Here is a 277,673-nt window from a genome sequence, read left to right as displayed (position 1 = left end):
CGCATCGGCCAAAACCCCACCACTCTGCTACTCACCGCGCTCCTAAGAAGGCCCAGCACCTCCTGACCCTGACCCTCTGCCACACGTGGAATGCATCTGCCCCTGGAAGAAAGTTACAACATATGTCAAACACCACCAGGATAACTCACAAGCTGCAAACACCTTATGTCAATCTAGGAACAACATCTAGAGTCCAAGTACAGCCCACATTGCAAATTTCAACTCCCCAAGGCTTGTCCTATTGCAGCAGGCCATGCGGCAGGGCAGAACAGCTCTGGCACAAATGTATGCACGCACCCGTGACACAGAACGTGACAAACAGGGGGACATGAAACACGACACATCATGATTGTGGTGAGGGCCTCGAGGGGAAAAGGCAAAAGGGACCCCAAAGACACACTAGGGAACACAGCACACCGGACAACACGACACAGACCGGAGCTGTTCTGCACTGCCTGCCTGAAAGCTGCCATCAAAAGTAGAGCCTCTCCCTTTAGCTGTCCTAAGAGGCCCTTGGAGAAGATTGCTTTTCCTGCTGCCAATTTTCAAATCTACCCCAAGAACTCCCAACCCACTATTCTCTCATCTCCAGGCCAAGGCCCCCGACTTATCTTTTGCATGATGGGTGATGTGGGTCCGTGTTGCACCTGAAATGAGTCTGCCTTGGAGGGCCCTGTGATGCCTCTGGGACAGCTGCAATAAAGAAAACCAAAACCAAAGTATGAGTTCAGAGCTATGTGGGCCAAATCCCACCAAGGCAGCTACTTGCCCTTTCCTGAGTGTGCCTGGCTCCTTCAGGCTCCAGCTTGATCCCCATTCCAAGGCGGTGGCCTTCATTAGGGGTGGCACCTGGGTTAGAGAAAGGCACAGTTAAATGGCACTCCTGTGAGTGCAGTGGATGACCTTGTGTGCTCTAAGACATGGGAATGCCTCTGCTAGGCTTCTGAACAGCCTTGTGTGGGGGGGCCCTCAAATAAACACCCTTTCTCACCCTGCTGCCTTCAAAACCCCTCCCAAGAACTCCTAAACTGGATATCTGCTCACCCTCCCTCTCCCAGTCACCATCCTCAACTCACCTGAAGCCTCAATCTCAAACATCATCCTTGACACTGGGCAGATCCCTCTTGTGACACGATGAATCTGCTGAAAAATCATTATGCCTAAGAGCTCAGCAATAACAACCACTTCTCTCCGCTGCTCACCTTGGCTGCTGGTATCCAGATTGACTTCCTAAAAAGAAAGACAAAGACCAGAGCTGTAACAGAGTCACCATACACACTTCTGCTGCAGAGACAAATGGGGCCTTACCTCCTTGGGGGAATCCCCTCACCTGGCATGGGGCCCTCTGGCACAGATTTAATCCATCTGAATCTGAAAAAAATTTAGGACAAGAGTCACACTGTTGCAGGATAACTGATGAGCTCCAGATATCCTGTGTCCATCTACAACTCCCATCTAGAGTCCAACTACACCCCACATTACACATTCCAAGTCCCCGGGACTTCTCCTATCGCACCAGGCTGTGCGGCAGGGCTGAGCAGCCCCATCCCAAATGTGTGCTGACACCCGTGACACAGGACAGGACGTGACAAACAATGGGCACAAGACACAGACACAAATCTCTTGGCAAGGAAAATGGCTGCAAGGACGGAGAGAATGCAAAAGGACATGACCGAGCTGAGACGATGGTGAGCTGATGAGGCTCAGAGAACCCTAAAGGAAGAAGATGATAACTGAATGATTAATTCCAAGGACAGCAAAGATGGATGCCTAGGAATCCTACTGTCAGAATGCTGTACCTAACCTCATTTTATTGCAAGTCCTAATCCACCATAATGGATCCAGGTGGGGCACAGCTGTCCGTACAGCTCAGAACAAGACCTGACAAGACACCTGACTGGATGCATCCAAAGAGAGAAGAGAGTCTGATGCCTGTCTGAGCTCCCGAGTCAAAAGTTCTGTGGCCTGGGTGCCAGACCAGGGAATGCAGAGATCACAGATGCTAACAATGATGCCAGGGGTACTGATAGGGCCCTCAAAGGCCTAAGGTAGAAGACAGGAGATACACAAACAACACACAATGCACAACAGACAAGTGACACGATACACACGGGGACTGCTCTGCCCTGCACACCTCAGCACTGTGATCAAAAGTGAGACTTGGCTTTCATGGGCCCTAACGAGCCGTTTAATGAACACTCCCCCCTCCAAACTGAACTCAAAAACCCCTCCCAGTAATTCCCAAACAAGCACCATGCCTTCATCCCCACTGTGGGTCACAGCCCTCTACTTATCTCTCAGACATCTGGGGATGCCAGTCTGTGTCAGGTGCAAACAAAGGCCACCTTGTCATCTGGGAAGGTCCTGCTGGCACCGGGGCTGGGGTCTCTCAGACAGCTGTATTAAACAAAACCAAACATCAGTGCCTGATCTTGGCACCGCATCGGCCAAAACCCCACCGCTCTGCTACTCACCGCGCTCCTGAGAAGGCCCGGCACCTCCTAACCCTGACCCTCTGCCACACGTGGAATGCGTCTGCACCTGAAAGAAAGTTAGAACATATGTCAAACACCACCAGGATAACTCACAAGCTGCAAACACCTTATGTCAATCTAGGAACAGCATCTAGAGCCCAAGTACAACCCACATTACAAATTTCAACTCCCCAAGGCTTGTCCTATTGCAGCAGGCCATGCGGCAGGGCAGAACAGCTCCGGCACCGATGTGTGCACGCACCCGTGACACAGAACGTGACAAACAGGGGGGACATGAAACATGACACATCCTGCTTGTGGTGAGGGTCTCGAGGGGAGAAGGCAAAAGGGACCCCAAAGACACACTAGGGAACACAGCACACCGGACAACACGACACAGACCAGAGCTGTTCTGCACTGCCCGCCTGAAAGCTGCCATCAAAAGTAGAGCCTCTCCCTTTAGCTGTCCTAAGAGGCCCTTGGAGAAGATTGCTTTCCCCTCTGCTCATTTTTGAATCTGTCCCAAGAACTCCCAACCTGCTACTCCGCCATCTCCAGGCTGTGGCCCCCGACTTATCTTTTAGATGATCGGTGAGGGAAATCTTGCACCTGAAATGAGTCTGCCTTGGATGGCTCTGTGATGGCCTGTGAGCCTCTGGGACAGCTACAATAAAGAAAACCAAAACCAAAGTGTGAGTCCAGAGTTATGTGGGCCAAATCCCAGCAAGTCAGCTACTTGCCCTCTCCTGAGTGTGCCTGGCTCCTTCAGGCTTCAGCTTGATCCCCATTCCAAGGTGGTGGCCTTCATTAGGAGTGGCACCTGGGTTAGAGAAAGGCACAGTTAAATGGCACTCCTGTGAGTGCAGTGGATCACCTTGTGTGCTCTAAGACATGGCAATGCCTCTGCTAGGCTTCTGAACAGCCTTGTGGGGGGGGGGGCCCTCAAATAAAAAAATAAACACCCTTTCTCACCCTGCTGCCTTCAAACCCCCTTCCAAGAACACCTAAACTGGATAACTGCTCACCCTCCCTCTCCCAGTCACCATCCTCAACTCACCTGAAGCCTCAATCTCAAACATCATCCTTGACACTGGGCAGATCCCTCTTGTGACACGATGAATCTGCTGAAAAATTGTTGTGCTTGAGAGCTGAGCAATAACAACCACTTCTCTCTGCTGCTCACCTTGGCTGCTGGTATCCAGAATTACTTCCTAAAAAGAAAGACAAAGAACAGAGCTGTAACACAGTCACCATACACACTTCTGCTGCAGAGACAAATGGGGCCTCACCTGCTCGGGACAATCCCCTCACCCGGGATGGGGCCCTCTGGCACAGATTTAATCCATCTGAATCTGAAAAAAAAGTTAGGACTAGAGTCACACTGTTGCAGGATAACTGATGAGCTCCAGATATCCTGTGTCTATCTACAACTCCCATCTAGAGTCCAACTACACCCCACATTACACATTCCAAGTCCCCGGGACTTCTCCTATCGCACCAGGCTGTGCGGCAGGGCAGAGCAGCCCCATCCCAAATGTGTGCTGACACCCGTGACACAGGACAGGACGTGACAAACAAAGGGCACAAGACACAGAGACAAAACTCTTGGCAAGGAAAATGGCTGCAAGGACGGAGAGAATACAAAAGGAGATGACCGAGCTGAGACCGATGGTGAGCTGATGAGGCTCAGAGAACCCTGAAGGAAAAAGATGATAACTGAATGATTAATTCAAAGGACAGCAAAGATGGATGCCTAGAAATCCTACGGTCAGAATGCTGTACCTAACCTCATTTTATTGCAAGTCCTAATCCACCATAATGGACCAGGTGGGGCACAGCTGTCCATACAGCTCAGAACAAGACCTGAAAAGACGTCTGACTGGATGCTTCCAAAGAGAGAAGAGAGTCTGATGCCTGTCTGAGCTCCCGAGTCAAAAGTTCTGTGGCCCTGGTGCCAGACCAGGGAATGCAGAGATCACAGATGCTAACAATGATGCCAGGGGTACTGACAGGGCCCTCAAAGGCCTAAGGTAAAAGACAGGAGATACACAAACAACACACAATGCACAACAGACAAGTGACACGAGACACACCAGGACTGCTCTGCCCTGCACACCTCAGCACTGTGATCAAAAGTGAGACTTGGCTTTCATGGGGCCTAATGAGCCGTTTAATGAACACTCCCCCCTCCAAACTGGACTCAAAAACCCCTCCCAGGAATTCCCAAACAAGCACCAGGCCTTCATCCCCACTGTGGGTCACAGCCCTCTACTTATCTCTCAGACATCTGGGGATGCTGGTCCCTGTCAGGTGCAAAGAAAGGCCACCTCGTCAGCTGGGAAGGTCCTGCTGGCACCGGGGCTGGGGTCTCTCAGACAGCTAGATTAAAGAGAACCAAACATCAGTGCCTGATCTTGGCACCGCATCGGCCAAAACCCCACCACTCTGCTACTCACAGTGCTCCAAAGGAGGCCCGGCACCTCCTGACCCTGACCCTCTGCCACACGTGGAAGGCATCTGCACCTGAAAGAAAGTTAGAACATATGTCAAACACCACTAGGGTAACTCACAAGCTGCAAACACCTTATGTCAATCTAGGAACAGCATCTAGAGTCCAAGTACAGCCCACATTACAAATTTCAACTCCCCAAGGCTTGTCCTACTGCAGCTGGCCATGCGGCAGGGCAGAACAGCTCCGGCACCGATGTGTGCACGCACCCGTGACACAGAACGTGACAAACAGGGGGGACATGAAACACGACACATCATGCTTGTGGTGAGGGTCTCGAGGGGAGAAGGCAAAAGGGACCCCAAAGACACACTAGGGAACACAGCACACCGGACAACACGACACAGACCGGAGCTGTTCTGCACTGCCCGCCTGAAAGCTGCCATCAAAAGTAGAGCCTCTCCCTTTAGCTGTCCTAAGAGGCCTTTGGAGAAGATTGCTTTCCCCTCTGCTAAATTTTAAATCTGTCCCAAGAACTCCCAACCTGCTACTCCCCCATCTCCAGGCTGTGGCCCCCGACTTATCTTTTGCATGATGGGTGATGTGGGTCCGTGTTGCACCTGAAATGAGTCTGCCTTGGAGGGCCCTGTGATGCCTCTGGGACAGCTACAATAAAGAAAACCAAAACCAAAGTATGAGTTCAGAGCTATGTGGGCCAAATCCCACCAAGGCAGCTACTTGCCCTTTCCTGAGTGTGCCTGGCTTCTTCAGGCTCCAGCTTGATCCCCATTCCAAGGCGGTGGCCTTCATTAGGGGTGGCACCTGGCTAAGAGAAAGGCAAAGTTAAATGGCATTCCTGTGAGTGCAGTGGATGACCTTGTGTCCTGTAAGACATGTGAAAACCTCTGCTAGGCTTCTGAGAAGCCTTGGGGGAAAGGCTTTTTTTTTTTTTTTCCCCTCAGATAAACAAATAAATACCCTTTCTCACCCTGCTGCCTTCAACCTCCACCCCACACACAACCACAATGACTCCTAACAGGATGCCTGCTTACCCTCCATCTCCTAGTCACAATCCTCAACTCATCTGAAGCCTCAATCTCAAACATCACCCTTGACACTGGGCAGATCCCTCTTGTGACATGATGAATCTGCTGAAAAAAGCCTTGTGTTTGATACAACCTGGAATTTCAAGACATTGCACTCCTCAAAAACCTAAAAAACTAAAAAAAAAAAAAAAAAAAAACCACCAGAAAACAAAAAGACAACCAAAAACAAAACAAACCCACAAAAAACTTAAAAAAAAAACAAAAACAAAAAACCCCCATGAAACAAAAAATGCCCAAAAACAAACAAAAACCCCCAAAAAAATCCAAAAACCAAATCCCCCAAAAAGAACGAAAACAAAAAACCAACCAAAAACCAACCAAAAAAGCCACGAAAAATCAAAAAGTACACAAAAAATACCCCCAAAAAACCCGAAAAACCCCCAGAAAAATCCAACCAAAAAAAAAAAAAAAAAGGAGAGCAAAACCAAAAATTACAAAAGCACCTTACCACTCCTCAACACACAATCCAAAATCACAAACTTAAATCCTCCCTGTATTCTATGTTGTTTTCTTCACAGAATCTTCCAAGCCTCTGTGTTTTAGATGCCCAGAAACACCTGCTGGAAACAAGCTGAGATGGGCTGAAAAAGCCTCTTCACTGAAATGAGAGGAGAGCTCTTACCCCAGCACATCCCAGAGAGGGAATGAAGCCCCTCAGCCAAGGCTGGGGTTAATATACCCCTGATTGTGCCCGCCTCTCGTTCCCATGCCACCCAGGAAAAGGGAGGGGGCAAATCCCACTGGGTATAAAAGCCCCCAGAGCAGCTGCAGCTGTTTGGCTCCTCTGACTCAGACTCAAGGGCAGTAAAGGGCTTGTTAAAGAAGAAAACTCTTCAGAAAAATAGCAGTGCTTTCTTTTTTGCAACAACTACTTGGAGCAGAAGAACAGAAAAGTAGTAAGAAATAAAACTTTGTGGTAAGGTTACATAGCTAGATAAATTGGGTAATTGGGGAATTTGCTGTTACCTTACATAATTATTCTGTGTTTAATAAAAGCCATCTAATAAATTCACACCCAAAACTCCAGCAGCTGAGCTGGCCCTACCAAATCTGTATGTTTATACATACAGTAAACAAACCAAAATCCCAGTACTAACACATCCAAAGTTAGCTTCACTCAAAAACCAATTTACACAGAGTTAATAACACCAAGAAATAAAACAACACACCATATACCACCAATGAGTATAATAGTGAAGAAAAAAAAAACCCACTTTTTTTTTTTTTTTATTTTAAACTAACTTCTTTTATTAGCTAGAAGAAAAGCTTTTGCCAGGACTGTAACAACAACTTCTTCTCCTTCTTCTCCTTCTGAAATGCCCCTTCTCATTCCCAAATTCCTTACAACTTCTGAGTTTACATCCAAGCAAAAAGCAAAATTCGTGCACTTGTGCGTTCGATGCTCCTGTCAGATTCTCTGTTTCCCTCCACATCTTCTTACACTTTCAGTCTTCACGCTGTCCTGCCGTGATGAGTTAAACAGAAGAACCGGTAAATGTTAAGAGAGGATTTCCCTCCCTCTCTCGCCCCCTCCCTTCCCTGCCTCCCTGCTCAGAGCTGGTTTCCTTAGTGCATTTCACTCAATCCCAAGCCGGCAGTGATGCACGCTCACCTCAAGGCTCACAGCTGCTCGGCTGTTGTCGGCTGCATTCGGCTTGACTCGCCTCTTCGGCGCGGCTCGGCTTCGTTCGGCCGAACTCGGAGCCGATCAGTGCGCTCGGCGCGGCTCGGTTCGCTTCGGCCGAACTCGGAGCCGCTCTCTGTCCGTTCGGCGCGGCTCGGCTCGGTTCGGCCGAACTCGGAGCCGCTCAGTGCGCTCGGCGCGCCTCAACTCGCCTCGGCTCCCTGAGGGCGGGCAAGCGGCGCCGCCTCACGTTAAACTCGCCCGGCTCGGGGCTCTCCTGCTGCCGCGTCCCGCGGGCGGCCCGGCCATCGCACGGACACGATCGGGAGCGCGGGGTGGCACAGGAGCTCATTGGGCTGTGACCGCACTCGCGCTAATTAGCGCGCACGAGAGCAGCGGGCTCGGTTCGGCTGAGCTCGGCTCGGTTCAGGCAGCCTCGTAAGCCTGGCCTCGGTTCGCTCGAGGCCATCAGGTTCGGCTGGTCTCGCCTTGGTTCGGCTGAAAAAAATTCTAAATTAACAGTACAAAGGACTGAGGATGATTAGGTCAGAGTACATGCAACCTTAAAAGTAGTGCATTTAGAGGAGTTTAGGACTGAAATTTTCCTGCATATTTGGGATTAGTCATGCAAACCAACAAATTAAAAAAAAAAAAAAAAAAAAAGAGGAAATAAACGTTTTCTACAGTCATTTACTCCCCCATTTTGCCATTTAAAACCACTGTTGCATCTTCTCATGCTGTGGAAGGTGTTTTCACTGGGTCAAAATGGAAGCATCCTAAATGTGCTATACTTAGAATAAATCTACTGATACAGACTTCACGGAGGATGCTACAACTGCAAATTAATTTCTCCATTCAATAAGCTATATCAACCCTATTAAGGAACAAGAATAACTCATAAGCATCTAACAGCTGTATTAATTTTCAAAGGGCAAGACATGGTTTGGATTAAGAACCCAGAATGCTATATGTGGCACTCCCTACAACAGAAGAGCTACGTGAGCAGAGTCCACAGTGGTAAAGGAAACCTGAGAAACTGCGGAGCTGGAAAACGTCGCATTGGTTATGATGAGGGTTGCCCGGCAGCCGAGCGATGGAAAACCACAACACCCAGCATGCCCTGGGAACCAACACGGACTATAGCAAGTTCCGTCCGCTGGACCGCAGCTCCCGGCGGGCGGTGAAGCGCCCCCTTGCCCGCTCAGTTCCCCCGCCGAACAGCGACTGCACCGCGCCGCGGGGCCACCGCAGCTCCGCGCGGCTCCGGACACACCGTGCCACCCGCTCCCGCCCGGCGCCGTCCTCGGCAACCCCCGCTGCCGCTCCCGCTCGGCGCTGCCGCCCGCGCCGCTCCATCCGCAGGCAGTCCCCGCCACTCGCTGCTTGTGCCGCGGGCCCCGCCAGCCCAGCCGCGGTGCCCACAGGCACCGTCGTTCTCCTCGTGTCTTCCCCTGGACTCACCACGCGGTCTCCCGTTCACCGCTCACCTTCAAGTAGCAGTACCAGTGTGAGGCAGAGCGCAGCCACGGAAAGCGCCACTACGGGTTTCGTACCTGGAGTTCCTGGCCAGCAGCTGGCACCGGCGACGTCTCAAAACCGCCAAGTACAGGCTTCATGCTCAGCGGCGGGGCTGGGGACAGCCTCCCCCGGCCCCCACCCGCGCTCATTCTGAGCGTCTGCGCCCGCGCGGTGCTGGAGCATCACCGGTGCCCCAGGGGTTTCTCGGGCGCAGCACCGAATATTAACCGTACACGAACATCTGTCTCTGCTATCGAAGTTAAACGGATCACTTCCGTGCAGCAATATAATCGATACGCAAATTTTCAAGGCTTACTAAACTTCCCAGTGATCTTCACAAATTGCTTATAGTTGTACAGAGAGAGGATAACGGTATGGAGTGCGGTGGCAGGACCAAGCGTGCACTTATTCTTTGTCACAGTATTAGAACACAACAGGGACAGCATTAAAACGCTATTTCCACTGTGATTCCACTGAAAGTTTCTTCATATCCTTTGGTTCTTGCAATCCAAGCAAACATTACATTCAAGTATCTGATTGTAAATATTGCCATTCCAAATAAACCCCTATGAAATCTATCAATAAATAAGGTTTCCATTTAAGCCTTTTACAACACAGCTGCTGCAGTTGCCCCACCTTTTGGAAAACTTGTATGGTAAGATTTAAAACATCAAAAGAAGTCTGAAAAAAAATATACAACTGCAAAACAACTTTAAAGAAGAAAGTCAAGTGAAGGAATTTACTATTTACTTTGTTCCATATGTACAAATAAAGAAATGTGATTCTTAAATATTTAAAGCATGAAAAAAAGAAGTGAAGTATTATCCAAAAACAGACATCTTTGAGAATCCATCTTTTAATAGAAAGTGCTTAAATTACATTCTTAAAACAATGCTGTGAGCAGCACAGTAACAGGCTGACCAAGTATCTTGCTGTCTTTTTTTTTTTAATATGTAAAAAACTCAGGGGAAAAAAAAACTTACATTAACAGAAAAGGAGCAGACGAAAAGATAAAGTCATCAGCCAAGGATTTTCCAATTACTATATGCTGTGCAGTATAGAAATATTCAAACAACTACCCTGCCCCAACTCCCCAGATCTCTCAAAAATGTCTCAGTGCTTTGGATTAAATGATGACCAGCTGAATTGATTTTGTCGTCTTGGCAACACCAAATCTAATGTCAGATCTCTTTGTTCTTTTTCCGAATCCACTAGCTGATAACCAAGACTGTTTATAGCACCTTTGCAAACTTCCTGTATTTTCTTAACTTTCTGAAAAGAAAGAACATTTCTCCAGGCCTGTGAAACACTAACTGCATCTCGGGATGTTATTTTGAAGGCTTCTTTTTTTTCCCCCGGTCCCTGTCCATGAGTGATATTATAAACCCAGCTTTTGAGCCTGGGAGTCAAACTAAGATCTGCAAATTTATACATTTCTGAGATTTCTGATAATGGATCTCTTACCAGATCTTCAAAACGGACCATTAAATAGCGATCTTTCAGGAAATTAGGTGGTTTTAGAGTTGCTGTTTCATAAATCTGAACATGACTTCTACAAACCTCTTGCATTACTTTGTATTTGCTATCTTCCACTTTAGTGCCATTGGTACTCAAGACAATTCCATTGTCACGGGCTAACGCTTTTACCGATTGTTCCCGTGACTTAACAACTGCCCTGGGGTCACGGACCAGGTGAATAATTTTGAGATTCAGGGATGGATCAGTGAGGAGGGGGTATAGGACCTTCAAGTCAAAGAATCTAACTTCCTTGATGACAACATGGCTGTAAGTTTTACAGGCTTCCTCCACCTTGCTGAATGGATACCGTCCACAAAGAGTCTTGCATGCCAGTTCACTGGTTATGTCGGTACGTTGAAAAGAGTCACAAGCAGGAGCTGAACACAGAGCCCGACTTGCTGCCCACTGGAAAAGATCGGATAAGTTTCTTTTCCAAGGCATGTAAGCATCAAACACAGACATGTCACACAGAAAGACCGACCTGACTAAATCCCGCACTGCCATGTGTAAGACTTTGGCACTGTTCTGGTACATTGTAACCCACACGTGCCATGCAGGCTCCATCAGGTAGAAGACACTGGGGTGCTGGCTGAAAAGTTGACCAACAAAAGAAGATCCTGACCGCCAAGAGGAGAGAATAAGTATGTGGACTTGTGATGGTTTCTCCTCAGACTGAGGCATGAAGCTACTGTACCGGGCATACATGAAGAGTAAGAATCCAGTCTGAACTGTAACAAAAATTATAACAATTGTGCTAGGAATCCGAATCCTTGCCATTCTCACCGAGGAAGAGTAATGAAAAAAGCTGAAAAAGAGAAGGGAGATACTGGTCAACCATTGCTCCTGTCGCACAATAACAATACAACACAACTTAGACAATACAAACTCTTGCATTAGTAAAACCTTTCTTCAAATGTGCATGTATGTATGTGGCATTAACTGCTTCCTTAATCAGCTGCACTTGGGGATGATCACTGTAGGTGACAGCTGTTGGGGAAAAAAAAGGAAGTAATGTGTGACAGTAAGACCACTGCAGAAATAAGAAAACAAGTAAATGTTCCATTTTGAAGAAAACCTTGGGTTGATGCAGCTCAACCCTTGGATTAAAAAAAAACAAAACAAAACTACAAAATACACAAGGCCCTCAAATTGAACACTGGTAAACACCGCACTAAAAAAATAAGGAAAAAAAAGTTTCTGACTCGCTCAACTGTATTTCCATTTCAATTTAACATTACAAGGATTTCTATCCCCTAAAAGGAGAGGATGCAAACATTGGTAGCTGTGGGTGCTGAAATAAAAATCATCTAATGTGAGCGCTGTACCCTACAGTGGCCACAGGGTGCCATTCCAATTGGTGTTTGTCCACAACCCTCTGTTTTCCAAACCGCAGGAGGCAGAAGATGGATGAAAACTCACAACCTGAAGCCACACCTGGCCACAGGTGACAAAATTTAAAAGCTCCTGACACGTATCTTTGGTCTGGAGCGCATACACCCCAAGACAGAATACGCTGAGTTTGCATTCAAGAATTACCAGTTTGGGAGTTAGATTTGTCTAGCATATAACTCCTAGAAAATCTTAGGCATGTCAAGCCCAAGTGGATTTCTGCTTTACTTTGCAGTCAAAGTTCAAGACACATGCACCCCCCCCCCCCCCCCCCAGCTTTTAACTAGATATTTTGGCACCTACCCTTTTGTGCTCTCACTCATGCAGATTCCACTTGCAAGCAGACAGTAAATGTTAGCAGGCAAGGTAAAGGAAAGTAAGACTCCTCATGTATGCAGATCATCTCAGAAGTTCTACAAATACCTATTTGTTATCTAGCTGCATTTGCAATTACAATTTTTTTCTTGTTACAGTGAAAGACACATTTTTCAACACACTCTGAACTCTTGAAAGAAAATCATGCAGACTAGTAAACAAAGATATATTCATTTGACATAATAAATTGAATTAAATGATCACCCATTACAAAACCTTTATGTACACTGCATATTAAAAATGTGAAACTCAGCTTCAAAAGTCTGTAGCAGCAAAAGTATACAGGAGTTCAACAAATAATCACATTGATTTAAAATAAGTAAGGGAAGAAAAGCCTTCCAAGGACTGTTAAAGGCAAAAACGAGGCTACAGCCCATGGCTTAGCAATTCCCTAAACCATGGACAGCCCATGGTATACTGTATTGCAGTGACCTGCTACAAGAAACAAGGCTTAATGTATTACTTCCTCCTTAGCCGTCTGCTACTTGCTACTCTCAGGCACAAGAGCAGATAGATAAATCCTTAGTTTAGTTCAGCTTGGCCATTCTTCATAGATAAAATCTGCCTTGTTGAAATACTGATTTTTTTGCATATTACATCTCCAGAAGCATCTCTAAGTTTGTCTGTTCTGTGAGGATCACCAGCAATCCAGCAGCCTGCACTGACACTTCACCAGACAGAGGGGATGAAAGAATCTAAGCTGAAGTCAAAGCTGAAGTTTCATTTTCTAATTGAAAGATTTTTCTTGAAACAGGCTCTATGCCTGAAAGTCAGCCAGACACAACTACCTTGGATCTTTTTCTTGAGTGCAAAACGTGGGTCATTATCTAAACTAAGACTGCATTCTGCAGCTCCTTGCAGTCTCACTTATTATGTAGCTTTCAGAAACTCAATTATGCTTTTTAAAGAATAAATGTGCTTCCACTCTAGCTACACAGAACTGTTGCTCCACTCTAATCATGCTGCAGAGCTGCAACACGAACTGCTCTTTACATGTTATTAGCAGAGTGCGGGAGACTGAGGAATAAAAGCCAAAAGCTGTCTTTTACATTCACTTTTGCCTTGACTCTCTCAGACCTCTCCTTGCTCCAGTTCCCACGCAAGTAGTGTTGCAGACAACACTGTGCCAAGGAAAACACAGATAACGTGAGTGTTAGTCCACAATATGTGTCTGAACTAACAAGACTCAAGCGCTACAAATAACATCAAATGACTACAGCTACACTTCATTATGATAGAAACTGCAAGAAAAAGGTGCAATGCCAAAGTAAAACACTAAGTAAATACCAGTTTTCTATATTTAAGATTAATTTTCTTTCCTTTTAGAAAAGTTGGAGTGTTTCTAAGGAATATACACACATGTAGACACCATCAAATAAAAAGCATAATTACACAGGAAAATACAGCATCTGTAAAGTATTCTCTTGTGTGGCTTCCACTGCATAAGGCCAAATATACCACTTTCTCTGTGAACCGTGCCCTTTTTCTGCACTTCTCCTCTTGGGCGTGTGTAATTCTATTTTCTTACCACTTTTAATTGCATTCTGCAGTTAAGGTGATTTTAGCCCAGGTTAAAATCGCATTCCCCTAAAGTACAAATTTTTTAACCCAACAAGGTCTTCTGTGATTTTTTGATGAACTTTAGCTGAGGCAGAAAGCAGCTGTTATAAAGCCCCTTCTCATAGAGTTGCTGAAGATCTATATATGTATCTATATATATGTATCTACATATTTATAAATCTACTGAATAGATTACATTATATCATTGCCTTAGTTGTGGACTTGGCATTGTTGGACTTAATGATCTTAAAGGTCTTTTCCAACATAAATGATTCTACAATTCCAAATGTGAGGAGCGGGACCTCACGATACAGGCTACTTCTGATCCTCCACCTGTTCCACTGCAGGGCTCGCTAGATGGTGCTGTTAGGCAAGCTTGCTCTTTCAGCACAGAAAGGCAAAATGCCGAAACTGCACACTGAAGCTCCATGCTGAAACACTAGTCTGTGACTTGCTTTGCATTGCCTCTTTCTGCTAGTGCCCTCCTCCTCCACCAACAGCTCAGTGGCTCCACCTGCTCACCCCAAGCTCCTCTCCGGAAAGCAATATTGGGGTTTGTTACACCTCCTTTTATCCTGCTTTGTTCCACATAAGTGCTTCCTCATAGTGCACCTGCCTGACTATAGCATGCCTGCCAACTGCAAACATGGGGGGGAAAAGGAGAACCAGCAGAGGGGCCGGATGTTTTAGCATTACCACCACTTCAGCTGCCATCTCAGTGACAAAATCAGACTGACCCCAAGTGGCAAGGGAGCTACAACAAGCAGAAAAACAGGCTGTAACGGGCCTCAAGTTGCAGCAGACAGCACTCCAACACCTCTTACATCTCTCAGCTGAGACACATGAAGTATGGCAACACTCAGTAGCATCACAATATGTGTTTCTGTAAGTAATGAACACACCTTACTATAAGTTATTTTACTAACAGTTACACTGTTATTCCTTTTCTGTGATAGTAGTAGTACTTCTTCGGTGATACTATTTCTTCAAGGAGAGCTCTGGTAAAGAGAATCATTAGAAGTCTCTCAAATTCCTGAGGCACAATCATCCCTTCACAGGACAACGCAAATTTTCAAAATGTGATCTGAAAAGCATTAGCTTATATGGTTTAGTTGCCAGTCCTGAATCAAGCTCTGTTCCTGGGCTTGCCTGCTAACAGCTAATAATGGAAACAAGATCGTACACTAGATGAGCCCTGGGACAATTCCAAAACAACTATTCTTACATACTGTCCAAAGAAAATTATTTATACAAACTGGCCAACAGAGCAGTCATTTTCTTCATGGCTTAAACTGTCTCTGATAGACTGCTGAGCTGCAGGGCCACTAGTATCTGCTTGCCAAGAAACTAGATACATAACAGAAAGCTATCCAGTTTTACCAAGCAGGGTAAAAATACAGTCAGTGATACTACTGATCCCAAAAAGATCTCATTTCTAAGATGAGCACTTTTCAGACCCAGAAAGGCAGAAAACAAAGAAAAAAATTGTCCACTGGATGATCATTTAGCTCGTGCTTCTAGGGACTTTTATTTGTTTGTCACATAAGACATATAATGTTGGAATCAAGTAATCAGATCTTTTCAGGTCAGCTCTGAAAGGAGTAGAGTTTCTTAGTAACTTCCTTTCAGCACAGAATTCAACCTGAAGAGACTTAATCGAGTAGCAAAAACTAACTTTATAGCTAAAAAAGACCCTCCTATTAAACTGCAATTTTTTTTTTCTGTGATATTAAAAAGACTGTAGAAAGACAGAAAGAGTGCCTCATATTAGAGCTGTCAAAAACCATGCTGTCTTTGAGCTTTGGACAAAAGGCTGGGATGAAATACTCCCTCAGAACAAACAATTCTGGGTCTGTTGTGGGAAGACTGAAAAACCAGGCTGGATTAAAGCAAAAACATTTCAGTGAAGAATTACAAATACCTGCTCCCCTACAATGACCTCTGAGCAACTGAATCTCAACTGTCTTTGTCAAATTTGGCCATTTTCTGTCTGAGAAAATTTCCAGCGTACTTTCATTTTAAACAGTCCATGCAGCATTTTTAAAGTCAAAGAACTTACAGATTACACAGAAATTACTTCAATTAACGTACTCAGTTGTGGGTCCCTTTCAGCTCAGAATATTCTGTGATTCTGTTGATTTCCCAGATTGATTTCTTCCACTGAAAAATGAATAATGCTGCATTATGTGCACAACCTTTTGTTACCCAAAAATGACTGTCCTGTATGCTGACCTTTCTGAGCAATCATTCAAGATGAATGTAATTATCTCTTATGTACTTAAAATTCACCAAATGCAGCAATACTGACTGTAAAAAGAATGATACCAGTGAATGCCATCACGCATTTTATAGAATTATTAGGAAAACGTTTATTCATGGCATGATAAATAGAGCAAAGATCACCTGAAGGTCTACTTCTCCTCATCAAATTCACTCACTGCATTCTTCACCTATCAGACATTGCACCAATGCAATCTCACCACCAAAATAGGTTCTGTGAGCTAACGTTAGAAACATAGTTTGCTACTCAAAAAAGTAAAATGCTGGAACACGACAAAGCTGGTCAAAGAATAACACACAACAATATTACTAGTAATTCTTGCAGTAAATCACCCCACTGACAAAACATCACTTTCCAGTATTCTTATGCAGGTAGAAATCACACATCTTCATAAGGCAGAAGCTTACTGTATCAACAATATGCAGATTGGTATTTGAATGGGTACAGAAAAAGTTTGTTTGGAGGGTGTGTTCTAGGATCACTGGTAGTCCTAAAAGTTAAAAGACTTTCCGATACTAAATAGGTGAAACTCATAAGCCCGCCCAATTTTTTTAAAATAGCATAGCAAAGCTACAACTAAAATAATAAAATACAGTAAATATACTGTAGTAATTCTGAATTATAACATTATATTAGCATTTCAGGTGATACTGCTAATTCAGCTTTTGGAAATATACTTCTTTTTAGAATCTAGTGCTAAATCAGATTTGAAGAATTGTTTCCAGGAAATCATCACAATTAAAGACTTTATAATACAATGAAACATATCATCCATTTAATTATATGATCATTAAAGTTCTTTTTCTAAAAGGTACTGTTTCCTTTGGGAGATTTAAAAATATTTTTAGAGTTAGATAAAGTCGTCCAGCCAAAGCGAATGGCAGTGCCAAAGCATAGCCTTATAATACCTATTTCTATATGCACTGCAGCTGAAGATCACAAAATGTTTTCAGCTACTAGAATTACTGGTGTTCAAGAAATGAGGTCTGCTTAGCTGCAGCTTTTGTTACCAATTTTACGATAGCAAAACTGGCGTGACAAAGAGACACCGGCAGTGACTGAATGCTATTCACTTACTTGAGACTCTGTCGGCACTGCTACAATAGCGTCCTCAAATTCAAACAGTCCGAGGACGATTGGACTGAGGTGCGCCCTGTGTGCCTCACTTGAAGCAACTGTTGCAGCTAAGAAATACTGACAAATGCTTCCGATCAGCATGTCACCTTCACCTAGAAAGAGGCGGGACACAACAAAAAATGAGAAGGCATTTCCTGAAATGATGGGAAGGGTTCTCTAAACTCTCTCATCTCCAACTAAACGAAACCACCTTAACCTGAATCAGCCACGTTCCATAGGGAAAAGGAAGAAGAAAAAAAAAAAAAAAAGGAGGGGGGGGGGGGAGGCGGGCCCCAGAGGAAAGGAGAGAGAGGGAAGAAAATAAAACAACCCCCCAAAAACCCACCTAAAATAACCAGGCTGATTTTCGACAGCTTTACCTCTATCGGTGCGACATCGGCTCCGCCGCAACTGGTATCACCGCTAGTCCGCCGCCACAGGCAGGGGCGTGCGTAACCCGCTCAAAAACATCTCCTTTAAAGTACCGTTGTTTGAGACCGGAAAAAAAAAAAGGTCTGACCGGGCCTTCCAATGCCGCGGCATAACCGCACCCCCACCCGCATCAGCCTGCCCGTACCTTGTCGCCGCCTCCCGCCACCGCCGCGGCTCCGAGCTGCCGACAGGGACAATGAACCGCTTTCAGACGTGGCCGAGGCGCCGGGGCAGCGGGAGGAGCGCGAGAAGCCGATCCGCCCGCCCCCGGAGCATCCCCGGGCAAAGGCGCAGCCCGGCAGAGGCGGTGCGCTGGCCTGTCCCGCCCCGCAGGGTCCCGGCTGGCTCGCCCAAACCGGCTCGTGGCAACGCCGCAGCAGCCAGCGGCCCGCCGCCTCTCCTCCGCGGGGTCCCGCGTGCCTCGGGCCTTCCCGCCGTAGCAGCCCCCTCCATCCCGGCCCAGCACCCCCAGGCGAATAGAGCTCGCCGCGGCCGCGTCCCGCTCGCCTCGTGCGAGTGGACCGAGAGGATAATACCCCCTGCAAAACGGGCTGCTTCGTGAGTTAAAAAGCTGCGAGGTGGTTTCTTTTCTCCTAGTTCTACCTCTTAAAACACGCCCGAAGCATGGCTTCTTAAACGGCCATGTAAGAGCCGAGTTCCCACGTCAGTTTATGCATAGGACTTTTAAGTTAAAGCTGCTTTCTTTTTCCTTCTTACAGAACCTTGATTAATCCTAGCGAGCCACCATGTCCTTTCTCAATGACGAGCATTTAGATTGCTGTCATATGCATACAGAAAAGATCTGTGTAGTAGAACTGTGGTGCATGGTGGTGGTTTTGACTTTTTGTGTTGCTTAGCAAGCCGAAGGAAGAGTCCTTGCAGACAGCTTTCTGAGAAAGGCTCTTCCTTCCTAAGCCTCTTCTAACGCTGGTTGCAGTGGATCCTCAGGTACGTATTTTTCCCGTGTAGTTCAGTTTGTTGCTTAAGCTACAAAATCTTGCTTTTTTTTCTATTGCTTGGTTACTTACAAAAGCAGAATGTCTCTTCAAGCTCAAGAAAGGAGTCAGAACTGTGAACCAAGAACTACAGTCAGTATGAAAATCATCTAGGAAGTGACCACAGCAGAGGTATCACAGGGTTTTTTCCCTGCTGTGGTAACATCTGCCTTTATGGCTCCTTTTACCCTGCATTCAGTTATTAGTCCCAGTCATGAAAGACCTCTTTGACAAGAAATGGAAGGATGGCTTCAGGTCATATTAAACAATTACATGCCACCTGCAAGTAACTAACTCTTTTGATTGCCTCCTTTTAATGTATATAGTTCTTTGCTTACATTACTGTAGAGGATTTTTTCCAGTTTTCGCCATCTGAAGGAAAAGAGAAACTTAAGGATATTTTTCTCTGTATTTCTGGAACTAGGCCTGATCTCCATTTCTTATTTCACATGCATTCACTGAACTGTTGCTCTCAGCAGCATCACTTGTTCGAACTTAATGTGAAAGGCTACAGCAGGAGAAAAAAGTGAGAGAGGGATTAATGGAGTCTCCCAGTACTGTGGCTTTCAGGCATTAGTCTCTTCTGTGTTTCTGTTGCTACCTAAAAAGACTTCTGTTCAGCTTGGAAGAAGATTCTTATGCATTCCATTTTTGTGGGAGTAGAACACTCAAACCCTTAAACTGCGGTCCTGTGGTCTCTCCAGAGATTTCTACCCCTTGCTCATGTCCACCTTAATGCTTGTGCAGATGTAACAAGTTCAGTCAGGGAACTGACTTGCCTGAAAAAATGATGATATATTTGGTAAAGACCATCTTCACTATAATCAACTCCCTGAATTAACTCATGCAGTCACACAAGCACCATTACTGCTGCAAGGGAGAGCACACCAAATGTACACCAGCAGGAGATATGGGGGAAACAAGCTCACAGCCCCCTTCGTTCATGCTGTGCAGTGGCTAGAAGCACAAAAAAGCAGTAGACAGTTGCTTTGACTCTGGAGATGTTGATACGAAGCCAGTTATCAGTAGCCCTACGCTGCCACATAGAGACTTCAAAGATCCAAGAGCAAACTGGAGACTTCTGGTAAAGGTAGCTCTCCCAGCTGCCAGGATGTTCAATTCTAGAGGATGATGGCCAAAAGATGGCCTACTGCTCAGCTGCTCTTTCATATTTCATAGCTGTACCATGTCTTAACAGTTCAAAAGAACCAAAGACACTTGGATTTTTTTGGAGAATTCTAGCATCTAGAATTGTTTTAAATTCTAGATTTACATGTCCTGCCATAACACTGCTTTGCTAGAATTAATTCTTTAATAAAAAACTGAAAATATAATGGAAATTTTGTTGTTTTCTCTTGTAAGCTTGCCTAGCATAAAAAGTAAGCCCAGAAAAAGAAGATAAAATAATCTTCCCTATGACCACCACCATCAAGAATTAGGGACATAGTCTTTCAATGTCTACCAGGTGATTATAATCTTTATCTGTTCTAAACAATTTAAGCTCTGAAGGTAATTATTCACTTGCTTTGAAACTCTGAGGCTTCCCCGGCACAATTTTTTGCTAGTTTTCTTTCAATAGATAAAAGGATTCTCTGTTTTACTATTCACAATCCACAATTAATGGTCACGTGCTACAGTAATACCAGTAGTAAATGGTTGTGCAAATTTTGCACACACTATCACCCAAAACCTGATTTCTCACATCAACCTTGAATTTATTCATCATCCAATTTAATAATTAAATTGCTGATTAAGTATAGTCACAGTTACAGAAGTGCATCTCTGACCTTAACTCATCCCTGCAGTTTTCCACTTCATGGTGCACATACATAAATGCATGTACAAATAACTCTTGACAACTCTAAGAGTGCAGTGAATTGATTTACAACAAGTAAAATCAGTTAATGTTGTTACTTTTAGCATATTTTTATTTTCAGTTTTCAAAATGGTTTTTGACGCATTTTCCAGTTGCAAAAAAATAACTAGGCTGTTTTTTACTGTCAAATATATAAACTTTTCCAGCTCCAAAGCAGTGTTCCTAAAGAAATTAGGTGAATTAACATGTATTTTAAAAAACGATGCACAAACAGAGCATACTTAAAATATACTTACAAAATTCTGACCTTCTGAAGTAAGAAGTGTATAGAGAATAAAATCAGGTAACTATTTTTGAATGGCATTTCTATAAAGTCTTCTCAGGCATCTCTTCAGGACTGGTGCTGTTTGTAGGATAGTACTGGAGATACAGGCAGAACTGGTGATACTGGAATTGTAGTCAACACCTGATTCTGGAACAAAAATGTCTTAATCCTACCGAACACCCAAAGAAAGATAAGGAGGATGCTGACATACTGGATCCAGGCAAATTTAATAATTTCCCAAAATCCTGGCTGATATTTAAGGAAAGTCAAGGAGTGTTAATAGAGAAACTTCTGATGCTACCATTGCAATATCTAAACAAGGAAACTCATAGGCAGAAAGGCACAAACCTTGTTACGACATCGGTTTGTGTCACAAATGCTAAGCCTCTGAACCACAGAAACAGCTAAAAGCTTTCCACCACAGTAAGTAACAAAAGCTGGAGAGAACATCTGTTCTAGAAGACATCTAAACCAATTCTAGGTAAAGTACCTGCTTTGTGCCTGAGTCATCAGGAAGTACTTATTGCTAATATTCAGGCAGGTAAACAAATCTTGTAAGAAGTGTGCTCCATACAGATTCTTCTAAATGCAGACTTGTTCTTGTCTCAGAAAAAGAACAAAGAACATAATCAATGAAGAATTACTTTTTCAAAAGAAAAAAATTCTGGTCTGTCTGCACATGAACAGATGTAACAGCCTCCCACTGCAGGAGTTATTATTTGGTGAGATGATCTTGCATACAGATTTTTAATCATTTGCTTTAGGTCACAGACTACAGTATCATGTTCTGTGAGTGACATCTGTGACAGATCGGGACAGCAGGTACTGCAAAACCAAAGCAAGATGTACTACGAATATTCCATGACAATAGCTAACAAACTGCTTTAAAGGCCTTTTTAGCAAAGCTGAAAAGCAACACGGGTTACCAATAAAGAAAGGCAAAAAGCGGTTATGAAGGCACAACCATCTGAAGGAATGGACAAATAGGTATTTCATCAGCTCCAGAACTGTAACATTTGCTTAGCTAACAAAAAAAAAAAAAAAAAGTTTAGCAACACATCTAAGAGAAAACATTTTCATTTGACCTGCACGTGGTGGAGGCTTAAATAATGTAACTCTGTTATGTCACAGTTTGCACAGTTTTTGAAGGATATAAGATAACTTCCACTGGGTAATGAATAGTGGCATTAATGATAAATGGTGTATCCGTTGCTCTTCCAGTCATCCAAACAGGGCTGGGATCTGAAAAGACTGTTGTCACTATAACAGAGAAAGGAAATGTCCAGGTTAAGGGGCTTTTAGATATTAATACAGAAGTCATATACCTCACAAAACAGCTGCCAATATGCTAACTACTACTGTCCTGTAGCTACACATTCAGGCTTACCATTTCTATCCCAATATGCCGCAATGATGTTTGCCAGATCGTAGTCACTTGCAAAAGGGCTTGTGCCATTGACCACCGACACCTGTTACAACAAGGAGACACTTTAATTATTCATCCAGTCTTCAAGATAGTAATTCTGAGTTTCTTACACAAAGTAACCATGCCCTTCAAGTAATGAACATAAACATTAGACTGAACATCTTGGCAGAATAACCTCTTCCTTGTAGTCTAACAAGAAAACACCAGTTCAAAAGTCTTACAGTTCACTCTGTGCAATAGTACAAATAATTAGGGTGTCACCTAAGAGATACTAGGAGGATTAAGAGATTGGGGTGGGGAGGTTGAATTGATGGGGAACGGACAAACATTTCCTCACATTGTATCTGGTATCCAGTCCACAGTGGTTAAGTAATTGCCTCTGGTTTAATTTCAAATCTCCATTCATATAGAGTTGAGACCCTGGCACAGGAGAAAAAAACTGAAGAAAAGCCATGCTCTGCATCACAAATGTTGACATTCTCTGAAATAGTGAACACAAAAAAGGAAAATTTAGCAGGGAGGAGGAGGGACACAATGTACTTTTCTACCTCTTGGTATCTACACATTTTTCTACATGGAATTGATTTTTCTAGGACTCCCAAGTTTCAGATCACCTTAGTCTATACAAGAGACCACCAAATAAAAAATATCACTTTTTAAAAAAAGCAAACTACCTTAGCTAATAGCTAACTAACTTTATTATCTCAACAAAGTTGAGATTCAGTGAAGTGCAATGTCTGTGGCCAATGACCAAAAGTTTTGACTAGCCTTAACATGTAAAAAGCAGCAAGGTGACTAAAACACATTCACTGGAGACACACTTTAAAAAAACTCAGCAGTCAAAATCAAGGACTTGTACTCTGCAACAAGAACCAGATAAAGAAGGGAGGTCCTTAGTTCTTATCAACCACTCAGTCTGAAGGAAAATTTCCACATTTACAGTGGGATAAAAAAAAGTGTTGCGAATATGGTAACTCTCTGTGATACTAATACCTGACCAAATACTTCAGCCCAAAATCAGGACTGTTGGGCCTTTATTCTGGGCCTCTGGCTTAAGAATGTTTTCTACACCACATAGCTATGCTTGCTAAGCTTGTCCATTTGCAATCAGCAATACTCTGTAAAGAAACAGCCTAATCTCCCTAGGAAAACAACTTTTTGTCTGTGTGGCTGCACCCAACGCAGCTCTGTATTACTGCTCCTTTCAGATGTATCCCTGGGTTCTTTGTGTGCTGGTGGTTTACTCTTTGCTTTAAGGTATTACTTGCACTGCCATTTGAGGTACAATGGCAGCAGAACTGCACTGTCTTGTCTTCCTATAACACTTCCTCGTCCCAGTTACAAGATACAGAAGATCCTGGCAGATGATTATCGATGCTTCACGAGCTGTTAAGCAAAATGTAAGGAGTTTTAGGCTGCTGCAACAGCCTAACTCCCCACCTCAAAAAATGAACTGGTTATGTCAAGACGCAGCAGTTTGTAGGAATGCACATCCTTCTGCCTATTGCAAGAATCTCAGTTATTTTCAGGTGCCACCCACACTGATACTCACTGTTGTGCATTTCTGTCCTGTACAGTGAGTGCACTACAGCCCAAGAGAATATAGAGCTTTAAAATATTCAAAAAAAAAAAAAAAACCCACAAAATAAACAAACCCTAACAAAGCATATCAAAATACACACGAGAGCTAGACTAGGAATGACACAGCAAAGGGGGAGAAAATAAAATATTTTTCAGTAAAACACCTATTTTGGATAGGAATTTCAAATGTGGAAGGTTTTTTTTTCATCTTTTGTATAATCACTGCTGGAATTTTACAATAGGTCTATACATCACAACAAACAAAACTAAAAATGCTCACATATAGCTGGTAGGAAAAGAGTAGAATCAGCTGAACGCCAACTACATGCTCTGTTGGTTGTAATGGAAGTTCCAGTTTAAAATGCAACTGATCCATTTTGCCATCTTGATTTTTGTCTTCTTCTCTCATCTAAATGATTTTTTTTAAAGACAGGAATTTCTGTTAGAAAGAAAACCAAAAAAGTAAAACCCCAGGGGACCCTACAACTGCAGCACGCACATACCAAGGAAGCAAACAGACTGCACAGTCAGGAATGTAATAAAAAGCTACCTATTTACAGAGGACTAGAGACAAAAAGCTAACACTGCTGTCTGTTATACAAGGTCTCACACACCCCTCCAGGGACGAAAAGTTTACTTCAAGGTCTTTTCTGCCCTAGACCATCCCAACCATCTTCCTTGCATGCCACAAAGCATGCCTTGGTGCTGATCTTCTGTGTAAGAAGCAGTTCAAATACATGACTGGTGGTCAGGCTTCTGCCTCCTGCTATTGTAGGATGCCTCTTAAATGGCCTCTGTATGCTGATTCCTGGCAGTAAGCCAAGGCTTGCTACGCTTGCGCGCCAGTGTTCAGTACTTCAGCTACTTGCAAAATATAGGAGGGCTCATAAAGAGGCAGACAGAAAAATAACTGCCACTGTGAAATCCCATAAAGAAAAGTGACTGCAAGGCAGAGATTATGTGTTTCTGAAGGCACATATCTACTTCCACATCTAGGTGTACCCTGCAGACTTCACATAATGACAAGCCATGTAGCCAGGATAGAGGGGCACAACTAATTTGATGAAAGTAAACCGACGTGTTCATACAAAGCACCAGCGGTGTTCATGGACGTGGTTTAGTGGCAAAATTGTTAGCGTTTGATTAATAACTGGATTTGGTCTTACGGGCTTTTTCCAACCTAAGTAATGCTACGATTCAGTAACACTGAGAGGGAGTGAAACGGGACTCATTAAAATTCCAGCAAATCCCGATGTGAGGCACAAGGTTATACATAAAGCTGCTGCTACCTGAAGGCAGCAGTGCCTGACGGGCCACCCGCTCAAAAGCGCCATCAGCACTCGTGCCCTGAGCCGGCTGCCGGTCCACTGGCCCCACTCTGCAGCCTCGCTTCTCGCCAGTGTTGCCGGGCCGCCCCCGGCAGGCCTACCGACAGGAGCGGGACTCGGAGCCGGTCCTCCTGGAGCCTGTTGAACGCTGGGAATGTGCTCCACGCCAAGAAGCTGCCCGGGCCGGACCCGATGGTGGCGACGAAGAGAGCCTCGTACCGGAAACGAACAGTGGGCTGCTCCAGGTACGCGCTCTGCTTCAGCCAGAAACCTGAGGGCAGAAACAGCACGAGATTTCAGGGCTGCGCCAGACCCGGCCAGGCCGCGTGGGGTCCAGCGGCGCTCACCGTGGCTCCGGTAGGCCACCAGCAGCGGCGGCACATAGGTGAGCGCCGTGATGAGCAACAGCGCCAGTGCAGCGGCGGAGCAGAACCCAGCCCGGTAGCGCGTGTACAGCGCGGGATGCGAGTACAGCTCCACGCCAGCCATGGCGAGCGGCCCTCAGCGCCCACAAGCACGCTCCCTGCCCGCACTCGCGCCGGCCGCCGCCGCCCGCGCCTTCAGCGCCTTCACTGGGCGGAGCGTCGGACTGACGAGACGCCGCGCCAATCAGCGCCGAGGGGACGGGCCCACCAGCCAATGAACGCGCACCGCTGCCTCCCGGGTCGGTCGGCGAGATAGCGCCCGGCAGCAGGATGGGGACACACGAATGGGGACACCTGCCGGGGCGATGAAGTCTGTGGAGCGGCTTCGAGTGCCTCGGGAGCCCTGCGGGCGGCTTCGCACCCGGCAGGTGACTCCGCGTCCGGACGTCACAGTTCCGCCCCGCGATCCCCGGCCGGAAGCGCGGCTGCTCAAGCGGTTGCCGGGGAACAGGCGAGCCGGAAGTCCCGCCTGCCGAGCCGCGGCTGTTGTTGTGACAGGGACCCTGACAGCGACAGGCCCGGCACGAGCCCCCGCCCCCCGCACACGGGCCTCGCCGCCTCTGGCTTCGCTCCCTGCCCACCTGCACCATGAAGTGGATGTTCAAGGAGGACCACGCGCTGGGTAAGGGTGGGTCTCGGCCAGGCGCTGCCTGGCAGCGGCCCCGCTGCCCTCCATCTCCCGTGTCGCCATCTGTCGCGGTCGGCTTCCCCAGGCGGTCGTCTTGTATGAGGGCGGACAGCCGCTGGCGGGCCTCGCCGAAGGGTAGTGCGATGCCCGGGGACGTTCTCCCCGAAAATCTAGAGACCCGCTCGGAGACGAGAATGTGATCGCGCTCCCCGCAGGCTCACGGCCCTGCCGGCGCTGCCCTCTCGGCCTAGGACACCAGCAATATAATTACTATGCAATGACTAATTACGAGTTTTGTTCACAGAGCACAGATGTGTCGAGTCCGCAAAAATCCGAGCCAAATACCCCGACCGTGTCCCGGTGAGTAGCCAAGCCAGCTTCAACAGACTACTTACAGGCAAAGGTGGATACAATGCTTCCATCCTGCCCACTCTGATGAGTTCCTACTAAGAAAATTCATTTTCCATTTTGTGTCCTTAGATGTTTTAAAGAAGTCCCAAACACATATAACTAGTCCAACATTTCCTCCTGTGCCCTAGTGCATATTGAAAAAAACACTTTCTAAAAACTTTCCAGGGATTTTTATGGTATATCATGGTCCTGCTTTCTTCTAATGGCAATTATATCCCACCAAATACCTTAATTGTCTTGAAGATTGTGCCTGATCCTTAGAAAGATTATAAAGACTATTGAAACCTTCACCATCTTCCAACCTGGCTAAATTAGTTAGATGATATCCCTCATGAATTCCACGCCTATAACCAGTCATCATGGTGAATTTCCCCATGCAAACCCTGTTTGAAGAGCCAATGCGAGTGGTGACCCCTCCTTTCTTGGAGGAGCATTAATACCTACCAATCTGCTAAATAGAGAATGAGCTCTCTTCTTCTCTCCGCAGTCCCTTTTACCATATTTCAGTTTCTGACAAGACCACAGTTCACATTCTTATATAACAGCTAGTAACATGTCCACATTCTCAACTGACTTGCTTGAGTGTAAAATTTCCCACATCCCATCTGACCACATGCCAGTTAATGCCACTCCTGCCTCTCACCTTTTGGTAACTTTTCCATTAGCACAGCCCAGAGAAGAATCTTCATTCCCATTGACTTTTTCTGCTGCTCAGTTGCACAAAGTCACAAGATTTTTCTCCAGTTGTAATCTGGCAAGCTGATATGATCCATGCTGTTCTCTCTTGACTAACTATTCCCTCACACATAGACTGCAGCATCCTTGACCATACATCTTCACAGTATCCATGTATCCATTTCAAAAATATCCTTGATAACCTATGGGGAAAAAAAAAACCATAGGAACTCACAGTCATAATGACATGCTGCTGTATCAGGGATGGACAGCAAGGTAAAGACAAATACAGGAATTGAATCTCTAATTGCAGCAATCCTTTGTCCGCACCAGTATGTGTTTTCTGCTTGATGATTCAAATTGAGCCACATACCATTGATATCAAATAGTTGGTGTCAATTTAACAGTCAGAAGTATTTTCCAAATTTAATGTTTCACTTGGAATGTAGAGCTAAGGAATGGAGACCCTGGAACCTTGTGTAAACCCCATTTCCTGACCTGCTGAATTTTTCCTTCAAGAATCACTTTGTGTAGTACAATGAGCATCAGGTCTTTTTCACTAGCAATACTTAATTATCCTTCCCCCTGCACCTGTTGCTTTCTGTTTGGTTTCTTTTTGTTTGGTTTTGTTTGTGGCCACCTTGCTATCTTTCCTTGCTGTAGTCAGTTTCTGATTTCCAGAGCAATGATGGAATACTCCAAATGTCAGTTCAGCAGAATACAAAGGTAGCCTCACCAGTACCAGTACAGAGGAAGGATCACCTCCCAGTCCTTTGCCTAATGCAGTCCAGGACACTATTAGCCTTACTCGTGTCTAGGGTACACCGCTGGTTCATTTTCAGCTTTGGGTCCACGTTGCAGTAATTTCATATCATCAACGTACAAAAGGTTAAGTGATGTGCATACTTTCCTGTCACAGGTGTCTTTAAGGCATAACACACCTTTTTACCCCATGACTGCCAAACATGGGCATAGGAAGTTTCAAGTCATTGTGTATATAAACGTAGGTTTCAGTGCAGCTGTAAAATCAGGTTTTATAGTGCTGAGCCATTTTTACCTCTGATTTGGTTGTGATCAGGAAACCTTTTTGTTCATCCCCTCTACTCACCACTGTAAGCCTGTATGAGCAAACAATCTACCAAAGCCGTCTGTTCACACCAATCCTGAAGAGCCTGACTTTCATACCTGCACTTTACAGGTCATAGTGGAGAAGGTCTCAGGATCTCAGATTGTTGATATTGACAAGAGGAAGTACTTAGTTCCGTCTGACATCACCGTGGCCCAGTTCATGTGGATCATCAGGAAGAGGATTCAACTGCCATCTGAGAAGGCAATATTCCTCTTTGTAGACAAGACTGTCCCACAATCCAGGTGAGCGGCTATTCACTTGGTATTCAGAATCATTACAGCAAGCCTGTGCATATTAGAGGGCAAGTAACACTGCTCTTCAAGGCTCATTTGGTGATTTTGGGAGATGTTTGTCACATCTTAATCGCACTAAAAGTTTTTTTTTCCTCATGAATTTGATAAACGTCTTATTTCTTGAGCTAGGCTGAAAAGAAAGGTGACTGAAAAATATATTATGATTTACTTCCATGGCACAAGGATGAGCTTTGCAGTTATGATGTTGTTGCATTTGGTTAAGTGCAAAAACACATACATCATCAATATCAAGAAAACAATGATTCTCAGTATAACAAAAAAGGTTGCACATTAAATACTCAATAGCAAATGCCATAAATTATTCTGAAAAAAACCAATAACCTGTCAGTTTACAAAGAAATTGTAACATTACAAACTAGCTGCTGGTTCTTTTTTTTAATTATTTTTTTCTATGAAAAAAATAATTGCAATAGAAAGGTTTTTTGCATTGCTTTTATATAGGAATAACTTTTATTGTTTTCTGTTACATAACAGAATATAGCACAAGCAGCAACTATAACTTTCTACACTAGATAATTTAGTAGCATTTAAGGAAATAGTATGTCATTACATGCCTTAGATGTGATATCATTCTTAATACTTAACTGTAAAAGAAAGAGTCCCTCCAGGTACTCCGATACACAATAGGGATCCATGAGAACCATCCTTTTCTGCTTGTTTTCTTTTAACAGTACTGAGAATGCCTATATGTCGTCTTTATAACAGTATTACAGAATTGCTAGGCACGGGAAAGGGAGATCCATTGTCTCTTCTCACATGTTCATAATAAGATGTAACATCTCAGCTAGGAAAACAGGGCTTTGATAATTCAATATTAATGTAAAAATGGTAACTTCTTAACCAATAAACAAAACCACAATCTGTTCATGGTTCTGCTCATAAACCTCTGTATGAGGAGAGAAGGATGTCAATGACTGGTGATCTATTTACTACTCACCAATTCACTTCCATTTCAAGTACTGCTTACAAATCTTCCCAGCTCCTCTCCTGGGCAGAATGATGTCATTGTTTTCCCTGTCACTCACATCCATCTCCATCTTTCAGTTCATTAGCCTTTTCTCAGTTTTGGGAAGTCAGAGAAAGGTGAGCTGAGGAGGCTTCATTTGTGCACCCAATTGATGTCTACTGCTCCAACTATTTGTAAAACTATTTGGTTGGAGCAGTTGAGCAGCCAAGTAATTGCTAGGGTTTCTTTTTGATTTCAAACTAGAGACCAATTTCCAACAAAATAAGGAAGCATTCTGACAAAGGCATTTGTGAAGAAATAAAGAAAATTTACTCTGCAGAGTCCAGGATCATTTCTCTAAATTAGGAGTCAACTGCTTTTCATTTACACTCATTTTTTTGTATTGTAACCTATACACAGACTTAATAGTTTTAGCTTTTATTAATCCTTGTTTATATGAAGTTCTGACTGTTAACACTGACAACTTGCATGAGCCAAGCAAACCATTTCTCTTTTTTTCCCTTTTAAGCTTAACTATGGGACAACTTTATGAGAAGGAAAAGGATGAGGATGGATTCTTGTATGTTGCCTACAGTGGAGAGAACACATTTGGTTTCTGAATGGTGGGTCTTGGCTACTGTATCATTCTGCTGTGTATCTTGTAAATAGCTGATCATTTTCTGTTCTGACATCCTCAGAAGTTCCTTCTATATACATGCATTTGTAACTGGATTTATTTCTTAATATATTGCTAGGTCTTGTTTTATTAGACTGTTAAATTATAAAAAGAAAGTTTTGTTAGTTTTGTGCATTATTTTTTCTCACAGCTATGAATTCCCAGAGCCTCAGTTCTTTGGGGGTATACATTTGATGACATAGATTAAATAATAAAGCAAAGTAGTTGGGCTACTAAAACATGAAGAGAAGAACACACATTTATTCTGTTTTGAGATGGTGGTGTAAGAAAAATAAAAAGAATAAATTAGTATTGGAAACACTGGATTTGCTAGCTTATCCAAAGCCAGGAGCAAGATGCTGATCGTGTTGAATTGAGCTGGTATGTTCCTTTCTCAACGAACAAACAAGTACAATAAAAATTCCTGTCACAAACAGGCAGTGCTGTCATTTCTTTACCTTCATTTTGGCCAGAAAGTTACTCATCACATTTACTAGATGCTACACAGCTGCTTCTGTTACTTACTAGACATTGTACAGCTTCTCAAACTTTAGTGTGTGGTTGCTGATACCACTAGGAAGAAACAAGGAGCTCTTTGTAGGTTTCAAAACAAATAGCTTCAGAGCTACTATATCTCACAGCTACTTCTATTTAGAGGCAAATCCTTGGATTGTGTGGGAGAGGGTGGAAAAACCAGCTAACTGACCTAATTGCACAGTGCTGGAGTTTGCACTCTGATATTAAAGGATAACACTGCATTGAAGAATTAGCATCACTTTGACCTTCCGACGCCAGCAAGGAAACGCTAAATACAGTTTAAATTCCTGTTAAAAAGTTTTAATTCATTTTCACACTATGTGGTGCCTAAGAATCTAGTTCTTAAAATGCTTCCAGTTATAGTGGAATTTACCACTTCCAAACTTAAATCAAATTCATACTAACTCAAACCCCCACGACGATACCTTACGCCTAGAATTGTTTAGCTCCACAGTCATTCACATGTATTGGCAAAAGGACTCAAAAATGTGAATGCAGGAGGCTGTGAAAGGTTGACACTACCCTATTACTGCGTGTTGACACAGTAACTGATGCATGTGCTTACTGCATCTGGAAATGCATTTTCAGATGCAGTAAAAGCACATGCATCACATTTACTGTGTCAACAGTTACATCACAGTTACAAGATCTCAGTAAGCCTTTCATTAGTCAGAATAGCGCTGCATTGTAAACCACTGCTTTAGGCAACATTCTGTCAGTGCTTCCATCCTAAATTACTTCTAACTCCCTTTTTACACATTAATGTTTACTCTTAACAGAATTTTTGATTCAGAATGAAGAAAAGTGGTTTCACCTGTCATTTTCTGAATTACCTTTTATTACTGGAAAATGTTCTGTTTCCTTTATGCTGAAATGGTACCATTTTTCTACACTCACCAAGTAATATTTTTTCTTAGCTGTTAACAGAGGAGTAAGAAACACTTAAAAATGCTGAAGTTAGTTACATGCTAGCAAACAGATCTAAAACCAAGGGAAGATGTTATGATTGAGGTAACTTTTGGATTACCCTTCATAAGCCCCTAGAACCCCCACAAAACTGCTCACTTTTAACATCTCTGTATTTATTAGTTTAGATTCAGGAGCCCAGACACGCAAGCAGTTCCAGAGAATGTAAGCATAAAAGTTCTACAGCAGTAACTTCACTTTTCATCTGCAGATACATGTTAAATGGCAATAAAATATCAAGAGATTTCCTTTTGAAATTCAGAGGTGAAATGCATCCCTTTAGATAGAACACTCCTGTAAAATTTTACTAAGCATTTGAGCCCATACGATCTTCATTTTCTGTTAACCCTTCTACTGATGCACTGAACAAAAAACAAAGACAGCAACACCTCTATGTGACTTATCTTTAAGCTAAACTGAAATGTTATCTCCAATATAACTAAACCAGTACTGGATGAATTTAGCATTCAGTCAATATTGAGTATATTATTATAGACCATTATCACATTATAGACATTATTATAGACCAAATTTAGACCATTTACATGGTCTTTCCTCAAAAAATACCTTGCTTCTACATGTATATATTTTAGTTGTATGTATTATGCACCTGTTGTTGCTGCAGCCCTCTTATGACATTATCAGATAGTCTGAGACAAAACTCCAATGCCTTTCTTTCCTCCTTGCCAACAGAATTCTGCCCTCAGCCACACAACCCTGGCTCTTCCTTTCCTCTAATGCTTAATGGATTTATTGCAGAGATCTTTTAACTCCTAGTGAAAGGCTGCATCTTGTTTTGGGCCGATGGTTTGTTTTTCTACAAATATAGCGATTTAAATATTTTTCAGTTTACTCGCAATGTACTGAGATCAGTAAGCCTTCCAGCCTGTGTTAAGGTGAGCAGTGGAAGTACACGGTGAAGATCAAAACCTTGCTTTTCCAAAGACAGTGGGATGCTAACATCTGGTCTTGTGGAACTACAGCCTCAAGGTCAAACATGATTACTCTCACCCTTGGAGAAAACCACTTGTTTCTATGCTCTGGTTTTGACTTCCTTCAAGATATGCAGGGAGTCTGTCCTGCCTTCTTACTAGGACTGAAAACAGAATAACACCTCTAACAGTGATGCTGTTAAAGAAATTCTACTCAATGATTACAGTTTGTCTTGGCAATTAAGAGCCATTGGTCTCCAAACAAGTTTGGGACAGGCAAGGCCCTATCTGGGTAATACAGATGTGCTGATTTTACACATATGGTGGGAATCTTGGTGCCCTCCTGTGCTCTGCTGCTCCCACTCCCACTTGTTTGCTTGTCCTCATTAACCATGCACTGTGGGCACTTCATTCCTGCTGCTTCCCTCCCTGCCAACTCTGCTCTCCTGTGGCAGAGTCTCTGCATGCTGCTGTCCTCCCTGTGCCTTGCCTATCTTTGTTTTTCGGGGTATCAGCTATACCAGCGCAAAGGAGTGATACGGGCTTGGAACATATCAACTGTTCCTTTCCAGGAGCAATTCTTCCAAAGACCTGCTGACAGTGATCCAAGTTTAGTTTGCTACCAATTACAAAAGCAGAGACTGTTCTTTCCTATCTCTGCATTTTTCCCTTCTGATTTTTAAATCAGTTTCATGGTACTGCCAACAGCATTTCCTGACATTTTCAAATGAAACAAATGCAGCATTTAAATACTGATTTTCCGTCACAGAAATGCCATCTAGTCGAGGATGAGCTCCCACAGGCTTAGCCCCTCAGCCTTTTAAATGCTGTTCTGTTTCAGCTCTTTCCTTCTCTTTGCATATTCACTGACTTGCTCTAGGCTTAAATATGTCCTCAGCTCCATCCAAGAAGTGAAGTTAGCATCAGTGTTCAGCACCTCAAAAACTACTTTTAAATCTGACAGGTAACAAAACAGCAACAGTCTACAGTTCACGAGTATTTTAGAAATTCACAAAAAAATCTTACCAGCAACAATCCTAACAGCCAGGCTCAAATTGTAGAAAAGAGTTAGAAGAATTTAAATCATATAACTGCTTATGTGAAAACTGATGCATGACTACAGAACTAGTCTTATGTAACCCATTTTAATATTGCAGCTGAATAGGAAATGGGAACATTCCAGTCTGGTCAGCAGGTTCACTGCAGACATTGTTGATTAACTATGCGAAACTAGGTATGGTAAGTTAGTAGTTTCTCCAAGATTTCAGCAAAGGCAAATGTCAGGAACCTGGAAATCTACTGATAGCTCTTTAGGTACACTGTAGAACTCTGTCCTTGGAATACTACTTGCTCGATTACATGAACAGCTACCATTTATTTTCAGCAGTTCACCCTGTAACCCATGTGCAATGGCATCTGGCCATTTTTTATCCTCTGATGACTACTGCAAGTCCCTAATCTACATAATCCCTTGCCCTCTACAAACACATAAAATTACTTCCCCCTCACCAGTACAACTGGTATTTCTGCATGTTACTTCTGGATTTGAGAGAATGGGCATATACACACATAATTCAAGTTGTTACTTCTTCAACAAGAGAACTATTCTTCCTTGACAAGTTAAACTGAGTGTGAAGTAACAAGGATTTGCTGCTATCACTTCTCATAGTGTAACGTTATGTGTACTGTTTGGTCCCATATGTAGCTCAGTAGGTTGACAAAAAAGGCTGTTTGGAGAACTGCTGTGCCCATTTTTCAAATCCAAAATTATAGACCACCAAAGAACAACAAAAAAAATCAAATCACTAAGGAATTTTCAAGTTCTAAATTATCCATTTCCTTCATCCTGACATTGCCTTGTCCAAATATTTTATGAATTGTGGTTTACAAGACAAAAATACAAAAGGGGAATGGGCTCAGGAGCAGTTACACAGTCCTGAAATTGCTCACAAAAGGCAGTAACGGGAACAGAAGGTTTAAGGAGGATTACACACTGCTTCCCCCACAACTGCTCACAGTGTTGACTGTCTTGTCATGCAGATGTTAGTTGGTAATAAAGCATAATGGCAAGAGAAAACAGACGGAACATGCCAGAGACTACTTTCAATACTCCCCAAAGCATCTCCACCTTTGCCAGGCTATTAATGAACACAAGGGCCAGTGACATAAATAGCTGAAGCATTTCTGCTTTTAACTGACCATTTCCCACAAGGGAGCACGGAGATGGGCGGTGCTTGAAACACTGAAAAGTAGGTAAATGTTTGCCTGTAATTACACAGGATTGGCCAATTTGAACCAAGTCATTCAGGAGTTTTCTTTCCTGCCTACAGAGGCAAAGCAGTTGAAATGTTATCTGGCAAAGTCCTGAAACTGAGATGCACAGAATAACATAAGTAGTATTATTTGACACAGACTCCTTCCCAGTGCTTTTGCTTCTGCTGTGGCAATATCTGAGGCTATGTTTAGCAAATAGCAGCATATATGAAGGATTCCCAAAAAAAGAGACGCTTTAACAGAACTAGTTTTTCCAGTTAGAAGCAATGGGGGGGGGGGGACACAGAAAATTCTTCCATGCACCAGACAAGAAGAGCTCAGAATGATGAAAGTATTACTTACTATACATGAGGGTTGTCCCAGCAACAGAAAAACAATAACATTATGAAAAGTGGAAGAAAAAAGTGGCACTAAAATTTTCCATAATAATGCTTGAATTTCAGTTGACATTTTTTTCACTGCAATGACTATGGCTGGTAGCCCCTACCTTCAGATACCAGGATAGCACAGCACTGCTTCCTTTCTTTTGGAAGCATATTATTTCATGCAGCTCAGAATTTAAAGTCAGCAATGATCCTTTTCTATATTTCAATAAAAAGGGGGCTTCAACTCAGTAAAAATAAAAGTATTCTCTAAATGGCTTTCCTTTTCACTCCTGTCTCTTTAAAGCACATAAACTAGAGGGTGTCATTTTCTGGCCCTTGAACTACAAAGGTATCTGCTGTGGACCAGAGCTTATTCCTGGATTCACATAGTCACATGGATTCTCATGTGAAGTGCAGGTATTCCTCAGCATTCTTGACCCAACCCAGCAGAGCTTGGCTACGCAGCACTCTCCAGGCTTCTTGATAATTTAACGCAGCTTCCTTGTAGTCCCAGTAGGTTTTTAGTGTCTTCATCCTGACAGAAAATGCACAAAAATGAAAACAATTCTATGATCCTATTGAATATGAGGTCACAAAATGAAAAAAGAAATCAAACATCTAAGGACCTGATGATCTCCTATGAACTCTTCCATACTACTTAGTGAAATTCTCTTCTAGGGAGACTTGGAGACACCCAGGCTTTAAAGCTAGACATCGTCATCAATCTTGCAAAAGGAAGCAAAACAACTCTTCTAGCACTAGAAACGTTTGTGTTCCATGACAGCGAAAGCCACTGAAGCAAAGCTGAAAAGGTAGCTAGGGTGCTTTGAATTAGCTGAAAGTAGCTTTAGCATGCTAGAAAACACGCTGGAAAAGGACAGAATGAACTAGACAGTTTTTCTTTTCCAACAAAAAACTAACAGGGAAGAACGAGACAAAGGAGAAAACACTCTCTTTTCTTTCCCTAAAGCAAAAGAGACACGTCAGTTTTAGTGTCATTCCCCTTCCTCAAGTAGCAACTATGCCCCACAATCTCAGCAGAACAACTGATCACTGCTGAGTACATTACACCAACGATTTTCAAAACAGGGAAATGCAAGTCTAGAGTATCTGAACACAAGTGCCTGTAAGACAATTTCATGAAGATTTTTTTTCCTTTCCTTGCATTCCGTCCCCAACCTCTTTCAGCTTCCTTTGCCAAAACACCTGCCAGCCACATGGGATAGGCAATGTTTATACATTAAACCCAATATGAAGGGAAGATCATAGGCAACATGACCTTCACCAAGAAAGAGAAAGAGCCAAACTACTGCAGGAATCCTAATCTGTGAGGTCTGAGAACTACTGCACTAACCTCTAAAACAGGCTCTCAGGCTCAAAGGCAATTATGAGCACCCCAAAAAAAACCCCCACAGCTCTACCATAACAGCAGATCATCAGAAGCTGTGTTTGAGGCACTCAGCATTCTGCCATGAACTTATTTCTAAAATACCATGACATGCAAAGCACGCCATATATCTATCCTTCAAACCTTGTGTTTAGAAAGGTGCAAGAGTGGAGAACCTGTCTCTGTAGGGAGATGTATTCTCTCTTAAAAAACTTGCTCTACGCTCTTATCACAGCCAATCCATTTTGCTTTCTCCACCTCTTTCACATTATTCATACTCTGTGAAACTAACCTGTGAGCTGCTCTCAAAAGTCCCATGTAAGTGCCCCACTAGAACTTTCCCCCACCATGGCCAGTGGAATGGTAACGGAACCCCATTATCTATACTGGATCTGGAACTGGAATCCTCCATATTGTGAACTGAGCAGGAAGGAAGAATAGTAGTACAATCTTAATTGTGATGGCTCCTGACTACAATTTAAGAGAAAAGAGGATTAGTCATTAATTTAACAAGCCCAGCAAGAAAGTCAGGGCAGGTTTATTTTACAAAGTCTCCCTTAGATTCAAACAAAGGGCCACACAGCCAGCCACACCTTGTTCAAACAGCAATGCCTGGAGACTCTCTACGGTGGATGCCACTGTATGACAAGAGAAGGTTTTCACTTCCCCAGGTGGTCACTAAGGCATGTTTTTTTTCCTAACAGCAGGGAAAAAAAAAAACCCCAGTAATGAAAAAAATCTCCTTTGCCACATTACCATCAAGTGATCTGCAAATAACACTGCAGACGATTTTATGTAACAATTCAGATTAACAATAGCACAACACTGTCCAATGGTGTGTCACATTCCCTTGACAGTGAGCATGGAAAACATGAAAAGAAAAAAAAAAAAAGGACCAGTTTCAAAATGATAATGTGAGAGAGAATCAACAGAAGGGAATCAATTTATGCACCAGTAATTTCAAAATGATAATGTGAGAGGGAATCAACAGAAGAAAATTAGGTATGATAGGTGGCGGTAACAGGTAATAAATAAACAACATTAGTCTACCTATTAAGAGGAGTGAGAATTTAAGTAAGGCACAGAAGACAGATCGTAAGAATTACTGCAAAAGAAGAAAGAAGGTGGGACAGCATTATACAGTACTATCTGGTTCTTGGTGAAGTAGCTCATACCAGCCAAACACCACCTCCTTCTCAGTCTCATCTGAAAGCAAATAAACTAAATCCTGAAAAAACCCAAATTGATGAATGTCATGCTTAAGATCTTAGATAAACTATACTACTACAAATACCTAAATTTGCCTTTTAGAAGAGCCAGCAAAGTTCTGGCCCCAGTAGGCTGTCTACCTGTTCCAATTCAACAGTACCCACACAGATCCTTCTGTGTGAAGAATGAATAAGAAAGTCACAAAAAACAGGAGAAGCAGATTTAGATACACGCACACAAAAAAAAAAAAAAAAAAAAAAACCAAACAAACAAGCAAAACCAAACCAAAACTAACAAAAAAAAAAAAAAAAAAAAAAAAACAAACAACCAAATTAACAAAAAAAAAAAAAAAAAAAAAGCCAAAAAAACAAACCAAAATAACATCAGAATAGAATCAGTTCCATGTACCATGTAAAGCTTTAAATTCCCAGTTCCCGAGTCTGACAGTAGACAACAGTAAATGAAGGCAGCATTACATGAAGAACAACCCTTGTCTTAATATACCCTACAACTACAAAACTAGCTATTCAGCAAATCTGAAAGTATTACAGAATGAGCATTCCTCGATGGATCAGAAAAAATGGAAGGCAAGAGAAGTGGACTAGAAGAGTCAGGGAAGGAACTTAGGGTCAAAGTGGAGAAAGGAAACTGCATGATAGCACAGCTTTAGAGCCAACCACTTGAGGGAAGAGATAACAAGATACATTTGAATGTGAAGAAAATACAAAACTGGTAACAGTTAAATACACAGAAGTTTAAAGAAACAATTGGAGAGTGTAGGATTTCTTATCTGAAGTTCACTCAGACTCCAAGAGGGAAAGAAAAATCAAAACATCAGAATACCATGTAGGGAAAAAAAGGAAAGATGAAGGAAACAGCAACACGAAGACACTTTTTAATTTTGCTTTTCAAAAGAAGAGGAGGAAAAAGAAAATACTTCCAAGGCAACCAGCTGCACAAGCTGACTGGTGAGCTAGCACCTCCTCTGTATAAATAAAGTTTGTGTAGTAAAAAAACAACTTCACATCTGTGAATCAGCTGGACTTAGTCAGGAGAAGCCCAGACAGACAAACAGTAGAGGACAAAAAAGTCAAAGGAAACAAGGCCAGTGGTCTAGAAAAGCCCTGAGGTGAAGTGATTTTATGTAAGCAGCATGTGATCAGCATAATGAGTCACCTACCCAACAATGCACAAGTTCACAGTCTGTTTTGAGGAAATTATGATGGCTAAAAAAGTGAGGACAAACGCCCACTCAAAAGAGGCTAAAAATTTTATATTTCAAACTGATTTAAGGACAAAGTATCTCTACTTACAGAATCAGTTTAAAGCATCTCAGCAATAGCATGGTCCATATTGACATTGAAACTTTGAAACAGTTACAAGACACTTCCACAGACACAGAAGGTAACTGCAATGTTTAATTCAACAGAACTCAAAAGCAAGCAAGATCCATTAATTAAAGAGCCAGGGTGCACTTCGGGTAAGTTTGTTGCACCTACTATCTTAGTACCATGAAGGGCTGAAATGGCCTATCTCCCCTTCTTTCAGTCACATATGCCTCCTACTTCCTTGGCATGGGTTTTATCTGTTTCAGATTTCCATTAAGTTCCTTAGTCCGAGAGAAAACACAGAAGACAAGGAAATTGTTTTCAGCCACATTACCTAGTTGAACTGGTTCATCATGAGATTGGAGAAATGCTACTGATACAAGGCAGAAAACACGAATCAACAGCCAGTAGCAGCTGGCTACTGGCTGAAATGCTGTGGGACCACCTCATCAGCAGCTACAAGCAGTTAAACTGGCTCAAGAGTTGGGATAACTGCATCCTAAAGCTGGTGAAATTATATCTGGAAGTAAGTCTACAATAAAATAAACCTTCCGTAGCAATGGATTTGGAACCCTCTACATTCCCAGAAGTCTCTAAAATAAAAGAGAACTAAGTTTCTGTACATGTGAAACTATGCTTTGCTTTATAGTACACCACCAAATACATAATGGACATAATGCTATGCCACACTGGATGATTACTGGAAGTAATTAACTCCAGTCTGATAAACCAAATTTGTTCTTAATAATGTAAAGGAAAATTCCAACTATGGCATCTTCAGACAAAAGCTGCTTTATTTTCTTCCCAGAAGGTCTCTGTTTATGCAACATATGCACTGCAGAAAGAGCCCTATCTATCCTTACCAACCATATGAGAGAAAAATGCAGAAAGAGCACCATCTCACTTTAGTAGCTCTTACTCGACCATATGCTAAGCTGAAAACTGATTTTACCCTAAACCTAAAAAAAAAAGAAACAAAGAAAAAATTGGTTTTTTTACTCAAACTCTTCCTTCTTGTGAATCAAAGAAGTGGAATTTGACAGAATTACTGAACATCAACTAGGTATCAGTAACTCCATGGTAATTTTGCGATGTAGGATTTGAATACATCCAAGGGTAGAGAGGTGCAGGCAGCTGATCCAATAGCTCATGTTTTCAAAAACAAACACCACTTCCTCATCTTGCATCTCTTTCCACATTTTTCAAGTATCAAACTTTAACAATGGACTTATCTAAAATGAGATTCATGAGCAGATACTGTATCATTACAGTACTCTTCAGTTTCATTAAGATAAATTCATTCTTCTAAAGGCAATGATACATGTCTTTACCGTAGAGTGTCTGGTAGATCCTCTTGTGAAATACTTGTCACCAGCTTTTGGAATTTATGGAAGAGTTCCACTTTACAGATTTTGGATCTGATATAAAAAAAAATTTAAAATTAGGAATTCTGATGGAAAAAAAAAATCATAAATTCACTCCACCTTACAGCAGAACATCCCAGCTAAACACTTTTGATAGAAAGCATTATGTTCACTTCTCAGTTAATGTAAAAACTTCTCTATCATTTAACTTTTTCTACCCCATCCAAGCTGCCCGCATGCCTTTTCCCTTAGTTTTGAATGCTATATTGACAAAAAGCTGCATTGCCCCATTCTCCCAGCCAGCACTCACCAGTTTGCAGAATGAACACTTTAATATCACACTGTTATCTGCATGAAACTGCACTGTCATCAGTTCAGAGCTACAGTAAGGTTTAGCCAGAAGGACTAGTCCCAGAACAGGGGACACAAACAAGCAGAACCTTTTTACAAACTGTTAAATTTTGTGTTATTCAAAACAAATAAAAGAAGGAGCAGAAATATCTGGAACAACGCTGATGTTTTCACAATGGTGATGAGGACACATTCAGCAACAGCTGCAGGGCAGTTAAATACAAAGAGGCTCATCAAAAAATAAAGTGAGACAAAGTTTTAAAGACCTTTAGAAGACACTATATACATCCGTCAGCTTTGAGCCCTTCTACTTCCCCAAAGAGATGGCAACCAGAATCCAATCATTGTTTATAAAGTGCAGTTTTGTTTTGAATGGCCCAGCTGTTTGCTCTATTTAATTATCTTTGTGTACTTGTCTTAACAATGACAGATTCAGTTCTGCAACAAATACAAGCTGATTCTCCACAAGCACTGAAAACAAAATCAATTAAAAAAAATAAATCTTCCTATGTTGCTAGCATGTGTTTTAAGAACATCAAAAATTGCGTAGTATCATAGAATCTCCACAAGGATCGAGTCCAACTCCTGGCTCAGGAAAACCCCAATAATCCTAGCATGTGCCTGAGAGCATTGTCCAAATGCTCCTTGAACTCAGACCACTGTGACCACTGCCCTGGGGAGCCTGGTCCAGCACCCGACCACCCTCTACCTCTAGGTAAAGGTGAAGAACCTTTACCTAATACTCAGCCTAAACCTCCTCTGACAGAGCTCCAGCCATTCCTCAGGCCCCACCATCGGTCACCAGAGAGCAGAGAACAGTGCCTGCACCTCTGTGTCACCCCACAAGGAAGCTGTAGCCTGCTGTGAGGCCTGCCCTCAGTTTGCCCTTCTCCAGGCTGAACAAATCAAGTGATCTCAGCTGCTCCTTGTAGGGCTTCCCCTCCAGACCCTTCATCAATCCCTGATGGCCCCCTCCTTGGATGCTTAGAGCTTTATCTTCTTATATTCCTGTGCCCAACACTGCCCGCAGGAGGTGAGGCTGCACCAGAGCAGCGCAGAGCAGGACAGTTCCCTCCCTCACTCAGCCACCAGTGCCGAGCCTGACGGCCCCCAGGATGAGAGTGGCCCTCCTGGTTGCCAGGGCACTGCTGACTCATATCCATTAACCAGGACTCCTAGGTCCCCTTCCACGGCCCTGCATTCCAGCCTCTCATTCCCCAGTCTGTCCATATATGCATGTCACTCTGTGCCATGTGCAGAAACTGGCATTTGTCTTTGCTAAACTTCATATGGTTGGTGATTGCCCAACCATTTTATTTGTCAAGGTCTTTCTGCAGGGCCTGTCTTCTTTCAAGGGAGTCAACAGCTTCTCCCAATTTAGTGTCACTGGCAAACTTAGTGTACCTTTGAGTCCCGCATCCAAGTCATTTATTAGGAGGCTGAAAAGCACTGGCCTTAAAACAGAGCCCTGCTGAACCGCACTGGTGATGACAGCATGCAAAGATGCTCTAAAATTTAATATTCAATTTAATCTGTCAAAGTTTCATCTTGTAGTATTTGGTGGTTTAGTTAATTAAGCATTAACAAAAGCACATACCAGACATTTACCTACAAATTCCTTTTAGTCAGTCAGCCTTACCGTCCTTGTATTTAATGTTATCTAGCATATTGAAAGGGGGAAAAAAACCCTCAAAGAACACTTCCCAGCAATCACCCTGAGATTCCTTGAGAGGAAAAAGAATGTTGAAATACAAGTCCTGTTTATTATTAAGCACCATCAGTCCCAATAAGGCTGTAAATTCCTTATTTTCATTATAAAAGTTCCTTTTGTGACTGTTTACCTCAAAAGCATAAATAGTTCACTTGTGCATTGACGTTGTTTTTAATTCTGATTTCCTAAGGAAACGAGATGTTTGTAATCACAGTCTTGTAGGCTCTAATAACTTTTGAAAGTTTTAGCGAACTTCAAGCACACGTTGAGAAGAGGATCTTTCAACAATAATTGAGTTCTTACTCTTTTGTGCTAATTGCCAGCAAGGAGATGGCTCTCAAGTTTTAGAGCTGATGCACAAATGCTGTGTTGCACATTTAATCCTACTGAGAAAAAGGGGTTAGCTGGTTTGTTTGATCTTTCACATGTTTTCTGGAATACTTACATATCGCATATTGAAAATAAATATTCTACAGTGCACATGGAGTCTGTCTTAAAAGATGCACTAAGTCACCTAGGTCACCTATGTTAGCAATATTGCACACATTTCCTTCACAGTCAAAACGAGAAAGCAAAAATTCTGTTTCCTTCAACAGTAAACATCCTTTTAATAAAAACTGATCACAGTTCCTCACCACCATTATCTACAATGTTCTCAACAGGGATAAAGAAATAGGATAAACTTGTTAATTCTCATCTAACTTCCATTATTCCAACTGCCCTTTCTCCCTTACACAGCGACTCTTCCTTTTTCCCTACTCTCTACCTTCCTCCTTCTTCACCATTCTCTAGATTTCCTCGTGCTCTGACAACATCACATGAGCTGACAAAGGCATGTAAGCTAACAAATGAAACATGTCTAGATATAACAATACTCTCACACCTGCTCTGCTGGCTCCCAATCCCCTTCTTTGTTGTTCCCTGGCGGAAGCCGTCTGAGGTGACATCCAGAGGTTGTTCAGGGACTGCACTCCAACTGATAGCTGCAGAAGACATTGTTATGAACAAGGGAGACGCTCTTGTCACCTAACAGTTCCTTTCATTCTATTTATTCATGTGTTGCTTCCCAAAATAATTCAAACTAGAAAGAGGACCATGGTTTTCCAGGGCCAGAATTCCAGTATGTAACAGAATGTTTACTTTAAAAATACAAAAACACACACACACACAGAGCTTTCGTCTTAGTCAGATCATTTAATAATCCATGCCTCTAAATTTCTGGCCTTCAGCTTTGTAATTCTCCATTTCTGTGGGGGATTCTACTTTCTTTTGTGCATCCAGTCCAGACAACGCATGAAGAAATTTCCGAGTTAGATGGCTTATTTTCACATCAGGCTGTGAAATACTGCCCTAAACTACTTGCACCAGTCACTCTGTTTTTCTTAATTTACCGCCTGCTACTATTTTATTGTGTACTCTAAGTAGTTTCATGTTTGATAACTGACACACACCAAATATTTGTAGACTTTACTTGAAAAACATTATTAGGTAGTAGTCATACAAAAATAATTTGTTGAAAGAGATAGCAAATGCCAACAGCCTTAAACTCTACCCCAAATCTGAGAACTTCGTAATCTTCTCAGACTGTAAACTTCTAAATGCTGAAACTCTATATACAATACCTTACAATTTCTAAGTAATGAGCAAAGCATCAGCAACATGTCAACAGAAACTGACATGTCAAATCTGTCCTTTCATAGCAAAACAGCAGATTCTTCAACTTCTACTACCATGAGACAGCTTCCGTTTCTTAATTTTCCCTCTTCTCTGTGTTCATAACAGGCAGAATAGTTGCACATGCATTCACTCCTAAGACCATCTTGTTACTCAAGATGCTCAAAGACTGCTTATGTTACTCATCCTTGTATTACAATTCAGCTGTATGCTGCCAATTGTACTTACACAGTGATTCAAGCACAATGCTGTATCACCCTAGTAAATTACAATCCTGTGTAACATGAAATAACATTAGATACATATGACTGGTATTAAATCCGCCACATGTGAAATATCTAAAAATCACTTGGTTAGAGGATATCAGTTTCTGACAAGCAGCTACAAAGTTACTTAAAAATTAAAACATCTTCTATTCTTTCACTTTTTCATCGTTATCTCCAACTTCAAAGCACTAAACAGAAAAGGTACTTTCCTAAACTAACAGCTGCAATGTTCCTATCAAGCATCTTTCAATACTCTGTGCAACAGTCCTAAATTTAGAGCTTATTCTGATTTTTATTCCTTCAAGAAAAGAAATCACCTGGCATAAAAAAGCGTGCTAAGGCATCATTCATCTTTCTTTAACAGAATGACCTGAGAAGTGTACAGCAAGAAAGACATACACTGAATTTAGTCACAGCTGCTTTCAGGCCTTTTTTGGTAACTCAACTGGCACTACTTTTCAATGATGAAATTTGTTTTTTATCTCACAAAATGAAAGTATTTTCCCTCCTGGCACTTGTAAATAACTCCAATTTAATGAATGTGAATTTCATTAAGGAACACTTTATCTCCATTCTATTTTATCATTAGCTGTATTGTAATAGAAAACTTCCAGTTCTGATTCAGAAAAAGTCTGATCAGAAGCAGAAGGCAGGCATGTCCAAGTTAAAGAAACTGCTTAGCCATGCACATAGAGTGGCAATTCCTTTTCTTTTTCCCAAATGAGACCATGTTGCAAAATCACATTGAGATTTAAGCATTCATTCATCACCACGGCAAAAAATTGCCATGCCTAAAATATCTATCAATACAACTTTTACACTACACTACTCTGTATTCTTTCCTCATTCACAGATTTTTGGAGCAATTACAAACATAACTCAGCACGGCAAGTCTTTTGTTCATTACCAAAGAGAACGCAAAACTAACTGAAACAAGAAGTCTTTTGTTTTCTTCTTGTACTCAACTTTTATTTCCCCTAGTTATTTTCTGTCTGTGTTTAATTATAAACTCTTAATCACATCAACCAAGTGTTTATTCAGCCTGAAAACTTCCTACTGGAAACTAGAGGCTGAGACAAATATTATTAACAATTAAGTCATGACCTGAAAATAATTTCTTGCTTTTTGTATTTTGCCACTAGCATACTGGCAAGGAATGATGTTCCATTCCAAACAACCAGACCCATCTCATTTCTATTTGGACTTTTGCACACAGTTACACAACTAGCCCAAATTAACTCACCTGCACTACAAGGAACAAGTTTTGTTTTGCTGTTACTTTGAACTTCCTGAATTGCCTGTTGGCTATGTTCAAATTGAAGATCTGATTGCAGCAGCTTAACCTCCTGAGTGAGAAAACCATCCGGTAAAGATGAGATGTGCTGACACCTACAGGAAACACAGAAATTTTCAGTATGCTCTTCCCAAACAAGACCATTTTGCACCATTTCCCTTCATTATCTAAAATACATTTCTTTTACATTAAAACTGAATCGAACATGAGTTATATAGGTGAGACAACGAGTTTTGGAGGCATTTTTCCCTTCAGAAAAATATTTACTAACTAAAACCCCAAAGTCACATTAGTTTACTAGGACCTTGTCCATCCTAAAAAAAAAAAATAAATTGACTTTTAAAAAGGTCTATTTAAAAGCTATTATAATTAATTAAGTCAAATGAAGGACAAAACCTGCAATACACTTCTGCAATCACAAAGATAAATAAAAATCATAAGGTATTTACATAGTCAACTGCATTACATCGGGAATTGTTTCATGAGGCTAAAGGTTTATGATCAATGCCTAAAAACACACAAAGTACACCTAGAGTTCCATGTATAATCTCTTCTTTGTTACCTTAAATTATGGTTGCATACTGAATGACATTACAATCATAAAAGAAAAAAACAGCATGTGTTTAATCACTACAATATTTACACAGAGTGGTTTTTTCCTTGCTCTCCTTTCCCTTCACTCTGCCCAAATCCATTTACCATTCTCTACTGCTCTACTCTACTGATTTCGCCTCCCAAGTAAGAAAAATGTTCACTTCCTATCCTTGTTGCTGGGATAGTTTTCATCAGCTGAAGAATCTGAGTAGAAAGAAGGCCAGTGCACAAGAGATAACCTTCCTCATTTTGCAGCAGTTCAGTTCATCTCTCATACAGATTTCCCTGAGGTGACAGTTATGTTATGAGAGCTCCACTACACACAGCAAGAAAAAGATCAGGTCTTGGATGCAACTGAGATTAAAGAAGCAGACAAATTTTTACAACCATGAAAACACATATAAGCTTTTCCTCTCCAGTGTAACACAATTGTCTTCTTCCAGCTGACCAGTACAATCTGTCACATACTATGTGTCCTGAAGCGCTGCAGTAAATCACAGAACAGCTGAGGTGGGAGGGGACTTCTTGTAGGTCATCTAGTCCAACCATCATTCTCCAGATGGGCAACTTAAAGACAACTGCTCAGGACAGTGTCCAGATAATTTCTGAGTAACTCAAAGACAGGAGACTCCACAACTTCTCAGGGCAACCTCTGCCAGTTCTCAATCACCCTCAAAGTAACCAAGTGCTTCCTGACATTCCAAGGGAACTTCCTATGCTTCAGTTTGTGCCCATTACTTTTGTCCTATCACCAACACCACTGCAAACAGCCTGGGTCCATTTTCCCTACCACCCCCCTTCACATACGTATACAAAGTGACAGGATGCCTACAAGCCTTCTCTTCTCCAGGCTGAGTAGTCCCAGCTTTTCTCATATGAGAGATGCTAAAATCCCATTATGCATCTTCAAGGCCCTCTGCTGGCCTCTCTCCAGTATGTCCACATCCCTCTTGTACTGAGAGACCCAGAACTGGACACAGCCCTTCAAATGTGGTCCCACCACATCCGAAGGGGAAGGATCATCTCCCTGGACCCACTGCGACACTCTGCCTAAAGTGGCCTTAGACACCATTAGCCTTCTTTGTTGGTAGAGCACACTACTGGCTCATTTTCAACTTCACATCTAGCAGGAACCCCTAGTCCTTTTCTGTGAAGCTGCTTTCCAACTGGGCAGCCCCCAGCATATATTGGTGCATGGGACTGTTTCTTTCCCAGGTGCAGGTTTTTACTTCCCCTTGCTGAACTTCATGAAGTTCCCACTTTTCTCCAGCCTGCTGAGGTTGCTGTGGATGGCAGCACAATGTCCTGGTTGATCAGCCACTACTCAGTCTTGAGTCTTCAGTAAAATGTCTGAGCATACAGTCTGCACCATCACCCAGATGACTGATTAATGAAGATATTAAATAAGTTTGGACCTAGTATTGATCCCTGGGGTACATGGCTACTTACACCTTTAACTACATTTAGCCTAATGATCACTACCTTCTGGGCCCAGTCATTCAGGTAGTTTTCAATCCACATCTGCTCATCCAGCTCACACTTTACCAGATCCTCTATCAGGATTTTACAAGACACATTATTGAAAGCTTGCTAAAGTTCTAATATTTGTATGGCATACGTTGCCTTCCAAAGCTCCCTGTCTCCATATGCACCATCTGAGGAGAGCACTTACCTTTCAATAACTGCTCTCCGCATAGCTTCTTGGCTATATGGACACTTTCCCACTATAACTGCTGACAGATACACTGGATACTGCAGAAAATGCATCAGAAGAGCTCCTTGACACCCTAACACATTCCAGCGAGCCAGTTTATCACTGCAGGACATAGAGCATGTTCTGTCTCCTCGACCTGGCTTCACTCGTAATAATCCCACACAGTGGTACCCCAGCCCAGGTATTCGGGCATCATCCAGCTCTCCAGGTACACATTTGGCTCCAGTTCTATGAACATCTACTACCTTTGGTCTCACTAAGCCACTCTCCTTATTAGCTGTTTGCATCTCTGCAGAACATTGACAGCTCTTCTGATTTGCGTTGTCTTCTCGTTTCACAGATCCATGTTGAACAGCCAGGTCTTCAGTGGTTATGGAAAAACAACCACCATCATCAGTTTTCATTCTCTTGATTATACAATTCCTTGCCATCTTCTCTGATTTTCTTTCATCTTCTGGACATAAGTGATTATGGTCTCTTCTACATTCTGCTGATTGTCCAGCTGCATGACCTTCAGTCACTGGCTTAGGAAGCTGGTTCTCTGGTTCACTGATTGGAAAAATAGAAGCATCTCCACCTGGGACAAAAGAAATAGCATGAAAGTGGCCAAAAACCCATCTTGTGATGGGAACACATCATACCAGTAATATTGCAACTACTAGTAGCTTTCACAGATCTGAACTCAGGAAAACTTAACTACGAGAACACATTTTTGAAACAACATTGTCCTGTGCCAAGCTGAATCAAATCTCACTGAAATTTGAGCCAATATATGCTTCATTTCAAGTTCTGCTTTCTATGTAAGAGATAACCAAGAAAGCAAAATTTACAACCTATAGAGTAAAAGGTAACAAAGGCATTTGACAGACTACAAGAAGTGCTGAAGACACATGAAAACCAGCCTGATCTAACCAAGCAATACGAACCTCAAAAGATTAATGAAAGAATAATCTGTCAAGTAAGGGTGAAAACTTTAATCTGTATCACTGAAACAAGCTCAGAACCAAAATTCTGAAACTCAGTTCAAAGCTAAGCAAACCTGACAGGTCTGCTGATTTATGTGAGAAATTTCTCACAATGTGAGAAAAAAAAAGCAATGAAATTATTCCCACTAATAAATTTGGAGATGTAATTTCTATTCTCAAATGCACTAATGAAGAAAAATAATATTGCATATTCCAGCAATGCACTCAAGATCATGAAAAAGTATGAGCAACTAACTCACTCTGAAGTACTGATGAGGCATATTTTGAGAGTTCTTAAAACTCCCTTGCTCCGTAACAGACTAGCAGTTGAAGAACACACCAGTGAGAGAGCATGGTAACATCAAGATGTGGGGTATGTTGGTAGACCATGACGCTGCACTCCTTCATTCTGTCAACAGATCTTCATCTTTGTGGTGCTGTTTTTTTTAAACATACAAATAATGTTTTCCGTGACAGAAGTTTCATTACATTCCCAAAGAAGTTTTGTGCTGGGGAGCTAGTGATGATTCATGAATGGGGCTTTTATTCTTGTTTTTCAGGAGCGTGGTTTTGATTTGTTGGGGGTTTTTGTTTGAGTCAGTGTTTGCTCTTCTCCCTTGTTTTTCTTTTTGCTTGGTTTTGGGTTTTTTCTTTGCTTGTTGGTTTGGAGGTTTTTTGGTGTTTGTTTGGGTTTTTTTCTTTGTTTGCTTCATGGGGGTGGGGGTGGTTGTTGGCTGGGTGTGGGGTATCTTTTATTTGGTTGCTTTTAGGGATGGTGGTAAATGCCACTAGTTTTTATTAAAATTTTAATCTGAGGAGATAATGCTTGAAGCAAAGCAACTAGGCTATATGGCAGGACCTCTGACAAGTCCATATTATTTTCTGGAAAGAAAAATAATAGCTACTGTTTGAAGTGCAACATTCCACTATATAATGAAGAGTACATCAGACTTACTGAGTTCTCCTGAATCACATCCAGTGAGATAAAATGCCAAATCTATCTGTGGAGTCAAATACATCTTGGGGCACGTATTTGTAAACATGAATTACTGCCTCACTCTCAATCCAGACCAAAGAGAGACAAAAGAAAGACATGGGGCAGAAAAGACTCTACAAGTGGGACCAATGGTACTTGGTTCACTCCAGCATACTCACATGGGGTATGGCTGGAGAAGAAAATAAAGATAATATTTGGTTTGAGTTTCCATTTCCCAGTTTCAGTTCCTGGACTAAAAATGCATTGCTGATGGGAAGCTGCAAGCCACAACTGATGGAGAAGATACCTGTTAGGCAGAAAGTTTTCATGAAACATTGACTTCCTTTTTGATGCATGAGAAAAAAACAAAGCTTAAATGCCCTCTAGAGTCTGTTCTTTCCTGATGGGAGTCTATCAGGAGCCAATCAGTTACACTTCTACAGAGAGATAGCATCCAACATAATAAATGTAAATTCATCATTGGAACTTTAGTAACAGACCTCAAAGAGTTGGGTCCAGTGGGGTTAATGTTAACCATCTCAAACTGTATAGATAAGGTCCTCTCCCACCACTGTGTGTGTTTTTATCAACTCTGCAATTCATCTTATTCTATGAGACTCAGTTTAGTGACATGGAATTGCAAGAAACGTACTAATTTCTGCAGAATTACTGTTCCCCTGGCTCAGTTTCCTGAACCAGTTTATCCCATGTAAACAAGAGGACTGGCATACGGGAAAGAGCAAAAATTCTATCCTTGAATAATAGTCATCAGATCTGCACTGAAGTCAGATGAAATCAGATCCTAATTCTTCATACAGAGGCTCCAGAAGAACAAGAAAGAAGCTTTTGTGAAAAGGCCTTAACACTGCCTAGAAGTACAAAAATTAGGCTAAAATCCTGCTGACAACAGGAAAAAGTGTGTTGCCCACACAGAAGTAATGCAGTCTTTCACTACATTCTCATATGTGAAGCTACAAAATTTGGCTACTTCAGCAATAGGTCAAACAATTTTTGTCACAACAACCTCAGGTGGCACTGAGTAACAGCACTGTTACAGCATTGAGTAAAACTTCATTCATGCCTCACCTCTGGAAGCTCCTCTTGGCCACAATTTCAGCATGGCTGTCATTCAGAATGTCTCCTAAACCAAAACCCAAATGCAAATACTAAATCATTACTAAAAAAAAGACAAAACAAATGGAATTCAACATAGGACAGTTCTCCATATTTATTAGTAAGTTTCCCATTGGTTTTAGAGTATTGCAAAATATTTAAACTTCCAATCATGACAAAAGGAGGTCAACAGCCTACACAAACGAAGGATAAAAGTACTCAGTCTGCAGCAAGTCAGAGACTTTTTTGAATACCAAATTTTTATTCTTCCGATATTTGAGTTGAATAAACACTACCATCCTTCAAAATCTTCCTGACTTTTGTTTTCAAGGGTAAATCCTGATATTCTCAAAACACATTCCACCAGAAAATTTCAAGTGCTTGTTAAGCTTTTGGCTGAAGATTCATTTTGAACTATGTCCAACAATTTAAACTATTTTTCCTGCAAATAATTCTGGTACTTACTAAGTATGCACATCTCATCTTCAGCTTTCCTGAACAGTATCTGCCTGTTATGCCATGTAAAGGAACTGGAGCTGTAGATCATCTTTTATTTCAGGCATAAAAGGCCAAGCGACAGAAATCCTCCTTAACACCTTTAAAAGTTTAGAAGTGATCTAACAAATAACCATCAACATGACCTACCACCAAGTTTAAAATGTTATCATAAGCGGAGAGTGTTTTCTAAATTTGAGATCACTGAAGAGAAACAATGGCAAAACAAACTAGTGTTACTTTTTCCTAGTCAATTTTCTACTTAGACTCTTAATATCTAGATTGTAAATGATACAACAGTTTGATCATAATTTTCCTAAATCAGTCAGAAAAATGTCTTTATCAAAACTCTTCTGAGATGGCCAAATCACAAGAAACATGCAAAAAGTTAAAGATACAAAATCTAGTTTCTTCTCTTTTGCTCCACTAATTAATTTCAAAATTAAGGACACTATAGAGAATATGAAGTAGCCTAAACCAGATACAGGCAAAACCCTTTCTCATATCTCAGCCTAGTCCTCCTCTGAAGTCTAAAGAGGGTAGAAAGCCGTGTACCTTCACAAGCATGAACACTTTTGCACCCTTAGCCACTTTTCAGCATTTGTCATTACTACAGCTTCTTCCCTGTCCTAGCGGAGGAGACAGATACAGCATGAATTAAAAAATGGACACAGAGAGCAAGGAAAGTCTCCTACAATACACAGTAAGAAATGGTAGTTGCAAGAAGCTGTGTACGTATCCCATACACTTACTGTACAACGCTTAAAACTATCCAGCAGTAATATGCAGTCAGAAAGAAAAACCCTATTAGTACCTTCCTGCTGGTTAGTACCAGCAGTGGTAACCTCTTGCATCAGACCCCAACAAAATTACACTGCAACAGGTAACCAAAGCACAATTATTTGGCTTATGTTTTGTTTTGCTTTTTGTTATGAAGTCTTTGAGTATGCATGCAGACTCAGGGACTAAACCACAAATTTCCAAATAGAAAAAGTTCATTCACCTTTGAGGCAGCAAGTGCAGCAAACCTTCCTGGCAGCCATTGTGGCTGCCAAAGCTCCTCACTCATTGATGAAGGAAGGTTGCCTTAACACTTCTGCCTTCAATCCAGAACAAGTCTAAGCAGTACGCCTTGGACATCTTCACTGATTCTATGACACCAGCAAGAAAGAAGGTAGCAGAGGTAGTCTGCTCTTGAATTTAATATCATACTTACCAGTTTTTCGCATTTTGTTTTGGCCAATACATTTTGTTCCAGTTCCCATAGCAACAACTTCCTTAGTTACTGAAAGAGAAACAACATTAATTGAAAAAAAACAACATTAACTGAAAAAGCTATCACCTCCAACTATTGCCAGAAGCATTGCTCTCATACAGTCATTCTAGTAAGACAACACACAGAACACTGAGTAGAAGGGAATGTACAGAGAGGCAGATCATGCAAGCTTACAGAGAGGAAACAGATTGAAAACTGAATATAGAAGCATTAGTGCTAGGAAAATAGTGCTAGGACCGCATAGAAGGAATGCTAAGACAGGCTTGATATGCTAGACAGCACACAGCAGACACTGCCATAGCATTCCTAGGCACATAAAAAATAAGAAATATGGGATACAATCTGCCTAACAACACTGACATGCCACTAAAGGAAAAGAAGATGATGACAAACTAACACAAACACAGGATGTAGTAACCTGTTACACGAGAGCAAACCTTTCTCCCATTCTATCAAACACGTTTTTTCAAGAGTTTGTATTAGGAAATTCAGGCCCTGCCTAGACTTTCACCACATATTGAACAGCCAAATGAAGGCTTTCATTGTCTTGTTTGAGGTCTGGGAAGAACAGCATTTCACTAAAACCACCTCTTTCCAGACAGAAGTTGTGAATCACAATAATCACAGAGTAAAGAATTTGGGTGGAGACAATGGAATAGGAAGGGATTTTATGTCTTTTTTAACGCATCTTAAAAAAAGGAAATATAAAGTAAGCATGAAGAACCTTCTCTACCCCTCGTTCTCTCCCACCCCTATCTCCAAAATTCATTCTTACCCTGCAAGTTTTCTGGACTATCAAGAGCCTCTCTTTGGGCTGCTGATTCCACTTTGACAACAGCTGCCAGGGAAGTCCATTCCCTGTTTGGATCTGGTTTCCCCTGCTTAGGAAGTCTGGTCCTGTAATGCAGGTAACATAACCCAGCGATTTCATCAGCTGACCACATGGCTCTTGATTCGAACGTGCAGGTTCTACACAGAATTGGATTCCATCACAACACTTGAAAAACAACCCCCATGTCTTCAACGTTATCAACCTTGGTCTGCATGACACTTTCCTGCACCATATTTCAACAACTAAGACCTAACTGCATCATCCCTTTCAGGACTACTTATAGGAAACAAGGTCTTCCAAATCGCAAGAAATAAAAAGCAACGCTAGAACCCTAAAGTGTAACAGCAGGTGGGTCTGCTAGGTTCCCAAAGCTCGTACTATGCAGCAATCAACCGCATGCATCACGCCGCCACTCCGGTGAGGTGTCTGCAGCACACCTGAGGCGCCTAGCACCACCAGCGTCCTTCCGAGGCCACCCCCTTGCCGAAAGACCCGAGGCAGCCCACGCTCCGAAGGCGCTGCCTCCGCGCTCGGGCGCACCTCCCGCCACCCCGGCTGCAATCCCTGCAGGCCCCTGCCTACCCGCCGGGACACCGGCGCCGCTGCAATCCCTGCAGGCCCCTGCCTACCCGCCGGGACACCGGCGCCGCTGCTCCTCCGCCGCCAGGACGGGCGGCGACAACCGAACCTCCGCGGCCGCGCCGCTCGCAGAGCGCCCCAGGGCCCGCGCCCCAGGGCCCGCGCACGCGCAGGGCCCGTGGCAGCCGCCGCTCCCGGCGGCTCTTGCGCAAGCGCAGAAAGACTCAGAGACGGGTGCAGAGAAAGCTGCCTTTATTGAAGGTATGCGGCCACTCCGAAGCTCAAGCAGAGGTGCCCTCGCCGCGCTCAGGCCTCACGCAGAGGTACCTGCGGCGGTCTGGAGGCTTACACAGAGGTGCCCTCGCCGGGCTGCGCCTCCTTCTTGCTGTCCTCCGGTTTCATGGCGGGGAAGAGCAGCACCTCCTGCGAACAGCGACAGAATCAGCGGCCGCGCCGACCGGCACCACCACATCCCGTGCGCAGGTCTCGCGAGAGCTGCCCTAGCGCGGGCTCCGCTGCTCAGCCGCGGGCCTCAGAGAGCTGAGCAAGGGCCCCAAGGGGCTTTGCCCAGGCGGGATTCCACGGCTCAGAACATCTCATACAGCTCCATTGCCAGGCACTGGCTCCGTCGAAGAGATGGCCAGCTTTGCTGAACCCCATTCCCTTTTCCCTGACAAAGCCAGCAGTAGGAAGGCACTACCACTGCTTATGCTTACCTTGATGTTATTGGAATCTGTAAGGAACATGGTCAAGCGATCAATTCCCATGCCCCAGCCAGCTGTAGGAGGAAGACCATACTCCAGTGCAGTGCAGAAGTTTTCATCAATAAACATGGCTTCATCATCACCTGCAGCTTTTGCCTAAATGAGGAAATTAATAGTAAAACATGAGTTGTACAGAGTTAGTAGGCATTCCTGCTAACCCCTACCGAAGAGGAGGAATACTGCTATTTGTAGCAGCCATGTAACTGATGAAACCAAAGCCCAATAGAGCTGTGCAAATGAGTAACAGATGAAGAAATCTCAGCACAGAGAACTGTGGAGGTCCTTTGTATAGGTGCTCCCAAATTAGTTCTAGACTCCATTCCTTTCTGACATGTAAGTTTCCTATCTTGGCAAAGGCCCAGGCTCTTTACATCAGTAAAAGCTGTCTTTCAGAGCCATATGGCAGCAGATGAGAGCAGAATGAATTGCTTTCAAAGGCTTATGAGGTTCTTTATTGGTAGCAACTGTCCTTTCAATGTTTGCAGAAACCACAAAGCAGCATAATCGGTGGAATCATCCGTAGCTGCTCCACAAATAGGGCCTGTTTTCTTTCCTCTAAAGTAGAAGACTAAAAAACCTTACACTGAGATGTTAACTAATATACCTGACCCTGAGAGCCTTCAAGTGACAAAAGTCATAGTAATAAAAATACAGATTAGCCAACCATTTCAAATTGAGAAAAAAAGCCAAACTGCTCACAGTTCGAGGAAGACTTTGCAAAGACTGTTACAGCAAAATTTTCTCCTTGAAATCCTGAAATGAAAATCCTACAGGAAACTGTCATCCTTCATCTCAGTCTCCTACTTTACATTAAATTTTGAGGCTAATTTTCATTCAATACATATAATCATATGTCTGCAGTCTGGCTATAATCATGAGGGAACTGCTGCAAGCATAAATATAACAGACCAAAAATTAAAGGTACTTGTAATATTATTCATTCTGACTGAACATTTTGAAGTTTACTATCAAGTTAGTTAGTTAACATAAATCTATTTTCCTGGCTCTGACAATTGTTTAAACCTCTCAGGCACTGTGAAGCCATTAGAAAAAATATGAAGATCAGGAACTCTGTTTCTGCCGACCACATCATTTGACCTCAGTCATGTGTGGCCAAGTATGCATTCATGGATGCGCATACCAAATTAATAACAAAATGAATTTCAGTCACTCCTTTTGGAGGCTCACAGAGAGAAATCCACTATTATAAATCTGCAAGCCTAATAGTTCTCAATGTGCATCTCTCTCCCGTGAGTCAACCTAATATATTAGTACTCTGCTCAGGAAATTGAGATATTTCTTAGACAACATTCAAAGTCTTATAGGACATGAAAATTTATTTAAGAACCTAGAAGTATGATGTTGTATGACTACATAAATACTTAACTAAGGGAAAAAAAAACCTTTCAACCTGGGAAAGACGCAGAACTTTTTGCACATTTGTGTTTTTCCAGATTAGTACTTTAGGTGGAATAAAAGGGAAGATATCCAAAAAAAGTTGCACTAAAAAAAAACTAATCAACAGCAGTATTTCACCTTGTTTAGCTTAAAGAGCAAGATTCCTATAAAAGGAATGGCATTTTAATGACAGACTTTTACTTGAGTGACGAACACTCACTCAAAGTAGTAACAACTCTTTCCAGCAGTAGGTATTAACAACAGATTTGGGACAGACATAGGAAATACTCTGCTTACATGCCTGTATTACATTCACTATCAGCATGACACCATACCTTGGCCTGATCCTCAAAAAGCTGACGCTGTCGGAAAGGATCATTAAGTTCTGTGTATGCATTGCACACTTCCTTCTTCATTACAAAGAGTTCAAAGCGTTCTGTTAGTCCCGGAAGAGAGCGATGCCTATGTGAAGTAGACAAAACAGACATACCGTAAAATAATCTTACTTACAGAAGCAAACAGCACATACATTACTTAGGGGCATGGCTCACCCTTAGCACTAACAGCTGTCAAAATTTCAAAGTACTAAGCATTGACACACCTCTTCCCTGGATGATGGGTTTCACAGCTCAGGAACCAACGTCTATCTTGGTTTGTGTTAGAATTCCTAAACTAGCATGCAACATCAAAATCTGTTTTCACATATGCAACTTTTTTTTCTTTTTCAATTAATTAAGTAGAAGATTTGAGCTACACACTGACCATGTGTGATACTCTTACCATTTGGCAAGTGGACTCATGACCTGTGGGTGATCACAGATGAATGTAGGGTTGATACAAGTGACTTCCAGGAATTCACCAACTAACTGGGAAAACAAAAACAAAACAATGTAGGGTTGATACAAGTGACTTCCAGGAATTCACCAACTAACTGGGAAAACAAAAACAAAACAATGTAGGGTTGGTACAAGTGACTTCCAGGAATTCACCAACTAACTGGGAAAACAAAAGTGAAACAATTATGCAGTGTACAATTATGCACGTTCCTAGCACTGCCTTCAGCAAGCACCCTAATTTCCTCTCTTTTGCTACTGAAGAAGGTACCAAAACTCTGAAAAGTTTCCGAAGTATTTCTGGTTATGGTAATGTCTTCATCAACCAAGAGTGCATCCTAGTCAGGCAAGTAAAAATGACACAGTAAAAACTGTATAATAATTCAATTAGCACAATACAGCAAGGGCCAATAGGAAAAGCATCAAAAGAACAGCTACCAGACAATATTTGGGTACATCAGAAATAAAGAAATACAGCTGATATAACGATATTGTACTCCTACCCTTTTGGTCAGCTACATACAGATGCACACATCTCACAGATAGAACTGACCTACAATAAAGCAAATCTGTTTTCAACACAAGCAGCCAGTTATCCAACTAAAATCCCCTAATGCTCAAGTTAAGCAGACATAAGTAAACTACACTTTGGTGTAGACGACATGAAAGAAGATTTTGACACTGCAAGTTTTCTCACTGTAATATAACAACAGCTGAAGTGCATTGCAGCATGCTTTTCCTGGTGCAGCTAAACCTTTTCTTCTAAGAGACTTCTGTTGACACAGAGAGATCCTCAAAGACATTAGGATTATAAAAATAGCACCCTTACTTACTTTGTCAAGAAGCCTGGCTGTTGTTCTGGGAGGTGGACACTCAACATTTCTCTCCACACAAAGGTTATCAAAGAAGCTGCGAGTTTCTGAATATGCAGACAAAAATTAGAACAGCCATCCCAAAAATCATGTTTTGCTCTTACTAGATCCTTCAACATTTCTTAGAGTGACTTGTAAAATCCCAATGGTAGACATCATGGAAAACATGAGCTTAAATGTTAATCTATAGAAATGGTGTTTGGTTTTAATTGTTTACAGTAAAATAGTAGTTATTTTATACTTCAGAAATTTGACAACAGTTAAGCACACACCATATAACTGCCGGACATTATTATTTGGGGGCTGGGGGGGAAGAGAGAAGGGAACCGGGGGGGAAAAACAATCACTATAAATTATATGAACTTGTTTCCTTATGTCTCTCGATTCCAGGAATAAAATAGCACATAATTACATTTTTAAGAAGGTCCCAAATAATCATATACCCAAGCTACAATTACAAGCACGGAAAATCAACTGCACATGAGATAAGAAATAAGAAGCAAAAAGCTGAATCTCTTCAACAAATCAAGAACTCCATACATCAAGCTTCTTGAGTATATCCTTTCACATATATTCAACAAGGAAGAGCTAAAAGAGTCAGATCCTGCCAAAGATGGCAAGGAATGAACGCTTCTTTCTGGACTCACGTAAAAACCAGAGGAAAGATAGTACTACTGCAAAAAAAGCAGCTAACAGACTGCAGCCTTAGAACTGGCAACCTTTTGCCTGCTTTCTGTTAACAAAGAATTACAGGACATTCATACTCAGCATCTAACCTTCAGTTTCAAAACACTCAGTTGATGGAAACTTCACTCCCAGGACCTTTTCCAGATCATGCACCATGCTAATTCGCCGGAAGGGAGGAGTAAAATCTATCTCATAGGCCTGTCCATCTTGACCATCTGGATGGTAAGTGATCTTGTAAGTCCCAGTAATATGTTTCACCATCCCTACAAAAGGAATGTCAGGTTTAGAAAAGGCGTATGCTACATAATAACTGATTCTTCCAGAGATTCTTACTCTTTTTTAAATTGCATACTTCACCTGAAAGCAACTTCTCTGTAATTTCCATTAAGTCATGGTAGTCCGCGTAAGCCATATAAAATTCACAAGTTGTGAACTCAGGGTTGTGAGTCAAATCAATTCCTTCATTCCGGAACTGACGCCCAATTTCATATACTCTGTCCAGACCACCAACCACCAACATCTAAACAAAATGAAAATCTAGTATATACACTTTCTCAAAAGAACCTAAGAGAGCCCAAACACATGCAACTGCAACACAACCTTACAAAACTCATTCATGAGACAAGTCCACCTTTCTTCAAAAATAATCTCCATTTTAGCTACATTTGCTTTTTTTAATACAGTTTGAAACATATAGGCTTAGCCATGAGAGGCTGCATTTTACCTTATGGTAAAGTTCTGGAGCAATTCTCATATATAAATTCATATCCAGCTCATTGTGGTATGTGATAAATGGCTTTGCCACAGCTCCGCCTGGAATTACATTCATCATAGGAGTTTCTACCTGTAACAACAACAAAAAATTCCCCTGTTTTCATGAAATCTGTTTCCAAACCAGAAATGCATAGATCAAACAAACAAAAAAACCCAAACCAGCTAGTTTTGATGAAAAATCTGTATTTCACTTACAGTTCGGCATTTCAGTGTATGAAAACAATTCTAAACTAAAGTCCACTGAACAAAACTGCACTTTTTTCATCCAGTCAATAATAACAAATTCATCTGTTGCTCTGAAGAGTCACTCATATTTACTACAAATGTGAACCTGCTGGCTTCATGTTATCAAAGCCAGGAACAGTGCTGTGGCATTATCACAAAATCCTCTCTCTACACTCCAGAAAATTGAACTCAAGGCGGCCAAGTGCAATTTCCTGCACCTGGGTCAACACAATCCAATTCTGCCTACAGGACATAGAACTGGCTTCTATATCCAGAGGCAAAACAACATTTCAAAGATGTTGTTTTCACCCTAATTTACTGAAATATGGAAAGGACAGTAGTAGCTTGGAGTATTACCTTCAAAAAAGGTTCCCAAGCCATAACCTCACCAACTGATAAATAACCTTAACTTTACAAAGAGAGGAAAGGAATTGCTCCCATTACATTAAGCAGATAAAATACACCATGCTGAGGCAATTATTGTCAGTTCTGTAAGTGCTTCATATATGAGCATGAATATAAAACATCCTTGAAGCTAAAAAACTGTAAACACATTCAGTATGCAGAGAGAAAAAACACTGATGCCTTACCTCAAGAAAGCCCAACTCATCTAGAAAGCTACGAAGGTAAGTGATGATCTTTGCACGGGTTATAAATTTCTGCCTCACATAATCATTAAGAATTAAATCCAAATATCTCTGACGATATCTGGTTTCCTGAAAAGAACACATATCTTTAGAATGAGCTAGATAAAATGTCATGCCAAAGGAAAAAAATACCAAAACAAAACTAATATTCCTTTGTTGACTGATAGTATCAGCAGGTAACAAACATCATCCATTCAGACCTATCTATGGCATTCTTGCCCATGGCAGGGATGTTGAACTAAACGATCCCGAAGGTCCCTTCCAACCCGAACCATTCCATGATCTGTCAAATTGCTTCCAAGACCGACAGGTATGACAAATACCTTATCTTTGAGGCCAAAATGAAGATGAGGCAACATGTGCAGGCATGGAGACAAGAGAGTGATTTCATAAGGAATAATACTCAGTTCCCCTTTCCTTGTTTTCCCAGGATTCCCCTCTACACCAATAATGTCCCCACGACGCAGCTTGCTGTTAACACGGAAATATTCTTCCTCGGATTTGTAGAGGCTGCAATTGCAAAACAAACATAAGCGTGTTTATTTAAAATTCAATACTCAAAACTGTCCCCAAGTATCTTACAAGACTAAATCCATTAAAAAAAAAAAAAAAAAAAAAAAAAAAAAAAAAGTTATTTTAACCAGAAGTCAACCACAGCATCTAAAGGAAAACATTATTTGGCTGCCTAAGCCAAACCACAGATGAAATAGAATATTTCATCTCAAAATACACATATCTAGACCCCAGAATGCTAAACTGAGTGCTGGGAATACCTCTACTTACCTGGAATTTGCCATGACCTGCAGCTTGACTCCTTCACCACGAAGATCATAGAAAATCAGTTTCCCTCCAGCAGCACGCTTTGCATGGATTCGACCTAAATATCAAAAGTATGCTAGACATCAGGAAAAGAGTCCCTACCAGAAAGAGTACAAGGGCAAAAGCCACAGTACTATCACTTAGAATCATCAGCTCTGAACTATTTAACTGTGAAAGAGAAGCAGTTAAGTCTCAAAATGAAATCTAGTGGAAATAAGACTGTAAAAACTTTGGATCCCAGAACCCATGTTACATACAACCTGATCTTATAGTTGCAAGGGATGCTGCACAGATCCACTCAGTCTGAAGGGTATGTCCTGAATAGTTTAACACAGCTACAAGGCTTCACGACTGAGTAAGAGATCAGCAAAATTCAAAAAAGACCGACCCATCAATAAAAGCAGCTAAAACTTTATATTTTCCCGTATCCCAGGTAAACTTTTACCTGCCACTCTCACGGTAATGTTTGTCAGGTGATCTCCTGGCTGCAGGTGACTGTACTTGTCTATAAAATCTGAGAGAGATATGTCAACATGGAACTTGTGGGGATAAGGATCTTCACTGGAGCCCTTAAGCTGTTGGACTGCATGGCTACGGATCTTGTAGTATTGCTGTCACCAGAAACAAACAAAATCAAATTATTTTATTAGAATCTGAAAATATGTTACAGGCTGTGAATTTAAAATGTAGCTGCCCTAATGTAGGAATATACATCTCTCCCCTTTTAACCTTTTAATTACCCATGAATAAAAAAATCAAATGCAAGTCAGTAAGACTGATTCACAGAACATCCAATAAGCATGGGACCAGATGCTCACATTTGGATCCAAGCTCTCCTCATCAGTGCCAACATTATCCTCAGAAGTCAAGGAAGGCTTATTTGAATGCTTTTCACTTTGCTCTTTCTGCTTTGCTTCTTTTTCAGCTATTTTTCTCTCAGCCTTTAAACGTCTCTTCAGCTCACTACAAAAGAGAAGGAAACCGGATGCAGCAAGTACTCTAATACTTCTACAGGAAAATGATTGGCAGGATTCTGCCAAAACCTAACTGTACAAATAAACCCACCACGTCTCTTACTTTTTCCAATAGTCAAAATAATTCTTAAACACGTTAAAATATTTTCTACTTTGAACTCCTTCAGTTCATCCCCTACGACACACTCACAGAAAGCGAAACCGAAATTAAACATAGTTTAGACAGACCTTGACGACGCGTGCCTACGTGCTCAAGGACTTGAAGCACTCCATTTTGTCCCTAAGAGCCTATCAGCCCTACGCAGCGTGTAAGTGAGAGCAGGCAAACTCCCCCCTAAGTAACGCAGGGTTCCCGAAGCCACCTTCGCGGTCTAGCCTATTCCCCCATGGCCCTCAGGCTCCCGTCGCGCTCCTGACCCCACCTTCCACGACTCCATAAGGAAAAAAGCGGGCCAAGCCAGACGCAAAGCACCGACCTGCTTTGGTCATGAAGCGCCTGCTGCCGTCGGAGCGCGGGCGCGGCCCTCCAGACCCAGCTGCGGAGCCGCGCAGCGCCGGAGCTCAGCATAGCGCTCCGACGGGCGCCTTGACGGAGACAACGCGCCGGATGAGCTGGACACACTTCACTTTCACCTCCCCGGCCCGGCCCCACCTGATCACCCGCGCACCCTCACTTTTTGCTGAGGTGCGACTCAGTCTCCTCCACGCTGCACTCGCGCGCCGCCGCCGTCGCCGCCATCATCGCCCCGCAGCTGCCGCCGCCTCCGCCCTTCCGCCCTTACACGCCTGCGCAGGCGGTGATGGCGGCGGGCGGAGCTCGGGCGGTCATGGCGGGCGGCCAGGCCGGAGCAGCGCGATCCCGATCGCTGTTCTTGTGGGATGACGGGCATCCTATGCGGTTCTACCTGCGGCCCGGCCTAGCCAAGCTGCGCCTGGCGCCCCTAGTGCTGGCGGGCGGTGGGCGCCTGTGTCGGGTGCAGGAGCCAGGGGCCGTGCTCCTGGCGCAGCCCGGCGAGGTGGCTCCCGACGGGGCCGTCTCAACCGAGTACGTGGCGGAGTGCGTGAAGCGCAACCAGCGGCTGCCGCTGGAGCCCTTCCTGCTGACAGCCCGCGGCCGCCTGGCCTTCACGGAGGCGGAGGATGCGGCGCTGCTGCAGGCGGTGCGCGGCCAGGGCATGGTGCGGGTGAGCGGCCGTGCGCTGTGGATAGAGCTGGAGCGGAGCGGCCTGACGCGGCACAGCTGGCAGGCCATGCGTGACCGCTACCTGCGGCACCTGCTGCCGCGGCTTTGGGGTGAGCGGGGGCCACAGCGGCGGGGCAGGGTTGCGAGGGGGCGTGGTGGCGGCGACCAGCGTGGGTCGCTGTGGCCTGGCAGACGATCCGCGCGTGTTTCCGCAGAGCCCCCGCAGACGGAGGATCCCACGCAGATCAGGGGTCTGTTCGCGGCAGCTAATCGGGAGTTCGAAAGCACGGAGGTGAGCGACCGGGGCCAGCCTGGGGAGCAGCAGCCTCCCCTGCATGCAGTGCTCGGGGCAGGCCTTCCCCGGTGTCACAGATGGCACAATAGAAACTCATGATTAACGCATGAAATTATTTTGCACCGCGATATCCCTTCTGCTCCGGCTGAACTGTGAGCTGTCATCTATGTGGTTTGCGATAAATGGCGCCTGGCTTGTGCATTTTTTTCTTCCCTGTGCAAGTTAGCATGAGGAGGTTTATGTGGTGGGGGTTGTCACATTAAAAACTGTATTAGCAAATGAAAGTCATCCTTTCACCTCATGCAAAAAACGTTCCTGCCGTTGCATCAACACTTACTTTTGCCTTTTATGCTTAGTTTGTTCAAATTCTCTCCTATGGTTTATGGATTTCTGTGATCATGTGCAGCCTCATTAACACATATGGCTTTGCTTCAGTCACTAACTTTTACTATGTTTACTAATTTCTGAAGTTTTAATACACTGTGGAGTCAAAGGTGGTTGGTTGCAGTGGTAAAAGATTTGCCAGAAAATACCATCTCTAATTGGTGATTCCACTTCTCTTACTGTTAGTCAGAAAGTGACTCTTCAGATGTTGCAGAACTTTCCACACAAGATGGAGTGAGAAGGTCCCCAGGAGAAGCAGCATCTGAGCTGAAAACTGGGCCAGAGGACTCTGCTTTCCCTAACATTCAGTTACAAAGGCAAGAAAGACCACAAAGCACTTGTTTTTCTTCCAGTGTGGTGGGACAGGTAATAAAAACTATGGAGCACTTCATGGAGAAGTTTGCTGTGGACCTGCACACTGTTACACAGGCCTTTCTGAAAAACAGCGGTGACGTGGAAGCTACTTCATACTTTCTGCAGACAGGGCAGCGCTTGGATGGGTACCCTGTATGGAGCAGAGAGGATGATTTAGAATTGCAAAAGGATGATGAACATGTCAGAAATAAATTGATAGCCAAATTTGGAGCTGAAAACGTAGCAAAGCGGATAGTGTTTAGAGAGAGTTAACAAGAGGACATTACTGATCCAGAACAGTTGCAGAAGTGTAATAGTCATTTCAGAAACACAGTGGAAAATTTAATGGCAGTTCTGAAGTTTTCAGAAATGCTTTGATTTTTTTTTTTGTATTAGAAGGCCTGTAATGCTTGTACCAGGCCATATATTCTGCTTGGGAAAAATACACCAGCTTTCAGGGCTATGAGTAATAGTTGAAGTAGGAAATGAATGTTAAGAGGGAATTATCAGAGGTTATGTATCTATCACCTAAGCTGCATTTGAGAGAGAACACTATTACTAGGATAAAGTCATAATCTGAAAAACTCAGTACTTTTAGCCTGAAATTGTGCTCTGGTTACTTATTTTAAAACTATTTGAAGTGAGTCCTAAAAATCTGGAATTCACTCTTTTGGTGAAATAAAATGGGCTGCCAAAGGCAAAGTCTGGTTTTTGGTTTTTTTTTTTTAACCTCTCTAAACAGTTAACATTTTGGGGTTTTAGCATATTACTAAAAATCTGGAATTCATTCTTTTGGTGAAATAAAATGGGCTGGCAAAGGTGAAGTTTGGTTTGTCTTTTTTTTAACCTCTCTAAAGAGTTAACATTTTAGGTTTTTAGCATATTGCACTGTGACACTCAGAAAATTAAAGTGGATTGTGAAATGTCTGATGTTAAGCCAAATTAAAATTATATTGAAAATAAAAAACAATATAATGAAACTGCTGTTTCAGGAAACCACTGCAGCACCTACTGATTACTCAAGGAGTTAACTGATGTAACCAAATAAATGCTAAAACAGCACTACAAAGAGTTTCACTGGGTTGAAAAAGTGAGAATTGTTTAGCATAGTCATGCTATTCAGACTTTGAATAGTTATTTGAGATTTGTGTGGAAGCCAGACAAGCACTTAATGAGGGAGTGCAAGACAACACAGCTAATGAAGTAATTTATTTTTTTTTTACATTAGGTGCATTACCAGCTTGGTTTGAAATGCAAGTTTTGCTGATGACCAGGTTCATGAACAGGAGACCTGTCACCTCTTATAGCTGAAAAGTCCCATTCTAGCTTGGACTGCTTACACACGTCAGCAGCACCATAGTGTTGCAATGGTCTTGTTTAACAAAACTGCTCTAGAATTCAGTGTGAGAGGTAGAATGAATTAAATAGCTGCAATATAAAATGGTCAGATTTACTCTATCTTTTTTAATTCTAAGTAGCACTTAAGAGTGAGTTTGTCTTGTTGGAGCAATTAGTCTTAGGTGCAGTGCAAACTTCTGAGTTCACATACAGTGGTTTTGCCTTTGGAGAGCCTTAGGGACATATTGTCTAACGCTGAGAATCTTTCCATGTGTGTTTGTGCACTCAGTAGGTGTAGCAACTAAGGCACAAAGACCACAGTTTACTCAAGGCTGCCCTCTCTCTTCTGTTATGAACTCCTGAAAGGCACTGCTTGTTCACAGATGCTCTTGCTTGTGCATGCACGTAGGTCTAGGTTTCTTTTACCAGGTTAAAACCTGGAGGACCCAGAGATGACACCATATTGTATGGTTCTACTTCTGGTTCTCTCTTTTCCCATGATAAAAATACTTGTTTTCTGTGCTTTGTCTTACCTACAACACAGTTATGCTCCTTTCAACATGCTGGAACAGTTTGGTTTTCCATATTCCTATCAGGTTCCTCTATTATCACAGAAGGTCAGGAAGGTTCTCTTTGTGGCTCAAAGAAGTTTCTTTCTATTATTGCCTGGAGCAGCAATATTTGTATACCTGGAAACATGAGCAAAGCGGCAATGCACATACAAGAACATTGAGTTAAAGAGAATTCTACAGCCAGAAATTCTGGGTCTACAAACGCTTAGCTGGAATTTGGGTATTACCCATTTGCTTCCTTTTAGAGTTAGCCAGCATTCATCAAAATAAATTAATTTGTATGCTTTCATAACTAGAGTTACCAAAGAAAAACTGATTGTATGCACTAGTTTGAAGAGCAACAGGCAGGAATACCACGGAGTCAGCTTTTAAATGTCCTTTTGACTGGAGATTTTGCCATCTTACATTTCATTGGTATAAAACCAGAGTTTACTCTTTTAAACTTGTACAATGTAAACTTAATGTTTGTTTTTAAACAGACTTCTGTGATCTTTATTGCATATGACGAAGGACTTAGTCATAGTTTTACATGTCACCATCAGCATCTTGAGATTTTGGGAGATTGTTGTTGAGTTTTCTTTTTGTCCTCCAAAAAGTATTTTAAGTTATTTTTGCTCAAATCAAGACAACTTTACACTTTCATGTAACGAGACTGGCAGCAGACTTCGCTGTTTCCAGAAAAAAAGAAAATCTTATAAATTGTTGTATTGAGGAAACACACCTAAAGGACTGTAATAAAGACATACTGGAATCAACAATTCTGCATTTTCTCTGATTAAGCTTAGGAAGCAGAGGTGTAAGTAACTTTCAAAACAGTACATTAAGGAAATGCATCATATGTTACTTTTACCCTACTTTTTTACTGACTGGAAATACTGTGGAGGCTTTTATGCAGGTAAACACATGGTACACAGAATTGCATCCACTGAAAACAAGAATTCATAACAAAACTTAAGCCACTCAAGCTGGCATTGGTTAATGTTGAGATGAGTAGCAATGTACCAAAAAGAATCTATTTTTGCTCAAAATCCAGCTGCTTAGCACTTACAGGAGGAAGCTCTTTACTATAACTTCAGTAAGAACGGGCTTTTAGCTGCTTTTAGTTGAATATGTTAATGTCTACTTTAAAGGGACTATAAAGAAAAACAGTGGCTCTGTGCTTCTGTTCCTTAGTGCAACTTCCACTTCTCTATGTCAGCTTGCCTGCCCTACATTTGCATAAACACAGTGTAAAGGAGGATACCTTGCTTTCAGTGAACTTTCTACCATGAGGCCAATGCTGCCTGCTCAGCATGGATTTTGTCCTTCAACATGATCCCTAGTAATAAGACTATTATTTCCATAATACAATATCCCACCTTTTTCAGGGATTAGGGGTTTAGCTCTGGGAATACAGATACCCGTATTGCTAAGGTAGTGAGTGTTCTATGTTAAAGGGACTCTGCAGTTTACACATGGAAAAGGATATTCAGAAATAGGGATCTGTAGGCATTTCACTCCTCCCCAAATCTGGTAGCAAGTTTTTCTCCTTCTCTTCTGGAACACTTTAAACAGGTGAAAACCATTCTGTTGTTCAGGTTTGAACTATATATTCCCGTTGGAGGTGGGAGAATGGCATAGTCCATTAAATTTATTTTTTTGTGCTCCAAGACTAGAAATACTCTCACCAAATATTTCAATAGGAGAACTTCCTGATCTTCTCTTGGTTTCTTCAATCTACTCCCATTAACCTGTCTTCTCAGTTTTGGTATTTATGCTAATGAAATCTATGTCTTTACTTTGTCTTTAGGATCCCAACCTTAGCATGAATTCTTCTGCCACCCATGTGGACTGTGAGAATTCCCAGGAAAACAACTGTTCTTGGGTTTGAAAGCTAGAAGACAGAATTATTTCAACTAAAAAAATAAATGGATTCACATAATCACAGAAATGGTTTCCCACATGAAAACCCAGGAGTTTTTATTTTCAGCATTAGCTGGTTTACTCCATTTTCCCATAATACAGTAAGTGAACACAAACATTTCCCTACCTTTGCCACCAAGGCTGGATATTCAGACACACAAATGGAGCAAAAGGAAAACTGGATTTGAAAATGCAACCATAAAAAAAAAAAAAGAAAAGAAAAAAAAAAAGAAAAGAAAAAAAAAAAGAAAAAAAAAAAAAAAGAAAACAAAAACAAAAACAAAACCCCACAAAAACAACTAAAACCCACAAAACAAAAAAACCAACACAAAATCAAACCAAAGCTCAAGGTCTTTCCAGAAATCAAATGTCTGGTCATCCTTGCATCTTTTCTGGCACTACATATCCTGCATGGCAGCATGTCAAGCAATGTTTTCTTTATTCAGCTTCCTTTTATTTTTCCTCCTCCTTGGCAGTGCAATTGCTCCATGTGGTTTCTCTAGTCTTCAGCTGTGGTCTGTGGGGGGTTTGAGCTTCTGCCATTTGGTCCTACTCCTTTGGCATTCTGTGTGCTCCAACCTAAACATAATTAATTTGGAAAACAAACTTGCATTACTTTAGCTTCCATTGTGGCTGTATCTCCAGGGGTCTTGGAGAGTGACCCTGTACTGCTGAGAGCTCTCCTGAATGTAGTCAGGGTTCTTGTACCAGTTGTTCTTGCATCCACGCACGCTTCTACACCTCTATGCCTGCACCTCTGTCCTCCTTGGCTCTAGTGAATAGTTCAGCACTCTGCAGCCTTCAGAAAGTAGATGCAGAGACCAGCTTTTCTGCCTTCAAAATTTGATACTCAGAGGAGTTCAGGGCAAACAAAAGATCCAGAGACATATTTTTCTGTTCTTCTTCAGATTGAACAAGCCGGTAGCCCAGCAAATCCATTGCATCTTTGCACACATTTTGCACTTGTTCTATTTTCTGGAAGGGAAGAGTGTTTCTCCAGGTCTGGGATACTCTCAGTGCATCTCTTGACCCAATATCAAAGGCCTGTGCTCCATCACCTTTTCCATGGGTGATGTTGTGGACCCACTTCTGAAGCTCTGGTGTGAAATGGAGTTCTGCAAACCTGTACATCTCAGCAGCCCTTGCTAGGGGGTCTCTGACAATGTCTTCATAGCGAACCAGCAGATACCGGTCTTTCAGGAAGCTTGGAGCAGCCTGACTTCCTGCCTTGTATATCTCAACGTGGCTTTTGCAGATTACCTGCATTGTGTTGTAGGGCCCCATTTCTCCCTTTGTCTTCTGAGACCCCGCCACAATCTTACTGTCGCGTTTCAGTTCGTCCACTGTATTCTCTCTGGACCTGAACACAGCCCGAGGATCACGTACCAAGTGAATGATTTTGAGGTTCAGGGATGGGTCGGTGAGAAGGGGATAGAGAACTTTCAGGTCAAAGAACCTAACTTCCTTGATGGCAACATGGCTATAGGTTTTACAAGCTTCCTCCACCTTGCTGAATGGGTACTTGCCACAGATGGTTTTGCAATTGCCTGCAGTGATTATGTCACTGCGACTGAATGAGTCACAGGCAGGTGGGGAACACAAGGCTCGGCTTGTCTCCCACTGAAATAAATCAGACTTTTTCTTCTGGCTAGACATGTAAGCATCAAACACAGACATGTCACACAGAAAGACCGACCTGACTAAGTCCCGCACTGCCATGTGTAAGACTTTGGCACTGTTCTGGTACATCTTAACCCACACGTGCCATGCAGGCTCCATCAGGTAGAAGACACTGGGGTGCTGGCTGAAGATTTGTCCAGTGAAGGAGGATCCTGACCGCCAGGAGGAGAGAATGAGGATGTGGACAGGAGAAGGTTTTTCTTCCATATGGGCATTGTTGCTGCAGGGTAGGAAGTGGATAAGAAGGAAGGACAGAACTACCAGAATCAGGAGCACCTGCACTCTTCTAGACTTCACCATGATTGCAAGCGACCTGCAGAGACAGAGGAAGTTCAGCATCACAAGATGATGAAAAAGGCAAGATGTGGTGCATCAGGCTCCTGTGCATCCCTCTGCAGGCACAAGATTTTGAAAGCTGCCACTCTACTAGTGACACTGTGACAACCACGATACAAGGTGTCTTTGCAAAGGACATAAGTACTGCAGGGCTGAAGGTTTTCTGCAGCAAAACCACTGTCTGTCAGGAAGCCACTCTAATATAGTCTTAGAAGATAGTGAAAAGCTTGTCTGTACTTTTATTGAAGTTTAACAGCTAGTTGAGTGCACTGAAGTCAGTACAGACAAATGTGTACTTCATGTGCATAATCCCTGCAAATGATCCTGCCAATTTTTATGGAGGAAAAATGCAAACCTTTCTCTTTTTGCTGAGGTGTTCAGAATTCAACAGTTCCACATTTTACTTTTAAACACCTTACTCTGACTAATATTTACAATTATTTTTATGCCAAAATGCTGTAAACATACAACGTAAGTTTCCTTTTGTTTTGATTATACTCCTTTTGAAATTTCAGGAAACATTTATTGTCACCACACATGTATTGTTACCAAAGGAAGAAGCTTGGCACTGTAATAAATCCAAGAACAGTATCTCCTCCAGACAGAGCTTTGTAGGCAATTTTGCTAGAAGGACCCATCTTTTTGTAGGCAGGTTTAACTGCTTACCTGCCCCAATAACCCTCTTCTTAGCCTAACTCCTTTTTAGAGACTGTCACTTGCTGTCCCTCCCTCCAAGCCCACTCATCCTATTGGTCTTTTTTGAGGAGACATACAAAAGAATGTGCTAGTTGAACTCAGAGGTCTGCCCAAAGCTGGGTCCTTGTTTCATACACTAAACCTCTCTTCTGCCTGTGAAGGATGAACTGAATTATTGGAAAGTGTCTAAAAACTTCCATGCCATTGGGGACATGGCATGAAAATACCAGAGAAAGAATTCGTAGCCTGAATACCAGCTGGCACAGTAATCTGGAGGAAATACACCACTGAAGATGGGATCTGAGGCAGAAAGAATTAATTAATTTTTTAAAAAATACATTAAAGGACACTTTGCCTATTACTCCTGTCTTGTGTGCTCTCCTTCTGTCACCCAGCAGCGCCTGACTGTGCCTCAAATACAGGTTGGGTCTCCTGCAGCATGGGCTGCCCCTGGGGACAGGCTCCTTGTTCATCACTGAAGCCCAGGCAGGATGGAGTGCTCCCCAGCACCATCTGCCAGGTTTGTCAGTTTAGCTGTGCCACAGTGGAGACAGACCTCTCTTGCTAGTGCAACTGCTTTGTATTTTCTAAGGTGAAATAAAACTGAAAAAACTTTTCTGTTTCCTAGTCATGGTCAGTCCTTCCAGGGGATGCACAGCAGGACAGGACAGAGAGAGTAGGGCTTTTAGGGCAAGATGTTAATCCCATACAGAGCAGCATCCGAGCCCAGGCCCTTACAGCTTCGTACGCTCCTTTTGTGAGGTCCATATTGCATGAGACCCAAGCAGCTATTCCCATGCCAAGCACCAGCCCCCCTACTCAAGCAGCAGTGGTATAAAACAACTCAGCTGCAATGCAGACATTGCCTCCCTACTACATGCCTGCCATGCCATCTGGGTCCACAGTAATTTTGAATGTTCCCAAAGTTTCCCTAGCCTCCTCCTTATGCCCTGCCTCAATTTTCCTCTGCAGCAAATCTTTCAGACTAATTTGCACAGGGGTGCCTCCTGCCATGATTTCAGTTCCTCTAGTACTGATGTTTTAGATTTTCACATACAGTCACTGCTGCTAACCAATGATGAGCAGTACTAGTCTGTGCCTCCAACATACATGCATAAATTGGCTTTTTTGTCTTAGTAACCTGCTGTGAATTTGTGTTAAGCTTAGGGTTTATAAGGCAGCAATTATAATTTCTTGGAGTAAGGAAAATACCCAGCCTAATGGGTAATTCTAGTTGTTGCCAACACGTGCTACCACAGTATGAATTTTACTTTAGTAATGTCTGGCAAGGATGGGGCTCTGCATTTAGAGAGGGACCACAACATTCCTGTCTCCTGGACAAGAAGCCCTCTGATTTTTTTTTTTGGTTACACAAATGGCCTGTAGTGTTCAGGTCTGACAAGGAGCTGGATCAGGTTGCTATTTGGACCAACCCTAAGAAGAGCTGCAAACAAAGACTGTTGTGAAAATAAGTGATGTATCAGTTTCTTTCTTCCAAATAAATACAAGCAGTCTTTACCAAAAGTCTTGGCTTCCAAATGAACTTCGATAATATCGCTTCCTTCTGGCATCATTAATATTGTTATTCTAACTCCTGACAAAGTTCCTGGAATATAGCCAGAAGCTATTAATTGAGAAAAATTCTGTTGAGCAGACATGAACAATGGCATGAAGGTAGACACCCAGGCAGATTTAAAACCACAGAAATAGTTATTTCTTTGGAAACCTCCATGTGAATTTCCCGAGTATGAGAATCAAATCAGGTTTTTTTCAGGAAACAAGAGTATACTTTTATCTCAGGGTGGGATAGCTGGATGTTTTAGATATTTCACAAAGTGACTGCTTTTGATAGAAAGCAGCAGATGACCTCATGTGAGACCACAGTTTCAACAACTTCTTCACTCATATAAGAAGTAGTGATAATTGTTGCCATCACAAGTCTGTTCCACAGGGAGTAGAAGGACTGAAATGAATTGTGTGCCTGATGAAGAGGAAGAGCAGCATCCTACTATACTATCTATCATACATTCCCTAATATGAGAGAAATACTAATTATATAACCTTAGTTTTCACCACTGCATTTCTCAATCATGGGAGCTGGGATGTTTCTAAACCAAGGTCTTAAGCTTAACATTTTCTCTACAGCAAACATCCACAGTCACCAGTGATAGAATTAATTCCATATTGCAAAAGTGAAAATATGAAGTTCTCACAGAGCTGGCACGTAAAGATCAGCCCAGAATAATTGAGACAATCTCAAGAAAAGCACACTGTTAGCAGTGTGTGTGCTAACAGAGAAGAGCCAAGATTTGGCTGAGAGCAGAAAGAAGTGGAAGAATCTGAGGGCACAGAGGATGCAATATAGAAACTATTGAAAAGTACAACAATCCAGTGTCAACATGTTAGTGTCTCCCATGGCAAAGGTATTAAAATACTGCCTGAGCAGCTTGTTTCAAAAAAAAAAAAAAACCAAAAAAAAACAAAACAAAACAAAAAACAAAAAACAAAAAACAAAAAAAAAAAAACCAAAAAAACAGAGACTTAACACATAGAGACTTTGGAAAAGCTTGATGCTGGCAAAGAGCAAGTGTTAAAGAAAGCAGCAAGAAGCCCAAGGGAAATGTACCCATGAAAAGCCCTCAAAGCCCTCAGCATTAGGCACCATATCCCCAGATTACAGGGAATTTATTGAACATGTGCATGTCTCTGGCAGGTGTGAGGCAGTTACGGCCCAAAACCACCTTGTGCTGTGCAAACCAATGTTGAGTGCTCTGCCGGTCTGAGGGAGCTCTCCAGACCTGTACAGGTTCCCCACTGCTGTAGCAGCCCCAGTATAGCAAAGAGAATTGGCACCAGAGAAGCTTCTGTCACTTTTGATGGCACTGATGGTGGCTCACAGTTTTTTCAAATGCTGCTTCAATTTGGCCTGGTCCATTTCTGCAGAATTAGAAGTCGTCTGCCCATTCAGGGGTGAGCAGCTGGCATGACTGTCGCCAGTGGGAGAAGCTGAGCAAGGGCACTGAGAAGACTGTCTGGAGAAGCAGGAACTACCCTCTAAGCCAGACCCATAGCTTCTGTCTGCAGAAAATTGTCACAATTTGCTGGCATTAAGAGCACCTACACTAGATACCAAGAAATGGTTGAAAAACTCACCTTAACAAGTCCTTGTGAAGCACCACCAGACCTGATTCAAGCAAAGTTGCCCTCACACACGTTCGCTGTTGTGGTACACACGCCTCCAGGCAGTCACACAAACAACAGTGCATTCATGCACAGGCTCTCTGTCTTCATCCTGGGGTCTCACATACACGTGTACTTAGCTCCTACCTACACCTGTGCCTGCCCCTCCCTGTCCTCTTTGTGTACATCCCATCTCTAAGACTGACTGCTCTACACTGCCCGCCTACTTTGACCAGCCTTAAACTAGAAAACTCCACCCTGCACTAAGCAAAAGGTATGGAAATGGCAGTTTCTTGCGGGGTGTGAATGACCAGGCACTGCTAGTAAAGGAACAGGGCCAGAAAGTTCATGAAGGAGACTGAGAGATACTTTAAACTCCTATTTCAAGCCCCAAAAAAGACTGCTGCCTGTAAGAGCAGGAACAGGGATGTCTGTAGCATGTCAGAGCAAAGGACAAACAAGTTGCAAAGAGGATCAGCTTGCCCACCATGAGTGCAGAGATAGGGCATACTTTCCTACCATTGCTCTGGCTGCTTGTCATGTCAGCAGATGCAGATTCACATAAAATCCTTTTTACTCTTCTCTGTCTGTACCTTGCTTGAATTAAACATTTAGGGGCTGAGAAAGAAAACTGTGTGAAAGGAGAAGCTGTGAAAGGAGCAGCTGGACTTGGCCAGTTAATGATTCACAAGGGTGCTGGAGTTGCAATGGGACTGTGCCAGGTAAGGTAGTGAAACAGGGCAGCACTGGGCTCAAGACAAATACTTGCACACAGGGACAGTTGCTTTGGGTCATTCCTATCCCAGATCTCATAGATTCTGTCACACAGTCTGGAGACATCTAGACCTCTTAATGGTGTCCTCTGTGTTCCCAATGACCTCACTGCTGCTCTTAAGGCAAGTGGAGTATAGGAGACAGCAAAAGAAAAAATCTGGGCAAGGCTGGTGCTTCCAGCAGGAGGAACAATCTGAATGGGGCAGGTCATGTTCCCTTTCACTTGTTGCATTGCAAACACAGATGGTCAAGCCCTGGTAACGCTGGGCTGGGAAACAAGGTGAGAAGTTGGCAGTGGTTCAGGTAGGGCCCTGTGGAGGACCATGCAATGTTCGGTGCAGTCTGGACTTCTGCTATATGTTCCCATGCTCTGCACTGACACACAGGATTTACCTGTACGTCATTCGGTGTTAGAAAACCTTTGTAAAGACCACACCACTTGAGTGGCTCTTCCTGAAGGATTATTTCTCCCTCTCTAACAGTTGCATGAAAAAAGATGGATCAAAACTTCTGTTCCAGTCGTATGTAGTTTGCCCAAGAAATGCTGATGCCTCGGCATCAATATGTAGGCTTTATGACAGCACTGAATACTACTGTGCGGTCATCTTGTCAAAGAGTTGAACAGATTTTTCTACCTGTATATATGCCATGTCCCAGTTTTTAGTCTGGGCTTTCCACAGGGCATCCTCTGTAGTATGAGCAGTTGCACAGAGGAGGAGAATATGCTCTTCCTTGGATTTGAGATTTGGGAGGACAAACTAATCTGGCACACTGTATTTCCTGAGACCTGCACATTGTGACACTTGAAGGACAAAACCTCTGGCTCCTGAAAACAAACAACATATGTCTGACTCAAAAGCTTTATGATGCAAAGCAGAAGCATACAGGGTTGGAGTAAAGCCAAGCACAAATATAGGCCATGTGGAAAATGGATTGATATCAGTTCTAAGAAGGACTTTGGAGGTGTTGGTGGACAAGAAGTTTCACATGAGCCAGCTATGTGTGCTAACAGCCCCAGAAACCAGTCATGTTCTGGGCTGTGTGTCACCAACAGCATGGGCTGCAGGATGTTCTGTTCTGGCAAGATCCCATCTGGAATAATGCATCCAGCTCTGGGCTCCTCAGCACAGGAAAAACAAAGGCCTGTTGCAGTATGTCCAGGGAATTACACATTTCTATTTTCTACCCTCACTCTGAGGACTCAGAAACTAGTGATCTCTGTGAACTGCCCATGCAATCACACTTTGTATTCCTTACACCCTGAAGATGTAAGCAACATGTACTGTGCTCCCAAGCATGCATAAACAGATCACACCTGACCCAGTGCAGAAGCAACAGAAGTAGGCTGAGGAGTAACGCAGAGGGTGTAGACTACAGTTTAACTCCACAGTGCTTACACTGGACATGACTCCCTACCTGAGAGCATGTTTTTGACAGCTGATAAGAGAACCAGGCATACCTATGGCAGTGAAACCTGATCAGCTCTAAGGTTTGACTAACCCCATGCTCTGTCTTCTGCCATCATCTAGAGGAGATGCCATGGGGAGAGAACAAGAAAAACATTTCCTCCCTGAAGCCAGGGATCTGGAGTACACTATTCACCTCTCTGAATGCAGATGTTAAAAATAAGCTAGTGAGGAAGATCCTGTTTCTTTCTCTTGGCTGTGACAAGAGTGAAGAGTGATGTCTATCAGTAGACAGAAGCTGTCTAAAATCAGTTCAGATCAAGTTTATCTTTGCATTTTATATCACCTAGATATTTTTCTATTCACTTTTCCAGTCTTCTTTTGAACTTAAGATACTTTTGGCAGCAACAGGATTTCCTGGCAATATGGGTACATTTAGCTGCATGTTGTGGGAACTACTTTCCTCTGCCATGGACGTACAATAAAAACTGTATTTGGTATAATCACAATTTTTAAAATCAAGACACAGGAGTAATTTCTCCCTATTTTTAGGCTTCAACCTACATAATTAACCTATGCTGTTATATGCCCTGAAGAGCACAACTCATACCAGGCTGATATATAAAGCAGCTCATGGTAATCATGCTGCCAAAATCTCTATCACTTTCAGGTGTGTGATGGGATAGTTCATATTTTCTGCATCTCAAAGGTATGATGCTGGGGAGCTGCTGTAAGAGTCAATGCTGTGATTATGCATTGGTGAATGTTTCCCTTTCAAAGCAGAGGAATTTCAGTTGTTTTCTAGCTTACACTTCTGAAGCTGTAGAGGAAAATGAAAATTTATGTCTCTGCAATGTCACTGAGTATGACACAAAGCTGCAATGTCGCTGTTCACACAAGCGTCATGCATGGTCTCCTGTGCTGATCAGTGGATTTGAGTACTGCTATACTGTGTTTTGAAATGCACAGTTCAAAAGTAGTTTGTTTACTGCTCCTTGCAGTAAACAAACTTGACAGTAATCTACAAAAAAAAAAAGTCTCTATGTCAATTGCTCATTACTTTCAATGGGATGAAGGCAACAGAATGGAATTCTGCTTTCAGAAAAGAGTCTTTTTTGGTAGGGATTCTGTATACAGTCACCCTGGTTGTTTAGAAGTCATCATTCATAGAGGATGGAAAGAACGCAGCAGTCAGAGAAGCTTGAGAATGCATAGGAGCAGAGGTGCAATGCCTATATTAAATTCCAGTCAGAGCAAGTTCTTTCTGAGCTGGAGCAGATATTGGCCTATATGCCTTCCAGAACAAGGAAAAATGAGACAAATTATTGATATGGTGTCCTATATGGCAGCAAGGACAGGCTGATGTGCCTGTGGCTTTTTTCTTGTGTTTGAAGTAAGTTTTAAAGTTATATTTTTATTTAGAGTCATTGTGAGATAAATAGACTTGTCTGAATTGGCACACAAGACCCCAAAGTTGTGTCAGGCAAGAGCAAGGATAGTGGCTGATCTCCCTCTCTTGCCCTTGCACAGTTGCAGTATCATTTCTTGCCTTCATTGTAATACAGCACTCTAATATCAAGTGGTGCGGGAACAGGAAAATGAGAAAACACAAGAGAAAGAAGGAGGTCACATAATACTTTACCAACACATTACAGAAATGGGAAAAATAGTAAGAAAAAAAATAGATATATTCAACTTTTGAATTAATTTCACTGGTCAGCTTCTGTCTTCTTTATGTACATAGGCAGTCTAAAACTGGAAATCAGCACAGGAACTGAAGGGGGAGCAGAACAGCTAGTTTAGAGTGGAGAGAAGCAACAGCAGCAAACAGACCTGAAGCATGAATAGCCCATGCAATGCGCTGGAGTGCAGAAGACCCTGTGCCAGCACCAACTATTTCTGTCAGGTATCCAGGAAATAACTCATTCAGACCTATTGACAACACCTCTTTGCTTTGGCAAAGCTTCAGGGAACACTGACCCAAGACAAATAAGGAAAACAAAGACAATATATGACAAAGCAAAGGGCTGGTATTGATCTGGGCTCCCAGCACTGTAAGAGCCCATGCCAGACAGCCAAACCATGAGGAAGATTCCAGTGCTTCTGCCCTTCAGGAGGCTCTCCCCAGTGCTGGGGACTGAGGCTGAAGGCTAGTGTACAACACAAAACCTCAGTCTTGTTCTGACTGGTTTTTAAGCTCAGCTGGCTTGGTAGGTGCCTTCTAGCTACTGGAACCCTGCTGAGGATGTGTCTTGCGTGGCTGTCCTGTCAGCGGTATGACTTTCACCATGCTAAGCCTTCCTTCTCCTGCAGAGCTCCTCTACACTCTCACAATCTGGTTTACAAAATCCCTCCCATTCACCTCGAGCAAGTACTATCTCCCAGCCCACTGCTACCACCTCCTCTCACATCCACGGTCTCCTCCTGGCCACTTCTCATGCTTGTGGAAACCTGTATGTGCCTCTGGTGGGTAATGCCACCAGAGCAGGTCAGCTCCTTTGGCCCCTGACAAAGCAGCATGCCCCAGGAGAACAAGGTTATGTACTAGGCCTCACATACAAAGTTTTTCACAGACACCTCCCCTTGGGGTTCCACTGCCATGCACTGCCCAGGCCTTACACCTGAGCTCCCGGAAAGGCTGGGCTCTGACTCACCAGGGCCTCCACGATCATCCCCCGGAGTGCTTCCTTGGTCCAAATTAGAGAAAACCACATCTTCCCACTGCTGGTGTACAGCATGGCTTCACGATGGTAGAGAGCAGGCTAGTGTAGACAGGCTCTTGCAGCCAAAGGCCATGGCCCCAAAGCAGGAAGACCCTCAGGGACCTCCCCTTTGGTCTGCAGACCAGCTGAATGCAGTCAGGGCTACTGGAAGAGGGAGTTAGTGAGGCCAGTACCAGGAGCCAGGCTACACTGAGATTCCTAAAACACCTGGGGGAACTGATGATCTCATTGCTGGCAGGTGCAATTTATCCCAGCTTGCCTGCAGTGCCAGTTTCCCTGTCAGGGTTGAACCAGGCTCTTTGGAAGATGAGGACTAGTACACTTAAATATGAGAAGTTCCTTCATTTCCCAAAGAGAGCCCTAGACATGAGGCTGCCTCCTTGCCTGGGTCCCCATATCTGAAGTAAATCACCCTAATCCTAAACATGGCCAGCCCACACAGCACAGAAAAGGCCAGACACACAATGCAAGCCTGTGCCAGGGTATAGCACTGCTGCTCCCCAGCTAAGACAGGGAGGATGGCTGTGGATGGGTGTGTGAGCCAGCACGGACAGCATGCAGTAACAACCACAAAAACACAGATGAAATGCACAGTAAATTTATTTCCATTACCTCACCAACCAGGGAATCCTCAAAGCAGGACCCAGGCAGAGGCACACAAACAGGGATGCCAGCACTGTGGAGTCTAGTCCATGCTCAAGGATCACCAAATCTGCTGTTTTCACATGTATATCAGGGATTATTGCAGGCACAGTTTACCATTGAGATTTGATCTTTACCACAGCAAAGCAGGAATGTCAAGCATGTTCAATAGGGTGGTTCTAAGTCTAGCACAGGCCTATGTTATATAAAGACAGATGTACCACTTACCAAACATACAAGACTAAACAACAATTAGTATATGTGGTTTTCTACACTTCACCTGCAAGACATTTGAGTGTATTTACAATCCTCCTTGCCAATCTTCCTTTATTTTCCCAAAATCAGTTATAAGGCCACTGGGGCAGCTCTGCTAAAGCTCTGCAGATCTTGTCTGAGCATCCCTGAAGAGCAGTTTCAGATCTGTCTTGATCTTCCTTGGTCTCAATGCTGCAGGAGTTTCCTTTGGCACAGAGTACCTCCAAACTCCAACTTAGGCTAGTTTGTATGGCTGGCAGGGTGCTCTAACCTATGCCCACACTGTGACGCAAAGCATCTGTGAGTATAATACCTGAAAAATGATACTAGCACATTTGTGGTTTACTGCTAGTTTGCTATTGCCTCAGGGAAAACCTAGGTGTGGTCAAAAGGATATGTTTACAAAAGATGACAATGGAGGATGTGGCTTTGAGAAATCCTGAGATTTATGAGATATATATATGCCTATGTCTCTGGCTCTCTCAGCCTTTTCATTCAAATGTGGCAGGGTCAAAAAGAAACAGGATTGTGTTAATTATTGCAGAATATTTGCATATTAACAGACTTCTCTTTTTTTCTGAAAGGAAAGGGGTTCCTGAAGGGTGATCTCAAAGGATCAGCTTTCTCTAAAACCAGGATCTGTTTATTATGGGGATTAAAGCCACAGAACCTAAGGTATGTGGAGAAGAGTTGAAGGAAGCAGATGGTACATGAAAGCTGTAGTAGGTTCAAGATGGCATAACAATGCAGCAACATCATGCTGTAAAGGTCTCCTGGTCCAACACACCCGTCATACACCACCCTGCTTGTTACTTGTCAATGTCTTTTCTTGAGCAGTTCTGGTTATTCAGCTCTATTTGAAGGTCTAATGGCATGAAATCTCTGAAGCTGTGTACCATTCACTCATATCCCCAGCTTCCCTCTCTTTTTGTTCTGGGATGACTTTCTGTGAAAGGAAAAGATGTAGCATGGACACTCAGTTGACATGTCAAAGACTTTTCCATACACTGCTATCTTTCTCATTTAGCCCTTCCCTCTAACGGAGTACTGGTACCCGGACTTTGTACTGGGCAAGGTAAGGGGAGACAAAGAGACCATTATGGAACCTGGCAGGACTGGCCAGGTGTAATCTAGAGATGGCTCCTGTCATTGGGAAGGCAGGGTTGACCTATGGATCCCAACCCTGTGGGAGGACAAGGGAGCAGAGCTGCAGGTAGCAATGTAAGGAACTCCACAAGTTGCCCCTTCGATAGTTCCAGAAATGGAACATCTCACCTGCACATCTGACCAGAACGCGTGTTACAATAGGCATTATCATCTCCTCCCATTTCCACTGAATAAACAGACAACAGCAGGCCACCAGTTCCTTATTACTTTATGGAGCTTACGTATTCAGCAATCAGTAGCCCTGGTACCACTGGCATGTCAGAAACACCACACATAGTATGAGCCATGGGGTGCCACCCCATGATTCACCAGTACAGCAGGAAAGGCATGCCAAGCCTCGAGTACTTAGGCATGGCTGGCTCCAGTCCTGGGGACAGCTGCCTCCCTGCAGCAGCAAGCACAGCACTCACTGCTCTGCTGGGCTCCACACTGGGGGAGGCTGTGAGGGCCAAGGAGAAGGTGCAGACATGACTGTATTTTGGAGAGTGGACAGGCTGCCACAGCAAGCTGCCAACATCATCACGGCAGGAGGGGCTGGCTCCAGTTGGGGTGAAGCTTTCAGGGCCCATCCTGCTCTCAGGGTTGGTGGGTTTCTTTGGGGGTCTGAATCACTCTCACCGTATCCCCGCTGGCACACAGGATGGCCCTGGGCACGCAGGCACATGCCTGGTGCACTGCAATACCATGAGGTGAGCAAAGGTGACCCACACAGTGACCAAGCCTAACCTAGCGCAACAGTAGGACAGTGCAGGACTGCCATGTCAGAATTTTTATTAATAAAAAAGTTACAATAACTTACTCCCTTTATCACGCAAAGGGCTCAGTATAAAGAGCTCTGGCCTCCTAAGGTAACACAGGGAAGTGCGAGGTGGGTACTTCTCTCTTATCCTCCAGGACAGCAGCCTTCTCCTGTCCCCAAGGGGAAGTGTGGCCAACAGGAGCCACAGGCCAACAGGGCCCTTGCCACAGGCCCAACCCAGGAACAACCTTTTGCCCCTGCTTGCAGCTGGTTCACAGGTAGCACAGAACAACACAGGGCACAGATGCCGAGTCTACAGAGACATGGGGGACTGGAAGCAAGAGGATGTGCAAGCTCTAGTGGAGGAGGAGAGAGAAGTGTCTTCCTCTTTCCATAATGCTGAGGAGTCTGTGGAGCACAAACAGTGAAGCAGCAGGACAGTGGCTGCTTACAGGCGGGGAGAGGTGGGGCTGGCTGGAAGTAGCCTTGCCTGCCCAGCTGCTGCCTCATACAAGGTCTAGCCTGACAGAGGCAGGGGGCCAGCTGTAGCTACTTGTCACACTCCAGGTCCTGGGCCCCCTCAGCACCCTGGTAGTGCATCTCACAGAATTCCTGAATGCGACTGCAGGCCTCCAAGATCATCTCCTCGGGCACGGTGGTCACTACGCGGAAGAAGTTTGGGTACTCAAAGCACTGAAATGAGAAAATATGGAGCTGGCAGATTACCTGGGATAGTGCCAGTTTTAGAGCCCTTCCTTGGCACCATGAGCTGCATCAGCACATGAATACAGTCAGTGTAGAAGAGGAGGGCTTGGTTCTTGCTGCCTTAGACCATTTTTCCTGTTGCAAGCAAATCTCCCATCTCCATCAGTGTAGACATAATGCTGTGAGGGGGACAGGCCAGAGGACTTTGTGTGAACTGTGCAGACCAGACTGTGCAGGGAATGGGCTGAAAGGAATTAGCAAAGGAGAGGGCTGGAGAATATTTAAGGCCCTGTCCATATTCAATGTTGGAAGTGAATGCAAGGCACAGATGTTTTCAGCCTTCCCTGTGTCTGGAGGGGTGAGGGACTGGAAACAGACTGAGGAAAGGAACACAGGTGGGAGCACTCCTCTGACGGAGCACCTTCAGCAAGGAAGTGTGGGGTATATGGATTTGAGGGATACAGCTCTGCCAGGCTGAGAAATACTGGGCAAGTCTGGAGTTGGGAAGATCCTGGCAGCCTGACTGAAGGCTGTTAGTGAGCCAGAGACTGCCACACACAGCACGGGGAGCTGACATTACATTACTATGGACACTTGCATACACAACTCCCAGCCTGTCCTCAGAGCTCAGGGATGCAAACCCCTACAGTTTCTCCCACCCTGCTTTGACCTCGCAGCTCCTTGGGGCTCTCAGGGTTAGGCTCACCGTGGCTGGCAAGCAGAACACAGACTGCTCCGAGATGAGTCGCTCAGTGAACTCCACATCATTTTCAAACTCCGGAAAATGCTCCATCTCTATCTCAACCTGCAGCAGAGGGATGTAACATGGTGATCAAGGGCACCAAAACTATCTACAGTGTCCTTGTTTACATATATGGCCCAGTGACTTCCCAGTCAAGAGCAACTGTCTGCCCTCAATTTTTGCTTATGATTTGGGCTGCCTGAGAGAAACATATAAAAAAACCAAAACCTGGGCTTCTGAAAAAGCCTTCATTAACTACCTCAAGATGGAATTTCAGTTAAATGCTGCTTCAATAAAAAAACACCTGATAGAAAAGACATGGTAACCAATTAGAAGTGAAAAGGAATAAATAAGACATCGAGACAAAGCTTGGTAGAGAACTCAATATGCATTAATAATTCTGTCATGAAAGAAAAAAAAAACTAATGCTTTGGTTTAAAATAAAAAGAAAGAAATATAGCAAGGTCTAGAATATTATGAGCAAAATAAATCCTTGTAGGATGATATAATTGGTAAAATGACACGAAAATGGTAAAATCGTCAATAAATATTTCTTTTTTGTATTTGGAAAGAAGGCAGCTGTCCATCTCTCACATAAAGACACTGCTATTCTGGCCATTTGTTTATAGAATCCCAGAATGGTTTGGATTGGAAAGGACCTTAAAGCTCATTTAGTTCAATGCTTCCACTACGGGCATGGCTGCCACCCACTAGATCAGCTTGTTCAGGGCCTCATCCAGACTGACCTTTACAACCAAAGAAGATTTTTAAAATCTCATGAAAATGTTCTTAAACTGGTAATTTGAGAGATACTTTGCAGACATAAGTTCTGAAAGAGCTAGTAGAAAATAAAAATAAACACGTGATAATAAACACGTTTATTAGAAATAAACGGCCAGCCACTGCAGAAATACAATAAATGGGAAACAATCTTAGAGCTGTGCCTCTACCTAAAAAGCATAAGCAAAATGACCTATGTAGCTCTGAGTAAAATTTGAAACAGGGTCAAGTGATAAGGATTTTTCTATAGAAATGAGTGAGACATATACTGCAGTATTGTCCAGTTCGGAGTCCACATTTTAGGAGTGAATGAAAAACTGGAGACATTATGAAATGGAACAAAATAAAAGGAAAAAAAATTCAAATGTGAAAGTGTCATAAATTTCTCAATTGAGCTTGATTAGATGAAAAAGGAAATTTTAGCACATTATAAACTTTAAAGCAAACAGGCATAGGAAAAGGCAGAAGAAAAGGCAACACCACAGGCAGAAGACAGGCATGCTAGTATGAAGAAGGCTCCATCTTCTACAGGAGGTATGATATTTTGCCTTGTTTTATAATAGGGGCCTCCAATTGCCAGCAGGCTTCATATCCAGGTGAAACAGCCTTGTCTTGAAAAATCATGGAGTTCTGTGCAGAAGCAAGTGGGTTAAGTGCACTGGCCTCTGCTCTCTGAGCAGTTAACAGCATATCCTGGCCTTCTAAGGTGACCAAAGGATGCATTTACGGCACAGGGCAATTTGAAAATGCACAGTAAACGGAGACCTGGTGGCAAGTACCAATCTGAAACATTGACTAGCTCTGGCAAACAGACCTAGTGTGAGTGTTGGCAATCCTCACTTACCATCAGGTACATGGCTCCAGCAGGCCTGACAGGCTGAAGGCCAGGGATAGCTGATAAGGCAGCATAACAAAGGTCAGCATTAGACTGAAAAGCAAGAAGGAAAAATTTCAAAACAGGAGAAAGTCTAGAAAACAGGTCAATGATCGGAAGCCAAATTCTGGACTGGGACTATGAACACGTTTGCCTACTGTAAATAAAGGGACAACAAATGCAAACAGGATGGGAGATCATGGCCTTGAGTGCAGCAGGTGTTACTGAGCGGAGCTCAGAAAGTCAGTGCCAAACTCCATCCCCTGATGGCAGCTACAGCTGCAGAGGTAGGCTGCCTGAACGTTACCACAGTCATTACTTCTGCCCATTACAATGTCTCCTGCTGGAATTTGATCTGTTGAGTCTAAAGAGAAAGGACTCCCTCCAAACAATTTGTGAACAGCTCTTCTTGATCTATAACAGCCTGTTTACCTTGAGGATGCTTAGGGTGTTGTGATAGAACTCAGGTGGTGTTCGGTGCAAGATACGCTCCAGCGCTCCTTGGACAATTGTACAGGGTCCTAGGATCCTCTGACTCAGTCTCAGAAGGCCGTCTCTGATCTGACAAAACATAGTTTTTGCAGCTTAGATTATGCTTCCCTAAAGGAAAGGAACAGCTCCAAGGCTCACTTCCTGTATTTCTACAGCTGTTCACACCCTTCTCTTCAGTGAGCATACAAAGTACTAAAGAACATTTGTTTGACTATATGCCAGGTTTAGCAGACTATTTACAGTGTCATTCTCTGTTCCTCCATTGCAGATTGAAATGCCAACAGAGACAACTTTTGGAGCTTCCCAATCTGACTCAAACCAGGCTGGAATATAGATAATACAAGTAAAGCCAGAGCTGTTCCAAATACAACTTTGCATTTCCCTTTGCTTTGTGCCCACATTCCACACTTTCAAAGCCAGGTAAGGACAATCAATATTAGCTTTTCTGCTCACTCATTTGGTCCTCTCTTCTCCCTCTTCCTCTGCAGAGAGCCTTCTAGGTGGAAAGGTCACTGCAGTAGATGGTTGTCCTTGTAACACTGCTGAAAAATAGCCAGATAAAGTACTGGCAGCACTGCAAGGTGCTTTATTCTTACTTTTAAGAGAAACCATGTAAGAGCACATAGACACCACACATGGACTCCACGTGCCTGATAAGCCATGCAATACTTTCAGTGCACACTGGAGCTCTCTGAGAAGTTAGAAGCACAGAAAAAGGACAAGGCATACATTAATGAGCAGGAGAGACACGGAGTGAGTTACAGTGTAGATGTGGGTAGAAGACCATGTCTGGGAGCAGATGGAGTAAGGAAGGGACATGAAAGAAGGGCAGAAAAGCAGGTAAGCACGACTGGGTGACACCTACATGAGACCAAAAGTACCTGCCTGTATCAGTTAAAGACCTGGTGATCCACATACTGAAGACTCTGCAAGTCTGTTGCCATGACAGCAACACATTGGTTCTCACCTCATTACCAAAGATGTCTCTCCTGTCATGAATTAGGATCCAGCCCATCCGCCAGCCAGGGACTAGCCATCGCTTTGCCAAGCCACCGCAGGACAAGACTGGCACATTGGTGCTGAGAGTTGCAATGGGTTCATACTTGCAGTCAGCGAATACCTATGGCCAGAGACTGTGTTAGGGCTGTCCCTGCCTCCTACTGTGAGCATGGGTGTGAGCAAGAGGCTTAGCAAGAAGGGATGCAGGGAAGTGATGGGAAACCGATGGTGAAAACTTCCAGCTTCAAAGTATGAACATGGTAAGCGCACAGGCATAAAAGAAAGCTGTTTGGGAAGTGGAAGGGAGCTGGACAGGAGAGGCTCCCCTAGGACTGTGCCCCAAAGGACTGGGAGCTCCAGGCACGGACTCAAGCCCAGGTAAGTGGAGCTGTCACTCACGTCTAGAGACCTGGCTGCCAAGGCCAAGGATTAGTACATCAAAAGGGACAGGCAGCATTGCGAGTGGAAAGGACTGCAGGGGATGCTCACCATGTCTCCGTAGATCTCATCAGCCAGGATGGGCACACACTGTCTTGATGCCACTGTGGAAGAGAGGGCATTCAGCCTGGCCACCTGCATCCTCCATGGGAACAGACTTGCCCTTTGCTGCAAAGCCTGGCAGAGCTCTGAGGGAAGCTCTGTCTCAGGTCACAGGGTCCCTATCTTCCTCCTACAGACTGTTCATTTGGAGAGCCTGACCACTGGAGATCCCTGCCCTGACTGAGCCTAGTTATGCTCCAGTTGGTGGGGATTGGCAGCACAGCCCTCCCTGTCAGGACAAGGAAGCACAGGGCTCCTGTGAACACTCCCAGTGCAGAGCCAGAGGGGGAAAAATGAGCAGTCCAAGTCACACAGAGCTCTTGAGGAAGACACATGGTCTGCATGTGATAAGACAGCACCTCCACACTGAGCAAGCCCTCATTCCTGAGGTAGAGTCAGTCGGAAGCAAAGCCTTTGGCCATGGTGTTGCAGTGATTGAGACACGAGCAATGGGGGCAGACACTAGACTGCAATCATGCCCCAGGCCCCAGAAACACACAGGCAGGCTCACCTGCCAGGATCTCCTGGAGGTGGCTCTTGCTGAACACAGAGCCACAGGGGTTTGATGGGTTGTTCACAATGAGGCAAGCTGTTTTCTCATCCACCAAAGACTCCAAGTGCTCCAAATCAATTTCCCAGGCCTTCTCTGGCTAGTGAAGTGAAGAGAAAGGGAAGTAAAAGCTGAGGAACTGACTTGACACACAAGGTCAGGTGTGCCAGGGCACCCAGGTTATTCTGCCACTTCCCAGGCAGAGCCAGGGTATTTCTGAGAGGAGAAATGTCAGGGTTGCCCCTTCCAGGCCTGCCACTACTTACCAAGAGATTATAGAGTTTGACCTCTATCCCCAAAGACAATGCCAGAGTCTTGTAGAGGGAGAAGCCAGGCCGTGGCACCAGAATGTTCTGGCCTGGGTTGGCCAGCACTGCCAAGGCAAGCTCTATGGCCTGGCTGCAGCCACTTGTTAAGATGACATCCTGCAAAGAGCACAGAGAGGTCAGTGGGAAGCACTGTGAAGTACTCTGAAGTACTCTGGACACACAGGACTGACATAACATCCAGGCTCAGCTCTGCCAGGGAGAGCTTCTCAGCCAAAAAAGACAGTGCCAGGGCCTGACTGAAAGCAGGGAAACTTCAGCTGGTGAAAAGAAAAACCTCCTCCTGGGGAGGATGGAGGTGAAGGGCTCCAGGAAGGGATGAGAGCAGCAGGAGGCCACCTTGGGACAAGGTGATTTGACTAGCCTTTAGTCGCATAACTGGGCAGGCAGGGAGAGCTGGGGTAGGGCCCCCATGGTCTGCAGGCAGCAGCACCCTGTCTGCACTGCAGTGGGAGTGCCTTGGCTGGGCACCAGTACCTGGGCCTTCAGCGGTGCCTCCGGGCAGTTGTAGTACGCAGCCACAGCTTCCCGGCAGGAATGGTAGCCTGAGGAAAGATGAGTCAGACATGGAAAGGAGGTTTTTACAGATTCCTTCCTTCTTGTTACCAGTACAAGGCTCGCAGCTGCTGCCCAGCTGGGGAAAGCCCATTTGGTGGCAGAGACTGTCCTACCTCAGGCCAAGCACCATGCAGCCCCAAGGCTGGGCCAAGGGGTGGATGGCCAAGAGCAAGGACAAACCTTGGGCAGGGAGGCAAACTCAGACCCCAGTATGTCCCAGGGACAGAACTGACAGGAGCAGAGTGGAAGATAGCCAGAGAGTTTTCTGAGCCAGAGGAAGCTGAGGCATGGCTTTCATTTTTTAGTGATGCCACTCTATGCCAGATCTATGCTCTGTGCATGCTTTTGGCACTAACTTCATGTGTGCCAAAAGATGGCGTCAGTGAAGTCAGGGAGCCCAAGAGAACTCCTGGTTAAGGCAGATCAGAAAGGAGCTTGGCTATGACCCATGGCAGGGACACACAGTACCCAAGCTCTTCTAGGTTCTTGATATCCTGTCTGCCCCAATGGCTGGGGCAGCAAACAACTTCTGCAGGATCTCTGGGCCTCAAACAGCCCACACAGGAGAGAGCACACAGGTGTATCTGGGGAATACACTTACCTGTGTGTTCATGTGACTGTTGGTGAGAACAACTGTAGGGTGCTAATGGAAAGATGTTTGTGGGCTCCATATACCTGCTGTGGGGTAGAACCTGGCGTATGACTTCATCCAACTCTCACAGGATGAGCTTTGTCAACTTACCAACAGATGGAGCATAACCATTGTACTGTCCTGAGTCCAAAACCTCCTTCACAGCCCGTGTGACCTCATCATTTGTGGGAAGGTTTCCAAAGACTGTCGGGTCTCCTTTTCAAAGATCAAAAAAACAGTAAAGTTCTCGCTGATCTGTGACAGGCACAGAGCTGTGTGGTTGTCTGACCTATCCCTTGGTGTTCACACAAACTTTGTGCTTCAGAGCCCTGTCATCTGTCAGCCACACAGTTGATCCAAATACCTGGAGGCTTCAGCCACAGGACTATGCTCACCTAAGGATAAGGAGATCATGGCTTTCTTTGGGTTGGGTTCCACCTTCATGCTGTCTACAATGGCTCGGATGGGATTGAAAGTCTTCTTTGACATTTCAGAAGCCCTGACAGCCCATCTTGGCTTCCGACCTTTCACCTTCCCTGGTGATATGGTGTTCCCAGTGTTCTTGAGATGAACATCTAGCACAGGGGCATGATCTCCATGGCCATTCACTTGGATCAGGTACGAGTCCATTCTGAGAGCTGTCAGTGCAAAGTGAATTTCCTGGGCTTAGTTAACACATGTCAAACAAGGAATCTTGTCTAGGGATGCATTTTGGGATGCAGCCCATAAGTAAAACGTCCAAAAGCTGTAGACACTACTTACTGCCTATGGACAAAGCAGCAGCAGCAGCAAGTAGGGCCCTATTTGGTGCCAGGTTGTAGTGAAACCCCATGCATAAGTGAGAGAGCAATACAGTGGGAAAGATTAGGGCATTTCTGTGCGTTAGCTGCACCCCTGCATGGTAGACCTCCTGCACTGAGGAGGAAAAAGCCACGCTAAAGCCAGAAGCCAAGAATTAGCAGCATGTTGTAGTCACTGCTTGACTGCAGATTCAATAGTCCACTGACAGAAGGACCAGGCCACCCACTTTCTACCCCCAGCTATCAACTTGTACACCTCAACCTGCAAACACAAGGGCTGGCCCAATATGTGTGTTCATATGTAGTATGATCCTCCAGTCTACAGACAGAAATGCAGCACTACAAATCAAATATCAGATGCCAAGAAGGTAGTTCTTCTTCAGTGTTATCAGGATGTACTGGGCAGTGGCAGGATAAAGGTTAGACACTTCTGTCGGCAGAGAACAGCCCAGCCCAGAGAGCCTAGAGCAAAAGGCAATGCTTAGGAAATGGAGCAAGACTGGTATGGCCAAGAGGGAAATCCAGAAGGCACCACTGCCCCAAAGAGTCTGTAGTTCAACCTGAGTAAAAAGCAATGCACAGCAGAGGAACAGCTGCCTCCAAGGCCCAGAAATGGACACAAAAGTGACTTACACATCCCAGCATGTTATACCCAGAACACAAGCTAGATCAGGCAGAAAAAGCCTAACTTACAAACTGATGATGACTCAGGGATTTCCACCTGCAGCTTAGGGATAGGGCACTGAAGAGGCAGATCTCCTGAGCCACAGAGTCTGTTCTTGCTAATACTGGCACACTACCTTGTAATCCTGCCACAAACTGCTTATTCTGTCCTATTTCTCTGCTCCACTGAAAAGCAAGTCAGTAAACAGTGGCCCTTTCCTAATGGTAGTTGCATAGCCCCACACTCGCAGATACAGCACAGCTCCCCTTCCTTGATGCAGAGACTGAGCCAGGAGGGCTGTAGTGTTACTTGGTTCACACAGGATTTTCTATCTGAACAATTTTCTCACTGTTTCAGTGAAGTTTGCATCTAGAGATGCCCCATGCTGCTGCAGTTACTCTACCAGCAATGCATTAGGCCATTTGTAGCAACCCAGGCTGATCTAACAGGGTCACAAAGCAAGACTTCAGCTTTTCTGCTGAAACCTTCTGCATTTCCTTTCCATCAGAAGAAAGTCAGCTGAAGAAATATACAGCAGGGCTGCACAAAAAACTGAGTTTAGAAATGAGCCACGTATCTCAATTCAACTGCTGGGCTGTGTCCGAAATACACAGTCTATCCTAGCAGAGCCCTTACACCACCCTGCAACATCGCTCTTCTAAAAAGAGGAGCTGTAGACACAGGCACAATAGATATTTTCAGTGTAGGCAGCCAGGGAAGAACTCCCCACTACCCACCTGAAAGAAGCAAGGCACCAGAACACAGCACCTTACCTTCTACAGCACAGACAGGGAGACACCAACAAGTCTGGGGGTCCAGTCCCTAGTTTTCATCCAGGACAAATCCCCTTGAGAGGAAAGTCCTGTGAATTTTTGCCCATGAAATAATCCCCAAAACTGGGCGTTGAGACTGAATCACTTAGCCATTGGCCCACAGAGAGGGCTGCTCTCCCCACCCAAAAATGACCTCTCCTCCCCTTTGCAATTGTAGTCACTTCAAACACCTGGAACATGGCTCTGCATTAACTCTTTCTGGGGGCAGCCTAAGGACACAGCTTGGTTTCCTGGCATGCCTAGGCTGCCATCCTTTGTCACCACTTTCCTCAGTCTGCAAACACTGCTGGGGGCAAATCTAGAGAGTCCAGGTATTCCAGCACTAGTACCTTGTAATTCACCGAGACTGGATTGATGGACCGTAAAGCTTGAGGAGGCCATCAGTCTGTCCTGACCTAAGAGTTTCTGGGATCCCAGTGCACCAGCTGACAAACACCAGCTTGTGGCTGCATTACAATGGATTACAATTGGGAGGCATCTTCCTCAATAAACTAAAGAACTAAAGGGAAGAAAGCACTCCCCTAACCAGTGCTTTGGAGGCACCAGGACCTGAAGGATTAAAGTAAGCTCAAGTTGTCATTGGTTTGGAGGTTTTTTCCTTTTTGTTTTTTTTTTTCTTTTTTTTTTTTTTGGGGGGGGGGGGGTGTTTTGGTTTGTGTGGTTTTTTGGGGTTTTTTTTGTGGTTTTTTTTTTTTTTTTTTTTGGGTTTTTTTGGTTGCTTCAAGACCCAAGTAAACTCATAATTCTGGCAGCCAGCAGAAATTATGCAATTCTTCCCTCTTTGATGGCATTGCAAACCACAGATGATACCATTCCCAGAAGGCCACTTTTGCTTAGCAATGCGAACCTATGACTTCCTGCCTCAATTCCTCCATGGCTAGGATAAATGAGAGACATCTTGCACTCTTCCTGCCTTTTAAGGGCTGCTCCAAGTCTTCCCTTATTGCCATGGCAGCAAGTGGCCAGAGACTGAAGAGTTGCTCAGAGACAAGAGGGACTTGCCAGCCTTCGAGCAAACAGACTGCTGATGCCTTCAGTGCAGAGGCCAGTGGTCACTGTGAATTTTACCCGTTTATACCTGCATCCGAGTTGGAGGACACAGGACCTTGCATTCAACCCATGCTCACTACACAACCATCAGTAAGGCTGCGGCTCCCCAAGTGACATGAGTAGTCCCTTCCCTCAGTGCTGTAGCTGGGCTGGCCCTGCTGGGGAGCCATGTCCTGCTGTTGACCACAGTATTGCAATGGGCACTTCTGAGGCCACAATGGGGGCCAAGGATTCAGGGCTGGAGACAGGTTGGAAGGCAGTGGAGCACGCTCAGCAGGTCTAGCCAGGACCCTTAGCCCCAGACTGGAGGGCAGACTTCTCATTGCAACAAGCCCCAAGGCCTTTGGATAAGGAATAGTACCTTTCAAAACCCTTTCACAGAGCAACATCTGGTATTGAAGCTGTTTGGACTGTCTTCTGCTGAAGGCTGCGCAATTTCTTTCTTCTTTTGACTGAAACCTGACATGAGTAACCTTTGGAAGTTCATGCAGGTCCTCTCCAAGCACCTATGGGTTATTTTCTCACTTCCCTCAGCTAGCCCCATCTCTTGCCATGCTGCAGCCCTGGCAGGGTTAAACACGGCATTGGGAGGCCTCAAGGACGATGCTGTATGTTCTGCCTAGCAACAATCCCCAAAGTGACGCAACTGGAGCCCTACCCGTCATACTGCACACAGCAGTGGGGTTCAGGGAAGGCCACAGTGGAAGTCTGTTGCCAAGGTGGGGAAAAATGTGGCTCTGGAGACATAGGAGGCTCAGTTACATAATGTTGAGAACCTGGTGAGAAGCAGGGTGGGGACAGAAGTGTACAACTGCATCTGTGGGTTTCTCCTGCTATTACAATGCCCTTCTCCTCTCACTGAATGTCTCCAGTCCTCCTCCAGACACTTTCACATGGGGTATGCAACCCCTATCCTCCCACCCCTTGTTGTGCAGTGTTTCACTGGACAAAAGCATAAACACACAACTCAGCAATTAGTGTTCTAGAAATATGGCCAAGCCATCCTTCTGTGGTGCGCTGAAAGAGGCAGCCATACCCTGCAGGATGCATTTCTGCCAGCAAGGCTGTCATCTCTCTTCACTGTCAGGCCCCTATGCTCCCCAGCAACATCCCACCCCACTCACTTGCCTCCACCCTCTGTAGTTTGCTTCTCTGTCCCAGCAGGTCAACATCACAGGTATCTTGTGCATACCTCTTCAGCTCCCTCTTTCTTGTGTAGCTTGAGCAATTGATTTTTATCTCTTCCCACTGGAAGGAGAAACTAGTGACAACTTCAGCATTTTTTTATGGTACTGTCTTTCTCTGGTACCAAGGCTCCCAGAGTCCCATTTCTGTGAGCAGAGGTGAAGCCAGTAAAACCAAGCAATTTGGCTTCCAGACTGAGCTGCAGACACAAAGTGGGACTGACAAACAGCTGCTTGAGGAGAGCACAGGCTCAAGCATTGCTGCACTGACAAACCTGTCTCTGTCAGACTGCAGGTAGGTCATACACAAGGACAGTTTTGCTAATTCAGGGTGCACTGGGAGGTGCAGGGACAGACACCCAACTAGTACTCTGCATAAAAATCCACCAGGGTCGGTACCAAATCACTTCACTTGTTCCCCCTCCCCCCAAAAAATTTTTTTTGCTTTAATTTCCAGCAATTTATGTCTACTCCTTTCAGCAGACTGCAGGCTCTGACCACTGTGGTGCTGGGAGTGTACAGAGTCCAGCAGGTACAGGAGCCTTTGCTTGCTCAGCCTGGGCACTGGGTCCATAGCCAGCACATTGACAGACACTGAGTACACTCCAGGTTTGTGGGGAGTTGGAAGCACCAGTGAGCTACAGGCCCAACAGCCACGATGAAAGACTTGCTATTCCTGTTACAGATGCTGAGAAGAATGTTCCACAAAGTGTGAGTGTTGCTGGTTCCTGAGTACAGGCACAGTGAAAGAAAACATCTTGTCCAGACTTGTGTCTGTTTACATCCAGGTAAATATTATCCAGGTAAGTGAATATTCTGTGTTTGATTTACAACTTCAGAGACTTGAGCTGTTGCATGATATGTCATAGCAGCTGTCCTCCAATGGCCTTGCAGCCACTGGGACAGTGACCAGCTAACGGGGGTGGTGCGGAAAGAGGCACAGTGGCTTTGTGGGGTGAGATGACACTGTGCGCTTACAGTGGGTGGCGTGGGCAGCACTGGCACTTCCTTCTCACAAGAACACAGACAGGCTAGCCTTCTCATGACTGAATTATGTGATGGAAACCTACCATCTTCTGACTAATCCACTCCTGCAATAACTGTTCATCTCCTTATAAAATGGTGGAGTTGGAGTGTGTGTGAGAAACATTGAGGGTGCCTAAAATAAATCCCTTTTGCTTCAAGCTAAGCTCTCTGTTTTCTGACCACGCCAACAGCAAACAGAGTGAACAAAGTATTTCCCTGCTCTTGACAAGAGATTTTTACAAGTTTGCAAGTTGTCTAGACACCTCTCTATTAACAAGCTTGCAATCTGTTAACAGATGCTTGTTTTTTGAAATGAGATGTCTGTGATCAATCTTTTTCTCACAGGTTGTATTTCTAGATATTTCTTTTGCTTTCTTCTGAATCCCCTCCAGCTGATCCACTCGCCTCTGGAAACACAGTGTGCAAGACTGGGGCCAAGCCAGTCTGAAGTGGGGGCAGAAGAATTTCTTCACACGTCCTACATGTGACATTCCTGTTCATACACCCTAGAAATGTTAGTTTTTTCGCAACAGGATGACATTGTGGACTTGAGTTCAGTTTGTCATTCACAGTAACCTCCAGTTCTTTTCTACAGTACTGCTCTATCGTCACCATGCTGCACTCATTGTCCCTGTGATTATTTATTTATGTGGGACAGTCAATAAATCTGGTTGTGGTGTTCAGCAGTGATTGTGCTGCAGCTCCCAGCTGCCTTAAACTGGAGACATATGAGGCAGTTCATTACTTGCTCCTACCACTTTACCCTCCAAGTTCCCAGGGAGGGCACTGAACCAGGTCAGAGCTCTTGGTCCATGGCAAGCCAAACCACATCATTCCTCCCCTTAGCACAGCAATGATACCAGAAGTAGCCAGAAACAAAGAAGCCAAAAATAATAATAATAAAAAATTACAAAGAGAAGCCTAAACAGTGGACAAGATTAATACTGGTATCCTCAACTTCCTATTGCTCTGTTCTGCTGACTGGTATTTGTTGCAGTGAAAACAGGAACCCAGAAGATGATGCTGAGTTCAGCTACAGTACTTTAATCAGGAGTGAAGTGACACAAAGTATTTTTAAGATTTCTCATTATAGCAACAGAAATTTAAAAATATTGACTCACTTCTGTGGTATCTTGAAGCTCATACTTCACTTTTTAGCAGCAAACACTCTAGTAAAACACTGAACACATCTCCAACAGAGCAATACTTCCTGCCTCTGTCTTTGAACAAGTAAATCACAGACAAATCCAAAGAAAGTTTTATCTCAGTTTATTGGATGACCAGCAGCAACACTCTGCATAAGAAACACTTATTTCATCCCTTCTTGTGACTCATGATTATTCAGCTTAGTTCTTCATGTCCCTTTCAGTCAAAAGCTCTACTAAGAAAAATGGCACTGTGCATGACCCTGAAAGTTCACAAAGGGTTGCTAAAATTTTTAAACCCATCCAGCAAGGAGGCCTGCTTTCTGGCACGTCAACATGAGTGATGCAACATATGCTGATGAAAGGTTGTGTGCAATAGCCTCCCAGCTGAGCACCTGCACTATCTCCAGACTGCTCGTCCTAAGCTCCCTATGGATTCTCCATTTTCTAACTTTGCACACAATTTCTGTCCCCTCTGTATGACCTGGGCTTTGAAGCAATGGTTCTTTTGTTTTCCTTCTCTCTTACTTCAACCTAAGTAAATTCTAAGATGCATTTTCAGATCTCCAGAACTTTGTGAAATCAGGTGAAGTGTTGAGGAGAGTGTTTTCCCACAGTGCTGAGGTGCAGTTTTTTGGCTTTTCACCATATAAGTCTATAGAGTTACTGCTGTTGCTCCTGTAGAGACAGAAGGGTGAAACAGTCTGTTGTCACCAGCCTTGCAGATGGAGGAAATGTATTTCTGCATTTTAGAGACAAATTTGGAATGTGTGCCTCTCATGGCACATATTCAGGTACTGTGTCTGAGACTTGACAGTGTAACTCCTTTCCCAAAAATGTGTTTTCCTAAATGTAATGAAAGTATTTCTTTGCAATTCTTTTGCTGTAAAAGCAAAGAGCTTTTACAGACAGTGTTTAGTCAAACTCTTGAATAAAATCATTTGCCTGAATGTGGAGTTTTCTGTATTTTCAAATTGTCCTGCTGTCCTTACTTTTCTCCCTTTCCTGAATCAGCTCTGCCCTTACCCGTCCTGAGAAATGCTGACACTTGTATGGGTGAGATCCTGACTTGCCTTTGCTCCAGCCATCACCAATAACCACAGGAATAATTCATCACCTCCTCTGTTGGAAGGTGATGGTTGCTGTGCTAAGGGGTCTCCTCCCTCCAGGATGGGGGGACAGACGGAGGGCAGCAGGACATTATCGTCAGTAAAAAGGTCCCATCATATAGTCTGAAGTGGCCTCCAGCAAAAAGACACAAAAGGGTCTACTTCATTCTGTATGGCTAAATATAAAATAACATATCTAAAGAAAATTACCTGATCATGGTCTGCCAAGGGCTGAACTGGAACCTCACAGCTGCACTGCAGGACAGCTCCCACGGTGTTAGTGACTGTATGTGGAGACACAGGCTCTGTGCTGGCGCAGCTGGAGAAGCAACAAAATGCTGTGCATTGCCAGGACAAGACAGACAGTTGCTCTGCTGATGTAAACTGCCAGCGCACTTGTGTCTTGAGTGCTGCATAGAGGTGCAATCACTGCTTCGCAGGATGGGTTTAGGGGAGCTAGGGCAGGCCCAGAGAAGCTGGGAGTGGGTTTGCATAAGAAATAGAGAGGCACGGATGAAGTTTACAGAGGCACGAGGTGGCAGAAAAACTGAATTAAGAACACTCACCAAAACTCACAGCACAGGAAAAGGCAGAACTTGTACAATTGTGAAAATTTACTTAGATAAATTTAGTCAGTTTCCAGTGGATTCTAACAAGCATGTTCTGTGGTAGGTGAGAAACCTCGAGACGTTATCGCCACAAGGGGCTGCGGGGACCGTGTCCGTGGAAGCGAAGGGGAGCGGGAACACATCCCAGCAGCTGGTGAACCCTGCGCAGGTGCCGGAAAACCGCGCACCTGCGCCGAGGAGCTGAGCACCTTCAGGCGGGGCAGGGCCTAGCCCGGTCGGAGCTTTCACCACTTTAGAGAAGTGGCAGCGGGGCGGAGGCGAGCGGACGAGACGGAGTTCACCGCACCGGCGGTTCCCCGGGGCGGCCCGGCCCGGCCTCCCGGCCCCAGCGCCGGCGGAGCGGGGCCGCGCCGGGCCATGGCGGAGCGGAGCTGCCCCCGTGCCGCGCGGGGGGAACGTGCCGGGGCGGGCAGGCGGTGAGGGCAGCGGGCGGTGAGGGCAGCGGGCGGTGAGGGCAGCGGGCGCCGAGGGCAGCGGGCGGTGAGGGCAGCGGGCGCCGAGGGCAGCGGGCGCCGAGGGCAGCGCGAGGGCTCCGGGTCGCCGCCGGGGCTGAGCGGACCGGGCTGGCGGCGGCGAGGGGCCTGGACGGGTCACTGCCATCCCTGCCATCATCTCTCCTTAGCGCCGTAGCCGCACCAGAGGCAGAGGGGCCGCGAGGAAGCCGCACCGTGCCGGGGTCGCTGGAGCGCCGCCACTGCCTGTACCTGCACACGGGCCGGGGTGAGCGCGGCCGGCGGGAACCGCTCCCTCTGTCCTGCGGAGCGCAGCGGCTGGCCCGGCTCCCTCCCGGGCGCTCCTCTGCGGCCGCAGACTCACCTCGGCCTCCCCTCCAGCCTGCTGCCAGATGGTGGAGGTTCTGCTCGCGGTCCTGATCCTGGTCTGCAGCTCCGTGTCCTGTGGCTCGGCGGGAGGATACACCGGCCTCCCCGCCCTGGGGGGCATCTACTACTACCAATACGGCGGGGCCTACAGCGGCTTCGGCGGAGCGGAGGGGGAGCGAGCCCAGCAGCTTGACCAACGTTTCTACCTACTGAAGCTGCCCATTGCAAGGGCAGCGATGGTCGTGGGAGGGTGTCTCCTGGTCTTCCCTTGTGTTCTAATTTTGGTTAGTGTTCTGCAGGTCCCGTGGCACTTCCCGGCATGGCTGCTGATTGAATGCACCTTGTACATAGTGATTGCAGTTAGCACTGTGCCTGCTCTGTACTATTTCCTCCATTCTCTGCTGAGCGTTTATAATTCATCAGTGTGCAAAGAGAGAGAGCAGCTTTATCAGAGCAAAGGCTATCAGGGCTTCTGGTGCAGCCTGCATGGGGCAGAGATTGCTGCTGGCCTACTGGGCTGCATGGCTGCCATGGCATACCTGCTCAGTGCAGGCCTAGCTGTCAGAGATTACAGGACAGTTCATGAACAGAAACAGAAGCCACTGCAATTATAAGAACTTTCAAATGATTCTTCCACTCCAGTAATAGTCTTGATTTTTGCCAGTCTTACTGAGATGAAGCAGTATGCTTTCCTTTCTTCTGGACAGCACAGCCTTAATGCTACAGAACACTCACCAAGCTAGCACAGCTCTAAATATGGTAGAGTCAGGTTACCCGTAACTTGAATTTGCATTATTGAGTTATTAGTGGCTCAAAGCTGATGCAATGGATTGTCTCGGCCTCATAGGCAGCCCTTCCATCCCACTCTCAGGTGCCCTCTTCTCCAGTGAGGCCTTGCCACAAGTACTGCCACTACATGCTTTTGTCAATGAACAGCTTTTTGTAGCTGAAACTGTCTACAAAAGGCATGTGACTGCTGAGAAAAGAGCTCTTAAAAACAAGTGACTGAGGCCCATGGTTGTGACAATTAAATATTGCTTCCTTGTAGGTCTCTTGGAATTATTAAAATTATTAAAAAATTCACAGACCACTGTGAACATGACATTTACAAAGCCATGAAAATATCCTGAAAAAACCTCTCAAACTCAGTCAAAGTTGTGATAAAATGCCTTTTCAAACTCCTGGAGACGGTGCATTTATGTATGAAATGGTCTTTTTATATGACTTGTATACAAGAGTTTTGCTTAAAAAGATGTCCTGGATTGGGATAATCAGACAAAAGCTTTATGAGATCAAATGGGTGATTGAATATAGAAGTATATTATTTTCAAAATACATTTTCAGTGTACAAGTTGGAGAAATGAGACGCTGCTCCTAATTTTTTTTTTTTTAGAAAAACTTATAGGAAATTTAACTGGGAAAAGTAGCACTAGAATCACCAACTCATGTCTTAAAATAAAATGCCACTTCAGAGCAGTGTCCACTGTGTGCATTGTTCATATGAGGATGGAACCGCTGTAGTTTCACAGATGAGTTCTGCCCATATTAAAAAAAAACTAAACATACTAGAAACATGCTTTGCCTTATATGTAGGTCTTCTTTCACTGGCACCAGTGACCAAATCCTCACAATTACCAAAACCATGGAACACTATTGAACTAGAGACACTAAAGTAAAACAGATGCCAAGTAGGAACACACTAGCTGCTTTGGGGTTTGTTTGATTTATTTTGTTTTTAGTTCAGGGTATTTTTGCTTTTTCACATCAAGTGTCTCAGCACAGGGATTTACGTGGACAGTCCATTGTTGTCCTGTTTCTGTTAACATTTCTGTATTTTCTCTTGTTGCAGCTACTTCTAGAGCTGTACAGTGCTATTGAGAGCAAGTTCACAGGGCAGCATTCCTCTAGCAGGAAACAAAGCTGCCTTAATAATTGGTAAGCCTAATTCTACCCTCACAGTGTTCTGAAAGAAGTTTTTGTATGGAAGGCTGATGAGTGAAATAGCACACAGAGCTCAGTGAATAACCTACAGCACAGCTGCTGCTAGACACAGCTACCTTTGACTGGGATATTGCAGAGATTTTTTCCAGCACAGTAACAGAATCAGAAGAAGCTGTTAGATGAAAGTAAAAATCTTTATTGCTAAGTCAGCTGAAAATTCAATGCAAAAATACTCTTCCTCCCTGAACCTCTCTATACATCTCAATGGACTAGTGTTTTCCAACAATCTTACGTTATTTGCCTTTCCAAAGCAATACACAGGCCACAGTGCTGAGGGCACATTCATTAGACAACCTACCCCCACACACAATAAAAACAGGGATCCTTATAGGTGCATGCTAGAGTGGGATACAGAAAATACTCTCCTTTTTAAAAACAAAAAAAAACATGAAAAAGGATCATTTAGTAAACAGTTGGTACACTGCAATATTTAACATGCGCCAGATCATATGAATCATTTAAAAAAGGTAACATTTTAAAATGTGAAAAAAGAGGAAAAGTACAGTTGAGTCTTTAGAGAGCAATAGAACAGCAGACAATGATTGCACAAGAGCAAAGAGGAGATCTGCCTGAAGAAAGGCCTTTGGCAAGTGACGCAAAAGCCATCAGCATCTATCTGGAAGGAGTGCAGAAACCCCACAGGTCCAAAGCCTTACGTGTGACTGAAGGTCCTGTGTACTACAGGAAAGATTTCAGACTTCACAGCAGCTTGTCCCTGAGAGAGGGGAATACTTCCTTCTTCTTGGAACAGGATGTTATCCTCCCATCTAACTGAAGATTCCTGTCTGGTATGAACAGTCTGTGATGCTGCCTCCACTGGGGCCTGTTCCTTGCTCTAGGGGCAACTTGGGGGCTATCTCTTACCTTTAACACCTGAGCCCCTGTTACCCACCACTCAATATAACCTTTATGGGTTCCTTTTACAGAAACCTTTTTGGACAGGACAGAGCAGTGCCTTCAGAGTACCTTTCTCAGCAAGTATGCTTATCAGGAGAGCCAGAATTACTGAAGAGATGGACCAGCAACCTCCTTGGCTGTGGCTGTGTGCAGTGTGGGAGGGCTTGCATTGCTCAGCAGGGACAAAATAGCCTGAGGACCTCAAGGTGAGAATCCCTCTCTAACAGCAAGTCTGCAAATGAGTGGGACATTCTCAGTGATGTGGTTATGTGATGATCACATAGTATCTCTGCAAACTCCAAAAACAAAAATCAGGGAAGGGACTGGAGAACAGAAAGATAACTGGGAAGACACTTTCTATACCCTGCTATGAGTCCTTCAGTAAACTCACCCTTTCATACCTGTTCCACATACAGCAGTGCTCCTTGGGAGCTTGAAATCTAAGGTAGTGTTAATAAATAAAGTAGGGGTGACACACAGGGAGGAAGGAAAACAAAAGGTAGTGGAGGGAAGCACTCTGTTCTGAGAGTTGTGCTCACTAGACAGATGAAGATAACCCAGCCACTGTCTGACCAATGTCAGAAAAAAACCCTTTTCTTTGGATGACAGTGACCTTGAAGCATGTCTCAGCAGTAGGAATCTTGTGTTAGAAAATCCAAGACATTCGCGTGAAAAAAAATATGCCAGTGTGTTTGCTGATACCCAAAACTGGCCTAGGAAAAAGCAGTACTTTTTGTGATGAACAGGCACTATTTTTAATGCATGAAAAAGATTTTGGATGACTGGAGAAAAAGCATCACAATGCTGTGGCTGAAATGGAAAAGCTTAATCCTTGGAAGAAGCGCGTGGAAAATACGCAAAAGCTGCTTGAGGACACCAGCACTTGTCTTAGTCAAATAGAGAAAGACTATTTGGAACAGGTAAAGTCAACTCAGCCTGTGCTGCCCGGAGTCCATAATACCAGCTTCACAGAAATCTGTGGATTCTGCCTGGAATGTAAGAAAGATAACAAGCCATGTCTTCCATGACAGTTCACACCCATAGAAAACAGGAGCTGGCTGTAATTAAACTCCCTTTCTGCTTCAAAACCAGAGACAGCACTGAAGAAAAAGTTCAAGTAGGAATTCCTTCTGTTCCATTCTTCCACTACCTCTAAGAGGTGCAGTTCAGGAATCTGCATGCTCTATTGCAGATAGATGTGTTTTCCTTATTCCTTCAACACTGAGCTAGGTAGAGCCATTCATTACTACCTCCTTGTGGCAATTCTGCATGCAATACTACTGATTCAGACTGGCAAGGACACACTGGACTTTCCATATCAGTGCAAGAAATGGAGAGCTGATTTTCATTCATACATGCTACTCAGCATGCAGGGCTTTTCAGAGCCTTACTCAGAAATAAGGGTTTCTGCACCAGTCTCATACTGAATGGAGGCTGTTCTACAGCCCTTTCAGGTACCAGAAACTGTGAGGCTAGGCACAGATATTTGGTAAAATTATCACCAGTGACAATCAAAAGTTGCAGTTGAAAACATTTGGGATTAACTTCTCCTGCATACTTATATGATGATAACATGAAAGAGTTTTGGTGTTTAGCATCTGAATCTTTTCTGCTGCTTTTCCTCTGCCTAAAGGATTCAAATACTGTTGTTCCTGTGATTTTAAGAATTAGCTTCAACCTCCAGTTCCAAATGAAAGAGGCATTTAAACAAGCAAAATTGTGAGAGTTTAAACTTTGCAAAAATTTGGGTTGTTTCATGATTACACTGCAACTAGCACAGAGCATATCCTAAAATGTTCCTCCTCATGCATGATAGAAATACCTTTTCTTCCTAGTGATAAGAAATTCAAGGTGCTCTGAAATCTCAGTAAAATTCCATTAGATTTTGTGAAAAGATCTATATTGACAGAATTCCACAAATAGTCTGCACAGTATTTCCTTCTGAGCAAGGCCCAAATTTGATCCCAAAATAGACAACTCAAGCCTTACAGATTTCTTCAGAAGAAATGTTTAAGTTTTCTTCATAAATATATAATTAATGAAGAAAAGGCACTAGCCCACATCACAGTCAGGATTATTGCACCACCACTGACATGACAAGGACACCTGCTATCCAGCTCTGTCAGAAAGGAAGACAAATCTGCATGCTACAGAGGCAGTGATCTCCACAACTCTTATACAAGATGACGACATGAGCAGCCAACTTACACCTTGTACCAAAAATCCTAATGGAAACACAAGGCCTCTGAGTGCAGACTAGCCAGTTCATCATTAGTGGGACTGTTTTAAACATCTTTTTCAGTGCTGATAAAAAATGTTAATAAGATGAAAAGTTTAACTTTTGCTTTTGTGCTGAAGGCTAAGCAGGAACAAGTTTCACCTTGTTTGTGGCCAAATTGGGCACATACCAAGAAATGCTGGTTGCTGTGTATTTGGAATATGACTCCTGCTTCCAGAGGCAAGCAAAGACACTGCAGCTGACAAAGCACAGGTTTATGCTGATGGAAAAGAGCACTGGATGCTTCTGCCAGTCTTAGAGCAGCACACCACTGTTTACAGCTTGGCTTTTCTGGCTGACCACTGAGACAAGCACAAGCTCCTGGCTTTATCCCATGTCTTCTGTAGAAGAAGCCTCTGCTGTGAAGCATCCATGATGAAGGTGGCCAGGCTGCTGCTGAGGTGGGTCTGTGCTCTGCAGCTAGAACCACTAGATCTACATGTTGCCTTAATCAACCAGTCCTGAGCTGATCTTTCCTGTGCTCCATATAAAATGCATTGTTTGGCACCTGCTTATCACTCAGCTATTTATTTTCTCATCCTGCACAGAATGATCCCACCATAACCTTCGCTCTCCCCTACACCAGTGCTCATCAGAACACTGGTACCCTGAGTCCTCCACTGTCCTAAGAACATCCATTGGGAAAAGTTCACAGCATACCTGCTGCAGAGTCCTTTCTCCCCTAACCCTAAATAATAAAGTGCTGGGCTGAAAGGGAAAAGAACAGTTTAAGTGCAATAAATAAAAGTGCTTGCAATTAATGTAGGAAACCATTCTCAGGTCAGCTTCATTGCAACTGTCTGAATTCTTTCAAGGAATAACAAAGTCAGATGCTGGGGGGGAGGGTGGGACACTGCATCAGAAATATTCACAGGACTCTAAACACTGAGCATTTCTCCCTCAGCAGCCTCCTCACCCCACACACACACACACACACCAGCCCCTTTCTGGCAGAGCTGGCAGAACCTCAGGGTTCAAGGACTTACCAGACAGTCCCTAACACAGAGTTTAGCTGCTGATCTGCGTGCTCATAGAACAGCTGAGATGCTACAGTGGTTAACTGGGCAGCCCCGACGTTGGCCTTCCTGATTCTTCCTCAACTCCATTAAGGAAGCAGCAGGTATCTGTACTCCTTTCAGATCCCAGCTCCCTCAGAGGGCATGACAGCCCTTATTAAACAGAGCTTCCTGGGACAGATAATGTGGGAATAGTACTCATAGGGTTACAAAGCTGTGTCAAACTCCTCTGGCAGGGATGCTGCATGTTCTTCTTTCAGCTCCTGATCTGCTCTATCCTCCTGGTGCTGCTTCATTTGTTCCTTCACTTCCTCTTCCAGATCATGTGGCACCACAAATTGATCTTCTGGCTCCATCTGGGATGGAGCAGCAAAATAGCCTGTCTTCTTCTTGGGTGCCTCTGTCGCTACTTCGATGAGGTTGAGGCTCTCCTCCAAGGGCACTATGGAGCCATTGGAAAGCTTCTTTCCATAAAGACAACATGTGGAAAGAGATTTTTGGAGTCCACACTTCTCCTTAACCCCTCTCTGCAGAGTGTTGCTGTTTACACTGTTCTGCCTCCGAATGATGAGTACAAGCCCAGAGTCATCCTCTGGCCCTGGAGCAGAAGAGCTGTACTCTGCAGCAGGAAGTTCTAATTCCAGACCCTTTCCTTTACAGCAATGGATGTCCACCTCTACCTCCACTTTACTGCCATTTGTCATCACACCTTCCACAGGCTGCTCATCATCACTATCTAGACCATTGTCAGACTGGTTGCTAGAGAAGGTGGCACTGGAAGGTTGGCGCTGAAAGATGCTTGAGGGGGGCACAGGATGTAGGCTGCAACGTCGTTCTTGTCGTGGTAGCAAGCTGCCATCAAGACCAACAGCACTGTGTTCATCTGATGCAGTAGAGCCCACCTCACTGCTAACCTCAGAAGCAGACAGTTCACTGCTGAACTCTGAAGCAATTCCACTGCTACATGAAGGTGTTGCTGGTTTGGTGGTGGTAGAACTAAATCCCCCAGGGCCTGTCAGAGTGAGGCCGTGCATCTCACACGTGCAGTTGTCCTCACTGATGTTCAGACATACCACCATTGCACCAACATTGTCTTGGCAACCATAGCTTTGTGCTAAAGTGCAGAGTTTCTTTGCAGCAGCTAGTGGGTCGTGTATGTGCCGCACAGCTGAGACAGCTTCTGCATAAGAAAGGTGTTCCCAGAGAGCTTTGTTCCCTAGAAGTAGCAACTCATCTTGTACAGTCAGTGGAATGGAACAGACATGTGGTTTGGGCAGGATCCAAGGATGCAGGTACGTGCAGCCCAGCATCCGAGTACAGCAAGTCACACCATTGACTTTATTGTCCTGCAGACAAGAGAAATAAGGCAGTAGCATTGGATGTGCTATTAGGATCACTTAGAAAACAAACTTTCCCCTGCTCATATGCTGGTTTGGAGCCTCGAGAAATGCCAGTTACACAGCTGCAGCACTGGAGAAAGGGATCTAGGTGCAGGTACTACAGCACAAACATTCACTGATGACCAGGTACAATAACCGCCATCATCCATGCTGGCAATAACACACTTTTATCCCACAAGACTTTTTGTTGCACTCTGAAGAACTGTAGCAGAAAATTCTGAAATGTGCAGCTAGTCTACCTGCAGTACACTGATCAGAGAGTGTCACTGATTAGTCTTATGTGAAACTTATTATTTTAGTACGAGACAGTGACTTTCAACTTTCTCAGTGCAAGACAGGTTACCCAGACATTAAACTATTTCTGTGTATTATCTGAAGTATTTCGCTCTTTATTAATGTATAACTGCATTGTGAAATGTGGACACTACAACCCGAGGATAAAAAGAACAGGTAGGTATCTCAAACTGTTTCTGTAATCAGGATGTATTAACCCCTTCTGCTGGACGGTCTCCTGGCCAGCCTGGCAGTGGTCTCCCATAAAGAAAAGTGCCCACAACCCTCAGTCCCTTTTCCAAGTCAGCGTTTTGAGTTTAATTTCAGTGTTCTTAATTTCTGTATCCTCCGGGTGTCAGCACTGCTGCTGCCGCCAAGTATTAAAATCCAGCAGATGAGATGCACAGGGAAGTCTCTTATACAATAATTTCACATTTCTTTTTCAGAATCCATTAATGAGCCAGTTTTTAAACTATTTAACGTGCTACATTAATCCCATAGATATTTTCAGTCAGTAGCCACAGTGCTACGCCTTGAAGAGCTGTAACACAGTTACCCATTATGCTCATGAAAAATACTGCTATCTAGCAATTTGATACTTTTAAAAGGACCCACTGAGCACACAACTACAGTGATCGGCACTAGTTTCTCAAGATCTTTACAGATGTATTTTTCCCACTCTTTGGAACTTCCCTGTTATTTCCAAGTGTTTAGAAAGTTAACCTTCACAGATTTTCTAGAAATAATTTTAATACTTTTGCATACTACAAGTCATCCTGTGCCCATAGTTCTTAGGCCAAAGAGTTTTAGGAATTTGCAAATTCCTAAAATTTAGCAATTTTGGACAGTGAATCAGCAAATGAAGCAGAGCAGGAAGCACTAGATCAGAACCTTCATGTCACCCTCTCCCCTATAATGTTATGCAGACAGCCGAGCTCATGTATTTGTGCCCAGCTTTTATGTGAGTGTGGAAGCTGAAGTGAAAAGGGTCCAAACCAACCTCTGTTATAATGGCTTTTTGTTCCTTGACTCTCCTAGCTTCTTCTGAACATTGTTCAAGACTGAAGACTTTGGAGAGAGGCAGTGCTTTTCCGCTTCGGCACAGCACGGCTTGGCACGTCCCCACATTGGCCACCGTCAGAGAAAAGTTGCTGGCTGGATCAGCGACCTCATTACGAATGTAGCAAAGGACAGCAGAGGAACCCAGCTTCTGCCCAGCCATGCCCAGCTTCCTGTTGGAGGAGAAGGTGTAGGAGGCTCCTGACTCTACTGACAGGCATTCCGGAGGGCTGCCTCACCCCACTTAACATTGATATACCTTATGCAAGTCCCACCAGGACCAGCCTGCTCACTGTCCTACCTGTGGGAGACCAAGAAGGTGTTGGACATGAACATGGTGTCAGACTGCTGTACCTCCTCCAGGAGCACATCAGCCATGGTGCACTGCAGCAAACGTGGCAGTTCTTCGTTCTTGTCACCATCAAACATGCCATACACAGCCTCTACCCCCTCTGCAAAGCTCCCCAGTGCCAGGGATGATACACACAGCCTGTCAGAAAAGCATACAAGCTAAGTTAATATGTCTCAAAAAATTATCTTGTTCTCAAAACCACAGCCATCAGGCACCTTGCTGTGAGTGCCATTCTCACAGGGCAGCAAAGCCACTATCCCTACGTTCACTAGCCTGGGAGATGTACAGCTGCATTTTATTATTGGAACTCCCCAATCCTCCTTGACTACATGCAGGAGAGGGCCACAGGCACAGCTGGCAAGAGAAAAAGCATCTTTGCTGCAGGGGGAAGGAGAGTTCAAGTGTACTGGGAAGTGTGAAAATTGAGGCAAAAGGTAATGTGGATACATGAGTTACCAAGACTTAGTAGAGATCCAGAGAGAAAAAGGGAAGGATGAGCTCTTGGGCAAAACAGGTCTGCTTGGGTGCTCAGCAGTGCACTCTGCCCCGTATGCTGAGAAGACAGTGTCAGTGTTCAGCAGACCATAATACTCACTTATTTCTTTGGCCTGCCATCTCAGCTACTCCGTGACTCCAGAAGACAGAAGTGAGTGCCGAGTCTGCCGTGAGGGAGGACTTAGCATCGATCTTCAGTGTGCTAATGTGACTACAGAGAGAACAGAAGTTATGCTTTTCTAGAACCTACTGAACAGGCCTTAGGACCTTGTCCAGTCTAGTTTTAGACAGCAGTCTGTGGAAAAAACTGCATGAAGGAAAGGAGTTTAAGGTCTAGGTCTTCTGGAGATGCCTGGCTGCTTATGACAGAGACACCTGGGAAAACTTCATACCACCTGAAAAATTCCTTGCTCTGATGTTTCAGACCCAGACTTTTCCCTTCCCAAAGACAGTAAGTCTCAGCTGCCTCAGGCAGGGAATGTTATTCCACCATGCAGTGATAAAGTGCTTTTACTTTACTATCCCATTTCCTCTCCTGGCAAGAGTTACCCTTCCCTGTGCAGGTCACTACTGGGTTGACATGTCAATGGCTCACCTGAAGATATCCAGTGTCTTGTGTTCTAACACCAGGTTTGTGTTTCCACTCAGATCCAGCTCTTGCAAGGCACCTGGCAGTGCCTCAGGGATTAGGATTTCAGTTAACTCATTGCAGCTCAAATCCACAAACTGCAGTAGCAACAAACAGCATGACAAAGAAAATACTGTGTTGTGTTGTGTCATCAGTTACTCCAGTGCTCCTTACAAACATCATACAACCCTGCTACTTATCTCATACACAGGTCATGGAAATGGATCTGACTTGTCAGAAGAAGAATGATTTATAAGCAACCTGTAATAGCCATGACTCCAATACTGAAAGACTAGGTCACACCAAAGATAAAGGAAAGGCTCTATTTGCAAACCTACCTAGCTATTTAACACTGCCCACTGTCTCAAATGCAAGAAACCAGAAATGTCAGAGACGGGGTAAAGGTGAATGACATGATCTTTGATCAACTCAGAAAGGTGAGAGATCTAGAATGCATATTCTGTGGCCTTTTCTCGGGTTGATCAAGCAAAATCATTGAGCCACAGAATGTCTGTGCTGGAAGAGACCTTAGAGCTCATTTTTTCAACACGTCTGCCATGGGCAGGGACACCTTCCACTACAAGAGGTTGCTCCAAGACCTGTCCAACCTGGCCTTGAAACTTCCAGGGATGGGGCAGCCACAGCTTCGCTGGGCAACCTGTGCCACAGCCTCCCCACCCTCATAGGGAAGAGTTTCTTCCTAATATCCAACCTAGACCTACTCTCTTTCACTTTAAAGCCATTCCCCCTTATGCTATCAATCCATGCCTTTGTTCAAAGTCCCTCTCAAGTTCTCTTTTAGTCACTTTAGGTAATGCAAGGTTGCAATAAGGTTACTCCAGACCCTTTTCTTCTCCAAGCTGAACAACGCCAAACCACTCAGCCCACTGCCACAGCAGAGATGCTCCAGCCTTCTGATCATCTTCATGGACTCCTCTGGACCTACTCCAACAGGTCTAAGTCCTTCTTGACTGCCCTTGACGTGCTGAGGACTCAAGAGCTGGGTGCAGCCCTCCAGGTGGGATCTCATCTGAGCAGGGCAGGGGTGCAGAATCCCCTCCTTACCCGCTGTCTATGCCACTGGGGATGAGCCCAGGATGTGTGGGGGGGTTTCTGGGTGCCTGCACATATGGCCAGGGCATATCCAGCCTCTCACCCAGCAGCATCCCCAAGCCCTTCTCAGCAGGGCTGCTCTCAACCATTCATGCCCAGTCTGGATTGATACCGGGGCAGCCCTGACCCAGGTACAGCACCTCGCACTTGGCCTTGCTGTAATCTCCTGTTCTCTCCTAGCAGTTACTCATTGTATAGCCCAAACTTTACCCAGATATCTCTTTATCTTCTCTATACAAATACCTGAATATGGGGCAAATGCAGGATTTCTGGAAAAATGCTGATTTCATTAGAGTGTGCAATAAGTGTATGAAGCAGCTTGCAGTTTGCAACCGTTGTAGGAATTGTTTTCAGCTTGTTTCCACTCAGATTCAGTTCTTCCAAGTGCTCCAGCTTACTAAGTTTGCTGAAATGGAAACAAAAAAATACTGTATCTTACAGACATGAACTTGTCACTTTCTGAAGTTGCAGATGAGGTATCTATAGACACTGCCCTTGACGAGCTACTTTTCTGATTTACTGACAGGAGATCCAAAGTCCTAAGAGATGCTTTATTAAGATGCAGGGTCCCCAAGACTGGCTTGGATTTGTACAACAGACACACTCTTCACCATCAGTGCTGAAGTTGCAAAGAAATATCACCCCATCCCCACACACATGCAACACAACAAGGTACATCCCTTGGTCCCACTGGATGGCACCTTAACTAGAACAGGAAAACCTACAGCCAACACTACCCCGTGTCAATCCCCCTTAACATGCTTCTCCTCCCTTTGTGTGTAGAAATGTCAGGTTTTTGTCTTCAAGCCACAGGAAGAGCATCTCACTCTGACTTTGACTCATGTATAATCATGGGGAGGTGGCAGCTTACTCCCAGCATTGTCTTGCCCAACAGCCTTACTGACTTACCTTGCAGGAAAAGTCTGCAGGTTGTTGTTTGCCAGATGCAGGATCCGTAGGTTTGGGTGTCCCACCAAGACAGGGATGCATTGATCTGTGAGGTTGTTATTAGTCAGGTATAGCAGCTGCAGCATGCTCAAACTCTCCTCCCCTGGACATGTGGAGGGCAAGGACTCCAGACTGTTGGCAGATGCATTCAGGTACCTGAGGCTAACCACAGCAAGCGCAAGAATCAGACTTCACATCATGCAAACCACTCCATTAACAAGGAAAAGCAGCAGTACAAATGCCAGCGTAGACAGCAGTATGAGACAGGAAGCCAGACAATACTGTAACATCCCTAGTCACAATACGATTTGTGAGTCTACTAATGACTTACTAGCTATATGCACTGTGGATGCATTTTTACAGTAAACAGTGAGTACTGAAAAGCCCATGGGTAATACTGGTGGAAGCAGACAACATAAAACTTTACTTAAAGAAGAGCTTCTTTAAAGAAGGGTTAACTCCTGTGTGAATACAGTTAGGAGAGACTGTTCATTTGTAAAGGGTCTCTCTTGTTGCTCTCAAATGACCTGAATCTGACTGGCTTCTTTTCTTTGCACTTGAACTTATGACTACTTTTAAAGACAAAGTTCTTCTGGCAGCTTCTGTTTTCCTGTAATTATACAGTAACATGGACTGATTCCTTCAGATCAGCTTGATGGCTTCCCTTATGGCACCTGAATAACCTCCTCATCAAGGGCATACCTCATAATCTCTTATGCAAATGGCACCTTGCAAGGACAGTCACACAGGTGCCAGTTTCAGCCCATACACTCCAAAGGATAATGCGGACAAAAGATGCTTGATACTGACACTCACTTCAGAGCTTTGACAAAGAGTGTCTCTGGGAGTTTAGTCAACAGATTGTGCTGAAGGTCCAGCACCTCCAGTGGAATGTGTTCTTGAAGAGGTGGAAGGCTCTGCAGATGATTGTGCCCCACCATCAACTTCCGAAGACTTAAGCTTCTGAGGATCCTAGAAAGACACAGGGTTTTCTATTTAACTTGGTTCATTCCTCTTGACATCCACAGAGTGGGAAAGGTAGTATTTAATCCACTTAATTTGCTTGTACAACAGGGAAAAATTAAAATATACACTGATCCATAAAATGTAAACAATTATAAAGCAGAACAACACACAGGGTAAGATGACTCAAGTCTCTCTGAATGCTTGGATGCGTATCTTCGTTTCCCTCTACACTACTACTCTTTGGTATCTTGTGATTCGAGTTGGTGTGCATGTGCCCAGCATTCTCTCAGGCAGACAAAGAAAGAAGTCACAAAGGAATGCTTTAAATGCCTATTGTCACTTGTAGGTAGAAAGATGTGCTTCCACAGTGCCAACATAAATTCAAAGCTTTAACTAGCGGCTTAACACTCCTGTGTTATTTCTGAGGCAGTAAATTATTCTTTGCACAATATACTTAAAATTTCGTCCCTTTAATCCATTGGATTGGCTAAAATTCTCTTCTAAGGTCTCACTATTACATCTTTGCTATGTCCTTTTCTTGCTTTTGATGTATATAGTTTTTCTGTGACAATCACTGGAATGTCACTGCTGTTCACCTCCTATGTCTCTTGCTTCAACTTCTCCAACCCATGTTCTGCATTTCTTCCCTGTTAACCACTTCTCCATTCAATTTTAGTGCAACTTACGCCAGGCACTGTGTCATTTATCAAATCACACCCCCATCAAACTCCCTTATTAGACTGAGAATGTTTATGGTTTGCTTCTTCCTAGGCTAAATAACTGCAAAATTATATTCGTTCTTGGCTCTCATTCACTGCATTTCTACAGAAACTGAAAGGGAAATAGGGAGAAAAGAGCTGGCTGAGGTGTACTGTGAAAGCTACATTTGAGATCAGCTGAATTGTCCTTTTGTGATAACTGCCTGTCAAAGGTAACATGAAATTGCTGTGGCATGATGCAAAATGTATTAGGGTCTCACCTATGACCTGTGTTTACAGACAGTATGATAATAACACATATAAATCACAGCAGCATGTTCTATGCCAGGTGCAAATAGCTGGAGTAGCAGCCAAAAGCACAGGACAGAATTACCTAGCCCCTACTGTTCAAAAGGCTGACCTAGAAACTAGTTCTTTCCAACATTTGAATACAGAGCATTTATGATGCTACACAGAAAAAGTAAGTGAGAGTAAGTATCTCGAGATAACAAGGAATTAAGCAACAGGAATAGCACTGCTTTTCTCTTCCCAGACAGCTCATTGTAGAAGAAAGCTCAGCTCTGTTTACAAAGGTTTTCTGACCTCGATGGAAGCTCCAAGAGTAGATTGTAGCTCACATCCAAAACTTCCAGTTTCTTTGCTTCACAGGCCCAGTCTGGGACACACTGTAGTTGATTGCTGAGAAAAGCAAGTGGGAAAAGCTAGAAACCAGCACTCCATATGGAAAAGACACTGAATGCTGCATAATTTTAGTGACAGCCAAACAAAAAGCAACAGGCAAAAAATGAACAGCATCTGAGTTAGTCACGGATAATGCAAACTGAACTGGCTCATGACTTGGCAGGGCATCCTATCTTACAGGTCTCACAATGCTGCTCCAAGGGCAGATGTAGGCAATGAAACCAACAGCAGAGATCACTCGGAACTACTCTAAATGTTTGATCCACAGATCCTCCCCACTCAGTTCAGTAAGCTGCCAAAGTTCAGTGGTCCCTACTTGAATTTTTTTTTCCTAATCACAGCCTACAGCTGAAGGACAGTGAAGTCACCTGAAAAGGTCATACTGGTTCAGAAGGGCTTCTGGTCTGGGACACTTTCATCATTGTTTAGTACTGGGCTTTGAAGTTCTATTGTTTTTAATTGCTCTCAAGATGTCCAGATACTTGCTTTAAATTCTGTGGTGTATTATCACTTACTGAGAGAGTTCTAGACATGTCAGTAGACCAGGAACCGGGTAAATATTGACAGCTGTCAGACCTGATGAAGTAAAGCAAATAAGTATGATTGCAGAGCTTCAGAGAGAAAACAGCACAGAGATGCAGCTTAGTTATGAAATGAGACTCACAGTCTTTCTTTATGGAGACTCAAGGTCCCCATTGATACTTCCCATCATGGAGTTCACACTTCATACATCTACCATATGACACACTATAGTGTCTCACTATCCATTTCTCCATCTGTCATGTGGAGCACAAGAACAAGGGAGAACTGTACTTTTCTTTGTGGGCTCCCAAACAGATCTCAATGGAACATGAATTCCTTGGACATAACACCACAATCTCCATACTGTTACACAGCCTGTGTACACCAATGCATTTGTGACCCATAGGAGCTAACCTCACAGGACCCACTGCATATGGTTTCACCACAACGACATCAATGTAAGTATTTTTTAAATGCGTGAGAGAGGGCAAAAGGCTGTTTTCCTTTGCTCTCAGGGCTTAAAGGAAAAAGGCAGGTGAAGAAGACAAAGAGACATACAGTTGCTGTTGGCATACAGGGCCCGAAGGGAGAAGCCGCTCAGTGTCAGCTCTCTCAGCTTATTTCGCTCGCAGTGCAGCTGCTCCAGGCTGACCAAGGAGCTCAGATCCAGATCTGTCATCTGATTGTCTCGTAAATCCATGTAAGCCAAAGATTTGTTCCCCTCCAGAGTGTCAGCTGCCGCTCTCTTCAAGTTGTTCAGCCTAAACACTCAGAGATGAGTTAAAAAGTCAGAAAATAAGACACTGAACAGTGGACATTGGTAAGAGAGAAGAAAGAAGAGGAAAGGAAGAATTCTGGTGAAAGCTATACCAGAGGCAAGCACAGTGAATGAAATGTGTGACAAGCAATGGTGAATTTCAGGCAGTGAATACAAAGAAAAACATTTCCTTTGTCTACACTGCTACACATAATAATTTTAATGATTCCCAAATTCTTAAGCGAGTCTGAAAAAAGACCCAGTCTAGAAAACAGAAACCAGGTGAAGGGGCAGCTACTCTGCATGGACACAGGAAGCTAATGCAGAGAACAGATACTAGACTGCCTTGCGACACACAAAAAGATTTTTGTCCCTTTCTGAGAGATCTGCAGTTGGCAGCCTGGAGAATCAGGATCACATCTCTAGGGCAGGTAGGCAAAGAAGGGAAGAAGAGATCAAGGTTTGATCTCTTGAGCTACCAAAGCTCAAGGTAACAGCAAATCACAAGAGGAAACTAGAGAGCTGGGTCATATTCAGCATCTGGCACTGCTCAATTAAGCTTGCTTTTCCAAGTGGATTCTGCACACCCTCAGAAACAGAACTCCATAAAAGCTAAAGAACCAGTAAGAGAAAAAAGTGAACCTAGTTATTATAGCAAAATGTACCAGAAGTTGCACAGATCCTCTGCTGTAAATGGAAAGTACCCATCTGTTTTATAGACACCTGCCAGTTTCAGCCCTTACCTCAGGTCCACACTTTTGATGTGACCCATGCGGTTCAGCACTGCCAGGTCCAGGGTCTCTATCGAGTTCCCTGCCAGGGCTAGCTTGTCTAAGGTGACAAGTTTCTCACAAATTGCTGGCAGTTCACAGAAGTTATTGAAGGAAAGCCCAAGACAGCTGAGCTGCTGCAGGTTTCCCATCTCTTCTGGTAAGGATGTGAGAAAATTGCCATCAAGGCAGAAGGTCTGGAGACTGCAACAGTGAAAAAGAGAAAGAAAATAATTCTGCAATGAGCAGTGAACATCACATATCATATTTTCAGTGAATTTTCTCATATAGTTACCTGATCTCAATGTAGTTATTTTTAAATAACAGCTAATTTTATTCTTATACATGTATATTTACTAAAGTACTTTTATCATACATGTAATAGGCTTGGAACTTCCAGTTGTGCCAAAGATTGTAAGTTAACATAAGCAAAATACAAACCAGTACTTACATTGTAAATGAAAGATATTTACCTAATTACTTAATTTTCTACAAATGGCACAGTTTAATCACTTCCTACCACACTAATGCACTAGTAGAAGATTTTTACACTCTAGTTGTCCATTCCAACACATACTCAGAAAATAAGGTAGCTCTGTTGTATGATGAATTGTTTCAAAGGTTGTATGGCTTTTGAGACTCAGATCCCAAGTATACAATTCCCTTACTGTGATTATGTTCCAACAGAGACTTTTCTGTTTTTAGTGGTGGTAGAAATGAAATCTGAGGCCACAAAAAGTTCTTATGAATAAGGGCTCAAGGAGTCATCAAGATAACTGGACCCATAACTAAGCTATACACCTCCAGGAAATGTATGCCTACATACAACTTTATCCTCACAGTTTGCATATGGCTAGAAGATTATTGTGGAAATTACTTGTTCACATCCAGGGTGGCTGCAGACACTCCTTCTTTAAAGATATAAGTTGGAGGAAAAGCAGGCCACAATAAATCAACATTTCAATATTGATGTTTATCCATATGTACATTTAGATAAACATCTATTCATGTTTATCTAAATGTACTAACAGTCTTGCAATTAAATTTACCTAAGCTTAAGCTCTTATGCATTTGGGGTAGCTACTGGGGAAAATGGACAAGACTCCAGCAAACACTTTAAGACAAAATTTTCAGAGGGGATTGCTCAAGTTTTTTCATGTTAAAATCCTCTAACACAAAAGCAGCTAATTCTGTAGAACACAATCAAACATACCAGTGCTGACAAAAATCACTAGACCCCTGTGAGAAGTTATCACAGAAAAGTTTGTACAATATATTAAAACTTCAATAGAAATTACATCAGCACTGAAAATATTAAATTCAAATAACAAATGCAGAAAATCAAACAACTCTGAAGCTGCAGAAAAATGCACATAGACTTATTTGAGAAACAATGCAGTTGCCTTCAGTGCTTTATCTGTATTAAGTTTCCTTATCTTTTCTGCGCTAGAAGTTGTGATGTTTTCCTGGTAGTGATTAAGGGATTGCACATCTTGACCTTCTGCTGGAGTCAAATTAATTATTCAGCCTTCATGGATAAAACAGGCTGCCCTGGGTTTTTTTTTTCACACTTTCAAAAACAGTAGCTGCACATCAGTAGTGCTCAGCTGAAGCACCAAGGGTACTTATGATCACAGATGTAAAGAACATACTCACTTCAACAGCTTGCCAATCTGACTTGGCAAGTAATGAAGTCCATTACAGGAAATATTAAGCTCTGTCAGATTGGAGATCTCACACAGTGATACAGGAAACTCTCCCAGTCTATTATGAGACAAGTTCAGACTCTTCAACTGAGAAAACCTATTAGCAAGAACACTAGTTAATTCACAAAATACATGTCCAAAAGCAAAAATACACAAACCAGTCATAAAGAATTCATAAGTATTTGTACACTGGTGATACAGTCAGCTAACTCATTACAGGAGTCTCTGCATAAATTTGAGTTTAAGTCATTGATATTCTTCTCAACTGTCATGCTGAAAGTGATCAAATACCATGGGTTTACTGCAGGAACTGATAATGACCTTCCACACTGACTTAACAAGCTTCGTCCTAGCGACTGCTACTAAGATTAAGGTGACTAAAATGCTCAGCTAAAAAAATTTACCTTAAAAGAATTAACTATAGTAAGAGTCTACAATTATGTAGCTTGGGAAAAGAGGAGCTGAAAACGTTCACTAGGACTATTCTGAGAATAAAACCAAAAGCCAAGCCAAGCTGTAAAAGGGAAAACTAGGAAAGCGCTTACTTCATGCTGGGAAACCCAAGAGCTGCACCCAGAGGTCCTGGAACAAGATTGCACAGCCACAGTGCTCCTTGCTCAGCAGACTGCATGGCACACACTGCCCCAAGTACAGAGAGCTCCACAGTCACCACAGCTCCTCCAGTGCCTGAGAAAGGGTTACCCAGCCCTAGCTCCTTCTGTCACCATGCTAGCTCCAAAGACAGAGAAGGAACTTAGCGTGGCTGGGGTAACACCCAGCAGGGTTCTCCTCCAAGAGTTCCTGCCTCCTGCTACAGGAAGCAAAAGTATTGTTCCCTCTTCATCCCAAACTGGAACCACCAAAAATTAATTCAGTGGGGAAATTAGTATCTCACTTCAATGAGATAACTGCAAATTTCATGTACCAGAGAACTACTTCTTAGAAACATGCAGTTATTCATCTGCCTCCCCCACCTGACTTTTCCCAGGCATTGGAGAGTAGCTCTTATTTTGAAACAAATGTTCTAATATCAGTAACAAAACCAAGGTTAATTAGCTTGAGGGAGAATATTACTTCTAGCTTGAGATGTCTTGAAATATAGGACTGAAAGGTTTTGGAGTTGTTTTCTTCTTTATAGTGCGTTTTTTGGATTCAAAATACTAGTAATGATCTGTGTAGGAATTATGCATAATATTTCTCCATTTTGCTTTATAACCTTGGGGGATATTGTTCTTTTGAAAGAGGGAGCATAGCTGAAACTTGGACATGAGTTGTTTGCTTTGAGCACCCCATCATATGAATAAGGGCACAGGCATTTTTGTTTGCTACAGCCACAGACTCTCTTGTACTGCAACTGAAAGCCAAAGAGAAAAAGATGCTATGTTGGTAAAAGCCCTCCTCAAAGGAAGCATAATGCAAAGGTCTAACAATGATACAAAAATTAGAAACTTGCACACAGAACTCCTCCATAGTATTGGAAAAGAAGGAAACAATGAGGATGAACCTAAAGATTTGAACAATCTCATTAGCTGTTTCAACTTTAAGAGATTTAGGACAGGTCATGGCTCTCAGGGTTTGAAATCAGCAAATGCTTTAATAAAACTGCTTTCTCAGGAGTTCTGCAATGGCTTTTGCTGCACCTGTTGTTAGTGTCAAGCAGTGTTTCCTCTCTCTAACAGCATAGTGAGCAGCTGCTCTGAGAGACACAGCATTAAACTCAACAGCACAACTGATGTTTAGAATTTATCCCTCTGCAAAAATATCAAGGCAAGCACAAAAGGGGCATTACAGTTTCCAAAAGCTGAAGTGAAACTGGTATATGACACAGCTTGGTCTGAGTTTCCTCAAGCAGACTTCCATACTCAGTGGGGAGGACAATACTCAAAAGCCTTTTGAGCTCTCCTTCTGTTCCTTCTTCTTCGCCTCAGTAAGCTCATGTAGTGATGTAGGAGTGGAGTGGAATGGAAATGCAACTCTCATTCAAGCTGTATATATGAACCAGGTATTATAAGGGATAAAGATTCCAAAATCGTTGTGGCTCCTCAGGTTATGGTTTGTGCTCTCACAGGGCATATTGAGACAACAAAGAAGTATGGAAACACAGCAGTGCATCTTCCATGGGATTACCGTCCTCTGTTTAGCAGCCCAAACTGGTGCTGCCCTGAAATATTCCAAGTTCAACACATCCCCTTCTGCCACCAAAGCACACCAGCAAACATGTATCAACTAGCTAAAATGCTGACAAGAGACATGCAGATGTATACGTGTGTGCACACACATGTATCAATGAAGACCAGATCTCAGTGTTTTTCAGATAAGGGAGACGCTTGAAAGGCACTACAATATATAAAAAATAAAGTAGGAGATGTAACAAAGCAGGTAGGGCTATTAAATGCTCTTTGCTTAACATTTTCCCTTTAGCCAATTATTTTTGCTCCATTATTATAGTTATAGGTAATTAGACTCCTAGAGCTTGAAGATCTCGGAGAAGAGATCTGATCACTGTGAAAAATTCTGCTGCTGGGAATTGACTGTCTCAATGCACTGAGAGCACCTACTGCAAGTGAGCAAGAGTCTTCTTGTGGTGCTGTAATCTTAGAAGCATCCTAAAAACCTCAGATAGAAAATCTTTTCAAAAGGCAATGAGCAGCCCTATGTGGGCAAACTAATGCTATCAGTTTACTCTAGATTGTGTGAAGTGAGAGCTTCTTTTATGGCTTTTGTTTGTTTGCGGATTTCAGCTTCATCAGACACAGCCACTGGCAGGAAAAGAGTTGAGTTTCTGACATGTCAGATTTCTTGTTGACTACATGCAAGGTCAAAAGAAATTTCAAGCCCCTTTCTGATCCTGTGAACCAAGGATACTCCATTTTAGAAAATAAAGTTCTGATGTGCCTTTCAAAATCATACAATGTAACTGAAGAGACAAGTAGAAAACAAAATCTTAAATTATTTTAAGCAACTTCTCCAGTAACAGAATCTATTACAATTCAGCATTAGAAAACTTTTAAACAAGTTTGGAAAACCAGACTAGACTCTGGCTTGCAAGGAAACTGCAAAGAATTTCCAAAAGTGAGCAATTTTTTTCATTGTATATTCTCATAGATACCTGGGCATCTCATTACCCTAGAGGAAGAAAAATTAAATAGCACAGTAGAAGGCCCCTAGAGACAAAGAAAACAAAAATAAAGCCTTCCCCACCCCACCCTGCAAAAAAAAAAAAAACAAAAAAACAAAAAAACAACCAACAAACCAAAATGACAAAAACAACCAAACCTCAAAACCACAACAAACCAAAAAACCAAAAAGCAGTTTTGCAAAGTTTCTCCAAATACATTTTCCATAGGGAAACGTGTTCCAAACAGAGCCATTGAACAGTATTACTATAAGCTTCCTAACAGTTTTCAAAACTCATAGAGTAACTCCTTGAATTCTATTTAGCATGGCTGGTATACATATGAACAGACTAATCTCCCTCTAGATTTTTATGACTTTGGGAAATTAATTTAAAAATATTTTTGTAAGACTCCTTCACTTACCTAAGATGACTACATCATGCTTCCATACCATCACACAACTGCTACTCTCTTAAAAGCAGATCATCACAAGTTTCCAAAGCAAAGCTGGAGTCTCACAGGCCCTCTGCCAATTCCAAATACACATTAAGAACTTGCCGAAACAAGGTTTTTCAGACCTAAACTTTTTCCTACAAACTTATTCACAGCAGCATTATTATGCTTTTCCTTGCCTTTTATTTTATACCCCAAGATGGTCTCTGCTTAGCAAGCAGCCTAATATTACTATTGCATCTTGTCCATAGAAATGGCATGTCACCCACAAGGCTTATCTCACATCAGAGTTAGCACAGAATCTGTGGAAGGGAGCTCATGAATACTATAAATTGTTGGAAGTTTATTCCTGCTTGTGCTGCTCAGTTCTGCTTCCAACCCCCTCACTTGTCAGAGCTTCCTAAAGATCAATTTTTTTACCATGCCTAAGAGAACAGGCAATACTTCATTCCTATATCCACATGTCAAGGACTCCAAATGTAGGAGAAAAATGATTCTTTGCAGACCTGCAAAGAGAGTCAAGACTTCCTGCTCCACTTGTTCTCATAAAATTGTGGCGTAAGTTGAGGTAGGTGATATCTTGACTGTAGAAGAGGTGCTCTGGTACTTCCTCAAGGCTGTAGCATGAAAGATCAACCATGCTAAATCGCATAGACACAATCTGAAAAGAAAGAGAAAAAGCTGCAGCTGTGCAACAAATTTTCTCTGGAAGTCTAATTGAAGACCAAAGAATACAAGCAATAAACAATTTGCAAGAACATGAAAGAATCCCTTGTACCTACCAGGTAGAGTCCATGCAGGAAATGGGAGTCCCTGAAGTACAAGCCTATGCCCTTTGCTACATCCCTGACAAGGACGCATAGCTGGATACCAGCCAGGATTCACACAAAGCCCTGCTCTGTATGTGCAATGGGCACACTGCCTAAAGGCTAGGCTGTAAGAGAGCCAGGGTAATAGAGAAAAACAGATCTTTCAGGAAACTCTATTGAGAAAGCACAATCTCAAGTGCTTTCCAAAGGTGCAAAAAGCAACAGGAAGCAGCTGATTTTCCAGTTCAGTTCTATGAGGTTTACAGAACCTCTGCCTAGCATAGCTGCTTCTACTGTACTTTTAGCTACTTTCTTTTATTAGCTTGTGGAGAGTATAAAATTTGAAATATAACTTGTTATAACAAGGCTTCATAAATTATGGTTTTGCAGCATTTCATAAAGTCTCTGCAAATCTCATGTCCTTTCATAAAGTATGTTTTGTCTTGAGGTCTTCGGTGATTACTTTGACATTTTATGCCCTGCTTTACCCTGAACTCTTAATATCCTTGCTGACCTACAATGTCTCTGTATCTCAAACCTCAAGGCAGCCCTGTGTATGTTCAGGTCATACTTCAGGCACATTCAAGTATGGCAACAAATGCCATCTGTAGGTTTCTATGGCTGTAGTCAGCCAGTCCCTGAGGTTTGCTCTAGGGACCTGTGATTAAGTTAGTCTTGTAGGTGCAGCAGGGGTTAAAACAGCACAGAACTACTGCTCAACAATGTTGCACAGGTAGAGAAAAAGAGAAGGCTAAGAGAAAAATCTCTGTAGCCCAGAGCATGAAGGAAATAAAGCTGGAAAATATCCTGGGTACTTTCTCCAGCATTGTAGCATCATCTCTGACTGCAGATCAAGCTGGCATCATAATAACTTTCCTGTGGTGTACCCTGCACCCACATCCAAACCACAGTGTGTCCCCATGGCCTCACCGTGGATGCCTGCCGGTGCCACCGCTGGCACTCTGCCAGCGTTTCAAAGGAAACGTGGTAGGTCTGAGCTTGCGCTCCAGCAGATGTGAAAGCAAGGGTGTACTGCCGACGTTTCATCTCTTCCACCTGTAGAGGGAGAATTGACAACAACAGTGTGCCTAAGAGCCAGCAATTACAACTGACTTGAAGACGAGGGTGAAGTATTAGTGACCGCCAGTAACATTGCATTTTGCCGAAAATATGGCTGCAGTCACTGGAGAAAAACACAGAAGTAAATCCTGCTTAACATATTTCTGCTGAAATGGATACAAGAAGTAGTAATTTCCAGAGTGCCCATGCAGATTGGCTACTGCTGTGAAAGCTGAACAGTGTTTCTTCATTTCATTAGCCTTCAGACTACTACCTAAGCAAAGCAAGTAGAAAGAGGTTGGGGACATTAATGCAGTAATCTGTTAAAAAAGCTTACATTAATCTTTTGTGGGCAATTCCCATCACTACTACATTTCTTCTTCCTTCCCAGGCTACAGAGAACTAACCAAAAACAAAGCCTTACCTTCCCTCCAACGAGAGGCAAGATGTGCATCTTCCCTGCATGGCTGTCCTTCACTGAGGACACAATGAGGCACGTGCCACAGAGAGTGACGGAGCGCTCTGCCCACTTGTGCAGCTGGGTCTTTCCTTTGCGTACGTTATAGACTCCGGAGAGCAGGATGCGATCCAGCTGCTCCACCTGACATGGCTTTTCTGAAGAAAAAGGGGACATTAGCATTTACTATCCATATGTTCTTCATTCTTATCTGTGAGTACAAATAACACAGCTCTACCATGCAAAACCAGGTGTTGTAAAGAACAAGCAGACAAACTGCACTTAAAAAAAAAGTCTCATGCAGAGGACAGCAGCTGATCAGCAGCACTTCTGCCTCCCAGAATAATATTAGAATGGTTGCCATGCATCGCGTTTTTAATCCACAGGTAGTTACAGACCTTAGCAAATCCACATGCTTGACAAATATTCTTCATTCAAATGCAACAGAAAAGTAATTTTAAACTCTTGTTAAGTCAGCTGAAGTCAGTGAAATCATTAAATAAGTGCCTTCTACTGGACTTAAAAGGAAGTCCTGGAAAATCAACTACAAAGGAAGTTCTTTCCCTGAAGATGACCATCCTGGTTTTGCCTGAGATAGAATTCCTTTTCTTCCTGGCAGATGGTACAAGGCTGTGTTTTGGCTTCAGTGTGAGAATAATGTTGATAACATAAAAAAATAATAACACTAAAATAACTGCTGTTTTGGTTGGTTCAGCAGCACTCAACCAAGTCAAGGACTTTACAGCATCCCATTCTCTGCAGAAAGCAGGTACAGAAGAAACTGCAAGGGAGCATGGTTGGACCAGGTGATCCAAACTAGCAAAGGGGATATTTCACACCATGCAGTACACAAACTTAAGGAACTGGGAGAGGAGGGCTGAGCACTGCTAGAGAAAGTGCACCGGTGTGATGAATAGTGTGTTGTGCATCACTTGTGCCTTATTCCTCTCTCTTTGTTATTTCCCTTTTCATTACAATTATTATTATTTCACTTTATTTCAATTATTAAACTGTTTCCAGTCCACAGGTATCATCTTTTTCCCATTCTCCTTCCCACCCCATGGGGGAAAGCAGTGTGTGAGTGAGCAGATGAGTGGTGCTAATTGGGTGGCTGAGGTTAAACCACAACAGTCCTTTTAAGTGCCAGATCTGGAGCACTAAGGGCAGAGACAGATCTGACCAGAGTGCGTTAAAACAGATTTGCTATAAGCATTTATTTTATTGGTTTAACAGTGGCTGGTCGCAATATTGATTGGTTTGCTCAATTTTCTTACACTTGTTCTCAAGACTGCATTATGTAACACCTTATCTGCTATAAAGGCTGGGTTAAGGTTATGGTGTATTTTGTAATCTGGTCCGTGTGCTCAGTACGGTCCCCACCTTTGTGCTCTGGTGCCATTTAGTGGAAAATATCAATAATGACACCATTTGCCTTTTCTCCTCAGAGAGCCTAACCTAGAGAGTGGATACTTCCCACATCCTCTTTTTCTCCTCGAGGTTAATTACAACAGCTTTTGGGAATTTTTAATATCCCTGGGATGTTGAAACCAGTGTGGTTCTCTATTGCTAGGCACCATGAATGTGGTTCAGGTTTTGTTTAGGGAGATGCAACTATTTCTGGCTACTCCAACCCTGTGACAAGCCACTACAACTACTCTGACTGGACTGGAGTCAGACTGCTGCCAATTGCTGCTGTGCTGGACACACTCAAGGTCAACCATTCAGCTTCTGGAGTCGGGGTTACAGAGGATTTGGAGCGCACAATATTGGGCTGAACTGAAAGAGATACTGGGAGCATATCAAGGGGTTTGAGCTGTTTCAGGGCTGATTGGCACTAAGGTCCAGCTGCTCCTGGCACCCTACTGGGGTGCTGGGCTGGATGTTCAAAATTACGCTATGTGGAGTAAGCAGGTCACACATCACACAGCAAGCTTGAATAAGAAACCCATACTCCAAACATTTATCAGGAGCAAACAGTCAACTACCAACTAAAGCTGTAACATTGTTTCTCAGTTAGCAGGATCTTCAGCTTGCCAAATCTCAAGTACTGAAACATGTAGTTGTTTATTTACAACAATAGCTTTGTTTCACACACATGACATTTAACATAAGATATCCTTTACTGGTAAGAAACTGTGAGAATCCACAGAAAAAATTGCTTTGATTTCACCAAGCTGAAAGACCAGCCCTGCACTTTCAAGAAAACATTATTATGGGACTAAAAGTGGTATACTACTAACTGCCACAGCAGCACTGCTCCAAGCATTACTATGCAGCTGCACCAATGCTCCAGTTTCCCCCTCTCCTCCAAAACCATAACACCTCTCCTATGGAGACAGGCTGAGAGAGTTGGGGTTGTTCAGCCCAGAGCAAAGAAGGCCCTGGGAAGGCCTTCTTGCAGCTTTTCTATATATAAAGGCAGCTTATAAGAAAGGCATAGAGAGACATTTTATGAAGGCCTATAGCGGCAGAACAATGGACCATGTTTCTAAACTGAAAGAGGGCAAATTTACACTGGACATAAGGAAGAAATGTTTTATGGGGAGGGTGGAGAGGCCCTAGCACAGGTTGCCCAGAGAAGCTGTGGCTGCTCCACCTCTGGAACTTCCAAGGACAGGCTGGGTGGAGCCTGGAGAAATCTGGTCTAGTGGAAAGTGTCCCAGCCCATGACAGGAGGGTGGAACTAGATGATCTTTAAGGTTCCTTCCAACCCAAACCAGTCTGTGATGCCACGATTCTAAGTAAAGTTTTTCTGTGTAAAATCCATTACTTCCTCCCTTGTGTTCTCAGGTGCAGACTTTGCAAAATTAGTGTATCATCCTCCATAGCATTCCCTCTAATTCCTCCCCTACCTTTGAGAATCACTTTGTCAGCATTCGCTTGTACTTCCTGAAAACAAGTCTCCCGAACACACTTCAACCCTTATACTCCTTCCTTCATCGCTTTCTTCTAAGCAGACCAGCCACCCCTGCTGACTGAAACTATTCAATTACATTTTCTATCTACTTGGTTCCATTAAGTTGAGTTGCTGTTTGTGAATCCTTGGCAGTTCCTGCTTGACATACCCAAGCTTTCATTTTTTCCTCAGAAGTTCTCCATACCCCTATCCTTGATGCCTCTACTCCTTCCAGCTAAAGTAACTTCTGACTCCCTTGCCCCATAAATCCAGACTAGGCATGTCAGACTTCTTTCCACCTGTTACACTCCTTGTTTTGCATATATATACATATACATACATATATATATATATATTTGTATATATATGGTGTACACAGTATCTACATTGTTTTGCTTGTTCTTACACACAGCTCCCAGACAAAATGGGATTTCTTATAAATGCATTTTTTTGACACTGAATAACCAAAAGATGGCTAGCAGCTTAGCCTGGCTGCCCAGATCCACAATGCAGAAACAATTTTCCATTAAAAGCATCTTAATTTTTTTTTTTCTGAAATGCAAAAAGTACACAGGTGAAGTACTTACCAGTAAGGAAACAATTTCCTCATTATCTTTCCTCACCCTCATTTCTTTTATATTTCCTGTTAACTTCAGTGAATTCCCTTTCTGACTGCTAGTACCACATGCCCACAGGCCTATGCTTGTTATCTCTGGCTCCTTGTGTATACTGTCTCCTGCCCAAACCAATTCAACGGACGACACTCCAAAGTCTTGCTTCTGCAATCCAGTGCCCTAGGGCTCTGATGGCAGCCTGCATTATTATTAACCAGCTGGCACCTTCACTCTTCACTATTAAAAGGCTGTGGAGGTATTTGACCAGGAGCTTCCTTGCACACATCCACAAACTTTTTGTAAATACAATCTTCATGCACATCTAAACAGAACCCCCAGTGGGAGCTCTAAGTCATCAGTTGCAGTATTTGAATCTAAAGGCAACAGAGCAATCTTGTGCCCTCCTGTGGACCTGTCTTTTCTCAAGTCATGGACAGGATCAAGAAAACTACAGAAGTGTGACTTTTTTCTGATTAATCTTTAAAATGCTTTATTTTAAGAAATGTTTACTGGTACTGCATGCTTACTGGTACTGCAGGTGCTTGATGTAGCCCTCTATAAACCCAACACAGCAGGCTGATGACTCAGGAACAGTGACAGTGCACACACACAATTTCTTACCACTGTAAAAGCGAATCATACAGCTGAGATCAGAGTTTGCTGCCTCTTCCTGCATTCTGAGAGGATCATCAAAACCCAACCGAGCCAAGTAGTCATACACAATCTGAAGGGGTTTTTCTGTGGGCTCCAGCCTCCTGTCAAAACATACAAGAAAGAAGTTTGAGAATGCAAAACAGATTAAACAAGTCTCAGTACAGCTAAAGCATGAGGAATACCAACACACCGTCTGTTCTGCTCCTCTGAAAAGGTCTGGCAAGCACAGACTCTTGGGTCTCTGCTCCCTGCTTGACAAGCAGCACTTAAGAACTGCAGCACTTGTGAATTACATTGCAGAAGAGAAACACAGAGAAACAGCAATTGGCATAAGCCACACAATTCATGGTGAGTATTTCTATTTCATGATTTAAGGAAAACCAAGAGGAATCCATGACAAGACACAAAACTAGAAATACTAAATAAAGCAGATGGCAAGCAAGTAAAAAACCCTATGTCTAATGCCTCAAAAATACAAAAGAATTCCTAAATTTTTCTTCTGAAGGCAGCTGAGAGCAAAGCATTTGAAGAATCCTCATGAAGAATCGTAAAAAAAACCCAAAGCAAACATAAGACAAATTTCCTACTCTCTTCAATTCACATCAGTGGCTAGATTCTTATGCTTTGGCAAGTCATCTCAACCAGTGTATTTAAAAGGATGTTTTAGAACTATGGCAGAACACAGGAAGGACTCAGTGGCTAGCTTGAATTAACAGCAATAAGAGAAGGTTCTTCTGAAACATCAGATTTAGTATATTCAGAATTGAAAACATGTTTTCTGATCGTCTCTTCTCACTTTTTCCAGGGACCCTGTATTGTGATTTTCTTCAATAAAAACAACAGAGTTTCTTGCTAAATTACAAGTTTTCTTTTAGGGAAAAAAATATTAGTGTAAAAAATTAAGCACTGTTAGGTAGGAGTTAAAATTTTTGGTAGGAGTTAAAATATATTGTTCCAATAGTCTACGTGCCTACCTTCAGATTACAGTCACTGGATATCAATGGTCTCCTCTTTTTCAAACAGTTTATAAACCATGTCACGAAACATTTCAAACTTCCTCTTCAATATAAGGCACAAGGTACTTTTAAAACTATTCTTGCAGTAGAATGGGTCTACTTTTATTCAAAAGGACTTTTACCACCAATTTTTTTTTTAGTTTATCCCTACTCTGTAAGCACTAACATGATTGTTCCCTGTGTCCATGCACTGACTTCACAAAACCACACGTACACTTTAGTTCAGCCCAAACACTTTTCTGTTCTTGGATCAAACCTGCTCTAGACTCATATCCCTCCAATACTCAAGTCCTCCTGAACCGGATCTTTTGGCAACTTATAGCCTCCTTCCTCTCCTTTGCAGTATTTAGTACACTTGTCTTTTACATAAATCTACCTACTGATACTGAAAAGCAGTGTTTTCCAGGAAATACTGCATGCTAAACTGTCTAGAGCAACCTGCTGCACTGATTTCTCAGTACCCACCACTCCCTCCATTCATGCCCTCCTGAGCTCATACCTTTTAGCCACAGGTTATTAACAGGGCAAACTGAACAATGCAAGTTTGCATTTCTTCCTTCAAACAGCTCCTCACCCAAAACAAGATGTTTACACTGAATAACAGGTTCCAGTCTGTAAGATATTAGCCAATAAGTTTTATTGGTTTGTGCATTGCTTTTCTCCCCATGACATCAGAACACAGAACCTCAGGCATTTTGGGTAGGAAGGGCCTTTAGAGGTCATCTACTCAAACCATCCCACCATGGACAGGGACATCTTCGACTTGAACAGGCTGCTCAGAGCCCAGTCCAACATGTCACTGCAATGAATGACTAATACCTTTGGCAACCAAGCTTGAAATTTTGAAGCATCAAGATAGAATTTGCTAGGTAGGACCTGTTTTCCACTAAACTTTGTTGACTTGCATACATTATTTATACTGTGTGTCTTAATGGGAAACATTTCATTGCTGTATGTATCAAACCTTTTCACTTCTTCTCATATCTTCTTAAGAATAAGAACATTTCTGATTGCTTTTAATTACTATATCAGAGTATTTCCACTATTACCGACAGCTTTACAAATGTCATCAAATAATTAAGGCAGGACTGATTTCATAAAACATGTACCATTTACAAGTAGCTAGTCATCCAGGCTTCCTTTGGAGTCACCAAGACACATCTCAAGAAGTAAAATGACTCAGGTATTTCAAGCAGATATATTGCAACTGTCACTTCACACACAGGACCTCTGGATCAGAAGAAGAATTACTCTCAAACAAAGTTTATAGCCTAAAAAGGCAATGTAGCTGATAGTTGAAGAGCAAGCAATGTGGTGTGAAACTCGCATCAGCTCAAATTAGAACTGCATAAACTCGTCCTGTACCCAACACAATGAGCTCTGAACACCGGCACATGCGAGAACACGTGGCTGTCACAGCAGCTGCGATCTGGCACAAACAGCCCATGACATCCTCAGCAGCCTCACACATCAGGGACTGAACACTTCATCTGCTCACAGCAGCTCTCAGGAGAACAGGTGCCAAAGTTTATGGAGACAGAAAAGCCAAAAAGAAGGAGCAACAGTTTCAGTTTCATTCCTGTTGCAACTGTAGCTCTCCATAAGTAAGGGTCAAATTTTCGAATCTTGGAAGCTTAAATTTTTGTTGCGAGCGGTATCCAGAGCAAAGAAGGTATCCCTGCAATTCTGGTTTAACCCTTCCCTCTGCAGGAAGACAATTTCCGGATATGAATGGATACAAGCATAAGAAAAGATTCTGGCTAGGAGAAAGCTCAAGATCCTTGAGGTGCATTGTGAAAAAGTTCTTCCAGAAACGGACTTGAACTCACAGAATTGAAAAGGAAACAGAATGATCACAAGGACATTGCTGAATATTTAGACAATACATAAAAGAGCTTCTCTATTCTTTCATACAGCTTTCAGTCTTCCAAGTCAGGTGCCAAACCAACATCTGTGATGCTCTGGAAGGAAAGTCACCTGCTGATATTAAAAGGGCAAGGAATTCAGAAGCTGTCTGGGAGACGTAGTTATGGTAAGATGTGATCAGATATTTAACAAAGCAATTTGTATAATGAACATGTTATTAAAGTAATTGGTAAAGTTTGTTCGAGGAAGGAATTATCTCAACAGGGCATGAAGATAATCTTGAGCACTCTGTCATCTTCCTGTGGACATGCAAGTAGATACCACTCAGGTCTGCTTCCTGCTACTAACACAGGGGTTACTGAAGCAATACTGGTAACTCCTGCTTCCCTACCAAGAACCACTCCAGTGGGAAGTATTTCAAGGATCTCTCCTGTAACAAACACCTATTGAGAATTACAAGGAATAGACATATCATAACCAAGAACCCTTTACAAAATTTATGACAAATCTTAGCCAAGTCCTAGACATACCAAGAGGTAAAAGGAGTGGGAAGTAATAATTTAGAGCTCAGTACTTGCTTCCAAAAGGCTGGCAGCAATTTGCTGCCAATTTGCTAATCCGGTGCAAAATCTGCTACAAATCAAAGACAGGCACAGCCAGCTACCATGAGAAAAGAGATGTTGAAAAGAATTCAAATGCAAAAGCCACTTCAAAAGTTAAATAAAGTCAAAATGTATCTCTCGGAACACATCTACAATCTTTACCTAAGCTTTTTCATTATCAGCGTGAAAGGCTCTGCTCTTCCTTAAAAATGCTGAAAAATCTGCTTGCTATTAAGGTCCACAACATGGCAACTTCCTTACAAAATTTTCAAGCAACAAACAGAGGTTCCCAGCTGCTTCAGTGGCAGTGTTGAAGTGTCCATCTGTTCTCATACAGCATTTCTAACTAATCCATCCCTAATTCCTGTAACCCTAACCAGGGTACGGCAAATGGTTCTAATCAACCTTTTCCAACAGTCAGTTTTAAACAAGTCCTGTTCTCTCTGCATCTCCCACCACCAGTGTTCCCACCCCATTACAGAGCAAACATACATGAGAGTTGTAAGAGCTGGACACATTCGACCTGTAACCTTCATTTCACATCAAAAATCCAGCTACTAGCTCTGTTCAAAATGCATTGTATCTACTGCTTAGCCTTTAAGTAAGGAGACCACAGCAATTATTTGCTCCTGAGAACAGGAGCAGCAATTTTGTATAACTGAATCTTAAGTCCAGAAGAATCAGTGCAAAGTTTAAATCCCAACAAACTGAATGGGAGCTTCTAAACCTAGAGGAGTCGATAACACACTCACAGCATAAAGTTCACGCACATTAAACCCTGAGCCATCTATTTTCAGCCTAAATTGACTTTTAGCATAAAACATAGCATCTGATGCTTAAGCCTTCTTTATATAATGCTACAATTCTTGCTACAATTTCTGTCTGCCTTTAATTATTTAGCTGGCAACTCTTCTCAGTGAAAAAAATTACTCAGACGTAAACATTAAATGACATAATTGTGAAAGAACCTTGCTTTTTTTGCTGAGTCTAAGTAACTGTTTACAGCCTCGTAAATAGATTAGGTTGTCCAGAGGCTAAAACCTCCATAACGCAGAACATAACAAAGGAATATATACACCGGTGTCTCTACTCAGAAAATGAAGACCTGTTTCTGGCTGGAGCAACAGTCAAACCCTCCCTGTTAAAACACATAACTACGAGGTGTGTAACCTCTATTTCACCACTATCTAATTTTTATGAAGTGCATGACTCAAGTCTGTACCTGACTGCCAGTTACTACCTCTGCCTGTTCCCTACCTGCTCTGCCAACAGGCATAGGGACACGGTGAACAAGAGCCTCGCAGACCTATACAAAACATTTCGCAGTCAGGTTTATCCTTTCTTGGCCCTCACCTGACCAGGTCTCCATGAAGCTGCAAAAAGAGGTTTTTCCTCCCTTCTCCGTCACAGATCTCCGAGGCTTGGGTGTCCACTGTACAGAGGACCAGGCGCAAGTCCGAGGGAGCCGCAGTTGCTGAGTCTCTTCCATAAACATACACGCAGCCTCGTCCGACGTCCCCTTTCAGCCAGGTCCTCTCACGGGAGCCAACCCGACTCCTGCTCTGGCAGCTCCTGCTCCCGGTGCGCTTCGCGTTCCTCTGCAAGGCAGCCCAGACCGAGCGTCAGCACCGCCTGCGGCCGCGCTCCGGCCCGGCCCCGCACCGGCCCGCTCCGCACCGGCAGCAGCCACTGCCATGGGAAAGACCAAGGTCGCAGCGGGCAAATGTCTCCGGCGTCCCGCAGCCGACTCCCCTCCACCCCACCGAGTCGCCCGGAGCGGCGGAGGCCTCGGTCCCCTCCTCACCTTCAGCACCCGGATGCCGCCGCGGGATCCGGCCCGGCATCCCCGTGTGCCGCCCGGCGCCGCCGCCTCGTCCTCCTCGGGCTCCTGCGCCTCCCTGGGCCCCAGCCCCGCAGCCGGCCCCGCGGCCGGGCCGGCCTCCCCCATGGCCGGCCGGACCCACAGCCGGGCCTCCGCGGCGCCGCCCCGGAAGCGCACGGGCCGTCCGGCCCAGGCCCCGCCCCGGGCGGCGGCGGCGGCGGGCAGCGCGGCCCCTCCGGAGCCGCTCCGGGACGGGCACCCCGAGCTCCGTGCCCGCCTGCGCCCGTGTCTTCCACCAGCGAGAGGTGCCCAGTGCGAGCGGGGAAAAGGCACAGCTCACCGCAACGCGGCAAACGCACCTGTCACCGCTCGCCCTTCACGGAGCTCCAGCGCCGGTCACCGTCAGCGCCTCGCGGCTGCAGGGACGCTGCTCAGCAGCACAACGTGCTCCTGCTGCCCTGCAGGTCCATCACGTAAGCTCTGCCAGTCTTAACTAGTGGCTGCTACTAATAATGTCAACAACTACTAGAGACGTCCTAATCTACAAATGACATAATCGTGACAGATTGCAAGAATTTGAGTATGTTTTAGGGCAGCCACTGCTTCTGCCTCAACAAGATCAAGAACATTTTAAAAAAGCCTCCCACCTTCCCCACAGTGGAATTACAGGTTTGAAAAGACATGAAAGGTCATCTAGTGAAATGTGACTGTGACTAGAAAACACAAAGCAGGCACACGTGGGGACAGAGATATGGTGACAATCCTTATCCAAGAGCCACATGGAGTATGAAAGGGGTCTTTTAACGGGCTCCCAGACCAGGCTCCAAACACATTCCTTGTGTTCAGATCCCACCACACCTTTCTAGCATCTGGACAAGCATCGCTGCTCGTAACTAACACAGTCTCTCTCAGGCTGGTATTCCGCAGGAATTGCTCAAGTGTTTTGCAATTGTCCACCCATCTCGATCTCCAAAATTTCCTGTAAAGTTTTTTCAAAACATGGCCTTACTATTTTGCATCATCTGCTGTTGCCATGGCCAAACATTAAGAATCAAAATTCTATCCCACTGTATTGGTAGAAAGCAACAAGGCAATTTTAAATCATTAAATATTGACTCATTTTATTAGTCACTTCATAATTTGTTTCAACCAAAAGACAATACACACAGCAGAAGTCTAATGCATCCCATGTAAATGTTTACATCTGTTAAGCTCCTCACTCACCTATGACTCAGCATGTACCTAAATTTTTCACTCTCAAAAATAGGTCTCCAGAATTTCAAGTGCCAACAGGTGCCCTGCCTCAAATGGCATGTTTTTCACTTTAAATTTGATGGGTTTGTTGGGGGGTTGTATTTTAGTAGTTTTTTGTTTGCCTTTTTTTCCCTCTATACTGTCAAAGAGGTGGGATGGGGCTCTGTGTAAAATTTAAATTACAACATCATGAAAGAAAAAGGAATATACAGGAGTAGAGAGAAAGTTAAAAGGGAAGCAGTCCAGCAGCTCCTTCCCTCACAGCCTCCAAGTAGAAAATGAACAGATAAAATTGCACCAGTGTCACTGCTGCTGCAGCTCACAGCTAGTACAGCCTTAGGCAAGGCACTGGTACCTTTCCCAGCTGCTTCAGTATCTTCTGAGTTTTAGATCCAAGGTACTGTAAAGACAGTCCCCTCACTGCTATTGCTTCAAGAAGTTGTTCAAGGCCATATTTTGTGCCATCAAGACCTGGACAAAGTCGACTCTTAGGACCTTTCCATGACTTCTCCCCCTTCAGGCCCATTATGGCCACTATTGTTTCTGTCATTTTTTTGACTGAAAATACATTCACTTGGAGAAAGACATCCAGTGTCTCCCAGTTCCAAAGCCTCCCATGCAGATACCAGTAAGATTAGCCATGAAGTCCGTACCTTGCTGCCCTTATATTCCCCTTACACTGAAGCGAGGAGAACGTTGACCAGACCTGTACTTGTTGCATTCAACCGGCGGGAAGAGGACGCAGCGTGTGCTTGGAGTGCCTCAGACGTGCGAGTACTCTCCAGAGGAAAACCACAGCAGCAGCACAGAGCTCGGAATGCACATGGGGGTCAAGGAGCAAGCAGCATTATCTGGTATTGCAGATAGGGGAAGATGTGAAGCCTGGCCTTCCTTCTTGTGTAATGTCAGCATCCATCCCTTAGTGAGGAGGGGAGAGCTCCAAGGACAACTGGAATGTTTGGCTGCTACACAGGAGTACTTCATAGCCAAGGGATGGCTTCCTGCGAAGTGTATTTTGGGTACACACTCGCCTCCTCCAGCTCGACTCAAAAACAGGACAAAATGCCCATTTCCCCACAGACACAGTGCAAGGGTGGCTGAAGGAGCCAAGAACACAGAAAGAATTCACCCCACAAGCTTACCAGAGACAGACAGCTGCTCTAAGGGACAGAAAACAAGCATGACAAGAGGGACAACATACACTGTTCCCAACTCTGCTGCAACACACTGGCCAGGTGAGAGACCATTTTCTTCTTCCTTCCCATCTAATTTCCTGTACCAGTGCTCTTTTCCAGCAAAACCAAAGGGAGAGTGAGGCATGCTGGCTTTCAGTACGAGTGATCATGTACAACTCTGTGAAGAGAATGGTAGAGCTTATGAGGAGTTCAGGAACCAAGGGAAAGACTTCCCATTAGCTTTTTATCTGGGACGCTCTCAGAGCTCACTGGCGTATGGATTTAACACACTCAGTCTTCAACACTGAAGACTGAGTTTGAGTTAGTGGGGCAATGAATAACCACAACTGCAGTGAAAACGATTAAGCTAAATGCTCAGCACCAGAAATGGACCCTGATTCAGCCATTTCCTGCAAAACTGTTTCATGATGCTTCCAGCTAAGCACAGGATAGATCTCTCCAGTGATAGCCAAGGCATGACCCTACCACAACCCAAAGTTAATTTTAAGGAAATCATACATTGTTCTTCTAGATTTTATAACCCTACTGATGCCAGTTCCAGGAAAAAAAAAAAAAAAAGCTCTTTGTTAATCCAAAGGCGCAAACCAGTTCAATCAGTAAGGTAGCAAAAATACCCTTCAAGAGAAGATAAATTTACTCCACTACACATGGACCAGCACTTAAATTAGTGTCAGTCCTACATTATATTGCTTAATGCAGTCAAGACCAGACCAGACTGAACAACACTCAGTGGCCTCCTGCTCCCAATTCAAGGGCAGAACAGGTCTTCGGTTTTCCCTAAGTACACTGTGGATCACTCTTGCAATATTTTTTGCAAGTTCTGGAGCCCAGTGTTAGCACTTCTGTGGACACAAGAAGGTATGTCTAAACTTGTGCTCACAGCACTCAATGATTTAGAAAGCCAAAGAACTGAAAGGAAGCAGAAGTGCCCAACCTTCAGCTTACCAGCACACTCGAAAATGAAGACCTAAGATATATCCTAAAAAGCACTGAACATCTGGAGTTTGTCACACTGTGCTTTTGTCTGTCTTACATATCACCTCCTAGAGACTGCCAAGAACTGCACCACCTCCCAGGAGTTCCTGCAGGGACATCCCTGAACACAGCTTTCTGTGAGCTCAGAGGGGTACCAACCAGATCTTGCATCTTTGGATCCAAATACTCAAACAACTGGCTTCCGTTCAAAACACAGCTTAGTTACTTTCAGTCTGAATGTGAACTGGCACATTAATTCTGAAAGGGGAGCAAGGATCAACTAAGTAAAAAAATGGGAAAAGGTCTCTTTAAACTGCATGGTCTTTATTTCAGTGCCAATATTACAGATACAACACAAATATCCCAGTCAGAAGTAACTCAAATGGAACCCAGGGGGTCTACAACAGGCTCTGGAAATAAAATTGGGGAGAAGTTCTGGAATAACCAGGAAGAGCAACTTTGCAGCATAGTCTCTGATGAGTCTCCCAGCAGGAGCAAAGCCCTTGCCCAAAAACTGATCTAGAAAACTGAATGTGTCTTTTCTACCCATAAACCACAACTAACAGGTTGAAAGACTTTGAAACCGTATGTGGTAGAAAACCAGCTGCTCCTTTTATCTCTACATCTCTCATAACTCACTTCACTTTCTGGGGAAGCTACAGAAGACTCTGAATCTGCATGGCTGTGCCTACTGATGGAAGGAAAGAAAATTCAGGTGTAAGGGCTTAATTTTCAAGTACAGCACCGAAGCAATTTTACCAACTCTTACCAGCACCTCTTCTCCTGCACTGTGTTCCAGGTTTGCAGATGAACTCCAAAGGCCTCACTTGCTCTTGGTATGCAGCACATAACTAAGAAGTGCGTGTATACAATAATGCACTGAGTAGGTCATAAGAAGCCTCCAGCCCCTTAAGACCTAGGGGATACAAGAAGAAAGACGAAGGGCAGCCTGGCATTCCCCAAGACCCCATTTGAGTCCCAGATGAAAATGCGTGAAGGAATCCAGCTAGAAATGAATGACAACACGCCTTACCCACCCCAGGGGAAAAAAGACAGCAGAAAGAAGGAGCAACTGCTCACTTGCTGCAGAGAGAAGAAAGTTTCCCTGCTAGAAATTCCAGACTTCTCTTCCAACCAGGCTGTGTTCCTTTTTGAGAGGGAAGGAGGGTGGGGAAGGGGAGAAGGGAATGTTGCTTCTGGCTGTGAATGCGTGTGTGAGGGAGTGCACAGTAGCCTCCACAAGCCACCAGCCTCATCAGCAGAGGAGAGGAGATTAATCTTAACAGATATGCTTCAAAGTCAGCAATCACTTCAGGAAAATTCCTCCTCGTCAGCAGGTCTCTTTTGTTCCCCATGCCCATGGTGCAGTTTGGGGGATTGCCAAGGATCACAACCTTCTTCCCAGAGTTCTTTTGATTGGGTGGGATGAGAATAAGAATGGTGCCAGAGCCTCATTGCCAAGACTGAGGGGGGAAGTTGTTGACTTCTGCTAGATCCTGCATTGCTGAGCCCTTGTGATTATATGTCAACTTGATCCGCATACGTAGTTGTTGCTACAAGAGAAAAGGGGGAAACAAAAAAAACAGAAAACAAATTCAGGTCTTCATTAAAAGCCAGAGACTCCCACCTCATCCAGTTCCTCTCCCCCACCCCATGAATACTCAACACTGACTTTTCCTGAACACAAGAGCTTGTTGGTGTGTGCAGGGTGAGCTATGACACTGCAGATAAACGCTCCATCTGGTGGGACATTCATTGGTCACTGTAGTTCTCAGATCAGGTACAAGCTCTTACAAAAGTTACAGCACAGCTTCTACCCATGTTTGTGTCTGCACTGGCCCTGCTCTTGCAAGCACTGAAGTCCTTAAATACAAAATTAACCTCCTTGAAATTCCAGTTAACAACAGAAGAAAGCAGGTGGCAGATCTGTACTCTGTTGCACTGCACTTGGGCCTGCAGTGAGAGATGGGCTGTCCATTCATTGCAGCAGTTTGGCAACTTCAAGTACTGCACAGCTCAGCAGCACTGTGAAGGAAATAGCCTATGAAAGACTGGAAAGAGAATCTCTAAGAACATTCCCTTATGCTGTAACTAAATGATGAAATAGCTCAGAGATCGCTTTACACTGTCATTTGGCTGTTACTGGCTGTCACTCAGATACTAGGTGGCCTTAAAAACAGCTAGAGTACAGCATGCTCCAGTCAGGTTCCCTATTCTCTCTCTCAAAAAATCCAAAAATAAAAAGCCAGAAGTTGATAATTTCTGTCTCTTTTCTCCACAGGCAAATACACAAAAGGGACAGCAGAGGGAAAAAAGGAAGACAGTGACTGCTTCAACAAGGCTTAGGATAAAGAAGTGATGCTCTATGACTAATAGATCAACATCATCACTGTCACTTTTTGGTTTGTTGTTTTGGAAAACTAGCCATTAGTTTCATCCAGCATGATGGCTTTATTTTGCACCGCTGTACTCGGAAGTGTTCCTAGGAGTTGTGGCATTCCTATAAGACAGCATGCCACTACCCTAGCTGTGCTTCACCTTGCAGGTCCCATTCTAGCACATTACAGGAAAATACCTAAACCCTCCAAAGTTCAGAAAGTAACTTTCAAGGTGCTCTTTGAAAGGTGCTCTACAGCATCACAGCGAAACTGGTAACAGATGTATGTAAGACATACATGAGCAGACTACATGGAAATAGAGGGAGATGCATGGAAACCACAAAAACTATGTACTAGAAGACCGACATTCAGTGAAACTTGGGCTGAAATTTGTGATTTTCTTCCCTCGCTTGCACATCAATATAGGAGAAACACTTTACATCTAGAGCAGTTACATCAATTTTAACCTATGAAAAGCTTCACATGTTTTAAGTTCCTAGAGTCATTTAGGATCATAAGGCTGTTTCAAAGAAAGAAGTATGATCTCAATTTTATTTTTCTTTCTGATACCATCTGAGCACTTGCAAACCCTCTTAATGAGGCAATGTGGGCCACATCCCTCCCTCCCCTCAAGTCTGTTGTGTCCCAGTCTTGAAGCCTGTCTCTGAAGGCTGTAAAACAAATGGAATTACAATTACATCGCTCCTGAAGATTTTCCATCAACTATTTAAAACTACACTCATCACATTAAAAACAAATGAGACTACTTAACAGACAATTTTAAGAATATGGATCAAGCTGCTTTTTTGTGTAAAAATATTTCAATAACACCACCACAGACAGCAAGAACAAATGCCGAATATCTTTATGTGTCAAGATGCTTGCCTTCCAAACATCACTTTTACAACCCATAGAAACACTAGGTTAAGTTCCTCTGGCCACTTGAAAACTTAACCACTGCAATGCAAGGCATGAATGACTTCAAGATAGCAAAGCTATTAAACTGTTTTAGCAGTATAACCAAATAGAAGACCAAACCTGTGTCCATAACCTCCTGTGTTTTTCATAACTTCTTCCTAACTCTAACTGAAGTGACTGCCATGAAAAATGTATCATTCACTACCATTGCTCCCTACCTCTCATCAGAGATGCACCCCTGACTGGCATTAAATGCATGATTACAAGAGTGTATCTTCAACAATTCTTCTTGGAATGACTCACCTTCTGTGGATTCAGGACTTTAATGACCTGTGTGATGGTCCCAGAATTAAATGCAGGGATGACACTGCTGCTGGGAGACAGAAGCTGCAGCTGGAATGTCTGAAAACAGGGCAAAAAGAAAACAATTTGATGTGTAATCAAGTAAGAAGTGACTTGTTTGCACTGAAAGAAAGCAAGGAAAAGTTTGGTTTCTGGCCCTGAATAATCACTTCTTGAATTCCCTATCATCTTGTTGTTCCCTAAGAACAACAAACTCACTGGCCCATCTGCTTTCTATGCAAGTAGGATCCAGGTAACGCAAATAATAGGAGCTGAGGGGTTACTGCAGTGTACCAAGATCAGCAGCAATGCATGCTTCCACGTGTTGCACTCGGATGAACGGTCAGTACACCTCTAACTTCAAGACTGTTCTTTCCCTGATTCCTTCCTACAGTACGTGTAAAACCTACTTGAATCCAAGTTAGAGGAATACTAGTCCCTAGAAGTGAATGGACTTTCCCAAATTTGGAGAGCATTCCAGTAGCATGCTGCTTCAATAGTCTGCTCTGCGATAAACTAGGCAATATCAGTCACTCGCATTTTGTGCTGCAGCTGAGTGCAAGGGGAAAAAATTCACTTCCTTAAATGAGGAATGCCATTAATCACCATATTGTGACTCATTTAAATTTTTATAAGCAACTAATAGCTTCAAAAGATTTTTTTCTTTCATGTATTCATAGCTACAAAAAACACAGTATATTTCTTAGAAATTAAGAAAAAAGGGTATGATTAGTGTCTCCAAAATACTGATTTTGACCCAAATATTTTTTTTCCTGAGGTTTAGCCATTTTTCTAGAAAGTAGTGATTTCAAAACACAATTTTGTCCAAGCAGAGTGGTCCAATTTGATTAGAATCAGTGTTCTATTGCATTTACTACATGTACTTTCAGACTGGAAAGAGATGACCTAACTGTGCACTAAGAGAAACCTGGAATAGTTCTCAGCCTTGTTTACCTTGCAAGTTTCTATCTACATGAAAGCACCAATTAGGAAGTGTTTGCAACTGGCCCTTCAACTTCTCACTGTAGCTGCCCTAAGTGGCTCTACCTTTGGTACTGCAGCTTGGAAAACAAAGTCTGTCATCTCCAGCTCTGTGCTGTTGGAGGCCTGTATCGTGATTACAGTGACACTAGGGTTGGTGTTCGACCTCTCAAAGGTGAAGTCAATCTTCAGCCCATTCTTGTTGTAGGCAGTAATGGAGGGGATTCCTGTAGGAAACAAAAAAGCAGAAGACCTACGGAATCTGGAGATCATTCTCAACATCATAGTATGCACTTACTTGACCCCAGACTCTTCTGAAAATTAAACACACCCCCATGTGCTCCAGTATCTATGGCACACTTTCAAATTGCCTCCCTTTAATTTTTTTTTCTACTATTCCTTGTTTCCTCTTCTAGGTGTTGAGGCACTTCAGGGGAAAGGATTTACAATGTCCCTAACCTGCAGCAATATCATTGAAGAGAGGCTGAGTTGTAAGTCCATCGAGCAGGAACGGAGGCTGTGCTATCTGGGGTGTAGGGGCAGATACTGGAGAACCTACAAGAAATGTTGAAGGATTAATACTTTGCTGTCAAGAAATGAAGAGTAATTACTCCTTTGCCAAAGACTGACTGCTGCATTTTGTATTTCTTTACATGAAGCTCTATAAATCACCTGTGTTGTCATCCTCCCCTTCTTTGCTTTCATGAACTAGCAAGTATTCAAATGGAATTAATTCCTCACATCCTATAGTCTTCTCTGTAAAGGCTCACAGCATTCCCAGACTGAGGTGTGAAAATGCTCAAGTCTCACCAGCTAATCATGCAGAATCAACCTCTGACTTCATTCCATAACTCCCACCTACTAATACGGATCTTGGTAGGAGTAAATGTAAACACTAGGACTTAAAAGACAATGAAGAAGTAGCCCACCCTCATCCCACCCCAGGGATGAGAATGTAGACATCTAAGAAATGCAGCCGGCTCACCTGTTAGGTTGAGGTCTCCCAGGAGGTCAAGCAGCTCCCCACCAGCAGTGGCTGGCTTGCTTGTAGGTGCAGTGGGAATTACAGGTGTTATATCACTTCCCCCCAACAAGTCCAATAAATCATTTGCCTAATGAGAGAGTGGATGTAATTCTTACATATATTCAATGTTCTGCTACTTTTCCTTGCAAATGCAGTGTGTTCTATTTGTTCTCAAACTGAAGACCACCAGAGCTGATGGCCAGTTAGAGGGGTTCTTCGTTTCACTATGATCCCATGCCCCACAAGAAATCTAGTTTCCATGTTTGAGGGACTGAAGAGATAGGGAATGACTGAGTTCAGGCACACTAAGTTTGGGGAATCACAAAATATTCTGAGCTGGAAGGGACCCACAAGAATCATTGAGTCCAACTCTAAAGTGAATGGCCCATAAGGGGATCAAACACACAACCCTGGCATTATTAGCACCATAACCAACTGATACAATCCCACCCTGCTCCTCAGCCTACAATGACCTGTCCCACACACCTGTTCTGGACATTAGAGCCATCAGAGCAGAGCAATGATACAATCATCACCAGTCAGAAACAGCAAGGAAGCAGACAAGGGCGAGGGAGATGGTGTCAGCTTGCTGCAGGCACAGGCTGGAACGTGGTCTGACAGGCAGTGGAAATTTATCCTGGCTCAGTTTCTGTTACCTGGTTAGCAGGCTGCAATCCAGAGGGTGGAGGTTTGGTTTCCAGTACTGCTGTCTCTGTCTCTCCATTGGTCTGTGCAATCTCAGCAGGGCCATTTGTGGTGACTTTCTCCATTACTGGCATTCTCTCAAGCAGTGCTGGCCTGAAAGAAGCTGACATAGTTACACTGTGCCATCTTCCTGCATCCCAATCCAAATTCTTAGACCTTCAAGAGCTGATATATACAGGAGAACCTGCCTTTTCCCTTGAGCTCCAACACAGGGGAACTGCAAAACTGTGTGACAGTTTGAAGCAATCACTGACATTCTGTGCCAGTGCAAATACACTAGTTGATAGCTAAAAGACAAACAAACCCTCCTGTCTCCTGCTTCCCCCCAGCACCTGACAAGCTCAGGCACAAAGCAGGACAAATTCTTTGGCAGAGACAATCTCTGATCACAGAACAGTAACACAGCATACATTAAATCCTTAAAACACTCGCTAACCCTGTAGAAGGGAAGGGATTCTAGTTCCTCTGTAACCTTAACAAAAATCACCAAAGTTCTCACAGCACACTGTCATCCACAGGAGATCAGAGCAGATAATGATCCTTTTCAAACACCAAATCTCTATCAGCACTTACCTCATGTGATCGTATTTCTTGAAAAGTGCATTATATTCCACAGCTCTCTGCTGCAGCTCCACATCAATGCTGCTGCCATAGATGGAAACTACCTTCTTAATGCGACTGTTGGGGGCAAGGGAAAACAAACACACCACGGAATTAGCAGCATTAAGCAAGGGATAAGCCTGTGTCATCCTGAAGATGATACTGAGTTTCTGTTCAACAGGAGTCCACCTCACTCATGTAAAACAGCAGTATCCACATATCATCCATACATGAACTGTCCCTTCACAAAAGCATCAGCAGGTGATTAATACACCACCTGAGGTATAGCACTAAAAAGCTCAACTACCCACACTGAGAAGTGACCAATAGGAAACAAGGCTATTTTTCTCTCCAGCATCCAAAAAAGGAATGAGAAAAAACAGTCCACTGAAACTAAGAAGTTTTCAAGAAACAGCAGAATGGATTAAGTTCCCACACAGCAGAGGGCATCCCTAGAGAAAACAGTACCCACAGCTGACATCTTCCACCCTGTAAGCAAAGGAGGACTGTAAAAGCCAACAAGTAAGATGATGACTCTTGTAAATCACAAAAGCAGAACATGTTCAAGGAATACTCCTACTGAAGACAGCTCACATCGGTATATTTGCAACATAGCCCTGTGCAGTGTACCACCAAAGGGTACTCACTTGACAGTGCAGGTGAACCTTGTGGAAAGCTTCATGATGGCAGTGAGAGCATAGCCTCGTGTCACAGATGCAGACATATTAGATATCAGGACGCTTTCTAAAATATCAAGAACTTCATCCTCTGTTACCTGAAAAGGTACAGTGAGGTTAGGCTAAGACAGAGAGGGAGCTTACAGCAAGCCTTCCAGACCATACTGTAAAAACCTGTCTCTTGCCTAATGGCCATGTCACACACCTCTGCAACTCTGAGCCTGTAACATTATGTTCAGAGTGTGAGAGACATGCATCCAGGTGGAGATCTTATGGTAGGAGTTTTAAAATACAGTTCCTGTTTCACACATTGAAGAGCAGGTTTATCACTGAAATACATTAAGACCCTAGCAGATTTCTTTAAAATCAGTTGGCACTAAAACCACACCATTCTGCCAGCTATAGCGACACTCCACACATCCAGTATTTACACAGTCCATGCCTGCAGCAGGGGAGGGAGATTTGTGTCCAGGGTCCATTACCATCATGGACATCAGTGCTAGGGAACTGCTCAAAGCACTCCCTTCACCTAGCCAGCACCAAGTGGGTCCAGCCTCAGCCAGGTGTGCAGTTGCAGCTCCTTCCAAAGTATACCTGTATTGGTTCCTCCTCTTCACACTGACCGGACACCAGAAGATCTCCATACTCTCCTATGCACCAGGAGGCAACTTGTACCAGGGGTTGCTGTTGGAAGAAAAACCAGAGAAAGCTAAGAGATGCCTGCATGATAAATTAGACCATCCGCATTTCCAGAGGCAAGCTCAGCCTTCCACAGCAGAAGAAAGAGGAATATCTGATTCAATCAAGAATTCCGTAAGAGAACTGGAGAAACTAAAAAGAACATGAAATTATAGAAGATATGCCTGCTCAGCAGTCTCTCTCTTGGAGCCAGACAATGCAATGCTGGCACTCCCTGAGATGCTTAGTAAACATGCATAATTATTGCAGTACAACAAAGAAACTGAAGCCAGCTGTGTTTGGTTTTACCTGGGAGTAATCTCCAAGGATGGCTTTGTAGAGTCTCTGCACAGTGTAGGCATGCATCTCCACACTATTAGTTATTAACTGGATCAGATTGGGAACAGCATCATCACGAACATAACTTCCTGCCTGCAAGAACAATTGTTAGGTTTTACTACGGACCTTCTTAAGTAACACTCAGCAGCTGTGATATCCTTCACAAAACCACCTGATGCATCTGGAAATAAAAATCAACCCTTTCATCCTTGAGCACTTTATGGTTGACTTTGAGCAACCTCAGCGGGGCAGAAGTACAGGACAGTACATTTACCAACAAATGAAGCTATACTCAGAAAAATCCACACTACAGATACCCTGAAACTGCAAGAGGATAGAGTGCAGAAATAAATACAACCTTATGAGTGGTTTATCTGGCAGACAAGAAAAGGCAATTACTCTACTGGAGAAAGTAATCTGAGAACAACTCTCACAGCCAACCTTCCAACAGAAATTAATTCTCACTTCAGACGAAACTACTTCTCTCTGTTTCAAGGTGACAAAAGAGCATCCCAACCAGACTTATTTTTTGCTGAACTTCTCAAATTTGAACACTCATACTGATAAATCTCTTCTCACTCCTTTGTCTCACGGAACACACTGCCTGCCCAAGTTACCAAGATCTCTTCCCTCGGTTGCCAAAGCACTGCTCCAGTTCCACCTCAGCTGTGATGTTTATAGATAAATTCAAGTAGATAAAAGAGTAATAATTAAACCCAAAGAAGGTGAACTAGAAGGCTGTTGACACAGTTTCATTAACAAGTTTTGATAAACTCGGAGTAATTCCAAGAAACTCCTTCACCCCCTTTCTCTCTGCAAGTCATTCCAGGCTGCATTCACTCTCCTCTGAAAGGACTGTATATTGGAATCACACACTACAAGAGCTGTCCTTAGAAGCTAGTGTGATTACTGCAGTAGAAACACTGCTACACACTGTTACTCTTGTGTGTTTCTGAAATAGTACAGTTCTTCTTAAAAAAAAAAAAAAAAAACCAAACAAAAAAACACCACTCGGTGATCCAAGGCAGCCAGTCAGAAATATGGCTATCATAAGTACACTTCCTCTATGTATTTTAGCATTTGTTATCTGCCAGCCTTTAGAAACATCTCCAACTTGATGGTAACTTCCTCCAGAATTAAGAAAATTTTATGTAGTCACACACAAGAGAGGCAATTTCACTTACCGTTGTTAAGACTCTCATAATTGTGTCTATGTGCCAGCGCTTGGAAGGAGCATATCTGACCAAATTAAGAAAACAAGTTAGAACAATAACTGCCAGTCTTCAACACCAGCAAGAAAACCAGCATCATCAGAACCCCCCCTTTCAGTTACTTCCTGGCCCACTGCTTCGTGAGGAAGGACACCAATACTGAGGGAGGGCTACAACTGACAAGCCACACATAAATCAGTGAACAGAGAAGAAATGAATCAACACATTCTCTCTTGGGAACAAGCAGGGAGAGAAACAACACAAAAGGTGTTCACAATCCCGAGGATGTACCAAAAATTATTAGCAAGTAAAACAACGCCATACTTTTCAGCTGCAAGAAATATTCCAGATGCACAGTCTGCCTTGAACTCTGGTTCACAAGAATCTAGGAAATACAGTAACTCCTTCATCATTCCACGGACATTGTTCCCATTAACAAGAGCGAAACTCAGTTCCATTGCACGCCTAGGGCAAGAGACAGAAAACCAATCAAGTAACTTCACCTAGCAAAGGAAGTAAAAAATCCGAAATCCAGCTACAAAAATGCAGTTAACTTTTAATTAAGAGGAGATCAATACTTACTAATCCTGTGAGAACAGCCCTTCACATTTAATGTGCAGTATTTTTTTTTTTTGTTCATAGGCAGACAAATATCCACTCTCCAAAAAATTAAGGGGGAGTGGGGCTACGGGGTGCTCCAGAAACATCTATCCATGTGTTAAAGATAGCTTAAGGCTAGTAATATCTTTCAGCAGCCAGAGTCCAACAGGATTAAAGTCTAACTGTCCAAGTGTAATTATATACTGGTCATTTCTGACACACAACTGTAACAATTAAAGCATGCCACAACAACTGTAACAATTAAAGCATGCCACAGCATATTTTCTCCACCTTCAGGGATCCAGAACAGACCTGTTTCCAATTCCATATATTAGAGATTCAAATACAGTAGAGATTTAAAATATTGAGAAGCTTTACTGTATCCAGTTGGATAAACTGGATACAGTAAAGTTTCTTATACTGTAGCATAAGACTTCTAGAACCCAAAGTTACCCTGGTATTGTCCATTCCTCCTCAACACAGACCTGCTGACACCACAACTAGTCAGAGTACTGGCTCCTTGCTATTCCTTTTTGTGCACATTGAGAGCTCAGAGGCTACTCCCAGACCCTTCTACTTGAAGCTTCTGTAGTTGACTTTAGCACAGGTCTCTCATTCTTCTGCCATATTTTTGAATGAAGACTACTAACTTCAGATGTGATTGATTTCTGCACAACTTTGCAACAGCTATATTCAAATGCATTAAAACAGGCTTGCTAAATAACCCTGAGTGAATTTTAATATGGAGTTGGGCACACACTATTCTCAAAAATCTGAGAACATCCAGACAGCACTACTTCTCTACATTTTCCTAGTTATTATCGTAATAAGGATTTTTACAGAATGGTGAATTGTAAATGTGTTACTTTGCTTTTTACCCAGCGAGTACCCAGGGACTGAAAAAATACAGAGATATTCAGAATTAGGTTGGAAATACCAAACTAAATTGCTAACTTTTAACATTTAAATCTATGTTTAGCTGATGACCTACACAATTATTAGAACTGTTTCCACCCTTCCAACTAGTTCCCAACTCCCTTACACCTGTCCCTCCTGGGTTACAAGTTTTCCCTGTTTATGTTTAATATTTCAGTCACTTTATAGCAGATGCATCAATACTGCAGCTGTGCAGGAATACAATGTTGTCTTCATACCAGGCATTTATCTCAGCACATATTGCTTACCTTCAGTCATATTACATGTTTCATTTCTGTCACAAAGCTCTTAATCATACAGTTTAATCAAATCAAGCAGAAAAAAAGGCTTTAATTAAATGGCAAAGCCATTCTGAATTATGCTACATGGACCAAATATGAACTGCACCAGTTACAAGAAGATGAGTAGAAGCCATGCTTCAGATAACCAAAAGCAGATATGTCTTTCCCTCAAGTCCTTGAAGCTTGCTGCCTGGGGACTCTGACATATATCCAGTCAATATAATGCTTCAATGAAGACAGTGCATTGTCAGCAGCACGAGTGTCAGCATGGCAACATTGTGCTCTGCTGATGGATCACTCAAAGGCTTCATCCTCCAACAGCACTCAGACATGAAGCTCAGTTGTTTGTAGCCTACCTGTGTTTTCCTAGCAGGCGCCAATAAAATGTTTTTGTTGCCCTCTACTCAAAATCTAGGTAAGGCTCTGCTCTTCCACAACCAAGCCCCATGCTGCCTCTGACACCAAACAGCAATGGCAGACTGGCTTGCTCAGCATTTAAGATAGAAATTTGTGGTTTGGGATAGATTGCAACCTTAAAGAGAGATTATATGATACCCAGTACATAGCAGTTAAAAGTAAGTTTCAGAAGCAAGACAAATCCAATTTTTTTCCTGTTTGACACACGTTAGTCTGAGAATAGCTGTTAAAAAAATCTACATCGGATTCAAAGATGGGCATAAGTTTGAAGAATGACTATCAGAATGAGGATCTATGGTGTATCTAATCAATTTGAGTAGATGGAAAAGAAGAGGTTGAACAATTCTGAAGGTATATTCACATGATGAGTGCTCAGTGGAAGTCTGGCCTGTAGCAGAGATATTCTATGAAATGCAACAGGAAAAATGCTGCTGTCCCCAATACTGCATGCTGTATGCTGCACTGAGCCCAGACCTTTCTTTGCAACCCAGTTACAGAAAGAATAATGAGAAGGAGGAGAGTTCTGAAATAAAGAACAAGAAATAAAGAAGCTGAAAGGCTCAGTTTAGAAGAGCAGCCTTCCACATACGCTGGGCAAAGTACGACCAAACAGTTCAAGACTTTCCGTAAGTGACAGAAACAGGAGGGAGTTACTATCATGAGTAAAAGGAACATAACTAAAGTAATGAGAATAAACTGGAAGAAATTAAGACAGAGTACAAGATGAAATATTTCTGTGGTGAGAAGTAAGGTTGCAAGCTTTCCCAATGCCCAGAGAAGCAGCAACACACTACTTAAATGACAAATGAACACCAAGAATGATAAAAGGATGTGGTATGTACACAAATTGTTTGAGCAATCAATTAAGTCTGAATTCTACTACTCCATATTACATCTAAGAATACATTATTTGAATGACTTAACACTGCTCCAAGACAACATGGCACTGCCCGTTCATCTGGGAAAGAAAACCAACATGGAGCAAATCAGAATAGCTTTGATCATAATCATAGTGCACAGAGGCTTTCCATCTTGCTGAGAGCACACAAATCTAATCTCCACTGATATTGCATTCTGGAAAAATTCAGGCAAACAGAATTCATCCATCCCCCCCCATGAATAGTAACAGCAGCTTTCCAAAGAAGGTGGAAGTATATCTTCATTATCTTGTTTGAATTATGGAACCATATTATACCTTCATAGTAGTCTCACTTACAGTTCCCCAGGATTATTGTCATTTTCCCCCATGCTCTGCTCACTTTCCACAGACTGTCAACCTCAAGAGTCTATTTCACTGATAATCTGATTACCTTTTAATGGAGACATCCAGATCCTTCAGGCAGTCCACAATGGTGCTTCGGTGTCGCTGTACTGCATTATGGTCTGTCTGCACAGTTTTCAACAATGACGTCAAAGCTACATATCTGCCAACAGGACATAAGGTCATCAGTAGCTGACAGGAGCCATTTAATTTGTACGCACAGACACTGTCCCCTTGCCCCAAACCTAGTCTTATCTTGCAACAGAATAGGATTCTCTTGCACTCAGTAATGAATGAAAACTCTGCAGGGGACTTCCTGACCTATCTTCACAGGCGAGCTACCACACTACATTGTAACATGCCTCCAACTTATCAACTAAGAAGGACAGGGCCACAGATAAGATTTGCATAGAGAAAAGAACGCACCAAGAAAAAAGCAAGCTCAACAGCCACACTAACCCCAAGAGCAGTGATCCCAACATGGTCTCCTGGAAAGCTTTACCTCAGCGTCATCTTTGTGTGATTGCTTCTCACATATTTTAAACTGGTGTGGTCAAAACACATTTTACACAACTTACCTAATATTTTTGTCGTTGTTTAATAAGAAACGGCCTAGGATGTTAATGGCTAAGACCTGCAGAAAGAGTTAGGGAAGATCAATGATCTAAAAGGGCTGCTGGTTATCTTCATCATTTCACAATGACTTCAAAGGCAACATGTCAAAACTAGCATTGCGGTTCTTAGCCAAAAAGAGCTCTAGAAGCTGCCTAAGCAGAGGAAATGCTAAGGGATGCATCACAGGCTCTCACTTGCACTCAGAACACGCACTCTGCAGGAAATTTTGCCTTTTCATTTTTATTTTAAGAAACCCAAACACCCTCTCTCCTCCAAAACAAGCACACTTTCTGCAAAGGTTACAGACTTACCTAGAGTCAGATGCAGAACTGTGTTATGGTGAAACAAACTTGCTTCATGTCCTCCACACAAATTACTCTAATACAATCCTAGGAAAAAACCAAAGGCCATAGCAAAGGCAACTTACTCTCAGGCCGCTCTCAGATTTTATATCCATAATAGTCAGCACAGTTTCATAGAGAATGGCATTTCCCACATTTTTACTTGTTTCTGTATTAGTGGCAACCTGCAGAAAGGAAACAAAATAACTTCAATGCATTCAAAGCAGATCCCCTTTGTGCTGCTCTGCAGAACAGGCAGCAAAAGCAACCAACCCATACAAAACAGCATCACACTTGTAAATATTCATCTCTTTTAACAAAATTTCACTCAGCACAGCAAGCAGCTGTATCCTCACTAGTGCTGCAGAACCTAAATTATTAAGAAACTACGAGAAAGTTTCAACCAATCATCAACCTTGCAGACCTTACCTGTGCAAGTATATCATTCATTGCTTCACTAGAATCATCATCATTTCTCCCTAAAATTCTTAGTAACCGCAGGATTCGTACCTATTTTATAAAACAAAGCAAAGAAAAGCTTGGATGGCAGTTTGACATAGGGTCGTAGTGGCAAAAAAATCAAAAGAAGCTGCTGATTTCCACTCTTAAGCAAAATGCTTATGCCAGATAAGAACTTCATCAACAAAAACAGGCTTCGGCTGTGCTTATTTTCTTCCCACTAGCCAGAAATATTCAGAGTCCCCTCTCTACCAGGCACAGCCTTCCAAAATCAATACGTGCTGCTTCTTTCTTTTGTCACATAACATGATAAAGCACTACAACTACTGATTAAACGAAGGCAGGTGTCATCTGCCCTTAGTGAAAGACACTAGGGCAAATGAACAGCATTTGCACAATCAGCTCAAAGGAAGACCAAAGAAGCCTTAAAATCAACACAGGTGTGGCGGAAACCACCTCATCACACATAAGGCTCAAAACACAGTCCTAGAATTAAAGCTATCGGTCACTGTTTGCATCAGTTCTTACCTGCAAAAAGGGGTCACTGATCCCAGACACATCATGCTCTGGTGAATATCCAGACATGATAAGGTTCTTCAAAATACGAACTAATTGGGGAACAAGCTGCGAAGAAGAGAGTTGTCGTATTAGGGCACTGTTGTTTCCCTGACCCCAGCTTTGAAGCAAGGTCCAAGAACAAATCTTGTATTTGAAAGCAAGTCAGTCTCTGGATTCTTCCACAAAGTTCAACTTGCACACCTAGAGCTGATGCTGTATGAATACCTCCAGCTTGGCTAAGACACAACTAGAAACAGTTAAGCTGGGACCAGAGCACCATATTGTGTCTTCAAAGGAGTAAATCTACATCTGTGGTATAGTGTAAAAAGAAAACAGCCTAGTTTCTCTGTCATCTCCTTTTGTTCCTACCTTTGCTCTTCAGGAACTACAAACTCCTCTGAAAACATGCATTTCACAAAACACACAAAATTAACCCTGAACTTCCTGTATCTGCCTTAAAGAGGAAACCGAAGGGTGCTGCAACATCTTCCCTCCGGACATAGTAACAGACAAGTGGAGCATTCCTGGAATCCTTATTCATGTTTGCTTTGCCTTCCAACATGCATGAATTATCAGGACTGAGGACAACAGAACAAAGGGAAACATTACAGCCATGGAGTTTAGTTGAGGGCCACCCACCCCCATCTTCTGGAAAACAAATTACACCCATGAAGACTATCAGCACTGCAGTTGGACTGGGTAGCTCCTTGCAGCACAGAAAGCCTTTACAGCCTCTTACAGGCAGTTAACTGTCTGTCCTGCTCCTTTCTGGGAATCACCCAAAGTTGCCCCATGATTCAAACAAAACACAAAGCCCAGGGCTACAACTCGCACAGGCACAAAAAAAAAAAAAAATCTGTCAAGTATTCCTCAAATGAGGGAAGGCTTGAGGAAAGCAGGCTGATGTTTATAGAAGGCCACAACTGAGATTGAGGGATGCCATGGATGTAGAGATTTAGTGACAAGACCAGCACACAAAGAGCATTAGACAAGTACAGATGATCTAAGCATGTGGCATCAATCACAACTGTGTCATTCAGAGGCACTGCCTCACAAGGGATAAACATCTACAGATTCAAGGCAAACATGCATCATCTAGAAAAATTAACTCTTACCTTTTCATTCTAACTCAGCAGGATTCCAAACAGACAAAAGGGACAAAACAGACGAAGCAAGCATTAGGGATAGGTCAATGTTATACCATTCACAGCATAACAACTACAAGAAATAGCTAGAAAGAATGCCCCAGTAACAAAATTTTGAGCACTCAGCTCTTCTCCCTTTTCCCACAGCTATCACATTAAGCAAGCAATTAGTAGCAGGGATGGTACCTGCAAAATGAACCTCATCTGACTTTTTCTCCTACTCTGACATTTACAACCAAGGCAAGGGAAGATGCATGCCAAAATGCTAAGATGCACCAAAGAATGTACAGTTTTAAATCCCTAATGATATAGACAAGGAAGAAAGTAAATGGGCATGCAAATAAACAAACACCTTTAAGACTTATCAGAGGAGCAAATGGCTTGCTCTGCTCCACCAGCTTTGTTCAATTTCTACTTTTTGATCAAGAATTTAGAATGACAAGGCAATTTTCAGGTGCTCTTCTATAGGTAGTCTTTCACATGGCAATAATACAGCAAATTATAGCAACAACACAAGGAAGTCAGGAGGGTGATGGGAAGCAAACATTCCTAACCAGAGGGGGAAGAGTGACATTGACTCTCAAACCCCTAAATTAAAATGGAAAATTGTGTAGCATAGTATGCATCAGGCACGAGGTATCTATACAACTAGAATTTAGATTGGTGTTTTTGAACTGAGTGCATATAACTGTTTGGCCGTGGTTAAGGCATTCAGGTGTTGGTATAAGCTTCAGTTTTTCATCTTACTCTCTATGCTTACTTCATTTGTGATTCCAGTGTCATCATGCAATTAGATAGAAGAAGTGAGGAAAAACCTAAGGGACCATCAAAGACAACTTTAAATCTAACTCTAGGATAAGTTACAGCACAATATTAAAAGACTGATTGTTTGTAACTTAACCACTCAGTGAAGGGGATTAGGCCTGGATACACATGAAATTCTCACATTTAATGATTAAAAAATTAATTTAGCAACCAGACAGTATCATTAAATTCTTCACCCAAACAGTCGTAATGATTTTACTAGAAGGCCATGAATATTAACTTTGCAATATTACCAGGTTACACTTACCTTTCTAAAGTGTGCAAGCATGTCTGGGCTTCTCTCACACATCTCTGTGAGGAGAACAACTGATGTGTGAAGAACACCTAAAGGTGAGGGAGGGGGAAAAGAAAAATGTATCTCCATTTAACATCATTCCACTGGCTCCAGACATTTGATAAACATCACAAGAAAACAACAGGAAATCATTAAAAAATGTTCTTGAATTCAACATATCATATCTTGCAGCTGTGTCCAAGGGAAAGCAGACAGCAATGTGCTCCTGTCTTAAAGCTGCAATTAAAGGCCAAGGCAGGAGATAAATTGGACTTGGTCTGCAGAAACTCGCATACTAAACATACAGTAATGGTCATAGTTGGGCTCCTGCCCTCTAAGGTCTCTTCTATATCCAATGCAATATGATTCAATACAAATGTAAGACTCCAGAAGGACAGCATGTGTTAATTGCATTGTGGGTGTCAAGTTCCTCAGATTTCCTAATTTTCTCTTCTGATTTGGGTTGCCTAGCAGACCTTATGCCACCTTCCTCAGGAGGCCTCAGAACTCCATTTAAAGAAAGATTACACAAAAATAATATCTCCAAACCTAAGAAGCCACTTCCTTAGAGTCACGCTAGGCAGTGTACAGGATAAAAATCAAACGCTCCCATTTCACCCACACTGAAGTGTATCAAAACACAATGAGAGAGTTCCTTTTGTCACCTATGCCACGTTAAAGTCCTGTTGACTAGCAGAGTCATACACATGTCTTCCTTCTAAATGACATTTGCATTCACTGTGTAGAAATGGAAAGAAACAAATCATACAAATACACCTCTGAAGTTCCCTCCAAACAAAGGGCTTAGGTAGCAAGTGCACTATCCTCTAGAGAATGGCCTAGCCTTGCTAAGTGCAGTCTCAGCTATTACCGTGGTTCTTCTCGTTCAGCAAGTTTTTGGTGGCTGGCAGGAACATCTCCATAAGTTCAGGCACCTTTCTGATGACATGAACAGCGCACAGTGCTGCCTGGATCGGAAAGACACTTTTTACTACACACTGCAAAGATAACAATACCTGTTTTGGGAATATCTAGCACAGTGGGAACTATAACAGTCTTCATGATAAACAAAAGCCTGGCACATTATTCCATCTCTCTATTACAAGTGTTACTCAACAGCATTCCAGAAGAGAATTCAATAAACAGGGAGCACTGAACTACAAACTAATACTCCCCTAGTAATGGTTCATTTTTACATTATTCACACAAGAAGTGTTATTATTTGCAAAGCAGCTCAGCCTTTAATAGGGCTACTTCAGCCTGTCTTCCTCTTGCTGGGAAGGAGATAATGTATTGGAAAAAAATAATTAAACTTACTGTAAAATTATGGCTTATTTACTTTCCCTCCTTCCCCAAAAAACAACTTCCTCCTGCAGGTGCTGCGTACTATGAGAAACAAAACTACATTTCCAGGGGTTTTTGAAAAAACACGTGCCTATTTCTTCTAGGATGGAGAAGCAACAGGAGACACTATTCCCTGCAACTGCCTGAAAATCAAGTGCCTCTTTCCAGAACACAGCAAGACCTCTTGGCATTGCCTTCTCTCCAAACTCTCTAGATCTAGCACTAGACAAAGAAGTAACAATGCATCTCTTCCTAAATCTTAGTGCTTCACACTCTCACCAAGACTTATCAATAACTAAACGTAAAAGAATAGGGACAATCACACTTTGCTGATGCTATGGCACATTTGCTACAGAAATTAGACAATTTATAAGTGTTTGTCCATTTCAACCCCTCTAGTTCTCATACTACTGTTACCATCATCAACAGAAGACATCAAATAGGTGCAAATATTCTGATACCAGCCTGCACTGTTAATAACGAGGGTCTTCTCTTATATGAGAAGATAAATCAAACTGGCAACCAGAATTTTGAGGCTAATGTCCATGAGGGGGCAAGTGTTCACATTACCACCAATAACATTATGGGAGAAGAGTGCAAAAACAGCAGCAACTGCCTCACCAACTGGGTGCTTGCTTATCTTTAGAGGCTTACATACAATCCTGCTATTAACAGACAGGGAGTTTTAAGCTCTGTCTTGCACACTGGGAAAATATTCACTCAGCGTGATCTCAGTCATTTAGTATTCCAGATATTAACAAGGTGCTCAATCAATCTTGCCTTTTAATCCATAACAAAGTATTCAAAAGTTTCCTGAAGTACCTTCTTCCTAAGATAGGAATTGGAAGTTTTGAGGAGCTTTTCCACCTCTCCTGCAAGGTCTCTGCACATTTCTGAGGAGCCCATGCAGCCAAGAGTACAAAGTGCCAGCCCCTGCACATACTGCGTGCTGTGATTAAGGTCACTGCAAAGGAGAACAAAAAAAGTCAATCAGCATGCATACACAGAAATTGAACACACAAAAAAAAGGGCATCTACAGCTAGAGTCATCTATCCAGCAACACACGGCCCGAAAGAACTTTCTGGATTCACAGCTCTGTGGGAGCACAACTTGGGATCAACGGAAGCTTTGAGTGCATGTACCGCAGGGTTTGCTACTCATTCTACTTAGAATCCTCAATTAAAAAGATAAAAATACTTGGTTTAACTATCAGGTTGACCTGTCAGGGTATCCAGGGATTGAGCTGAAAAGAGGGAAGACTATACAGAATTCCATTTAATGTGGTTTTAGCTTTGGAACTTGCATGCAAAGTACAGAGCAGCAGTGACACTGTGGGCTGTCCCAGTTTAAATATGGTCTACAACAGGCTTTAGCTTCTGCATTTACAAACCAAACAGTATAGAAAAATCTGTGCAAAAGTATTCTCTCTCCTGACCGAAAACCACAAACCCCACCATTCACACACCTTGAAAATAATTCATACAAGAATTCTGTTGAGCAATTTTTCCTATTCATATGCCTAAGGAAGTTGTGAAAAGTGGTCACTACGAAGCTAAACTACCTAACAGGAGATGCTATTCATAAGGCTAGCTACAACATCACACTAAGCACAAGACAACATAGCTTCTATATGGCAATCCCAACAGCCTTGAAAATCAAATTCTACACCACTTTTCCATCTGTGTCTGGTACTAAGGTTGCCACACCACCCAGGATTCAATGCTGAAGAAAGTAAAAAATACAGTTTGTGGTCTGGGAGGCAACAAGGACTGCAAGATGGAAGAGCTGGGGAAAGAAGCTGAATCAAACATGCAAGAGGTGCCGAATGCAAAGACAGTATTCTAGTTGTAACATGAAGCAGTTATGGCAACATGCAGATGAAGGAACAGGTAGCACATGCTATTAAATAGGTTGGTTTTTTGTTTCCTTCCTTTAACAATTTTGTGGCAGCTATGTAAAGCTGTGTGTATCACAAGTACATGCTTCAAGAGGTTGCTTTCCTTTTCGTCTCAAAAACCTGGGTCTTGCTATGAAACACAAAAAACAATGCCATAAATAAATCCCTTAATGTCTAGATAAAAGCAAGACACAATGGCAGATACAGAAGCTGAAGGAGAAAGCAATATACAACCCAGAAGATGGTGGGAAGCTCTCCACCATTTTTGCTCAGCTTCCATCAGACCCATTTCCAGTTTAAACTCACTACACCCTTATGAAATTCACTGCAGCGTAAACAATCAACGGAGGTATTAACCTTCACCCTGGTTCAAATGGAAGCACCTCACAGGTATAACACTTCAATGAAAGATCTTTAGACCAAAATCTTGTCTCCTGGATGCTAGGTTCAAAGTTAGCAGATCCTCAGGCCCACAGTTTTGTCAAGTTTCTTTTAAAGCACTTTGAGGCCACAGTCTAATTGAAGATCAATACTTTACTTGCTAATATCTGAGAGACTAAAGTGCTAATAATACATACATAAGTATGTATTATTACATACATAAGTACATAATAATAAAAACCGGTACACCACACACAACCTTTGGGTAGGTCAACCAGAACCCAGCTGTTCCATACCTGCTCCAATCCATCTTGAAAAGAAAACACACTCATCGTCACCCACTAAACTATGATGTAAGAAAGTCCCACTTTAACATTGCTTTGCTGAGAGAAGTATTAAAAAAATAGTCATTCCCATCCCCTCTTGTCTGATTTCAGCAAAATGACAGCACATCCCGAGCTGCTGCCTTGCTTCCAATGAAAACCATTCATCAGGACCATTAGATTTTAAAAAGAAAGCAAGATAAATAGCCTTGTTCCTTGACAACTCTTCAGAGTTTGTCAGCAGAAGCAAACAAACACACAGGACATGTGTTGCTTGCTACATATGCCTCTTCAAAACTAATGCAATTTTATATTCCGTTCCCACTAAAGAAGCTATACAGGATGGCCCAATACAGAGCACTACAACAACAGCCTTATTATGGTCAACAGCACACAACAATTTCAAGGCACCAGTTTTCTAACACAAACGAAAAACCCTAAAGTACTCTTAAGTATCACTGTCAGAAGGATACTTTCCAATACTGAAACCTCAAATCATTGTTTGATGGAGAGGTGGTACCCTTACTTCTTGATGCAATTGGTCATAAGAAGATGAACATCCTGTCTCTCATCCAGCAGCAACATGGCACCTAAATATCCAATGCGCTTGTCTGTGAATTTCTGAGATGCGATAAGCTTGAGGCACTCCAACTGGAAAAAAAGAAGAAAAAAAATACATAATTAGCTTGAAAACTACTTCTTAGCTAGAGAAGAAACAGTTTGAATTTTGATGTGTAGTAACGTATGTATCTCAGAATGCACTTTTAAAGGTTTATTTCGTTTCCATTTTGGTGATGTGGAAAACCAAGAAAGATTAAATGACCTGGCTAAAGTTCCAACAAAGCCAGCAGGAAGGTCATTAGCAGCTCCGGTGCCTTGAAGTGGTCAGACATTGTTGGTCCTCCGTGACCTCAGATATACCAGATATGTTGGTTAATGTCAGATCACAAAAGTAAATGATAGCACATTGATAGAGAGGAATAGCACACTGATAGAGAGGAAAGATACATCAGTAAACACCAAATAATAAAGATCTGGAAATCTAGATTATGTGTCATGTTTGATATGCACATGAAATTTTTTAACTAAACTTAAAAGGTTCAATTTACCTACTAGGAAGAGGATCAATGCTCTGTAAGCTGCCAAAACAAGGACATGTAGTGACAGGACAAGAGGTCAAGACTTCAAATGGAAAAAGGGGCAAGTTTAGGTTCAATATTAGGAAGAAATTCTTGGCAATGAGCATGGTGAGGCCCTGGCACAGGCTGCCCAGAGAAGCTGTGCCTGCTCCTGGATCACTGGAAGTGTTCAAGGCTAGGCTGAACTGGGCTTGAAGACACCTCGACTAGCAGGTGTCCCTGCCCACGGCAGTTAGAGCTAGATGACCTTTCAACACAAACCATTATAGGAGTCTATGACTCTAAAATCAGGTTGTGTTTATTGTGATCTGTAACTAACTTTCTATCTAGGCAAAAAGTAGATTGTCAGAGATAGTTATGTTTTCGCACACCTCTGTAATATCTGGAACACCAGAAGTTTACTAAAATCATGTGTATTCCAGCCACTACAAGTTTCCCCTTCCCCCTGTAGAAATGGCAACTGTGGTCAATAGCACAGAAGAGATTCCCAAGAAAACATACATAGTTTTCACCTGCACTCTGCTAATTTAAAATATAACTGCCAGCTCATTTTTACATCTGACACTTTGAAAAGCAAATACCATCCACCACAGACATATTCTGACATTACAATGCACTAAAATAGTTTTCTGTAACAGATAACTAATCAATTATAATCTATGTCTACTTTCCTGACAGGGAAGTAGAGTTCTATCCCTCACAAACTATTTCTGTAAGTCTGCTTTACTAGCTGGGGCAGCAAATAAGCACACACAATAGGTCTGAGGAGGGGTCAGACAGAGCTGGCAACAGATCCATAGCAAAGGGGGCACACACAGGCAAAGATAGGAGGTGTCAGGAAAAGGGATTCATGTCTTCAGCTAGACAGAAGCTTGAACAGGGCAAGACACAGGTGAGATGCAAGAAACACACACATCAACAAGAGTAAAGTTGCACAGTATATTGGTAAGAAAATTAAAGGTGAAGTGCCAGAGAAAAAGTGCTATGGCCTAGTCCCCGTCCTGCAGGTTCTCATGACCACGTGGCATTAGAACACACACTCAGCTGTTGACATTGTTATCATATGCAAAAGCCCAGCTAGTGCAAAGATGACAAATCAGGAAGAAAAGGCTTGAAAGAAATTGAGTTCAGTCTGCAAGGCTAAATGGGATGAAAACCTCGAATAAACACCTCTGAACAATAAGACCAGCTCTCTGCAAAGAAAACTGCATTTGCCCAAATGCCCGAGATCAGCCACAGATAACATACAAAACACTAGATATCAAGCTCTCATGTTTCCAGTGCTTTCTGTAAGAGAATAATGCACCTCTGAAACAACCTTCTTTCCTGGGTTTACAAGATACTTATACAATCCTCCGCAAAAACGCAACATAAAATTGATGACACCTAAGCTACAGAGTAAGAGCCAATGAAAGCAGAAGATGAATGACTGAGGAAGAGCATAAGAAAACTGATGACTGCAACAGATACTCTAAGATACATTTCTAGTACTTTTGAATTTTAAATATATTAGTGAAATTTACCCCATGAAAGGCTGATGAGTACTTGCTTCACTTGTATAGAAGCACATGCAAACTACATTAATGCATAGCAATACTAAGAAACATGATCAGCTGAAGCTCTTACCAGGTGTAATTAGTGGAAAAAATTTTGATACTCTTAAATCCATTTCATTCAAAGGAACAATTAAAATCTGCTACATCACCACTGTAACAGATACTACTGGCATGTAACCGGACTACAACTGACCCAACTTTTACTGACATAGGCACTCTTCTATCTGCAATTTTTTTTCAAATAGAACAATGACAATAATAAAGTTATCTGAGCATTTGTCCAGACTGTCCGACGACTTCCAAACTTGCACAAACAGCCTTTGCACATGCTCAGGAGACAGCAATCCACCCAGTGCGTATCAGCATGCACTGGCTAAATACAGCGCTCATTCTCATACTTGTGTACAAGACACCCCAGGTCAAAGTTGTGGAGCCCTGGGTTGGATTGAAGTAGACCAACCACTCACTCCTGGTTACCAAGACTGTTAGCTGCCCACTGCTTACAGCTTTAAGAGAGACTGTAACACCACTTGTGGCTCTCCTGTTTTTTTGCAAAACTTCTTTCCTGCATATTTATCCCATCACTCTCAGAAGATTACTGTCTACATTGCAGGACTGTCTATCTGCAAGACTCCACTGTTGGTAGAGCCTGTGTCCTCAACAGGTCCCCAGCTCACACAAACTGTACTCCTATACAACAGTAGCACCTTGAAAGATTCCCTCCAGTGATAAGCGTTAAGGACATGCAAAATTCTCTAACTCACTCTCTTGCAGAATACTTGTTAAAACCCTTTTCAGCATTGGGCTCTCATGACAATGCAACTGATAAACTACAAGAGAACCAAGGGCATTGAATGAAGTACTCTGTTCTCCAAATAGTCAGAACAGATGCTTCTTTTCAAGATGTAGCAAGCCTGGCAATAAGAGATAGTGAAAGAAGGCTAAAGCAGATTGTTCAGTAACAGTGAATTTACCATTACTAACCAAAGCAGAAACTGAAAATTGCTGCTTTAGTTAGTAATGGTAAATTAGTAAATTTACTTAGTAATGGTAAATTAAATCATTAAACTAAATGGCAAATTATAATCTTCCTTGGATGGGATTAAATACTTGAGCAACAAGATAGAAGAATGAAATTTTGCTCTTAACATAGCCAAATGTTGAAATTCTAGATGACACTTTTGTAACACTTTTCATTATTCTTAAGGGCCCCCAGATAATTAATTTTTGTGACAGGAAGTTTCTCCCTTGGACCGGAGAGCCCAGCTATGAAAAACGTTAAGAACAGAATAGTACACAACTTCACTTGCTCTTTTTAAAAACTCTTTATCCTGAGAGAATAATCCAATAATATACAAGACGAGGCACTTGATATGCTACAGCAGAGCCCAAACTCACTAATCCTAACTATCTGCGATTTGATTTCACTGATTTGAGCTTACTGTTTCAGTGAGACATATTAGGACTGGTAAATTCAGTCACAAATGGACAGACACACAAGACATGAAGCTACATGAAGGGATAATTTGACTGATTTAACCTTTATTGAAGACCTAGGTTAGATTACTACTAACAGGACACTTACTGACTTCTAAGCAAAACAATGCCCCAAAGACTAAACAAAGCTAACCTGAGGGACACCTTGTAGATCAAGAGCTTCCATCTTCCTATCTCCTTTTCCTAAAATTTTTGTCAAAAATAGCACATCAAAAATAATCCAAGAGATGGAAAACTCACACCTGCATTCTCCATGTCACCTGACTAAGATGGGGATAAGGAACACAAGCTTCTGATTGCCAGGAACAGACCAGCTCTTTTCTGTCTCAAATACATTACTTTATATGGAAAAGTGCATAGAACCTCCTTTGAACTATGTAGTATTTTTCAGAGACAGAACTCCAAAGTGCTATTTTGATCCAATCTAAAAACATCCCTATGTCTTGGACTGTGGTTTAAGCACTACTGCTCTGCAGAAACATGGATGGTGAGGAGGAGATAGTATGGCAAAAGCAGACTAACCTCAAATTTCAAAACAAAATATGTAAGCCCCAAACAGTAAATATCACTAATGAAGTCTAAACTAACTAACATAGGTTCAGAACATATGTGAAAACAGACCTCAAAACACCCCAAAGGTGTGAAGAACTGCGCCTAGGAATGCTCTGATCAAGTTAATGAGCCCAAAACACAGAAGACAAACTGGCTTATGCACAGAAGGCACTAAATTTTAACCTACCTGGCCAAAATGTGCAGGATATCCCAGCATGTGCATATACAGCAGCTTTGCCACGTTTCTGCATCGGTATGTGTTATCTTCCTCTCGGAAGGATGACCGGATAGCAGCACATTCTTTTTGGATCATCTCACGCTCTTCTGCCTGGGTTCTTGCTGTCCGGATGGTCCGGATCAACTCCCGCAGTCTGATGGGGGCTGGCATCCTCTGAGAGAAGAAAGAGGACTGTAAAACTTTTACTGTCTCTAAAGGTTTCATAATGGTCTCACACTTCCATGTATTCTTTTTTCTTTCTTACTCTACAACTATGTAAGTAAAAAAATGAAGAAAATGTAGGCTACTTCAGTAGCATGGCTAAGAGTAAACTCAAGAACCCGAGGACTTCACTGTACCTTACATCTGCTCTTCCAGAACCTTAGAAATGGGAATTACTCCAATTTGAGCCAGCTGTCAAATGAACATAACATGATTCCCCACCTGAAACAGGCAGAAACAGCACTCTGCAAGGTACTCTCATATTCACATCATTTGCCTCTCTCCAGAAAAGCCAGGCTCCAAAGAAAAATGATCCCAGAATCACGACAACTTGGGACAGAAATCCGCTATAAAACACACCTCTGTTTAACAACTTGCACAAGATTTCATCTAAGTGGCCATTTCAGATGGCCACGCTTCAAAAAACCTGCTAACTTGTGCCATACACACTTCCTTCTTAGAAGTGTGGAAGTCAGCAGAAAAGCAAATGGAAGCACAATCTTAGGTGTGTGGATATTTCAGAGAATCCTGCTTCAAATAGAAATAATCAGGTTTACATCATCCTTCTATTACACCCAATTAGAACAACCCTTTGTGAAACAAACAAGCCTGTGACATTACTGTCTGGCAGTATGGGTGTGAAAGGTGTATACATGAACACAGAGTTGTTTCACCTCATCAGATGGAGTCATCTGACCCACAGAGCAATTTAGTCTGCCAAGTTCCTGTTAAGAGCAAAGCGGCTATCAAACAGAATCCAAACTTTAGGATTTATGTTCAACAGTTGAACTTTTTAGTTCATGCTCACCAAAGCAGACTTCCGACTTTTGGGGAGCTCAGACTATATAAACATCTTTACAGCCTTCTTTGATCCATGCCAGCGTTTGAACAGAACTGAGCCCTTCTGATAAGGTATCAGACCAACTTGTAAGAAGTTGCCATGTCAGTCTGCTAGAGATTTTGTCTGGGTCACCATTCCCTCTGAATACTGTGTCAGACAGTTTAAGCATTGCCATATAAGAAAAAGATGCGCATTCAGGTGCAGCACTTAACTGGCTTACATGACGCCACTGAACAGAGAGGCTGGAACACAGAGCTAACGGGATTTCTTTGCTTGCAGAAAAGCAGAGAAAGATGCATGTACAAGTAAAAAGGTGGCCTTACAGTAAGCCAGACAAAGGCAGCTCTGAGTCTTGATTACAAACTCATACATACACTAGGCCTGTTCAGCCAAACCCTGTAGACTCCTCATATTTAAGTTCCCCATCTTCATATTTAAAAAGCTTGAATTTATAGAGACACAAAGCATTCAGTTTTGAAAGTGGAAGAGTAGAGATATTCTTCCTGCATAAGGAAACTTTGTCCCAAAATGCTGACATGTGTAGGATCAAGACTATTGGACACATTAATCCTTACTCTTGTCTCGTCTCTCCATGTCAATTCACAACACTTCCTCACATTAGTGTGATATGAATAAATTAACGGTTGCTATGCACTCATGCTGCACTAACAGGCATAACAGAAATAGTCAGGCAAAAGTAAGAAATCCATCTCCAGAACAAGCCCTTCCATGACCACTACCTTTGCTGCCATGCCCTCATGTAATACAGCTCTACATCCTTTCTCAAGGGGAACAAAAGCGATATGCTGCATGTAGCACTTAAGGGGTAGATGTCATATTGATGTATTTATAAAAAATGCCTTATATTTTTTTGCCTATTATTTTCCTGAAAATTGGTAACGCTCTGTGGAGTTCTGATTGCAGCACAGTACTCAGCTTGTGTTTTTCACAACAGTATCATAAATGCAAAAATCTCTTTCCTGGGTGGCAACTGTCCATGTTAAGTGCTGAATTTTTAAGCCTTGACTCATCTACTACACACACATACCACATAGTTCTAAACTGATCTCAATAAGCCACATTCTTGTTGGAAAATTGAGCAGAAGTCAGAAAGATAGAAGTGCTACTGCAGAAATATTCCTCTGCAGCCCATAGGCAATAATTTCATAATCACTAAGATCCCTCATGTGCAGCCTCATGCTGAAAAAGGTGAGTCCAGTCCTTCCACTGTGTTCACACTGGCACTCCAGGCACAATGCACCAACCTGCGCATGCAAAAAACAGCTTTGCCCCCTCTCTCCCGAAAGCAGGCCCCAGACACACACCAGCCTGGCTTGTGCACAGACAGGCAGCAGTGACAACATGCTGCTTTGGGAGACCTCCGATGGGCTGGAAAAGGGCTGAAAGCTTCACTCCAGCGTGAATCCACACTGATGCTATGGCTCTGCACCCTAATTAAGCTTATATACAACATTGCTGTTCCTGACAAGAAAAGCAGCGGCTACTACTAGTCTAGCTACAACCATACAATCAATTACAACCATGACTGACTCCTTTATTTTAAAGGTACAAAGTTTTTGAAACACTAACACATAACCTGCAAACAAACTGAGGTTTGCCAACAAATTGTTTAGATACGAAAAAAGCTGTTTTGTTCTCACTCTATATCTGAAGGTTTATAAACTGCTGAACACTGATATCGGCAGCCTGTGACTTGTACAAGCCCACTCCTTTCCTTGCCAGCGGACCAAAAACTTTCTGTAGGGATGCCCATGGAAGGCTTCAGCATCTTAAGCTTGGCCCTGGACAGCAGAAAATAAAAGGAAATACTGCCTAAATAGCTCTGGTCAAGGGAAAAACAGAATTCAACAACGTTAATATATATGTGAAGTACAGCTTTTTATGAATACTTTTTTTCATCCTTTTCCAGTGGTTAGGCAGGACTTCCTGTCTCAGCAAAAGGCAGGTACAATGACGACAAACTGAAGATCTAACATCATTCAGATTTTGAAAAAAGTGAATAGTCAGTACTTACAAATACCCTTGCATAAATAAAGAATTAGCAAGGCACACTGTAAAGATTATTTTTTCTCCTCACTTCACAATCACAGGAAAGCAAGCAGAACCAGCACTTCAGAAAGCAAGGATTGATGAGTAAGACCCAAAAAACAATTTCTGAGGCTTCCTGCTGTTCTCACTTGTGTAACAGCTAATACAGTTACACGGACAGTCTAACCCGAAGGACTAAGAGCAACTGTATCTCACACACACACACTCCCTGCCTGATGAGAACAGAAAAACGTAGACCTGCTCTGATGAAGGATTACAAAGGGACAAAAAACAGGGCTGTGATTTATTTTCCAATATTCAGAAAAGGGACTTCCAGCCTTGTGCTGCAACTACATACTTTTTTTTTAGTCAATATCAAATCATTCAGCTTTTAATATACCTTTGAATCCATCCCATACAAAAGGTTTTGCACCCATCCATGTAAAACAGCATCTTCCCCTCACAAATCACCCTACATGTTTATCCTTGAAGCTTGAGCTCTTCTTATGTACACTCGTCCAGTATTTCAATACGAGGTAATTTCCATGCAATGCAGCACATTGGTTTTTTCCCCTCCACAAGAAAATGTTCTCTTAACATCAAAAATTCTTGCATCAGGTACCTGCTCTTTGCCTTCAGTGCCTTTAAGATTCTTCTGCATGCTAATACATTGGAAATCTCATCATAGTTTTGAGTTTCAGACATTTCAAGTGTGCGTAAGCAGTAGTTACTGCAGATGAGAAGAAACTTTGGACACGAGAACACTTATATTCAGAAGCCTTACAGAAGAGATTAACATTTACCTAGTCTCAGCAATTCCTAAGCCTATTACAATGCCAACAGACCTTTACTGCAACAATGGAAGGATAACTATATCATCTAGCAACAGCAGACAGTAGAGCTTCCCTTTAGCTGGTGCCTAAGTGCTTCTTAGAACTTCCTCCAAAGTAGCAAATCTTGTTCTTCTGGATTAGTTAACATTTTTCACCAGTACAGACACATTCTTTTACTCTTTGCACATCAACATAAATGACAAGGCAGTTTGTAGAAGTTGCTACCTATTTCCTCCTTGGGTTGAAACAGGAGTTTCCTTCAGCCATTTCTTTGCCAAGTACAAGCTCCAAAAATCAGAGATGATTTCTGAATACTTGAAAAGAGCCTACTAGTTAATATTTACAATATCTGGTAATGTTGCACACAGAATTCTTCAACCTTACAAGATCTTTTTTCCTCTTCTAAGTTCAAAAGCCTTGCTCCTTAGAAGAACATACTATCAAGATCAAAACTTCTGTGAGAGTCGGAGACCTAATTCAGATTAGTTCAAGTTGTATAGGTGGCTGGTGCTTAAGTTCCTTAGAAAACAAAATTCCAGCTTCTTTCCTGAAATCCAGAGACTAGGAAAGGTGTCGCCTCAGTGATCCTCTTCCCTCTGCTATTCAGGAATCCTTCCCATGAACTAATAAAAAGGCATTTTCTCTCTCTTTGTGCAACTCATTCCTACTATACACAAGTGGAAAAAAAACAACTAAACCAAACCCAACAAAAATCTTCATGAATTACACCATTTAGTTTTCATTTAAATTGTACTGATAAATCACTGTTTTCTCCTTCATAAGGTCTGTTACTAGTGGAAGCTTGTCACGTTTGAAAGTTAAAGATTTTATTCGACAGGCCATTATACCAAAAACATTTGAGTACAGAACTTCACCAGAAATCTCTCTTAGAATACAGCCACATTCAAATACGATGGGTCACCTCTTATATTTACAACACACACCTAATATAATCAAAACCCACCTTGAAAATGCTCAAGTGCTTTAGTTAAGCTTTATTCTTCTATCAGGAATTGCAGAGTAAACACAAAGGACAGTCCTTAACACTGAGTTGAGAGCACATCCTCTGGAAACTATTCAGAAATATTATCTTATATTTAAAATATCCTATGTGTTTCTAAACGATAAAACTTTAAAAAATAACAGCTGTTTTAAAACTTCTTTAGGACAAATTATCAGACATTTAACATTCCATTATTATTTAGCCTTTAATTCTGGAAACATTAAGACATAAAGGCCATCAAAAAAATGAAATTATTTATAGAAGAGATCTACTGTTTGGGGAAATGGTCTGAATTTTCAGTTGTGGTGATTTCACACCAAGTTACAGCTTTTCATGTAAATAGCATTTCTGAACTTGGTTCTGTCTAGAACACACCCCAAGCCTGAAGCAGCACAGGTTTCAAACACATCTAAAACACACAACTCCAGTTGCTCCACCCCAACACATACATAAGCAATCACACTCCTCAAGCAACACCAGCTTTTGGGAAGTTACACAACTGAAGCCAGACTAAACTCCCAACTGAAATCAACAGCAGAACTCCACTACTTGCTTAGGTGCAACTGAATCCAGCCTAGTACACACAAGAGCAGAGGATCTGTCCAGACTCCATGAAAGGAGTAATTGCAGCGCTGACAGACAACACTGATGGCTTCCACTCCACATTGCTATCAGTAGGCTTCCCACTTCTATCAGACACTTAAAAAGAAAAATATTTTAGCAATAAAACCAAAAACATACTCTCCAAGTAGAGATGAGGGTGTCAACAAATGCAGAGATATTAGTATATGGTCTAGTATTATCAATATTTATACAGATAACAGTAAATATTAAATTATTATAACTATTTATACAATAAACACCAAAGCAAGGAGCACCATCATCATCATCAAGAAGGGCAAAGGCAACACAAATGAGCTGAGAGAAAGAGCAACCAACCATGGAACATGGTAAGTGCGACAATCTCTGGTGAGGAAAAAGCTATTGAATGCAATAGAGAACTAGAAAGCAACATCAGAAAAATCAGAGAGCAATTAAGTCAGCAGGGGGCTTCAAAATGCATTGTCCTAAGAAAAGGCATCAGAGTTACACTTTGCTTTATGCAGAGACAGCTGGAGGAGAGCAGGGGAGGTCAAATAAGAAAAAAGTATCCCAAAACAAGAGCTAAAAAATGGTCCTGGAAGAAGAGATGGCCCCACTTCCAGTTACATTGAAAAAAACCAAACCCACCAACAAGAAATGCAGCACAACAGTACTCAAGAAGGAAGGCTTGGGGCTGCTCAAGAGCAGAGAGGAAGAGGAGAGGCAGGACAGAGACTGAGGACATTGGCAGTGGGATTGGGTGGGATCTGTGCAAACAACCGCAGACCCCCTCCCACTCCCTGCTGACTGAGGCAAGGTCCCAGAGCACAAGTCAGCACTTTGGATGAGGTATCCCATTCCTGCACAGCTGCGCATATACACCAAACACAGCAACTCCTGAACTGCCTTCCAAAGACATACTGAGCTCCTAACCAGTACAAACATTAACCTCGACAACTGCCAAAAAGAAAATAAATATCTCCCTATTTTTTTAGAAGCTAAAAAATGTAGGAAGAAGAATTAGCACAGCTATATAGCTGATCACCATGACAGATACAAGCAGAATTCCAGATTTTCTGGCTTGTGTTTCAATACTTCAATCACCAATGACCTATAGGTACTCTGGCTATTTTACTTCCTGTTCACTCACTTTCCTGCAGAGCTAAACTTTAAGTAATAATAAAAAGCCACTAGTTTATCACAAAAAAAAACCTCACACCCCTCTATATCCTAGCTAATGCCAGAGAAAGACAAGATGACACATTTTTACATTAATTAACATGAACTGTACAACAGGCCACGTAACTTCAGCAATGCCCTAGGAAATTCTAATCTTTGATTTCACTTGTAGCATTTCCGCCAAACAGCAGATATAGGCTGCACTAATACCTGTGATATCAGCAGATTCACTTGTACTCACATTACTGCAGCTCTGTCTTTTGAGTTACAGCCTCATCCTGTATTTACTTCTTAAGTACAAAACTCTCCTCCAGTGAAGTAATGCTCCTCCCGTGGCAGAACAGACCCTTTCCCTAAAGAACAGCTGAGTATCATCTAGGACAAATTAGCACCGCCTGCATTCAGAAGGACTTGCTCTATCATTAAAAAATGGGATGAGCTCAAACAACCCATCCCCTGCAGTTATATGGGGCCAGCTCACAAATACAAATATTCACGCTGGAGAGGCACCAGCAGCTTTACTGAGTGCTGTCACTTTTAGCAGCAGCGAAGGTGTGTGTGAGCCTGCACGCTTGGAAAGCTGATGTTCCACACCTGAGCTGCACTCAGCAGGGTGGGCTCTGTGTGCCTGAGAACAGCCAGCCTGGACTCTGTGCCACTGCCCACCCTTCTCACACCACGGCCTGACACACTCGCTGATCTCCCTGCACACCAAGAATCAGAACATTCCTGTTATCCCTTCATCTCTCACAGGGCACTACCAAGGTACTACAGGACCTTTCCATCTCTACCATGCCACCTTCAGGAAAACAGACCAGCACTTACAGGAACAGAAAAGAAAAACAACAAAAAAGGAAGAAAATGCTTTTTATCATAAAAGGAGGAAATCTGAAAGTTATCTCACAAAATGGGAACACAAAAGCTGGATCCCTTCACAAAACAATTACCCAAGACTTACTTTTCCCTTCTTAAGAAATAGAAATCTAAATACCTTTCCTCTCCTTCTCCCAGCACAAAAGAATGGAAGGGTTCACACCAGCCTCCTCAGATAAAAACCCCCAATATCTCCTGCCTTCATTCAGCTCTCGAGTACCAACAATTTTCAAATCCTGTGCCAAACACCAGAGAGCACACGAGTAAACAGAAGAAAGAATTTGGCAACAGAACATGATATGCAAACAAACAAAGGAAAAAATACCAAGTGTAGTTTGGAGGAGCAGCAGCAGGGAAACGGGTACAAAAAGTTGTTGTGCTCTTCCACACAGAAGTGAATCGCACACAAAAAAAATAGGAGAAACAGCACAAATTTCTCTGCCATTTTAAATGTAGGCTGCTAAAGGATTCCCCTGCATTTACAGGAGAAAACACACATATATTTTACTGTTTAAGCCACTATGGACCAAACACCTTTTGGCCACACATGTGACACTCCTATCCTTTCAAAGATGTTCCACTGGGATTCTGTGCTGTCCCATTAATACTTCAAGCATCAGAAACTGAAATTTGTCACTCAACACTTTAACACATCACTTTCAACACAATAAAACACACACCTGTTCCATCTGTTAACTTTAAAAACAACGTCTACTATAAAATAAATTACAATTTATCTTATAGCTCGTGCGAGAACTCAACCAGCCTTGAAGAAGGGACTGGAAGGCACTCTTACAGACCGGCTGTCAGACGGCAGCTCACTACAAATACCTTTAGCCAGAGCGAACACCTCTGCCATTAAAACCCGTGAACGGTAAGTAATGCAGGCGCTGTAACCCTCGGAGCGCTTGTGCAGCCTAGGCAATAAGGTACCGAGAGAAAGAAGGACGGGCACAAGTCCCGGCTTCTACCCAGACGGCCCCGGGCAACAGCACGAACCAGCTCCCGAGCTACGCGCTCCGCTCCCGCTGCCCCCGAGCGCCGGGAACGCCAGCCGAGGCAGAACCCGCACCGCCGTGTGCCCGGCAAAGAACGGCCAGGGCAGGCACGGACCGCTCCCGACGCCCGAGCTGGAGGCCCCGGGGCGCAGGGCAGAGTTCGAAGCGGGCCGGGCAGAGGCGGCGAGAGGGCAGGGGGCGGCCTCGCGGACAGAGCGGCCGAGGCCCAGCCGCGGAGTTCAGCCCCAAGACTCGCGGGGGCCCAGGTGGCGGGAGCTGGAGTCAGGGGAGGCCCGGCCTGGGCGGCGGAAGCCCGAACCGGTCCCACTCACCAGGCCGGTCCCTGCAGCAGCGGCGGCGGACAGAGCCGGGCATTCAAAATGGCGGCGGCGCGATACCGCAGGCGGAGGGATCCGCGCGCCGGCTCGCCCGCCGCCACCCCGCAGGCTCTCCCGACCGAGGGTGGGAGCGCGGTCGCGCCGGGTCCGGCGGGAACGGGGCGGGGATGGCGAGAGCGTGGTTCAGCACCGCCGGTGGCGGGACGGAAAATGCCGCTTGCACTACTTTTCTTGGCGGAAGCACCCGTGAGGTTGTTCTTACACGAAAAGGTGCGTCTGCACCGTGGCAGTCCCTGATGACGTCACGCGCGGGGCGGTCCCGTCAGCGCGCGCAAGCCGCGGCGGGGCCGGGCGGGACCCGTCGCCCGTGTCCGCGGTTCCGGGATCGAGGGGTTCCGAGGCCGGAGGGGCCAAGCCGCTCCGAGCCCGCCGAATCTCGCACGGATTAAACGTCCACCGGCGGGAACGCAACGTGCCGCAGTAAACGAGGCGTCTCTGGAAGAGAGTACAGAGCCACCCCCGCCCCAGGCAGCTGTTCAGTTCCCGCTTCCAGAACCTTATGTCACATTAACGATCACCGAATGACGAGGAGCCCGGTCAGCAGCACGGGGCCGGCCGGACACTGCGAGAGTGCGAGACAGGCACGGGCACTTCAGACCGAAGGCTCCCGCAGGGGAGCCGGGCCACTCTGCCGCTGTGCCCGCGCTGCCGGGCAACCGCCGACAGAGCCCGTCTGGGGCGCGGGACCAACAAAAGCCGCGCGGCGCTGCCGCCAGGTGACCCGCGCTGGTGGCGGGGCCCCGGGCCCGTCCCGCAGGCCGGGCCGCTCCGAGCTCCGCGCGGACGCAGCTGGTTGCCACGGCAACGGCGCTGCGGGTGCCCCGTGACGCCATCCGGGTGAGGCGGAGTCACGACCCCCGAGCGGTTCCGGCGGTCGGCGCGCGCGTCATTGCCATGCGCCGCGTCATCGGCGTGCGCCGCGGGTGGGGAGGAGCCGGTCCGGGCGCCGGGCGGGCCCGCGGGGCCGGTCCGGGCCATGGCGGGTGAGCCGCGGGCACCGGGCGAGCACCGGGCGGGCCCGCGGGACGCGACGGGGCGGGGCGCGCGGCAGCGCGACCGGGGCTTCGGGGCCGGGGTTGGGGGCGGCGACCAGGCTCGGGCGTCTTCCGTCCCCGCGTTCCGACCCTGGGCCAGGGGCCGTCGCCGTGCCCGTTCCCGGAGCCGGGGCTTGGGCCGCCCCCCCCGTTCCCGAGGCGAGGACTCACGGCTCCCTCTGTTCCTGGCGCAGGTGAGGCGGCGGCCGGCGGCGCGGATCCAGGAGCCCGCGCGTGGCAGCCCCAGTGGGTGCCCCCATGAACGAGCGTCGCGGCCGGGGCTGCCGGGACACCGCGGGGCGCCATGAGAGCGGGCCACGAGCGGAGCCAGGAGTGTCTCCCGCCCAAGAAGCGGGAACTTGCCGCCGCCAACGCTGGCACCGAGGCAGGACGGGCCGGGGGAGCCCAGGGCTCGGGCGAGGGCCTCGAGTGGGCCCGCACGGCTCGGCCGGCTCCCGCCACGCCGCGCTACGGTCCTGGCGAGGCCCCCGAGGCGGCGGCGGGGCTGACGGTGGACCAGTACGGAATGCTCTACAAAGTGGCAGCACCGCCTGCCACCTTCTCTCCCACGGGCCTCCACCCTGTGGTGAACGTGAGCCCCCTGCCCCCCGCCTTCAACGTGACCTCGCCCATCATCCAGCACCCGGCGGTGCCCTTCCCCTCCATCCACTATGCACAGATCCCTTCGGCTTCCCTGCAGCTCATCGGTTCCCACTACACAGTGCCCTATGCCGTCCCTCCTGCCTTCATGCCTAGTCCTCTCCTGTCTCCTTCCACCAACCTCACTGCCCCCCACGTCCCCCACTTTGTGCCATATGCCTCCCTGTTCACGGAAGAAGCTGCTCCTTCCCCCCAGACTACCTCTCCCACCCACAGCTTCAACAAATCCACCTCTGCAGCCTCTCCTGGGCAGATGCAGCACCACGCTGCGCCCCAACCAGTGGACATGGCACCGGGGAGAATTCCTGTTTATTATCAGATGTCCCGCCTCCCACACGGCTATTCAGCCTATGAGGCACCTGTGGCAGGTGGGAGCCCAGAGTCTCCTCAGCAAGACAGCCAGCTGAGCTCAGAGGGGGCTGCGACCAATGGTGGGCAGAGGCCCCTGGAGCAAAGTGTGGCCAGGAGGCCCAGCGAGGCTGTGGACTCTGCCGGCAGTGCAGCTGAGGACTGTCTGCCCCCAGGGGCTGCAGTAGCATGTATGGGTGATGGACAGTTCCTCCCAAGTTACCAGATGCTGGGAAGAGAGATCTCTGTGCCTACTCACAGGAGCACCCCAGATGCTGATCTGGAGGTTCAGAGGGTGGTGGGGGTGTTGGCATCTCAGGATTATCATGTTCTGGCAGCCCCGAGGAAAGACGACCCGAGCCCTTTGAACCTTTGCCATAATACCCCTGATGGGCAGGGAGACGTGCTGAGGAACGCCACAGACAGGGCTGCAGCTGGGAACAGCCAGTCCCGGAGCCCGTGTGGGATGTCCCCCGAAGAGACTGTTAGACAGAGACAGTTAGCCAAAGGAATGGTGATAGCCAATGGCAAGCCAGTACTTGTTCCCATTGGATCTGAGCCCGTCAGGTCTTCCACGTCAGAAGCCCTGCTGAGGGAGAGCCCAGATGCCCAGGCTCGAGGAAATGTGCTTGAAAAGGAGCTGGCGCAGTGTCAGCCACCCAGCTCCTCGCAGCTGCCCTCTCACTTCATGAAGGGAGCCATCATCCAGCTGGCAACGGGCGAGCTGAAGCGGGTGGAGGAGCTGCAGACTCAAGACTTTGTTCGCAGCGCCGAGGTGAGTGGAGGCCTGAAGATCGACTCCAGCACTGTGGTGGATATTCAGGAAAGCCAGTGGCCTGGGCTCGTCACACTGCATTTTGTGGTTGGGGAGCAACAAAGTAAAGTGAGCATCGATGTGCCCCCGGAGCATCCCTTCTTTGTGTATGGCCAGGGCTGGTCCTCCTGCAGCCCCGCGAGGACTGCTCAGCTCTTTGCTTTGCCCTGTCACAGGCTGCAGGTGGGGGACGTCTGCATATCGATCAGTTTACAGAGTGTGAATGGCAACTCTGCTTCTCAGGCCAACTCTCCTCTCGGGGATCAGCTGGTATCTGCTAGGGAGAGATCGGAACGAACAGCTCAGGGGCCCCGAGAGCCATCTGACAGAGCTGCTGAAAGGAAGAGCCACACAGATAGAGCCAGCATGGCCCAGAGCTCCCGTGCAGAATCTTCTCAGCCCGAGGCTGGCAGTCTGTACAGTTTGGCCCCAGGCTTCCAAAGATACAGCGTGCAGGCAGAGGAGCCTCGGCCTCCTCTGCTCCGTCCCTCTTTCATTCCCCAGGAGGTCAAGCTGTCTATTGAAGGGCGTTCGAATGCAGGGAAATGATCCCTTAGAGGTGTGAGCTAGGGCAGCCACAGCAGGTGACCTTCACCATCAGGTGGAGGAATTGCACAGACTCTGTCTAGGCTCACCAACAAAGGCTGCTCTCTGCCTTGCAGGAATGGCTCCGCTCCAGTTCCATGGCTGACCGGTTGTTCTTGGAGAGTCAGGAGGCCTCCAGTGCCTCAGGGAGCAGCGACAGGCTGGCTGGGGTGGGAGCAGGGATGTGGTCATGAGTGTGTGATGAGAGCATTCCAGAGGCTGCTGGAGGCTGGGGCTTTCTCCCCCCTCCTGGGATAACTGACTCCCTGCGGGGCAGGGGATGAGCATTCGGGGCAGGGAGGGAGATGAGGAGGGCAGACTTGGCTTAAGGTAGCAGATAAAATTGCTGAAGATTTTATTTCTCCTTTCTCATGATGGGGAGAGATGGGTCCCCACTGGAGTCTGGGGGCTCTACTCCCAGTATCCCCTTTCTTCACACATGCACTTTAAAAGGACCGTTCACCGATGGAGCTCTCAAGGGCAGGATGGAGGTGCTTCTCTGGTGGTTCTGATTAATGTCTCTTCCACTGAATCCAACTGCTCTTTCTTCTTGCAAAGAATGTACAGATTTGAATGAATCACAGAAATTCAAGAGGAAGGACCAAAAGGATGGGCTTGGGTGCAGGTGAATAGGGAACTTGAGCACTTGAGATGGGAGATGTTATTTCCTGCTATAAAGTCTACTTAGTTGTTTTGCCACTAAATCAAATCTTTCTTCCCATGTTAATAACTTTCAAAAAACCCTCCTGGGCTTATAGCTTTTGCAGGGGCTTAACCTGGGGATGAATGGGGTTGGATTTTTTTGTTTGGTTGAATTTTGGTTTTGGATATTTTATTGGTTTGTTTTTTTTTTTTTTAATCTGGAGCAAAATACATTCAGCATTCTTCTCTGAGAAGACCAATACTATCTTGTAATTAAGTCAGAAAAATGTTCCAGATGGCTAATTCTTCCCTGCAGGCAGTTTCCTGAATAAGCTCTAGACAAGACGTGCAGGCAAGGTACAAAGTTTGTGCTAAGTACAATTCCACGATTAATGCAGGGGCTCTAAAAATACCATAGTGTCACAGGGCATTTTGGGATCATTTTGTGTTAGTTTTCCTGATGCTTCATTTCATAGTTCCTCTGTAGAACAATGTGGTCAAATCAAGAGTAGTCTTTTTCATGGTGAAATTTAATACAATTGCGTATGAGCCACTGATTGTGGTGGTAACACTATTGAGTGAAGTCTCCTGTAGTTACACTAATCTGCTCTGTCTGATGGTGTGCTATGACACCATTGCTCAGCTAGGACAAAAAATACACGTCACTGTTCATCACAGAACATCAGTGTTCTGGTGACAAAGCGGTTTTCAATGACTTAACCTGGATTGAGCATTCTTTGTGTTCAGGTGCCCATCTCTGTGCTAGGACCAGGCTTTGGAGGGGGCCTTTCTTAGTGTGCAGAGTCCTGATGTTCAGCATGCTGTTTCTGTCTCCCTGCTCTCATCTGCCTGAAATTTGTCAAGTGTGCCTGACTCTTGGGGTGCCACTCCTCTCTGTCACAGAATGGTGTGTGTCAGCACCTCTCCTTGCAGTGGTGCTGTCTCAGGGCTGTTCTGAACTCCCCAGGAGTGTGTCCTGTAACTGGTTGGCTTCTGCTGACTGCAATGGATGCATGTTCTGTCTGTGTATTAGGCAAGTTAGTCTCTAGAATGTCCCTTCCATCCCGGCCTCAGTCCTGTTTTCCTAGCACATTGCTAGCCATTTCTGTTGCCTTTAAAATGCCTGCACCAGGACAGGCCTTAGGTGAGATGTGTTCTAAACATGCCCTCAGTGTTTGTGCCTCACAGGGTTCTCAGAATGAGGATGCTGCCTGTACCACGTGTAGCTGCTCCCAAATGACACACCACTTCTGGTTTCATCAGCTGCGTTTGGGATGTGTGAAGTGGCAGTGACACTGTTGTGTGAAGATTCTGCCTTCTCAGGTGCAGCAGCTGTGGGAACAGATGCTGTTTTCACAATCCCTTTGTCAGTGAAGTGTCCACCTGGGCCCCTCTGTCACCCGGGGGTGTCACAGCTCCTGCTGACTGGACTCGCCTATGTAAAACTCTGTATTAGTGTTGGTAATTAGTACTTAATGCTCAGGATATCTGAGGTGTCTGTGGCCAAAGGCAGGAGGCAGAGGAGCCTGGGTTCTCATGCCTGTTCTATGCACGGTGCATGCAGAGGAGTTCTGGGCTGCGACAGGCACTTGAGGAAGGGATCTCATATGGCATGTGAATGTAGAAGGGCTGGTTACACCACAGGGGCAATGTCTCAGCAACTGATGCTGCAGAGCCCCTTGAGTGTCTCTGAGCCCCAAAATCTGTCTGAGAGTGAGGGTTTGGAGAGCTTGCCTTAACACCATGTGTGTTACTGTAACTCCTCGATCTCAGCCACACTGCAGTGGTCTGAATGGACAGCACTGACAAATGAGGCAAGATGCTGTGACTTAAATAGCTTTGTACTGTAGGCAGGTGAAGGGCTGTGAAGGTGCTTGCCCTGTTGCTTACCTGGCTGCTGACCTGAACTTTGGCTTGCTGCACCTCTGTTGGGTGCGGTCCTGAGCTCTGCGGGACAGGCCGTGCTGAACTGGACCTTGGTGCTGTTATCCAGACTCTGTCGGTCCCGCTGTCGTGTGTTTCACCTGCCAGCTCTTCCCTGGAAGCAGTGGTTTGAAGCACAGCTCATGACGGGGGACTGAGATGAAGAATCCATGTATCTGGCTGTTTGCCCCCAAGGGTGGGCAGGAGGGGGCCACTGGCAACTCTTCAGCCCAGCTCAGCAGTACTGGTATCACAGGAACATGTCCTCACTGGACAGGGCTGTATGGCTTAGCACCACAGTGGTGGTTGTGCTGAGCACTGAGGCTCTCCCGGGACAGGGAGTGTGTGAGACAGGCTCTGCTGCAGTGAGAAAGGCTGTGAATGAGCCCATGGAGGAGGCTTTTATTTCTTGGGTTTACAGGGAAAGAAGGAGATAAAGCCAGGAAGACATTGCAGAGTGGTCTGGTTACCTGGGCTTTTCTGCTGGCAGAGATGTGACAGACTGCTCAGAGAAATATACCATGTTCCTGCTGCTATTGTCTAGGGTAGGAGAGCCGCGGTCTGTCCTGCCTGGAGGAGGCCCTAGTCTTCTCCAGCTCACACTCTGTAGCAGGAGTCCGTGGGATGCAATAATGGGTATCTGTAGCCATCTGTCCCATCCCATGGAACATGCCTTGGGTTAGCTGCACAGCAGAGCCAAGCCTATCTCTGGGCTGTCCATTCACAGCAATGAGAACTCATCACTACCAGACTATGCAGAGGAAGCTCTGTCTGGAAGAGAAGGAAGCTGCAGAGGGTCCTCTGCCTTCCCCTTCCAGCTGCTGAGCAGCTTTTATATTGCACTTTTCACATTGTGTCCCTGTCCCCACCCCACACTTCAAGTCACTTTGTCCCATAGAGAACTAATCCTTGTTACTCAGAAAATATTGTAAAAGAAACTACAGCAACTGGAGTAGCCCAAATGCTAGTTCCTGCCCGCAGCAGCACGCGTGCCTTCCCCAGCGTCACTCACAACTGCTCCCTGTCTTTCAAGCCATGCTAGAGCCTGACGCTTGTCAGCAGCTGCTAAGATGGCTACAAATACTCATTCTGTACAGTTTGGCCCAGGGTGTTCCACATATAGTTTAAAATGCTGATGGTCCAGGCCCTTCCACGGCCTTCACACTGTCTGTCAAGGACGGAATTGCCCCGTCGGTCTGGGCTGCTGCCGCCCACCCTGCCAACACGCCCCTGGCACACTCGAGTTGTTTTCAGCTTTCATGGCACCTTAGCGCCCGGGAGGGTGTGCTCAGAGAGAGAGAGAGAGAGACATGGGGGAGCTGGCTGGGCTGCCCTGAGGCAGAGAGATGTTTGTAGATAAGTGCTGACCCCTCACTATAACCCCCAGTATATGGCTGTATTAACATGTAACCGATGCAGTGTATCTAAAGCCTTAGAACTAGTCAGGTGCTCCCCTCCAACTTTGTCCCTGCCCCTTTCCTCCTACCTGATCTTTAACAAAGCATTAATAATTCTAAGGATAATCTCTATTTTGTTGTGCTTTTTTTGTAACTGTTTTAAATAAATCAATTTGTACTGTATATTTGTACTTTGGTGAGATCCTTTTTCCTGTTTTACCATTTTAAGTCTGTACTTGCCTACAAACAGATTGTATTTTTATTGTTAATGCTTTTATGAATATTGCATTTAACTTGTTGACTCTGTAAACACAGTATATATCTATATACATATATATATATCTATATATAAACCAATAGCTTTTCCTTTGGTGTTTGAGACTTTTTGCTTGTCTACAGTTTCAGTGGTCATTAGCATGTGGCTTCTCTGGATTTACACAGTGACCTGGAGAGTCATGTCAAGGGCAAGATACAGAGTGACACATGGATTATAAGTCATAATTCCGGGTCTTCAGATACTTCTGTGTTATGTGGTCTCTCCTGAACCCCCTGGAATAAAGATAAGGTGTCAGTGACGCTACAGGGAACGTTCCAACTGCAGGTTGCAGAGTAGAGGTACATCTCTGCTGGGCAAGTAAAACATGAGGCAGAGCAAAAGCAGATACTGCCAGAAGCAAACCCAGGGTTTGAGTATGAAAACGAACACAAGTAAGGATAAAAGTGAGAGATCAGAGAACAAAGGAGGACATGAACAAAGGAACATGGAACTCAACAGCTCCTTTACAGTGCCTTTTCCCAAAGAGAGAGAAGCAGGGATGGCTCCTGGGTGTCAGTTCTACATGATGAATGAACATCATGTTAAAACAGCTTCTGTACAGGGAGGAAACTAGATGTTGCAGTGGCAGCAGGAGAAAACTTGCACTGAAAAGGTTCAATGCTGTTTCCTGGCAGCATCCCCAGGGCTGACTGTGAGAGTGGTTCATTATTGCCAGAAAAATGCAACATTATGCATTTTGAAGGTAACTATTTTAACTAGGGCTTTAAGGGACTGCAATCAAATGTTTTTCAAACTGAAAAATGATGAGGAAATGAGGGTTTGAAGTAGTCTGATAAAAAGATTTTGCTTCTTGTTTTAACTTTACTCTTCTGATCTCAAGTAGCAGTCTTGCAGTCACCATTTCTGACTTAAAGAGAAACAGCCATCAGCGAGAAGACAGTACTTCCCAAGGTGTTTGGTCCACTGTATGACTCTAGACCCTAACTGGAAATGCTGTGTAGGTAATAGGGGTTTTCAGGCTACAAATACAGAAATGTGGAACACTGGCTTTTGGTGGGCTGATGTCTCAAAACCACAAAGCTAACACCATGGACTTTCAGGTGCTCATTCTTAAAGAAGCCAAATAATGGAGAGTGTACCACTTCTTTGCTCTGCCGTGAGTCCTGTGCCACTGCTTTGCCTTTTGCAATTTAAAGATGCCTAGATACCATTTCCATAGTTGCATAGTTTTAATAGTGGTTTCTATTAGTAACAGGAACCTTTTCCTGTCGGCACAGGCTACAATGACATTTTGCCTCCAGTATGTTTGTGTTGCTCTTGCACTGGGGACTCCAGCACTGGACACAGGTCTCCAGATGTGGCCTCACCAGTGCTGAATAATGGAAAAGCACACCCATAAAGTCCTAGAAACTGACCTGCACTATTATTTACCATTCAATCAACTCTTTCACTTGCAAGCCTGAAATGCTGTTTAAGTGAAAATAACTTGTGAGTAAAGCAGCAAACTTGTTTGCTATTTGTTTACCTTGGCCAGCCTTTCTTTCACTGTTTTTACGAGTGAAAACTTTATTTCACTGTTTTTGTCTTAAAACAGGACCTCGGGTTCCTTAGTTTTTCCATGGATGACACTGCAAAATATGTAAATATGTAATAACGATATTTTTAAAAAGGGTGTGCACAGTCATTTCCAGAAGGACATCCTCCTTTCTTTCCTTCTTACAGGCACAAATTGCAAAGGATTTAGTCCTGGAAGAGTTTGTGGATTATCTGTCTTCAGCTCTGTAATTCATGCTGCAGTAAACAAGACCCTTTTTTATTGAAGTGGAATACTGCAGAATTGCAGTAGCCTAGACCCATTTATGGGGCAAGAGCCCAAAACCATGACAAAGCACAAAGGGTAAAGAAGGGGACTAATACATGTGAACATTAATTAAGGTTAATTAATACATTAATTTATTTTCGTTCTGTCACAGGCTGTGACTTGGCCCCCAGAGCAGACTGTATCCTCAGAATCTGCTCCCACCAGAGCTGCTTTGGCAGGCATCTCTCAGCTCTGTTCTCCTCCTGGGTTCAGAGGAAAACCGGAACCACCTGTCAGGGAGGGTCAGGCAGAGACCCACAGCAGCCTCCTGGGCGCAGACGCCTGCTACTGCACACGTGGCAGGTGCAGCAAAGGCAGCACAGTTCTTGGCTGTGGTTTAGTGCAACGCACTGTTGCTCTGCTCCTCAAAGGTCACTTTGCCCAGCAGCTGGCTCTCCAGCTCCACATTGCTCACTGGCAGCTGAAAGAAGTTCATCTCAGCTGCCAAAGCGGCCATGGCAGAGGGGTCCTGGCCGAACTGCGCCCGGAGCATCATATCCATTTTCTCCAGGCGCCGCTTGAGCCTCTTGGCTTCGCGCTCGCGGATGAGCCGGGCCTGTCGCTTCTCGGGGGTCTCGTTGGCGCGTTTCAGCCGCATGGCCTCCCGGTCCCTCTGCAGCCGCCGCGCCCGCTGCTCGTCCGTCTCCTGCATGCGCTGCAGCCGCTTGGCCTCCCGGTCCCGCATGCGCCTCACCTCGCGCTCCTCGGGCGTCTCATTGTCCCGCCGGCTCTTCTTGGCCGTGCGCTCCCGCTCCAGGCGCTGCAGCCGCACCTCCAGGGGCTCGTTCTGGCGCCGCAGGGCCCACTTGCGCATGCCGGGGCTCTGTGCCTCGAGCAGCTTGCGGTACGCGGCGCAGTTGTTGCACACCAGCAGGATGCCCGCGGGATACACGGGGGTGCAGAAGGCAACATCCTTCCCCTGAGCGCCGGAGGGGCCCTGGCTCTGTGGTGCCGGCAGCCGATTCGCACTGAGCACCTCTGGCAGCTTCTCACTGCAAAGCGGGAGGAACAGGGTCAGAGGCTTGGTGCTGTGGGCAGAGTCCCAGTGGGCTGCCATGAACACTGCTCCCGCTACAGCCCATGGCAGAGCCCTCTGCTAAATCATTGGCCCACAGGTATGTCTGAGTATCTAAAATAAAGCATGGTCCTGTCCAGGGCAAGGAACTGGATTAGCACAGAGCAGTATCTGGTTTGGAAGAGTATGAGAGTGGGAATAAACCAGCAAGCTGCTCCTCCCCCATCATCTCTGAATTTCTTTCTAGCCCCACTCCACTGGTCAGTGGATAATATCCCACTAGGCCGGACACAAAGAAAGAACATTTTGGTCTCTGCCTGTAGTCCTGCTCTGGAAATGATGAACCCATGTGGATAGTGCAGCCTTGCTCCAATGGATTGCTGGGCAAGGGAAGGGGTGGATTGTTCTCCAGTGACTGGAGCCCACAGTGCTTTCTCTAGCTCTGCACAGCGCTAAGAAAGACCCTTTTACCAGCACAGCCTGCAGACCTCTTGGCAGGGGATGCAGAGCTGCAGACAGGAAGGGATCAAGAGAATCTCACTCACTGGGGGTGTTTAGCACTGTCCTACAGGCCTCAGTGGGTCCAGAGCCACAACTTCTGAGTCGTTCAAGGCAACCCACCTAATCTTTAATGTGCTACCTAGCCCACTCATTGGCCAGGGTGACCCTGACCTGTTGAAGGTGGCGTGGCTGGTGAAGCGTGCTCCACAAACTGCACAGTTGGACAGCTGGTCCTCTGAGTGGATCAGAAGATGTCTCCCAAGGGATCCTGGGGAGCTGAGGGCTCTGCCACACACAGGACACAGGTAGCTCTTGGCACTCACCACCGCTCCAGTGTGCTGCAAAACAACCACTCAGGTGGTAGTTACATATTTCCCAGCTCCCTGCCCAATCCAAGGCATGCTCAAACCATTCTGTTCAGCCTCTTGGAATGGGAACCCTTTACCACTAAACCTCTGTCTGCCAGCATTTAGACGAAGCTCAAGACAAGTAATTCATTGTGTCACAGGTAAAACAAGGAGAAAAGCCCTTTATAGCTCAACTCCAGTGCAGGAGAAAAAATTAAGACCAAACTACTTGGACTGTAAGACCTGACCCTTGTTTTCAGGAATGCATTTGAGGGACTGCTGGTGCAGGACAAAGCATGACTCAATAAAAGCAAGGCTGGATGCTGGTAAAGAAGCACTTACAGGGAGAAAACTGGTACGGGTAAGTTCTGTTTCATTCCTTCTGCTACAGACTTTGATGTGCTATGAAGAAAGCACTGACAACAAAACCTAAGATTTCACCACAGATTTCTTGCAAAACAGGAATAATTTTGAGGAAGTACAGCTACTGTCATGGATAATTACAGGAACTGTAATGAAGTACAACATAAATGATCAGGAGGAAGATTTTTTATCTCACTGAATGCTATAAAAATTGCTTCCGTGTTTAGTTTGAAGGAACTGTCTGGTTTTAGCCTGAAATACTTGCAGAGACTGCCTTGGCATAGAGTTATGTTTTCCAGATCTGTAGACCAGAGCCTTGCTAATTCTTTCCCCAAGACACCCTCTGGACACAGTTTACAGCTGTAAACTTCAGTCATATCCTAGCTAGAAACTCAGTTCTGTGGTTGCAAAGACCAGAACAAAGTTACCCTGTGCTTTGAGTTGTTTCTGGATTTTGAGGCTTCAGGCCAGAGACACTCCACAGTTGGAACTATCCCTACCTGGTAGACGTGTGCAATGAGTTGATCTCTGCTTCCACACTCGAGCTGGCAGAGGGGGCATTGTGACAGTCCCAGTATGGGCTCAGCGTTCACACTCTCAGGCACCTACGGGCAGGAACAGCCGTTGGCTGTAAGGCACACGGACCCCCGCAGGCACCCCGCCCTTCCTCGGCTCCTCCCAGTCCTGCCAGGCCTGCCGCGGGTGCTTGACATCTCAAAGAAGCCTCCTTCATGTAGCCTCTGAGCAAAACCCCTGCATCTCACAGAGAGAGGGCAGAGGCCTCACAGCCTCACTTGCACCCAGGTTCTTGCTAGCACAATGACTCTAAAAGGCAGGGCCGTTTCTGTGGCAAGGGGAAGCCAATCACAAAATGGTACCGGAACCAATGGAAGGGTTTGTACTCTGCAAACATCTTGGCCAGTTTGTGCCTGCTGTCTCCTGTTCCAGGCAGCCAAAAGGCTCTTCATACCCCTTCCTCCTGCCAGGAGACATTGTTTGGAGGAGGTGGGAGGGAGAGAAAGATAAAGAAACATGATGGGGAGAGGAAGTGTTCAGACAGTACCCAGTACCCTTCTCTCTCCCTGGAGGCTATAGTGAGTGCAGAGCCAGTACACACTTGCCTCATTTTCTCTTATGAATGGGGTTCCAGCCACAGGTCGTTCTGCGTTTTCTAATTCCTTCTTCACTTTCACCATTGAGCCATCTTCCTCAGACGTATGGGAAGAAACTTCATCCTGAGTGGTTTCCTCATCATCACTGCCACCTGAAACGTGCAGAACAGTTTTACCACGTGTCAGGACATGGATGGCACTCATAGGCTTTAACTGTCCTGACCAGCACTACAAGGGGCCTCTGCCCACTCCCTCCAACTACAGCTTCCATTTAAACTCAGTCTAGGGCACTTGAGTCCTGGGCATGGCATTTTACACTGCCTTGCTCAACGACTGCCAGATCTTCAGGCAGAGCTGCTGCTGTCCCCACTCTGCTCTGGTGAAATGGCACTGGGTCCCATGGCATTGCCCGGTCTGTGCTGCGCTGGTCTGGTCCTTAGGACAAAGTCCTGCACTGGAGCAAAGCGCTAACCCAGAGGAGGAGCTGGGTAAGATGGTCCTCAGAGGACTCGGACACACTGTGCAGCCCTCAGCCTCACCCCTTTCCAGTCTCCCCAGTCTACTACCTTAGTGTTACTGGAAGGGGAAGAACTCACTGCTGCTGGAGTCAGGGTCTTGGAGTGGACGAATTGTTGGCCTTTGGTCCCCAAGAGTTCCACGAAAGTTATTTTTCATCATGGCTTGGCGGGCTTGCTCCTCCAGCCCTGCAAAGACTTGCTCCCCTAGCAGCCACAAAGACAAAGAGTCAGACTGGTGCTGTTCCACTGCTTCCCACCACCAAGGCTTGCCAAAAATACAACAGGCATGGGGTTGCTCACCTGCACCGTGCAGAACCTCTGGAGTCACCTCTTGGAAAGCACTTAGATCACTTCTCTGCTTGCCTACCCTGCCACACCAGCCTCTGGCACCTGCTGATGTGAGTCCAGTGCCTGGATGTAGAAGAGTCTCACTAGTGGCAATGTGCAGCACTGGGCTGCCCTCCGCATACTATGTGTATGCCACTCCAGCCACAAAATGCCTCTGACCCCGTATATCTGCCATAAATAGCCAGGTGGCTCTTGCTGCTGCCAAGCTATCCACCAATATCCTACAGCACAGCTCAGGATGGGGGGAAGCCCCTGGGGACTGTGACAGTATCCCAGATCACGGATAGTACTGTACAGCTCTTATAAATTATTAACTCTTATTCCTAGCTATAGCAGGCATTTTGCACAAAAATAGCACCTCCCTAAGTGCTGGTACCTCACCTGCCCTTCACAGTGTCACTTTCTTCTGTCTCAGGAGGGATGAGGACAAGCTGCCTTTACAGAAGGTGTCTATGCTTGAAACTGGTGTTCTCCTGTGTATATGATGAATAGAAAACTACCCTGCCTTGCCCAGGAATGGCTCTCACTAAAATAAATCTCATTGGCTCTTCATGTGCTCAAGGGAATGACCCCAGAGGGCTGAGATGCATGCTTAGGACAAAACAATTTGTTTAGTTGAAAACAGTGACCACTAGTACCTCAGCTCAATAGGACGTGGCAAATACCTTGAAATAAAGTATTTATTTGTACTCTGAATGAAAAGTTCTTACAGCAATCCCTGCTCAAAGAAGTTTTGGTTCCAGAGAATAATAGTAAAAGGCAACTGTTAATTTTCATATTAAAGCAAACAAATTACATTGTTTCAGGTGTAGCTGTGATTTACCTTTTCCAGTGCATGAGCTGGGAGGCTTGGGAAAGGTGCTGAAGTTCCCAGCAGGCTGGCTTTTGGGTTGCATTTATCAACTGATTTGAAAGTGCTCAAGAACCATTCAAAGCACAAATGTGAAAATGCCAAGGAAAACGCAGTGCATTTTTCACATAAAATCAAAACATAGCTTTCAGAAGACAAAGTTACCTTTTAGTACAGGGCCACAGCTGGCACCACCACCACTATAACCAGGAAACTGAACTCCCGAGAAAGAGCACCAGTCCTGTTACAAGGACAGGTACATTCCCACGTGCTGAACTGTTCCAGCCAGTGCTGCTCCATGTTCCCACTCACACTGCCTTCCTTGGGGCTCACCTTGCAATTTTGGCAGGGCTTTAAAAAGCTGTGATTTATGGAAGATTTCAAAGACCTTCAGAAGTTTCACTGAGACCGTGGGAGAAGAATTTTAGTTCCCCCTGTCCCCATGTAGGTTTCCGAAATAATTTGAAGGCTTTTATCATTCTCTTTCAGAAATGTGAGAAAGAGTGCTATAGAGATTTGAGAGCACAATCCATGTGCCTGAGGAGAGGTGCTGAGGAGGGCCAAGTCTATTTGTCATTGAAAGCAGCAGGGACCATCATGACTGCTGTGATAGCCCTTCAGAAGCCATTCCAGCACTGAATGGTTTTCATGACCTGGAGTGCTGTTTTTATATTGGGACCATAGCCCCACATTGATAGGACTGAGATACAGACTGTACAAGCAGCAGACACCACAGAAATCCAGTGCCTCTCCAAGAAGCAGAAACCCACAAACCACCAGGATAAAAGTCCATAGACCAAAAAAGCATTGCAAGAGAAAGAGAAAGCATGATGAAATGAGGAAACCTGCAGAACACAGGACAGATATAAAACCACAATGGGAGATGTGCTGCTGCCTTTGACAGAGTTCCAAAACAGAATTCCCAAATGCCACAGGCTGCTCGTGGAAGCAATTACTTGTTTGTTTTCTTCCCCCTATTCCCTTTCACTCCCACTGAGCAGCTGCCTGGAGTCCTAAGGCAGGGCAGGTTCCTGCTCAGCTATACAAACCATGCAGACAGTCTGCAGGATTTAAGAGCTGGGATCTTTATCTGAGGTGACAGAAGAAGGAACTCCTCACATAAGGAACACTGGTATCAGTCAGTTACTGAGCAACTGTATGTGCCTCCAGCCTCTGTGCAACACCCCCCAAGCCCAGTGAGTATTGACTCGGCACAGTGCAGAGAACAACCAGCTTACAGCCAGCAATGCAAGCTGTTAACCAAACCCGTGCTGTTAGCAGGCCACGTCCTGTGCATCCTCCCCAGCCTCTATCTAAAAACATCACGGGACTGGAAAAGGCAAACGTGGAAAAATACTGTCTTCCCCTTGTACAAAATTTCTTATGTATTATAGTAATAGCGTACAAAAGAACTTAGGAAAGCGTCCTCCTGTTCATCTACTGACAGACTAAGTCCTCCTTTGATAAAACTTTACAACTTTAATGTTGGATAGGTCCAGGGTTAAACTTTTGATGTTTCTGCACACACATGCTCATAAACAGACACACCCCCACCTCCACCCCACTTTGGATACGCTTCCATTCACCTGGAAGAGGAGTTGGACAGGCAACAGCTTTAGGATCACTGCCATAAGTAAAGGATGTTATGCTCAACAGTGAATTCACAGACTCTTCTCCAGAAGTTTCTTTATTAAATACAAACAGGGCTGCAGGCTGACCACAATACCAAAACAAGTCACTGTAGTTGTTTACAAACAGCTAGAGATGTAAGACAGGAGAGATGACACAAATGCCTCTGCTTTGTATTCCATTCTCCTCTCCATACTGCTGGGAATGAGAGGGATGCCAAGTCAGCAGTGGTGGAAATAGGGGACAGCCCTGTGGTACTGTGTAACATGGGCAGGCATGACTGCTAGGGTACCAGCCCTGAGCCCTTCCCTTCTTGAACTGTATAAATGCAGGATAACTCTCAGGTGTTCTGAAAAATAAACACATAAACAAACAACTCCCACCCCAAAATCCACAAAACAAAATGTAAAGGGACTACATCATTCTCCTGACTTCCTTCCTAAACAGAACGGTCTCTCACAGATGAGTCAGTTTATTCCCTCCTTGTACATAAATTTAAAGTCCCTGTTCATGTAGGTCTTCTCTGTGTTCCTGGACCTGAAATTTGCAAGTCTTTCCACCACTGTGGATCTATTCCACCTGCCCCATGGCTATTCTGGGTTGTCCACACTGCTGTAGTGGTTACTGAAATGAAAAACAACACAATTGAAACAGTTAACAATGGCAGTCCAGAGCCCTTCAGAACCAAGGGATTTGATGCACGTAACATTTCTGCTCAGTTGTGAATGCTGGGTTCTATTTCTTGCAAGGTACTTTCCCTTCAAAATGGGACTATTATAGACAGGAGAATCCAAGGAACACCAAAGAGCACAGAACATGTGTGTGTTAGAGAGAAGGGGAAGGAAACAGAGGATTAATGGGATATTGGAGCTATGATAAATAGAGCTCAGAAGCAGGAATTAATCTGACTAACAAAAGCTCTTATCCAGAGTTCTAAAATCATCTAAGCATCAGCTGCAGAGGACACAGGCAATAGAAAGCAAAGCAGCTTGTGGACAGCAGGGAGAGAGAAGTACATGCTAATACCTGCAACAAATTTTGGCAAGCACAAAGACAGCAAGTAGTCCATGACTGGTGGGGTGACAGCACAGTAACAGATGAATGCAAGAACAGATGAATTGCTTAGAGTTTTTATACTTTTATACTGCATACTCTGGGAGAAAATAAAAGACCAAACTGAAATAAATGACCAAATTAAGGTATCTCCCCACAAGCAATCTAACTGCATTTTATTTTTTTAACAAGCATATTCCACTATTACTGCTCAGTTTGTTAGCACTTTGTAAGGTATGTTTTTCATGCACCACATGGCAAAATAAAATTATATTCTTAAGAGCCATTTATGTGCTGCAAGGGCAATGACTAAATTAAAATTGTGGGACTGGCCATCATGCACAGAAGGACTTTTGTGATAATTTTTACCATAATTTTATTATTGTTTCAGTATTATTTTGACTTTCCTTACATATCAACTTCTATTTAAAACTGTTTTCATTTGTAACCATACAATCTCCTAGCTGGTTTGCTCTGCTTGCCAAGCAAAGGGATTCTGTCCTAAGTGAGGACAGAAAACCATGGTGTTGTGAGAGCAAGGTGAAATGAGGGCCATGCCAAGCCTGCAAAGTAATCCTGGAAAGAGGAGACACCAAGCAAGCCAATGAGAGGAAATCAGCAGCTGTCACTCGCCCTAATCAGTCCAAGAAGGAAGAGAAGATGGAGTGGCCATGCAAGGAAGAAGTAGGCACCATCCTCCCATCAAATTTGTCCAGTCATATATGCACAGTCGTATTTATGCAAATCCAAAAGGCAGTCCCCCAGCCCCGTAGCCTGCCAAATCAGACCCCAGCTGCAGGCAACTGCGTAAAAAGCTGCATACCTGCTGTCCCTTTCATTCCTCTCCTCCCAACCACTGCAGGCCCTGTGAAGAAGTCCCAGTAACGTGTCTGCTATGTCTCAGCCTGACTCCTCATTCTGCTGGCTCACCCCGTTCTTGGAGCCGGTGTTTTCTCCGATTATCCTCTTCAGGGCACTGCACGGCATTTCTGGGCCCTCCAGACACACAGCAGGCTAGGTAGACAGAGAAGTCCCAACGATTTCGTGGTGTTCATTATAAGACAGATAAAATTTTCCATCCCAAGGTGAAGACATCACCATTGACAAGTTTCTGGTATCTCTTGGTCCCCTTATTGTCTTGTGGTCCTACTTGCTTCTCTCGATGGCTCCTGATGAACAGTTGCTCTGTAGCAACGTACTGCATGTAAAGGAGATGAACAGGTCCCAGAACTCCACTCCATGGCATACCTGATGCTATAACCTCCTGCCCCCTGGCAGCGTGTTTGTCAGACAGCTTCCTCCAAAACCAGGACTGGAGATACAATCATTTGTATTGCAGACAAAAAAAGCAATATTCACTGTGAAAACAGTGCACCACTGAATTTTGTGATACGTAGAGTTTGGTATATGATAGTACAAGCTTCTGAAGAACACAGCCCTTATGCAGTGAAGTGCAGAAAAGTACCCAGCTAAACACCATGGAAACTCTATCTGCACAATTAGAGCCGCTGTAGTGCTTGGTTTCCATACTCAAGAAATCCCAACTCTGGACCAAGGAAGATAGCTTAATTGCATACATGACATAAACCTGAGCTCAATAACAGCAGTAATACCTGGGCACTCTAAGAAGCAGAAGTGTGTGGACACAAGGCATGTTACTGGCATCACAGGATAAAATACCAGACATATCAAATTCCTCTAAGAACAACTCCAAAGTCATTAATGTGCTATCAGACATATTAAATCTATACTCTGCCCACAGTGGAACCCAACAACCAGAAGCAGGAATCAGAGAGCACAAGGCAATGCAGGTGCCACAAGCCCCACTCCTTGAGAACCTCACTCACTCACTTGGCTCTGCCAAGCTGCCCAGCCAGTGGGGCTGCGAGTCCCAGGCAGAGACAGCTCTTCCCAGTGCACTCACCGAGTGTGCAAGGTGCCAGCTCCAGCCCAGTTTCCCCTTGCACTGAGAGCAGCATGCACAGATGCCTGTTGCGTACCTGTGCACAGAGGCAGCACACATACACACAGACATGCAAGCCAGCAGCACCAGCAATGAGGCAGTGTTAGGGCTGCAGCACTCAGCTCTGTCTCGCACTCCTGACAGCTACTGCAGCCAAAAACACACAGGGCCCTCTCAGCAGCCTTGCTCTCACAGATCTACAGAAATGGAAACTTGTTTTCCTAATTCCAGCCCAAATTCCAAGCATGTTTCCAGCCACAAACCTGAGTATGAACAAGGGCATAATTTCAGGCCCCTCAAATTCCCTCTGCTGCCAAACAAAAGCTGTACATGTGCAGTTTCCCCTCTGCAGCCAAACCCCCATCTCTGCCTCCCAGCTCCACTGGTGCCTGGCTGTAGGCTGCCCATGAGAAGGGCTGATGCACAGCATCTTCAACCCTTTCACTGTCAAACAAATGCTTAGGCCTTGGCAACGATGGAGAAACAGAGATCCATCTTACCCACCTCAGCTCAAGAATGATCTGGCAGACAGCAGTTATTTGTCCTGTAATTTACTTGGCCACCACCCATTCCTTGACAGGAAAGAGCAAATGTCTTTATTTCATCATCTGGTAGAAACTGAGGTACAGTGAGCTTAAGTAACATGCCCAAGGCCAGCCAGTTGAGTTTGTGGTAGGATGAAGATCAAAACCCAGGACTTGCTGGCTTTTAGCCAGCATGCTCCAACCACCTTGCCTAGAACTTCCTTCGCTAGCAAGAGGCCAGAGCCTCAAGCCACATTTTCTAGTGTTCTAACGTGTACTTTTGACAGTGTGAATGCAAAGGCCAGCTACAGGCCTTGCATATACAAACCTACACTCACAGCATTAGCTGTTCAAGCCTACCCTTGTCCTACTATGCCAGGACACAGCCAGCTTCCCTGATGCACAGAGCTCAGTTTCTCTTCTTTTATACCCTAAGATAAAAGATGAGTAACCACAATTCCCCACAAGCTGTCTCTTCCCATCAGTCCCATCATTCCACTCCTCCCCACCTCACTCCAGAACCCAGCCAGAGCAAGGGTCCCACAATGCTGCATAACATCATACTCACAGTGAACTTTGTTAGGAGTGGTCTGTTTCCGACGGGACATGTTTCCCTGACCTGGGGGCAGAGAGTGTTCCTCCCCTCTGCAGAGGGCTCATCTGAGAAGAGAAGAGTCTGTCACACACTTCACTGAAACCTTCCAAGTCCCTGGCCAAGCTCTGCTGGCTGTCCCAGGGTCATTCCCCACCCTTCTGCCTATGCGGCTCATTCTGCATCACCACAGCTGGATTCCAGGCCAGCATCCAACACAATCCACAAGCATGTCACAAAGCATTCTACATGAGCAGTCCTACCCAGTTCTCAGGTAAACATTTAAACAATCCTGACCCCCTCAAAAAATGAGTGTCCCCTTCAAAAATAACTGCAACCTCAGTCCAAACACCTTCTCTCTCCTGCCTATTCCTGCAGTCTAGTATTCATCCTTGTCGTTGAACTGACAGAGGAAGGGGGCATTTCCAACAGTCCTCTCAGACAGACAGACAAAAGGAGGAGCTGAACCCATTTCCCACAAGACACATGGACACAGAGATCCCGTCAGCCTCCTCAGAGACACAAACACACGGATTTCATCAGCCTCTTGCTGACAGAGAAACATGGACATCAGACAGACGGACAAAAGGATCCTGTCAGCCTCGCACTGCCAGACAGACACAGGGATGGCATCAGCCTTCTCAGACAGACGGACACGAAGATCTCGGACACCTCCCCATACAGCGGAATCCATCCGGCAGTCCCAGCGCACGGGAGACGGCAGGAAGGACCAGGCCCGCAAGCGGCCAGACATACAGACAAAGGGATGCGGCTCCTCTAGCATCAGAACGGACGCGGGAACCCTGCCCAGGCCTCCGACGTCCCGACCGGGCAGCCCTGACAAACCGACCGGCACTGGCAGCGGAGGTCCTGCCCCGGGGCCCGTTTCACTCCTCGCGGGCGGCAACCCCAGCCCGGCCCGGCTTACCCGGTCCCGCCGCAGGCGCCGGGAGCCGCAGACAGACAAAGGGCAGCGGACAGACAGACGGGCAAGATGGCGGAGGGCAACGCCGGGCTGCGCGAGCGCGGGCACGGGGGCCACGGCAGGCACCGGGAGGGCACGGCAGGCACCGGGAGGGCACGGCTCGCCCGCAGAGCTCAGGGGCCGGCTTTTCTGTTACCTGAAGCGTCTCACCTGTTTGCCATGGATCCAGGCCAGCGCGTGGCTCCCGACCTCCCGAGGGAGCTCATCCGTGCCTGCGACAGGGCTCGCTTGCCCCGACCGTCTCCGCCGGCAGCTTAACGGGAGCCCTCGTGCCACGCCGGCTCGCCAGAATCTCGCGTACCCTGCAAGGCCAAAACGCAGGGTGTAGTACTATCTCAGACCTACCGCGCGCGTTACGAGCTCGCGCACCTGCTGAGGAGAACCGCCCCGCCCCGGGGACTCGGGGCCGCCTCCCCTCACGGGCCACTGAGCGCCGCCGCGGGAGCAGCGGGCCCGCTCGGAACGCCCGCTAGGCCCGCTTACCCGGGAGCTGCGGCTCCGGTCCCAGGCTCGGCCTGGACTTCGGTCTGACTCTCCTCCGCGGTGGCGTCTGCGCCGTGCGACCCTCAGAGAGCCGAGGACCCCGCGGCCAGGTCACAGCAGCCGGCGGAACGCCGCGTTGCCGGAACCGCCGCGCCGGGGGCGGGCACCGGCGGGCGCCTATCAGGCGTGGCACCGGTTGGACGCGATCAGAATCCCTCCGCCGGACCATGTAGTCCCTCTGCGCCGCTCTCCCAGACTGTGCCCCCGTCTCCCCGGCCGCCGGTGCGCCAGGGCCGCATTTGCGGAAGCGAATCGGGACAGCGCCCGCCGCGCCAGCTCGACTGTGCCCCGGACTGCGTGCGGGCTGCGCCGGAGACTGGGTACGGAGAGTGCCGGCTATGAGGATCACTCCGCACGCGATGAAGACTTGCGGAAGCCGCGCGCCATTTTGGGTGGCAGAGCTGCGGAGCCGCGGTGGTGAGTCGGGCCGTAGGACGCGTGAGCGGGGCCGCGGGGAGCATTCGGCGTCCGAGAAGCTGACGGGCAGCCTTGCCTCAGGGTCTCCCGCAGCCCTGGGACTCGCCCCGGGACCTGCTCCGCTCGTGGTGTGGGATGTTTTCTCGCTGCTACTTAGCCGGGGAGGGAGAGGGATTTCTCCCCTCAGCCCTCAGGTGCAGCTGCGCCGGTGGAGCTCATGCAGGGCCTCTGCGCACTGTCCGAACTGTCCCTGGGCATTAGGCCAGACGCGGCGAGTCTCGCCGAGCGGCTGGCGTGGCTGGCGGCCGTCCCGGCAGCCGGATCAGGTCATGGCTCGCTCCGCTCTGCGCGGTGGAGCCGCCGGCAGAGAGGGATGGGGAGGTGAGATGCAAACAGAGGTCTTTCTATGTGCTGTCTTTTAAGGAAGCTTTTGCTTGATGAACGGTTTTTGGCAGACAGAATGCTATAATTAAATAATGTTAGGATTTGCTTTCTGTAGGGTTAAGAAGTTGAACTGGTTCCTGGGAGACTAAGCATGTGTTCAGTAGGCAGGAACAGTATGGGGAAGGTGAAACGGCAACTTTTTCCTTCTGATGATGACATCAGAACAACCTTAGTTTCTAATAGTCCTCTAGTTAATTATATAGCTGGTTTATAACTTGTATTTCGATAGGACAGAGGTGGGCTTGGCTCTTCAGGTGACTTTTCCGTTTTTAAAAAAACGTCCAATAAGTTTCCTTGAAGTTCTAAGGCCAGTCCTATTGGTCTTGGTGAGGTGCAGGATTATGAAGTGGGAAAGGCAATAATAAGCACTCGAGGTTCAGTCACTTGTAAATAACTAGATTCGGCATTGGCAGACCAGGGCTTGCTTGTTTGGGGCATTTCTTGGCCTCCCCCGCAGTAAAAGTGTCTGATGACAGACACTGACTGGCAGTTGTTGGTTCCAGTGGCCATCCCTCTTCTCCACAGAAAGTGTTTATCATGTTGGGCTCTGGGTTCAAGGCAGAGCGCTTGCGAGTCAACCTGCGCCTCGTCATCAACCGCCTCAAGCTACTGGAGAAAAAAAAGAGTGAGTATTAAGGGGGCAGGTGTATTAAGTATTAAGAGTGAGTATTAGGGGGAGTATTAAGGGACCCAGGATGCTTTTGGGGCTCAGGAGACTTGAGAAAGTATTTCTGGAGTTGGGAGTACTTTCATGGGCCGAGTATGGAGTAGCTTTTTGCTCTTCCTTGCTGGACCCAGGCCTTAACAACCTGCCCTGGTGCACAAGGAACTGGAAGAGCAGGCTGGCCACAGTGTGGCCTCTGTCCACCTTCCTGGCAGCTGTTGGAGTGCAATTTGTGGGGTGGTAGCTAACAGCTATATTTTTGAGCTCTGTGTGTTAAGAGCACAGTGGAGAACTCCCGGGGTGCTGTGGGAGACCCTCCCCACCTGCCCTGCCCTGACACAGGTCAGGCCTGTGATCCTGGTTAACTCTGTAGGGAGGTTGTAGGTACAGTGTTTCCAGCAGCCTGAAGTCCACTTTCCCTACTCCCACGAGTTAAATGTGCTGGGAGCTGGACACGAGGGCTCTGCCGAGCCATGCCCGAGTGTCTCGTGCTGCAGGGGTTAGATAGGGGAGAGAAGCTGGTGGTGGCTCTATGTGTAATGGGGACTTGTGGGCGGTCTGGAGGCAGCAGCCCAGGCCAGCACAGTGACTGGACTTGGGATGTATGCTGCAGCTGAGTTGGCCCAGAAGGCAAGGAAGGAGATTGCAGATTACCTGGCAGCTGGAAAAGATGAGCGTGCCAGGATTCGTGTGGAGCACATCATCCGTGAAGATTACCTCGTGGAGGCCATGGAGATCCTGGAGCTATACTGTGATCTGCTGCTCGCCCGCTTTGGCTTGATCCAGTCCATGAAGTAAGCTCTGGCTGGGAGGGTCCTGGACTCAGGAAGGGGCACTGCTGGGGGCAGGTCTGGGGTACAGAAGGGCACCCATGTTTGTCTCTCCAGAGACCTTTTCTTCCCCATGTACGGGAGGCTGTGGAGCCCAGTGCATGGGATGGGAACTTAAAGGCTAAGGAGATTGAGGGCAGCAAAGGCTGGGTGCATGGGGTGGAGAGAGAATTGTTTTCTTTGGTTGTAGGGAGCTGGATTCTGGCCTGGCAGAGGCAGTATCGACACTGATTTGGGCTGCACCACGCCTCCAGTCAGAAGTGGCCGAGTTGAAGATTGTGAGTAGGGTTGCTTGAGGAATGCTGCCCATGCAGGGTGGGGGTGATGCTCCCTGATGCTGATGGAAGCCCTCTTCTGGGACTTTATATCAGAGGATTTCATGGGCTCTGCAGATGGAAATCAGATGTCCTTGGAGCATCTGGGGTGGCTGCAGCTGCTGAACTGGAGTGCTCAGTGGGAAAAATGAGGGAGGGAGCTGAGTGGATGTGAGGTTTGAGGTGGGAGAAAGCAGGACTGTGCACCTTCTAGAGTTTCTCTCCTGCTGCAGGTTGCTGATCAGCTGTGTGCTAAGTACAGCAAGGAGTATGGGAAGCTGTGCCGGACAAACCAGATTGGGACAGTCAACGACAGGGTAAGGAACTGGTAGAACAGGCAGAGCTGGCAGAGCAGCCACGCCTGCTGAGGCTTGCTGTCCCTTGGGCCTGTGGCTGGTGCCTGATGCTTGCCATCACTCTGGAGCACAGCAGGTGCTGTGCAGCCAGGGCCCACCTCCATTGGAGCATGGCACTGAGGCCCCAGGCAGGAAGGCCCTGCTCTACTGGTTGAGGATGGGGAAGGGTAGAGTGAATAGAGCCCTGGCTTATGGCTGCCTGCAGCATGTTGTACTGGGTTCAGGGGCCTCCCCACGGCTGCCCGCTGCACCTCCCTGGCTGGGATGGCACTGGTACAGAGCTGTTGGGTGCTGCATTGCCCTGGCTCTACTAAGCCTCTCCACCCTTGTGTTCCAGCTGATGCACAAGCTGAGTGTGGAAGCACCACCCAAGATCCTGGTGGAGAGATACCTCATTGAGATTGCAAAGAACTACAATGTGCCCTATGAGCCTGACTCAGTGGTGATGGTGAGTCAGCCTCAGGATGTGGCATTGCAGAGAACTGGGTAGTCCTTGTGCTTTGGTGTCTTCTAGACAGCCCTAGCATAGCATGATCCTTCTTCCTTCATGCACTCCTGTGGCATGTGGCAGTAGTTACACATGCTACAGCCTGGTTTGCATTCTGTTTCCCATTAATACCACTGTATAGCTGCTCTCTGTTCTGTTGTGTATTCCCATCTTGTCCATTGACAAATGCTTCATCTAATGTGTACAGAGGGCAGTGATCATAAGAGATGTGTTGGTGAACAGAATTCTTCCACCCTTTCCAGGCTGAAGCCCCGCCAGGTGGAGAGGCAGATCTAATTGATGTGGGCTTCACGGATGATGTGAAGAAGGGTGGCCATGGAGGGGGCGGAGGTGGTGGATTTACAGCCCCAATGATAGGTCATGATGGGTTGGTACCCATGCCCGTGATGATGCCTATGCCCATGCCAACAACAAATCCACCCTTCTCTTATCCACCTCCTAAGGGACCGGTAAGTTCCTGGGCCTTGTGTGTTTCCTTTTTCTGTGAAAGACTCCTATTGTGGTGCTTAGCCCTGTGCCTGCTGACTGTACCTGTTAGCTCAGTGTGTCAGAAGGCCATCTTCTCAGTGTGATTCTGCATGGGACAGAGGCTGTTGGCAGTACAGCTGAAGCTTAATCTTGCATCTTGACTGTGGAGGTTCCTACCCGTGTTCTGCAGCCAGCCCTCTTTGCCTTCAGGGAACAGAGGAGAGCAGACTTAACTCCTGAGGCAGTCTTCTGACTGCCTGGCTTTTGTCCAGGAGTTGGAGCTGCACTTTGAAGTTGGTAGGCTGGTAGTGTGCCAGGATTCAGTCAAGGAAATCAGGTGAGTGTTGTGGGGTGGGAATAGCACAGAAAAATGCGGAAGTGCCCTGCCTGCAGACCTGCAAGGGAGAAGACTGAGCCAATGGCTCTTGCAGAGGGTTTGTGGTAAGGGTGGAAGGTGGGAGCTGAAAAGAACTCCTCCGTTCTCTGAATTAAGTAATTTACAGGATATCTGTGTAGACTGGAGAGCAGAATAGTGGGATGGCTTTGAGTCTTAATATGGTCCCAGTAGTGCTGAAGTACTTTTTGTGGAAAATCTGGGCTAAGTATCATCACCTGGCTGTTGGCCCAGGCATAAACATGCTGAGGGCCTGTGCCAGATCTGAGTCCTTGAGGTGCTGTTGTGTGACAAATGAGGGCAACTCAAAGCCTTGTGTGAGCCAGAAACCTCTTTCCTATTCTGGAGTACTGCACACAGAGCCAGAAATGGCAGAGTATTTCCTTTATTGGCCTGGTGCTTCTTGTGCCTTGAAAGGTGAAATGTTTACCTGTGCTGGTTCTTCTAACCTACAGTCCAGTTAGCTGGGTCTGCCTGCTCCAGGTGACTACATCTGTCTTAATACTTGAGAATCCCTTCCTTGTAAGCATAAACTCTTACTCACTTGAATATGTGCCTGCATTTATCTAAGACTCTACTTCCTGTGACTCCCATGGCGGCTGTAGGTGTGTGGTGTCTCAGATGAGTGGTGTGCTGCATGACTGATCTCTCTGTACAGGAGAACTTCAGTGGCCTGCCAGTGGGGACCTACCAGCCTTTCAGTAACATCCACCCCCCACCAATTCCAGCAAACCCACCCACATACGAGTCCGTAAGTGCCTGAGATGAATGGCTATTGCAGGCAGCAGAGGGGTCCTCAGAGTGCAGTGGTAGCCACAGAGAAGGGAAATGTTTGTAAAGTATACTAAGCTAAGCTTTCGGGCTTTTGGGGTGGTGCTGGCATTGCTTGCTACTGTAGTGAATCAGGGAATGCACATGATGGAAGGATGACTTGTGGAGAGAAGTTCTTCGTTCAGCTCTGTGCTTTGGCTGCAAAGGAAACCCAAGATTTCTTTTGCTGCATTGTTAAAGTGGTGTTAAACAGTTAATAAGCAGAATCCACAAGTTCTGTTTTTTGCAGTGTGAAGAGTTTATCACCTTGAGTCTATTTAATTATGGCTTTTGAACTAATTAATGGCCTGGATGGCAATTTTGACTGACACAGATGCTGTATGTTTAGAGACTCTTCCTTTCACAGACTTTCCTCAGTCCTTGGGGACAACAAAGCAGAGGCTGGAGACTTCCCTTTCTACGCTTGTCTCTGCTTTTGTTGCTGCAGTTTGTCATCATGCCTGCCACTCTGCTTTTGGTGACATGCTGTTGTTTTTGCATTATCCTGAGTAGGGAGGAGCACAGTTGAGCATTGTGGTGCTGACACTTTTGTGTTCTTAGAGGTGCAGCAGTGCAGGTGAATTGGGTAGGAATGGGTGTTGAGGGCTGCAGCATGCAGGGAATAAGAAGCTTTACTAGCACAGCTGTGTGTGCCATGAGCCTTTTTCCCAGACAGACTGAGACCCTGCTGCTAGTCGCAAGGGCCTGTCAGTGGTTTATGGAGAAAGGCAGCAAGGAGCTGTGATGACGTGGATGAAGAGGGCGGTGTTTTCTCATTGGTGGCCTTGATAAATATTTCAGACCTGATAGTGGATACACTCGATTGATCCAGTTCAGAATATGGTCAGTGAAGCTACTTTAGTTGACAAGGAGGGAGAGAGAAGCTGAAGAGCTGCCTCTGTTTTGTGGAAGAGAGGCACATTGTTGTAAAGCCACGGCTGCCTGCTAGGGGTGGGGAGGAGTGTGCACTGATCTGCCGGAGCTGTGCCTCTGAGCTCTGCTTGTGTGCTGGTGTGACCATGCCTGGTGGCCAGAGCTCTAGTAACTGAGAGTCTTTTTCAGATTGATGAGCCTAACGCTGACAAGGATGCTGCTGCACTAGTGCCTGGTGAGTATGTTGAGGTTTGGAAAAGCTTGGATATTAGGGGCTGTTCTGAAAAACCCTCTGGTACTGCCCGTTGCTGGAATGACTGTTCTTTGTGGGGCTCTGTTTGGCCCAGTGAGTGTATGCTGATGGTGAGGTGCAGTGATACTTCTCTTATCAACAGGGCCTGAGCCCAAGCCAGAAGCTTCTCCTAAACCAAGAGCTGGAGCTCCTAATAGCTTTGATAACTTTGTACTGCCTGAATTGCCATCTGTGCCAGACACACTGCCAACAGCATCTGCTGGCGCCAACTCTTCTGCCTCAGAAGACATTGACTTCGATGATCTTTCACGGAGATTTGAGGAGCTGAAGAAGAAAACGTAAAACTTCCTGGGCTGCAGGAAGGAGGGGAAGGAGATGTGTGATATCTCCTCTCTGAAACAGACTCTCTTTGAAATTGGTTTCCTGTATTAACCTCCAATGAACATGCTCTTCTTTTTGAGCTCTCTTCCTGCTGTACTTACACCAAGTGCTGCCGCTTTCCTGATCTTTGCTGTTCCAGGAGATGAACTGTGAGGAATGTTGTGAGAGTGAGGCAAGGAAGAACCCCTGTCAGTCTGGGTAGCTGTATGGGGAAGCTGTGCATGATGTTCTGGGCACTGTTCCTGGCTGCCTCCATGATGACTCCATGCCTGCCAGCAGAGGCTTTCTCTTGGGGAGCCCTCGTTGGCCTTGATGGCGTTCTCGATGGAGTTCATGTGCAGTTTGCAGAAGGGTAACAGTGTCTGCCTGGGCCTGTTGGGTGTGTGACTAGCCCCCGCGAGGGCAGAGCTAGACAGGCTGTGCCGCTGCCTCGGGGTTTTGATGCGGGTGCTGAGCAGCTGTGGCCCGTCGAGGTCTGGAGGCAAGGCACAGAGGGTGGTCTGATGGGATACGCAGCAGCACCTTGTTTACCCTACCCGAGTCGCGGTCGAGGCATCCCGGGACTGTAAGGTATCTGTTGGTGACTCTGCAGCCGTGCCGCGGCTGCCGCTGTCCGTGTCCCGTTCCCGTCCCTGCCCTGTTCCCGGGGCTCGCCCTCTGCCCCTCCTTCAATAAAGCGCGGCCCGGGCCTCTCGTCGCCGCCCCTGTTGCGCCGCTATTGGCTGGAGCGGTACTGCCTCGGCCAATCACAGAGGGGGTCCCCGGAAGTGTCCTCGCGTGGCGGGCTGAGCGTGATGGCGGCGCCGCTGCGCGTGAGCGGCCGGGGCCCTGTGGGGAGTCGGGGCCGCCCATGGGAGCCGGGGCGGCTGGAGCGGGCAGTGCCGGGGCGGGACGGAAAGGGACGGGTGGTGCGGGGTGGGGAAGGGAGGAGATGGGCTGAGTGCGGTTGCGGCGGGGAACCGTGGCTGGTGCGCTGCTAACGCCCTGGCACAGGGACGGCTGCGGGCGCTGGCGCTGGGAGGCTGCGGGCTGCTCCTGGGATCGGCGCTGGCGGCAGGCGACGAGCGGCTGTACGCGGCGGTGATGCCCGCGTTCCGGGCGCTGCCTCCCGAGGCCGCCCATGGCCTGGCTCTACGCGCCGCCGCCCTCGGGCTGCTGCCCTCCACCCGTCCCGACAGCCCCGCGCTGGTGCGTCTCGAGGGCGGCGGAGGAGGAGGGGGGAACTGCGCGGGGAGCAGGGCGGGGAGTGGGAAGTTCGGAAGGGCGCTCAGAACCGAGGGCTAAGGGCTGGGTGGCAGAGCCCGGCGTGGTGCGCAGGCGGCTGCGTCCCGTCGAGTCCCTGGCGGGCGACGAGGCACCCTCGGCAGGCACCCCTTTAAGGACGCCGCGAAGGGCAGGGGAGGCGGCCGGCTCTGTCGGGAGGGGGGCTGGAGTGAGGCCTTGGCAACGGTTCCTGGAGTCTGTGGGCTCTGCCCCAGCCCCGCAGGAGGTGCGAGTCTTCGGGCAGCGATTCCGCAACCCACTGGGCCTGGCTGCTGGCTTCGACAAGCAGTGTGAGGCTGTGGACGGGCTGTACAAGATGGGCTTTGGCTTTGTGGAAGTGGGGACTGTCACGCCCAAGCCCCAGGAAGGGAACCCGAAGCCCAGGGTCTTCCGGCTGGCAGAGGACGAGGCAGTCATCAACAGGTGGGATCTGAGGGCAGCTGCTCTGCTGCCTGTGTCTGCCTACAGTCTGCCCTCCGTGAGGGAGGGTGAATATTTGGGTGGCCCCACGTTTTTGGAGGTGTGGTGGCTTTTGGTTGGATGTGCTGAGCAAAGCTGCAGAGACCACACATCTGCCTCATGTTTCTCACGTGTCCTGTTCAGGGCCTGCAGACATAACCCAGCCTTGAACTGCCTCTGTCCTGGTGCAGGTATGGATTCAACAGCCATGGCCACGTCGTGGTGGAGCGCAGGCTGCGAGCCCGCCGGGAGACACAGATCACGCTCACTGCTGGTGAGACAAGCTTGTAAGCCTTTGCTCTTGGTGTCTGCAGGGTAGGTTTGGGCAAATCCCAGGTACCTGTAGCCCAGGATTGGTGTGTAATGCCAGTATCCAGGCACAGGAGCACCTTGGCTGGAGGAAGACTTGGACAGCTCTTGGGGCTATAGTGTCACGCCTGGTATTGTGACTAGACACATTTCACCTGCTGTTTTCTCTGGGATCAAGCTCCACTTGCTACTTTGGGGAGGATGTGTCTGCTAACATAGCCAAAGCCAAGAGGACCCCAGCAGAGCAGGTCCTGTAGGCAGCCTCTGCCTGGCTGAAGGCTGTGGTGCTGGGAGGTGCTGACTGGGGTGGCTGTGGCAATGCTCCTGTGGTTGTAGGACAGTCCCAGGCCCATCCTCATAAAATACATGGGCTATATATATATATATATATATATATATATATATATATATATCCTCATCTTAACTTTAGCTGGTCATGGGACCTCCTTTTTTGGGTGCTCTGGACATTGGGTGGTGGTTGGTCCTGCTGCCCTGGTTCAGCTGTGTCTGGGTTGCAGCTGGGATGCCTCTTGGAGTCAACCTGGGCAAGAACAAAAGCTCTACTGATGCTGCAGCTGACTATGTGGCTGGGGTCCAGACACTGGGCCCTTTGGCTGACTACCTTGTTGTGAACGTGTCCAGCCCCAACACCCCAGGGCTGCGGGACCTGCAGGGCAAGGCTGAGCTGCGGGACCTGCTGAGCAAGGTAGATGCCTCCCCCACAGCCAGCCCAAGCACAGCTAGAGCACTGGATGCACCCCATTCTCCTGGCAGTAGCTGCACTGCTGCAGCCAGTGGATTTACCCGGCACAGGGAGGAATGGGGGTGGCTTTCCTGCATGGTGGGCAGGACCACTGAGATGTCCCTGTTGGCTGCTGCCGTGGGCTGTACTAGGGCACTGTATCCCAGCAAAGGGCTCAGGAGCAGCGAGGCGTTGCCCTCTATTTGCTCCTGTAAGAGGCGGCGAGCCATCCACCCCACAACTTCAGGCATCACTGGGGTCCTGTGCCTGCTGTGTGCTCCAGGCCCTGTGCCAAGGGTGCCTTTCCTGGTTTTGCTGCCAAGTAGAGGAGCAGGGCTCTCCCTGTACTGCCTGTGGTAGTGGGTGTCCGTAACTCCTAGCTGGGGCAGGAGGCCTCTCCCTGCCGTGCACTGCCATGTGCATCGACAGGTGCTGGTGGAGAGGGACCTGCTGCCCTGCAAGCAGAAGCCAGCCCTGCTGGTGAAGATTGCCCCTGACCTCACTGCACAGGACAAGCAGGACATCGCCAGCGTTGTCTGTGAGGTGAGGAAGTAGGAAGAGAAGGCCACTGGAGGCAGGACGATGGTGGTCCCAGCAAGTCACGTCTCGGAAGGACACGTATGCCTGCAACTCTCTGGCTGCTATAGGGATGGTGTCCTGGGTTGGTCAGAGTCTGTGAAGGCCCATGTGTGTCACCCAGGCAGTGAGGGGCAGCTTTGGGTTACATGCTGGGTGCTCCTGACCTGGCAGGAGGGGAAGGGGAGGTCGGGCTGCTTCGGGAGCTGTGTCCTCACCCTACTGCCCCTGCAGCTCGGTGTGGATGGGCTGATAGTGAGCAACACCACGGTGAGCCGGCCCAGCGGCCTCCGGAGCCGGCAGCGCACGGAGCCCGGCGGCCTCAGCGGGAAGCCCCTGCGGGAGCTCTCCACGCAGACCATCAGGGACATGTACGCTCTCACTCAAGGTGAGGGCCCGGCAGGGCTGGGGGCGCCTGCCGGCGCTGCCTGTGCCAGCCTGAGCCAGCGCCCTGCCCTCAGGCCAGGTGCCCATCATTGGCGTCGGGGGAGTGAGCAGCGGGCAGGACGCCCTGGAGAAGATCCGTGCTGGAGCCTCGCTCGTGCAGCTCTACACAGCGCTCGTGTTCCACGGGCCACCAGTGGTGGGGACAGTCAAGCGCGAACTGGAGGAGCTGCTCAGGTGAGTGGAGGCCAGGTACGTCCCCAGAGAGCCCCTGATCCTAGCACAGCTCAGGACAGCTGTGTGCTGGTGCCTGAGCAGTGCCAGCCCAGTCCTAGCACACACCATCCCTGGTTAGGGAGCAGGGCTTCAAGAGCGTCATGGAGGCAGTTGGAGCAGATCACCGCTGCTGACAGGCTGCAGAATGAAGGTCTAGCTGGGAGGAACCGTGGCAGACAGGGATGGGTGTGACAATGCCAGTGCTGGGCACACTGGGACTGAGATGAGGTCCTGGTTCCAGGATGTTCATGACATTGCTGCTTTTTCAGGGCTGTGTTTTGGCTTCCCTGTGGACAGCAGAACTGAGTGTCAATAAACATTTGGCTCACCTGGTCCTCTGTGCTGCTCTTGGGACACCCCATGGGCTGAAGGGATGCACCTTAGCTCTCCTCAGCTGAGCAGAATCAGCTCTCCATGCTGCTCTCACTTTCCCTGGTGAGAGAAGCCACCAGGGTAGCTGAGCTCTGGGCTGGACTAAGTGCCTCCGGCCTTCCCTGGCAGAGACTGCTGCCTGAGGCCAGGCCCTGGGGTGGGAGGGAAGGCAGTGATGGTGCTGGGTGCCAGGACACAGCTGTTTTGGAGATGGCTGCAGTCATGCCTGTCAGCTGTGGAAAGGGCCTGATCAGAGGTGCTGCTGTTTGTTGGTTTTGTCTCTGGGATCTCTGGTGCTGACTTTTCCTTCACCCCGAGCTCACTGCAGTCATGTCGGGCTTTTCCTGAGCAACAGCTCGCCCTGCACAAAGCATTCCCTCAGCAGCCTCTCACAATCCACGCTGCAGAGCAAGACTGCACAACAGCACTTCACCAAAATTGTTTACGGCTGCCGGGAAGCTCGGCACACTGGCTTCCTGTCAGGGCTTGGCAGCTTCCCGGGAGCCTGGTGCTAAGCAAGGTGGGGCTGTTTGTGCTCTTCCTGCTGGGACTGTGCTGGCTGCAGGCACCAGGGGCAGGGGAGCTGGAGCCCACGCGCTGCGCCAGGGCGAACGAGGTGGTGAGAAAAGGGGCGAGGAGCCAGCCCCACGCAGGAACGACCTGCAGGAGGAGACTGTTATGAGCTGCCCCACTGTCCCGTCTCGCCCGTCCGCGACTCCGTGACCACGGGGACGTCGCGTAGCCGGAAGTCGGCTCCGGCAGGGGGCGTGGCCTGTCGGCACTCTATGGTGGCGGCTCTGCCATAGGCTCTGCTCGCCGTCTCTATGGTGCGAGGGGCTAGAGCGGCTCCTCCCGCCGAGCACTGTGGGGCGGCTATGGCGGCGCTCCGGGAGCCGCGTTACCGGCGTTGAGGGAACTGCGGGGCCCGCGCAGCGCTGCGGCCACGATGGAGGCGGGCGAGGAGTCGCTGCATCGGCTGTCGGGGACGGGCCCGAGCGGCGAGGCGGGCGGGCTGGTGCTGCGGGCGCGGGGCGCCGAGCAGCACGTCTTTAAGGCCCCGGCCCCGCGCATCTCCCTGCTGGGACTGGACGTGCTGGCGGCGCAGAAGCGGCGGGAGCGGCAGGAGGAGGCGGCCGGGGGGAAGCGATCCCGTGTCGCATCCTATAAGGACTGGGAAGATGGCCGTGACGAGGCGGGCAGCGCCGAGGAAGAGGAAGAGGACGAGGCCAACCGGAGCGACCGCAGAGCTCGCAGGAACAGGTGGCGTTTGCGAGGGAGCCCCGGGTGCCGGCGCTGGCCGCGCCCGGCCGGGCTGGCAGCGCAGCGTGGGCACAGTCGGTGACAGGCGGGGCTGCGGCCGCCGGTGGGGAGGAGGAAGACTGCGGGGGACTGCGGGGCGATGTGGCACAGGCTTCGACTGGAGCTGTACGGGACCAGCCGAGGGGCAGCTGTTGCTCAGCACTTCTGAGCATTTCTCCTCTCTGCTCTGCCTGTCCAGACATTACCGCTCAGTCCACGTGGAGACACCTTCCTACACAGGGGGTGTAAGCGAGGAGTTCCTGGAGCGCAGCCGGCAGCGGGAGAGGGAGCGGCGGGAACATGGAGTCTTTGCCTCCTCCAAGGAGGAGAAGGAGCGGAAGAAGGAACGCAGTAGGGATCGGGACCACGATCGTAAACGAGACCGTGGTAATTGCTCAGAGACCTTTGTGTGCTTCTTGGTTTGGGTCTGGGTTTGTCCTTTGACTTTTTTGTAGCCTTTACTAATGTTTGTGGTGATTTTTGCAGCAGGCTTGCGAAGCCTGTTTGTGCAATAGGCACCTGATCCTATTTTGTTTTTGCAGAGGAGCGGGACAGGAGTCATCACAGCAGATCAGAGAGGGACGGCTCATCAGAGCGGAGCAGCAGGAGGGGTGAACCTGAGAGCCCCCGACATCGGCCCAAAGGTGGGAGTGGGACCTGGTAAAGCTCTTGTGTGAGACCTAACAGGGTTTGGAGTTTTTTATGCTTGGAGTTTTTGATGCTTCCTGCTGTTTTTCCAGGACAGGGGTGATAGAAAAGTTCATACCTTGTAATGTTTGTGGTTGAGGCAAGCATAAAACTCCCAGCTCAACTCGGATCTGGGAGCAATGTGCCAGCTGTGCATGTTTGAAACTCTGGCAGATCTTAGCAGAGATCTCAGTGGGGTCTGATCTGGGTCTGTGTGATGGAAATATGATCCTTTGAAATTCCTTGGAATCACTAGGTCAGTCCCTTCGCTTAGAGGGAGGGCCAGTGGGCACCCTCTCTCCATGCTCCTTTCTTGAAAAATGTTAGGTGACTCCAGTGCCCAGGGCCGCTGCTGGAGCAACAGGTGTCTAATCCCGTCTCTTGTACCAGATGCAGCCACACCGTCTCGCTCCAGCTGGGAGGAGGATGATGGTGGCTACAGCAGTGCCCATCGCTCACAATGGGAGTCTCCATCTCCCAGCCCTTCCTACAGGGACTCAGAGCGTGGCCACCGGCTGCCATCGCTGCGGGACACGGACCGTCGGGAGCGGGACAGGTACCGGGGCCTGAGGCTGTGCTCTGGGCTGTGGGGCTGCAGAGGGGACTCTGTGTGTGTGAGAAGGCTCTGGCTGGGCACCAGTCCCTGCCACACTGCTGTGTTTCAGGTCTGTGAGGAGCCGGTACTCTGATAAGACGCCGTTGCCAACCCCATCGTACAAGTACAACGAATGGGCTGATGACCGGAGGCACCTGGGGGCCACGCCGCGCCTGTCCCGAGGGAGAGGTGAGCAGTCTGGGCTGAACTGCCCGGGGTGGGCAGTGTGGAATCCCCTTTCCTGTGGCACAGAGCTGGGGTTTCCTTGGGAACATTCTGGGCTCTCTGGCTCACTCCAGGGCGGCGCACAGAAGGGGCGGAGGGCATTGCCTTTGAGACGGAAGAGGAGCGGCAGCAGTGGGAGGACGACCAGCGGGTGAGTCTGGCACGGGCCGGGGGCTTGGGGCCGCCTGGATGGGGATGGGGATGGGCAGAACTCAGTGCTGCACCTCTCCCTTCCCAGCAAGCTGACCGGGACTGGTACATGATGGATGAGGGCTACGATGAGTTTCACAATCCTCTGGCTTACTCCTCTGAGGAGTACGTGAAGAAGCGTGAGCAGCACTTGCACAAGCAGAGGCAGAAACGGATCTCGGCACAGCGGCGGCAGATCAATGAGGTAAGGCCAAGATGCAGGGTTGGCTGCTCTGAACTCGTAGGGTTTGCTGCCTCTTGAAAGATCCACTTGTTGAACCCTTGCTCCCAGGTGGAGAAGGACACTCTTAGGCCAGGCTGAAGGAATGCTCACAGGGAAACTGTGGTTGAGTTCCCCTGGAAAGCCCTGCCCTGCAGCTCTTGCATGGGCAGAATTCCCAGTTGGAGTGGCTGGTGGATTGCAGTGTCCAGGGCAGCAGAAGTGCAGAGGACCATGTTCCTGCTGTTCTAAGTGTGAGGTACATTACTGGGGCTGTCTGCTGTTGGCCCAGTGGATGCTGGGGACAGCTGCTCTCTTTACATGAGCAGGATGGTGTCCAGGCTTCCTGATGTATTCTGACTGCCTTGCAGGCAGTGTCTGTCCTGCATTTTCTTGGGGACAAACCTGTTGACCATGTGTTTCGTGTGGGTAGTTTCCTGTACTCTACTCCTTCCAATTACTGTTCCGTCCCTTTTGTTTACTTTGAGACTCACTAGGTTTGAACCATCCTGTTGCCAGTGCAGAGCCCAGGCCCAAGTTTGGTGTTCTAGTGTGATGTCTGTGGCTTTCTGTGGGGCTTCATTGTGTTTGATACGTTGTTTCCTGCAGGATAATGAGCGCTGGGAGACAAATCGCATGCTGACCAGTGGTGTGGTCCATCGGATTGAGGTGGATGAAGATTTTGAGGAGGATAACTCTGCTAAAGTGCATTTGTTGGTGCACAATCTAGTGCCTCCTTTCCTAGATGGAAGGATTGTCTTCACCAAGCAGGTAGAGACTGTGGCTGAAGGCACTGATGGCAGGGAGCCCTGTACATGTGAGGCCTTTTTAGTGAAGCAATGCCTTTTCCCTGCAGCCAGAGCCAGTCATCCCTGTGAAGGATGCCACCTCGGATTTGGCCATCATCGCTCGGAAAGGCAGCCAGCTGGTGCGCAAGCACCGGGAGCAGAAGGAGCGTAAGAGGGTATGCTGCAGCCCTGTGCCTTGCTGCCTGCTGTACACCCTATGTAGTTCCTCAGAGCCTTGTTTGGACTCTGCAGCATTCAGGCTTTGGCAGCAGGGATGATAAGGAGTTCATATTTTTGTGACCTGGGACATCCTAGCAGCCCAGCTTACTGCATTGCCTCGCAGCAGCTGCTGTGGTGTGATTTTCTTGTGCGCTGCCTTGGGACATGAATCACCATGCATTTGAACATTTGGATTATGGGAGAAGGAAGCAGATGGAAGAATGCCAGGTAGCTTAGGGAATGTCAGCCGGCAGTATGGCAGCAGGATTTACCTAGTCACGTCTCAGCAGAAGAGTTGTGAGGAGAAGTATGGGGTAACGTAGCAGGTTAGTTTTTGGGGATGTTTTCTAGGGACTTTTTCTAAAGCTCACATAATAGCAGTGGGGAAAATACAGGTGTGTTCCTTGTACATTGAAACTGGGCTGGATTTGACCTACTTAAATTATGAGTGGAATGGTGGTGGTAGCTAAACTGGCAGCAGAGATGGGAGAAAAGCCTGTTGGCACTTGGCAAGGGCAGGAAGATTATCTCTGGTTCACATCTGTTTAGGTTTAAGTTCAAATTTAATGGAAGGGTCAGCAGCTGGAGCTATTTTCTTAGGAGGCAGTTGGTAATCCTTTGCCTGAAGTCTCTGTATCCATCTCAGTGCCTTAAAATTCTGCTTCAGTTCATTTGGAAGAGGGGAACCTGATGTAGGAGTGGAGTGTGTGTTCTGCCTTGAGGAACTGGGGTACTAATAGCCTTTTCTTAGTCTTAGGAGTAGGATTGGGGAAGAATTTTGTCTGTGCTTGCTGTGGCAAAGTTATGCTGTTCTCTCTCCTTCCAGGCTCAGCACAAGCACTGGGAGCTAGCAGGCACCAAACTGGGAGACATAATGGGGATCAAGAAAGAGGAGGAGAAGGACGAGATGGTGACAGAAGATGGCAAAGTGGATTACAAGTAGGGGCTTGTTCTGAATTACCCTGCTCAGCTGGTAACGGGGGCTACAGGCATAGCAAAGTGTGTGGAGAGGCACTTTCCGGACTTGCGGTGTTTCCTTAGAACAGAGCAGAAGTTTGCTGAACACATGAAAGAAAAAAGTGAAGCCAGCAGTGAGTTTGCCAAGAAGAAATCGATCCTGGAGCAGAGACAATACCTACCCATCTTTGCTGTACAGCAGGAACTGCTCTCCATCCTCAGGTATGGCTGCCAGGGCATCCCCAGGGCATTGGCCTACGTTTGGGAGCTCCATTGAGGAATTGTAGAATCATGACCTTTGGGAAACTGTACTCTGAGGAAACAAAACCCATTGCTTTGTGTTTGCTCAGCTCTCCCACCTGACTAGGATGATGCTTAGCTAGAGAACACAAAGGCCCTCCTTTGAAGGTGTATGAAGAGATACCTTTTCCTTTCCCTCAGAGACAACAGCATTGTGATCGTGGTGGGGGAGACAGGGAGTGGGAAGACAACTCAGCTGACACAGTATCTCCATGAGGACGGCTACACTGACTATGGCATGATCGGCTGCACGCAGCCCCGCAGAGTGGCTGCCATGTCGGTGGCCAAGCGGGTCAGCGAGGAGATGGGGGTGCGTCTGGGGGAGGAGGTGAGTCTGGAGGGGAGTGCAGGGGTACCACCCCATGACAGAGAGCGCATGGGACTGTTGGAAGACTGCTGGTATCTCTGCCCTGCCAGGTGGGCTATGCCATCCGCTTTGAGGACTGCACGTCTGAGAACACGGTGATCAAGTACATGACAGATGGGATCCTGCTCCGTGAGTCGCTGCGGGAGGCTGACCTGGACAACTACAGTGCCATCATCATGGACGAGGCGCACGAGCGCTCGCTCAACACTGACGTGCTGTTCGGGCTGCTCCGGGAGGTGGGTGTGATCCTGGGCTGTGGCAGCAGCAGGGGCCGCGTCATCTGGGGCAGCCCTTCTCTGACAGGACTAGGAGAGGGAGGCAGAGCTGCCACATCTCTGCGCTTGACTGCTCCAGCATCCTGGTCCTTGCATCTGGGGGGTTCAGTTTTCTGTAATGCTACCAGAGTCTTGATGGCTAAATGTCAGAGCTGCCTATGCAGAGGACTTTGCTGGATTAAGGTTTCCTGGACTGAGGCTGGCGGGTCTTTTCAACTGCACTGACCATAGAACATCAGTGTTGCCTGGCATGCACAGCCAGTGCCTCTGGAGTACAACAGAAGCTCTGTCCTGTGCCATTGTCTCAGTAAGAATGAAAACAGCCCACAGCCATGCAAAAATGTGCCTTCCATATTGTTCCTTTCATCTGCTTCTTAGGTGGTCGCCCGACGCTCGGATCTGAAGCTTGTTGTTACTTCAGCCACCATGGATGCAGACAAGTTTGCCTCCTTCTTTGGGAACGTTCCCATTTTCCACATTCCTGGGCGAACTTTTCCTGTGGATATTCTTTTCAGCAAGGTGTAGTTAGTTTTGTGCTGTTGGCAGGAGGGGATTGTGACCTAGCTGTACTGTTTCTGAGGGGGACACACAGGACAGGGGAAGAGCGGCTGTGATGTGCTACAGTCTTGTACGTAGGACAGGGCAGGTAAGGATATTGGTCCATATTAACCTGGGCTGTGCTGTTCAGACCCCACAGGAGGATTATGTGGAGGCTGCAGTGAAACAAGCCTTGCAGGTCCACTTGTCTGGTGCTCCTGGAGACATCCTCGTCTTCATGCCTGGCCAGGAGGATATCGAGGTGAGTTGGAAGGACAGGCACTATCCTACCCCATCGTTTCAGTCTGATGTTTTCACCCCTCTTTGTGTCTAGGTGACCTCAGAGCAGATTGTGGAGCATCTTGAGGAGCTGGAGAAGGCACCTGCGCTTGCTGTACTGCCAATCTACTCTCAGCTGCCCTCAGACTTGCAGGCCAAGATCTTCCAGAAGGTGCTGATGTGTGCTTTGTGATTGGGGTGGGGACAGGGAAAACTGCAGCAGGAGACAGTACAGAGCAGGAGTAAGAGGTGTAGATATATGTTAGTATTGCACGTGGAGGGTGAGAGAAAGCATGTATCTCACCCCACTTCCCAGGAGTCACCTCCATCCATCTGCCACTCTGCACTCCTCCTCAGTGGAGCAGAGCCATGCCCAGGGGTGTGACTGACATGCGGTGTGCTTGCAGGCTCCTGATGGGGTCAGGAAGTGCATCGTTGCCACTAACATTGCAGAGACCTCACTGACAGTGGATGGTATCATGTTTGTGATTGACTCTGGCTACTGCAAATTGAAGGTGAGCCAGGGTTTTCTATACTCTCTGTCTCTAGTTTCTGGGGTAGGTTGAGGGAGTTCTGAGGTCACGATCCAGCCTTCCCCTTACTTCTGTGTGACTTTCTTGTGCCCTGAAGGTTTTCAACCCCCGTATAGGCATGGATGCACTGCAGATCTACCCCATCAGTCAGGCCAATGCCAATCAGAGGGCTGGCCGAGCTGGCCGGACAGGCCCAGGCCACTGTTTCAGGTAGGCATGTCACTGGTGTTCCTGTTGTATCCTCAGCCTGGCATCAAGTTATGTAGATCTTTTTCTCACTGGAGCTGTTCATTATGTTGAACTTTGGTGGGGTGTGGGCAGTCGGCAGGCCTGAAGGCTTTCTTTGGACCCAGTCCTTCTGCAGAGAAAAGGATGTGCTCCACTTTCTTCCTATGCCCATCTTCAATTGTGGCTGGTCTGCCTGGATGCCACTGAGATAAGAACCAAGCCAAAGGCCTTTCCCCGGCTGTGCTGTGAGACCAGGGAAGGGCTGTGCTTGGTCATGTGCTGTGCTGCAGCCCAAATACCCCAATGTGATGGGGAGACCCCACTTTGGCTGGACTATTAGTGGCTCCCGAGGGTCCTGCTGTTGGGTGCAGGGCTGCTGCCCTGTGCCAGGCTGGCATGTCTGTAAGGAGCACAGTGGCCCAACAGGAGGAGCATGCTCTTGGCCTCTCTTCCCAGGCTCTACACCCAGAGTGCCTACAAGAATGAGCTGCTGACGACCACGGTGCCTGAGATCCAGCGCACCAACCTTGCCAATGTAGTGCTCTTGCTCAAGTCCCTGGGTGTGCAAGACCTTTTGCAGTTCCACTTCATGGATCCGCCCCCTGAAGACAATATGCTGAACTCCATGTACCAGCTGTGGATCCTGGGGGCCCTGGATAACACAGGTATTGGCAGCTGGGGTAGGCTGCCAGCCTATGGAACTGGGGCCTACCCAGCTGCTGATCAGTGATCCCTGTTCTGTTCCTACAGGTGGTCTGACCTCTACAGGGCGCCTCATGGTGGAGTTCCCACTGGACCCTGCACTCTCCAAAATGCTTATTGTCTCCTGTGACATGGGTTGCAGCTCTGAGATCTTGCTTGTTGTCTCCATGTTGTCAGTGCCTGCCATCTTTTACCGGCCTAAGGTATGAGATGCTGCTGTTCCAGCAGCTCAGGGCCCTTCCCCGCCCTCTGACTAACACATGTTCTTTGCTTACCCTTCAGGGCCGAGAGGAGGAGAGTGACCAAGTGCGGGAGAAATTTGCTGTTCCAGAGAGTGATCACTTGACTTACCTGAATGTTTACCTGCAGTGGAAAAACAACAGCTATTCTACCCTGTGGTGCAATCAGCACTTCATCCATGCCAAGGCCATGCGGAAGGTGAGGCTGTGGCTGTAAGGCTGGGGGAGACAGCCTTGTGCAGAAGAGGGATCTGACCGGCACACACCTTTGCAGGTGCGGGAGGTGCGTGCCCAGCTCAAGGACATTATGGTGCAGCAGCGCATGAGCCTGGCATCCTGTGGTACGGACTGGGATGTTGTCAGGAAGTGCATCTGTGCTGCATACTTCCATCAGGCTGCAAAGCTGAAGGTGAGAGGTGTCTGAGCTGCCTGGGGGCTGCAAGGCCCTGCCTGGGAACAGGTGGCCTAAGCACATTTGTCTTTGCAGGGCATTGGGGAGTATGTGAACATCCGCACAGGCATGCCCTGCCACCTGCACCCCACGAGCTCTCTGTTTGGCATGGGCTACACACCAGACTACATTGTGTACCATGAATTGGTTATGACTACCAAGGTGAGCTTGAGCTGAGGGCTAGCAGGAAGGGTGATGAGTTCTCCAGGGGAGATGGGAGGGCTTTGCTGTGAGACTGAGATCAGTCTGAGTGGCAGATATCAGCCTTTTCCATCTATACCAATTAGACATGTTGGTGTCATCTGTTTGTCCCTTCCTGTTGTTTTTCTCTGGCTTCTGTGGGACATGTTTGATCCTCCTTGTGGTCAAATCCAACCTGTAGCAGCTTCTGAGGCCAGGAGGAATTGTCTGGAAGGGGTATGGTCTCAGCCTGAGAAGTGCCATCAGCAAATGGGGGAGGAATGGAGCTGCTATGGCTCTGGGAATGGTGCCTAGGCCCCAAGAATGCCATCCTGCTATCCTAGTCTATTTGTCCCTGCAGGAGTACATGCAGTGTGTCACTGCTGTGGATGGCGAGTGGCTAGCAGAGCTGGGCCCTATGTTCTACAGTATCAAACATGCCGGCAAGTCGCGCCAGGTAAGTATTCTGTCCTGGATGAGCTGGCAAACTGCAGGCCCTCTGCATTCTGCTGCTGTGTGTGTGTGTTTTGACATGAAGGGAGCAAGCTTGTGGGCCTGCAGGGAGTCTGCTGTCCCTGACCTGCTGCTGCCTTGTTCCAGGAGAACCGGCGCCGTGCCAAGGAGGAGGTGTCTGCCATGGAGGAGGAAATGGCTTTGGCAGAGGAGCAGCTGCGTGCCCGCCGGGAGGAGCAGGAGCGCCGTAACCCGCTGGGCAGCGCAAGGTGCGTGATAGCCCTGCCTGCCCACGGCTTGCCTGCTTCCCTGTGGGAGTTCAGGTGCAGGAAAAGGTTGCATTTTCCATTAACTGCCCTTGTCCTCTTTGACAGATCTACTAAAATCTATACCCCTGGGCGAAAGGAGCAGGGGGAGGCCCTGACGCCACGACGCACCCCAGCCCGCTTTGGTCTCTAAGAAGGCACAACCTGTTGCTTTGAGGCCTAAGGTGGTGCCCACCTACCCTAATCAATGTGTTCTGAGGTCTCTACAGCTTGTAGCCCTGGAAGGCTTTGGTGCTTGGCACTAATTTTATTACAGAACGGAAAGAATTTTATTTGTTTAAAGGTTGTCAGTCTAGTCCTTTCTTTGTTTTGCACTGCTTCTTGTCCTGGAAGAGGTAGCTCTGGTAGCTCTACCTCCTGGTGGAGGTAGCTCTGCAGAGTCATGCAGGGCTGGTGCTGTCAGGTTGTTGCCCTGTAGAACCTGGAACAGGGCACAAAATTGAAGTGACCTGAAGGACAAATGCAGCCTGTCCGTGTTTCGAGCCTGGCCCATACCCCTGCAAAGGCAATTCTCTGAGGTGCAGGAACCTCCCCAGATGTGCCAAATTTTGGCCACTCTCTCACAGTTGGAAGGACCATAACCTTTCCTGCAGCCCCAGACAACCCTTAGTTCCACGATGTGACTCAGCCCTGCCTGGGGCAGCCCCACCCTCCCACGGTACTGGCACTGCCCCTCCCTGTCTGAGGAGCACCTGCTGCCAGCAGGAGAAGCCTAGCCTGGGGCTCCTGGAAAAGCAGGGCAGAGCTCTGTGGGACTGAGCCCTCTCCTCAGCAGCACCTGATCCTACTGCTGCCCGCAGCCTTCCTGTGCCATGCTCCTCACCATCTTGTGTCCCTGGCATGCTGTGCGACACTACTCCATATGCCACTGTGAGGTCACCCGGTCCTGGGCATCATCCTCAGAACTGGTCCAGGACATGGCAGCACCCCTGTGTCAGGGCAGGGCCTTGCCACCCTCATGCTGCCCCTGCACTGTCCTCAGGCCACGCTGCTGGGCTGTGGCCAGGGCCAGGTGACAGTGGGGATGGCAGCGCTCAGGGCTGTGGCCTGTGCTCAGCCACCCACACAAGGGATAGGGCTGAGGGGACCTACTGCAGGGGCACATAGTGACAGGGCCATGGGCCACAGGCCCCGGGGGAGGCTGAGTGTGCACAGGAAAGGCTGAGAGTGCGTGTCTGCTTGTCCTGCCCTGCCTGGGGCCACGCCACAGCGCCCAGGTGAGATCAGTGACAGGGGTCTCTGGGTGCCAGTGGTGGTGTGAGCATAGGCCTGCTGCTGCCTGCGCTGGTGACACGGGGCGCTCTAGGCTGTGTGTGCTCCCTTGCCAACACTCAGTGCAGTTTCACAGGTACGTGTTTTAACTGGAAATTTCCAAGGCTGAACTGGGCCCAGAAGGTGAACGCAAATGTACCATAGCAGAAGTCATCAGTTGCCATGACAACCTGCTCCACCAGTGGGTCACAGTCATGGGTGATGGGATCAGGCACAGCACCAACAGTCCTGTGAGCAGGGCTGCTGACCCCCCCTGCTTCCAGAACACAACTGAATTTGGCCACAGTTTCTGCCACTGCGAGGAAATAAAATTTCCCTGCAGACTTCAGTCTTGTTCAGGCAGTGACAGCCAGGGCACAAAGCATCCACTGTGCGCAGAGCCTTTATGGGACAAAGCCTTGTGCCATGTATGCTGCACTGTGCCATGTTACATGGTGCTACAGGCAATGCTGCTCTATACCACAGAGGTGCCACACTGTGCTGAGCTGCAGGCAGCGCTTGCCTTGAAGGGGTCAACACTGCTCCAGCTCCTTGTGAGCGTGTGGGGCAGCCCCACGGCCCTGACCCACAGCTGCCTGCCCATACTCAGCTGGTGCTGGGAGGAAGGTGGGGGTCAAAATTGGCCCCTCTGCTGTGTGAGCACAGTCCTGGGGGTGGGAGTTGTCTCACTTTAATTACTGCCGTAATGCTACTCTTTTCAGTGCCACCTTAATTGAAATTAAACAGCTGCCATGTTCAGGCTGGGACAAAAGTGAATCCTTTTTCATTCCCCTCCAGTTTAATGAAGACTGACATGCTGGGAGCAAACAAAGGCGATCCAGCTGCTGCCTCTTGCTGGCACATGCGTCAGCAATTACCGGTGACCCTGCGGGCCAGCACAGACACCCCGAGCACCCCGCAGTCATCAGCCCCAGGCAGCCCAGCCCTGGGTCTTGGAGAGCTCCTGCCCAAAAGGGCTGTGCAGGGAATGGGGTGCCCACAACACGGGGCATGCCAGCATGGGGGTCTTAGTGCCCAGGTTCTGTATCCAGGCTTTCACTCTATCTGTTAAGAAGTGTCTGGCCACCAACCATGACCCAGCATGGCCTCTCACCCTCCCCATGCTACCAGGGTCCTGCCATCCCTGTGGGCTCACCCAGCTTCAGCCTGACAACGTTCAAAGTCACCAACTAGCCCATGCAGTGCCTCAGCCTCAAGCCAGGGCAGCAATGTCAGCCCAGGAATCCTTTCCAGTCTTGAGGTTTTTTCTGTTTTAGGACCAGGATTTTGCTTCATGCCATTCAGTACATTAAAATATGCAAAATGAGGTGCTGCTACAAACCTCATTAACATCCGCCTCCAACATCATTAAGATGTTTCCAAGAAAATTAATTGAGAGACTCATTAAAAATAAATTAAGAAAAATGTGTTGCAGAGCGCCTGCTCCAAGCTCGTAAATCACGGCTCAGAGCTCCAGGCCGCTGCACAGGCAATTAACGCCAGCCAATTTGTTTTATCCTGGCTGCGAAAATTAGAAAGCAGACATGGAGATTAGATTAGGCATGTCTGTCAAGCGGAACTTGGAGTGAATATTTTAGGATACAAAATGGAAATCAGAAAAACAAAGCTGGTACTTCATTCGGGAGAGCTGGAGGGCAGAGTGGCTGGGGTGGAAGGAGGTTTGCATGTTCTCTGTGCCATGGCTGTGTGTTGATGACACCCATCTCGTGATCATGCCACCAGCTCCGTCCTCCCCTGCACGTCGCCCATCCTTGGTGGCTGCGCAGACACCAATCACCTCTCTTGGGGTGCATGAGCTCACAGTGAGAGTTCTGAGCTGCTGTGTGACACAGCCCAAGCCAACACGTTGCCCGTATGTGCTGATTACACACTTGGATTAGCAAACAGGGCAGCTGGGTGAGACCACTGCTTGGGCCTCCATCAGCTTTAGGCCATTGGTGCCCCTGAAACCACTTGATATTCATGAACCAAACTGCAGGGCCCCTCTGCAAAACAAATGCTGTGATCCCTGTTTCACAGAGATGAGCCAAAGAAGACATGACTTAAGGTGTTGTTTGTACTTACACGAATGCACAAGCAGCTCGTGCAGCAGCTGCTGCACTGGCATATCCTAGTATCATGTGGGACACACTGGTGGCTGCTCGTGTGGCCAAACATCCAGCTGCAGTGGTGGCATGGCCCTTCATGGCTGTGGCAACCTGTGTGCTGCTGGTGCTCATGGTGCTGGGGGACCATGGAGCTCTAGGAAAGGCTCCAGAAGGAGTCATGGGCACTGCACAACTCAAGTGGCGTTCTGTGAGGGGTTTAGTGCAGAGCAAGGCGTAGTTTGGTCATACATCAGAATGCAAGAGGAAAGTGGGAACAGAGCAGACAAGGCTCTTGTATCAGCAGGCAGAAGTGCACCCCAGTCTGATGTCTGTGAGATGACACAAACCAAACTGAAACTGGAGTTCAGCACAGAGAAATGGTTACCCCTTGGCAGAGCAAGTTGGACACTGTGGATGGGCCATCCATGGCCACTTGGAACCAAGTCTGGATGGCACATTTCCAGCTCTGTCCACCTATCAGCCCCTGATCCCAAAGCAGACACAGATGCTGGTCCTTTAACGAGGTCCTCACTGCTCTGCTGGTGCCCTGAGCCAGGACTCCCCATCTGCTCATGTTGTACCACCCCTGCCATGGGCAGGGACACCTTCCACCTTCCAAGGTGCTCCAAGCCCCGTCCAGCCGGGCCTTGGACACTGCCAGGGATGCGGTAGCCACAGCTGCTCTGGGCACCTTGCAGCAGTGATGGACAGGGGCGGAGGGGGAGCTGAGGTGCCCGAAGGGGCGGAGGGGGAGCTGCGGTGACCGGAGCGGGGCTGAGGGGGAGCTGCGGCGGTCGGAGTGGGGCTGAGGGGGGGCTGCGGTGACCGGAGCGAGGCCCTGGGAGCTGCGGCGGTCGGAGCGAGGCCCGGGGAGCTGCGGTGACCGGAGCGAGGCCCGGGGGGCTGCGGTGACCGGAGCGGGGCTGAGGGGGAGCTGCGGCGGTCGGAGTGGGGCTGAGGGGGGGCTGCGGTGACCGGAGCGGGGCTGAGGGGGAGCTGCGGCGGTCGGAGTGGGGCTGAGGGGGAGCTGCGGCGGTCGGAGCGAGGCCCGGGGGTCCCCGGGGGTCCGCAGTGCCGGGGGGCTGCGGCGGCAGCTCGCGCATGCGCGCTGACAAGCCCCGCTCCGCCTCGTTCCCGCCCGGCAGGGGTCGCTCTCGGCCCGCGCGGCGCTACCCGTGAGGGCGGCTCCGCCCCGAGCACCCCCGGACACCCGCCGAGCATCCCCCGGCGCTCCCCCCGGCCATCCCCCGAGCAACCTCTCCGGGCGCCCCTCGAGCATCCCCGAGCACCGTCTGGGCACCCGCCTTGCACCACCAAGCACCCCCCGGGCACGCCCCAAGCACCGCCCAGCACCTTTGTTCTGCCGCGGTCCCGGTCGGGGCTGGGCCGGGGGTGCCCGGCCGGCGTTGCCGAGCCGAGGTTCCCGGAGCGGGGCTGTCCCAGGGATGGGGGTGCCCGTGCCGGGGGAGCAGGTGCAGGGAGTGCCGGGCCGGGGCTGCCCGGAGCAGGGGTGCCCGGTGGTGGGAGTGCCCGTGCCGGGTCTGCCCGCTGCTCCCGCCGCAGCTCAGCCTCAACCCGGGGCAGGCGGAGCGCTGGCAGGTCTTGAACTGAGGATGGGATTCATGAACGGGAAAGCGGGATCAACGTCTCCGTCGGTAGAATCTTAATAAGCCTTAAAGGTTATTTCTGAGCGGTTCCAGTGACAATTCATGGTGTTGGCAGGGAGCCGTACCCCGGCCGATCCCATCCGGTACTGCCCGGGGCATGCTGCTGTGTTTGGGATGAGGAACAGCGGTAGAAATACAGGCACTGTGGGCGCAGTCCACCGGGAGCGATAGCAATCGGGACTTGCAGGGCTCTGCATTCTGCGGTGCGAATGATCTCATTATCCTTGCGAGGGTCTCAGCCAGCTACTTGAAAAATACTTATTAAAAACCACAGCAGCTCTAGGGAGAGGGAAGGGAGAGAGAACAAACTGGATGTGTAAAAACAGAGGGGGGAAACAGCCACAGTAGCAGTAATGGGTCGGGACCTGCTCTGCCCTGCTGTCTTTCTAGTGGAAGCTGAAAGGCCATGACACATCCCAGAGTGTCCCAGCTCTACTCCTCCAGCTACCGCATGTTCCCAGGAAACCTCGTGGTGGGGACTGTTGGTGCGTGAGGAGGCCCACCCAGCCCAGTCACCCAGGAGCCAGCCCCTGCCACTGCCACTGGTCAAACACCGGGTCACCTGGCTCATTCCCCTGTCCTGCCCCGGCAGCGTCGGCCACAACAGGCCACCCAGGGCTGGCCTGGTTGTGTTTAAACACTTCCCTCCATGGTCAGGCGCAGACGGACACAGGAGGGAGCCCGCAGGTGTGCAGCGGTCCCTGGGGCTGCCTCCTGCCCGCTGCTGGTGCTGCTGTGTATTCACACCATCGCGGCACATTCCCACTGCTGCTTCTGACAACTGCATCTCCATTCTTTGACTCTGGGTTAAGGGCATACACAAGCTCTGGAGGACCTGTCGTGTTCTCTAAGGAACCAAGAAATGGAAATCAGCAGGAAGTAGAAATTCTGCTGGAAAATGGAAAGAGCAAATGAAAGCGAAGTGCTGCTTGGGTCTGGTCACAGGACACAAGGCATTGGTGGTTCTTGGAATTACAATCACTAAGTTGCTGGAAGAGGGATAGCACCTCTGGACAGCCACATCAGCAGCTCTGGGGCCTCCTTCCAAGCCGGCAGTGACGGCAGCACTGTGTGGGAGTCAAGAAAAAGCAAGAGGCCTGGGGGGAGACAAAAATCAGAGAGAGCTGGGTAAATGGAAAGAGACTGGTGGTGGGGAACACAGGGAGAACATCCAAAGGGCAGGAGGTAATGGGGACACAGACATGAAGCAGAAAGAGAGGGTCCCCCCTTCCCTTCCCTTCCCTTCCCTTCCCTTCCCTTCCCTTCCCTTCCCTTCCCTTCCCTTCCCTTCCCTAGAGCCCACCACAGTCTCCGTCGGTGTTTTCCCTTGTACTGCCAGCCTGCCTGGTGCCAGGAGGCTGTAACACATGCTGAAAGGAGCAAGCAGAGCCTGGAGGAGGTCACTGGGTGATGAAGGCTCCAATCCCACCATCTGCATTACATGTTCTGCTGTGCCACAGGCTTTGGCCAGAGTCCCGCCCATGGTGGGGAACACATGAGTGGATGAGGCAGAGATAGGAGTGTAGATATGCTATCAGAACTTTTGGATTCAATTTCCCTTCTCAGCAGAATAGTTGTGTGCAGTTTCTCACATGTGCTGCTCTGCAAATGAGCTGTGCAGGACATGGCTGCAGTCAGAGACCACCTGGAGAGCATGATCTACGTGGAGCATGCAGTTTGGCTGTGCAGGGCTGGCACGGGCAAGGGCAGGCTCTGGCTGATGGACAGAGCTTTTCTCAGCTCCTCAGGGGCTGTAGCAGTCTGCTGCCTTTGCCTTGCCCCACAGTAGGAGAGCAGCCACAGCATTCACAGAGGAGGGAGGAATGGTCACAGGCATAATTCCCTGTACCCTGTACCACGTACTGTATACCACATACCAGGACTCAGAGCCGTTCACAGACACCCTGTCAACATCAGCAGAGAGACAGGGACTGAAATACATGGCCAGGACACTCAGGGCAACTGTGAGCCAAGCTAAGCCATGTTATTTTTGTAGACACCAGTGAGGAGCCCTATGGGATACCTGTATCTGAGAGCCAGCTCTACAGCACAGTCATTAAAGACGGAATAAAGAAAATAATACAGCATTGATTAACATGGTTGGCAAGGCTGATTTCTCTCCATGCAGCCTCTGACAGAGCAGACTTTGGGGCTGGGGAGGAATAGGCAGCCCCCAGGCTGTGAGGCTAATTCAGAGCCATGGCTGTTTGTATAACTGCAAAGCTTTTAAGAAAGACTTGGGAAAACTAGCTTGGATTCCAATGAATATTTACAATTACACTGCTCCAAAGCTGAATCCAATCACAGCACTGCAATGTGCAGGCTTCGTGCATCAAAAGAAAATGAGAGGAAAACAGGAAAGATGGAGTTGCCTTTGGAGGGACTTACAAACACAGATCTCTCTGCTTCTGGCAGAACTAAAATGCTTTATTTCTGATAGGAGCAATTTGTTCTTCAGGCATTTTGCTCAATATTAGAAAGTGCCTGGCTGGTTTTTGAAGTGAGTGTCTTCAATAGAAAGTCTTTAATTCAAAATGATAGCAAGAAATGGAAAGTGTTGTGCTTTGTAATTTTGATATTGTGCTTACAAACTCCAGAAATAGGGGACCATTACCCAACTGGATCAGGGGCCCCTTCCACTCCCTTCCACTGTGTTATCGATCACCATGTAGAAGCAGGCTGGGTATTTAAACCATGCTGCTAATATGGAATTTGGCTGGTTACTATGCTGGTTGAGCATTCACTGCTGCTCAGTATTGGCCTCTTCATTCTTGCAGTAGAAGGTATGCAAAAATAATGGTGATGGGGAATTAACCTTGATAAAAAGATGGAGAATCTGTGACTGCTGAATCACTGCTGAGAGCGGTGTGTCGCAGAATAGGAAGTGTGTGACGAAGCAGAGATGCTGCCTGAAGTAATAACAAGACAGCACCACACAGCTGACCTTTGTCAGCTGCTGCTCTGGTGCCCGGTCTGCACGGCCCACACCGTCCGTCCTGCCCGTCCTGCCACACAATCCACGCTGCCTGCAGCTCTTACCTACAGCACTGTAAATAGTCAGTGGCCTCCATGTGGTCCCACCGCATGAAATGCTACTGCTCTCAATTAATTTGAAGTACTTAAGGTATAGCCTTGCATTCCATCATGCAGACTTTCCTTAGCACCACAGCAGCACCACAGCAGGCGCCTCAAAAGAACCAGATTAGGAGTTACACTACAACATTCAATTTGTTTGCCACGTTGTCTGCTTACAAGCACACGACCTGGGAAAGCCACCTCTGCAGTGCAAGCCCCCTCCTTCCCCACAGCCCACCAGGCAGTGTGTCCCACCCTGCACACAGGGCAGCGGGGGGCTGCTTCCAGCCTGCACTAATCCCTCCGTGTGGCTTGAAGATGATGCTGTCTTCTGGTGCCTGCCACCTCATGGATGCACAGATCTCTGCTGCTGGATGGCAGTGTGAAAGGATGCTGGTGGGAAATCCCAGGAAGCTGGCTTCTGATCTGAGTCAGTCACGCTGTTGGTGCAGAGACGCGCTCCATCACACGCAGCCATGGCACAGGGTGTTCCCTGCAGCTTGGCACAGGCTGGAGTCGATAGCCCTCAGCAGGAACTTGCAGTCAGTATTATACTGTCTAAGAGGCTTAAAATCAACTGTGATGTTTCAGTATAGCTACAAAAAACCTGTTTTCTATTTCTCCACTGGTGGCTTGTTCTAGGACAAGACAGTGCAATTTAGTGATTGGTTCCTGGAGTCTGGTTGGTGCATCCATGCTGGGGTACAGAGGCCACAGGTCCCACAGTGATTCCAGGAATGCTCTGCCAGCCTCAGCCACCCGCAGCCCATGGGCTCCGGAAGCAGAAATGGGCTCTTGCATTCCATCAATGTTAGTGGATATTTTTCTCCCATTAAAATGTTTTATTTATTTTTGAATACATATGAGATTTGGGAGTGCACCACACCCTGTGTGAAGCAGTCTGACACAGCACAATATTAAAAAAATATCTGGTTTTTGCTCTTTTTGTTATTACCTGCTAATTTATGGGGTGCTGCTGGTTCTTACCTTGAAGGGATGATGAGAAATCATACTCCAGGCAACCTCTATTTGCTGAACTTGGTACTATAATCCCCTTCAGTCTATTTTTTTCCAGCCTAAAAAGACTATCCACTTTTTACTCACATGGAAAATATTCTTTGTATTTGATCATCCTTGTTGGTCTTCTCTGAAACACTTCCAAATCTTTTTCTTGAGAGAGGCAGACAGAGCTTCATATAGAAATCACAGTGCAGCTTTCACTATGAATCTGTTCATTGGCAGAACTGTGATCTGCTCTCCATTATTTTCTTCATAATTGTTAACAGTCAGTTTGCCTTTTGGGCTACTCCGGGCACTAAACAAACGTTTCCACAGATCTATCTCTCCATCTTCATCTGATTTTATTCTAGCACAGCCCCAAGCCTAATTCCTGAGGAGGAACAGAGCTACAGCAGCTGAGACTGCAGTGAGATCTTGTGAGAAAAATGGTGCAAATGCCCCACATCTTCAGCAAGGTTAGGACCACCTGGCTGTGTCATACCTTGGAGACTGGGGACAGCTGCTAAACATCTGAAAAAAGGAGTAAATTATATAAGGTCAGCAGACCTGGCCTCTTCCAGACAGATCTACCACCTGAGGGGCTGAGTAATGCTGTGGCATGCCGATGTAGCCAGATGAATCAATGCTGGTGTGAACTCCTATCCAAGAGCACAAATAGCATCATGTTCTTGTGATCCTCCTTTGCATTTCCTTCCTGCAGATTCCCGAGGTGAGCAGGAAGGGATTGGGCTGCCTGACCTCCAGTACCTACAGTCATGAAAATTTCCCTGTTACTCTGAAATCAGTACCTTTTCTGACTAAGATAGCTTCAGACAGGCGTTTGGCTGGGCTTGAAGACATCAAGAGATAGCAAATGCATGACATCCTCCCCTGGCAGTCAGTCCCTTCACGTCACTCCTACTGTTTTGGGCTTTTTTTCTCTCATGACTGCTATGCCAGCAGGGCTAATGAAGTTTTCTATGCAGCAGCAATATGGTCTCAACTTTGTTTCCCTTGGGTTTTATCCTTTGTCTTAGAATACTCCTTTCTTTTTGGCCAGAGACTTAAGGTTAACCATAGAGGGAAGGGAAGGGAAGGGAAGGGAAGGGAAGGGAAGGGAAGGGAAGGGAAGGGAAGGGAAGGGAAGGGAAGGGAAGGGAAGGGAAGGGAAGGGAAGGGAAGGGAAGGGAAGGGAAGGGAAGGGAAGGGAAGGGAAGGGAAGGGAAGGGAAGGGAAGGGAAGGGAAGGGAAGGGAAGGGAAGGGAAGGGAAGGGAAGGGAAGGGAGTAGGAAGAGGCAGAGTATCATTCCTACCCTGCCATGCTGTCTTTGCACAAATCAACACACAATCATCCATATGCATATGCAGAACAAAACAAAAGCACATGCTGACCCTCTCCCACATTCATCCATCTGCCACCATGCACAAACACAGACAAAGGCACACACATCCTGCTCCCACCTTCACTGTGGGCAGTTGGAATGCGGGCTTGCCACGCACAGCTCAGCTCGCATGCTGGGCTGACTCCTCACACACAGAACAATGGATGACGTGTGAGTAAATAGGACAACACCTTGTAACTTTCCTTCAAATTCAATACATGTAATCAGTGCATTGTGTTCATATATACTGCAATGTATGTATTGATATATGAACATATATGATATAGAATAGATACAGATATATGAACATATTCATAGGAATATATTTTTCATCACCACATCAAATGAAACAAAATGTCTCCACTTTGACTAATAAGGGGGACACCCAACTTACTTTAAATGCTGTGCTCTGAGCTGCTTTAGACAAACCAGCGGTGCTGAGCATCCAATATGCTGGTACCTGGTGCTCCAATGTCAAAAGTACCTCATTTATTCTACCAGAACCCCAAGCATATTTCACTAGCAAGTTGTTAAAATAGACACATTTTTTTAATGGCTTGTGTGGTGCTGAAGGGAATGGCAAGTGGATCACAGGTTAAGCAGGTAATGCTGCAGTGTGCAGCAGCAGGAGTTCCCCAGGTTTCCAGGATCAGCCATCTCTCCTCATCCTTGTTTGCCATGTGGCAGACAGACTGATGGCTGCACAGGAGGGAGCAATGTGCTTTCCCAAGCCAGGCTCACACACAGGGGCGCACACTGAGCAAGGGATCTGACTCTACAGCTTTTGAAATACAGGGGTGGGTGGCAGGGCAGGGGCAAACAGACCCAGCACGGGGTAGAGTGGCACAGGCTGCCCAGCAGGCCTGCAGCAGGAACAAGGGTGCTCCCACCCTGATATCCAGGAGCAAGCTGAGGGTTTTGTCCACAGCAGCATGGCTGAACAGGTCTGAGCAATCCTAATCTCCTGGCTCACAGCATGTAAACGTCACCACTAGCCAGGACAGCTCTGCCCTGAGGCAGTGTTTTTGTGGCCATCCTCTTCTTGTCTCTCCAAGGTCAGCAGCAGAGCAACACCCACAACATCTGTGCATGACAGCCATCACACCCCCACAGCCACTGAAATCCCACCGCCCATTCACAGCCAGCAGAGCTGCAGCCATCTCCCTGCTGCCTCCCATCTCCCCTCCTCACTGGGAGGTGACAGACTCTACTGTCACATCTTCAGCCCTTCCTTATGCTGCCATGTAAACAAGAGCAGCAGATTATTATTACTGCTATGAATGCAGCAAATAGAGTTCCCTTCTCAGCCTGGGCTGCTGAGCTCGAGGGGACTGCTGTCTTCTCCTACCTGCTCCAAGCTCCCTTCTGTAGCTGGTGGCTGGCCCCCAGGTCCTGGCTGAGCTGATGCTCTGGCTGCATTTCTGCTCCAGGTCTGCCTGCCTCTCTCTCTGCTTGGTCTGCAGTTGATAGATCCTCTGCTCTTGAGCATCCAGCTATTGACCCGCCCAGGGAAAGAAAGAAAAAATGGAAAAAAAAATCAATTAATACTAAACGGCTTAACAAAACCCCGAACAGCACAGACCTGATGCTGCTGGGGGTGGGGATTGGCAGGAGGAGACATCCCCCACACATGAGCTGCAAAAATCTGATGTTCTGGGGACAGGAAGCCAATATGGTAGGTGTGATTTGACATGCTTGCCCACAGCAGGCAGACGTGTCCAGCTCAGGAAAGCAGAAACCCTGCTGGCTGGGGCACCTGCCTCTGCTCACAGGAGGGGTGTCAGACCCGGCAGTGAGGGAAGCAAAGAGCAGCTGAGCAAGACCAAAATTATTCTAACCAGTAACCAAACACCCAGCTCCTGTTGCAGCTGCGTGCTGAGCTCTTCAGGCATTTCCCCTGTGTCTGCTGTCCTCAGAGCAGAGCAGAAGGGGCTCAGGCACCCCACAGCCTGTCCATCCGTCTGAACAGGGGCAGGTCTAAGGGTTCAGCATATTAATTTCTTGGTGTTCCAGCTCTAAGGTGTTTGCACAAGGTGGAAGCAGGGAAGAATTGTAATTGTCAGCCAAGGAGCATCAGCATGACAAGGCTCAAGTGTTGACCCCAGCGTGGAGCCGCTCTCCCTGCTACCTTGGCCATCTACTCCTCAGGGATGCTGCAGAGAAGGCACAGTCAGCAGGCACTGTATGGCTCCTGCCCTGCTAAGGATGGGGAGGCAAGAGAAAATGCTGCCCAGGCAGCTTAGGAGTTGGTCTGCTTGGTGGTTTAAATGCAGCACACAAACTCCTCTGCATTGCTGGCAGGGGATTGCCCTGCCATGACCAAGGGTCCTGCATGCAGGTGAGAGCAGCATCCTCCTTCTGCTGCTCAGATATACCCACAAGCAGCCCTGTGACCTGGAGAAAGGGGTCTCCAGAGCTTCTTGCAAGCACTGCCTGGCCACTAGCACCTTGGCTGAAGCTGGCAGCCCCCTGGCCTCAGGCAGGCCCTGCTGCATGGGGGGCTCTCCCAAGAGCAATGTTTTCCAGAAGCTTCTCCCTCAGGGCAGGGCATGTGTCCATCTGTCCTTCCAGCACTGCCACTGCCCCTGGACCTCCTGGGCCCGCTTGTGCTCTGCAGTGCTGCCAGGAGCAGCCGAGTGCTGCCAGCAACACTGCCAACATCCAGCAACACTGGCAGCAACAGAGGGGCCTCACCAATGTTCACTGACTTACTAAACCTACAGAGGATTTCAATATTAATTAATGCTAACTGATTAGTAAAACATATTTATTGAAGACTGTCACCCTGATGTCAACATTCAATAAATATACTAATAATCAATTTGCATGTAATTAACACGAAATCATGTTAATGTCTACATTAAAGATGTGTTTCAGCACACACAGGCAGTGCACAGCCCATGGTGCCAGGTCCTGGCTTCCACTAACAGGAGGGCTGAGTGGTGCCAGGTCACAGGGGGGCACTGGGAGGTCCTTGGCAGAAGGGTGAGCATCCAGCAGCACCAGGAGACTGGATGGATTCCAAAATCATAAGTTCACAAAGCTTTGTCATCAGGGATAATGAGAGATACATTAGAGATGGAGAGGAGCTGATGTCTTCCCCCTCATCATCCACTCTCCCAGCTGCCAGGCAGGTGGGTGGGCTTGGCAGGCAGGTGATTCTAGGACTTCCAGAGCCATGAAGCTGCCTGCCAGCTCTTGGGCACCAGGAGTGCCTGTGACAGCAGGGCATGTCACATCACATGGCTCCACGGAGCAGCCTCTGCCTGTGGGTCCGAGGGCACCCGGGGCGCATCTTGCCCACAGCAGCACTGCCTGCCCGAGCTTCCCTCCTTCGCCTGCCATCCAGACAAGCCCACCTTTCCTGTGTCCCAGCGCAGCCCCTCGCAGCGATGTGCTTGCGGCAGGAAGGGAGGTGGCATGCTTAGGGTGAGCATCCCCCACCCCCACCCTTCTCCTCTCATTTAAGTGGAATCAATTGTGCCATTTCTGCTTTGCTTTTCAAAAGCAATTACTTTCATGTCATTTTTACAGACATGAACGGGGGGGGGGGGGGGGGGGGGCTTGATTATGCCCCCTCCCATCCCCACCGTACGGCTTCTGCAGCGTGCTGGAGTATTAAATTAAATGAGGTATCTATGGAGCGGCGATGGTTTCAGGTCAGAGGCGCTGTGGAAAGCTGTATGCTGCACTGCTCCTGTATATGTAAATGGATATATTAAAACCACTGATGTCAACTTGCAGCACTCATCTCTTCTGCTCTCGGGTGATCAAAGCTGATTGCAGAGGCAATTACTGCGAAGGAAAAGAAAATCACGGCCTCCTGCTCATCCCTGAGCTACTGGAGTTTAATTGCTTAGTGTAGCTGAAGCTGCCTCTCCATCTCTCTGGTATGCACACACATGTGGGAGCATCTCACGCCTAGAGACAGACAGCAATGGGCATTGCCGGGGAGGGGTGGGGAGAGGCACCCGAAGCAAGGGAAGACCACAACATGAAAAATAATGATGCTTAAAAATGAATTAGACCACTGCAGCAGGCAGGGCTGTATCTTAGCAAGCCACTGGATCGATAGCACAGGGAAACAGGCCAGCATAAATACATGCCTGTGAGACAGCCTCTCCTGCTCTGTGGTCTCTGCTCCAGGATTTACAGTAAGGCTGCTTCAGTCTTTTACAGGATGTGGCTAATCAGACTCCCAAATTCTGGTGACACAGGTAAGAATCATGAGCCCTGTTTTACAGCTGAAATAACTTGAAGGGAAGATGTCGGTGCTGTCCTGAGGAGTCCCAGCTCCTCACCCTGGTCTTACCTTTGTGTTTCACCTGGGATTCTGCAGGTGCACCACAAAGGCAGGGAACACTGTAATGCAAACACAACACTTGGCCAAGCTGCCATCAGGCCTGTGCCATACACCTGCCCAGGTTGCCCATGTGTAGCACGTGGTCACGTCAGTGCTGGTCAGGCTTTGGCTGTGAAGTCTGATCTGTTCTGAAGCAGGGCTGAGCATGTGCCCCTTGTATGCACACCTGTACCTGCTCTGAAGCAGGGCCGAGCAAAGGGTAAGGCACCAGATCTGCCACTAACATGGAGCAAGGGAGCAGAGGGGCAGTAAAGAAGGTGAGGAGGGGGGCAAACAAAGCTCTGCCTTCCCAGCTGCAGGAGGCCACAGCCACCCCGTGGCACCGCGGGGGCGCTGGCACCACCCACATAAGGCAGGAGAGACCCCAAGGGTTCCTCTGCTGGGACCCAGCTCTCTCTGGTGGCTGCGGCTCTCCTCCAGCCTTGACCAGGATACGTGCTCCTGTGAAACCATCCTCACCTGACACCTGGGGAGTAGGACAGAGCCAGAGAAATCCAGGTGCTGCAGTGCATGGCCAGAGCAGCCACCAGCAGCAATTCCCTCAAAGGCAGAGGAACAAAAACACCTAATGTGAGAACAGTTCTACCATCTCACAGCTGCATTTGGGAATGATGAATCTGGCCCCCAAGAGAAAGTTACTTCTGAATTTTTGACCCTTGAGAGTTTTGCTATTGTGCTTTTCTCCTGAACCACTGGAAAGTGAAGAATAGGTTTTTTTTTTTTTTCTTTTTAATTGCACCTGAGATTCTGTTCTTCCTGCTTGATTTTACAACAAGGGCTTCAAAAAATCAACAGAAAATCAGGAAACCCAGAAAAGAGCCTTGTGATGTGCTCTGGCTGCAGGAGTGCCAGAAGCCCTCAGCAGTGCTGCCTGGCCCCTGCCCATGGGTGGGCTCTGCCACGCAGCCTCCTCCCTGCCCTGTGAATCCAGATTCTCAACTCAAGGGTGCAATTCCTTTTTTATGAGCTGCCTGTCTCTTTTTGTTTAGCTAAGAGTGCTTGGAGCCCTTCCCCCACCTCCTTTTCCACTGCTGCTCTGGTTTTATTCAATTCAACACTTGAGGGAACTGCAGATGAAATGTCTCTGAATCTAAATTGCCAGCGATAGATCTAACAGCCCTTTTCGCTCTGCCCTCCCCGAGCTCCCTCAGACAGAAAGCTGCAGCACATTGTCACAGCGCAGAGGGGCAGCCCGGGGTGCGAGCAGGTCAGGGAGGGCACGGGGTGCAGGGGAGGGCACTGGGCAGCCCTGGCTGCTGCTGCTGCCTGTGTGCCCTGGCACTGCCAGCCTTGCTGTGGGGCTGCTGGCACTGCCAGCCTTGCTGTGGGGCTGCTCGTGCTGGGGAAAGGCTAGGAAAGGCTATGTTTTTTCCTTCCATAGGGAAAACCCTTGGCCTTAGAGCAGAGAAAAGTAGTCAAAAGGAAAAATAAGGCAAAGAGAAAGGAGGAATCAAAGCTGGGAGACACAGAGGAATTAGGAGCCCGAGGGAGTCTGTACACAGGGAAGAGGCTCTTGAGCAGTCCTGTGGAGCAGCACTCTCCACAGAGCTGGGATTCATGGCATTATCTTCATGCTGGGGAAATTAAATTATTTTTGTCCTTTGGCTTCAGAGGAAAATAATAAAATATTTTTGGAATATTACTGAAACAATAAATATTTTTTTCTGAGTGCGGAGACAGAAGGTGAAGCACTAAGTGTAATGAAAAATGAAATACTTCACTGGGCTCTAAAGCCTGGTAATACTGAAACCTAAAGACAACGGCTTAAAAATATCAACTTTGCAATGTAAATATTATTCTATGGAAAAGACCAGTTAGTGTGTTAATTCACAGCTGTAAATGGTGCCCATTTCCACTCAGATAACAAAAACCCCAACTGACCTCTGTCTTGCTCCCATAGTCCTTAAGTCCCATCCACTCCTCATACACAGGTGGTATAGAAAATTCCCTCCCAATGGAAGGAGATGTTGAGAAAAAAACAAATAAATGGAGTATAAAAATAAACATACCAAGAAGCATCATGCTGACTGCATAATAGATTCTCATATTAAGTTAAAAGAAAATCTGACTCTGTGTATCTGTTAGGAGAACAGAATCCTGCTGTAGAGCCTGTGGCCTGTCCAGGGTCTGGAACCATCCAGGTTTCCACAGAAATGACTTATTATTTGCAGTGAGAGCTTCCTCATCACAAGAGGTTTTCTGCTGTGGATCCAGCATTTTTACACCTGTCATGAGGAATAATCAGACAGCCTGGCTTGGTTTGAAGCACTGGAAAGGGCACTGCTGGGAAAATGTGTGTTTTCACAGACTGTGTGTGAAAAGCAGCGGAAAAGGGATCATGTGGCAACATCTGAACACCACCAAGACAGTCCCTCTGGCAGAGCTCTGGATTGCATCAGTGGAAAAGTCAGGGTTTTCTGATGAAACAAGAAATCTGCTCCTAGGCAGCTCAGATAATATAAATCCTCCCTGCCTGATTGGCTGTGTGCTGAGTTGCTGGGCGAAGGGTGCAAAGATGTTCCTGCCCTGCTCATTCCCCTCGCTGCAGCTCTGCCTGGAGAATCAGGGGGTGAACACCAAACACCCGTCACTGGGCACACACTGAAGTGACAAGCACAGGCTCTGGTTTTCAGGAGCAATGGATCTGTGCAGCCTCTGTGAGCACCACGTGGATGCTGGATGCTGAGGAAGGGGAAGCAGAAGCTGTAAAGTGACTACACTCATCACTGAGAGGCCTGTGCTCTCACGAGAGTGAGGGGAAACCCAGAAAAAAAAGGTGAATGCTGGACTGAATAGACAGACAAGCACAGACAAACACAGGAGAAAGCAAAGACCTTAAAATTTTAGCAGTGTGTTCTGAGGTCCTGGTGGCTACAGTGATGTTACTGGGTTAGGGCTAGGGTTAGTGTTAGGGTCAGAGTCAGGGTTAGGGGTTAGTGGTTAGGGTTAGGCTTTGGGTTAGTGCTAGGGTTAAGGTTAGGGCTAGACTAGGGCCCAGGGTCCCCCTGCAGTGGCAGCCCCATGGGCACATTGGGCTGACAGTGGAGCCCCCTCCCAGAAGAGCTGCCAGTGGCACTGCGGTTCTGGCAGAACCTCATCACCATTGCTGAGAAGTTTCAAGGTGAGATGGAAAAGTATTGCACAGCTTAAAGTAAAAGATAGGAGGAATGCTTTAACCTCACTGTACAAGCATGCTAGCTTTGTCAGAATAAAGTCAGAGCCAAATCCTGCTGCCTCACAACTTCCCACTGAGGAACGTGCTCAGGCACAGACCTTTTCCATTGGCTGCCCCTGGCTGGCACAAGGGAGAGACTCCAGCATCGTGTCAGCACAGCAGCAGCACCAACAATGCTGCAGCAGCAGTGGAAGGCTGTGGTGATGCAAAGCAACAAGGTCACACGATATGTCCAAGAGCCCTTGGAAAGGCAAAGGCTCTCACGATATTGCAGAGGGAAGCTCAGAATTGCTCTCAGTTCATTAGGCTTTGCCTGGGGGGTTTTCTTCCAATATTAACTACAAACAAGCTTAAGGTTTCGTGCATGCACTGCAGAAAGGTGAAGGGGAAGGTTTACCAAAAGCCATTTGTAAATATGCTAAGGCAATTCATACCTGTTTTTAAAACTCATCAAATATCCTGTGTTCTAAGTCACCTTAAACAAGACCGTTGAAAAAGATCTGTCAATACAACAGCATCTTTTTCTGCATAGAAATTTCACATCAATGCTGGCTGAGAGTCTGTGCATAAATTACAGATGGCAGAGCACAGAGTGCAATTTCCTTCCCTCCAGGCACCGCCACTGTGTTCCCCTGCAGCCGCCTGCTCCTCCGAGCTTTATGACCCCGGTGAGATGAGCTCTTGCTGGTTTTTTCCTCGTTACATTCTGATATTTCAAAGCATGGCCTGTTCTCACTCCCATCTCCCTGCTTCACATTATTAATGAATTGGAAAGCAGACATCATTAGTTTTTGGAGACCATTTCTTTTAAAATTTACAGAACCCTTCATCTGAATCCCCAGAGCCAGTCTGCTGTTCTCATCTTGGAATCTTATTAGCATCATATCTCCTGGATCCTGCCATGCAAACTGCATTGCTATGCACTTTCCAGCACTTGACCCTTTTGCGGACGGAATTAATTTTCTCTTTGAAGCCGGAGCAGCATGCTGTTGTGCTTGTTAAAGGAATAAAACTCATGGTGGAAGAGAGGAAATAAGCAGAGGTTATTCTCAGTTAAATATAGGCCACAATGAGTTTTATATAGGCAGGCTGAGAGAGATTGGCCAAAAGAAATAATAGATTGATGACGCTTTATTACCAGAAACACTTCCCAAAATAGCAGGCAAACAAACTGATGGATAATGCTCACTGGGAATTTCTGGGTTTAGCTTCTTCCTGTTCAGCAGCATCCCCCATCTTTGCAACAATCTGAATCTGCCACCTGTTTCTGTATCCAAAATACCCCCAGAGTTCTGGTGAATTAATGGGGACTTTTGGTGGAATTAATCTGGAAAATGCAAAGAACAAGAATTTTCTCCTTGCTCCCAACAATGGAAAGGTGCCCAACTTCCTATGAAGTGCCTAAATGAAAGCCCTGGTACAAAGGTCTTTCTCTAAAAGAGCGTAATATCTAGCACCCCAAGAACATCTGTCTCATTGCTACTATCCCCTTAAAAGGCACAACATCCCTAACACCTGAGGTAAAGTAGTACTAGAAAATGTAAACTGTTTGTTGCTCAGTCTAGGCTATTTCTTATTGCACAGGACTCCTGGAACTGAAAAACGTCCCTCCCTCATCTGCAGTGTTTTTACAGTTTTGTTTCGGCTGTCTGGTTTCAGCAGCAATCTTTACTACGACTGCTCTAGAGGAAATTCCTTAGATGAAGACTTCATCCCTTTCCAAAAACTCATCAGGAATATGTTAAGAAAAACAGCAGAAATTTATTTAAATAACTTGCAAAAAATACAAAGCCAGAGAGCCCAAAATAGCAGAGCAAGTCTTACACCTTCACTATCAGTAACAGGACCAGGCTGCCCTCAGGTTCACACCCCTGGCTGCGGGGTGGGTCACCAGTTTAAACCAGTAGCTGACTGGATTGCTCTTTCCTTATGGCTGGGCAGTGGTCCAAGTGAAAGGAGGATAGAGGAATCCTGCTCATCCCAATCACACAAGGAAGCCACAGTCCTGGAGTCCTACTCATGTCATGGAATCTAAGGGAAGAGTAAAAGCTCCTGAGTCAGGCAGGACTGAAGCAATTCATTCCTCTCTGCACACACCTGCCCTGTCCATCAGAGCCAGCCCAGAGCTCAGCCCTGGAGATGGTCATTGCCTTTGAAGGTTGCTTTTACCTCATTTAGCTCACAAACAGCCAAATCTTGACAGCACCATCCAGACACTTCTTCCAACACTCCAGAAGCCGTGTCAGAGGCATACCCCACCCCAACCACCTCTCCCTCCCCTTCCTATCTTGCCATGACCCATAACATTGCTCTGCCTGGGAAAGAAAAGGGCACAGGTGCCTCAGGCAGCGGTGGGACAGTGCCTCATGGTGAATAGCAAACCCAAATGCATTTTCCAGGCTACTGTGCTAGTAACACTGCGTGGGCGAGCATCATGTCCATTTACCTTATCCTTTAACCTGCCCTCCAAAGAGTGAGAGCTGGTACTCACTCTCTTCTCCTCTTCACCTTCTGGAAGCGTGGCAGTTGGTGCAGAATGATTCAGGCAAATGGTGTTAGAGCAGCAGCACGAGTGCCAGAGACAGACTGGCAAGAGCTTATGAATAGCACAGAGGATGATCTATAGCCAAAGCCATGGGCAAGTGCTAGCCATTAGTCTGGGTGCTGGTAATGCACTCCCTGAGTCCATTACTCACCAATCCATCAGGCAGCCTGCTACACACAGAGAGATTCCAGCACTTCTAAATCTGCAAAGCGATGGCTGGCAGCCTGCACTACATGCCCTAGGTTACAAGGGCATGGAGGAAGACAATTCATTTTATGTCATAGCCAGTATTTCTTCTTCTCCTTTTCTGTGTGTACTTAAGAAATGGACCTTCTATTATCTGCAGATTGATAGCCAAGAGAATGCTCTGGTGTCTCCGATCACATTTACAACTGAGAAAGCTTTCAAAGGACGATGAACCTCGCAGTTCTCATTAGGTGGACTAAGTATGGGAACATGCACAAGTGCAGATGGAATTTCTTAATTTATGAACAGTGGAACTATTTTAGAAAAACACTACAATTACAAGACATTATTGGAGCATTGGATATGACAGAATCAAGGTTGCCAGAATAATCTGGGATATTCTGCATAAGCATTTGCTATGGGCTCTGATGCACATCTCACACCATCCTGCACTTATTAATTCATACATGCACAGAAAAGGCATCAGTCAGTGCTTCCTACCACAGCTCAGTGTGCGCCTCCAGCTCCAACTTGCATTTAGTGCCCACTTTTCAAACCTCTCACAGAACTTTGCTATTAATCTGCTTGTGACATTTCTATGACATTCATCACTCTCATTCTCCAAGGGCAATCCCTAATCTCAACATCCTTGCAAGAAAAAGTTCCATCATCTGCACTTTCCAAGTGCCAAGTAGAGACAGAGAGAGACTCAGGAGCAAGACTTGCCCTCTAATTTTGGTTCAAGGTGTCTAGCTCTAATTTGTGATGCACTTAACAACTGTATAGCACTTTGTATGTTTCAAGCAAAACTGTGACTGCTCGGCAATTCCACAAAGAAATACATTCCTGCTCAGGCTGTGGAAGACAAGGAGCTTTCTGCAAGGATCCTGGCTGTGTGCTGCCTCCAGTGACACAGGCACCACTCCAGCTGCACCTGGCACTAAAGGCCGCTCCAGGCTGCTCCGGGCACCTCTGGAGCCACTGCTTGCCATCCACCCACACTCTCGGGTTCCACAGCAGAGGGGAGCCCCTCCCATGACAACCAGCCACCACGTTTGCCACATGCTGATCCATTTCCATTGCAGGACCTGTGCACACAGCAGGCCACCAAAGGACAGGCACTCTCACCTGAGGCTGGGCTGAATCACACCAGCATGGCAGCTTCTCTGGTTTGGGAATGTAGGTCAAGAAATGGCAAGCAATCAAAAAGAGAATCTTTCCATGGAAAATGTCAATACTACTTTTATGTAACAATATAAGCCAATATTTATACGCAAATTAAACACAGGAACTTCACACATTACTATACAAATAGGAAATTAAGTTTGAATACCTGGCTCTAGGCACCTCTTTAACTTTCCTTTGCCACAACCAAAGTCTGTAATGATGAACACACCACACCCTCCCTCTTCTCCAACCTGATGCTGTTTTCTCTGTCCACAGCTGCCTTGACATCTGTTTTAACTTTGTATTCAAGAGTCTGAGCATAAATAGGAAATGCCACTCATGTCCAACACAGGTGGATTCATGTTGCAGTAAGCACCCAAAATTTCTCATTTCATGCATTTTGAACACCCAGATTTGTAATTCAAAACCACTGACACGTTTTGGTTTGTTTTCCTTTTTGGGAGTCAGTCTGGCCATAGAAGAAACAGGCATGAGAAGCATGAGGCATGGCCAACACAACCATTGGAGCTCCCACTTCTGCCTGGCCAGAATGAGGACTGGAAGCAGGGAAATGGAAGAACAAATGACAAATGGAAAAATCATATGAGCCTGGCAGAACTAAAATCAAAGCTCTGTCATCCCAAGGAACATCACCATCCCAAGGAAGGAGGAAGAGGCACACAGTGATGAAATGGGAGCAGTAGGAATTCATTTGCCTTGGAGGCATCCCTACACATGAACTCACACAGGCACAGAGGAAACCTCACTCTGCTATTCCTGCAGGGAACCCTCACCCTCGGGCTAACCCTAAAGCAAGCATTAACCTACTTATTGTGCCCTGGGGCAGTCTGTAGGGTGAGGAAGCTGCCTGTTTGGGAGGAAGGGGAGCAGATGTCACCTCAGTACAGCAGTACAATATTCTATGGTCACCTCAGAGCAACAACATGAACCTCTTGTCATTTTGGCAGAGTTGGGCTAAGGCAGGGCACCCTCCCATCCTTGTTTTGAGCCATCTCCTTCCTGAACAGATGAAGTGTAACTTCATTAGAATAGAAGTGTCAGCATTTTAGGAGCCCTTTTCTGGGGCAGCTTTGGAAACTTCAGCTTCTTCCTTCTGCCATTAAAGCTCTCTGAGCAGTGAGGGCCCAGCTGAGTCACCTGTGCCAGGTCTGTTCTGCTCATCTCATGGGATGGGAGAGGGACAAGGGCCATGACCACCCATCCAGTTTGCAAAACCCTCCAAAATCTCAGCTGCTCTCAAAGAGCCAAACACCACCTGCCAAAGCGGGGGAGAGCCAAATCCCCCTTCTCTGGGCATATGCTGGTGAGTTTGAGCAGCCTTTGTCCCTTCAGAAGATTTGTCCTGCATCGCCTGTTTCTGTGGCTCACCACCAAACCCCGAGAACCCTGCTGCTGTCCCAGATCTTCAGGATCAAACACCAGTGCTTCTATTCAAGTGTATGATGGCAGCAGCAGGAGATCCTGCTGCAGTTTTTAGCAGGGGTCATCATGGTGCTGCCTTTGAGACACATCTGTAGGTACTGGAGCAGAAAGCCCCAGTGCTGGGTCTGGGGACAGCACAGTGACAGTGGCAAAGCCAAGCAAATGGAATCCCTGGGCTGGCAAAGGGAGTGGGCACTACTGGGCGGGGTGACAGAGTGCCTGGGCAGCAGGAGCCACAGGCACGGTGCGAGCAGGCAGGCAGGGCAGCAGCAGCTGGCACTGACGGGCACTGCAGGGATGCCCTGCAGCAGCACTGCTGCCCTTGGCTGGAGGCTTTCACTGTATGGGACAGCTGCAGCCAGCCATGCCCCTCTACCTTATACTGAAATATACATTTAAGAAAGGAACACATGGTTCTAAGGAAGAGAAACACCAGATCTCTCCAGATAGGAGCTGAATCCTACAAAATCTGCTCCTTCAGTCACTGAAGGAAAGTCCAAGTGCTGAATTCCACTGAGCCAAGATATTTAACCATATAATTTCCAATCCGAGCTATCATTACAAACACACATCAGCTGCAGTGAGCACTGTGAAGAGACTACCAGAGCCACAAACTGGTCTGATGCTCGGGACCTTAACACCAGGATGAATCTTAACAAGGATCCTGATTTCTGCCTGGGAATTCAGCAGCCTGTCCTGTTTTGCTGAAGAAGCTGTCCACACAGCACCACTTTGTTCCCCAGGTGTGCAGCATCCTGATAAAATCTGCCTGCAGCATCTTTGATGCTTTTGAGTAATTCTTTTGATACAGAATTGTGCTGTATTGTCTCATCTCACTGAGTCTTCGCCTCCATCAAACCCAGGACCAGTGATCTGGCTGCCATCCTGCCACCCTAATTTTATCTGCACCAGGAACATGGGAGCTGCACATTTACACTGTGATTGTTTTAATTTTATTTATTTTCTCTGTCCTGCAAGTGATCAGCTTGCTTCCTTTTAAAGCCTGCAGTCAGCTTTAATCTACTTAGCTGGGAATTATGAGAGATTTGTTAAAGATTTAAAGATTTTACACGCTTTGCTTAGAACTGTTTTTAACTATTACCATCAGACAAAAAGGCCCATGCAGGCAAGCTGTTCCTATTGCTGGGCACATCCATCAGGTGTGCCAAGGCTGGTGATGTGATGCCAATGGCTGATGCTTTTTGCTGGCACATGGTGCCCTCATGGACCTGCTCAGACAGCGCTTGGAGTCTGTCTGTACATCACCCATCTTCTGGAAGACTGACAAAGGGAGGGAAAGAGCTGCCAGCTTAGAATGTGGGTCATTGCATTGGCATCAGCAGCTGCCACTGCCACAGCGTTTGGCATCAACAGGAGGGGAAAATTTGGATTATCCATCCAGCCGAGGCTGGCATTGCCTGATGGTGCATGCCTTGCCGAGGAGAGGTGGGAAGGAAGCTGCAGTTTCCTGGGGGCTCTCTGTGACTGTATCCTACTGCTCAAACAGCATTGGCACTGGGAGAATGGAAGCAGGAGGGAGAGTGACTCTAGGCTGAATGGGAACCCTTGTTGGAAATGATAACAACAGGCAATGCCAGTATGGCTAAACTGTGCTCTGCTGGGAGCCCCAGGCACAGAGGAGCCACAGACCCAAGGCCCTGGATCTGTGTTTCAGACAATTTATCTCATTGAGGGACAAGGAGCAAGTCCTGCACGGGCCCCTGGAAGTCACAAGGATGGAGCTGCAGGGAATTCTTCCAATGCCACAGGTGAGGAACCACAGGAGAACTCTGGAAGAGAGCAACAGGAATCTGTCAGGTGTGCTCTGTTCAGCTGGCAAAAGCCACCACCTCAATAGAAACCCAGACCATGAATGAGCAGCAGTGTGAGAGATTCCCCATGAACTGCCCCTTGTTACTGACCCACAGAGACCAGACAATCCTGTCTGACACAGAGGTTTTGGTGTCCCTTTTGGATGGCCTTTCCTTCTCCCACCCAAAAAGCTGTTTAATCCCTAAACATTCTCCAGCCCTCGGTGCAGCATCAAAGCCACAACAGAACATTCATGTGTTTTAGTGTTTTATAAAAATATCAGAAAGCAGCATAGAGTGTGAGCTGGGGACCAGAAGCAGCCCACTGAACAGCCCAGAGCAGGATGGGGACTGGGACCAGCTCCCCATGCAGCCCTTGGCACAAGCAGTGAGGCTGAGCCCGGCCCCACGCAGCCCGGGACACGCTGGGGCAGCTCCAGACACAGCAGCGGGCTCTCCCCAGACAAGGAGTGAGAACCCCTGGCACCTGCACACTGCCCCACAGCAAGAGCTCTTCCTGCCAGCCATGGCCCAGCCTTGGTGCTGGGCAGCCCTGACAGCCTGCCCATCCCTGCTCCCATCTCCCAACTGCGCACCAGCGCAGTGCAGGATCTGCTGGTGCTACACTGAACATCCCAACAGGGAAGCAGACATCCTTCTCTCCTCTCCAGCCTGCAGGAGCCTTTGTGACTAATGAAACAGGGTGGTTTGCCTTGAGGTTTAAAATATCTCTGACTCCTGGCATTGCAGGATGTATCCACTGATCATGGAGCTGTGGGGAACTCCCCAGGGCCACCATCCCACTTCCTCCCACTGCTCTCGGCCCTTCCTGCTCTCCACAAAGCCCCCTACCTCCAGGGGGACCCACCAGCTGTCCCTTGGTGCTGGGTGACAGTCACCCCTCGGTGCTCAGTCACCCCTCGGTGCAGGGTGACAGTCACCTCTCAGTGCTGGGTGGCAGTCACCCCTCGGTGCTCAGTCACCCCTAGGTGCTGGGTGACAATCACCCCTCGGTGCAGGGCAGCACCCACCCCGAGCAGCAACAAGCAAAGATGCTGCAGAGCCTGGCTGTGCTGCTGCCTCTCACTGGCGTGTCACACAGACTACATGATGGTTTGCCTTGTACCTGATGTGGAGGGTCTCTTCATATTCCCACACCAGCAATCTGCAGCCACAGGTAAAAGCACAGTCTATGAACTCACTGCTTTGTCTTGGGGATGCTCAGTGTGACTGCCACTGTCACTGCCTGGACCTGCATCCACTAAACAAACCACACACACAGCCACAGTATGTTGAAAATTATGAATAGTGTGAGATTCTTCACTTTGGACACATCTAACACCAAAAATGATTTGGAACCAGGGAGAGACAAACATTTGAGTTTTACAATTGAAATGCAGACTCTTGAGAACAGCAAATCACACTTGCTTGCCCAAAAGCCCTTTCGGGGACTTCCCAGAGCTGAGCAAGGCTGACACCGAGCTCTCCTGACCCCTGGGCTCTCCCATCCCGCTGCTTCTCCTCAGATGCTGCCCAGAGTGGCAGGCCGTGACCCGCACAGCTTTCCACGGGCCTGCACATTATTATCTATCCTCTCCCTGTGCAGACAGCTCAGAATAGTGGCTTGCCCAGGCGCAAGATCCCAAATGCACCCTCTTGGTGCTCCCCAGATCACCAGACATGCAAAGAAGAGGGAGAAAAGAAAAAAAAAGATGTCTTAATACCTGCCTGGATGTCCGGATATTCCAGAGCCTTTCCAGTGGTGACACCTTGGCGCTGGGCAGGACCCTCCGGGTGCCTCGGCTGGCAGCGCCAGCCCTGCGCTGAGCCTGCCGCTGTCCCCAGGGTCACGGGCTCAGATGCGAGCAGGATGGAGCTGGCACAGAGCGAGCCAGCAGGAATCCATCCCATCCGGGCGGCTCCTCGGCGCACACCGTGCCTGTGAGCTCGCCCACCTGAGCGGCGCCGGGCTCTGCGGCCGGGGCCAGCCCCGGGGGACGCGAGGGAGCCCGCGGAGCCACCTGTGGGGCTGCCCGTCCGTCCAGCCCGCCCGTCCAGCCCGCCGCCCGCGCCCTGCCTCCTCCGAGAAGTTCGAGGGGAGCAGGTGGGAGCTTGGTGGAGGGAGTAATGGGAAATAAATAAAGCACGAGGACAGGGTGGGAAGGGGGGCTCCGTTCCCATTCCCAGGCGTTTGCACTCCCAGACTCAGGCCGACTTTGCAAAGCAAGTGTGGACCCTCCTGGCGGGGCAGCCAGCAGCTGCCTCTCCACGCTGCAGTTTTTATAAATTCTGGGAAACACTTTTAGACAGACACTGGCACTCATAAATTATACAACTCATTTGCATATTCCAGTCATGAGACATTATGCAAATGTGACCTGATTTGCATAATGGATTCCTCTTGTCGCTTCACTTGCTTCATGCTTTTAAAAAACAAAATGAAATAAAATGAAAGCACAGGAAGGTGAAAGCAGCAAGTTCCCAGCCCTGCTGCGCCTCCTCCTGCCACACTGTCACCCTCACCAGCGGCACACTGGGGCAAGGGAGAGTGAAAAACCGAAGCCCAGATGGGTTATTTCTCTCGTAATCACGACAAACTAACTTTGCCCTGGTGCTGACGCTTCACCCCCAGGCACACACCGGAGCCGAGGAGGGGAGCTGAGATCTGGCGGGCGGGAGCAGCCGGTGGCGGCCGGGGGCCTCAGGTGCCGCTCGGGGTGCCCGGGCCGGGGCCCAGCGCCGTGAGCCGCCCGGGGCTGCCGAGGGCTCGGGGCTGCCCCGCCGCAGCTCCGGCACGGCTCCTGCTGACACACAGGTGCCTGGCGGAGCCGAGGGAGGGCTCGTGCCGCTGTTTACAGCAAACAGAGCGGCGATGTGCCGGAAGGACGAGGCAGCGGTGCCAGCCGGCCCCAGCAGCCCCGGCAGGGCCGGCCCGGCCGCCACCCCCGCGCCAGGCGCAGCGTGCCAGGCGGCCGGACCCTGTGGGAAAACTTAACTGTAATTCTTCAGCTTTTAAAATCAATTAACCCGTGTGTTAATTAACATCAAGTCGACGGGAGGAGGAGGAGGAGGGGAGAGCGGGAGGGAGGAGGGAGGAAAAGAGCTGCAAGGGCGGATGGCAGCGGAGTTGGCACAGTGCCATCCATTCAGTGGCAACGCCACAGCTCCCTGCGATCGCGGCAGCGGGTATATGTTACGGGGGCCCTGAGCGCGGGCCAGACAGTGCCGTAGAGCCAAGGGAGATTATCCAGAGCCCCAGGAGCAAGCGGCAGGCAGCGACCGGAGGCACGAGTGCCAGGATTACAGACCAGGCTCCTCCGCCGAGAGCCCTTCGTCGGACGCGCACCATGGGGATGGGGCTCCCCCGCCAGCGCCGCGCACCTCGGACTTCCAGCACTTTTCCCCCCTTTAGACATCATTCTGCCGCAGTGGAGCCAGCACAACGGATGCTTTCACACCCTGCGAGACAAAGGCCGTCGTCTCCGCCATGACACCGCTCCGTTCCAAGCCGAGGCCGGCATCTTGGAGTCTTTAAAAATAAATGGAAAAGGGAAATGCGAACAATAAACACAGCAATCGAAAAAACCTCATCAACAAACCCCTTGTGCCCGCTCTCCATGCCAGGGGCAACATGGGCATCTGTCGCAGCAGAAGGCGTTTGTGTGGGGCTTGCTCTTTTTTTTGGCTTTTTTTTCCCCGCAAGCTGTTGGTGTGTTTTGCCATTCAGGTTCTTTTACAATTAATGCCAAAAAAACCCCAACCACACCCAGCCCAGTCAACAACAAACAAAAGGGAGTAGTCGACATGGAGGGAGAAATGCCCAGAGAAGCTGCAAGAATGCGAACTCCGGCCGATGCCATTTGCCATTTGGACAACCTCAGGGAAAGGTGCCAAATCTGCAGCTCAGGAGGGACCCCGAGGAGGGAACGCGAAGGTCTCCGAAGAGCCGAGGGAAGGAAGGGAGGAAAGAATACCGCTCTCACAGGGCAGGATCAGCCTGCACACAGCCTCTGCTGGGAGGAGAGGGAATGTTTGACGGTGTAGCAAGATGCCTGTGTATGCACACGCACACGGAACAGTGCGTACAGACACACAGACACACAGCACACACCGCCTGGGTCGGTGCACAGGAGCTGTGTCAGTGGGGTGAGGAGATGCGTGTGTGCTCCGTGCACACACGCGTGCGTCCGTGTGCGGGTGTTTATGTGTGTGCACGCGTGTAACACACGCGGGGAGATGTGTGTTTGCGTGCCTCAGTGCGAGAGAACGACAGGGACTGAGGAGGAGACACGCACACACACTCTCACCCACCGTCAGTATACATCCCACTTTTTGACCTAGGTGTACACGGAAGACAAAATAAAAATCATACTGGAGCAGCAAGCAGGCAGCAGAGATTTATCTACATTCACTGCTATCACCAGGGAGATGAATGGGGCCGATCTGAAGCCCTTCACGAGATCCACTATGGGAGTGAAGGAGGAGGAGGGATGCCACACAGACATGCACAAACTTGAAGACAGAGAGATTTGGAAGGTGCTACTTGTGAAGCCCAGGTGGCACTCGGAGGGCGAGCGAGGGAAGGAGGCGTGCGGGCGCTCCACGGGGTCCGCAGGGCGCGGGGGCTTCTGGACAAGGGCATCAAGGGACAGCTGGCTACTTACGTTGTCTGCGCTGCTGAGGATCCTGCAAGGTGTTCTGTTGGCACTGGGCGCTGAGCCAGGCAAGGGCACTGGAGACAAAAGGGAGAGACAAAAAATAAAGTCATACAATGGGAATATTAATTGCCTCTCTTGCGGATTTTACAAAACTCAAAAATGTTTTCTTTTTGCCTGGTGGTTTTTTTTTTTTTTTTTTTTTTTTTTTTTTTGTGGATTGGTGCACTTCCCTTCTGCATGGAAAATACTAGCATGGGATCTATAGCCCAGCTACAGGGCTCGGGATTAACAGTGCTGGCATCTTTTGGGCATATTTTTTCTTTTAATGAATGAGCTTTCGCTGTTAATGAGGAATAATCGTTTGGCTAATGAGCTTTGAAACATTAAGAGAAAAGAGGGTTTTTTCCCGTTAATTGCCCTGGTGCGACCGCATGGATGGATTACAAAAGACAGCAGTAGGAACGCAGTACAAAGAGGGGAAATGTCTCCTGGAGTGGGATAAATGCAGAGATGGGTGATACATCCCTGCACCTCTCCTTGCTTCGCTCCCTCTTCCTCCCTCTCTGCCAACTGCTATGGGTTTCCATAACTCTGCAATCAAAGTGGATGCTCGGGGAAGATTATTATAGTCAAACAGTGAAGCGTCGGCGGCTAATGTCTCCAGTGTTTAATCATCATACAGTAGAATGGTTTTATGCATATTTCATTTGCATATCATTAAACCACGCTAGCGCGGGACATTCAGAGCTGGAGAGGTACAAAGTTGGGGGGAGAGAGTGGGAGAGCGAGAGCGAGACAGAGGGAGGAAGGTCCCTGTGATGCCTATCTTCAAAAGCCAGGGACTTGTTCCATGATCTGTCTTCTACTTTTGCTAAAATCATGATGACTTGGAAACCTTTGAAGTTGGATATAACCTTGGATTCTTCTAATTCCAGCAGAGTGATGTATTAGAAAGGGGGAAATGATGCCGCGCTAGACATTTAAAGGAATATAAGCTCCAGTGGAATGGAAATAGGAGCTCTTTGGGGAACGGACTAGCAGAGCCAGCCACAGCTTCAACATCACACTGCTGTGTTCATACTGGTGAAGGATACCAAAGTAATACAAAAGAAATGAAGACAGCATATACATTAAGATGGGGATTATATTTACTCTTTCCCTTTTCTTTTCCTTTTTAAAGGCACAAAGCAGGATGGAACCAGCGGTAATTTACACGCTAATTAGCAAACTATTGCCTGTTTTTGTGTTTGTTTTTCTTCTCTATTTTGGAGAGGGGCGTTTTCACCACTGAAGTGATTAATCAATTATTTGGTAGCACAGATCCTTCTCCACTGGCATTGATCAGGAAGAGGAGGTGGTGGCTGCGGAGGGAGGAATACAGTGGGCTCTTTGTAGATCTTATACATGCACAACATATTAATTGGGGTCTTTATAAAGCTCCATCAATAGACTGTTTCTTTCCTGGAGACCAGCAGCTGGTTAGCCACCGTTGGCGACTCTTCAAACATGCTTTGGCTGGGGGCAGTCCTGCCGCTGTTTGTTGTTGTGCTTTATCTTCTCTCTGCCCAGCGGGGGCTGCGGCTGCCCACGCTGATGTATGGGAGATGGACAGACAGAATCAGTACCAAGACAATCTCTTGAGCTGGACGGGGAACTTTGCTTCCAAATGAAATGCTGTTTTGTATTTAAATTACCTTCCTTTTCCTCCCCACTTCTCCTCCAAGTCTTTGTGTCGGTTATGAATATTCAGATGAACTGTGATGTGATTACACTGTACAATTACTTGTGTCCGTGATAGAGGCAAAGGCACTGAGGAAAGACAGAGCCAGATGAGCTTGGAGCTCGTTTGGGGTTTGTTTTCTGTATTTTCCCCATCTCTGTGGCACTGCGGCACATGCAGATGTCGCTGTTGTTCTTCATAAAGCCCTAATGATATGCAAAAGCATAACGACCCCATTTGGGTTCAGAGCATCAACGAAATATTATTGGGGGGGAAATCCTGACTGAAGGAATGTCCACATAAATTATTTTTATTCAAATCAAGAGGTGGCAGTGAGGCAGAGGAAGTCACATGAATACATGCATAATGTGAGCACACAGAAAGGTTATCGCCAAGGAGAAGAGGGTTTTGCAGTGTGCCTGGGACAAACAGGCTCATTTGGGGAAATCGTTCAGCCCACCATGTGATTTGCTTATTTATCATCACTCATCCTCAGCCAGGGCACCTGGCGTGCTCGCTGCTGGAGGCCCGGAGTGCTGGGAGCTGCCTGGATGATTCCTAGTTACTCAGAAACACCAAACAGTGTGCTGCGGAAGGGGGACAGGAGACAAGGAACCAGAGGGAGAAGCTTTGAGTGCTGCAGCTCAGTGACAAAGGAGGGGCCTGATGACAGCTCAACGATGGAGTAACAGCAGGTCACAGATGCCAGGCTGGCATGCAGCCTCCCAGGGGACGGCTGGCACCGTGGCTGCGGGGTCCCCACCACAGGTCAGTGGGACACGGGGTCTTGGGGCAGAGCAGCTCTGGCCACTGTGCCACCAGGAAGCCTGCTGGGGACAGGGAGTCCAGAGCTGGTCAGATCTACCCTCACCGTTTTCCTCGGAGTGATGAATGGTACCTGGATGTAACGAGAACAAAAACGTGTGGGGAACAGGAGCCCTCGACTGCTCCGTTCAGCTGCTTTTCTGGACTGGGACCTGCACCCATCACCATCAGCAAGGAGGGAACAAAGAGAGGCACAGTGAGCCAGCAGTCAACAGCAACTGTGTGACACCATCTGTGCCTCATATGCTTGCCCTGCACTGATCCTGCACAGCTCTACAGCCTCCTCACACCCTTGGTGCTGGGCAGGAGGGCTGCAGAAAGATGTGGTCCCAGGGAGAGAGTATTGTTTTTCTCTCCACTCAAAAAGCTGCAGATGGGACCCACAGTGAGAGAATCCTCCTCTGCCCCGTGCTCTGGGCGTGTACAGACCATGCCAGTGGCTCCAGAAAGGCTCCTGAGCAGTGCCTTGGGGGTCAGAGCAGGGTGGCCCCCCTGTCTCTTAGAGTGTGCTCCTTGTCACAGCACAGCAGGGCTGTGAGGGAGCCCAGGGGAGGCTGTGAGCCCCAGGCACACAGTGACCAGCGGGCCCGAGGCAGGCCAGCCTCAAAGGAGCACAGACAGGAGGGTTACGCTCCAGTCTGTGCCCAAGGACCAAAGTGCAGAGGGTGCAGGCAGCAGCTGCTGCCCCCTGCACGCTGCTCAGGCTCCTGACCACAGCCCCATCCAGCTGTCACCTCCATCCATTCCCTTCCCACATCTCAACAGATGTGTCCCTTCTGCACTCCCTCCTATGGAAGGGTGCCCAGGAGACTGAGAAAAGGCAACAAGCTGCCAGGTCTGATCAAAACCAGGACACCAGGATGGCCTCTGGGCAGCACTTCCAAACCTGGGCCTGCCACTACAAACTACCTGCAAAAGTTCTGGACATGAAGGATAACCCAATGGCAGCCTGGGCCAGCAGCTGTGTGTGAATGTCCTGCCCATGCCCACGCAGCCTCTCAGGGCTTGGCGAATGCTTGTGGCCACCCTGGTGAGAAGGAATGTGCAGTCAAACCAGCCCAGACCGAAGTGAGCAGCCCAAAGCTGTCTGTGAGGAACAGAGCAGCCGTGATCTCAGCAGATCAGAGCATCACATCATGGCATGGTTTGGGTGGGAAGGGTCCTCAATGAAAATCCAGTTCCACCCCATGGACTGCCCAGGCAGTGCTTCCTGCCCCAGCCCTGTGACCCTGCTGGTGTGACACCGCAGAGTGCCAGCCCCAATGGTGCCACCTGGCTCTGCCCCATCTTTCTGCTCTCCAGCTTGAGAGCAGCTCAGTACCAGGGTGTCCAGACCAAGCAGAGCCTGGCAATATGGAGCAGCTGAAACCAACAGAAGGTGACTCTGCAGAGGGGCTATGTCCCCACCACGCCCTTGTCATCATTCCAGGAGCTGAGCCCTTCCCCACCTGGTGTTTACAGGGCAGGGTGCCCAGTCCTTAATGGTGCCTTGGCATGCTGTGAGCCTTAGGGAAGAGACTAAAGGGCAAAGCCTGAGCAGAAACCTGCCCCAAGATGCAGGGTGAGACAAGGACTCACAGACAGGCTGGGAGGCACAAACTTGGTGGTGCAGTGTCACCATCCCTTCCGTGCCCATGCTGATGGACAGCCCTCCCTGCCAGCTCCGCGGGCCTGTCCTCTCTCTCCCGGATCCCGGTGTAGCCAGGGGCAGCCCCTACCCTGGCAATGGCTGGCTGACAGCCTCAGAGGGGTTTTTGACCCAGACATGGAGCAGGCTGCAGGGCACATCCATGGCTCTAGCCATGGCCTCGCTTGGCTGACACTTCTCCTGCAGCCCTCCAGGTTCGTGCTCCCGTTGCATGTCAGACAGGATCCTGCACTCCAGGAGGAGACCAAAGGCTGGGCACTGGGCAGGGGAGCCTGCTGCCTGCTCCTCAGGTAGAGAAACCCCCAGGGAAGATGGAACAGGTGTAGGACCAAACCCAGTGCCACTCTTTCCACAAGTGCTGCCAAAGGGGAGCAGGAAGGAGACTGTGCCCTGTGCTGGGAAAATGAGCATGGAGCACGGTGGGAGAGGCAGAAGGAGACGGGGTGCAGCACAGGGAGAGTCAGGGTGCTGGCCCAGGACACCCCGCTCTGCCCAGTGTGCTCAAGGGGTTCCTGCCACTGCCTGACGTGCACAGGTGGGAAATACCCCAGGGCCCAGGACACTCAGATTGCTGCCATTTGGAACGGTCAATTGACCATTTGGAAGTTTCCCCATGGAGGCTCTAGGAAAGGGCAGCTCCCAGAGCTCTGTAGGAGCCATTGTGTTGTTTGTCAATTCTCCAAATACCCTGAAGAAATTGCTAGTTAGGAAAAGGAAATTCAAGCATGTATAGAATATATTGCTATTCAAAACACCAAAAGAATTGTTTTGCAAATAGTAGCACTGCTGAAGAGGGGAGAGAAGTACATCAGTCATTTGATATTACATATAAGCAGTTTATTAAAGAATTAAATATTTATGGACTATAAAGCAAGCAGGGCAATGAGTTGCAAACAGCTTGCTGAGAAGTATGTTATAAACATTGCGTCTGTCAGGGACTAATAAAGTATGGAGAACACAAATGTTTTATAAAATCACCAGGCCAGTGATGAATCTCCACAGCTGAGATGCTACAGAACCCATGAAGGTTCTGGCTGCACCCTGACCCCAGAGCCAGCACAGGAGGGATGGAGTCAGACGGGGCTGTGAGCCTCCAGACAGCCAAGCACTGATGGGAATGCACATGATTCACTGCTTGGAGAAATTCAATTTTTCATGTTATTCTAAACACAGATCTATTAATAGGAAGTTCAGGAATTTTCACAGAGTTCAAGGCACTTCCCTCTTTAGCTTTTTATTGCAGCTAATCTTCCATTTACAACAAATTAAAGTTTGTAATTCAGATTAAGGTCCCCTCCCAGCAAAGCCCTTGCCTCCCCTCTGCAGGCTCCAACCTCCCTGTCCCCAGCAGTGCTCTGGAGCATCCAGACTCGTGTTTGGAGAGCAGAGCTCTCTCCATCACAGACACAGCACATTGGCAAGGAGCAACTCACATTTTCAGAGACTGTGCAAGAGGAACAGATGGGTGGTGGCAGACCCCAAGGACAGCAATACCTTTTTGTTGGCAGCACTGGGGGAAACGGCAGCTGATGGCAGCAATGGGCATTTTTGCCTGCATGAAACAGACAGGCTTCATTTTCCAGCAGACATCTGTCACAGCAATCGTGAGGAGATTGCTGTTCAGTTAGTGGTGGAGATGAAAGACTCTCCAGACTACTTTATATTTGTGTGCAGTCAAGCCCAGGCCCAGAAGGGATTTTTAATACAGGGTGGACTAATGGCTTTGGTCACGTCCAGGCAGATTCCTAATAGCTGTCCCCACAATTTCAAGCCTGGAGAGGTGAATGAAACTCCCAAGGGGTTCGGGCATTCATGACTGTTTGGAATTCAGTGTCTTTGCAAGCCAAGAGGGCTCAGACCCACCTGAATCTGCCAGTCCCCACTGGTGCCATCCTCAGGCTGGGAGCAGCCTGAGCTGAGCCACAGCAGCAGGAGATGGGGAAGGAGCAGGGCTGCTGCCTCCTGCCTGGCCCAGGTGAGTCCTCATGAGGTGCCAGTGCTAATTAACAGAAGAATAAGCAGGCTAAGAACTGTCTGGGGTTGGTGAAAACAGATTCCATTTAGCAGACAGAGAGAAACCTCCATTTGCCAGCTGCTCTTTCTGCACTCAGACAAGGTGGGAAATTTTCATCCTCTGAGATGTAATTAAGACAGATTTTTTTTTTAATAATTTGCAGTAATTATTCAAGCTTATTTGCCAGGGAGGGTATATCAGACTAAATTTTGGGTTAAATAGCAACCTTTGTTGTCCTGTGTGGAGATGATTATAGCAAGGTTCAGGTCTCAGCAGACTCCAAGGCTACAGAAGGTGTATGAAAAAACCCAGCCCTATCAAAGGCATAAACCCCATTAGTTCCAGATGGATTGCTTGAGTGGTTTCTCTCTCTCGAGCCCAGAGCCTGTTAGCTTCAGGGGTTTCTGCAGGAAAGTGTGGTACCTCCCAGAGAACAACACCACCAAATTCTGCTGTTTCTGTGCTGCTGGAGCTGCTGCTGTCAGCACTGACTGAGCCCTGCGAGGATCCCTGAGTGGATCCAAAACCAGGACACTGAGCTTCACTGTTCCTCCCTCCCTGTTCTCCCTTCCTCCAGCCCAGCTCTCACCTCTCCCCACACCAGCACACCACGACATTTTGCACCCTCCAATAGGTTTCTATCCCCCAGTGGTTTTACCAAATATTACTCTATCCCTCTCCTTCCCTGCAATCCTGAAGTCATGGAGGACACTGGGGCTTTCCAGTGGCCTCCAGTGCAGGGATGAGCTCTCTGCAGGACACACAGCCCAGCTCCTGTTGAGATTGTGCTGCTGTGCCCATCTCCTTTCAGTTCAACCCCTCAGGCCCATCAGGACACATCAGTTCATGGCACAGCTCACTGACCCCACCCTGGACACATATTTCAGGTTACTGTTTACCCTGTGGTCCTTTGCTCCTTCAGTGTTTTCCCTCATCTCCAGGCACCTTCCCGCATTCACACCTGCTGATGTCTCTCTTCACAACCAACACCTTCCTTTCCACCGAGGTGTTTTGTGGGTTTCTGTGCTGCTGCAACTTGAAGCTCCTTCTCCCTTGTCTGTCACAGGGCCAGTTCAACATTGCCATCCATTTCTAATGTTGACACCTTAGCCAGCCTCGCTCCTAGCGCCGCTTTGGACACAGCTGTGGCTCTCCCTGCTCCCCAGTGCGGATGCAGGAGCCCACCCTGGGTTGGGACCAGGATGGAGATGTTGCTAACACATCCTTTGTACTCTCTCCTCCCAGTCCCATCCCACTCAAGGCCTGGCTGGCACCTGCCTGAACTGCTGCACAGTCAGCAGTGCCCCAACCCTTACCTTCTTTGTGAGGACATGGAGAACAAGGAAGAGACAGACTGCTCAGAGAGAATGCTGCAGGATGACAATTATCAGCACATTTTACTGGCATATTCCCAGCAGCTAGTGTTTTGACCTGCAGGATGGAGGTGGGGAGTTCCAGTATGAGTATGGATTGAATACCTGTGTGCCCAAGCAAGCATCAGACTCACAGCTGAATCATAAAGAGGACATATTTACAGGTGTGCTTGCTGTTGCCCTGTGAGCATTTTGCAGATCTCTGTATGGTGAGATTCAGGCATTAGTCAGGCAGCTAACGTGCATCACTCAGGCCAGGAAACCCCAGGAGAAAGGGAATGACAAGCTGTGACACACAGCTCAGTGTGAGCCCAGTGATTTCAGCCAGCACCGAGGGAACTGACTGTCCTCTCAGGCATTCAGGGGGTCACATCTGAGCCATAGCAAGCTTCCCAAGCACATCTTCCCTACCCACACACGTGTGCAGAGCCTGTTTGTTGTCCATGGCTGGAGCCAGAACTTTGTGAATGGAGAATGAGCTGTTCAGGCTTAGAGAGCAGCTGCTCCAGGGTGGGAGTGATGTAGGGCAGAGCTGCCCCAGGGCTGTGGGGGGACAGTGTGCCTCTGAAAGCCAAAACTCTCCTTTATGCTGCCATGACAGACTCATCCCCAGCAGCACAAAGTGCACATTTCAAAGGCCACACAGACCAGCTGGGTCACATTCTGAGGAAAACTGGTGTTTTGTGTCCTGTGTCTTGCATGCCTGACTCAGAACAGGAACATAATTCAGCAGGCAACAGATTATCCCAAGCACGTTGTCCCCACTGAGCAGTTCTGAGCATACCTCAGACAAAGGCAGTGCTAAGGTTAGGGTTAGTCCATCTCACAACTGCAGGGTTTAAATACAGTAAATATACACATGTGTATCATATATTTTGTTATAGATGTTCCCCATGTGTATTAAGATGGGTTTATTTTACGTAATGGTCTCCTTCAAGGAATATTTGTCATCTTGGCAGCCTGTGAGCAGGGCTCCTGCTGAACACGCTCCTGTGGCCCTGGGCTGCTGGTTCAGCGCCTGGCGCGTGTCCCACAGGGACAGTGTGGCAGTGTGGCTGTCAATGTGGCAGTGTGGCAGTGTGGCTGGCAGTGTGACAGTGTGGCTGTCAATGTGGCAGTGTGGCAGTGTGGCTGGCAGTGTGACAGTGTGACAGTGTGGAGAAGGAGGAGGAGGAGGAGGAGGAGGAGGATGTCTTCTCACCTGCCATGGGACGTTGCCCCACATCAGCACCCAGCCTGCCTCTGCTCTGGCTCTGATTCCAGCACAAGGGAGGTGCAGGAACAAATTTCAAAGCCGAGAGGAACACTGGAACACTCCCTTTTAGCATGGTCAGTTATTTAGGTTTAAACAGCTCCAGAAACTCCACCCCTGATTTCTAAGGAAGGGGTCTGCAGCAAGACCAGCAATATTTGAACATTTGCATTGTGAGGACAGAAATGAGATAACCTGAGGAGCCCAGAACTCCTTCCCTGGTCAGTCCTTGCACGGCGCCGCTGTGGAGGCACTTGTGCTACAGCATGTCAGAGAGTCATGTTTACTCTTTTAATGAGAGAATTAGAAGGGACATTTGGCAGTGGACCTACTGCCTCATGACTGCCTGCAAAGGAATATTTCTGCATCTTGTTAAGATCATTATTAAGTCCACACCTGATTTATCCCAATCTCTTTTTTCCTCTATTCCTGTTCTCTGCGAGCACTCATATCTGCTGACATCTCTGAACACTCTGGGCAGGGGCAGCTGGGCAGCTGTGCCTGGAGCCAGGGCTGGGCAGTGCAAGGGGATCCTTGCATGGCACAGCCTTGAACCCTCAGCGTGATAGAAAAGGGTTTTGCAGGTCTTCCAACAGACAGTAACACAATAAACATCCCCAAACTTGTCTGCTACAACAAAACAGTTTTATTACAGAAAAGCTTCCAAATTGAAAATGATCAATGTGCTTTTAGGAGCCTGTGGAGATGGATCACCTTTACTGCTAGAATCTGCTCTCTCCTCCTCCCTTTTCAACCAAGGAAAATCATAAGAAAGAGGGGCAGGAGGAAAACAATTCCACAGGAATTCCACAGCTTTGCTGTCCTGACAGCATCTTACCAAAATGATGTTGCTGTTTGCCGTTCCATTGTTTATCCTTGTCACTTTGGGTTTAGAGTTTTTTGTGTCCAGGTTTATTCATGAAACACAAAGCAAAAGAACATGATTGTTTGTGTCTCACCATACAGGGACCTAAAGAGTGATCAGACATTGACAGAATTTGCATCCAGTGCCATGGGCCACACACGCCCCTGCACCTGGGGTGAAACACAGAGATCACGGGCTCAGCACGGTCTCAGACACCTGCCCAGGTGCCAGCCCTGACATGAGCAGGAGTAGGAGGGACTGAGGCTGGCCTTTTCCAGCCTCTGAGCTCCCAGAAAACAGGGGATACAGCATCAACAGTTGCACTGAGCACTTACAGACAGATTGACCAGAGTGCTTTCAGAGGAACCCAGGCAGCCCACAGACTCGGGGCTCCAGGCTGCTCATCTAACCTAGTGGCTGTTTGAGCCACTAAGTCTTAAACACAGGAAACAAACCATTCCTTTTCCCTTGGCAGCAGCATCTTCACATTTTAAAGCTGTTATATCAGCCTCCTCTGCTGTTACCATAAAATTTGTTCCTAGGACCCAAAAGACAGGACAGACTAGAGCTGTACTTCTGCTGACTCCTCTGTTCAGAAGTATGAGCAGCCGTTCTAGAAGCAATATCACATTAGCACCAAAAGCCTCCGAAAGCTGATTCCCAGCCTACATTTACCTTCATAAATAAATGTAGAGAATCAAGTTGTTAGCTTCTGATCAAACACCACACAAGACTGGCCCAAAATAGCACTTTCCCCTAGCAAAGGGCTCCCACTTGTTCATTGTTCATTCATTCCTGTAGGAATAATCCATTTTGTTTGTATGAGTGTGCTGGAATGGCTTGAGGGGTGAGATGGGTTCCTAAAGAGCCCGACCCTGTGTGATTCCTAGTCAGTGCTCTTGAGAAGGAACAGGTCAGGTGCTAATCCTCTCTGTTTCATGTGCCACAAAAAGCAGCATTTGACACCTCAAGGGTTTGCCCTGGATTTCTGCAGCAGGTGTGCAGCCACCTGCAGCAGGACACGAGCTGCACACCTGGAGAGCCCGGCCAGGGCAGGGGGTGCTGAGGTCTCACCATGTCAGACATGCCCCCAGCCTGCCTCTGGCATGAGATCCACCCATCTCCACTGAGCACTGTTTAATTCAAAGGGTGTTTTAAAGGATGTGATTTTAATGAGCACACAGCTCAGACCAGGAACACTGTATTTCTTTCTCCTGAGTGATGAAGTGAGCACTTGGACTCTTTGCATTGATTTCTAATCTGCTATTTCATACTCTGAGAGTGAGCCCTGGAAACCACATTCTCTCAGCTGCTCTTTGAGGGTTTCTGTGAGCAAGAGCAGCTGAGGCTGGTCCGGCCTAAAGGGAGAACCCAAATATCAGAGTTCCAAACTTTGCTCAGCCCACAGCTCTTCAGCCTGGCCAACCAGAGTAATCATAATAATAACAAGAACAATCATAATCATAGTAGTAATGAGAGAAGATGTGCAGACTTTGATGCAAAGGAGCTCAAAGTGGGGTGTAGACAAATTCCACCTTCCCAGGGCAGGCAAAATGTTTGGAAGAGAGGAAGTTAAAGCGCGTGGATATACTAATGAGAAAGGCAAAGGCACAGGCTGAGCCGCCCTCAGAGCCGCTCCTGAGCACGCCTGGGTGGTTTTATCCCATTCCCTGTGTGCACAGGGCTGTGCTGGGCAGAGCCTGCCCGTGGCTCCCCGAGTGACCGGCAGGAAACCCAGCACAGTCACGCTGCTTTCCCCACACAGCACAGCCATTGCATCGGCTTTCTGACAACCAACGCCTGGAATTAAAGTGACAAAAATCTTCTTTCCAGATGCAGAGGAGACCTTTATTCTTTGATCCTATATGGCAAAGGCTTATAGCTTTTTTTCATTGCAGTCACTTTTGTTTCAGAGGTCACAAAACACACCCTCCTCTCCTTAAGCACCCAGCACCGGGGATTTAATTGCTGGCATCCTGACAAACTGCATCCCACAGATGCTGATGCCTACTGCCTGCGGTCCTCTGACCAGGTCCCAGCCACCCTCACACCGCCCACTACTGCAGTTTCTGTGGAGCCAGAAATATGCTTTAGACTCATGGCTGCTGTGAAGCCAGAGCTGTAAAGTCAGATCTTTTCCTCCTTTAAATGTGACTGGCTATTTACTCCCTAACAATTCTGCTTCAGAGCTGATTTAGCATTTTTATTGGAATGTGAACGCTCTTAAAAGAAGAAAAAAATCTAATCAGGCAGGAGAGATAGAAAACTTGCTGAATTTTTTCTCCCCCCTTTGCAGCCCTTCAATCCTATCAAAAGCACATCTTCCATTCATTGCTTCCCCGTGTCATTATGACAAGCGGCTACAAATCAATAGCGGCGGCAGGGGCGGCCCCGCCCGGCCGTGATAAAGATTCACTCTCAGCCCCGATTTGCTAATAGCACATAATAGCAGCCATTGGCGCCCCGCATTAAATCATACATTTCACTCGGCGTTTATTATGGGATTTTTAAAACTCCTCACCAAATTGGATTTTCTCGACGGTCTCTAATTTCCACATTTATCATTTAACATTAAACTCCTCTGTAGGGAGGGGGTTGGGAAGTGGGGAAGGAAAAGAGGAGCCATGCAATTCTGTATTTTCCTCTTTCTTTTTTATGAAAACCCATAAATAATCCCAGGTATAGGTGCCATCAGCCCTGAAGTTTTATATATATAAAATACCAGAATTTAGGATAGAATAGCTTTGGGACTCAGCTCACCTTCATGCAGCCCTGATAAAGAAGAGAAAATTAAACAGAGAGCCATAAGGAAACAGATTTTAAATAACAAATCCAATAAACAAAATAGTCAACAAAGTAAGTGTGTATGAAAAGCACTAGGGAAAATGACTGAATTTCCTCATTTGAAAGAGCAAGGAAAGATGGATCAAATTGGTTTTTTTTTAAATCCCAACAAAACATACACAAATAAAACCTTTTTGTCTCTTTTTAGTTAGTAGAAAATTAATTTAGCAAATGAAGGGAAAACTTAACACCAGAGGTGCTTTGCTGAGGCAGAGAACAAGAGTCTTGTGGCCCAGGTGAGCCAAGGGCTGCATCAGAGCACAGGTGAGCAGGGGCTGCAGCAGAGCACAGGTGAGCCAAGGGCTGCATCACAGGACAGGTGAGCAGGGCTGCAGCAGAGCACAGGTGAGCAGGGCTGCATCACAGGACAGGTGAGCAGGGCTGCAGCAGAGCACAGGTGAGCAGGGCTGCATCACAGGACAGGTGAGCAGGGGCTGCAGCAGAGCACAGGTGAGCAGGGCTGCATCAGAGCACAGGTGAGCAGGGGCTGCATCAGAGCACAGGTGAGCAGGGGCTGCAGCAGAGCACAGGTGAGCAGGGGCTGCATCAGAGCACAGGTGAGCAGGGCTGCATCAGAGCACAGGTGAGCAGGGGCTGCATCAGAGCACAGGTGAGCAGGGGCTGCAGCAGAGCACAGGTGAGCAGGGGCTGCAGCAGAGCACAGGTGAGCAGGGGCTGCATCACAGGACAGGTGAGCAGGGCTCTCCCCAGCGCCAGACCCGTGCCAGTGGCTGTCCCTGCTCCTGCACCAGGCAGAGCCCCAGCTCAGGGCTGCCGGGGCCCAGGGCCTTCACCACCTTGGCTGGAGAGAGGCATCCCCATGCCAGGCCATGGAAGCACTCTCCATTCAGACATGAATTTGATTCTGGCCTGAACAAAGGCCATGATTCCTGAAACCAGGTGATGTGATGAAGGCATGGTGAATTAAGCTTTCAGTGTTCATGATTTCCAGCCATGAGACATGAACTCAATCAGCCTCTTTCCCACACCCAATTAGTATAAGCACCTCAATTCACAAACTACTAAGCAGTTTAACCGGGACTCTGCTTAAAAGTGCAGGGACATTTTTGTTCTGGTGTATTTTGGTTTCAGTAAAGAGCTCTTAGAGATAAAATTCCTCAGTTCAGCTGCTGAGTCAACCACATCACAGGCCACACTCCAGCAGCTCTGGGCGTTTTGCAGCTGCATCAACATTGTTCTGAATCCAGCTGAATGCAGGAGCAACAACTCTAATTATCTTCCCTTGAACTTACAGCAAAAGTCACAACATTGCAGATCCTCTCTTTTGAGCTGTTGCCTGATCCCCTGAGCACTGACAGCAGTAGCAAAGGCTGGCAGGTGTAAATGCTCTTGAATCAGTGACCTCTCACAAAGCCAAAGACCACCCCAGCATGGTTTCCTCTCCTTGGAATGGCTGGTGACTTTCAGGGAATACAATTGCTATGTTATTGACCCTGAGCATTGGCCACCATCTGCAATGAGTCACAGACTGAGCTCTGCTGCCTTCACAGGAACCAGTGTGTGTCCTCCTGTCTACAGCCACAACGTGGACTTGGCTAATGAAAAACTGAATCACCATTTACTTACTAGAGACATCTGTTCAAAATTAGAACATCAACAATCTAGGAACACAGCAAGTGGGAAAGAATGTCATACTTTAGGGCATCCCACACAGTAAAGGACAAAGACTCCACAGACAAACATTTGCTGCACAGCAAGTTTAAGGATGTGCTGGGCTCCCATTTCCTGTTTTTCCCTACTTTTTTTCTGTGGCATTGCCAATTCAGTTTGAGGCTTCCTGCTACCATTTCCTACTTAGTTCCATACCTGCATTTGGGCACGGGAGCAGTCCCTAGGTGCTGGTGAATACACACTTTCCAATGCCTCCCACTGTTCCTTACAGCTCCAGAATCCAAGACATCCTGTGGTTTATTGATCCACCTAACCACACTTTGCCACCAATCTTTGCATTCTTCCTTACTCGTGCATCAGAGTGGAAAGTGTGTGACACATCACATTCCAACTGACCTGAAGGGTTTCCTCACCATGTGGTCACGATTCCCTGACAGCCACTCCTTCAGTTGCATCTGGCAGAAAAATATCCAGTATTACCAGAGTAATTCTGTAGTTCTTGAGCAGACCAAGTGAGGTGGTGATGAATGTGGGCAGGCCCTGGCACAGGTGCCCCTGCATCCCTGGCAGTGCCCAAGGCCAGGCTGGATGGGGCTGGGAGCACCTGGGACAGTGGAAGGTGACCCTGCCATGGCAGAGGGAGCTCGGACCCAGCTCCTCTTTAGATGCCAACTTATCCCAGGCTGTCATTCTGTGACTTCAGAACATAGTTGCTTCTATCCTGCCCCAAAGAGATCTGCTTGTGGGGGGTGAATGTCTGAGAAAGAACAGTGAGTTATCTGTGGATGCCCTGTTTAAGCAGGTATCAGCAAGGTCTGCAGGACATCCTGGAAAGAAAACGAATCAGAAAAGACTTCTTAAGAGCACTGCCACCCAAACATGGTTTCAGCCATGGTCAGGAAATCACATCCTGGGTTCTCATGTTTGTGGTAAGAACATGGGTTCTCATTTCTCTGTTATAATCACCCAGATGTGCATATTAATGTACAAGAGAAAACCAGTCTCTGCATGTGAAAACGAAAGCGTGGATGTTGCTCCCTTCCAGCTGAAAGGGGCTGGTGCTCCCCAGGTGCAAGCTCTACCTGACCTGGCCTTGCACAGGTTTCCCCAGATCCTGCTGGGAGGGAGCTCTGATCACTGTGATCTTTTCTCTGCAGGAATTCCTTCTCCATGAAATTTCCCAAACTGCAGTCTGCACAGCAGCTTGTCTGAAACTCTTTGTGCAAACACTTCACATTTAGAGATGTTGATGTGTACAACAGTATCTCGTGCATGCTTTGCAGTAATAAAACAGGTCAAGCTTTTAAGTGATCTGTGTAAAAGACTATAATAATAAAAAACACCCAAAGGTTATGGCATTAATTAAATCCTTCATAGCCCACGTAGGCTGTTTCCCTGGGACACTGAACCAGCAGCTCAGTACCAGCAGTTTTTGTTCAGACTTCAGGTATTAAAACTACAGGAAACATGTGACTGTTGCATGAACACATGGCTTTATTGGTTTACATAAAAAAAAAAAAAAAAAAGCAAACTGAAAAAGCCCCAGAACTCAAAGTATCAGAATTGGAATGGTCTCAAATCCAAAATGCTAATGCACAAAAGAGCATAGGGTCAGCAGAATTGTAAGATGACAAAAGCTCCATAAAATTTATTTTCACCCCAGCAAATAAAAGGTTTCATTAAAACAAATCAAACAGGAGTTGCACAACTGGCTTCTTGGCGAGCTTCTCCCAGCTTTGTGTCAGTGGGGTGAGGCCCAGAGCCAGCCAGGACCATCCCTTTCGGAACAAATGGACAAGATGACAGAACGTACCAGTTGTTTTATGTTTCCATTTTCCTACCTTATTGAGAACAGACAGAAAAGTTTCTCCTTGCATCTTATTAAGAGACAAATGGTGACTGAAGCCCAGCATAGCCAGGTGTTCACATCCCACCAGTACTGACAGGATCCGCCCAGGTGTGTTTGGCCCAGATGTGGAGGCTGAAGAGGCATCAGCACAGAGCTCCTTCTCCCACAGGGAGCCCAGCACTGTGACACTGGGTGAATTCTGACCTCTGCCCCCCAGGAGTGATCCCCAGCACTGAAGCTAAGCCCGTGAGCCACAGAGGGGATAAAGGGATGCTGAGAGCCTGCATCCTCTCCTGTGGGACCAGGACAGGGTGGCACTCATGCTGGCACACCTGGGCTCCAACCATGCCAGGATTTAGACACAGGGCACGGTCAGCATCATGGCCTCAGCATTATCAGTTGTTTCTTTCATTCTGTCAGTGCTCACACGTGTTGACCTTTCAATCACTGTTACCCTCTCTGTCCTCATCGTGGCTTTCAGGGAGGACAGCAGGTTTATTACAGGGCAATTGGGAGTGTTCTCAGCAGTGTCATTGTCCAAGGGTAGTTCCTGCATCACTGTTCCTGATGAAACAGCATCACAGACCTAGGACTCGGGTTAAGTGGCCTTCCTACTCTTGGAATGCTGAAGGCCAGACAGGCACATTAGCAGAGCTCTGTGTACGATGGGCTGCAGCTGGGACAAACCTCAGGCTAAACACAGTTACACTGAAATGGGAAAAGCTGAAGCAGTGTTTGTGTTTTCTGAGGAGGGTGGAAGGCAAATGATGTAAGGAACAGTGCTAAACTTGGGTGAGGGTCTGCCCAGGGCAGGATTTTAAATTTACAAACTAACACCTTCCTAATAAAAAGGTGTATTTTTCAGTACTATGCAGTGCTGAAGTCCTAGCACTGGAACGCAGCAGTTCCATCCTTCAAACCAAAGCTGCAGATGATCTCAGCTTAAGACAGGTCTGATTTAAATCCATCCAGACCTGCTTCTGGCCAGTGCAAAACACAGACTCTAGGTAGAAGAGTTTTGGGATTTTTTGTTTTTAACTGTGTGAAGAGGTGCCAGGCACTAAAACTGCCCTGCATTTCCACATGATACATTGCAAACAAAGAGCTAAGGTCTCAGGGCTAATGCTGTGCCCACAGCCAGCCCTGCCCTTTCAGCACCCCAGAGAGCAGCAGGGCCTGCCCAAGCCCTCCTGCAAGGTGCCAGCTACTGCCCGGAGCTGCTCTCACTCTGCAGGAACACACTGACACAAATGGGGACCTGCACCTTTAAAGTTCTTCAGCATTAAATCAGTGATGCACAGCTGCAATAATATCAAGCTATTCTGCCAACATGAGTCCTGGAGATACAGACCCAAACCAGCAAAGCTGATTAGTAGTGTGGGAGCTCCTTGCATGCTCCTCCAAAACACAATTAAAAGAGTTTTATTCTGAGTAACAAGAGGGTTAGAGGGTCACAAGAGTTTCCATTTCAAAAGGCAGCAGGATACAAGCTAGCAGGAAGAGGAAAGCAAATTGCCCAGATTTTGTGCTAGAAATACGTGGGTATTTAAGCTGCTGCTGCTGCTGGGCTTCAATTTCTCACCAAAATTTTATCCCATCTTTCCGAAGGAAAATAGGAAAATCAGTACAAAGACAAACCTTTTCAATATTGTGATGGCAATAACCCTGCTTCCACCTGCAGCAAGTACAGGTTCTTTCACCCTGCTTCAGCTTTGGGCTTCCCCATCGAGTCTTACAAAGAGCCAATAAAATCCTTTTAACTTTCTCCATTTTAAAGTTTGTTATTATTGGAACAGAAAAAAGGAGATTTAAAAATTGTAGAGGAACCTCCAGCAAACAGTCTCTTATGCAGCACTGGCTTTAAGGAGCTAAAAATGCAGCCTCCCAAACATACAGAAATACTGTCCAGTGTCTGGCAGCCTGCAGCTCCCCACGGCTCTCTCTGTGGCCAGTCTGGCTGCTGCGGCTGCCTTCCTGCAGGCTCCATGCAAGATTGCTGTTAGGAGATCTTCTACCTACCTATTTTAACTGAATCCATGTGCAGCATTTCTGTGAAGTGAATGCGGCAGAGATGACAAAAACTGTCTAGATTTCCTTGGCTAGAGCCTAGAGGAGCAGAGCTGTTGGATTTCACAGAAACCAGCCAATACCAAATAATAAAAAAAAATCCTAAACATCAGTGAAAGCAGTGTGGAAGGTGACTTCACTTAAATCTGAATGGTGGACAGATCTCGCATTGTTGACCCAATTTGGGATTTCCAGAAGTTACTTGGCTTTCCTCAGGTCAGTGTGACCTTGTCACCAGCTCTCTGAGGACACGAGGAAGGGGAGATCTTTCCTCAGGCCCTGCCAAAGCAAAGGGCTGCTCGCTCACTCCAGGCTTTTCTGCCAACATCAAGGTAGCAACAGAGAACTGATTTACTCCGTAGGTTCTCCAGATACACCCAGAGAAATAAAACAACCCTTTTCTGAATAAATCAGTTTCCAAACATTTGTTGTATTATGAGAACACAAAGAAATAATAAAAATTCTAAGATGAAGATTACAGTTTTGTGGGAAAAAAAGACAAACTGCATTGGAATCTTGCATTCAAGCTTTTCTGCTCATTCCCTCTCCTGACCCCACATGCCACGGAAAAGCCTTAGGAGCACAACTTGAAGGATGCTCATGTGCTTTTATAGTCAGTAATAATAGTTTTGTACATAATTAAGCCTTTTCTGCTTTATGAAAAGCCTTTCTCTTCATAAAGAAATGTAGCCTAGGTAATAGTAATCAGACCTGTCCATGAAAAAAAAAAAGGGACAAGTATTAAAATGGCTGTAGACAATCCTGCATATCTCCAGAGTAGGAACAATAGAACAATTCAGTGTCAGGCCCTGCTGAATTTTCTAATCAGATAAAACCTTATGCAGTTACATCATTGCAATTCATTCATTTAGTAGCAGGAAGGTGAAACCTGGGATATGTTTGCTCAGAAAAAAGGGGTTTTATTTTTCCTTTTTATGACAACATTAAATTGTCTTTGTTCCTAAACTCCTCAATCTACCTACACATTCAAAACTACAAACGGGTAATTCTATATACTTGCGTAAATAATATTATATGGAAGGCATCTTATTGCTTTCTATATTGTATATATTTAATGTACATTATTCTATTCCAGAAACTTGTATTGAGTAATTTTTATACCACAGCATTATCTGATCCTCTGCTGTTTAGGATTAGCACTGCAAATGTTCTAAAAGCCAAGCTGAAGCTGTTAGTGAGAGTACAGGGTCTTTACACTTGGTTAATAAACAAATGTTAATGAACACATCAATGCAGCATTAATTGCTCACCTCACTGCACACAGAATCATACATTCTTGTTCCTGCAGCCAGGAAGAGTTCACTCCCTGAATTTGGATGTCTCAGGTCCAAATGCTCATCTGTTTTTTGAGAAAACAATGGAATTTAACTGGGCTCCAGTTTTTGCCTGTGCTATGATTGGACACTAGTGGTGGTGAGGCTCCCAGCCCTGTGTTGCTGTTGATGCTGTTAATTACAGCTCCCAGCGATGCTGGCACCCTCCAGCCCTGGTGACCCGGGGACGCCGTGGTCACAGCCCCCTGCCCAAGCTCCTGTCCCCATGTCTGCTCTCTGCAGAACCGCCTCCCACTCCTGAAGCTGCCTTCTAGACATTTCTGCAGTGTGCTTCAGGGCACTTCTTACTGCTCTGTAAAACCCTGGCTCAAGGAACACCTCACATTCACAGTGACTGGGGGATGCTGACTCAGAGAAAACCAGTAGTGTTGCCACAGTGAAATCCTGTATGGACAATACTGCTTGGCCTAAACACTATTTTCATATACATTAAATGTATTCTTTTACATGTATTGTTAAACATCACTTCGTGTAATTCTTTCTCAAAATGCAGAACACATGAATCTGTGTGCTGTTCTTTAAAGAACTGGCCTCCTAAAGCAAAGTTCCATGTCAGTAACATCTGTGAGCCTGTACCCACACTACAAAACCGTGTCATTCTCAGCTGAGGCTGCAAACCCCCATCACTCTGAGCCCACCCAACCCACACATTCTGCTGCCTCCCGGTGCCACAGCAGTGCCAGAGCACAGCTGAGCTCCGGTGTCAGCCTTTGTTCCCGATTTCCCCGAATTCCTCAGCCAAGGTGAGGTGACCCAGGGCTTTTGTACTCCATTTCACAGAACCTTCCCCTACCTCCCATTCTGCAGCCTGCAACGATTGCTTTCCACATCTTCCCTCCTCAGCCTGGCCCTTGGGAAAGAAGCAAAACGTTTACAAGGGACAGACTGGGCACACTGCGCCTTGCTGAGGGTTTGGCTGCAGCATTTCTGCTCCCAGTCTAACCAACATCGACGATCTCTAGACATTTCCATTTTTAATCATCCCAAATCAGCTTGTTTTTCAGCCCATCTAGTTGAGACCCCCTCACCCAGAGGATGTCAGCAGGGCAACGTGCTGGTTTTCACCCAGAGAGCAGAGCCCGTGATAAATAACACTCAGAGCTCTGCGAGGATGAGTGTCCTCTACAGCTCACAGCCCACAGGCTTCATTATTGCATCGCCCATAATTCAATTCACCCTTCCTAAAAGGTCTCTTGCTGCACCCAACCCCCACCTCTGAAAACACGTCCCACTAATAATTCCCGATTAATGCCGTCAATTACCAACTCTCCCCCAGCCCCTCTCCATCCCCTGATTGGGTTGGAATGGAAGGGAAGCAGCATCTAACTGGGGAGGAATAGAAGTAGGGTAAAATAGCAATAAAAAGTAATTACATAAAAATGCTAAACATATTACATCTGTTAGTTTGCTGAGCCCAGTGGGCTTGACAATTCCAGATTTTTGCCTTTGTCCGTGCTCAGACAGACAAGAATAAGAGAAACCGGGAAAGGATCTTTCAATAAGATTATTAAATCAGTGCATGAAAAATAAGTCGTCATTACATTGCAAAAGGGAGAGAGAAACTCGCTGAAATGTCTTTCTGCAGCTTTGCCTTTGTGATCTGCAAGGTGCTGTGCTCCTGCTTACACTCTGTTGCCCTGGCAACATACTCCTGTAAAATAAAGATTATTAAAGCGCATATGATTATTTGGCCGCACAGTGAATGAGGCAGCCGCTTCTGAAATTCCTTATCAGAGAAATTCAATTTTAGGCCAAATTGTGTTTTCACTGCCTCTCAGCTTCTCCCTCCCCCCCTGCAATACCAATAAAACCATCATCTCCCCAGCTGTACATGATATTTTGTCACTAACTCTTTCACGCCTTTCCTTTCCCATTCCGGGTTTTATTTTTACTCTGTCAAAGGAGAATGCTCTCCCCAATTTGTAAGCTTTTATACCTGACAGTTTTTTTCTGGCAGCTTCAGCCTTTTCTCCCCTGCAGCAGGCAGCTCACAGCGGCAGCAGGAAGGGCCGGGGCCGCAGCCCCTCGGGGAGCCCGGAGGTGAGGGCCGGGCACGGAGGGGCCGCGGTCGCAGCCGCAGCCGCCCTCCACACGCGGCCCCCGGGCCCCGCCTGCCGCAGGGCGCACCCGGGAGCGCTGCCCAGCCCGCGGAGCTCCGGGCCGGGTGTCTGAGGCGCCGTTCCGCGGGTCACAGCTCCGCCGGCCCCGCGAGGGGCTCCCTGCGTGACACACAGGCTGCCAGCACGGCTGAGGCTCAGGGCACCTCCGCCCGGTGTCACCGCCGCCGCCCAGAGCGGCGGGCACGGGCACCCGTCCCTGCCCCGGTGCCACCGCACAGCGCTGGGCTGTGCCCGGCGGCCACACCGCCCGGCGCTCGGGCACACACGGTCACACACACGGGCACACACGGTCACACACACGGTCACACACACGGCCGGCGCTCGGACACACACAAGGTCACACACACGGCCGGCGCTCGGACACACACGGTCAGACCCCGCCCGCCCGGGCGCGTCCCGCCGGTGCCGTTGCCGGGGACCCCGGGCGGGGCCGCCGCAGCGCACCAGGGGGCGCTGCCGCCCCGCCGCCGCCGCGCGCCGCAGGGCGGGCCCGGAGCGCGCGGGGAGCCCGGGCGGGGCGGCTGAGGGGCGGCGGGGACAGCTCTGAGGGGACAGCCCTGAGGGGAGCCCCGTGTGCGGGGACAGCCCTGAGGGGAGCCCGGTGTGCGGGGACAGCCCCGAGGGGACAGCCCTGAGGGGAGCCCGGTGTGCGGGGACAGCCCCGAGGGGACACCTTCCGTGCAGGAGACATGTCCTGTGCAGGGGCACCTCTGCTGCGGGGGTACCTACACGGGGGCACCTCCGCGCTCAGAGCGGGTCTGGCTCTGCTCACGGCCCGGCTCAGCCAGCGGACCCCCTGCACAGGCCGGCGGCCTTTAGTGGCTCTTCTTGCCCCCCTACAGTCTAATCAAAATACAACCGCCCAGTTTTGGCAGTCGGGCCCAGCTGGGAATTAAAAATACAACCGTGCATATCCGAGCCACAGCCCACGCCAGTCCCAGGTGTCCCCTTGCCCGTCTCCTGCACGCTGGGGCTGAGGTCCGGGTTAAGGTAAATGAGCCCTGTTCACCAGGCACAAGGTATTCTGCTTCTTCAGTAGCATTAAAAAACTACATAGACTCCAGAAAGGAAATGAAATTGCTTCTTTTAATATTAAACTTGTAATTGTTCCTATTTTTTCTCAATATTTGATGACAGTGAACCAAAGCGACTGACAGCCTTTGTGCAACTCTTCGAGGGCGACCGCAGTGCGGCGAGGAGGAGTGAAGATTTCTGGAGGCAGAATGGAGAAGATGAAAGCGAGCCTCAGAACTAACATGTGTGCTTTATTTTTTAAAGATGGAACAGAGAGGAGGCACAATTACCTCAGATTTAGAAGATCTTAGTTCAAGCCCTGACCTACTGAAGCTTTCCATACCTCGGCTTCTCCTCCCTATCTTAAAACCAGGTAATAGCTGTTGCCTACCTGGCGGATAATTGCAAGGATAAATATCTCAGAGGCTGGTTGGTGCAACAGAAAAAATGCTTAATATTGGCAACACAAGGTACCCCAGATCTGGCCTCCAGTTTGCTCATAGTCAGCAGAAGATAACTATGACTAATAACAGCAACAGAATTGGAAAGGGCACCAAAAGGGGATAAGGGATTGCAACAGAAATAAGTTCACCAAGGTAATACCTGGAAAATTTCCTTTTTATTGGGATGGGGAGTGATCATCCACTATCTCCTTAATAAACACAAATACATTGCAGGAAAAACAAAACCAACAAAGCAGCAGCCAAGTCTGAGAAGCAGCACTAGACAGGTTTAGAAAATCCTCACGGACAGCATAATTCCCTGTACAAACCAGGGCAGCTTCCTGGGCTCATTAGAGAAGTCTAAGTGGTTCCTGAACTCTGTCCTCCCTGGCCAATCCCCTCGTGTTATCTCTTATGACCATTGCCTGAACTGAAACATCATTTTGGTTACTGAGATCACTTCTGGAGGGTGGTAGATGCCTCGGTTTCCTCTACAAGAACAAACAGCCTCAGTTACAATCAATGGTGATTTTGGACAGCCCCAAACAGCTCAAGTTCTTGTCCTTTCAGAATGTAAAATACACAAAGATCCAGTTCCTGAGCATTAATCATTTAAAATAGCTTCTACAAATGGGCAAAAAAAAGTTAAAGAACAGTTACACTGATCAGAACAAAGGTCCACACATTTTTTGGTGCTAGATTATGTGCCTGGGAGCAAATGACATCAGCAGTCATAATTTCTAGGAGCAAGAAAGTCTTCTACAGACTGGGGAACCCATAGCATGGAAATAAGAGAATCTAAAGGATTTTGGGAAAAGGAGCAAGCAGTTGACTATAAATACCTGAGCGCCTTTGTTCCTGGTGGCTGTGTTTTTAAAAGGACACAGGAAAATTGGAGACAGTGCAGAGTCATAAAAAATATTTGAGAACTGGAATGGCTGCCTGAGAATGAGACACTTAAGGAGCTCGATCTGTTTAGTTTATTAAAAAGATCAAGAGATGGTTTGATTACGATGTATAAGTACCTTCAAAGGGAGAAAATACCAGGTCCTAGAGGGCTCTTTAATCCAGCCAAGAAAGGCATAACAAGAACCAATTGCTGGAAGCTGAAGCCAGACCAGCTTAAATTGGAAATCAGGCACAGTTTTATAGTGAGAATGATTAGACATTAAAAACCCTGCCCTATCAAAGGAAGGAGGATTTTTCATCTTTTAATATCTCCAAATCAAGACAGGATGCCTTTCAGTAAAGTAAGCTTGAGTTTAAAAAAAGGCTCAATGCAAGGGTAATTGAGCAATATTTAATGACTTATCATAGGCAAGGAAAGCTCTAACATCTTAATTTGGAATGACAGCTCAAAGTTTGGCAGCACGTATCTTTGGCAAACAGGTATGCTGCCTGCACGGTGTGACAGAAACTGCTGAGACCGGACTGTGTTCTCTGCCTCGGAGAAAGATCAGATGGCAGGTGCCAGTCAGAGATCTGGTAGTGTAAAAACTGACACCATTTTCCATAGTCAGCACTTCCACGTCCTGCAAAGGCCTCCCCTGCGCAGAGCCATGGCTGTGGCACTATGAGTGGGTCTGCTGAAGCCCTGGGCCACCTATATGATGCCATAATAAAGACTATAAAATAATGCTCTGAATGATAGGACTGTGGCTGCAGCTACCAGCTACAGCTGAAAAGGGGACACCAGCCCATTAGTGGAACCAGCCCTGTTTCTGCTCTTTTCTGGGGACAGATGTTCCAGGACTGTGGTTGCCTGACTGTCCAAACTAGGCCTGGATGCTCCATGAGAGCAGGTGGATACAGAGAACCAGGCTGGACCCAACAAAGAGGCACAGCAAGCAGGCAGAGAAGCAGGATAGATGACATTATTTGACTACACAGCAGTTGTGGATTTACATAAGGCTGAAATACACCCCGGGACACATGAGAAAGAGTTCCAGCATCTACTCAACAACACAAGGAAACACAAACTGTCCCAGCAGCATTGCCAAGGGTTTTTTCATTACTTTTCATTACTTTGTGTCATATTCCCTCCTCAAAGGTTATCATCAGTCTTTAGGATTCTCTTTGTGGAAGATATTTGTGCCACAGCCATCATTCTCATCCTTTTCTAAACAGGTAGATCAGCGGCCTCCAAACTTTTGATTGTGCACCTGATTAGTAAAAACATTTTGAGAGTGCACACCAAGGTATGTGTATTTATCTGTAAATTATCTCCACATACTACTGTATTATATACTTTATACAGCATACACAAAATTAGGCATTTACAAAGGATAAGGATGAAATAAACACTCAAAATTTATTACTGCAAAAAAAAAAAAAAAAATCTTCATGCGTCCCACTATGGAGACCACTGATCTAGATCCACAAGGCACCTTTCAAAGATGACCAACCTTCTAAATTCTTCTAAAGAATTCTGTGCAGGTGCCTAGGATTCCCCGAAGGGAAAGTGGCAAATTACTGAAGGCTGAGCCTTGCTGACATGATACAAGGGAACCGCCAACTTTGGCATTCGTAAGGATTTCAAACGGGGCAAAAGCTGACCGGCCATTAGCATGCAAGAAGGTTTCCAGGAGCTGAACAGTGCAGCCATGATCTCAGGTAAGAATCTAAACTAAACCTGCTGTCACAACAGGAGCACTGACCGCAAAAGCTGTGGTGAAGCCAGTTGTGGAGAGGCTCAGTAAACTCTGAAGTTCCTTAGTGCTGAGCATGACCCAAGGCGTGGAGCAGTGCCAGGGGTACCCTTGGTGCTGGGTGCCAAAGCAGCCCTGCCTCAGCTCTGGCAGTGGCCGGCTCCCAGAGCAAGCTGCTGAAGGTGAAAACCAGTGGGACCCCTTCCAAGTCTATCACTTAGGCTTATCACCAGACAAGAGCCAGAGTTCTTGGCACAGTGTCAGGCAACCAGAACCAACACTCCTGAGTTTCTGAAGTGAGCCCTGGAGTCTGGGAGCCCTCTGGGCAGGTACCTGGGAGCCAGACAGTAGAGTAACATCAAAATGTTGTGTCCCCAGCTGCCTGTGGAACCCTCTGGTTCCAGGGACACTCTTGGGGTGAAGGAGCATGTTACTGAGCTGTTGCTTATGAAGACTCTTTGCCACAAGATTCACATGGAACTTCAGCTGAGAGAAGCCAAGGCACGACCAAGGCACACTTGCTCAGAGATTGCCCAGCTGCATTTACACACAAGGACAGAACCAGCATCTCTGACATGAGAGAGAACCTTGAAATACATCTGTGCTATGCCACAGTCTCACAAGTCTGTGATATTTGCTGGGCATGTGACAAGTCCTGTTTCAGGGCTGAAGTGTTCTCCACCTTCTAATCCAATTTCAGTTGACTCAGTCAATGGACTTTTCATCATTTCCTTCATATTCCCATCATGATGGGTCTCATAAATCTTGCTAATGGAGGATATTACCTGATATCTGAGATACATTTTCCTTCTTGTATTATGATCACAATACATTTAATTTGCATTCCTTATGCCCTGTCCAAGGCAATTCTTCTCCACGGTTTCTGTTTATGCTCTTCATATGCTTGTGGACAAGTACAACACTCTTCATTTATTTTGCCAAGTTAAACAGATCTAATTATTTTCATATTTCTTCATATATCATGACTTCCAACCCTTAAACACAGTTTTACAAAGAAAAGTTATTTTAGAAATGGTGCTGCCTGGGATCCACATTTACTAATCTCCCAGCAACTCTTCCGTCATTTTTCTAATTGCCTGTGCTTGGCACTAATTCAACCTTTTTTTTTGGTCTGGGTCCTCTACTGAGCAGTATGGGGAAAATCTTAGGCTTGTAGTGTCAGCCTTACATATTTTCACATCAGTCAGTTCCTTCTGAATTCACTTTTGCCATTTTGCATGCAGAAATTAATACAAAAATTATTGAGAAATTTACATCCAATTTGATGAAACCTGCAACGCTCTCACTGTCACTCTTCTCAAATACAATATAATCCTAGATCAGAGGTTACTGATAAAAATCTTCTATTATTTTAGGCACCTACTATGTATTAGATGTCTAAAATTATGTCTCCCTGGAAGTGCAAACCTCGCATTCTCTATGCAGTGCTGGTACCCTGATGCTTCCCAGGGCATTCACATTCCTGTGGCTAAGTAGACATTATGTCTGTCAAAGATTCACCAGCAGAATAAATCCAGTCTGGTTGATTCAAATTTACAGGAATAACATGCCCTAAAAAAAAAGTTATTGTACTTCTTTAGGTACCCGGAGTCATCCACACTTACTAAAAAGACCAGAACAGCCATCCAGGCTGCTGTCTTGGAGCAGGAGGTGCCTCATGACAGACACGCTTTCAAGCGTAGGAGCTTTTCAGTGATTGTGCTTCACAGATCACGAGCCAGAAAAATTCGGACAATATTTAACCATGTAGTGAGCAACGCTGACTTGAATCCCTTTGCTGAAAGGAGAAAAAGGAAAAGGTCTTCCTCACATGGATTCTGCAGTCCGTTGCTCAACACTTTATTATCTTCCAAATTCTCAAGATTTTGCAAAAAAAATACTAAGGAATTTCTTTTACATAAAGGACACATACATGGAAGTGGTCTTCTATTTATAGTCCTCCTTTCCAAGTGTTCTGTTAACATCCCACATTGTGAAATGTTTCCATTACTCACAGATAACCTTGTGCTGCTGTGTTTTCCCCTTTGTCAAGGCCCATTTATGAAATCAGCTCAGGGCTCATCCATTTTAGATTCCTGAGTGACTCTCCATTTAGTAACGATTTCTTTATACTCCCCGCCCCACATCCACCATAAGCCATTTCTTATTTCATTTTAGAATTTACTCAACCTTTTTGATTACTCTCCCTCTCTTTACACCGCAAATAATCCTCAACATTCTGATTTTTGCCCTATTTCCTTTCATCATTTCAAGTAAAGGTGGCTTTGTACCATCAAATCTTTGAGCTACATCAATCACCTCTTCTGTCTTGTATCTTCCTTTATCAGATGAATTAGTTGTGATGTGCTTATGATATATTTAAATCCTTGTCTGTTTTTCTCTCTACTTGCATTAGTTTTCTTTTTAAATATTTCTTGCGCCCATTTCTCTGACACTAGTTGCTTATTTCCTTGAAATTTATCAGAATTTTTAACAGTTTGATATTTCCTGTTATGTGCAACTTACTCACTGTGAATTCAAGGATTTACCTCTTCAAAGCTGACACAGAGCTGCTCTTTCGGTTCTTTCTCAGACCCCACTGAGCTCCAAACTGCAGCTCTGACAGGGAGATTCTCCCTTTTTTCATTCCCTTTCACAAATTTCCCAGCCAAGGAGACCAGTCATGTTCTACTTCCATTAGTTCCGTTATTGTTCTGAGCAATTACTCCAAAGATCTTACTGATACAGACTTGAAAGAGTGAGAAAAACAAGAAATACCCTTTAATTACCAAGGACAAAATGAGTACCAGCACTTCAGCTGAGGATGAAAGGGACTGTTTCGTGTTCCACCTCAAATTCCTCATCCAACATTGAAGTTTCCACAAAATTCTGAGGAACTCAGGGCTGAGAAGGGTCGGCCCTGCTTCGGATCAACTTAAACACGGTTTGTGTGCCCCGTGCTTCCAGGGAGTCCTCAGGAATGTGCTAGCATGTCTTATCAACACACAGGACTTACCAAGTGTTGATGCAAAAAGCCCAAAGGAACATGTGCAAACCAACTTCAGAAGAAGAAATCATGAGGAAGACCTGAGGGAGTTTATAAAGACACCAGAAGTAAAATTTGGTTATTAGAAACACTTTTGTAATGCTGAACACATCCCAGTGACCAGCAAAATCCCCATGCACTTTGAAAGGGACAAAGGAGCATAAAGGCAATATAGTGCAGGTTCTGAAGAGGTCTCTTCCAGAAGACTGAGCAAGTCAGAGAGCACTGTCAGGTGCACTGGAGACCTTCAGTTCAGTTTGTCACCAACACAGTACCACAGCACGTTGGCATGGCAGGAGCGGGAGAGAGAAGGGTTTTGTAGGATAAATGTATTTGCAGTGCCACACTCCCTTCTACTTGTGCTCAGGGTGGGGTTTTATTAACAAATTATTCAGATATTTTGAGTCACAGACAGACAAATTGTTTATAAACTGATTAAAATCAGTTCTAATCCTGGCTACATCAAAAAATCTCTGCTAACATTTTGAAACATTTAAATAAAATTTGAAAACATTTTGAAAATTTAAATAATTTTAAAACTTTAAAATAAATTTAAACTTTAAAAAATAAATTAATAAATTTAATTTTAAAAAATTAAAAAATAAATAAAAATTATAAATTTAAACTTTAAAATAAATTTTGAAAACATTTTGAAAATTTAAATAAATTGCAAAATTAAAAATAAACAGAAAGGTTGTAGCTATTTATTATGTCAAGTAACCAGCTCCTGCTTGCTGCTGAGTGTTGCTCAGGGAGGATGGCTGTAGGCTTTGGCAGGCTCCTAACTCATATAGGAGGATCCAAAAAAACAGTTACAGGCTCCTCAAGAACATTCTGACTGCTCTTGTAAGAATTAAAAAAAAAAAAAAGAAGAAAACTCTACCAGCTGAAGCAGAGAAGATGACACATGTAAATGAAGTGAACAAGATACTCCAAGAAGTGGGCTGTGTTATTTCTCACAGTCAAATCTGTGCATGGAGAACAAAGCTATGATAAAACAGTTGCAGCTTATTGTTTATTGCTTCAGTGATATCCAGAGGAAATCTGCTTAGTCTGCAACCCAGAGGAGGATTTTCCCACCTTCTAGCTATAAAAATCTGAAACTAATTCTGTGTTCTCTGGCCACTCATAATACAGCCTCTACAATCTAAACATAATTAACAACACTGCTGCTGCTGCTAATGAATAAGCTAGAAAAGAATCTACCTCACTCTTATCTAATGTTAATTTTCCAGGGAGAAAGGGAGAGAGACAGGCAAGGATGACAAAGTAATATTTTGAGGTCAAAGCAGGCAATTTCAATTCCATTCCATAATGCCATTACTTTCTGAGCAGTGATTACCAAAGGAGCCTCACCAGGTTAAAAAAAAAAAGTCCATCTACCTTTCAGACCTTCCTGGTTGTAAACTGACAAACAGATATTACCAACACCTTTCCCAGCTGCATCCATGAACAGATCATCACAGGCAGCCCAACACCTAAAAAGACCTTTGAAAATATTTCCTATTCATGCTCAGACCTTTTTTTTTCTAAATGTAAAAATGTAACCTCTCCTGTCTCACCAAAATTTGAAGCACAAAAAAACCAAAAGCAAAATATATTCCTCTACTCCTACAGACCAGCACAAGCTATTCTTAATGTCAGGTCAATAGCAACACAAGGAGGAAACTTTTCTATATTATTTTTTTAAGTTAGTCCAATTAAAGATAGCACCTTCAATCTCCCTTATGCTGCATTTTCCAAACATTTTAAAACATTCAGCACAAAATGCTGATCATGAAAGAAACTGAAAGCTCGCTGCTGAGCTCTGCCAGGAGGACAAACTTTGTCCCTAGGGAAGTAGCCAGCAATGGGACACAGGATCCAGCACGTTACCCCAACCTCTGTCCTATTCCAAGGGCTTCCTTTAGTCCAACTGGTTAGATACAGCTTGATATTATTACCCCAGATCTCATTACAACATTGCAGAGAGCAGACTGTAAGTCCTGAATTGAGAATAAACAACAGGCTGCAAAATAGTCCGTTTTAATCCTGGCTACATCAAAAAATCTCAGCTAACAACAAGGCACCTTTGCTTGGAGTGAGGGGCAGACAAAGATAACAGGAAAAACAAGGCTGATGTACTATCAAGGAACTACCAAAAAAGGAAAGTTCAAAGCTTGTCTCCCAGCACCATAGTTTGTCAATTATTTCCTCTTCCTGTTTAATATATCACTTTTTTTGGTATTTGTTTAAATTCTAGGCAGCAAGAATGAGAAATCTTGTAATTTTCCTTAACAGCCTCACATACTGAGCACCACTAAATATTTGGCGAGATAAATGACAGAGCTGCTCTAAAGGAATCATGTATTCTAGAAATAAAAAAGATACATCTGTTGTCTCTTTTGTCAATGTGAAAGGTGAACCACATAAAACATGGGATAGCAAAATACTGAGGACTGACAGAAGACATGCCCATGTCAATTCAGGTGTAAGGTTATCCCATGTCCTTTCATTTCTGAGGATCTGACATGCTTCGTTTTTCAGAAAGATGTGCAGGAGACCAAAGTAAAGGTTATTAGATCTTGCTGGTCTGAAATCTAGGGAAAAAAAAAGATAGCTCTTAGCTTTGCACACAGGTGTTGTTTGGTTTGACTCTGCTGGGGACTCAGACACAGCCTGCGAGGCTCGAATGCCTGCCAGTGCCCATCAGAACATCCAACCTTTGCTCCACAGCACCACTTCTCACCCTTTGGCCAGCGAAAACGCCGTGACTTTCACATCACCCCCTCCTTGGGACAACACTCAGAAAGTGCTGCACAGGACCCCACAGAGGCTTAGAAAAGTGATGGATCAGGAGAGCCAGAACCTGAGTTTTATGCCCCAGAAGCAGCATGAACAGCTGGTTGAAGACTTTCATTAGCAGAGATCAAGTAGGGACACCTCCCTCACTGCTGAAATGGTGCTGCACACCAGAGTATCCCACTAGCCCTCCCACATGGGAAAAAAGTACTTTTTTTTCCCTCAATAAAAGAACAAAGACCATTGATTTTTCTGTTTATAGAGGGCAAGCAAAACCAACTCAGGTAAAGTCCTCCTTCTCTAGCACTTGTTGGAGATACAGTGTGTGGTGGGGTTCTTAGAGCTGAAAAAATTGCATCTCAAGCTGTGAAGCAGAGTTCTCCAGCTCTCACCTGTGTCAGTGCAGTGGCTGCAGCAGGAGCACAGCCTGAGGGACAGAAACTTATTTTCTGGAGGAAAAGGAGGGTGGGCACCTGACACAACTGGCATTCAAGTGAAAGAAAGAGATTGCAAGGCTTTAACCCGTTACCTAATTTACATTATTATTTACACTATTTTACATTTAAAGTACAAAAAAGTATTTCAGCTCTTTCCTGGATGCACATTGTAGCACACTGACTGGCCACTTTATCCCTTTGTAAAGGGTGGCACAGACACTTCATAAATGTTTACTCCAGAATTAAATATTTTTGGTTCAGTTTGCATATGACTCACTAGTAGGCTCCTAGGTTTGCCTGGATTATTTGTTACATTTATTGAAAATGTACATATTCTAAATTCACTAAAAAAGCAAGGATCCTGGAAGACTCCTGTTCAGTAAACAGGAATGCCAATATCCTCCATGCTAACAGCACTGACTGAAGCAGTTTACTTAAGAGGAGGAATTAACTCCAGGGCAGTTTTTCTGTTGAATGTCAATAGACAGCAGCACTGAGAAAACTTCTCTTTTTTTTTTTCCTTGTTTTTTACTCTTGGTTTGGGAAAAGGAATCTTTGAAAGCAGAAGACAGCAAAGAATAAAACCAAACACACCAGCCATCAATGGACAAATTCTAATATAAATTATTAAAGATAATTCTAATAGAATTATTGCAGAATATGGACTTTTCATAGAAGAAACAGAACACTCATCAGTCTTTTGGTAAAAGGAATTGCTTGTCTAAGGGTCACCAGTGCTCCATAAAAGCTGACAGCTGGTCTGCCAGGGTTGGCAGAAACAGCGTGGGGAGAAGAAGCTTTGCCTGAGGGACTTGCAGAATAATCTCCTTGTGCCCTCCTAGTCTCCAGCCACTGGTGTCAGGAAGAATGGCAAACTTCACAAAACTGTTTTAAAGGAAACCATCAGAACCTAAGATTTACTTTTTATTATAACTCTGAATCTTACCATATTCTTCAGCTGCATAAAATCCTAAAGGCTAATTTTAAACTGGGGGAGAAAAAGACTCCTGTTTATTAGCTTTGGTCTTGAGTTTTGAGTTGTATCAAGTGCTTTTCTACTCTGGGTATAACAAAGACCAAATAAGAATCTCTCATATTTGTATTTTTGTGCACTGACAATCTTTCAAGCAAGCTCCAGTTGTTTCGGCAGCTTACAGCATGATTTATCTGTGCAGAGAATTCTCCTGTTCAATGGGACATAGAGAGGCTCTGCTGCAAATTCTTTTAGAGGAATTGCAGGATAAGCAATGGAGATCAGTATCTGATCT

The 277,673-nt window shown here is 46.2% G+C and overlaps 16 protein-coding genes and 1 non-coding gene across 31 annotated transcripts; 7 read left to right on the top strand and 10 right to left on the bottom strand.

Annotated features, from left to right (window-relative positions):
* Positions 1 to 9,895: 9,895 nt before the first annotated feature.
* On the bottom strand, positions 9,896 to 21,017 carry LOC131563397 (carbohydrate sulfotransferase 5-like). Of its 4 annotated transcripts, XM_058813427.1 has the most exons (4): positions 17,988 to 18,112; positions 17,791 to 17,884; positions 17,372 to 17,523; positions 9,896 to 11,494 (listed from the first exon to the last, which is right to left on the bottom strand). In XM_058813427.1, the coding sequence occupies exon 4, from the start codon at positions 11,464 to 11,466 to the stop codon at positions 10,285 to 10,287; it is 1,182 nt and encodes a 393-aa protein (XP_058669410.1). In that variant the 5' UTR covers positions 11,467 to 11,494; positions 17,372 to 17,523; positions 17,791 to 17,884; positions 17,988 to 18,112; the 3' UTR covers positions 9,896 to 10,284. The 4 variants fall into 4 exon arrangements, with proteins under 4 accessions (XP_058669410.1, XP_058669413.1, XP_058669411.1 ...); XM_058813430.1 differs by lacking the exon at positions 17,791 to 17,884 and having other exon boundaries at positions 17,988 to 18,078; XM_058813428.1 differs by lacking the exon at positions 17,988 to 18,112 and having other exon boundaries at positions 17,791 to 17,943.
* On the bottom strand, positions 20,644 to 25,855 carry TMEM231 (transmembrane protein 231). The gene is made up of 7 exons (XM_058813432.1): positions 25,661 to 25,855; positions 25,415 to 25,584; positions 24,266 to 24,394; positions 22,742 to 22,885; positions 22,366 to 22,447; positions 22,133 to 22,238; positions 20,644 to 21,234 (listed from the first exon to the last, which is right to left on the bottom strand). Exons 1-7 carry the CDS (start codon positions 25,800 to 25,802, stop codon positions 21,045 to 21,047), a joined length of 963 nt encoding a protein of 320 aa, XP_058669415.1. The 5' UTR covers positions 25,803 to 25,855; the 3' UTR covers positions 20,644 to 21,044.
* A 312-nt stretch (positions 25,856 to 26,167) lies between these two features.
* GABARAPL2 (GABA type A receptor associated protein like 2) lies at positions 26,168 to 30,951 on the top strand. Its single transcript, XM_058813246.1, has 4 exons — positions 26,168 to 26,360; positions 26,671 to 26,726; positions 28,651 to 28,823; positions 30,371 to 30,951. The coding sequence occupies exons 1-4, from the start codon at positions 26,327 to 26,329 to the stop codon at positions 30,459 to 30,461; spliced, it is 354 nt and encodes a 117-aa protein (XP_058669229.1). The 5' UTR covers positions 26,168 to 26,326; the 3' UTR covers positions 30,462 to 30,951.
* ADAT1 (adenosine deaminase tRNA specific 1) lies at positions 30,149 to 54,842 on the bottom strand. 2 transcript variants are annotated; one of them, XM_058813244.1, is made up of 10 exons: positions 54,770 to 54,842; positions 54,084 to 54,205; positions 53,249 to 53,317; positions 51,511 to 51,565; positions 50,604 to 50,731; positions 48,442 to 49,060; positions 46,125 to 46,270; positions 43,825 to 43,924; positions 40,847 to 40,933; positions 30,149 to 36,126 (listed from the first exon to the last, which is right to left on the bottom strand). In XM_058813244.1, the coding sequence occupies exons 3-10, from the start codon at positions 53,295 to 53,297 to the stop codon at positions 35,994 to 35,996; spliced, it is 1,317 nt and encodes a 438-aa protein (XP_058669227.1). In that variant the 5' UTR covers positions 53,298 to 53,317; positions 54,084 to 54,205; positions 54,770 to 54,842; the 3' UTR covers positions 30,149 to 35,993. The 2 variants fall into 2 exon arrangements, with proteins under 2 accessions (XP_058669227.1, XP_058669228.1); XM_058813245.1 differs by lacking the exons at positions 50,604 to 50,731; positions 54,770 to 54,842 and having other exon boundaries at positions 54,084 to 54,141.
* Positions 54,843 to 54,954: 112 nt separating this feature from the next.
* On the bottom strand, positions 54,955 to 63,488 carry KARS1 (lysyl-tRNA synthetase 1). Of its 2 annotated transcripts, none has more exons than XM_058813287.1 (14): positions 63,387 to 63,488; positions 62,557 to 62,701; positions 62,184 to 62,349; positions 61,703 to 61,796; positions 61,243 to 61,429; positions 60,863 to 60,988; positions 59,998 to 60,117; positions 59,631 to 59,793; positions 59,363 to 59,536; positions 58,548 to 58,633; positions 57,662 to 57,747; positions 57,217 to 57,343; positions 55,436 to 55,579; positions 54,955 to 55,142 (listed from the first exon to the last, which is right to left on the bottom strand). In XM_058813287.1, the coding sequence occupies exons 1-14, from the start codon at positions 63,452 to 63,454 to the stop codon at positions 55,065 to 55,067; spliced, it is 1,764 nt and encodes a 587-aa protein (XP_058669270.1). In that variant the 5' UTR covers positions 63,455 to 63,488; the 3' UTR covers positions 54,955 to 55,064. The 2 variants fall into 2 exon arrangements, with proteins under 2 accessions (XP_058669270.1, XP_058669271.1); XM_058813288.1 differs by having other exon boundaries at positions 63,189 to 63,429.
* Positions 63,489 to 63,495: 7 nt separating this feature from the next.
* On the top strand, positions 63,496 to 65,737 carry TERF2IP (TERF2 interacting protein). The gene is made up of 3 exons (XM_058813290.1): positions 63,496 to 64,005; positions 64,111 to 64,187; positions 64,761 to 65,737. Exons 1-3 carry the CDS (start codon positions 63,513 to 63,515, stop codon positions 65,199 to 65,201), a joined length of 1,011 nt encoding a protein of 336 aa, XP_058669273.1. The 5' UTR covers positions 63,496 to 63,512; the 3' UTR covers positions 65,202 to 65,737.
* A 3,332-nt stretch (positions 65,738 to 69,069) lies between these two features.
* On the bottom strand, positions 69,070 to 70,759 carry CHST4 (carbohydrate sulfotransferase 4). Its single transcript, XM_058813747.1, has one exon. The coding sequence runs from the start codon at positions 70,757 to 70,759 to the stop codon at positions 69,542 to 69,544; it is 1,218 nt and encodes a 405-aa protein (XP_058669730.1). The 3' UTR covers positions 69,070 to 69,541.
* A 9,358-nt stretch (positions 70,760 to 80,117) lies between these two features.
* Positions 80,118 to 91,881, bottom strand: TAT (tyrosine aminotransferase). 2 transcript variants are annotated; one of them, XR_009275293.1, is made up of 13 exons: positions 91,773 to 91,881; positions 89,931 to 90,173; positions 89,647 to 89,751; positions 88,824 to 88,891; positions 88,287 to 88,445; positions 87,982 to 88,120; positions 87,420 to 87,472; positions 86,899 to 87,051; positions 85,872 to 86,000; positions 85,410 to 85,493; positions 83,750 to 83,848; positions 83,065 to 83,222; positions 80,118 to 81,378 (listed from the first exon to the last, which is right to left on the bottom strand). XR_009275293.1 is itself a non-coding variant. In XM_058813366.1 (12 exons), the coding sequence occupies exons 2-12, from the start codon at positions 90,163 to 90,165 to the stop codon at positions 82,888 to 82,890; spliced, it is 1,368 nt and encodes a 455-aa protein (XP_058669349.1). In that variant the 5' UTR covers positions 90,166 to 90,173; positions 91,773 to 91,881; the 3' UTR covers positions 80,118 to 82,887. The 2 variants fall into 2 exon arrangements, 1 of the variants encoding a protein (XP_058669349.1); XM_058813366.1 differs by lacking the exon at positions 83,065 to 83,222 and having other exon boundaries at positions 80,118 to 83,031.
* Positions 91,882 to 93,099: 1,218 nt separating this feature from the next.
* Positions 93,100 to 100,210, top strand: MARVELD3 (MARVEL domain containing 3). The gene is given in 6 exon segments (XM_058813363.1): positions 93,100 to 93,130; positions 93,506 to 93,601; positions 94,783 to 94,869; positions 98,019 to 98,391; positions 98,598 to 98,764; positions 98,767 to 100,210. Coding segments are annotated over 6 exon segments (1,398 nt in total). The 3' UTR covers positions 99,411 to 100,210.
* A 373-nt stretch (positions 100,211 to 100,583) lies between these two features.
* PHLPP2 (PH domain and leucine rich repeat protein phosphatase 2) lies at positions 100,584 to 132,890 on the bottom strand. The gene is made up of 19 exons (XM_058813755.1): positions 132,724 to 132,890; positions 132,273 to 132,517; positions 127,403 to 127,536; positions 123,239 to 123,429; positions 122,686 to 122,811; positions 121,453 to 121,607; positions 117,328 to 117,474; positions 115,645 to 115,875; positions 114,703 to 114,905; positions 114,138 to 114,198; positions 113,524 to 113,619; positions 112,073 to 112,228; positions 111,218 to 111,418; positions 110,552 to 110,714; positions 109,163 to 109,293; positions 108,668 to 108,778; positions 108,022 to 108,210; positions 107,662 to 107,893; positions 100,584 to 106,334 (listed from the first exon to the last, which is right to left on the bottom strand). The coding sequence occupies exons 1-19, from the start codon at positions 132,865 to 132,867 to the stop codon at positions 105,195 to 105,197; spliced, it is 4,056 nt and encodes a 1,351-aa protein (XP_058669738.1). The 5' UTR covers positions 132,868 to 132,890; the 3' UTR covers positions 100,584 to 105,194.
* Positions 132,891 to 136,473: 3,583 nt separating this feature from the next.
* Positions 136,474 to 171,939, bottom strand: AP1G1 (adaptor related protein complex 1 subunit gamma 1). Of its 3 annotated transcripts, none has more exons than XM_058813759.1 (23): positions 171,819 to 171,939; positions 162,609 to 162,812; positions 158,204 to 158,328; positions 155,898 to 156,039; positions 154,603 to 154,699; positions 153,705 to 153,781; positions 151,458 to 151,553; positions 150,900 to 150,980; positions 150,557 to 150,655; positions 150,093 to 150,148; positions 149,564 to 149,677; positions 146,344 to 146,484; positions 145,993 to 146,047; positions 144,779 to 144,901; positions 144,386 to 144,475; positions 143,762 to 143,889; positions 143,088 to 143,192; positions 142,466 to 142,607; positions 141,771 to 141,897; positions 141,245 to 141,340; positions 140,852 to 141,012; positions 139,766 to 139,864; positions 136,474 to 137,719 (listed from the first exon to the last, which is right to left on the bottom strand). In XM_058813759.1, exons 2-23 carry the CDS (start codon positions 162,807 to 162,809, stop codon positions 137,618 to 137,620), a joined length of 2,457 nt encoding a protein of 818 aa, XP_058669742.1. In that variant the 5' UTR covers positions 162,810 to 162,812; positions 171,819 to 171,939; the 3' UTR covers positions 136,474 to 137,617. The 3 variants fall into 3 exon arrangements, with proteins under 3 accessions (XP_058669742.1, XP_058669741.1, XP_058669743.1); XM_058813758.1 differs by lacking the exon at positions 171,819 to 171,939 and adding an exon at positions 171,551 to 171,789; XM_058813760.1 differs by lacking the exons at positions 141,245 to 141,340; positions 171,819 to 171,939 and adding an exon at positions 171,551 to 171,789.
* LOC131563714 (small nucleolar RNA SNORD71) lies at positions 148,075 to 148,161 on the bottom strand. Its single transcript, XR_009275320.1, has one exon. It is a non-coding gene; the product is annotated as a small nucleolar RNA SNORD71 (small nucleolar RNA).
* A 604-nt stretch (positions 171,940 to 172,543) lies between the features above and the next one.
* ATXN1L (ataxin 1 like) lies at positions 172,544 to 179,327 on the top strand. The gene is made up of 2 exons (XM_058813761.1): positions 172,544 to 172,599; positions 172,845 to 179,327. Exon 2 carries the CDS (start codon positions 172,955 to 172,957, stop codon positions 175,019 to 175,021), a length of 2,067 nt encoding a protein of 688 aa, XP_058669744.1. The 5' UTR covers positions 172,544 to 172,599; positions 172,845 to 172,954; the 3' UTR covers positions 175,022 to 179,327.
* A 1,935-nt stretch (positions 179,328 to 181,262) lies between these two features.
* On the bottom strand, positions 181,263 to 193,629 carry ZNF821 (zinc finger protein 821). Of its 5 annotated transcripts, none has more exons than XM_058813764.1 (9): positions 193,441 to 193,629; positions 193,108 to 193,259; positions 191,949 to 192,040; positions 189,717 to 190,205; positions 185,092 to 188,993; positions 184,505 to 184,647; positions 183,884 to 183,988; positions 182,845 to 183,011; positions 181,263 to 182,149 (listed from the first exon to the last, which is right to left on the bottom strand). In XM_058813764.1, exons 5-9 carry the CDS (start codon positions 185,171 to 185,173, stop codon positions 181,495 to 181,497), a joined length of 1,152 nt encoding a protein of 383 aa, XP_058669747.1. In that variant the 5' UTR covers positions 185,174 to 188,993; positions 189,717 to 190,205; positions 191,949 to 192,040; positions 193,108 to 193,259; positions 193,441 to 193,629; the 3' UTR covers positions 181,263 to 181,494. The 5 variants fall into 5 exon arrangements, with proteins under 5 accessions (XP_058669747.1, XP_058669746.1, XP_058669748.1 ...); XM_058813763.1 differs by having other exon boundaries at positions 185,092 to 188,464; positions 189,717 to 189,907; XM_058813765.1 differs by having other exon boundaries at positions 185,092 to 188,464; positions 189,824 to 189,907.
* Positions 193,630 to 193,710: 81 nt separating this feature from the next.
* IST1 (IST1 factor associated with ESCRT-III) lies at positions 193,711 to 200,939 on the top strand. Of its 2 annotated transcripts, none has more exons than XM_058813769.1 (10): positions 193,711 to 193,917; positions 194,887 to 194,986; positions 195,639 to 195,819; positions 196,046 to 196,133; positions 196,403 to 196,486; positions 196,863 to 196,973; positions 197,276 to 197,482; positions 198,554 to 198,646; positions 199,768 to 199,813; positions 199,974 to 200,939. In XM_058813769.1, exons 2-10 carry the CDS (start codon positions 194,899 to 194,901, stop codon positions 200,171 to 200,173), a joined length of 1,098 nt encoding a protein of 365 aa, XP_058669752.1. In that variant the 5' UTR covers positions 193,711 to 193,917; positions 194,887 to 194,898; the 3' UTR covers positions 200,174 to 200,939. The 2 variants fall into 2 exon arrangements, with proteins under 2 accessions (XP_058669752.1, XP_058669753.1); XM_058813770.1 differs by having other exon boundaries at positions 193,739 to 193,820.
* Positions 200,525 to 204,493, top strand: DHODH (dihydroorotate dehydrogenase (quinone)). Its single transcript, XM_058813362.1, is given in 11 exon segments — positions 200,525 to 200,564; positions 200,671 to 200,797; positions 200,799 to 201,024; positions 201,206 to 201,400; positions 201,699 to 201,898; positions 202,126 to 202,208; positions 202,762 to 202,949; positions 203,415 to 203,528; positions 203,796 to 203,949; positions 204,023 to 204,182; positions 204,301 to 204,493. Coding segments are annotated over 11 exon segments (1,542 nt in total). The 3' UTR covers positions 204,356 to 204,493.
* A 970-nt stretch (positions 204,494 to 205,463) lies between these two features.
* DHX38 (DEAH-box helicase 38) lies at positions 205,464 to 214,906 on the top strand. Of its 2 annotated transcripts, XM_058813756.1 has the most exons (26): positions 205,464 to 205,853; positions 206,092 to 206,279; positions 206,435 to 206,536; positions 206,970 to 207,135; positions 207,245 to 207,363; positions 207,474 to 207,550; positions 207,638 to 207,793; positions 208,418 to 208,579; positions 208,665 to 208,772; positions 209,642 to 209,754; positions 209,857 to 209,994; positions 210,214 to 210,400; positions 210,490 to 210,675; positions 211,093 to 211,233; positions 211,403 to 211,513; positions 211,586 to 211,702; positions 211,938 to 212,045; positions 212,161 to 212,273; positions 212,748 to 212,956; positions 213,042 to 213,196; positions 213,276 to 213,431; positions 213,507 to 213,641; positions 213,720 to 213,845; positions 214,225 to 214,320; positions 214,464 to 214,585; positions 214,691 to 214,906. In XM_058813756.1, exons 1-26 carry the CDS (start codon positions 205,540 to 205,542, stop codon positions 214,773 to 214,775), a joined length of 3,690 nt encoding a protein of 1,229 aa, XP_058669739.1. In that variant the 5' UTR covers positions 205,464 to 205,539; the 3' UTR covers positions 214,776 to 214,906. The 2 variants fall into 2 exon arrangements, with proteins under 2 accessions (XP_058669739.1, XP_058669740.1); XM_058813757.1 differs by lacking the exon at positions 211,093 to 211,233.
* Positions 214,907 to 277,673: the final 62,767 nt, after the last annotated feature.

Source organism: Ammospiza caudacuta, chromosome 13 (genome assembly GCF_027887145.1).
Source record: "Ammospiza caudacuta isolate bAmmCau1 chromosome 13, bAmmCau1.pri, whole genome shotgun sequence".
NCBI lineage: Eukaryota > Metazoa > Chordata > Aves > Passeriformes > Passerellidae > Ammospiza > Ammospiza caudacuta.
The sequence above is the reverse complement of the archived record's forward strand: the minus strand, read 5'-3'. Positions and strand labels throughout refer to the sequence as shown.

What these genes read in the sequence shown, in the direction of transcription:
- LOC131563397 (XM_058813431.1), bottom strand. Translation starts at nt 21,017, where the DNA reads ATGCCATTCAAAAATAGTTACCTGATTTTATTCTCTATACACTTCTTA. An exon ending in CTTCAGAAGGTCAGAATTTT is followed by an intron (nt 11,495 to 20,949) that starts GTAAGTATATTT and finishes TCTCTTTTTCAG; the next exon opens with CTTTTTTCATTACTCTTCCT.
- TMEM231 (XM_058813432.1), bottom strand. Translation starts at nt 25,802, where the DNA reads ATGGCTGGCGTGGAGCTGTACTCGCATCCCGCGCTGTACACGCGCTAC. An exon ending in TCCGAGTCCCGCTCCTGTCG is followed by an intron (nt 24,395 to 25,414) that starts GTAGGCCTGCCG and finishes AAAATCATTTAG; the next exon opens with ATGAGAGAAGAAGACAAAAA. An exon ending in TCTTTTCCTACCAGCTATAT is followed by an intron (nt 22,886 to 24,265) that starts GTGAGCATTTTT and finishes TCACTATTTCAG; the next exon opens with AGAATGTCAACATTTGTGAT.
- GABARAPL2 (XM_058813246.1), top strand. Translation starts at nt 26,327, where the DNA reads ATGAAGTGGATGTTCAAGGAGGACCACGCGCTGG. An exon ending in CAAGGAGGACCACGCGCTGG is followed by an intron (nt 26,361 to 26,670) that starts GTAAGGGTGGGT and finishes TTTTGTTCACAG; the next exon opens with AGCACAGATGTGTCGAGTCC. An exon ending in AAGACTGTCCCACAATCCAG is followed by an intron (nt 28,824 to 30,370) that starts GTGAGCGGCTAT and finishes TTCCCTTTTAAG; the next exon opens with CTTAACTATGGGACAACTTT.
- ADAT1 (XM_058813244.1), bottom strand. Translation starts at nt 53,297, where the DNA reads ATGGGAACTGGAACAAAATGTATTGGCCAAAACAAAATGCGAAAAACT. An exon ending in CGGAGAGCAGTTATTGAAAG is followed by an intron (nt 46,271 to 48,441) that starts GTAAGTGCTCTC and finishes TGTTTCCTGTAG; the next exon opens with GTGTCAGCACATCTCATCTT. An exon ending in ATTGGGAGCCAGCAGAGCAG is followed by an intron (nt 40,934 to 43,824) that starts GTGTGAGAGTAT and finishes TTTTTATATCAG; the next exon opens with ATCCAAAATCTGTAAAGTGG.
- KARS1 (XM_058813288.1), bottom strand. Translation starts at nt 63,280, where the DNA reads ATGCTGAGCTCCGGCGCTGCGCGGCTCCGCAGCTGGGTCTGGAGGGCC. An exon ending in AGGAGAGCTTGGATCCAAAT is followed by an intron (nt 62,350 to 62,556) that starts GTGAGCATCTGG and finishes TTCTGGTGACAG; the next exon opens with CAATACTACAAGATCCGTAG. An exon ending in ATTTTGGCCTCAAAGATAAG is followed by an intron (nt 60,989 to 61,242) that starts GTATTTGTCATA and finishes TGTTCTTTTCAG; the next exon opens with GAAACCAGATATCGTCAGAG.
- TERF2IP (XM_058813290.1), top strand. Translation starts at nt 63,513, where the DNA reads ATGGCGGCGGGCGGAGCTCGGGCGGTCATGGCGGGCGGCCAGGCCGGA. An exon ending in CCTGCTGCCGCGGCTTTGGG is followed by an intron (nt 64,006 to 64,110) that starts GTGAGCGGGGGC and finishes GTGTTTCCGCAG; the next exon opens with AGCCCCCGCAGACGGAGGAT. An exon ending in GGGAGTTCGAAAGCACGGAG is followed by an intron (nt 64,188 to 64,760) that starts GTGAGCGACCGG and finishes TCTTACTGTTAG; the next exon opens with TCAGAAAGTGACTCTTCAGA.
- CHST4 (XM_058813747.1), bottom strand. Translation starts at nt 70,759, where the DNA reads ATGCTGAACTTCCTCTGTCTCTGCAGGTCGCTTGCAATCATGGTGAAG.
- TAT (XM_058813366.1), bottom strand. Translation starts at nt 90,165, where the DNA reads ATGGACTCGTACCTGATCCAAGTGAATGGCCATGGAGATCATGCCCCT. An exon ending in CCTCCAGGAGATCCTGGCAG is followed by an intron (nt 87,473 to 87,981) that starts GTGAGCCTGCCT and finishes TCTCTTCCACAG; the next exon opens with TGGCATCAAGACAGTGTGTG. An exon ending in GAGACATCTTTGGTAATGAG is followed by an intron (nt 86,001 to 86,898) that starts GTGAGAACCAAT and finishes ATGTTTTGTCAG; the next exon opens with ATCAGAGACGGCCTTCTGAG.
- PHLPP2 (XM_058813755.1), bottom strand. Translation starts at nt 132,867, where the DNA reads ATGGGGGAGGCCGGCCCGGCCGCGGGGCCGGCTGCGGGGCTGGGGCCC. An exon ending in TATGATTCGCTTTTACAGTG is followed by an intron (nt 123,430 to 127,402) that starts GTAAGAAATTGT and finishes CTTTTTCTTCAG; the next exon opens with AAAAGCCATGTCAGGTGGAG. An exon ending in CAGATTGGCAAGCTGTTGAA is followed by an intron (nt 115,876 to 117,327) that starts GTGAGTATGTTC and finishes TCACTGTTGCAG; the next exon opens with TCTCCAGACCTTCTGCCTTG.
- AP1G1 (XM_058813759.1), bottom strand. Translation starts at nt 162,809, where the DNA reads ATGCCAGCCCCCATCAGACTGCGGGAGTTGATCCGGACCATCCGGACA. An exon ending in AACAACGACAAAAATATTAG is followed by an intron (nt 149,678 to 150,092) that starts GTAAGTTGTGTA and finishes TCCTGTTGGCAG; the next exon opens with ATATGTAGCTTTGACGTCAT. An exon ending in AGGTTCACCTGCACTGTCAA is followed by an intron (nt 143,193 to 143,761) that starts GTGAGTACCCTT and finishes TGCCCCCAACAG; the next exon opens with TCGCATTAAGAAGGTAGTTT.
- ATXN1L (XM_058813761.1), top strand. Translation starts at nt 172,955, where the DNA reads ATGAGAGCGGGCCACGAGCGGAGCCAGGAGTGTCTCCCGCCCAAGAAG.
- ZNF821 (XM_058813764.1), bottom strand. Translation starts at nt 185,173, where the DNA reads ATGATGAAAAATAACTTTCGTGGAACTCTTGGGGACCAAAGGCCAACA. An exon ending in CATTCATAAGAGAAAATGAG is followed by an intron (nt 183,989 to 184,504) that starts GCAAGTGTGTAC and finishes TCCTGCCCGTAG; the next exon opens with GTGCCTGAGAGTGTGAACGC. An exon ending in AGCCACGCCACCTTCAACAG is followed by an intron (nt 182,150 to 182,844) that starts GTCAGGGTCACC and finishes CCCGCTTTGCAG; the next exon opens with TGAGAAGCTGCCAGAGGTGC.
- IST1 (XM_058813769.1), top strand. Translation starts at nt 194,899, where the DNA reads ATGTTGGGCTCTGGGTTCAAGGCAGAGCGCTTGCGAGTCAACCTGCGC. An exon ending in TTGGGACAGTCAACGACAGG is followed by an intron (nt 196,487 to 196,862) that starts GTAAGGAACTGG and finishes CTTGTGTTCCAG; the next exon opens with CTGATGCACAAGCTGAGTGT. An exon ending in ATCCACCTCCTAAGGGACCG is followed by an intron (nt 197,483 to 198,553) that starts GTAAGTTCCTGG and finishes CTCTCTGTACAG; the next exon opens with GAGAACTTCAGTGGCCTGCC.
- DHX38 (XM_058813756.1), top strand. Translation starts at nt 205,540, where the DNA reads ATGGAGGCGGGCGAGGAGTCGCTGCATCGGCTGTCGGGGACGGGCCCG. An exon ending in AGCGGCGGCAGATCAATGAG is followed by an intron (nt 207,794 to 208,417) that starts GTAAGGCCAAGA and finishes TGTTTCCTGCAG; the next exon opens with GATAATGAGCGCTGGGAGAC. An exon ending in AACCCGCTGGGCAGCGCAAG is followed by an intron (nt 214,586 to 214,690) that starts GTGCGTGATAGC and finishes CCTCTTTGACAG; the next exon opens with ATCTACTAAAATCTATACCC.